The 288,358-nt window shown below is 36.9% G+C and overlaps 2 protein-coding genes across 2 annotated transcripts; one reads left to right on the top strand and one right to left on the bottom strand.

The window, feature by feature from the left end:
* Positions 1-57,425: 57,425 nt before the first annotated feature.
* SPATA17 (spermatogenesis associated 17) lies at positions 57,426-154,519 on the bottom strand. Its single transcript, XM_065631009.1, has 10 exons — positions 154,443-154,519; positions 148,972-149,061; positions 146,854-146,935; positions 139,839-139,889; positions 134,182-134,285; positions 112,022-112,145; positions 94,355-94,558; positions 88,993-89,144; positions 79,991-80,126; positions 57,426-57,506 (listed from the first exon to the last, which is right to left on the bottom strand). Exons 1-10 carry the CDS (start codon positions 154,508-154,510, stop codon positions 57,426-57,428), a joined length of 1,092 nt encoding a protein of 363 aa, XP_065487081.1. The 5' UTR covers positions 154,511-154,519.
* A 281-nt stretch (positions 154,520-154,800) lies between these two features.
* Positions 154,801-278,736, top strand: GPATCH2 (G-patch domain containing 2). The gene is made up of 10 exons (XM_065631008.1): positions 154,801-155,023; positions 162,886-163,599; positions 168,850-168,911; positions 177,078-177,260; positions 178,363-178,442; positions 240,056-240,120; positions 242,584-242,623; positions 245,569-245,639; positions 262,137-262,219; positions 275,092-278,736. The coding sequence occupies exons 1-10, from the start codon at positions 154,968-154,970 to the stop codon at positions 275,259-275,261; spliced, it is 1,524 nt and encodes a 507-aa protein (XP_065487080.1). The 5' UTR covers positions 154,801-154,967; the 3' UTR covers positions 275,262-278,736.
* Positions 278,737-288,358: the final 9,622 nt, after the last annotated feature.

Raw genomic sequence — 288,358 nt, 5'->3', positions numbered from 1 at the left:
AGGTCTCTGCGACCCTGCTTCTGGTTCATTTCTAGCACCTACCTCTCCTTCTGAATCGTGCATTGCTCAGAGGAAGACCTGGTGCCTGATAGAAAGATGTGCAAGACAGGCACTGTAAGAAAAATAATATGGATCTCATCATCAGCCTGAATCTTGTCACACCTTCATGGATTAGCCACCTTCTCCACCATGAAGTCATCCTAATTCAGAGAAGCTCAACTGTTTATTCTGTTTCTACTTGGCCAAAGGGCTTTGATGAGTGGAAAAGAGGAAGGGAGCTTTTTTTTCTCATTATGTGCAAAGCTTCCTTTTCTGTCTGTATGGGAACATGGAGACAAAAAAAGGATGTGCCAAAGGAAGTAAAAGAGAGGCCAAGGTTCCAGGCTTCCTCTTCTATGTCCGCATTAAATTATCCTGTAATATCCAAAGGATGAGTTGACATAGGAAATCTTCCCTAATTAGAGAAGTGAGATATCAGTGAATACTGGCAAATGTGCAACTCTTTTTTTTTTTTTTTTTTACCATAAGCAAAGGAAAAAAACCCATAATAAATAAACACAAACACAAAAGGAAAAGCCCAGTAGCTGTACTTGAAAACCACATTTAGGTTGTATATTGGCCAAGTACTGCTCACATGCCAAAGCATAATCACATGCTTCAGAGCTTTAGACTTTATTTTCAAGGTCATGCAGAAAATATTTTTCTGGTGAGGCATGTTCCCCTCCCTCCCCCCATACCCATAGGGACTGGAATAAGCTGAGGAGGGTGAACACCTGCAGCTCTTCCAAGACACCTGTGTTTACAATGAATGCCACAGAGCCAACAAATCTTCTTCCACATGAAACAAAAAAAGATGCAGACATCAAAGCAAATTAATCTGAGATATCATTACACACAAAACAAAGCATTTACTGTAAGAATCATGTGTTGCTCTCCCTAATATTTTATTACATACAAGATTTCCAACCCCTGCCATTCTCAGATTTCCTTTTAAATACCTTTTCTTCCTTTCCCTAAATATGTATTATGTTCTGAAGTGTAGGATTAATGTCTGTCTTTAAGTAACCATCTAATTTATCTTTTTTTCAAGGGACATTGCCACATTAAAATTCTGGGTAGGTTTGAGTCAATGCAATCTGGTGTAATTCCACTGATAGACGATAAAAAATACTGATTTACATCCACGAAGATAGCTGATAAAAAATACTGATTTACAACCACCAAGATTGCTGGACCTCTCTATCAAAAACAACAACAAAATATCTATCCTTACCACTGTTTCAGATAATAATAGAGAGGAGAAATCCATGAATAAGCTATAGTCTGTAAATCATGTGATATATAAATCATGTCACATATATATATATAAAATGAACGTGTTGCCATTGAACAAAATTGGTCCTATTCATTTTGCAAGGTACACAGTTTATTCATGTGTGTACAAATCACTCCAGTGAAATCGTAGCCAGCGCACAGGGCTGGGACCTGGGACATGGGAGCTACTCCTGACTCAGTTGAAAACTACCTGTGTGACCTTGGCAAACATGTTAGGACTTCACAGGACTGATGGCTGCTTAATGAGATAATCTACTATGAAAAATGGGGGTGGGGGTATGAGGTAAGAACATATGTGTGTGCACGAAAAGACTAAGGAGTTTCTGAGGCCAATAATTACTTAATTGGGTCAGTGTTTTAACAGGTTTTGCTACATCTTACGTACAGAGCCTGAAATTATAAAGACTATAGAAACAAGAGGAAATGGAAGAACTACATCACCAGAGTTGCCTTCTGGTAAACGAAAGAGTCGGGAGGCAGTTCTGAATGAAACCACATTCAAGGCAGGATTTGGTCTTGCACATCGAAAGAGAACAGGCTGCCAGGGCAGCCAGCAGCGGCTTTGGCAGCAGGGGAGAAAATGAAGTTAAATCACTGATCCTTCACAGTACTGGAAATACGGAACCAATTTTCTGGTTGACGATCTGCAAACTTGTTGCCTTTTTTTTACCATGGGGATTTGTTAGAGGGGAAATGTATTTTATTGCATTTCTGGCAAGAATAGGACAGTGTGTCTGGGTTCCCCAGATGGCTCTGGGGCTCCGGGAGAGGAACTGGAGACACACTGAGAAACAGAAAATCTATTAGCTGTGCAGGATCTCTGACAAGTGATCTCAGAAGTTGCATGCCCTCCAGGAGAGAGCATTCAGATCTATTTATTTATATTCATATCTATTCAATTGCTATCTTGCATGGTACTAGTCAGAGTTATATCAAGTATGTGATAGCTATTGCAACATTCAGAATCACATGAAGGACTGAATCAAATTTTATACTCCCAGTGTATTTCCACTTAGGACTGTTTAGCAAATGCTTAATTGCAGATCATTTACATTGTGGATCACAAAAATGAGAGGAAGCTACCTACCGGGATCAGCATAGAAGGGGTGATCTAGCCATGGGCAATTTTTGACAATTCAGAAATATAGGTAAGTCACATCCCCTTCTCCATCTCTGAGTGCAGTTCCAGAAATTCAAGAGGATGAGGGCAGAGGGAAGAGAGTGGGCATTATCTCAAATTTTATCCTTGAATCTCTCAGCAAATCTACACACAAGTAATACACTCTGTACTGCCTTTATTCCTCCTGTGATCCCTGACAGAGTAGGCTCTCCTGCATTCCTTCAGCCGAGAGTCTAGAGAAAGTTGGCTGTGAAAGAGTCAGAGCAGCTTTGGAAAATAACAGTGCTCCAAAGAAGGTGGGATATCGCAATGGCTATGGTCACCTGCAGACAATGTCTCTGGAGACCCTTTCAAGGCAGTCTGAAATGCTGATGGATTTTGTCAGAACCTCTTGCATGTTAGTTTTTTGTGAAGAGACCACCTTCATCTCTGCATTTCCCTCCTTCCCACTTTTCCCCACACACAAGCTGGAAGAAGTTGGAGGGAATTCTTGCAGGGAAGATTTTAAGAGGTTTACTTTCCCCTTTATGCCTCCCATGTGGCATCCCCTCCACCCCCTACACAGCAGTCTCTGGCTGACCCAATATTATTCACTGTTCCTTCTGCAGGCTGTAATCTCCAGCTCTCCCAGGGGAGGAAAAATAGCAACCAACTATCTGCTGATGGCTTTGCATGTGTAAATCCATAGCAACTTCATTGAAATCAGCGGAATTAGTTCGGCCTGACACCAGTAAGAAAAAGAGCCGGATTTGACTTATTAGCACAATAACGGAGAAATTAGTTAGATTACACTAAGGATTTCTGTGATAAAAACATTTAGTTTTCATTTAACCAGTGCAAAGGTAACAGCATAATTCCCTTAAGGAATGTGCAGAAATAGGAGCCTATATACAAAGAAGGAAAAACCTTAAAGAGGAGTATGCTGTCAGGGAGAGTGATACTAATGCCCAGGAGAGCTGTATATAATTAGCTGTCATCATTTACATGGTTAGTTTTTTCACCACATACAAAATATACATAATTACAGTTCACTTACAAAGGATTCATTTGCTGTGTCCCGTATCTTATGAATTTTTACGGCGTGTAAGTCAGTCACCATTAAGTTAAAATCTACACCAAAATTGCTAGAAAACTTCCAAGCAACACTGTCTTGCAGAATGCAGGAAATTGGCTACAATTGCTTGATATTACAGCTGAAAATCTTTCTAAAACTCAGTGTTTAGTTTTTTAAAACTACATCAAATATTACAGTTGTTATTCATTAAACGGTAACATTTGACTTAGCTACAAAGAAGTAAAGGATGCCACTTCTGAAATATGCCAAAATCACAGAAAAAAAGCTTCAGAAAACTTAAATCAAAGTAATCCAGCTATTTCAATTAATCTTAATAGGAAAAAAACATCTTCTGTATCTTGGAAATTATGAAAAACATGCCACTGAGAGGCCATACCTAAAATAGAATTTTTCAAGGCTAGTCTTTTTGTCAGGAATGGGAATGCATTCACCTCTGAGAGAGCTATGAACTCTGCAAAGTTTCAGTTCCTATATGATCTGCAGAGACTTTGGCACGTAAATCATCCAAGGACTGGAGCCTAATAAAAATGTCCCTGGTAATGAGATTTGGAATAAACCAGCAAGAAAACATTTCCAGATGTTAGAATGGGACCAAGTATTTCTGGGCCTGACCATGCCTTCACTCTTTAACAGATGAACATGATGTCCACTGGCTGTTTGGATTTTTCATCTTCCCTCTGTTTTTTATGGAGTCAGAGCTGTTAACAACTCACTACTGATATCAGGCACTCTGTTAAAAAATATGTATAGAAATGAAAGCAATGAAGGAGCCGAGTTAATTTCTATCTGTAACCTCTGTGAGGAAGGGCAAATGCAATATTTTTAGAAATAATACTAATCAAGATCCTTGATGGCAGTAAGAAAACATCTCCTTCTTGGCCTATGTATCTGTACTTCAATGAACATGAGTTTCGACCCAAAAGTCTGTAGAATAAGACTGTCTCTACAGTGATTCACTAGAAATCAAAACCTCATTGCTAGTACTTAGTCTACTTGAGAAGCTGAGATCAAATAAAGTTTGAGAAGGTGCCCAATAGTGCAGCAGCCCTCTGAGGAGAGGGAAAGGTGAAACCTAGGAAAAAGGAATAAGAAAATAGAAGTAGGAGGGCACTTTTGCCATGTTAAGAGTAAACATAACACGAATTTATGAAATATGTACATGTACATATATTTGTGGGCAAAATACTCTTCTGGAGCTTGATTCAAAGTCCATTAAAAATGGTAGCTTAGAAACAGCACTCAGAGAAGGTCAGGGACACTGTAGGCAGGAAAAAAAATATCAGATGTGCTCATGGCAGTGGATTTTCCTGGAAAAATGCTTCCTTGTTATTTCCATACAAAGGGAGAGGAATTAGTCCAAAATACACCAACCACCTCTGGAAATAATTTTTAGGCTCAGCTCATGCTGGGTGGATGCCTCCAGGAAATGATTGGAGCTTCCAACATACAAGGCAAAGGAAATAGTGTAGAGTACATGATTGGAGCTGCTTTTAAAAGAATTAACAAATATAAAACACTCTATGTACTCATGCAGAAGAGTAAGACGCCAGACTGCTTGTTTGCCTCAGAATTTGATGCTGGCCTGGAGGCAATATCCTAATGCCACCCACTGTCATTTCTATGCTCAACGTCCTTCACATTTCTCAGATCACTTTCAGCTTTGCCCTACACAGTGAAAATTGGTGCACTTTCTGTAGGTATTTGTATGTGAAGTACAATATGACTGTTACTAATTGTGGTAAGTGTTACTTATTAATATACTTTGACTTTTTTAAAAATTTTGTTTGTATCTGCATTGGACTGATCTTTGGATGCTAGTGACTGTGGCCTCTTGACAGCAATTGAGCAGCAGTCATTTAACTAAGCTGACTATCTGCACCTTGGTATGCTAAGCACTCTTGACACATTTGAAGGCGGGAGCCTGGCTTTGAAAATATAGGAAAATAGAGGTGCTAAAACTGTGAGTTAGCTGCTTTAAATCTCAATTAAATAAGAGCTCTGGATTATTTCTGAGATTTGCAACATGTTTGAAAGGTTTGAACACAGGTGCCTGGATTTCTACTACATTTCCATTTGTGGTCAAGCAGAGCTCAAACTTCTTCAAGCAAATGTGAGAAACTAGTAACTGTTTAAAAAAATGCGATTTCCATGGCACTTTAATAATATATTTAAATTGCTGAGGGACATAGCTATGAAGACTTGCATGTACCACACCTTCCTACACACTCCGTGCAAGAGTGCATTTAAAAATTTGCAAAGTCTAAGCAGATGCTGTTACCATGACAAATGACTTTTTAATCAGTCATAATCTTGCACTAAGTGCTGTATAAGTGCCCTTTGTTTCACTACTTAAACTGTGAATGGCTAACAATGGAAGTCACAGACTAGTGCCTGTCATTAAAAGGAATAGGAAAAATCAATACAATTTTTAATTAAAGGTGCCCAACGACTTGAGTATTAAGAAAGGAATTCTCCTTGTCAGTACATCTTGCCTTCAAGCCCTTTCTGGTAGTTCAGAAGTTAACATACAGGCAAATGGAAGTATTTGCAATGTGCTCCTGGAAATAAGAAAAGAAGGGGGCATGAGGAGAATTCAGGGAAAATATGTTCTATTTGATTGGTATTGTTAGGGAATGGATAAAGTACATAAGTACTGATGTCTGTGGAAACCCTAGAGCATGCTTTTCATTAGACTTTTAAAAATATGGAAGAATATATAAAAAGATATTCCTGTCAGTAAAATTTGCAATATAGATTTTTCCGTACACACTTGTGAAGAAGCAGCTTGAAAAAAACTTCCTATTGCTGTCATTATTATTGAAGTATTCATGTTATTGACTGCCTCAAGCATCTTGTCTTTGTCTAGTCTCTTCTTACTCCTGAGTGCTCAGGTTTTTTTCTTGTTGTGTTTTTCTGACACCTTCTGTTTCCCTGTTATCCGCAAATGTATTTGTGGAAGAAGCAGATGTGTTTCACCCATGGTGATAAAATCTTCACTGGTGTACCTTTAACAACAGTACTGGTACAGCAATAGCTGAACTCTAATTTCTCAACAGAAGAGAAATTTGACAAGAATAAATATAAGGTCTGGGCCAAATAGATGATCTTTCTGGTACTTGCTAGATAGGCATACCTCCTAAGTGAACATACTTATTTTGAAATTAGGGTAGATTTTCTGGATTAGGTTAAATTATATTGAAAGGCATAGAATATGAGGCAAAAGGACACTTGAATACCATAGTATATGTTAACTTATGCTACTAAATTATCAAGTAATTTTGCAGCATATATGAACCTGACATGACCTATGAAATCTTCTATTGCTTTTGTGTTTTGGAGAAATTTACAATCTCTGTAAGTATAATGCTTAAGAGAATGATCTGTCCATTCATGTGAACAGCACTTTTAGGTTTTTATAGATTTAGATTTTCATCCTTTTGGTTGCAAACTGAAAAACTTTAGACTATGAACCACAACTTAGAGTAGGAAAAAAATTTGTATTTGTAGGACAAATCTTCCTGAATATGACATTTGATTAAATATTGGAGCAATAATGACAGACTTCAGGACTGCTATAACACTTTCACAAACAGTATGACAGTATCAGGAACCTGATCCTGTGAGCATTATGTGATTAACAGTGCTTTGACTTCCTTATAAGTAGTTTTCATAAGCAATATCTAGCTTCTAATGTAAGTCATATATTCTACATAATTTTTCCGATTTAATCATCTAAATCTCAACTTTTTTTTTCCTTTTTATTTTCCTTTCTGTGATACATAAAGAGTAACCTGTTTGTTATAGCAGTAGCAGGTAGCATGCAGCATTTCTTTTTCTTGCTTGAATTACAGGGCTTCCACAAGGAGTAATGAAGAAGAAAAAGGCAATGGAATTAAAACCAGCACCAACTGCGCATAAGAAATATGTGTAATGCTAGCAAATTAAAAAATACCACAGTAGGAATACGTCGGGATTTGACAATGCATCCAGCACCCTTGGACACAACCACCATGGCTTGCCTGTCCTGGCTGAGCTCCAGCAACATCTTACTCTCTTTCAGTCCGAGCCAGTCATTCCCATTTGCTACCTGATAAAGATTCAGATGTCTGGAATTTACTTCTTTGAAGGGAAGTTGGAGGTGTGGAGGAGAAGTCGGTGAAGATTATTTCCCCTGTTCTCTGATGACAACAGCAACAATCTGTAGTGACTGGTCCCTCAGTGCAAATCAGGAGCATCTTAAAATGCTTCACTGAAGACATGGCAGTTCTTGTGTCTAAAGGTCCTATCCAGCCCACCTTCCCCAACTGCCAGGCAAGGTGTTATATGGGATGAGGTGGGATTCAGGGCTTCGCTGTCAGGACTGAAGGAACTATGCCAGACCTTCACTGTCCAGACTAAAATAACTTGGGATAGCCAGTTAAGCTGCCTCTGTGGTCACTGTGCCCGCTCAGGATTGGTACAGGAAGACTGCTGTAGGAGGGTCTTGAACTGGTCTAGGCTGTTAATGTTTTAGATGGCAAGTGACATACACTCATTTTTGTTCTTTTCTCAGGTTATCATTGCTGAAGCAGAGTACTCAGCTGAGCTGTTGCTCGCATGCCCAGAACTGAAAGGTGACCAGAAAAGAAGTGCCTGTGGAAGAGCTAACGGTGAGTGAGACAGCAGAGCTCTGCAGGCAGGACGTGTCTGGCACTCAGAGTATCATGTCCCTCCGGGCTCTTTGGATGCCCACTTGCATATGCTTGGTTAAGTTGCTTGGTTTCCATGTCTCTATGTATCAGACTCTAGACTGGCCTTTCAAATGCTGTAAGATCAACGCAAAAAACTATCTTACAAGTTTAAAGAAAAAAATTACTGCATTTCCCAAAAGTGTCTGGTGTCTACCATGGGTCTGTGTCCTCCAACAGTGCACTTTTCCTGTTCCTGTCTCAGACAATGAGCAGCAGAATTTCTGGGGAGTTTTTGCCTTTTGATCTCCTCTCTGATCTAATGCAATTGTCCACTGGCAGAAGCGCTGCGAGGTGCAGAATAAAGTAATGAAGCTAATCTGATTTCCATCCCCCAACCCCAGTATCTACATGCCCTTATTATATTAGATTCCTAATGAGATTCTCTGTCTGCACTCCAGAAACAGGGCTGAAAATGTATGTATATGTGGGGAGGGGAGGATGTTGTGGAAGGTTGCTTCCATTTACATCCCATCTTTAATGGATCAAATCTGCCTGTCCTTGAGTTGCAAGGTATCTACCTCCAAGATTTCTTGAGGGAGAAGCTTCTGAAATTGCCAAGAAAAAATATATGCATTTAAAACTGATGTGTCTTTGGTATGGCAACAAATGTAAGTACAAGAGCAGAAAAGGGAGGACTCTTCTTGTGAGGGTTTTGTGCTTCCCTGCCTGATGAAGCTGGGACATATCCTGAAGTGAGTGGAGAGCGTTTCGGAGGGATAAGCCTGAGCTGGATTTGCCAGGAATAACTCTGAATAAGCTAGTTTTGTCTTGTTAAGAAGCAAACATAGCTACCTACCTTGTGAGTAAAGAACCCGTACACTTTTAAAGGTCCCATGAAATGAGATGCAGCAATGCATTTCTTGCAAGTCATCCAATCTATGCTTAATCCTTCTTAAAAAAACCCCAACTCTTATTGTCCTCAGCTGTGCAGAGCCAGTGCCAGGCAGTTTTTAATAAAGAAGATGAGAGCTACTGGAGCTGGCCAGTAGTGGCCATTGCAGGCTAAAATTCACACATCAGTACCATGTTTTGCTAGTCTGGTCACAAATAAATCCTCTCCTGTTAAACTGGATTAGATGCATCTTAGAAAACAAACAGTATTGCTCAGAGAGTATATGGTCATCACAGAAGATGTTCTTCCTCTGGAGGGAAAGTTTTGTTTTCAACTAAGTCACTGAAATGTACCCGTTGTAATGCAGTAATAGGGTAAGCACCACATAACAGAGAAAAACCTCCAGCCTCTACTCAGTTTGGTGAATAGCCTCGTAAGCAAAGCCTGAATCCAGTTTCATGCTTGACAGGCCCAAACTTGGTCACTTCAAAACTGAGTTTGTCAGTTGGTCCCAAGGCAGAAATTTTTTTATTGCAAAGAACTCTCATGACTGATTGGTGTTTGTGGGTAAAATGCCTTTAAAAGAAGTTTAACAGTCTCAGCTGGGTCCTTCATGGACAAAGGTCCATATCACAGAAGCACTATACATAATTCACCACAAGAGAGCCCCAGAACTAAGCAAGAAAGCTAAATTACCTGTCACTTCTAGAAGTGTTCCCTTTGGGTCAAGGTTGAAATCATTGGTAAACCAATGTGAAGAAGATCACATTGGTCTCTGTGTGGATTCCTTCCCTGTGTCAGGACTGCAGAGAAATAAGGGAGGCAGAATGAATGCCTACTAAAATTTCCATGTTATTCGCGATTCTTATTCACAAACCAGCGAACCTCTCTCTGATCAAAGTTTGAGGGATACATGCAGCTTTGGTGGGGGAGTATCAGCATTTCTGAAGCAGCATTGATTCTTTTGCTGAAGCAAAACAACACTTCTGGCAGAGCTTGTATTCTGTTCACAGGGATGTCCTGTCAGAGGTGCAAGGCATTACAGCTTCGTCTGAATACAAAAAACATCACATTATTACCCTGTATAGGAAATGCTGCTAGTTACAGGGAGTGAGTATGACTTCAGGAGTACAGTTCATGAGACGTAGATGCCATCTGGCTGTCATTAAGTGGCTGATTGTGGCTTTCTGTGATTGACTGGTGATTGATTGACAGGTGGTAGAGAGGAAAGGGATAGCGTGTCAGCCAGACACGCCAGCCTTTTGTTTCAGTTCTGTAATTTTTGTGGTGTGTGTAGCTATCAGGGGGGCAATTTTTCTTTCAGTCCCACTCACGCTGCAACCTCCATGTCAAGTAGACCTGAGGCCTGTAGAGAAGAATAGGACAGCGTGGAGAGTATTTGACCAAACACTTGGACTCTTGCAAACCTTCACAGTTTAATTCTACGACAAAGAAAAGGTGAAATTTATTTTGTCCTGTCCTCCCTTTCTCACATGTCCACATTTCCAAAGGCTGTAAGGAACGAATTTTTATTCTGCCACATTAATTTTACAATAAGTTTAAACACTATAACTGTTTAATAACATATTTTCTAAATGTTTTAGTTAAAAACATAGAAGCTTAGTTGATAAGACATATAAAAATAAACTCAGATTAAGCTTGCAAAGGTCCAAATTACTGCATTTCAACAAAATATTTGGGAATGAAGTGTTTGTTTCACCCTGAAAATGTGAGGTGACTTAGACTTAAATTGTGCTGAGCAAGGTTTGTTTTCTTTAAATATCCCTAGAGTAAACTGGTTTCTGGAAGTGCAAATATGCGGCAAAGGCTTTATGCAGACCTGAATCACGAATACTCAGTGTCTAGTCTCTATGAGGACTACATGCCATGGGAGTGGGTAGGAGCTGCTTTGCCTCTCCATTGCACTTGCGCAAATCTTAATGACAATACTTAAAGTTGCTCATGACTGTGAGATATTTGCTGGACATCAAATGTGCAGTTTAAGTGGTGCTGTCCTGAGGCTGGCAAGCATCCAAAGGGAGGTCGTGGTTGCAGGTAGGGGTTGTTCTGAGCTGAAAGGATGAAGCAGTGTCTGAGGAAGGCTCCAAGGTCAGTAAATGTGTGAGTAGAGTAAGAAATCCTCTTGAAGCAGCTATAGATGGTCAGTAGTATCTGGTGACTGTGCCTCAAAGCACCATTATTAGAAATGTGTCATTTCCACTGCAGAGGGCTAAATTGTGCCTCAGTGAGGGCTTTGGGAATGGAACAGTTCATGCTTGTGAAGCAACTTGTCTATGTCCGAGTCAAGCCCTATCAGGTCTGCCTAATTATGGTCTCTCCTTGGGCAAAATCTTTAATTTCAGCACTAGGACTGTTGCCTCTAAATAAAGAATCAAAATAACCTGTACAAATATATTAGACCAGAAGAGCTGATAAGGAGTCACTGTTGATATTAATGGAGATTTCTGCTTAAAACTTGGCACCATATTTCCTCATATTTATATAAAAATGTTTCACTGAAATCCAGGTTTCTTGCACAGTTGAAAGAGCTTTCAGACTAGACATAATATATTTTAAGCAAATTTCTAGATATGTTTAGAAATTTTGAGAGAAAATGAACAAAAGAAATAAATTCCTCTGTTTTGACTTTGTTTTAGGTAGTCTTGTGCGGAGTAGGAAGTTGGACTCGATGGTCCTTATGAGTCGCTTCCAGCTTGACATATTCTGTGATTCTGTGGTTCGATGACTATGTGGAGTAGAAATGTGATCAATGTAAATACCACTTAGGTTGGAATAAACATTCATATAAATCTCGTTATTTGTAGAAATACATGAAACTCAAAATACAATTAAAATGCAGTGCTTTTCTAGTGCAAACCCATCTATAATACGTCTAATATCTTTATATATTTAGTAAGCAGTTGACTACATACATGGAACAATACTCAATACACACAAACAAGTTTTAATAGGTCCCATGGTAAGAATCATCTAAGCAGATAAAAAATGAATTCCTATTTGGAAGCCTTGATTCCTAAATGCCTATTACTTTACTGATACTACTAAATGGGATGAAAAGTTTCACCAGAAAGGAAAAGGTAGGATCTTAATTTGATTAAGACTGAGTAAATACATTACACTTTTTTTTTTTTTTTGCATTTATTATGTTTGTGCAATGATACAAAAAGTAGCTCTAGCACTCAGTGCAATCCCTTCTGACCAAAACAAAGCTTGTATTCCAGTGCATTCCAGCAAAAAGTGTGTTCCTCCAAGAAGGAAAAATGAACTAGCTGGGATTTTACAAGTTATCGCATGCAACTCAGTATTTTACTCTGGGAGTCAACAAGACTACTGCTGCTTTAAGGAAAGATGGTCTCCAAATGGTTTATGAAGTGATAGATCATATATAAATAGGTTGTTTGCTCTCAGTACAGATGCCATCATTACTAACTACTTTCAGGCTCTTTGAGAGCTAAATAATTTCGTAATGCATCATTGAACATTTAGTTGCTTTGATAGCAGATGGTTTCAGGGGTCCATCTGCTCACAGCAATGTTTTCAACAAGCCCCCTTCACCTTCACCAAAAGGTTCAGAAACATTAGAATATTCATTCCTCACCACAGGTGCCTTTCCTGGAGCCACCCCATACACAGGCATAGTGGGTCGCACACGCGGAAAGACAGAGGTGGTTTCTGAAATATGTGACTTAATCTGTTGTGTGTAGATTACTTCTGTCAGGACATGAAGAGAGCAGCCATATTAGGAAATACGAAGCATCAGGTTACCTGGAACACAGATTTCATTTGTCAGGGGTAGATTTTTAATAGGCTTGCATCTAAATATAAATAAATGAATAAATTTTAATAGTATTAATAATTTTAACTGTGCACATAAAGTTACTGTTGCAGTTAACTGTGTATACACAGTTAAAATTATTAATACTATTAAAATTTATTCAACTCCTTATATTTAGATGCATACTCAGTTAAAAGATCAGTGCATAGCATAAATAACCAGGTACCAGCTGTTGAAGAGAGAAATCTGAATGTAGTGGAATACAAATATGTCAAATATGTATTACCTTGTAGTGCTAACAAGCATAATAGCAAGGGAATAAGTGATAGTGATCTTTTTGTAAATTGTCTGTCCTTTATTAACTCCTATGCAAGAAATGCAATGAAAAAAACACAAGAATGAACTGATAATTATTTGTTGTGCTTTTTTTCCTTCAAGTGAGTCAATTGCAGACAAAAAATTACAAGGGTCACAGACTTGGTTTGGCAGAGGAAATAAACTATTTGATCTATTGACTAATTGGAGACGCATTACTCAATCATCCATTTTTCCTGCAGTTTTCTCAAAGCAGACAAGAGGGCTCACTGAGGAGAGCACCTCTTCTCAGAGACTCATCTGTCGAACACCATCGGGACATAGGAATTAGAAGAGCCTTTGCATCTGAGTTCCTGCCTCTGTAATTCCCAGGAGAGCTACCTAGAGTTGCATGATTTTATCCTCTCCAAATGCATATATTCCTATGTAGATTTTGAATTTTGTAAAGTGGAAATAGAAATGAATGTGGAATTAACTAAAATAGTTTTATGCATTAAGTCCTCCTGTCTAAGAGGATCTAAGGATGGGTGTTATGTGAGTCATAGAGATTATTAATTATTTGTAAGAAATAACACTTCACAGTTACGTGGTGTACACTGAAACAGGAGATGCTTCAACTTCTGTCCTTATATCAGGTTGCTAATTTTTCTTGCTTGTAAATTGGGGTATAAGTATACAGTATCTACTTAGATATTCCCTGCCTCAAAAGCATATAGACCTTTATGTATATAAAAGACCTAGTAGCACAGCAGTGTGCTCCACTTCATCAGGGAGCCTGAACCTGTTTTGATAGTTACTCAGGAGTTCTTTTACCTGTCTAAACCTGGAGAAACTGTCATAATAAAGCAATATAATAGGTTTGATGTAGCCTTCAGAAAAACAGGTAGTAAGGATTAAATTACTGCTGGTGTGTCTGAGCACTGCAGTTCAAAACCTTTTGAAAATGTGCGTTGCAATGTATCTCTGACCACTAAAGGGTGGTTTCATGATTTCATTTTGGCACATGACATAGCCTCCTAGTCCTGACTGTGTAGCTTGGAGGAAGCAGCTACAAGCAAAGCACTTCGGTTTAAAACCTCAATTTTTTGTCATTTAGTCTGACTAACTTCATTCTATGAAGAAGAATTGTACAGATACTCCCACAAGTAGTTAAGCCACCCACTGTCTTCTGAGCATTAGCAGCAGACTCCTAGAAAAGGCCAAATGAAGGCAAGTCAGCTTTCTCCCTTTTGTAGAGTACAGCTGCAAAAATTCATTCTCACGAAAGACTAACCCTAATTTTTGCAAATAGTAGGATAATTTTGCTGTCTACGTGCAGGTCAGGCCACACTCTGGTCTTTTCTCCTCCACTTCTGAGTCAGTGAAGCAGGATGAGAGGCCTTTTTAAATTTTATACTCAGTGGGTCCCAAACAAATGTAGCATGGGTTCTTCTTTCCCACCAAAACTTGATTATTTAACATAGCTGCTTAAGGATTTGCTGAACAGAAAACAGAAGGGCTCAGTCTGGAGGTCAGGGTGTTCGGTGAAGGCGGTGGCCTTCTAAAGCAATCTGGGAAAGGGATGTGAATGGTTGTCTCCTTCTAATTATGTGAGTACCTTAACCAGTGGGTAATGCAAAAGGCCATCACTACATTTCCAGTTTTGTCCATGAGGTTCATTTATTATTTATATATTATTATTATTTATTTATTGTAATATCTCAACTCCTTCCATCCCTGCAGCCAAAACTCTGCTGTGTGAACTGTTGCAATATCAGAAAGCTTTATTTTGCATATCCTGAATTAGGATGCAGAGTAAAGAAAAATGAGATTTGAGGGGGATTGCTTATTTTGTTCGACTGGAAAACAAAGTTCTTCGATCCAAACTAGCAGCTTCCTGACAAAAAGGCTCATATTATATGCATGCAGATAGACCAATCGCTGAAATACCAGTTGAATCTCAGCTGCAGTTAGGGATATGAATGGCTTTTTCTGCATAAATATAGAGTTGGGGTTTTAAAAATTATTATTATTTTTACAGTGTACAATAAATCACAGCTGTAAATGCACTTTTAATAAAAAACTGTCATGTAAAATCATTTTATGAAACTAGAGGTTTTATTTGCACTGTACTGGGGACTTAACAGATCAACAAAAAAAGGGCTTTTCTTAACTATTGCAAATAGACTGTACCTGCCAGAGTAGGTGTAATAAACAAACAACTGGAATGTATGGGTAGATGATGGCTAAAATAAAAGTCTCAACACTGAAAAAGCACTCAAATGGAAAAATTAATGCTTTAAAAATACAAAAGATCTTTCTGTAGTGCTTACCAGTGGAAATACTCTATGCACTACCTGTGTATACATACACAAAATAATAACAGCGAGCATTCATGTGTCTTCAAAAAAGGATCGATGAGAAAGTCAGGTTTATGCTCAGAAGTAAGGGATTGCATTTATACTGGGGCTGTCATTCCCATCTATACTGTCTACTTTGTTTTGCTGTAGCATTACATTATTGCTTTAGACGGCTCTGTAAGGTTGTGATGCTGCAATCTTTCTCCAGTGAGTAGCATTGTGGAAAATTATGGGACTGCTCATTTTACAAGACTGCTCTTTTTGCAGCTGCAGAACTTCAGCCTTGATAGCAAATGACTATTTTTGGTCAGTTATCAGATGCTCATCACAACAGGACTTCATGCTACAGCAGACAAAAGTCTGATGATTACCAAAAATTAGTTCTAACTGCTCTATGCATGTTAAAAGTAAGGGGGTCAGGAGACCATGATCTGATCAAATCCTTGCTCTCTACACCCTAAAAATATTATGCCAAAAATCTTTTACTAAAATTCTCATAATGTTTTCTCTATATGAGGGGGAGTTGGCAACTCCTTCATGTTCTCAGGTGTCTGGTTCGGTGCACTGTCCAAGTTGACTCAAGTCTCCCTTAGAAAAGCAAATCCTGCAGATGGGTTGTTGCACCTTCTTCTCTTATCTGTGACTGCATTTTACTTACCAGCTACTCTAAATGCAAATTTCATTCTTTGTTTTGGAGTACTTGGGGTGTCTTAAATACATGCAGCTTGGATCTTGTTCTAAAAAAAAAATAAGAGTATTTCCCCATATACACAACTTTTCTGAAGGTTTTCAAGTAATTATACTTGTGGATACAAGAATGAAAGGAGGAAATGCAACGTGTAGTTTTTCCTAGAAAGAAAACTGAGAGCATTTGATAAAAACATATCAAATAATGACGAGGATCATATCTAATTCAGAAAAAAATCTAGGCTATATTTTGAAAACAATCTGGTAATCTTTCCTTTTTCCTGGCACTTGGTGGGCCAGTATATCTTTTGCATTCATATCATCCCATGACAAATTCCTCTTTATCTTTCCAAGTTCAAACTGAGAGTAACTGTTCACAGGAAAACATGTCACATTCAAGCTACAGGACAGCCCAGAGCAATCCAAAATAAAATCGTGGCTGACTATGGCAAGATGGGATCCTAACAAAAATACTGTATGACTTCTGGCATTGCAAGCCCAAAATAACTCTCTCTTTCCCTCACCTGCAGTCCCTCCCAGGATTAAATCTCACTCAGGCCTTGACTAGCAAAAGTCAAACTTCAGTAGTCCCATCCTCTTGATTAATTTCAAGCAGAAATCATGAACTGCAACCAAAGTGGAAGAATGAAAAAGGGTTAAAAGAATGAGAGTGTGATAAAGGGAACAATTAAGAGAGAGAACATTTAGTTTAAATATGTAAAAGTGAAGTGGGGGAAATCATATAACAAGTCTTTTAAAACCAGCCTGGAGAAAACATTTTTATGTTTGGTATTGTGATGGCAGAGGGATGGATTAGGTGTATTTTTAGTTTTTGAATATCTCTTGACTCCTGTATATTCAACCTACTGATTTATAATATAACTAGATTTATAATATAACTAGAATCACACTTGATTGAGTCTCTGCTGGATAATTCATCAGATGCAACTTGCTTTGGGAAGGAGCTTGGAAATTTGAAGCATGACTATGGAAGGACCCTAAAAGAGAAAAAGAATCAATATTTAAATCTGGCATTTCACTAAAATTAAGAGTAATTTAAATGGAAGGTCAAGGCAGAACAAAATGGTTAGCATTTTCTTTACAGAAAACTTTTGTTTGATGTAGGTTGAAATGGTACCAAATATACCCACAGTACCATGTTCTCTGAGATTTACCACTAATTTTCCTCTAGACTGAAATTTTATGACAACAATCACCACTGGAACAGTTTGATTTCTTCCAGTTCAGGAGAAAATGTGTTGCTTTTGTTTTTTCTCTCCAGAGAAGGGATAACAGCCAAAGCATTGATGTGATTTCAGATTCTATCCTCCTAAGTCTTAATTTTTAATCTTTCTGTGCAGAACATTGGAGTAAGAAGGAAAAGGAAACCACAGTTGGAAAATAACATCAGCTTTTTCAGTTTTGACCCAGAACTGACATGACCTATAGTTCTGGTATGTTAATGTACCTCCAAATCACTATCATGTTAACATGGTGTCATTTTTATATGGTTATACGGCCATAGTTAGTGAACCTTAATAGCCATTCAAAACTTGAAACTGTGCAATTTTTCTCATTCTCTTTCAGTTGCTTTTCTCAATTCAATGTTGGGACAAAACAATTGCAAATTAAAATACAATCATTAAAGAAAAATATTTCTGGTGTTTGTAAAGATACCAGAGCTACTGAATAGCTGACCCAAGGCTTTAAAGTGTATAAATTATAATGATTAAATCTAAGTCAATTTAAGCATTTCATTAAATGTGAGGGGCCATACTGGTATCTGTGTATGTTTTCAACCCACAGTTAGCTGAGCTTTCTTGTTTTTCCTTTACCAGCCATGGTAGTCATTATTCCCCTATTTCATTAAAAACTTTTTCAGTGAAAGCTGATGGCACCAAGCTGGGAGGAGTGGCTGACACGCCAGAAGGCTGTGCTGCCATCCAGAGAGACCTGGACAGGCTGGAGAGTTGGGCAGGGAAAAATTTAATGAAATATAACAAGAGAAAGTGTAGAGTCTTGCATCTGGGCAGGAACAACCTCAGGTTCCAGTATAGGTTGGGGAATGACCTATTAGAGAGCAGTGTAGGGGAAAGGGACCTGGGGGTGCTGGTGGACACCAGGATGACCATGAGCCAGCACTGTGCCCTTGTGGCCAAGAAGGCCGATGGCATCCTGGGGTGGATTAGAAGAGGGGTGGTTAGTAGGTTGAGAGAGGTTCTCCTCCCCCTCTACTCTGCCCTGGTGAGACCTCATCTGGAATATTGTGTCCAGTTCTGGGCCCCTCAGTTCAAGAAGGACAGGGAACTGCTGGAGAGAGTCCAGCGCAGGGCCACAAAGATGATGAAGGGAGTGGAGCATCTCCCTTATGAGGAAAGGCTGAGGGAGCTGGGGCTCTTTAGCTTGGAGAAGAGGAGACTGAGGGGTGACCTCATTAATGTTTATAAATATATAAAGGGTGGATGTCACGAGGATGGAGCCAGGCTCTTCTCGGTGACAACCAACAGTAAAACAAGGGGTAATGGGTTCAAGCTGGAACACAAGAGGTTCCACTTAAATTTGAGAAGAAACTTCTCCTCAGTGAGGGTGACAGAACACTGGAACAGGCTGCCCAGGGAGGTTGTGGAGTCTCCTCTGGAGACATTCAAAATCCACCTGGACGCCTTCCTGTGTAACCTCATCTGGGTGTTCCTACTCTGGCAGGGGGATTGGACTGGATGACCTTTCAAGGTCCCTTCCAATCCCTAACATTCTGTGATTCTGTGATTCTGTGATCTTACATTACTAATCTACATTGACAAGAGTATTTTCTTATAGGAGATCTTTTAAATGAAGTTATAATTTAAACTAGAAGTATAATCAGGTAAGAGTATGATATGAAATGTATAAAGTACCTTAAATCATCAAATCTGAGCATGTAAAGAGAGAAAGCATGCTGAAGAATGGAAGGGAAATGCTGTTATTTATATAAACAGTGATTGATATGCACATGCACACACATACCTCCATATATTCATACATATCCATACCTCCTGACTTACTTAGGCACCAAATTCATACGTTTGAATTATAGAAACCTCACCATGAGGCTCTCCCCTATGCTTCAAATCCAGAGCAAGATCTACCTAATGGATTCTCTTACTTTACATCTGCTGTAAAACATTTACTTTTAGTGGATGTCCAATAAGCCTTGACCGATAGTTTTTCCCTTCTGTTCCCTTCATAACATTTTCGATCTTCCAACATTATTTCACAAGGAAATTGAGTCATTTTCTTTCCTGACTGCTATGCCTCTCCTGCTAGCTCCGCTTATGCGTCTAACAGAGTGCAGGATTCTTCCTCTCTTTCTGGCCCCTGGGCTTTTCTTTAAAAGAAAAAGCTAACAAACATGCCAAGTTGTATAAAAAAGTGGGATGTCAGTGCTCTGGTGAAATAATGACATTCCATGTCTGCAACTCCAATTTTTGAGGCAGTGTACAAGTTGGAAAACCACCAGTGGCAAGAGCAGTTGCCATTTTGAATTTCATTCTGACTCTCACAATAACACTGTGGAAGAGACTAACAAGCTTTTAATTTCTGTTTACAAATGCAGGTAGACAGTGGTCTATGTTGGAATGATGCAAAGTATGCCAAATCAATTACTGTGTTAAGTTTGGGGCTGCACATTTTTTTTTTGTATATTGAAGACTGGAAGTCCAACAAATATGTTCTTTAAAAAATGTAATAAATAAACCCCAAAAATATAACAGATGAGTAAAGGAAAATTTTAGCTTCTTATTAATTAGTAAAGTTATGAATTAAGTGTAGAGACAATCAAGCTTGTGTTTTATGAAATAGTTTCCTGATATTGCAGTGCTTAAATTCAGACTTGAGTTTATCAGTATGCAGTTGCCTTTTTGCTAAGGAATAGAGTTCACTGAATTATAGAAATTAAGCTTCTCCTTTACTTGAAGTACAAAGAACTTTCTTATATTTTCGTGTGGATGAACATTTCCCACAACTTCAGATTGATAGGAATTTAGTTTGTTTTACACTGCCATAAGATTGAGAATATTAATACCCTATTTTCAACGAATTTATATTTTTGTTCATGTGTGTTGCAAACTGATTGTACATCTTTATCTGGTTAAAATGCAAGTCCAATGTGGTGCATTAATCTGCTCTAGCACATTAATATCTTCAGTCGCTGTTTCTGAATTTTTAAATGTGAATTAAAACACTAAAATCAAAGTGACTCTTAAATGTAGTTGCAAATCTGTATACAATTCTAAAAATGGAACATAAAAATGAAGCTGAAAATGTGTTCTGATGCAATTATGGGCCTGTAGATACTGAAGTAATCACATTATTTCATTAGTGGGTTACTTATGAGTAAAATATACCAAAACAGTCAATAAAAACAGTTAATGCAGATAGAATAAGTTTTATTATGCTTACAGGGAATTTGTGGTGGCAATAATTTCCAATTACGTTCCTTTTGGTTTGTTAAGATGCTGATTCTGTTCTTGATGACCATGGAGTTCTATTCATGAGGTAGAACATATATCAACATTTAAAACCAAGCAACCAACCAAACAAAACCTAAAAAACCCTAGATAATTATTTTAACTTGATTAATTTATAATTTTAAATTAAAATTAACTTATTGCAGTCTCATCTGCAATAAGTGAATCTGCATCATAGTTTTCATCTGGAGAATTGGTCATGTTATATAAAGTGTAGTTTCTGGATAAAACTGACAAGATTCTTTACATAGAACTAGGTGCAAGGATTTGTTTTTGTAATAATAACAGAATGATCTTCTGTGTAATCAACAAGAGAAGGTTCATTTTCTAAAATGCAAGACTACATTGCAGTATATGTGGATATTCACTTTTCCTGTTGTTATGGAAGGTGATATTCTAGGAAATACTTTCCCTCTGATATCTTTAATACTTTCGTGCACATACAATTGCTCTGAAGAGGAAAATATTATAACATTCAAAAAACCATCTTACAGTACAGCCTAATACACTTAAGTACCAGACTAAGCTTTTTGGACTGACCAGTAATTTACTCCATACCAAGTTAATTATTTATAATAAGTATTATTTATGAAATCATAAATGTCTCTTCCAGAGGTGTACACATTAATCTGGTGTTTCCTTTAAATATAAAATTGCCTGGAGGCTTTTCAGTTTGCAGACAGCATTTTTAACCCCATTCAGAACATAAATCACAAAGTTTATATTTTCTTTGGAAGAAACCGGGAGGGTGGTTTGGTTCCCTTCTGGCTTATCTGGGAAATTCGTTTCATCTTTGAGAAGCATCGCAGTAAGCTCCATCTTTAATTGATACAGTTTCCCTTCCTTGTTTCTGTATCTGATTATTTTCATCCTTTGGAGTTAAGGAGATTCCTAGTATTGGCCATAGGAAAGGCAGCTTACATCTATATTTTAAGGCAGGGTGTTCAATGCTAGCTAAAAAAAAATAAATAACACCAGGTTGTTCTAGGAGGGAGGAGGATGGAAGAAAGTGGCTATTCAACCATTTAAACAATTGCCCTGTGCTCGTTTTGGAAAAAGATGGGGGCTCCCTGCACCCATTTCTGCTCCAATTTAATAAAGCTGTTAAAGTAGCAAGACTGACAGGTTAATTATCCTTTATAAAAGGGGGACAAATTGAACTGTGTCTTTCCATCATTTTTTGATATATCAAGAAGCTCCTGAGGTGCTCAGATGCCACTCTGGTGAATAGAACAACTAATCCACTCTGCTATTCTTTGCTGACCCTGGTCCCCCCATTGGGGCCTTGCAGTATATTGCAGTTGGTTTTTGTTTCACATTCAACAGATTCCACTTTATTATAAATTCAGAAGGATTTTTTCCTCCATATGTTGGCTGACAGCTCCCCTGAAATAACTGATGGCTAAATTTAAACTCTGATGAAAATTAACCCGAGTGTTAAATGCAAACAGGAGCTGCTTGGAAAGAAAAGAGTTATCATGGTAAATGCCAAACAGTGGAAAATGTGTGTAAATTAATGGAGTCTCACTGGTGACAAGCTGTCAGGCAGTTTGATGGCTCTCGCTAGTGCTTCAATCCCACTGAAGTTGGCCAGAGGGCAACATGGACAAGTCCTGCTTTTCAAAAAGACCGCGGGATGCTTGACAGTAACGCTAACTAGATCATCTAAAGTTCATGGTCAAATAAGATTTTTTTTTTTCTTTTTGCAAAGCTTTGCACTAAACAGAGTTCATGCACAGCTGGGCTATGAATGAGATATCAAATCACAGTTTCTATACAGCGGTCAAAACAGAATGCAGATTTTAGAGACCAGAGAATTGCAATGAAAGGAATTCAGAGAAAGTTAAGATCAGATAGATGTTAATATTCTTGTATTGTATTCGTTTAGTCTTATTTTGAGTCCTTCAACTGAAGTATCTTTCAGCTCTAAGGAAAGCTTTGATATATATGGTAAGATATACTTTATCCCCTACTTTTTGTTGTTCTCTGCTATTTTATTTTTCAGCATTTGTATGCTGTAAATTTGAGAAATTAATTAGTGCTTGGCTGCTTTCAGAATCAGAGTGGTCTGGTTATTTACTTCTATAAAAGTAGTGCCTAATCCTGATGGTGTCTAAATACTCTGTTATAGTCTGTTCTAGTATAGTTTTAACATGAAATAAAGTAATTTAGTGAGAATTAAGTTGAAACCACTATAGCAGATCTGGATGTGGACTAAGCACTACAGACCTCAAGGAGTCTGTTTCTGGCTGTGGGGTTTGCTGGCTTTTTTTTCAAAAATGAGGAAGCACAATCTCGCTTAAAGGATTTTTTTAAATCTACATTCTTAGTCAAATTAGCAAAGGTTTTACCTAAACCATCTGTAAATTGGGAAAAGATAATAAGATACAATAAAAACTCATTCTAGTGGATAATTCACAATTGCCAATATTTACATGAGATTAAAGCAATAATATGCCCTATGGAAATGGCTGTCCGTAATGGTCAGGATCATTTCTCCTGGGCTAATGCTCAAAGGGAACAGTCTTAAAATCTTAATAAATGTCACACAATGTACAGGGAAATCATATTTGAATAATACATTGGAGAGGACAAAGGATGATGTGCAGAACTACCCTCCATGATCCATCAAACTCATGTGACCCCACCACTTCATATCACCTCCTGTGACTGATGTCACCCATCCACTAACCTGTTTCTCTGTGGGCTTTCTTCATCATTTCAAACGCCTTTATCATTCCGAACATCAACAACATCTTGAAGCTCTCCTTTGCCCTCTGCAGAATGTTGGCTTCTCCATGAAAATGACCTTTGCCAGGGCAGACAAAATTATGTCCAGAATTAGTAACCACTTTCCTCTGTATAAAATCATCTCAGTCTGGACTCTGATACACTGTGAAACTGCAGAGTTGCATGAAATAAGTCTGTATGTCCTGATATACAAAGATTGCATCTTACAGTTAGAATTCTTGACTGTTTTAGGTGAAAATCAACTAATCTAACTCACAAATGAAGATGTTTGTCTTCCATTGCATTTTTGTTTCCTTAAGTCTTGTGTATGAGGAAGAGTGATAACTGATATCTCGTTACAGCCAGGTATAAATGCATGGCTTAATTATAAGCATACCAGCAGCTCCATCAACTTCTGTGAGATTTCTCATATGGCTAAAGTTAGTTCACAGTTAGACAAAAAAAAATAGTTCAAAGAGTCTGAATTCTCTGATGCATTTACTAGTTACTGGTACTGGTAGATGTGGAGTACACAGGGGTGTGATGTAGGTAAACCAATACCACATTGAGAAAGCCATTGCTCTGTACCACACCCTCCTTATAAAGTAGCTCAAAAAAAATAGTTAAAATAGAAACTAATACGTAATCTCTGCCTTAAATGAAAATCTGAGTGTCACAGCGACTCAGAACCAACATAGCATTGGTTACTTTCTAGATTTTTCTCAATATCTGACAGTATATACACTCTTTCTTAAATGAGAAAGATTTGCTTGTCTGTAAAGTTAGAACCTATTCTTCTGACTACTATTTCACAGCTAAGTATTTAAAGACTTTTTCTCTGCATTTTCATAAATCTCCTGTGACAGATAGCACTGTGTGGCACTGCTTTACACTTTCATAATTTGATTTCAGAATTTAAATTATATAGAAGGAAATCCAATGATTATAAAACTGTTCACCAAGAAAGATCATTCTGCATTGTGTTTCCAAGAATGTAACACTCAGGTCAGGTTCATAAGTGTGAGCACTTCAACTAGAAATATTTTTTTCTGAGGCTCGTAGAGGTTAAGCTGTGGGCTTCATCAACTTCAACAACCCTTTTGATTGGACACTACTAACTATATCAGGGCCTGGAGAAAGAGGTGGTTTACAAAATAGCCTGGAGTAATCCTGATTTCTTTTAAGAGAACAGGCTTTTTTATTGTTGCTTCACTGGACTATGGGGTTTCACCCACAGAGTTTGAAGAACATCAAATTTGTTCATGTATAAAGGCCAGAACTTTGAACTAGACCTCACACCACACATGTAGGTACAACGACACACTGTTTAGTCTCCTGGGCTTTCATCACGTTTCACACACCAGGAAGGCTGAGAACACCTTTACGCTCCTCTGAGTATCCTATGTAGTGCATTAAATCTGTGTCTTCCAGTTTCTGTCCAAGAGTTGCGACCACGGATGTACTATGCACGTGCTTCTTTATTGTGTATCACAAAGTGCCACCATGAATAAAGACTGTCATTTATGCATTTCTACTGCACATAGTGTTTGAGGACTCTTTTCTGTAAGTGGGAGTTATCGATAAAAGAAATTATGTGCAGTAATTGTCTCAATCTGATCTTTGAAGCTTTGTGTGATTTTCAGAATTTAAAATTTGCTAAAAAGAAATCACACAGACTAGAATAGAGCCCAGGCTCAGGGCAGGAGTGACTGTTGCTGCTGCTGCTGTGTAACGCTTGAAGATACACTATCAGCCTGTTTCCTTTTCTGGTTTTATGGCATGTGCTCCTGCTCCTCCTGCTCAAAGACCACAAGTCTGCTGGACATCTACCTTTGGGGTATTGGCTATATATAGTATAAAAAAAAAAATTGAACCTTGGATTCAGCTGAAGGAAGAGTACCTCCTTTACAGAACCTGTAGCTTCTACTGGAGTGCTAAAAGGACAGAATAAGACCTGATGAAAGTATTAGATCCTCTTTTCCTCTCTATCCTCAAAACCGTCTTTGTGATATGCTCTAGGTTACGTGGACCCCACATGGAGGGAAAAGGCTGGAAGGAACATGATTTGAAATCAAATATCCACAGCTCTATGTTTCAAGAGAAGGTCTGATTTCCATTTCACAGCCAGCGCCCTTTATTCACTTTAGGATAATTTGTTTCCTGACGTAAACACAGGTACATGAAACCAGAAGGCAAAATGTTGCAGAGTGCTGACAAAACCTGAGGACCCAGCTCATGCCTGAGTGCGAATTGCAATGAGCCAAGAGAGCTGGCTGTGCAGTCAGCGTGGGTTTCAAGCAAGCCAAGATTTGGCAGAAAGAGCTCTACAGCAGAGATATAACATTGAAAGGGACTAAAAGATGGAATCCAGCAGCAGTGATGTGAAGCTGCTGGCACTGCAGGTGTGCCTCTTCAGGGTGTTCAGCTGGCAGCAGGTGCACATAAATAAGGTGCAAAGACAGTATATTGAGGAGAAGGGAAATTAATGAAGGGTCTAACTGCTAAGCTCGGTAACACGGAATGAAAACATGTTGAACCTGACATGTCTGTGCTGCTGCTTTTGTAAATGCTGATGGCTAAACTGTGTCTCTTTGATTAAAAAAAAAAAAAAAGCAGCAAGCTGCTATGTATCTTAGAGATGTTATGGTAAACAGATAATTTGTTTGCTTAATCAATAACAACCTGATTGATTTTTGAGTCTAACTTTGGCCCTGTTCCTGAATGAGGACATTTAAAGTGAAAATATCTTATAATTCTGGAGTCTTTTTTGGGAAAAAAAAAAAAAAAATCACAACTCCTTAGGGAGCTGTAATCTTCAGTGCTCAATATTATCCTGCATCTTACAATGCAGGGCTATGCAGCGATATGGCAAGTCTGTTAATCTATCTCCAGAACAAGAAGCAGTGGAAATCTGTCAGCATGGTCCTGCGTGAGTGTTATTTGCACAGCTGGAAATGTTGAGCAGATCAGATTAAAAAACTTTTAGTCCTCAGCTAGTGTGTCTCACACAGGGTTTTGCTGTGCTATGCCCCAGCCTCACTGGGGGCTGGCAGAGGGATTGTTAATACAGCTCATTTCTGCTTGGAGCTGACACGCTCCTGTGTCTCCCAGTAGAATTCCCGTAGTATTTACTACTTATGTTGATGCTCCTGCCCAAAACTGCTTCCAGTTTGGCAAGATTTAAACGTATCAGTAACTATATAATAACTAGGTCCTGACAGATGCATTCCTTTGACTGTTCTTTGGTAAGTCCTGTCTTCTTAGTGACTGCATAAAAGAAAGTCAGAATTGATCCTTGAAAGATGACTCAAGGATGACCCTTATTCTGATGAATATCCTAATCTCTGTGTTGGAAAAATCCCACTCCTTTCCCCAGGGAGACTTGTAATTGTTTCATGTAAAGGAGGAGTCAGTTGGATGGCTGCAGAGTAACCTGCCTGAAAGACTAAGCTACTTCTGACATTTCCGACACCTTTCTTCTATCAACAAGCAGGTGCAAAAAGCACAACTGCATATTCCTCTGAGCTTACTTTTTAGTGTTATTGTGGGGTTTTTTACATTAGTATAGCTCATAGGAGCTGTTTTAACTGAAGAGTTGTTCCACTGCATAAGAACACATGGATTCAAAGTGTCTATTCCCAGCTTTCGCTCAATCTCAACATATGAAGTAGCAATAAAATGTGGATACAGGCAAAGCAAAAGGGAAATACATCCTAAGAAATGAGGCACCCTTAGCGCATATGAGAGCTTACATACATCCAAAATCTGTTTATTGTGTTGTTGCTGTTGGACACGCAGCAAATAAGAAGTATAAAGACAGTGAAATATGAGTGTGTAACAAAAGATAGCGGTCCAAACTGATCACATGTAAGAATCAGCTTTCTACTTATTAGGAGATGATGGATAATTTGCTGAGAGATTCTGGAAGTGAGCATAAGTGATGAGTCTGGTGCAACAGAGGAAATTATGTTGCAATAATCAGGATGTAAAGTGAGCAGATACCATCCAAGAGTTATGTTTATATAGATTGACATGAAAATCTATATCATGGAGATATTACACAATAAATATCTCTGAAGTTCAGGCACAGGCTTCTATCTGGTCTATGTTTCAGATAATACCCAAGATGTGCACCAGAACAACTGATAATAGCAAATGGGAGGAAACGAGAAAGTCTGGGTAAAAAGTTATATGTCAGAAGACATTAAAAGTTTTGGTTTTTCCTTCATAGTGAATTTAACCTATCATTAAATACATTTGAATGGAAATCATAGAGTCCAAGACTTTATTTTGGACAACATGTGACAGATTTATGGTTCAACATAAAGGATGGGAAAGTATTTGGAGGAAAAGCATAGCGAAAATGTGGTGGTGACTAAGAACTAAAGGTAAAGCTCTGCAAAAGTTAGACAAGGATAAAGAGAACTCCCAAGTAGAATGTTTTGGGAGATGAGAGGAGACTACATCAAAGCTGATGGGCTGAAAGCCATGGTAAGATGGCAGGCTGATGGACAGTGCTGAAGGGGATTGAGTCAGAGAGATGGGTTTTAGCAGCAAAGAGACTAACTCTTCATTATGGATGCTGAAGTGTGAGAGGAATAAAGATGATGAGGACAAGAGCAAAGATGCCACCAGTCAAAATTAGGGAAGAATACTAAGTGAAGGAACTGAATGAAGCAACTGGTGACAGCAGAGTTAGATCGGGACTGAGAAGGAGAGGAAGCTTAACTGCAGCATTGTTTGGAAAAAAGATATGTTGGAAAGGTTGAAGGGGAATGGGAGAAGCCTTTCATATACAAGACACACACAGCATCTGAGAAAGAAACAGCACAGGCAGTAGCCCAATGAGGACTTATACTTGTCAGCATCACCATCTGCAAGGAAGGAGGAATGGAAAGGTCTTGATTAACTTTGTGTGGAAAGAGATACAATAGAAGAAGAAACTCAGAGGAGTAGGGGAAGCACATAGCCCTCAAGAATGAGAATATTCACATGGGAGAGATGAAAAAATAATACAAATTAGGTGGGTGGAAAGCTGACCAGCTTTTTATGGATGTCAGTGAGGGGTGGAGAGTTCTCCAGCAATGTCCCTCAACAGTCCGTCGCACCCTGTAGCAAATGGGATCTAAAACTTGTATTTGCCTGCGGATTTCTAAACTGATGACCTCAAGGTTTATAGTTGTGCTTTAACTTCAGAACTGTATCTAAAAATTAGTAGGAACCAAGTCTCTTGAATCCTGTGTTATTGGTTGTGTTGCCAGACTTTAGGTCTGTTAGTGGAGCATCAGTCATTTCCTCTACAGTCTATGAATCTGTGCCAGTGATATACTGACTCACCTAAAAGATCAGAGATCAGCTTTTGTAATCAATTGATATATTATTACAATTTCCAGCCAAACCTGAATAATTATTAAACAGAGGGATCTAAAAGAACTCTGTTGTAGATATAGAGGGGTTTGTTTGTTGTTGTTAGGTTGGTTTTTCTTTTTTGTTTTTTTGTTTTTTTCTTTTTTAACATAATATAATTGTGAAGTCATGGTAATTAATTTGTTAAAATGTTTCAGAGGACAGGGCTATACATGTGTAAGATCTGTTTTCTTGCTTTTTTCACCTCTCACTTAATGCTTGAAAACAGTTATTCCCCTTAACACCTTCAAATCTATTTTTCTGCCATTCTTTTGTTAAAAAGATCTACTTATACTGCCAAGAGAGAGAGAGAGAGTCTGGTCCCTTGAAAGTACCTCTCCAATTAATGTAGTAAAAAATGCTACATTTGCTATTTGCCTGTGGGTATGTTGAATGAAAGAAGATTTCATACTTCTCCAGAAACAACTTCACTAAAAATAATAATAATAATAATAAAATAGTAATATAAAAACTTGTACCAACTAAGATGCCTCTAGTCTTGTTACCTTTTTAGATGTCATAAAACATTTCCATGAAATGTGTTCTTACAAGGTGGTCTGAACTGCTGTGAAATGCTGGGTGGTTTGTGCTGAGTGGCATTACTCTTGCAGACCTCTTGTAAAGGTGCTTTATCAGACGACATTTTGACAGATTTTTACACGCATGATTTTGTTTTCCCTTCCTTCTTCCATTAGTAATTGGAGAAACTGATTTAAAATCTCTCCCTCTTTTTGTGTACTGAGGGAGGATTATTTTTTTTTTTTGTCTTTACCCACTCTTCGAAAGGTATTAAAAAAACCAAAACAAAACAAAACAAAGAGACCAAAACAAAAACAACAAAAACTATAACAACAAAAAAACCCAAACCAAACCAATAAACAAAAAAACCCCACCAACCTTCAAACCTGCTGGAGTTAGAGTTTCACTGTTACTAGGAGGAGTTAGCCAGCATTAACAGTGAACCAAGGCCCTTGCCCGTTTAAAGCAGAATTAGCAGACTCTAAAACATCCTGAATTTAAGGATGCTGTGCAACACCTAACTGGCGACCATCTTTCACATCCCCGGCGAATTAAAAAACCCTGCAAAGCAGGGGAGGCTGAGAGATGCAGAACTGTCCTGTAAGGCTGCCTCAACCCACAGGTGACTGACACTACTTCTTCCTCTGAACGACTCTGGCCCCTCTTGCTTCTCCATCTTCCCACCTTCCCCGCCATCTGTTCCCGCTGCTCCCGCAGCCTCCCCGCTCTCCTCCCGCCAGGGCCTGTCTGAGCAGACGGGTACGAGCGCCTCTGATGAGGTAGGCCTCGGGCCCCTCCATCACTCCTCGCCATGAGGAAAGCACCAGCTGTCTGGCTTCATTTGCATTTTCTCTCCAAAATAATGAAATTAGCCACGAGTATCCTGAGGTGATGCGAGACGCGAATTTAGGCTGGATGTGTCAGCGTGCGCTGGGAAGGGAGAGGGAAGGTCATGGAGGATGCTCGCAGCATTGAAATGGAGGGCAAGACATCTCCTGCCTTTTGCCAGAGCCCTGCAACCTGGGGAGAAACACCTCTCCACTGCCCTCAGCCCACGCATTACCTCCTCACATGTGAGGGGCATATCCATTCTGCATCACTGAAAATACAGGGATAAAACATGAGCATGTTTTAGCTTCTTGCCAGCCTTACCCAGATGTCAGCAGTTAGCTCAACAGCGCGGATGTGCAGTATTTTAATTTGTGGGTAGCTGTGTTAAGGCAATTTCAAACAAGGCTGGTCGGGGCTCCCACCACACATTTTCCACAGCACTACCGTTTTAAATTATCTCAACGTTTGTTCCATCAGGACTGGCCACAGCTGTTGTATGGCAATCCTCATCTCCGCTTCTTATTTCTGATTGCCTAAAGTGGAGAGGAAGATATTTGCTGAAGTATTTCTAAAAGTCCTGCTAGCACAGCCAAACAAGGAGATCAAGCTGAGATTCAAGCCTTGCAAGCTGTCGTTGCACTGTGGACAATCACTGGTTCTTCTGGGTTTACTGTTATTCTTTGCATGTATACAGTTTATATATTGTGTATATATTTATATAGTGTACAAGCATTTATATAGCATAGAAAGAATTTGGCTTTTCACATTCTGCAGTTTCTTTGTCTCAATTGTTCTCCAGTGACAAACATAAAGAGCCTTTGGACAGCTTTAACACATGTGTAGAAGAAGTACAACAGCAGAATAACAATCCAACTAAACAAAGACTTAAAATATTTAGAAAAAAGGTATTTTGAAAAAAAAAGTAAAAACTTTATTTGTGTACATATTTGCCCAAATATGCTTATGAATTAGTTTATGTATGCAAGCAACTTCTTTTGAGTAAATATTGTGAAATATTCTCAGAAAGCAGAATTTTTCTCTCTAAAAGTTGATAATATTCTCACTTACAACTGGGCTTTATAACAGATATATCAAAACTAATTAATGCACTCTGATTTTACTATCAAATGCCCACATTAAACTCTTCATGAAAACAAAGAGTTACCTATGCATCATGGATTAATCTCAGAGGGACAAGTTTCAGCAATTAATACATTCAAGAGTACGGTAGATTACAGACAATTCAAATTATCTACTTTTCAATGCAAATAATTTGCTCTGCTGCAGCAAGTGAGCTGTGTACATACAACTATGTTCCTGTGTGTATGTTTGTAAGTGTAAAAACTCCCAGCTGCCAGAACAGATTTGGCCACTCATGACATCACCAGGTCACATTTCCCCTTGCCCATGTGGAAAGATCAAGTGTTTCACTCCCTTTTTTTTGCCTTTCTTTTCAGATACATAGCAACAGTCCAGGTTTTCCATTCAAGAAGTTGGTTCACAAGCCATAGTGTCTTGTGCTGAGGGCCCCCAAGACAAGATGGAGTATTCTATATGTCATCTAATGGGTGCTGAGACCACCCACTAGATAATCATTTCATGAGCATTTGGGTATTCTCTGGTAATATACAGGTTGGGACCTATAAAGACTTTTATTGTTTGGACTACAGATTTTGTCAGCAACCATGTGTTATGTGCCATCATGTTATATGTTCACATTGTCCAAAGACAGTGGGAAGGTTCATCTGGTCATATACTGGACTGTCTTGAAAAAGAGGGTACACTTCAGTAACTGGTAGGTTTGTGAGATTTTTCTAGATTCTTGAGAATGAAAGTGCTTTTTTAACTTTGCACATACTTAATTTCTTACCTGTACCTTGTGGACAATGGGGACATGTATTAGAGTGAAGATACACAGTTATAGTGGATCAGGTTAAGACTTGCCCTTGTGTGCTTAGAATTTAATCATAAAAATTTATCATATGATTTCTGTATCAATGGTCTTGATTTGCACTAATTGCAAGGTTTCGGTGATATCTTCAGCTCTAACTAGTTCTTCACTGTCGTCTTCAAACATATTTTACTTTATTTTCTGTTCTGCCCTGCCAATTTCCTCCACCTGTGCTTATAAAAAAAGGTAGAATAAGACAAGACGGTCTTGCCTTATTTTTGAATTCTTCTCCTTCTTCTGAAATGAAAACAGATGTCATAAGACTGGGACAGGATATTTTCAAGTTCATGAGAGTTTCCAGTGGTTAGAGTAAAGCTGATTTTGCTGTTTGAAGTACAGTAGAACACTTGCAAGTTCAGGATGTGAACAAAGACAGAAGCTGAATTCTGTGATATTCCTGCATCTGCTTTTCCTAAAGGGTATCTTTTCTTGCTGCCATGAAGAGGAGTAGAGTCGCATGTGAATGGCAACTGCCCACTTGTAGGACACACCTCTTTCTTAGGAGTTGCAACCCAGTTTGTAATATTCCATTTCAATAGCAGATATATAGCTGGAGATGTAGATCTACTAATTTGTCTCAGCTGCTTAATTCATTATATCTGTCAGGTACTTCTGTAGTTGTTTACAGTTCCATATCATATATCATTTCCAGCAGCAAAATAACTTTTTCTCTATCCAGCATGGATACATTTGATAAGTAAGAGGTGTAATACATAGCGAAATACATGTTGAAAAATAATCCCAAAGGCCCAACCTTACCTGTTTTGGCCGAAACTTTAAGCTTGATGAGTATGGGGAGCAAGGATGGTACAAAGCATGCAGGTTCTCTGAGATGGAGTGAGATAAGAAGCACTTTGGCGTCTACAGTGGCTCTCAGATATACTCAAAATATCCTTTTCTGATCTGTTCACCAGACAGAATGATTTAAGGGAACAGTAAATAAACAATGGTAAGTTGTTATTACATCAATTGATAATAGTGGAAATCCAGGTGAACTTACATCCCTTGCATTCTTTCTTTCTTGCAATCTGGTTCTCATCTTTCTATCACAAGTTATTTTATCAGACATAGCAAGCAATGTCTCAGACCTCTTCAGTGCTTACTCACCACTTATGGTGATACACCTTGCCTGACAGCTCTTCATGTCAGTCAAAAGTCTAGGTCAGGCACTTATCAATTGACCCTGTGCTAAAGGTAGACCCTCATTTCAGCACCTGTCAATAGCAGCTTTTGATGTATTTAGAGTGGAGGCTGTATCAGTAGAGTTATTTGCGAGCATATATGGACTTTAAAGAAAGTGAAACATTTCTAAAACTCTGAAAGCAGTTTGGTGTCTGGTTTATTGGTATTTAATAAAAAGATCTTTTAATCTTCTTTGCCTAGAGGACAATTTTTGTTACACTAATATCACTGGGAGATGTGCTGATAGAAATGCAGTAAGTCCTACTAATGTACACAGCTAAAGCCCTTGCTAATCTCACATCCCTTTTCTAATACAAGTGAACACAAATAAAATGCTGGTGTCTTGTACTGTGCTAATGTGGAAGGAGAACCTTTTGATTATTAGCTGCAGTTACCATGAGCCCCCAACCTGGGATGGTGTCTACACTTCTCCTTCTGAGGTGTTAATCACAAATCTGCCAATCCTGTCCCACTTACAAGACAAGGAAAGAAATGTGAACATGTAAAAATTCACAGAGGGGCCCAGGAAAATTTCCCTGACACACTCCTGCTGTGACACCGCAGCAATTGAAGAAGGCCTGTCATTTGGTTGTCAACCTTTGACCTCAACCAGACATATTTTGAAATGATGTGAAAAGAATTGCTGTGCTGTACGGCTGGCTCCTTACAGCTTTGCATGTCTGTCCTTGATGTCAGTCAAAAGTAGTTAACTGGCACCCATGGAGTCTAAAAAAAAAGCTCCTTTAAAATATCAGTAATGACTTCTGTTAGAAAGACTAGCTCTTGTCAAGTAATGACTTTATGACATAAGGTATTGTTTATCTAGGCATCGTTCTCTTACTTGCATTTTAATGAGCCTAATTAATAATAAGTTAGAAGTCCTCAGCTATTTCTTCACAGCTGGACCATATGCACTAATTACACTGAGTGTGCAAACTTAGGCTAATCCCTTCGTCAAAAGAAATATTTTAATTTAAAAAACCTCACTGTACCTTTTTTTTTTCCACCTGATTACTTTAAAGATGTAATCTTTTCATTCTGGCAAATTTGCACAGAATCAAAGTAAACCTTGGAGTGGGAGAATTCTATAATTTATAATTTTTACAGTGGTAGACGTCATTCTTAAAATAATTGAGGAAGATCATCCAAGAGCAGAGTGGTGTCAGGTTCATTTCTGATGTATGTTAGGTTCCATAAAGGTAAGGGATAATAATTTTTAAGCTGAAGGATAATCATCAGTCTCTATGAGAAGATCCTTCCTGAACGGAAGTAAAAAGGATAACTATACTTGGGTGCAAACAAGTTGGGGATGTTTCTTTTCTCAAAATATAACAGAATTCCCAACACCGGTCAAACAATTCCCTAAAAGGGATGAGATACTATTAGTTCCAGTCTAATAATAAGGTAGTCAATATTAGATCAAGTATTACTATTTGAAAATAAGAAGGGTGATTTTGCCATAAAGGTATATATCTACCAGCTAATGAAGCATAATTTGTTTTTATAATTCCTCATTTTCCTCTTAAAAGGTAAGTCACTTGACTGACAGATTGGAGTTTGATTATTTTTCAACAAGAAAAATGCCATACAATACTTTTCCAGTCCTTTTATGACAGATTTAACTATACAACTGTCCATAGATTGCAGTAAGGCACAGTAGGAGCTAGAATCAATAATTATGGTAAATTTCATACTGATTCTATCACTATATTAAATGGTTAAGTACCTTGATATCAAAATAGTAGTGGTATTAGGGATTCAATAACTAAGAAGTGGATGTTAAAAAAGTATCAAAATCTTGTTGGCAGATGTGAAAATGGCTAGTCATCAGATGTCCATATGTTTTCTAACTTCATATCAGTTCAAACTCACATCTGTCTGTCTTCACAGTAGAATCAGAAATCAAACCAGCCACATGAAACATGAACTCCCTCAAGCAGGATCACTGTTGTCCAGCTATGTTGTTCTAAAACAATAAAATTTTGACAGGATTGGACAGTCCACTTAACAGATTTTCAGGTTTGCCAGTAAGACATGTTAGAATCATACTCATATGCACAGAAAACAGTTGGATTCTCAAGTCTGTATGTGGAAGTAGCTTTTGCGAAACAACATAAGGGCAGGTGGTCATACAACTCCCGTTTCTTGTTCACTGACTTGAACCGGTATCATTTGAATTAGGTTAGTCCGCTGACTGAAGAATGGTGCTGGTGACTCTGATGCTTCTTCTGCATTTTGCCTGTAAGGTTTCTTCTTGAAATCAGCAGTGACAAGTTTTTCTCAATAGCTTCTATAAGCGGAGTGTGTAGATGTGCATTTGCCTCAGGAACTTATCTTTAGTATTAGCCTCTGCTGACGGAACCGACAACTCTTAACCCAAAGAAAACTTTTCCCCATTTACCAAAGGAATAAATTGCTCCTGCACGTGTCCATACATGAAGCCACTAGACAGCTAAAGAGTCGTCCACTGCAGCACCGTCCCTCCTCCTTCATCTCTTATCCCTGTACATCTCAAAGGAGTTTCAGTTCTTTCAATCAATTCCCCAATATCTGAAACCTCAACATACAGCTGGGTTCTTTCTTAGAAGATATAGTGCATACCTGAGCCCGAGTCATCTATTCTGAATAAGTTACACTGCTATGTATGGTTATCAACAGTATTAGCTGAAGTGCCCACAAGTAACCTATTTGTTAGCATTTAGTTTTCAGTGGCTGGACTGGAATGAGTAAGTTGGAATGAGCAAATCTTGCTATCAGGAAGGAAAAACTTTGCTTATAATCTTTCTGTACATACACATCGGAAAGATATTTTACAAAAGTGTCATTATATAGTAATCCTTCTACACTGAAAGGACCTTCTCCCCAACAAAATATTATATTAGGCAGTTACCTCAGCCTGGATGCACATAAAGAATGTGAGGCCTTTCAGCAAAGGGAAAATTGACCTGATGTCAAGAAATTTGTTTTGCCATACAGAGACCCAGTTTCAGCCTGGAAACTCACTGATGTGGAACTGGAAGCAGTTATTTGTGGAATTCCTACCCCCACAGGCTGGTAAGGGGGCACATTTGTATAATTCACATATTGTTCTGGCCACATATTGGCCTTTTAATTTTTTTTTTAATAAGGGCACAAAACCTATGTAAATGTGTCGGTTTGGTTTGGTTTTTAATTTCACCAGCTACTTCTGTTATTGCCACTTACATCATGGTGCTCCCACTGCAGACTCAGGCCAGTGGAATGAAGAGATGAAACCAGGCAACTGTAGGTTGAGACCTTTCCCTTGTCACCCATCCTTTTGCCACTATGGTCTATTCTATTGTATGTAATTATTTTTAACTCTTTCAGAGAATCTCAGCAATTCCAGCATATCTTTTGGGAGCTTGTTTGGCCATCTAGTAAATTTTTCCAGTAACAACTCTATCCTGATGTGCTCAGACTAAATTTTCCGTTTCTTATTTTCATTCCATTAGCCCCTGCTGCACTTTACTGTACTTTTCTATAATTCTTCATTCTTTCTGGCTCATCCACCCTACAGATCATTGCAAACCATTAGCTCATCCTCCCCTATTTGTTGTTTAGCCAAGCTTTCACTATGTATCTCCAGACCTTTCAACCTTTGTTTCAATGCACTGCTATTAACCTTTCAAGTATTGACTCTGGAAATATAATAGTTCTTTCATAATGAGTTACTCCATGCATAATAGTTTGCATGAAAATTTAATAACGATGCTTTATCTTCTTTTTCAAAAAACTTTTGCAATCAAATTAAGAATATCTTTTACAAAACTATAACAAGCGTATTTGTAATTTGGAATGGAGGGAAACTTTCCAGCAAAACAATTAAATGAGTTTGAGTTTTCTGTTCTGTGTTGTTCTCTTGGAAATCTGAATGCTATTGATTACTTGTCTAATTAATTTGTAGTATTTCCCTGGGTCTTGCCAGACAAACAGGGTTAGTGCACCAGACCATCTTCCACAGTTAAACACTTATGATCTAATCCTTAGCCTTTCTCCATGCACAGAAAGTCTCTGCCTGTTTTATACAGCGGCTTCCTTCATGAACAGACTTCACAGTTCTGAAGGGCAATGTGCTGCTAGCATAGGCGTACCTCAGGAGAGACAGTGCCCCCTCCTATTAGGCATTGGCCTACATTCACCTTTTTTCTTATGGAGACGCACATTTTTTGACTAGCTACAGTACATCTAGAGATGTCCTTGGTGTCATGGTGAGCTCTGGAGCCAGAGGTTGTCAGCACCACCGCACTGACGAAATCGAGTAGTGAGTGGAGATACGACTCTGAGCTGAAGCTGAAGTCCGGGTGAAGTTCCTACCTAAAGACGAGCCACCAGCTACAACAATTCAGGCCCTTACCTGACAATCCCTGGAAATCAACCCACTTTCATTTTTTGAGCAGTTATCAGCTGCACCAGCACTACCACAGCATGCTCAGGAGCTCCAGTTGTGAACCAGATGAGGGAGGGAGGGAGGAAGGAAGGAAGGAACGAACGAACGAAGGAAGGAACGAAGGAAGGAAGGAAAAAGGGACTGTACCTAAATTACCTTCTATCTCTGTACTTAATTTATGCTGACGCTAAAGTTTGTTCTCTCAGGCCCTTCCAAATATAGACACGAAATCCTGTTTCTGTTGGAAAGCTGAGAATCTGTCCCCTCCAGAAGGTTACTGCTCCAGTTTATAACCTTGATATACTGTCTGATCCTAACCTTGTTATTTAATTAAGTCTGGGCTCCAGAGCAGTACAATTCTGAGGTGCTAATACTGCTTTCAGCGAAGATGAGGACATTGATGTGATTTTTTCAAGAGAAAGCAGCAGAGTAGGATGAGTGTTTAAACACGATGCTAATTATCAGCCATGGGAATTATTTCTACTGTTATAAAGCCTTTTATTCTTCTTTGCTTCTGAGAAGAAAGATCCAGACAATTTAGGTACATACACATTTATTTTTAGAAATGATTAATGGTTTAATCTAACCATATGGAATTAGCATATTAGTCTCAATATGGCATCAGATGTCAGATCACTTTTCTGGCTTAGGACTTTGAGAGTTCATAGAACTCTTCTGGATGGATTTGAGGAACAGGGAGGTGGTAAATTTCCTTTATATTTTTTCCTCTTTCCTTTTTTTCCTGTTTCCTTTTTCCTTTCCTTTCCTCGCCTCTCCTCTCCTCTCCTCTCCTCTCTTCTCCTCTCCTTCTCCTTTCCTCTCCTCCGCTTTCCTTTCCTCTCTTCCGCTTTCCTTTCCTCCGCTTTCCTTTCCTCTGCTTTCCTTTCCTCCGCTTTCCTTCTCTTTCCTCCTCTTTCTCCTTTCCTTTCCCCTTTCCCCCTTCCTTTCATTTCCTTGTACAAAAAGAGTACTATTCCTGAACTATGCTGAGAGCCCAACCTCACATTTCAGTTCCATCACACAGATTTTTTCAGAGGCAGTGAGATCTCTGTTAAGAGCTGTGGTAAGGCCTTTCCCTATGTTGTCCCAATATTTTTTGCCGTTTACGGCCCTTTAAAATGACATGCAATTGGTTAGCTGAAGGTTGCTGACATATCCAGCACTTACTATGGTTAGATAAACCTGCTTTATGAGTACTGGCAGGTTGTTTTGATTTTGGTTTGGGGTTCGTTTGTTTTTTTAAGGGAGCTATTTGATGTTGATCGGATCTTTTAAATAACAGAAGCGGTCCCAGTGGAGACAGATTAGTAAGCAGAAGGTAGATGTGGCAGTGAAAAGCACAACTGCAATTTGCCACATGGTCTATGCAATTTATCATACCAACGTCTCTGACACGTACGTAGTACGTGTATCCTACAAGTTTGATTGTGTTGTGCTTATCTACTCGTGTAAGATGTTACTCAGCCATCTCCTAGCACTGAAAAAAGGTGAATTTGCACAGGGAGTTTGCTACTATTTGGTCTACAAAGCATGGTCTAATAATGAAGATATTCAAAGAAGAAAAATTTTTTGTGCTGAGGATCACCACAAAATTGTTATATAAGATGGATGCTGAAAATAAGGCTCACCCTCAGGTTAGATATGAGTGTGCAAGAAAGTGAAACGTAACTTTGAGGACCTGACACAGGGTAATTTAATCCAAAAGTACTCTGTGCATGTTTATACAATCTAAATGAAGTACTGCATAGAGGTATCAGTAGTAGCTAATACATAGAGATGTATTTTTTGTGGTCTGCAGATAACTGCATGGATATTAGTAAGTTCCAGTCATTTGTGCTAGAGGCAACTTTTCTCCTAGAACATTTTATTTGTTCCATATTTTTATCTAGTGCTGCATCAGAAGGGTTTACTCTGCTGGAATTTCTTCAAAAATCACATAGTGAAAAGAGTATAGGCATCATGCTGCGTGAACCTGATACTGTTCTGCACCACCAGTAATTCCTACAACACTTTGTGCTATTATGAAAACACTGAAACAGAATCAATGTGGCTTGTTTTATTTTTTATAGAAAGAGCCTATTGATTAAAAAACAACACATACTATCATTTTTTTTTCAGACAAATATCGTATATAGGTACGTCAACGAATAAGAATGTTACCAGCAAAGAGTGGATAGTCATCATTTCTTGATTACATTTTAAATTAAGCATAACAAATTCTATATGTTATTAAGACAACAGCATTAACATGAAGAAAAATAGGATAACAGAATACAAGTTTAAGCGTAGATTTTTAGTGATGATATAACTGAGGAAATGATTCATAATATCTTATCATTTGTTCATACTGGTTAATTATTAATTGTAAAAGATTTGTATGTGCAGCAAGGAGCAGATCCAGCTTCTAGGATGAAGAATAATGTAAAGTTTTCATGGTCTAACATTTGACCAAAGGAATACCGAAGACAGAACCAAACGAAATAGCTTGAAAAATGCATGTATTATTACAATTCTTTAAATACTTCAGAAGTAGAGCAGCCAAATGGAGGATGAGTCAAAAAATCTGAATGGAGATAAATGAAAGGATTTGTCACTCCTAGCTGTGTGTATGTGAGCAATATGTTATTTATCATCCCAGCTAAATAACTGAAGAAAAATGAATGAAACATTCTGCTTTGTTCCATTTTAAGGTAAATACATTTTGCATACTCCCCTTTCTCATGTTGCAAACACGGGAAAGCTGGATTTTGAGACAAGTTTCAAAATTCAGATGAGTTCTCCTTTGTTCAAGTGTAGGAAGGTTTAAACAGCACTGATGGTTGCTGGTGAACTCTTACTGAAGAAACCAACTGGAGTTGCCAGAGGAACTTTGTGACTCTAAGTTTAATTATGTTCAATTCATTAACACAATTAGAGCTGTGAACAAATTTATCGACACAGCCAGAATCACTTAGAAACAGCTAGTAAGTCATAGATTATGTGGACTTGTTCTCCATCCGTACACGTCCAGCATGACTCCTTGGCAAAATACATCTGTTGGTCATTTGGGAACATGTTTCGACGCCAGGGATTTGTTCTTTTCCCTGGACTAAATTAGTTGTATTTCAGCAGAAAGGTCTAACCACACCCTATGATGAAAAACAACCTGAAAGCAAAGGCTTTAACACACATTAATATCAAGCAGTTGTGAATGATTCCTTCACTGGGTTTATCTACTGATCTATTTGTTGATAATGAAGGTATACATATTGGGTCCATAATTTAATCAAAGTCAGAAGACTCTCACAATTTGGGGGAATCCCTCTGAGAACTCTAGTTTTGCTCTGAACATGAGCATAAGCATAGTAAGTCAGTCAATGAAGCAATGGATAGAGGACTCAAGAAGGAATTTATAGGAGAGGTCTAAGGGGAAAAAAACTTTCCTGAAACATCTATTCCATGCTTTCATCACAGCATTTCCCTTTTTGTGAAGTATATGAAGTATTTTGGACTGTCTTCCCCAGTCTATAGCCTGATTTCTCTTTTTCTCCACCTTGCATGTTAGGAGATTTAAGGAAGTGAGCTAAGGTGGAAAGTGAATCTTTACTTCTTTGACTGTGTGAGGAGGTTGAGTGAAGGGTCCCCTCTAATCACAGGTGTTTGGGAAATAAGCTCAGTTCAAGTCTCTGTAGTGCCAAGTTGCTCCCAATGACTGTTGAACAGTCCTGGTTTTGTAACTAAGGGATGATAAAAGAATAAACGCTGTCTGCTTTTTTTTTTTTTTTTCTTTAATACAGTTTTAGGAGCACAGACCTCTTCCCTGTAAGCTTCAGGGCATAGAATAGTCCCAGACAAAGTAGATTCACAGAAGTTTGCTTTCTCTATAAGCCAGCTAAGAACAGCCTAAAGTTCATGGCCATTAGGAAATCTACTTACAGGGATGTGTAATGAAGCTCAGAAAAGGCTTCATCTTTTTTTCCAAGTAGGATTTTGTAGCTTGGGGGTCAAAGAGGGAAGGGGCAATACAACAAAACAAAACAGTGGGAAGAAAGTACACTGCTTGTCACTAATTTGTGATAGCCAGGCAATAAACAAGATCATGACGGTTTCTTTGTTAGGCTTTATGAACAATTTGAATGGTCTTGATTCTACCTAACAGAGGGCAGCAGTTTGCAGCTTCACATCATCTGGTTCACAGATTTATTTCCTTGAAAATAAATTTCACTGAAATAGTCAGTTTCCAGGAGATCCTGACATGGAGGAAATCTACGAAACCACGTGTGATTCTCTGTCTCTGTTGCATCCTGCATAAGATGTATAAATTCTGCATGTGACCTCTCTCCACAGCTGGGTAATAGTCTTTCGCACTAACACATGTTAGCATTACTTTCCAGAGACACTAACTCTTATTATTATATTGCAGAATGAGAAAAGAACAGGATAGCCCCCATCTTGGGTCAGGACTGGTGATGCCAGTAGCCAAACACCTGTCTTTAACTAGACTGGGATGAACCTATGCAGATACCTGCAATGTGAGTGAGAGGCATCTTGAGAATTTTTTTTCCTACTTTTGCTGAATGCTCTAAAAATAATAAAATAAAATATATATACTCTGATATATGCATTGTAGAAGTAAAATTCGTATATACCTTTTGCAGCATTACCAATATATTAATTGCAGAGATGTATCTAGTAATATAGTAGAGCTATTGGATCTACCTTAACTGCACTATTGAAAACCATATAAACTGTACATACACTATTTCACAAGCAATCCATAGAGTATCTGAAGGCCTTTAATAGACATCATAAAAATTAATAATAAAATATGTAAAGGGTAAGCTACCATGAAAATTGCAGAAGAAAATGATGACTTGTGTATTTTAGATGAAGTAGCTTACATGCATGTTATGGTGTTACTTACGATTTACTGAAAAGATGCATTTAAGGGTTAGATACCCTGCTGGGTTAATGCACTAGTTCTTCACATCAAAACGCTGAAGTAAATTTAGGTTTTGGCTGTGAGCTGGGTTTTGGTAAATTCCACTTCTTAATGAATCTTTAAAGCAGCAAAACTATGACAGAGTTCGGTATAATTCATGAGTTAACCATTCCTGCATGGAATCCAGGAAAAGTGTATCTGAGGCCATGAAAGAAGTTGCAATGGAAAAGCTAAACTGCAAAGCTTCTGTCTGACCAATTATGCCTTTAATGTTATTGAGCAAATAAAAAGTAATTCACTGAGTTGCTGCTATGAGCATTATTCAGGAGCCAGTAATGGACTGGTGATAATAGATGGTCCTTTTTATCGTTAACTGAAGGACCAGGGAATGAGATTATCTGTAATTACATACACACCTCCGAGTGCAGCACCAGCAAGAGAACCCAAGCCAATGCCAGGCTAGCTAGACCCAGTGCTTTAGCTGCAGTCTTGTGTAGATTCATGTGTCCATTCTGGGAAGTGCAGCTATACTCTGTGCACACCATCTCTGTTTGGCACTGCACTGTGCTTGTGTTAGACACGTCTGCCTGATTAGTGCCCCTGCATGAATTTCTTCTACAGGGCTGAAAAGCAGCAGTGTAAACCAGTGGTGACTCCAGAAGTTAATTTAACTGGTTTCTTTAAAAACTAGAAAGTTAAAAAAGGTTTACATCCATAAACAAACAAAAGTTTTCAATTTGTGACTACACCTTTCACTGTCTTAACTCTAACCTTTATTTTTTTCACATTAGGTTTTGGAGCAATCTTTCAGTGCACAATATCAGAAAGTCTTTGTGGATGTACCTTTGCCATAGCTGTGATATGAATCTTCCCTTTAATGACCAGACATGTTTTGCCCCTGGGTTCCCAAAGTCAAGCTAACCAGCCTCTTGCCTACAGCACAAGAACTGTATCTGCTTGGAGTTTGAATCAGCAGAGTGGTTGAAACTCACATGCACAGAAGCTGATTGATGAAGCATGATGCATCCCTTAATTAAGCAGAAGCTACTAATAAAAATGAACTTACTGGATGATTTGTGTGATTCTTGCAAGGCAGCCATATGTGCTGCACACTGGTAGTGGGAAAGGGTGGTATGCAGCTGATGCTGGGAAACTACAAAAGAGGAAACTTGTTAAGAGAGACAGTTTGGGTGCTGTCACTATTTCAGGGTAGTCAGTAATTAATGCCCTCCTTGCTTATCCTTGCTTCTCTGATGAGTTGTCCTCTCCTCCCTCTCTGCACCCGTTCGGCATTAGTCCTTGCCATCACTGCTGCTCCCACAACTGCATCTATTTCTTCTTTAGCTGTGACTGCAGCATTTGGGGGATAAAATTCCTTGAATTTGCACATCTGTTCCCTTTTCCGTGAGCTATAAACATGTGTTTGTCTCAGCAAAACTCCACAACAGTCAGGGTCCAGATGCCTCTTCCTGTGCTTGTCTACAACACTTCGGCATTTCCCTAGGGCGCTGGAGAAGGAGCACACTTGGTGGGTGGGATCAGGAGGAGGCTCCTGGAAGCCATTCGCTGTGCTATTGGGCAGCTGCGACTGCTTTACTTAAGTATACAGTTCACCTCTGGAAGGTCCAAACTAGTTTTAGTAAGATGGTATAACCATGTAGGGTTGCATTGATATCTAATCAACTGAGTAACAGCCTAGAGGTCAGGATGTGGCGAAAACGTGGCAACACTTTCTTGGTTACTGTCAATGGTTTTCAAGAATTCCTGCTGCAATCCAGAGACACAAGTATAGAATTTAAAGGGAGAAGCGACGTGTGATGCTTGTATCCTCAAGGTCCTCACTCCATGTGTCTGAGAATTAAAACATTACTTTGAGATGTACATTCCTTTAACAGGCTGAATAAAACAGACTCTTTCACTTAATTTGCTTGGGAAACACGATCATGTGTTCATGCAAATAAATATTCTTTTTCTGCAATTGTCCACAGTGAAAAATAGCAAAGAAATCCCTTCTTTGTTATATTCAGTCAACTTTTCTTAAAACCAAGCTGGAAATGAGTGGCTGGGCAAGAGTTCTGTAGCAAAGGAACATGCATTTAACACAAATCAACAAAGTCAAACCTTAGAAAAGAGGCAAGCCTCCTACCAGAATTCAAAACAAGAATGTTGTCCATAACATATGTGCTACAGTCCTTTCGTTCTGCATGGCATAGCTAAGAGTGTAGCTACAATGGCCAGTTTCTGATGCCACCTTTGAGAAAGGTGTAGTCCTAATAAAGGGAAACCAATTGTCAGAAGCCTAAAGTGGAAGAAAAGGAAAAAACTGGGATTGCTCGGTCTAAAAATAAAATAAAATTAAATTAAATTAAATTAAAAAAAGAAAACAACTTTTCTCCCTGCCCTTGGTCAATAGAATAAAAAAAATCAAGTTTAAATTGGAATAATGGTGGTTCAGACTTAAACATTAGGAAAAACTTTCAAACAGCAACTATAGTTAAACACCAGGATAGATTGCCTAGGGATGTTTTGGAATCTCTGTGATTGGAGCTTTATAAGAACAGGTTAGACAAACATCTGTCAGGAATGATTTAGGTATAGCTGATCTTGCCTTGGGGTAGGGGGGTGAACTAGATGACCTCTAAAGGTTCCTTTCAGCCTTCTTTCCTATTATTCTATAAAAAATACACAAAAGGATTGCATGTAGAATTGAATTTGGCACCTTTTAGTGAATCTCACTGTTTCTGCTTTTCTGTTGTTTGCTTTGCAGTTCAGCCATGCTGAAGACTCCAGGTTTCAACAAGAATCTTAAAAAGCTGTTTGATGCCAAATAGTGTTCTGGTTCTTTTACACTGTAACATTTAATTAGGGTTTCTAATTAATCTTCTCTGTGTATCACACTATATCCAGCCATCAATGTTAGTAAAATCTTTGCTTAGTTTAAAGACTCTCTGAAAGTTTTCATTTGGAAAGTGAGACCATCTGGCCTCTCTACCTCACTAGGATTAGATTCTGGGTAAAGTGCACTCCATCTGTTTTTGAGATTCGTGCACACATTACACAGGAAAATGTGTTGCAGCAAGGCTAAGGAAGGATTTTATTGCCAAGATAGCTGAAATAGAGTCAGATCCATCTAGAGAATCTCTTCGATATTCTCAAGGCAAAAAATAGGCAAATTTCCTTTTCAAAATGTTCTCAACATCTCATCGGAAGAGTTGTTTATTGTTTCCCATTGTGTGAGGTGAAGTCTTCCACTGAGGACATGCCTCAATTCTGAACATATTTAGCATAAAATATTGAAATGTTAATCCCTGTTTTACACTGGGGCTCCTGAGAAAGACTCTTCAGCCTACCCTGAGCATTGCTGAGGAGTCCCCAACAAAGGTGTAATACTGGAAGCTATGAAGCTGTGCTGCTGACAGGCAGTACGGCAGCACAGAACAAGCCCATCTACTTAAACCCAGCTAGTGAGTTAGGATCAGCTCGGTCCCACCTGCTCGTTCATGAATTCATACCCCCTTAGCACCCCACATATGGTGTCTGGCACCTCCTTGACTTTATTAAATAGGCAAATCAAATGCTTTGATTTACTAAACAAAGTACAGTATGTTTTGCAACTGAGAATTTTGGCTGTTGTAATGCTTCCTCAGCTGTGGTTGTAAGGTGACCATATTTCCTGGTCTTTTCCTTTTACTCTGTACACAGCGAGTTATTTGGAGTGACCTTGTGGTTGAAGCCCCTGTGATCTGGGTTCTGTTCGAGCCATAGCACACACTCCCTCTTAACCTCTGCCCTCATCCTATTAATTAAAGGAGACATAAAGCGGTTATGGGGAGAAGGCAGTCACACCCAGTTGCCTAACTGGCAACAGATGGTTAATCATTTTAGGCTCATTCCCATATTTCTGCTCTGGTTTGGGTTAGATGATAGTAAGAAGATCCTGGCAATTACTGTCCATATTAAATTTTGTGTCAGTCATAGATTTCTGTCCATCACCGGGTGACAATCCAGGGTGAGCAGAACGCTATCTGTAGCATTTTGATCAGAACAATTTGTAAGGTTTCATTTCTATTGAATTTAAATCCTGTTTCTGATTTGACCTTGAATGACAAGCTATACATTGACATTAAACAGAAATATCATGCTTCTGGACCTTTTTTAATTCAAATTTGTTTGCCATAGTCAACAGACTGCATGCAGGGGAAAATGCCACATCCTGTTGGGTTCTCATCCTTCTTGACTGAGACCCAGGGAGACAAAAGAAAGATGTGCAAACAAAGCTTTGAACATTAAAATCACTTCATTAAAAATTACCACGGGCATGGAGAATTTCTTACTGGTTTTTGATGTGTCCTGGTTTAGTTCAAGTCTTCTTTAAAAAAGAATAAAATTTAGAAAAGCCAAAGGAATCTTTGAAAGAGGTAAGTATGACAATTTGGTTCCTGGATGCAAAGAACCATTAGCTACGACTCAGGTTCCTTAGCGTAGCCATTTAGAACTGCAAGTAGATAACAGTGACTTTCATTGATACTGGCAGATTTATGGGGCCATCATTAAAAAAGAGCGCAGTGGCCTTGATCAATGTTTTCAATGGATGAGGTACATACTTGCTTTCCATCAATATCAGACATGCATCACTACTTTTCTGGCCTGTTCTTTTTTTTGAGAAAGGATATAAATTGTGAACAAGGGAAGATTAGCCTTTTTCTTGAGGCTCACTGCTATATTTCTCAATGGAACCGACAGAAATCTGCACAAAAATATGTTCTGCTCCACACTTTCCTCTTTTCTGATAGGTTCTGCTTCAGGTCCCTAAATAAAGATTTGGATTATTTGAGCACCAATAGTGCCATTTTTGTATTTTGGAAAAAATGAACACAATAATTTTCTTTGACATGTGAAAATACAGATTGTATCTGTCTTAGAATCCATCACTGAGTAACAGATACAAGCAGGCTTCGTTATGAGAAGGGACATCCTAAGACCACAAGGATGAGCAGATTATTTTCAGCTTCTAACTCCTGTTGATGACACAGAAATAACTTTTCACATTCTATAACATTGTTGTTCAGGTGTACTTTTTAAAGTCAGTTCCGTCAGAAAAAAAAAAAAGTGTAAGAATATCCAGTTTTGCAAACACTTTGAGCAACCCATCAAAGGCTTAATGACAAAGCTGTAAAACATACACCTCCTAACTCTTACGTTCCAGGAGCGGTTCAAAGCAAGCGGCAGCAAACTATTCAGACTATACCTTTTCATTTTTATTTTCAGTTACTTGTAAGTGCTGTTACACCCCAGGCATGTTCAGATTTGGAGTAGGAAAAATATTGTAAAACCACTGTCATCGTCTACTCAGGAACCTGTTGGATATGACCAGGAGAGCATTTCTGTGACTTTAAAGTTTCTCTGGTAAAGCCATTTTTTCTGGTTATAAAATTTTGAGTACTTTTAAAGTCCTTTTGCCCTCTTTAATTACTTTCTCTTGCCAGAGAAGATGAGTCAGTTGTTTCTAAGATTATTCACTTATAAATTCTGCACAGCAAGTGCCAAGACCTATCCCTCTATTCCTTGCTTCTAACTTCTAGATAGCAATAAAATACTTAATATTTGAATTGATTTGCTAATTCTATGTGACAATCTGAGTAACAAATGTATCATCTAGACATGTTCTTGCTGTGAAGAGCCAGTTCATCAACATATTTTGAGAAAACAGCATGGTCAGATTCCTTTTATCAGTGTAAAAACTGGGGCAGCCTACTAGTTTTCAAGCTCAGTAGAAGTTTACTAGTGACTTGTTCAAGATGAATCTTCTCTCACCTATCACTTTACCATTTGTGACCTGCGAATTATTTTATAAAGAAAATATTACCTTTGCTCTAAAGTGCGACTAATCTGGAATTTACGGCTAATTTACATTTGAATTTAAATTATTCATATCAATCTTTTTTTATGCACACATAGTAAGGAGTCTGAGTCTTTCAAATTCAGCTGTTTATATGGGCTTTTTGTATTTATAATAGAATCTGATGTTGCTCAGAGAGAAGAATTCTCAAGAATCATTGGTACATACATCATTATTTTGTTCCCAAATGAACATAAACATATAGGTTTTTAACAAATTATTAACTCTGGCTAGCTGCTGGACTTTGAGAAAAATATATTAATAACAAAATTAGGACACTTAGTAAACATTCACAAGATGGAAACAGAAGTTCCAATTTTTTAAATTTCTTAAATTATCAGAACAATTTTTTTACCCATGTTAAGACAATCCCCTTCATAAAAAGCTACCTTTATTTTCTTTGCCAAGTCTTTTCTGGTCTTAAAAAAAAAAAAAGCTGTGATGAAAGAACACATTTCTCCAGCTTGAATACCTTCAGCTAGAATGGCTTTGATCTAAACACCTTTACAAGTTTGTCTCTATCAGCCAGACGTCTGAAGAGTGGAAGCAAAGTCCAGTGAGATGAGCCAGACACGTGGAAGAATATGATAGGAGACAGAAATAAAGATACCTGAAATATCCAGATTTTACACATTTCACTGCTGGGGGTCCCAGAGGATAACATTGTGGGAGAGATATGCAAAAATTGCAATACTTCATGAACTCAAATAAGTTGTTAGTGTACAAACACTCACACGTGCCTTCACTTACTCATAGCTCCTAAAACCTCCCACAAAAGGATGATGTTAGCACAATGTGCCTCATTGCCTTCTTCAGGACAAATGAGTAAACATGCCAGAAACCTTTCCAGCCAGTGGAGATCCTCTCCCAGCCTAGATGTGGTGATCTACCAGGTTGCTACTGAGCAGCAGATCACCTATCATATGCGATCCCTAACAAAGCTATGAATTTCTAAGTGCACGCATATGGAACTATTGAGGCACTGTGAGGTTCCTAGATGGCCATATATTTACACTTTTTTTCTTCTTTTGTGAGAGAGGTGTAAGTGGGTTAGATATTGAGGCAGCAAAAGCACATTGTCCTTTTAGCTATGGAAGGAATCATGCAGTCTTCAGTGTAAAAATATAATTTTAAAAAAGGAAACCTTCACTTGGAAATCTTTCAAGCATCTTAAATATTCCACTTATGATAACATAGGTGATTTCATCTGAATGCATAGTAGCTGTGAAGAATTAAATAAGCAGATGGATATATTTTACAGGAAATATGCCATCACTATTTTCACATTACTAAAATATGCTGGTGGTTAAATGGCAATATAAACTTCAGAGCAACAGGAACAAATATTTTTATTTTTTTGAACAAAAAACATATCTTGCTATTGTAAATGGTCAGATCTCACCATTTGATTGTGCATTTGTAAAGTATAAAGTCATCAAAAACCTTCCCTGATTCTTGGTGTTCAGCAACAGCTGTGAGATATATGACCATGAACAGAAATGAATGAGAGTTAAATCATGTGTTAATCATTTCCAGAACTAGGTCAAAGATAAGCTCTCTCTTGATGCTTACAGACACAGCTGTCTGTCATGGTCATCCTCTTCAACTGCCACTAGACTACAAGTGACAAACTAACAAGTTGCAGAAGCTGTGTAACCCAGCGTCTACCTGCGAAGTGGTCTCAGTCGGAATTCCTGCCTTCTCAGGGGCAACAACAAATTTCCAGTTCATTCGTTACTGCAAAGATGTTGCTTGGAGTCACTGCACTATAGATTAAAAACAATTGTCCTTGCTGGTTTGCATAAAACATGGAGTGATTCACTCACTTGCCTTGAATAGTTCTTTCCCTTTCTTTTTCCTGTTTGAAGCTTGAATAAAGTGTTCCCACTACTTGCAATATGTCATTGGTTAGATTTCATGGGGCAGATTGTTTCTATGGTTCTTCCAGTCACTATTTTGTTTGTTTGTTTGCCCTGGTTCTTAAACTTGTTGTACTGCCTTTTTCCTTTCCTCTCTTCTGAACAGGGCACATGAACCCTCTTGTGAAACCACAACGTCTATCCTCACAACAGACCCCCCCCAAAAACCATGATGGGCCCAGAGCTGGACAGGTTTTTAGATACATGAAGTCTAGTGCTCTTCCATATCTAGTTTACCACTGGAACAACTAAGTGCTTCATTGAGGCTGTATCTGATCCTGTTGATTGTATATGATTTCGGAAACAGAGACTAGCAATGTGGATAGTTTAAGTAATCATCTGGACTAAGGAGATTAAGATAGAAGCCCCAACGGTTGCTTTGAATGATATTAAGATATAAGCCCTTCAGTCAGACCAACGGTTGCAAAATATTCATGTTTATGGCACCGTCATATGTGTGTTCAGGGAACTGGAAGAAATCAGAAAGATCTTTCCATTCTGAAGCAATGTTTAAATGTTTAGAAACCACACTGGCAGCTTCAGAATCCTCCATTTGCTCTGTTGTCTACAGCAAAAGACTGATGGCAAAGCAATTCTTACCTCATCTGCAGATGGTAACACTTTGTGGTGGAGAAAATATAGGATCTTAAGAGGGAAAGAAATCTTACAGATACAAATTTCTTAAAGATTTGAGCTTTTTACTCCCAATTAATCTTTAACTAGTTTCTGTCAAGTTTTTTTTTATGCCATTATTAGCATAAACTAGAGGTATCCTGTGTTCTAGGGGAAATGGAACAAGTGGGAGGAAAAAAGCAAAGATCAAGCACAGAAACAAAACCAAGAGGGTGAGTGATTCCCAGCAGGTACACAGGAACCTCATCTATCTGGCACACAGCTTTGGAAAACAGGAAAAATGAAGCCAGCAAATGTCTTCTGAAGTAACCAGAGACCCATGTCAGAGGCTGTTCAGTCAGTGTCTGAAACACAGCTGACTACACATTCTTACACACTGCTAGACATGTGTGAGATGGTTATTTTTGCAAAAACATAAAGTATGAGCAGTCTGATTCATATTTTTTACATATGATGTATACTTTCTCTTCTTAGCAGTGATTCACTTCTTTTCTCTCTCTTTCTCTTACCACTGAGTAGCTCAGGCTTTTTATAAATCCAAAGAAGACACGACAAACTGGAAGAACAACTGTCAGTAGAAAATGATATGGTGGAAAGAGATGAAGCATGTGGACAGGGAATCACCACAATACAATGCTACAAACTCAAGGAGGAAAAAGTGAGAAGGTAACTAAACCTGGCCTCACCTACTTCTCATAATAGTACACAAGAAGCATTTATTTCTAATTCATAAGCACTGTTCCTTTTTAAAAACAGAGTCATTGTGAGGTGAGCATGCACAGACTGAAATTGCAAGTGCCCCTTACTTGTACCATGAGCAGACATACAGAATGCGGAAGATTGGGTTTTTGATGTTGAATATCTTGACCTAAAACAAAACCAACCTTAACATTCATAGACAGCATAAAGTAACTAAGAGTAAGAAAGTGGGTTCAGTTGAATTAATTTATTTTTAAACTAAATGTTATATACATGGAGTCTCAATATTTTCTCTTGAAGTAACTGTGTGATTTATCTCAACAGATTTCTGCACTTATGAATTTATTAACCAAAAGATTCTCAAAGGAAGCAGTTTAATGCAAACTCTCAATATGTCACATTTTGGCAGTGATTGCTTAATGCAGCAGTGTGCTAATGAATTGCTCCACTGCATCCTCTGATCATGAATATGAATCGGAGTACTATAAACTGAACTCAATGTGCTGATAAGTGACTGTATCTGATTGTGCCAGCAGCCAGATGATTTTCCCATTAATGAGCTGAACTATTAGAAGATGGAAGAACATGAAGCTAAGCCAGCTCTGCATTGTCTGAGCTTCTTTGCTGACATTTCCAGGCCTATCAGAAGCGATTCTCAACATGTGAAAGTAATTTTTTTATTTTAAAAAGTGTTTTACAAATGCAGTTAAGACAAATAAAAGCTTCAAGGCTCAAATTCGGCTCCTGGTTACAGAGAGGCTGTGGAGTTTTCTTCTCTGGAGACATTCAAGACCCACCTGAACACCTTCCTGTGCGATCTGCTCTGGGTGAACCTGCTTTAGCAGGTGGGTTGGACTAGATGATCTCCAGAGGTCACTTCCAACCCTGACCATTCTGTGACTTCTTTGTGGTTGTAGTACTTCTGTTTTAATATGAGGTAATCCAGATTTTAAAATTAGGAAATTACGCACATCCTCTGCTTTTCAGTCTCTGCTATTCTGAATACAGGAGCCCATGGCTTCCAGTAAGGGACAGAGTTCCTCATCCTTCTAACAAACTCCCCTCTGCAGAACTTCTAAGTTCATTAAATTGAAGACTATGGATTATGAAGGCAGTTGCAAACATATCCTTTGGAACTGTTAGAAATATTTTTAATTTTACTTTTCATTTTAGTTTTAGTTTTGATGCTTTCAGAGTCTAATTCAATGTCAAGTATTGGTATAGCAAACTCCATGATTGTTTACAAGCACCACCATTTTGCTTTGCAGTTTAAGCATGGCCACATCTGAGCCGGAGACGAGACAACTTCAACTGTTTGGAAGCTGCAGCACAAAAAAGCGTAGAGTAAATCTGTGGTCAACACTATTGTAGCAATTCTGCCTCTAGAGGGCATTACAAGCTAAATGTTTTCTCTGAAAAGTGTTGACAACGTCTTGGATCAGTCCAGAAGACAGTTCTTAGATTATCTAAATTAAGAGATTTTCTGTGTTTACAACATCAGCTATGTAGGAGTCAAACAAAATTATTGGGCTGCAACACTGAAAGATCCTTAATCCACACTGAGTAGCAGTAGATAGATTTGGTAAGAAAAGATATTACCAGATATTTTCTAACATCCCTGAAAACTTCTCGTGATGTCAGATGTTGTGAGCAACTTTTAGCACATTGCTGTTCCATTTTAATGACTTTGCCTGCATCCTTTTTCTGAGTGCTGTGATCCCCAGTGGTCATTAAACCCGAAGATCGTTGGTCATCAGCACAGAGGCTTTGTACCCTTAGCACCTGGCATGTAGGCCAGCGTATCTGATATAGAAATAAATAACATTATTGACTCTCTCAAGAGAGCCTATGATCTATACAAATTGCTCAGATATCAGTGGACATCAACGTATTACATTCCAGGCTATTTATGCGTTAGACAAAGATACCTAAGTGACATATCAGAAATATTCTGTTAGCGAGCTGGTATGACAAGATCTTCACAGTAAGTGCTGCTTCCTAAAGGTACATGATAAGCCTCTTCAGCCATGCAGTATGAAAAAGCCCAACTATAACTTTTTTTCCTCTGTACACATGGACTAAATCAGTCCAAATCACAAAAAGATACTTGTGTTTCTGTGGCTGAAAAGGACTGTGCATGTCTTGCTGCGCACTGTAGGACATATTTTGTTATTGCAGAAAACAACAACCAGGTTGCTTTGGTATAGTTTGGCTATATATGTTTTACTATTCACATTTGTTCAACTACAATTGACTGAAATACATTTTATGGGGCAATTAGAGTTAACTACGCTTCTTTTGCTGAAGACTGATATACAGCCTCTTATATTTGTCTGTTTCTCTGGCATCACAGTGATTCTTTCCAATTTTTAGATACTGCTGTGAGTAGTTTGCTAAATGTCATAGCCAACTACATTTCTAAGAGGCCACATATCTTCCAGTCTCATCAAGATCCATGAGTCCATTTCAAATTCTCAGACTATTCCTTTGCCGGTGCCTCTATCTATACCCATTCTGTGTTGTTAAGATTTTGTACTGTGAGAACAGATTGTAATATCCCCTATAACATGGAAAAATCTTCTCTAAAGTACACACTGTTCAGCAGTGGAATGTTATTAAAAAAATCTATTTTATTAATAAGAAAAACCTACAATAAAGAAAACATTAAAAATATATTTCAAAAAGTAATTTTATAATTAAAAGTGATATGGTAAACTATATCAATAAGAAAGATAAATAGGAGTAAAGGAAAATCACTAACACAATCACTTAGTGTTTATATTGATAGAATGGTTACATAATGATATCATAAAAATCCTTACTTCTTCACTATATTATTGTAGCAAATATCAAAATTATAGCTTTGATTGGTTTTAGATAAAAACTGTAAGTTTGCTACATGCAAATATTTCGATTTAAACAAGAGCAAAGCAAAACTTTCTTTGCCAGAAAAGCACTTTCACTTGCTTGCTGCAGAGGGTTCCCAAATGGAAGTGATAGTTTGTTCCAGAGCCACAGAAATTAGGTCCACCCCAGGGCTAAAATTTATCTTTTATCTTCTTTCCTATATACTGTGCTAGCATTCCCTTCCAAATTACTTTTAAATCATTCATGATGTCCAATTCCTCTACATAATAAAAACCTACTGTGCTATATTATGTATTCTGAGCTTCTTTTATAATCAAGGGAGTCCAACATGATGAAGATATCCCAAGTCTGTGTTCTTAAATTATTACTAGCTGTTCTTTTTAATATTGGGAGTTTTCTCTATCAGCCTCATCCATATGTAGAAAAAAGTAGGGGCAGGTTCTCAAGCCCATGCTCACAAGACTTTCCAGAGTGTGCAAGCATCTGGACGACAGTTAAAAAAAAAAAAAGTCAAGATCTATCTAAAGTTCCATAGATTGGTATGCTTTTATACTTATAAATATCTTCAAGCTAATCTTCTGTTAACTTGCTATGCATGTCTATATGCAGTTTAAGAGAGTGACAGAAATAAAAAAGTCTCTACATAATGGAAGAATTGGTAGAGGTCCCCCTACAATAACTATTGAATGGTTTGTATAAATGTACAGAATAAGTGCTGAGTGTACTGAAACAGAAATTAAAGGATTCTGGGATTGTAGTGTGGCCACACAAAATAGTTTGGATGTTATATGCCCATGAATGACATAAATTCTATGTGAACTTCAGTCAAAGAAAAGTATTGGATTCCCTATGAAATCTAATGGGCAAGAGAACCCCCAAACCCAAACCTGGCAGGTAATATGATTGCTGCTTCATTAATTTTGTGGGTGTTTATTTATCTAATAAAATGAACAGACCTGGTTTTGTAAGAAGGTTTCTGGGAAGTAGCTAGCTGATTAGAATAAAAAAGTTTTGGTTTGGTTTGGTTTGTTTTTTTCTTAAGAAGTGGAAAAGTGTGTTTGTATCAATCAGTTAAAATTATACTTGTTGGTTTTAACGTCCATCTGTGCTTCAGACTCTTAGGTATGAGCACTGCTGACAGTGCTGGTCAGCATGGTAGGCTTTGTTTTGTCCTGGGGTCAGAAATACTGAAAGGAAGAGAGAGAAAGAAAGATTAATCTGATAAAGGTATTGCCATTTCTAATCGGACTGATGGGAAACAGTGGTATGAAGTTAAAGAGGCAACATAGGGTGAATTACTGTGATGAACTACCTTAAAGCTGAAGCAATCAAATAGATAGCTCTCACATCTAAAAATTACTGTGGCATCTTTATTCATCAACAGTTTTGCACAAGTGTCTCATGTTCAATCCCTTCCACAAACATCTAAAGCACTCTGATACATTTGGTCAGATTAAATCTTGTCGGGGCGACTCAGCCAAAGTACAAAAAGTAGCAATACTACAGCCCAGTGCCTGCACTCGTAACCTACCGTGATGGCACTGAAAGTGCTTTTGCTCTTGTGTATGACAGTGGTAAAACTTTTTTTCAGCTGACAGCTGAAAACCTGCAGAAGTGAAATTTCTGAGTCCTCGTTCAGAAAGTATTCATACAAACAGACATCTCATGGAGGCTTTCTTCACATTCGTAGGGGACAAAGGAATCACATAACAAATTTCAGTAATAAAGAGCCTACCATCGAGTAACTGATTTGAATATTGTAAAGAGATATATTTGATATATAGTCATAGATATGAAAAGCAAACACGGTATCCTAGAGCATAAAACTCCTGTAAAAATTCACCCACATAAGAATTAGCTTATGAATTGCTCTTAAGAAATGCTGAAGTCTTTCATGATGCCATATTCTTTGAGTCTTTTGAAGTTAATGGGCTCTCGAGATGCTCAGTATTTTGCAGGATTGCATGCATGTGAACCCAGCAAACAAATATCGGTTTTGTGTGTTCAAATGTGTCCTTCTTTGCCAAGCATCACCTGATTATGTTCCCACATATCAGTTTCCTTAGCATGGCACTAGGAGTAAACACACAGCTATTGATAAAGAAAATTAAGTGGATGTGGAAAAGTCGATAAGGTGTATAGGTTGTTCGAACTTTATTTTTTCAACACTTGTTTTATCAGTCACAGAAGAGCTAAAAGGATTTAAAATAGTGTCTTCCATATAAAAAGCCTGTCATCTCCTTCTGAAGACATGGAACAGTATTCATAAAGGATGTATACTAACTCTGAAAATTATGAACAACATATTAATACATTTACAGTTGTGAGAAAAAAAACCAAGAGATGTAACTTTGAAATTTTTTCTTTTTTCAGTGTTAACCTCACTTACAAATCTGTAATAAATACAATGTGATTCCAGGTCTTTTACTTGATTACTCTGGGTTTGTATTCTAAAGGATTTACATCAAATAAAATATAGCAATTTCAGAAAACATGTTCCTATGATAATAACTTTTTTTGGGCAAAACTGAAAAAAAAATTGTGCTGGAAACTTTATTGCTTAAAGATCACGCAAAATCAACTAACGCTATTTCGGACATAGTTTACCTCACTTTGCAGAAAGAGTACTTCATGGGACATTCAGTCAACACAGCACCGTGCATATGCTGAAATACATTTATTGATTACTTATCAGGTGTCTTATACTGTGAAGTTTACAGGACAATTACACTATTTGCCCAGTTCTGGAATACGTTTTTCCAAATTTTTCGAAGAGAACGATTGATGGTGACACTGTTTGAAAGTCCTAAAGAAATAAGAAAGACAAAAAAAAGTGTTTAGTTTGGCTTTCATGGTTTTAGCTTTTTTTTTTTAAGGTATTTTAGAGTTTTGAATATTGTCTTCTAGTTCCATTTCATTATATGAGTTAAAATGCAAATTATGCAAAATAATGTATATGAAACATACATTTTTACATTATAGATACATGACTTTGAAGAAGAGCACAAGAATTGAATTATTTTATTGTAAGTAAATATGTATTTCAACTCTAAGTCACTATAGGCACTGCAATAATTTCCTGCTCTTAAAACTAGATTTTAGAGTCTTTTGCAAATCATCATATACAAAATTTTATTCTCCTCCCTGGCAACCAGGTAAGTTAAAGACACCAAAATATCTTTGCAATATTTTAAATCTTCTACCTTGGTTAACATTAAAATATGGATACTAAATCAGCTCCATGAGAAATAGTAAAAAAATGAATATCTTAAATAAGTATTAGTGGCAACAAATTGATTAAGAGCTCTGGTAGATAAAAATACATGCAAGGTGATTCCTGAACACATTTTTTTCCAGGAAAAGTTCTTGGTTATTACACTCATTTTTTTAAAAAAACACAAATGCTTACAAATCTAAATTGAATAAGAGAAATGCAAGTGAACCTGTGCCTTAAGAATGCAATGTAAATACAGCCAAAAAAACAAGTAAAATAACCTAAGTATTCTAAACAATATTTCGATTTAGCTACTTACTAATGAGTGCTAGTGGTAAATGATTAGCAAGTCCATGGTGTTTAAGATCAAGGTTTTAAATCATTCTTGATAATATTATTTTATTTGACCTTGAAATACTGGGAATAGTATCAGCAACACAAAATATTTGTTTTGCATTAGAATTGTTTTCCCTTTCCAAAAGTAACAAGCCAGAGTTGAATTATCAGCTTTCTGATGATGAATTTTTAAGAAAGAAGTTGGTCTGAACACTTTCTACTCTTTCCTATTGTCAACGCGATGTTCTGAGAAAGCACCTGGAAATGTCTTCATAAAATGTGTGAGGCCATGAGTGGAAAAAAAAGCTAAAATTTTTACCTTTTCAACACGTTTCACAATTTGAAAGGTCTGGTTTTCTCTCAAAACCAGAATGAAAACTATTTTTTTTTCTGAAAAAATGACGTGAAGCAGAATTATAATTCCCTGGATAATTTAGATTTGACTACTTCACAGACCATAGTTCAGTTTAATCTCCATAAACAGACAAAGCAATTCTGAATTCTGATAAGCTTCATGCAAACACTGACACAGCCCACCTGAGTTTCATCTGCACTGTGTACTGCCAAACTGTGACCATATCATTTCTTACTTCTCATACTTAAAGCTATTTGCTATGATTCCTTCAACATTCTGGTGCATGAATTTTGAAATAGCAAGGTAGACAGGTACATTCAAAATGAAATATTCCCTTTGTGGTGTTGAAAGTGAGTACTGCTCCATTCTTAACTGTTCACAAGATTTAGTTTTTAATGTTTCTCTATGCCTTGTAACACACAATTTCTTATCCAACATTCCATTTGCATATTTTTATATTATACTGTAAGAATGGCATAGTATTTTAATTTTCACTGTGTGTTTGGCATCACAAGCACCTTCTTACTGCAGAAAAGTTGTCCATATAATTATTATAATAAATATTATTACAACTCCAACATAACTGCAAATAGTTTCCTTCTAAAGTGAAACTAGTTATATTTAATTCAGTAAATCCACCATCCTAACATTGTTCACGGGAACAGAAAAAACTACAGCTCTAGTTGCTGAGAAAGCAAGCACATAATACAGCCATAATTTAGGATTAAGCAGTAATTAAGAGCAGAATCCTTTGTTTTGAAAATATGAAGTATATTTTTATTTACATGAAAGACAGGTATATTTTAACACAAAAGCAGTAAACTTTGGGTGAGACAGGGAAAACGGTAAAAGGTGTACACCCCCCGCATCAGGATAAAATCAGGAATGGTAAGGCTGAGCATTGAAGAAGCCTTCATTTGCTGGAGCAGACGGCTTTTGCCATTAGGATGCCTGGCCAAACAAAAACAATTGGCTGCCAAAATTAGCTCCTTGGGACGATTTAGGAGCTTTTGAAGTGAACCGTTTTTTGAGCTGGAACTAAGCCCAGGTCCAGCTTCAAACTCAAATCAAAATGACAAAGAGGAAATTTTCTGTGCCACACGCCCCCTCAGTGTAAGATTACTTTGGGTTGGCAGCTGTACTGTTTATCTTGTTATTTAAAGCTATTTCACTAGATGCTCACAACTGAGCATTTAAACAACTGGCTCCGATTATGACGACAGCAGTTGTAGTTGACCACATTTAGGAAACATCACACAGTCTGATGGATAAATAAAAGTGCTGCTCGCTTCACAGTTAGACTAATTAAAGAAGTTTAGAATGTATATTAGATAAATGCTGCACGGCATATGTATAAAATAGAAATATCTTTTTAGGAAAAGAAGCCCAGCCATTTCTGTATTTGCAGATGCAGATTTTCATCAGGTTTCAGCAGTGGGAGAAAGTAAGACCTGAAATTACCACTTGGCCTTGCAAGATCTACCTCACAGCGCTTAGAAGAGTCTGTCCCATTGTATCATTGTAGCAGCATAAAGGGGATGGAATTGGAAACCACATTCTCATGTCTCTCTAATTTGATGGTGAATTGTGGGTTCAAATTGTGCAGTGAAGCACTGCAATGCACTGCTGGCTGATCCTGGTAGACTGCCAGGATCATCTTGAGTTGAAGCTGATTGCTACATGGCACGAAAGTTATGAAGTTATGTAGATAATCCTTTTGAAGCTGCAAGAGTAAAAGTTGTGAGTGGAGAAAAACAGTCTTCTTCAAAATTATTTTCACCACCAGTCCCTCATTGTTGGTAGCTGGAATGAATTAGCTTACAAATATGAATTCCTACATCTTGGTGAGATAGACCCTATGGTTTTGCAGCCTCAGGAACATAAGAGCACAGAGCTGAGCTTTATGGAATTTTTCCACAATGCATTCTTAAATCACGTCATATAATTCTCAGCATCAGAGGCCTGTATTTCTCAGGACCAAGATGTATTTTTAGATTCCCAAATGAAGTCAATACACTACTTTCTTTTTAAACCTGTCGAGCTTTGACTCCTTTCACTCTAGTAAATTTTAAGTGACTCAAGTTCAACTGACAGAGCTTAACAAGACCTAGGAACCCTTTCAATACATTTGACTCCTTGACTGTCATGTGTGCTCATCAGTTCTAAACAATGGAGTCAAAAAAGGTGACATAAAGTCACCAAATATTTGTCTCAATCAACACACTCCAACATCATAGATTAGATTTGCTAAATGCTCACATAGTTTATGTTTGGAATGTTATTATTTAAAGCAAATTCTAAAGAGATTTTATATTGGAGAACAACTACAAATAACATTGGCAAACCAACAAGACCTTGTAGACCTACCTATCACCTCAAAGGCTTTTGAAAATGCATTCCCTCATATTCTAGTGATAAATGCACACTAATAGTGTTTCTTTCCAAACAATTTTGAGAGTACTGTACAATTCCCTGTAATATAAAAATGCACTTTGGAATGATATATGAATTACAATTAAGTATCTTCTTGGAAATTTAATAAAGTAGGAAGTCAGCTGCTTCAGACCAAAGCAACAATAGGCAAACAGCAGCAGCATATCTACTCACAGATTTTAAGACCAGAAAGTATGACCATTTATTGTCAGCTCCTGCAGGCACACTTTGGGTAATTTCCGACAGCAAATTTATCAAGTTGGTAACTATTATGAAGCTGGCAAGCACACAATAAACTTGGAACGATATATGCAGATTTCCTTCACAGGTTAGGAGAAGCAGCATGTGAAGGTGTTTCAAAGATAAATTCTATAACTTCCGCCTATAGTGGCGATTCAGAGCACTGAGTCCTCTTCTGAGCCAATCTAACAATACTGAAGACACTATAGAATTGCATGATGTTAACAATTGCATGATGTTAACAATGGCACCATCTGCTATGCGAAAGGTAAACCAAACCATGAAAGGTTTGGATCTCAGAAAAATTTTCAAAGTGCTGGAATTATATCTGTTGAGAAGAATCAATAGCAGAAGGAATAACTGAAAAGTGGGTACAGTTGCTAGAATCCTAATTTTATCTTCATGCTATTTAATAGTAAAAACAGGGAATAAAACTCACTTTCCTTTAGCTTGGAATCAACAAGTACATATCAAGACTTCAGAGGATGCAATGGGAAATTCTGCATAAATGTCCATGCAGTAGTTAGGTCCTTAGTGCAAGGTAAGCCTGAGAGCAATCTTGGTTTCCCCACAAGGCTGGGACACGGCTCGTGAACACAATACATTTGTAAAACAGGCAGTACTGCCAAGTGCCACTGTACAGCCACAGTCCACAACCCACTTTGTTTAATAGTAAGTGGTCATATCTAAGTATTCCCAATGATCCTAATGCTTGTAATAGTAAAATTAGAGTTTCAAATTGAGCTGTCATAGTAAGCTTCCTGACCTGTTAATAGTCACAGAGGTCTCTCACAAGGAAGCAAACCAGAAATGGCAAGCTCTTAAACAAGTAAAATATTGGTCCAGCTAACTTTTATTCTTAGCCAATGTATCGATACTGGTTAACAATACTTCCAACTAGTACAGGGCCTTCTGACATGACAAAATGAGTGTAACCACCCATTCTGTCAATACAACACAAATATCATTTCAAGTGCTCAAAACCCACTAAGCTACCCTAAAAAAGATTGATTTATCTGCTCCAGTGTTTCTTTGGGGCAAACTCTTCTCACAACTGAAACCAATTAGTGGGCCTGGCACTTGTAGTGCAGAATGTAGGTCAGCATCAAGTAATAAAAAAGTATTGACTTTTCTCTGTCTGTAAGCAGCATGAAAGGGGTGCCATGGCCTTGTCGTATATGAAAAGAGCTCCATTAATTTCACTTATTTCAACCAGGGCTGTCAAATACTAATGCTTCTATTGCACTTTTCACACAAAGTACATTGACACCAATCCTGGCCCCAGTGAAACAAGTTTACAATATTTCAGTCAGTGAAAGGGGCACTATAATTTTTAATTCCCTGTTGTACATTTAGTCTCTTTAAGCAGCACTGCTCATAAGACCTATTGAGAGAGATGAGCTGGGACATTAATAACGGCTACCCTTCTTCCCATGGGCAACAGAACCTATTTCTTGGGCATAGTTTCAACAGCTAATTAGCCATAAAGTTCAGGACACAGTTGTTTGGCGTAATATTGTTTGTGTGGCTGGTGGGCACAGACTGCCAATTTTGCTTACCACTGTGGAGAAATATCCAAAAAAAATGAGGAAGAGGTCTTCTGTGACTTAAGGCTATAAAATTGAAAAGCTAATGTGTTAACCAATTGGGTCAACCAGCCCCTCTCAAAAAAGAGATAATAACGAAAGCCTGGATCATGCCTTGGGCACTGGAGCTCATTGTGTCAGTGCAGAGGTATTGACTTCCAGGGAAAAGCGTGCCTGACCAGAGCTCCCTGCATCACCGTGGGCAAGTGACCACTGCTGGGATAAAGGGGGTTGAATGACGCCTGTCCATCTTCAGCTTTCCAGTGCAATGCAGAGGAGGAGAACTAGGAGCCATCATCTACCTCCTCTTTCAACTATCTACTACTGCTACCAACTCAAAACCCTCTGAATCTTGCTCTTGTGAGTAAGCGCAATGAAAAAACCTGTACTTCCACAAAGACTTTATGAGCTTCTCCATATTGTGGATCAACACAGTGGTGGTCAAACTGATATAAAATGTTAAGATGCTGTTTCCCTCTGTTCTCTGCAATTTCCCTCCTAAACTCTAAACTGCCTGCTTTGTTGTTGTTTTGGTTTTTTTTCTAAATTAAGTTTATGATTCTTCTCGACAAGCTTGAGGGCTCTGAGTGTGATGTCTAAATCATTCCCTAATTACCTTCTGCAAATGCAAAGATCATCAACAACAATAAAACTCTTTGATTTAAAAAGACTGGGTGACTATGGTAGAAGGCCATTTTCTACTTGCTTTTATAACTTTGTAAGTGCAAGTCTTACCCTTTGAATCAACTTGCTATTAGATCTTAAAATAAAATGATATTGTATAGCCACCATAAAAGGCAACTTTATAACCTTCTGTGTTATGCTAACATCAGACAAGCTTATTCTACTCATTAGTTTTAGTCTTCCATTGACATGATTATGCATTGTAAAAAAAAAAGTCAGAAAATTATGTTCACAGTAGGAAATCTAACTACACTGTTTTAATATCTTATCTTCCAAACAGAAAGAGAAAACATTAATTGCTATTTAGTTTATACAACAAACATTTCATTATTATTACATTTAAATTTTCATGCAGATTTATAAATATCACTGACTTTTACACATTTCATCTTTTGGAATTTTAAATGAGAAAACTAAACACAAACAGTGCTTGCTAGAAGCTATGAAATATTGCTAATTATGGTTCATGAATTTGAAAAACCTGATCTGATAATCACACAGGTTTAGATACGTCCAGCATGATGTGTCCAGTACGAGCAGCACAGCCGTCTGTGCTCCTCCGTGACAGCCAATCATGGAAATTATGACTCTATTCATCCCTTTCTCTACTTTTCTGAGAAGGAAGTGTTCTGCTGCTCATCATAGAGTCACAGAATGTTAGGGATTGGAAGGGACCTCAAAAGACCATTTAGTTCAATCCCCCTGCCGGAGCAGGAACACCCAGATGAGGTTACACAGGAAGGCGTCCAGGCGGGTTTTGAATGTCTCCAGAGAAGGAGAATCCACAACCTCCCTGGGCAGCCTGTTCCAGGCTCTGTCATCCTCACTGAGAAGAAGTTTCTTCTCAAATTTAAGTGGAACATCCTGTGTTCCAGTTTGTAACCATTGCCCCTTGTCCTATCATTAGTTGTCACCAAGAAGAGCCTGGGTCCATCCTCCTGACACTCACCTTTATATATTTATTAACATTAATGAGGTCACCCCTCAGTCTCTTCTCCAAGCTAAAGAGCCCCAGCTCCCTCAGCCTTTCCTCATACAGGAGATGCTCCACTCCCTCCATCATCTTCGTTGCCCTGCACTGGACTCTCTCCAGCAGTTCCCTGTCCTTCTGGAACTGAGGGGCCCAGAACTGGACACAATATTCCAGATGAGGTCTCACCAGGGCAGAGTAGAGGGGGAGGAGAACCTCTCTCCACCTACTAACCACCCCCTTTCTAATACACCCCAGGATGCCATTGGCCTTCTTGGCCACAAGGGCACAGTGCTGGCTCATGGTCATCCTGGTGTCCACCAGGACCCCCAGGTCCCTTTCCCCTACACTGCTCTCCAACAGGTCATTCCCCAACTTATACTGGAACCTGGGGTTGTTCCTGCCCAGATGCAAGACTCTGCACTTGCCCTTGTTATATTTCATTAAATTTTTCCCCACCCAACTCTCCAGCCTGTCCAGGTCTCTGGATGGGAGCACAGCCTTCTGGCATGTCAGCCACTCCTCCCAGTTTGGTGCCATCAGCAAACTTGCTGACAGTGCACTCTAGTCCCTCATCCAAGTCATTGATGAATATATTGAATAGTACTGGTCTCAGTACCGACCCTTGAGGGACTCCACTGGATACAGGCCTCCAACTAGACTCTGTCCCATTGACCACAACTCTATGGCTTCTTTCTTTCAGCCAGTTCATGGTCCACCTCACTACCCGATTGTCCAGAACATACTACCTCAGTTTAGCTGCGAGGATGTTGTGGGAGACTGTGCCAAATGCTTTACTGAAATCAAGATAGACCACATCCACTGCTTTACCATCATCTATCCGCCTGGTTATGTCCTCATAAAAGGCTATGAGGTTGGTTAAGCACAACTTCCCCTTGGTGAAGCCATGTTGACTGCCCCTAATGACCCTATTATCCTTGATACACTTCGAGATGGTGCCAAGGATAAGTTCTTCCATCACCTTTCCAGGGATAGAGGTGAGGCTGACCGACCAGTCTACAGTTATCCGGGTCCTCCTTCTGGCCCTTTTTGAAGACTGGAGTGACATTTGCTTTCCTCCAGTCCTCAGGCACCTCTCCTGTTTCCCACGACTTACCAAAGATGATGGAGTGGCCTAGCAATGACTTCAGCCAGCTTCCTCAGCACCCACGGATGCATCTCATCTGGACTCATGGATTTATGGATGTCCAGATTGCTTAACTGGTCCCTAACTCAGTCCTCATCAACCAAGGCAAACTCCTCCATTGCCCTGCCTTCCTCTGGGGCCTCAGGGGTACGGGGCTCCTCAGGACAGCCTCTGGCAGAGTAGACAGAGACAAAGAAGGCATTCAGTAGCTCTGCCTTTTCTGTATCTCCTGTCACCAGGGCACCCACCCCATTCATCAGTGGGCCTACATTGCCTCATGTGTTAGTTTTATCTGTCATGTATTTGAAAAAGCTCTTTCTGTTGTCCTTGACCCCTCTCACAAGGTTTAATTCTAAGGCCTTCGCTTTCCTAGTTGCCTCCCTACATCCTCTGACAACAGCCTTATATTCTTCCCAAGTGGCCAGCCCCTCCTCCCATGATCTGTAAACTCTCCTCTTCCACTTGAGCTTACCCAGCAGTTCCTTGTTTAACCAAGCAGGTCTCCTGGCTCCCTTCCTTCACTTCCTACATGTCAGGATGCTCTGATCTTGAGCTTGGAAGAAGGAGTCCCTGAATGCTCACCAACTATCTTGGGCCCCTTCACCTTCAAGTACCCTTTCCCACGGGATTTCCCCTACCAATTGCTTGAAAAGGCCAAAGTTGGCCCTACTGAAGTCCAGGGTTGCAATTCTGCTTGCTATTCTGTTTCTGTCACACGAGATCCTGAACTCCACCATCTCATGGCCGCTGCAGCCAAGGCAGCCCTCAACCTTTACCGCTTCAACCAGACCCTCCTTGTTAGCGAGGATGAGATCCAGCAGCACTGCTCTCCTAAGTTGGCTCATCCACCATTTGCATCAGGAAGTTATCATCAATGCACTGGAGGAACCTCCTGGACTGTAAGTGGCTCACTGTGCTCACTGAAGTTTGCTATCTTAGCTCAGCAGGTAAGTTGTGCTAGTTTGTGTTTTGGAGACAACTGGAGATAACTGGCTAACACAAGTCAAGTTCTAAAACTTCTTGTCCTCATCTGTGCAAGGTAGGAGAGGATGTGTTCTGGCTTTGAAAAGACCCTGTTTCTGCTCCTACATGGTTAGAAGCAGTTTGGACCAAGGACTAAAACCATATCTCACTGTACCCTTCCATAGCTGTACAAATTAAGCTACGACATGACAGAAAATCCTGATGCTTTTGAGAATTCAATAGTTTGAGCCATTCTACAAGGAAAGCACAAATATTTCAAAACAAATCAGATATTTTGCAATAGCTGTGTTCATTAAGGATTACAAATGTGTCGACCCTTACAGCACTTTCTGACAAGCAAAGGCAAATTATCTCTTGTCTTTGATGGAAGTTTTGTGCAAGGAAGGACAAAGAAAAAATGGAGAAGGATTTAGCCCAGTGAATTACTTTTTCTTGTAAGTATTGCCTCTCTAAAATTAACCTGGGATCTGAAACTAGCCTGTTCTTTTTGTAATGTGTAATACAACCAGCAATGAAATTTGTGGTCCAAATTTGCAATCATTACATGTACTTAGTACCCTGCAGTCGTTGTGGCTTCCCAAGGGGAAGGAAGGGTGGAATTCCCAGCTGTATCCTCTAAGTTCATTTATTCCATTTATTGATGATCTACAAGCCAGACACTGTCTGGTCCTTCCTCCCAAACATGTGCTAGTTTTGTAATGCTTTACAAAGAAATATATTCTCCTTTATAAGTAACTGTTCAGATAATTAATTTATTTATGTGTGTAAAGCAGATCTACTGAAGAATAAATCACCTTTATGTAGATACTTTTAGACATATTCAAAGACATCATCAATACTAAAATAGTTTGCCACAGTGCATATTGTAATATACTTTAGTCAGTGTTATGAAACAACAGCACCCAAATTCTGTTTCAAATGTCTGTATTTGAAGCAAAATTGCCATAGATAATATTTTATTTTTTCAACTAAGGTAGCCATTTTTTACAAGTAAATTAAATTAAGAAACCAATGTGAATTTCTCCACAAGCCATTTCATAGGTGGATACCCTTGAACTTTACTGAATTTGGACTAAAAAACAAATGCGCAGTTGAAATACTTTAGTAGGTATTCAAAATCCCAAGAGGTGTTTATTTGCTATTGTCATGCAAATGTCTGCTACTTGCAGGGTAGTTTAACAAAATATTTTTGAAGAGGGAAGTACATGTTCATCTGAATTTATTTAAGATTTATAAATAACATTGTTGAGTATTAAAACACACTGAGTAATCATAAAAGAGTTATATAAGTTATTAAATCTCAGGTGGAACCATGCCTAAGACTACATTCCTGTTTATAGAAAAAAAATAGAGACTTAAAAGCATCTGATGAAAAGTAAAGGACATATATTTTTATTGTAGTACTTGTATTTTTAAACTAACTCCTTGTCCTGTCCATCACAGACACTCTGCTAGCAACAGGGCTTGTATTAGAAATAATGCACTTAGCGATAAGTAACTTATGCCATTTATAAGATGCCCCCTTCATTGTCTAATCTGTTCAACCACAACATTCTCTTTCCAGCTGAAAATAAGCCAGAGTGAAGTGTTGACTGCCAAGACAAACTCAGAACCACTTTTAACCTGCTGGACTAAAGCCAAAAAATGTTTAACCTGCCAAGATCAAGTTGCAACCATCTCCAACTTGCCAAAATCATGCCACCAGGAGTTAAGGAGGAAAAATTCTGAGCTGAAATCCTTAACTGAAAATATTTTTATCTTATCAGGTTAAGTTGTATCTGATTAAAAACAAACAAACACATAAACAAAAAAAGTTGTAATCATTTAGAATCAATAAAAAAATAAATAAAGCACATTAATTGCACTGTATTTGGCATATGCAGCAAAAACAGTACTCCAGTTAGATTTCATCTGTTTTAACATTGTTAAACATTTTTCTAAAACCTGATTGCTTTCTGTCATGAAATGACTAGATATGCAGATCAAAGGAGAACAGTGGGTGCTGCCTAGCTGAGCGTTAGCAAGGCTTTCAACACAATCTCCCAGAGAATCCTTTTAACGAAGTTGGTGAATTATAGCCTGGAAGTGCAGACTAATAGCTGTAATAACTGTCTGGAGTATCAGGTTCAAAGGGTAGCAATGACTAGTTTGTACTCGAACTGGAACCTGGGTACAAACATGTTTCCTCAGGTACTATCTAGGGACATATCTTGTTTAATATCTTCATCAGTGACCTGGAGGTGGAGATGCAATGCACTCTCAGCAGGTTCATGGACAACACCAAACAAATTGGTGCCATCAATACACTTGAGGGCTATCATTCAAAGTGATGTAGATAGGCTAGAGGAATGGCCTGAGAGATCCTCACAAAATACAGTCTGGACAAATGCACCTGCCACAGTCTAACCCCAGGAACAAAGCAGGCTGGAGGCTAACAGGCTGGGTAGCAGCTCTACAGAAGAGGACCTGGGGATCCTGGTGGGCAGCTTGCTAAATGTGAGTCAGCAATTTGCCCTAGCAGTGATGGAAGCTAAAGAGAAGAACAGTTTTTGTCATTTGTAAATGTAAGCTACTTTCAGAAGAGATCAAAATGATCAGACAGGAAAAGGCCTTTCTCCTTTCATAGACAGCTTACTCTGAAGGTCAGCTAACACTAGAAAGCCTGCTTATCTGCTATCCAGGGTTCAAAAATGCTCTCACTAATCAATAAAACTGGAAAAATAGCTCTTCGGCTAATACCTATTGCTATTTTTTCAGTCTGTATTTATTCATGTATAACAACTCTTATTTGTGTGTCATGTTTTTCTTCATTTTTCAGTGGCACTTCTTCTCCTATATAAATCCACCAGTTCTTTGATCCAGTTCAGGAACAGCATTAGCAACACTGACTATTCACTCAGGTGCCACAGATTTGTTTTGGCATTGACATGAAGATAGTTCTGTCAAACTGCTGCTGATTAAGAAACTTCAGGGAGTGGAACAGTATATAGCCAAGCCTTATTTCAGATTCAATAGTGTTCAGAAAACTGAAATGGATTACACGTATAAGCACATATTTAAAAATAGATTGCTGAACACTTCAAGAACTAGAATCGTGCTGTCTTGCTTCTGACATGAAAACATGTTATACATACTAAATGTAACAAGTTTTGCAAGCGTATTCTATGGTAGTATGTAAGCAAAAGCTTATTTCATTTTTCAGTTGGATAACTTCCAAACTAAATTCTACACTCAGTTGTCTATGTTGAGGAAAGAATTTAGCCTTAGACTTTCTTTACATCCATGCCCTTAATGGCTATGCAGAACTTTCGATGTATAGCTGGGTACCATTATATCTTATAAATGAATAGGAACCAGGAATTTTCACAATGTTTTATATGCTAATTTATTCATTGACAGTGTAGCAGCAATATAAGTTATACTGTAAAGTTTCCCATGCTTCTCTGAAGACTTTGGATTTGACCTGAAGTGTGGAAATCCTTTAAATAGCAACGCATTTTGGTCTTCCTCCTGCCAAAGGCTTGGGCATCTGCAAAAACTACAAATCATGCCAAAGTCTTTGAGTGATATATGGAGGACCACAATCCACTAGGAAATAAGCTAAGACTCATTCATTTCATTTAGGTCCTTCAGTGGGATTTGAACCATCCAGCCCTCAAACCATGTCTCATGAGATTGCAGTATACATCCAGCCCACAGTAATAATGATTCATATACATATATGTGTATATGCTTTATTGCTACCTTTAGCTGGATTAAAAGCAATATATCAAATTTTATATTTGTGCTTCTTTTATTAGCTTTCTAGCACTTGATCAGCTGATAGAGGTGATAATGAAATGTTTTTTTATAAACTGGAGTTTGTAAGTCCTGTCCTGAGAATGTAATATTTCAAAAAATAGCCTAAGCTTTGGGGAAAAAACCAATTACAGAAACAGCATTAAAAATGCCAAGCACTGGGCAGAAGCAATTCTGGATCAGTTTAAAAAAGTGATTGATGAAACTCTAATCTGAGCTGAAGGAACAGTTTCACGACAAGCTGTGACCATTCCACACACTTCATTAGCTGCCATAATTAGCCTGGTGTTTCAATTTGTTAGAACTGGTGGGGACAATTTTACTCAGAATGCAAACATCAAAAACCAGGGTGCCTCAGACTTCAGAAGAGGCTGATGAGAAGCTTTTCTAGTCTCTGCTAACTAAAAGATTAATTACAGCTGATGGGAGGCTGTACTCTGATTGTCACTCTGTCTCTGTGCATTACTTTTAGCATTAGAAGAAAGACATGGTTGACACTACACTGCTTAATCAAGCAGCTTCGCATTAGTGTACAAAGTCTGCTAACATGCAATGTTTTTATTGTTTCTCTTTCTCTATTTTTTTCCTCTAAGTTTGAGACTCTCATACCTAACAAGTTATGCTTTAATAGGGGAGAGTATTCCGTGACTAATAATAAGTGCTTACCACTTATGCTGTCACTCCTTCATACAACTACAGATGAGAGATCCTAACATGTATCAAATCTACTAGCTGGGCATATTATTAGTTCCTATTATCACAGTTAAAATGTAAATTCTTACTCAAATACTCTCATTATGGAAAACAAAACCAATACAGTTGTGAAACATACTGTGTGCATCACAGTCTTTATCCCCTTTACTTTAGGTGCTATTGCCTCTGTGCATTAACTCAAAGCTTGTGAGGTTATTTAAATGGAAGTGAAGTCTGAATTTGAAGTGCAAAGGTTATTCCCGAATAATTCCATAACTCTCATTCTATAGAATATTAGCACATGGTAATATACCTACTCATAAATAACTCCTTATGTGGATATGCCTTTCAGTTTCCCTACTTATTTTATGCTGAGATCAACAAAAACCGTAAGAGAAGAAAAAATATAGTTTCTTATGTGTATCATGGTGGGGCATCCTTTTAACCTGAGTTTATATAATAAAAGGAATGTTGAAACCAGCTCTTCATCGCATTAAATGAAAAAACACTGAAGTGTATTCCGAAGTGAATATCATATTACTTATTAAAATGGAGAAAACAAGTTCAGAGTTGATTCATAATATAAATTTTAAAGTAAGAAGCAGTAGCTACTTACGTCAAACCATTAAGACATCAAGCAGCCTGTATTACTTAGAGTTGCTCATTCACTCCAATGTGCGTGCATAAAGCTATCTTTTACTGTGATTTTTCCCATTCAGGAAATGTAGATTACTCTAAAATCCACTTTACTGCACTGAAGTCCTACTACTCTGAGAATAATCTACTCTTGCTCTCTGGAGAGACCATCAAAACTTTCTCTCAGCTTGGGCATACACTTGGCATAACCTCTGAGAATCCATCCAGAACAACTGTAAATATTAGTAAGTATAAGTGAGGTTCTTAAGAACATGGTTTAGTGCTAGAGTTAGGTTATGGTTGGACTTGATTTTAAGAGTCTCTTCCAACCAAAATATTTCTATGATAATAACACTACAAATTATACAACTATTCAATCATAGCGGGTCAGTGTAACAAAGCGTCATTCAGGCATCATTTTCAGATGCAACATTCTGTACATGTTGAAATAAGTCATCAGAATATGTGCTTCTGATCTTAGACTTCAATTTGCAAACTCAACAGCAATGTGCATGTGAAGATGAGATTAAAAAAATGTTTATTTTTCTGGGAAAATGTGTAACACCATTTTTCCTAGAACATTATTTCTAAATAACATTTATCTATATATCGGTTACATTCATCATAGGCCAGATCCTTATCTAATGCAAACTAGCTTAGTTCCATGGATATATTTCGGTTATGCTAGGTGCTGAGGATCAGTTCTCATACCTGCTTTTTTCAACAGTTATATGGACCATGTAATTCTTAGAGGACTGTGAAAAGCTTTCTGTTACTTTCATTCCAACTCTATCTAACCAGCATAAACAAGGTCTAGGTGGGTATTAGCAAAAAACAAGTAGCTTGCTTTTGCAGATATGTTCCATAAAGAATTAAGTGACTTCAAAATATAGTCTTTTAAATTCAATATTGTGGCAAATTAAATTGAGTTGAAATACATTATGTTGGGCAGACACATAACCAAATCTATTTAATTCCAAGAATGCTGAACAGCCCGTCCAAAACTATCAAAGGTAAAGGCCAAGCACTTCCCAGTTTAGCAGGAGGCTTTTCAATTCCAACAAACAAAATAACATCCAAATAGTGAACATCTAAAACCAATATAAACAAAATCAATTAGGTGTAACTACAAACTCTACCATTTCCAGCTCAACTGAGCATTAAAAGCTGTGCCACAAGCTGCTGTAATGTACTCTAAGAATGTACTGAAGGAATTGGTTGAGATACTGTTTCTAAAGTGTTTCTGATTAAACAAGAGGCTTTAAAATTGTTTAAGTAATGTATACAATGGAATAATTTAGAAAGTTAAAATGTGCATATATCTCCCTCAAATACATATTGGTTAAAGTTAGCTCTTACTAAAAAGCAAGATTTTCTTTTATGCCACTGACATACAAGTTACATTATTAAATGAGGGAGGTAGGCAAAGCAAGACATTTATCATCCAACAGACAAATGACATAGGATTGCTAGTTAGACAGTATAATAAGTACCATCTAATTTTCTCTTTCGAATCAATTTATTCTTCAAAGCCTTGGATCATCATCAAGGGACTGCATTTTCCCGCTGAGAAATTAGAGAACTGAAAATCAGGTTTTATAAAATATTCGACTAGTTGCAGACAAACCCTTACAAATAACCACTAGAATGGATTTGATTAGAAGAGTGGTGACAGTATCTTTTCTTATGCAAATAACTGAATGGTTTGACTCTTCTCAGTCACTACTTTGTAGTGTCCCTTCAAAATTGGACCCTGTAACTCATCAGTAACCTTCACCAGAATGTTTTTCTAGCCTCTCTTTTCAGCCTTCCAGTTATCCACAGGCTGTTTTCTGCATTTAGTTAGAGAGCAGCCAGGGATACATTTTGTATGTTTTAATTTGCATCATAGTGTTTACCTTTCTTCTATGACTAAGAAAAGAATTTGAATGATTGCTGATAGTTAATAATCATTTGCATTGTATCGAGAGCAGCAGTTTTCAAATGAAGCCCAGCAACGGTGATCTTACAGATTTTCTCAAAGGAAACAATCTACGGCTCAAGAACTTTTCCAATGGGAGCTCTGAAAGCTATCTTCATAACGAAATTGATTTCTCTAAATAGGACACAGTAATTCAGTATGGAATCTGGAAAAATTGTTATGTCAGCTGTCAAAAGCTGAAATTGCAGTTTGCTTTCCTAGAAGACTGAATGGGTGCATCTTACAATATAATGAGAGATATTTCATTCTAGTGAATGAGAGGTAACGGCTGATGTTCCCACTACTGGATATGACATACTCCCACCTTTTTTAATAGATTTGCTTCTCAACAATATTATTATGACATTTACTATAAAAAGCAAAAAGTTCTGAAGTAGAAGTTGCAAAAGTGACTTTAAGCCATCTTTTGGTACCCAGTGTCAGAGATCACTTGCTTATTAAACTGGTCTGTGATATTAAACTGGCAACACTGCTCTTTTGTTGTAGCCTAACCAGGTCACCAAATGCCTGAGCTCCAAGGAGCTCGCAGCTCTGAAGAGTAAAGCCACTGCGGGAATCACTCTATGTGGAGCCAGGGAATTACTCAGGTTGATTTTCATATGAAGATATAGCAGCATTCTGATTCACAATGGTTGTTCTGAGAGCAGAAAATATATCCTACAGGGTCCAAAAGATAGATAGGATGTATAGTTGTAGTACCAGATCCTGGGGTTTAAATGATTTGGTTTGGTGCAGGACTCAGGATAGGAAGAAAAGTGACAAAAAGCAGCCTTATCTTGGAAACAGATAGTTGATAACTCAAACTAAGGGTCCATTTGTAGCATCTGAATAGATGCATGAAGTCATGCCAGCAGTAATAATCATACAGGAGCCATGTTATTGGCCAGGGATTGCTGGAGTGCAACTCACTTTGGCAACGACCCTTATTATCCCTGACATGGCTCATGAGGAAACTGGCAGTGTAACAAGCAAACTCTTACAGATCGTCTCATAATTCCCCTACAATAGAGTCACTTCTGGCTGCCACATTATGTCAGCTCTGCATTGCCCAGGAAAACACACTGCAGTTGGATTGGGGAACTAAGATTCTGATATTCAAAAAACATGCTCGCTCTTCTCATTGTATGTTAGTAACTTCTGACACAAAACATACCAGAAAATATGGCCCTGAAATTTTTAAAACATATAATAAGGCTGATAGTACAGATGCACATTCATTAGCCAATATCACACTGTATTAGGAAATATTCTTGCATAATATTTTTTTCCTAATTAAAATGAAAGGAAAGCAAGCAAATTCTTTTCAAAAATCGTCATGGAGTCATAAGCTAAGAGAAAAAGTGTAAAGCTTCACACATACATTATACCTATCTCAAGTCCAATCACTGCAAGATAGGAAAAATGGAGTTAAGGTGAAATTCAGTATAGTCAAGGGATGGAAAAGCATGAATAGTGCATCAAACAATTCTGCCACATAATGGCATCATCCACTAGACACAATTATTGTGAATATGTTGTTGGTCCTACAAGTGATGAAACTAATCTTCAAACAGAACAAACCACTTGCCCCCTCGCCACTCTATTTTTCCCCTGCAGTAATATTATACAAATATAAATTTGCTGTGGAAACACAGGACACAGTGGTTTCAGAAGAATGTAGAAAACAGTGGGTTGGCTGTGGCCGTGTAGAAGAGTCACACTTACTTTCTAAGGAACTGACATTTTCAGGCTGTATCAGGTTCTCCTTATGGACCTTTTCCCACGTATCTAGAAATCAGGGCCCTACCTGGTGATGTGATTACACTTGAGCCATAATGTGAGCAACAATGAAAACCACAGAGGCGACTGAACTTTCAGAGGCATCAGACTATATAAAACAGCGTAAATTCCCTGGACACAAAGGCTATTCTATTTTTCACTATAGAAAGTCCAAATGTAAAGTCATGTGAGAGGAATTACGCAGTTGAGACATTCAAAGAGATTTGATCCTTGCAATCTTCTTTATGATAGAAAGCAAATCAAAGATCAAGAATTTTTTCCATAGAAAAGATCCAACTTTACACTCAGTATAAATCAGTGAAACTCTCTACTTTGCATTATACTTATGTTGTAACATTTTTTATATAAACTCTGGCTTAAAATACATACACATACTGGTTTTTATCTGTTATATAGCATGTCACAATCTAAACAAACACTTCCGCAACTTCATATAATCTCAGTTGAGGGCAACCACTGTCCAACAAAAGGGACTGAAGCTGTTGATTGTGCCTTTATCTACACTGACTGAATGCGAACCTGTAATTCTCTGCCTCTGGTGACAAAGATGGAAGTGACAAAATGTGTATAAGGAACTATTGCCTACTCTAATGGTTACACAATAAAGTGCAAAAATGCCAGTAGTGTAGACTACAGCCCAGTTTCTCCTGCTCCACCAAAACCAGAATTGTGTTAGTGGTGAATTACAAGGGCTATTCTTCCTAGCCCAGGAAAGGCCATGACAATTAGAAATATTTGAACTTGATATTTGATTAATGCTGGCAGTATTCCATAAGTGATTTCCACTCAACAACATCTAATTATTTAATTATTTCCCATTATTAATGGAATGAAACAATACAAAACATACAGCTAGAATGACTGTTTTGCAGGAAGCTCACCGTCATCAATTCATACATGTAGAAATCTTCCTAAAATTATATTAAGCTGGCCTGTTGAACTTGAAAGGCATATTTTATCCCAATCAATGCATAAAAGTAAAATTATCCATAACTAAGGCATGTTTCTCTGCTGTACAGTTCAGCTGTAATGATCCCCACACACTGCACTTGCACATCAATTATGATAATCATAATCACGGTCGTTAAGCTGAATGTTCATTATTATCAGGATGCTGGTGACAGCAGATTCAATCATCGGGTGCAATGGGCAGGCAGTCACAGTCCCACCCAAGTTTCTGCAGACAGCGTTGTGCCACATTAAATCTATGATGTGTTCCACATCCCACTCCATTCCAAAAGCTGTAGACGGTAAAGGTCAACTTTATGTTCTGTGCAATATGCTTAGGTTCTCTAAATTAATTCTTTGCAGTACTGGGTATTTTTATGCTTTGTAGATAATAAAATTCTGTTTAGGGCCAAAATGCCTGTGCAAATAATGAAACAGTTATGCAGTCGTACTGTAATTCACCTATAATAAGGCATCAGAGGAAAGAATCTATCAGGAAGGAGCATCTTAAAATGTCACTTCCTGAATTTTGCAAATAAGAAAACATCAAATGCTGTCATTAAAGTCAGTTTTCTAAAATGCATATGCAAACTAATTCCAATACCGATTAAAGGCTGTAAGCTATCATTTCTGCCTCAGTAAATATGAACATATGTGAGTGTTTTGACAACTGAAAGATTATAGTTAGTCTATTTGATCCCTTGACTGTCCGGCTACATTGGAACCTATCATTGTAGATTAAATTCATAGCGACTGGTAAATTTTTTGTATTGATACTTCTTACTAAATTTTATCAAAGGCATTCCAAGGTATTTAGACATAGGATATTAAATTTAAAATATGCAAGCATATTTATTTTTATAGTGGTTTACACTAGATTCAATTTCACTAGAGGTATAGTATTTCCGTTTCTCGTTTATTTTTAATGAAGAATTAGAATATAACGGATTTTCCCTAACTCAGAAACTTCTTTGAAATGTAAACAGAATGAGATAAAAATTTTCAGATTGTAGCCAGATGAAAAGAAGAACTATTAACTTTTCCTCACGTAGATATGGTAATTATTATGTTTAGAGGAAGTCTATTCTAATACACTTTCACTTTCCAGAAGAAATACAAGGCAATATTTTCATTGTTGTTCATTTTGCTTCTAAAGTAATTATATAATCTACATAATAATCTTTTTGTGACTTGAATTAAACTGCATGCTTATAAACACATGAAAACCTCAGGAAAATAAAAGCAGGACATGCTCATGTACGTATACAGGGAAACTTCTTAGCATGTAGTTTGAAAAAAAGCTAGCTGTTACCAGTTAATATCAAATAATACCTCAGCAGCTCAGAGGGGTCACTGATCCACTGACCACCGAACTGACTCCTTGGAAGAACTTACACAGTGGTTTGTCTTAGCAGCAATGATAGGAGATATTTCTCTGGTCTAATACTGTCAAAAGCTGAACATACATCATGGCACGGTTATCAGCTATTCAGGTGGTAATAAAAGTTGCATCCACAAAAATACAGGAAACTCAAAGGAGGGTTGTGTTTAGCAGGCAAAGGGTTAAGCAAAAAATCTGATTTTTTGGTGATATTTTGATACATATCCTTTAGCCTCATGATTCATTACAACAGGATAATTTTGTTCAAAGCACTGATACATACAAAGCTTTAATACAGCTTAGAAATATGAAAGGGAGAGTTCTTTCAACTCTAATAGCTATGAAAGTATGACCTCACGCCTGCCTATAGGACCTTTGCCATGAAAATATAATGAGGAGATGGAGGTGATTTGGTCGGTTTTTGGTTTTTGTTGTTGTTTTTATTGGTGGTGGTGGTCAGTTGTTTCATTTTTTGTTTTGTTTTTCTGATAATAATGACCCATTGAAGCAGTAAGTAGGTCATAAATAGCTCTTTTCTCCTCTTATCTCTCTGTTTGGGTAAGCGGCTCCTAATTGAAGCTTCATATTGATTTAGAATTGGGGTTGGAAGGCTATATGTCATGTTGGGTTAATGTATACAGCTGTTCACCTCCAGAGATTTAGGCTGAAATCCGTCCAAGATCGCAAGTGACTTTAGTTGTTTCAGCTGAACCCATAATTTATATAATATTATATATGCGTGATATCATCATCTGAGCCTGAAAAAGAACTGCTAAGGACCAGAAAAAGAATAGTTTACAGGACAAGATAAGTACCACCAATAAGACTTTCAGATATTTTTTATATACCATATTTATACTAGTGGGACTTCAGCCAGTCACATCTTCCACTCATTGCATTTGAAAGACGAACTCAGATCTTTTTGTTTAATGTTGATCTTTGTGCCTTTATTTACAATGAGATTTAATTAATGTATGCTAAAATACCAGAATTCTACTCTGAGCTAATTTTTAAAGCTGGAAGTTTTGAGAAACAATTATTTTAAAAAAATATTTCTTCTCAAACTAAGATTCCTCTGAACTTGTTATATATTTACAAAGGTTAAGTTACTTTCGGGAAAATAAGTAATCACATCTTAGAAAATCCAAGAATTATTTAGGTTGGAAGAGACCTCTTGAGATCATCTACTCGAATCCCCCTACTCACCTAGAGCAGGTTGCCCAGGACTGTGTCCAGTTGGGTTTTGAATGTCTCCAAGGATGGAGACTCCACAACCTATTCGGGCAACGTGTGCCATTGGTCTGTCACTCTCACAGTCTGAGAGGACCCTGGCTCTCTCTTCTTCATTCCTTCCTATCAGGTGCTCATACACATTGATAAGATCTCCCTCGAGCCTTCTCTTCTCCAGGCTGAGGAGTTCCAGCACTCTCAGCCTCTCTTCATAAAAGGATGCTCCAGTCTCTAGCTATCTTTGTGGCTCTGTGCTGCACTCTCTACCAAGTCCATTATCCTTCTTGTACTGGGAAATTTTAATGAGATTATGATACCTAATACAAATAGAAGTAATGCAAACAGTACAAAAACTCATGTTCGAACATGTTCTGAGGAAAATTACCTCTTGTAGCACTACAAAACCAAAAATATATGAGATGCTCCTGGGAAAGCAGGCAGTTTAATGAGACTTTCTTAAAATAAAAATGCCTCTTCACTATTTTTTAGAATCTTCCAGAGAATGTAAGCAGTAAAATATTTTGTTATTTTTGATCAGGTCTTGCCATAATTTTCTGAAGGTTTAGCTTAATGTGGAAGAGCAAATATGCAATCTCTCCTAAAGCAGAAAAGGCAACACACATGGAACAAAATTTTGAAAAACTTATATAACCAAAGCTGTACTTAATCAGGCTTTTAAAAATCATAGGTGGGAGACGTGTTGAATTTCCTCAAGTTGAACTTACCAGAAAGAGAGCCAAAGAAGCCTGGCATCTCATCACATTGGCTCTATGTGCTTTTATAACATGCTAGAAAGATTCCCATTGGATTTTATGATCAGGCCCAAATTCACCTCGTTCTAATACAATAACAATCTAAAAAAGTAAACTATTCTTTAATTTTTACAGTGACTTACCTTGCCTGCTACCCACTTCTTAGGCTGTACTTCTCGGAAGTGTTTAATTCCGTAAGTTTCTTGGCCATATTTGCCTGACCTACAAATTGATGGGTCATACTTCTCATTTTTATGATATGAAGAAAATGGCAGAAATCTGAAATTCAAGAATAATTAAAAATCAGTTATTCTCTACTCTAGATGCTACAGTATTGATGTAAATCATAGATACCAGCACTACAGGAGGTGACATGGACATGAGTTCCTCCTTTTTTCCCGTGCCTTCTTAACGTTCCCTCTCAGTATTTTGAGAGGATTACTGCAATTTATCCTATAGCTGCTTTTAAGTTAAATTTGGAGCAACGAGATCTAGAGTTTCACCAGAATAAAATGAAGACTTTCTGTACAAAGATATAGCCCAGTTCACTTGTGTTATTAGATTATTACTTTGGCTGTATCTGCACTTCCAACTGGTGCGATGTGAGGACAGAATGAGTGGGGTTCAATTTGCTAGGATCTTCATGTTGACACCTCGTGTCCTAGCAGGCAGCACAGTCTGTGCCAGCGCTCAGTGGGAAGCACACTCCATTCGCAGGTGTGGAGCTCATTGCTGGAGAACTTGCATCCACTTTACAAGTCATGTAGGACCCCAACACATAAACTCAACATGATCATTCCATCAGGATGGAAACATTTCAAGCCTGCCAGCAGTATAAGCATAAACCACGGCAAATTTGCTCTCTGTACCTTAAACTAGGTATGCATCCTGTGATATCTGTTTACCAAATCTAAATAAAACACACTCTCATTTAGCAGAATACAAACTTGTACAAATAGTTCTGGTGACTTTCATGTATTGGCAGACCACAAAGCGAAGAAACTATTTCTTCTGAATTCACAAATTGTGTACTCTCGAGTTATAATTATGTCTTAATTATCAGCCTTTTGGAGCCTGATTCTTTCACCTTTGGTCATACTGATGGTGGACTCCCTGCTTACATAGTGCCACTAAAACACTGAAGCTCCAGCTAACTGCTTCAGGCATGAAAGAGGTTTCAGATGGATTAGGATGTCCTAACTCTCATGCGCAGCAACAAGTTTTCTGGGTAGGTTCCACAGTAAACTGTATGGAGGAAGGTGAAAGACACCTTATCTTAAAGGATCTGCCTAAGAGCCTACAAAGATGTCTTAGTTCCACATATTTCAGTTCACAAGCAAACAGGCACATTTTTATAAAAAGTAAGATCTTGTGAATTAAGCTTATTGTTGCTGGTATTCTGAAAAAAGCAACATGCATTCTTTATTCTACAAATATAGGAAAAATTATTATACAGTACAATTAGAAATATGTACATCAGAAGTTTAAAACATCATTTTAACTGCCATGACAACAGGTGAAGTTAATTAAAACCTTTTCCTAGTTGAAAGCTTTTCAGGATCCAGAGTCCCTATAAGAGTCAGACAGCCAAACAAGTTTCTGATAAAGATGGGGATTAAAATACCTTTCTTTGTATCTCAGCTGATACAGACTCAGAAAATTATTTGTTTGGACTAATTGATCCATCAGCAACTGTTTGAGTGTTGTTGTTTTTAAAAAACAAGCAAACAAACAAAAAACACCCCAACAACAACAACACCATGTCTGTCCACTTCACAAAAATAAACTATTTTAGACTCTGGCCAGATATATCAATTTATTTTATCAAGTACCGCAAATGTTATGTAAAGTTAGCGAAAGAAAAATACTGAGTTAGCAGACTTTTAAATTATACAAAGCTATAGGAGCATGTGCATACTCATGGGAATGGGTACTCTCACATAAGACAGATTATGGTACTTGCAATGCTAATTTGCACATGGGATGGACATCACACACACACAAAAATTAATGTGGCCCCAGTGTCCCAGAGAATACATTGAAGGTGCTGTGAGCCGGCTGCTCCACTTGCAGTTTTTATCACTTCTGAATTGCATTTTAATAGTACATTTTTCTTTTGTTCAGACATGAAAGAAAATTGGCTTTCTCAAGGGACTGGATAGCTGAGAAGACAACGCTAGCAGTTTAGGGATTTGCCCATATATGCACAGAATTTAGTTGAGCCATAGCATTCATAATTCAATACGAATACTATGTCTGTAAAATGTATACACGAAATGGCAAAAAAATCCTGAGGAAAGTACAAGATAAGGTAAATTACTATGCTTTTCTCAATAAAATTTCCTACATACGGGTTTTCATTTTACTGTGTATCAGCTAATCTTTGCCTTTTTGGCAAATAAGTAATGTTCTACCATGATTCCAAACAAAAAAATACATATATTGTAACACATAAGACACAACTAATAGTATGTTGTACATGTAATTTATCACAAATGTGATCTTCTGCGTTCTGCTGCATATCTCCTCTAAGATCACCAACTGGAGTATGTGCCATGCAGCCTGGAATGTATGTCTACGGCTGAGTGAAAATTTTTAAAAAATCAGTTATGAATTTTTGAGGAAGAACATTGAACAATATGAAAATATTAAGATTGAAATGAATTAACATTAAAGATAGGGTATAATGACATAAAGTAGTCTAAGGTAGAACCTTTTTTCTTCTGTCTACAGTTCTGCTGTCAGAGCAGGTGGGCAGATCCTTATAGCAATAACAATCTAACTACAAGAAAGGATCATATGCTTGCAAATTCAATGTCCATTTAAAACAATAATTTTTATTACTCTATGTGAATAAGTAATTAAAAAGAACATTAAAACATTTTTTCTGTTAAGTAGGGTAACCAAATTAATGGGAGTCATACAAAAGTCATTATACCCCCACAACCAATAATAATAGTAAAAAGCAATAACACTGCAAAACACTTTAGTAATGGCATTGTGTTCTGCAGCTCTATATATACACCTGACACAGCTTTTCCCAAAATTAATGACAGTATGTGCTCTGAATGTGACAGAAGGAGTGATGGAAGGAGAAGAAAATTAAAGCCAGACAATGGTACAATGTCATCATTATCAACTGCATAAGTTTAGACCTCAATTGTTTTTTTCCACAAAAAGCTCACTCACAGGACTCCTACATCTGGGATTCAGATTTTTCTTGTGATTTAAATATAAATTCAGAAATTCTTAAAGGTTTTCAGTAAATATGACAGAGACAGAAGTAGCAAGATCAAAGAAGAATTGAATTCCATATTGATGTTATATTCTACCATAAAACAGAGTCAGTATAAGCTGAGCCTTTCCCAAGTGGGTGATCTCATGGGAGGTGAACTTTCCTTAAAGAAATAAATTAAAAAATGAAAAATTATTTCATTTCATCCACCACAAAATCTTGAATGAGAGATGTGCCAAAGAATACATTCAAGAGAGGGGGAAAGAGTTGGAACCAGAAATGGGAAACCATCTCAGGTTCTACAAGTAGCAGTACTACACATACAAAACCTGAGGGAGGAGGAGGACCAAAGCTGGCAGTGTCACTGGTAATGAAGGCCAGCTGCACTGTTGCCAGGACCACACTATGTTGAACCTAATTAGTGTAAAAAGACCTAGAAGTCTCAACTTAGCAGTCAGTCCTGGACCTGACAGCTGCTGGTCGTGTGTATTTAAATTTCAAAAGATAGCCTAGATATTTGTTGTTAACGAAAATAAAAATTGCTTTCTCTCTCCCTTCAGTTCTCCTATCTTGTATCTCCTTGCTGGATTAATTTCATCTTTCTAAACCTTCTTTTTCCCACATTTTTACCCCCTCATGATCTTTCTTTGTGCATTCCTCACCTACCAGTTCTTCCCTCCATTCTGCCCCTTTTATTGTAATATCTCTCACTATTGCAACAGGAGATGGAAGAAGCCTTTGAGACACTGAAGGCTTTCCAGTTGGATGGACCAAGATGATGGCAGCAGCAGTTGGCACTGGGCTCTGGTGTCTATGGCAATGTGAGAGGAGAGAGCAGCAGCACAAACAGGCAGGAGGATTTGTCAGGTCCACCATTTACTGCTGGACAACAGCATCCCAGTGCTATATGGTACCTACCAACAGGACACAGTTCAGAGGAATTCACTTTTTCCTGAACTTAAAGGCAGCAAAAAAACCAGAGTGGTCCTTCAGCACATTCTCTGGACCTGCCCAAGAGGCAAAATCCCACCAGTCCAGCAGTGCAGGGACATAACCCTGGTACCAGAAATGCTTCAAACTTGATCCAGGCTTCTGAGAAAGAACTGGCAGTAGATCTGATGCCACACATGCTGCACTAACAGGGCACAATAAGAGATGCTAAAACCAGAGAACTAAGAGGAATATTCTGCTTTATGGTTTGTCAAACTTTCATAATATTTGCATGCACTGTACAGTTTTGTAATTTAGTAGTAGAAATACAAGCAAAATCTTAACTCTAGATGTGTGATAGTGGTGTTCAATTTTTATCTGATGTGGTTCTATGCAATAGCAATTCAATTCCTTGTTGTCTTGATCTAATTCAAATAAAACCGTTTTATCTCCTTTGAAGAAGACAACGAACAATTAGCTCCAAAGAAACTATGCTTCTCTATCAGGAGGCTGTGAATCTCTCTCTTTTTTTTTTTTTCTTTAAATGAAACAGGAAATTAATTTGAAGCTTTCGAATTTGGGTTATAGCTGAAGCAACTTTTTCATCAAATCTAACAGTGCCCCTCTTTTCACTCCAGGAACAAAGGAAGAAGCATAGTGGTTTTCTATAGCAAAACAACTGTAGCAAGCAGCCATTATTTAGTTCATAATGAGTGTATATTAAAATCAAATTGTTATTTGCAAAAACAAAGACAGATTATTTTACTTAACATATCTATTCAGATTACCTTTATGGCAGTATTTTTTGGTATAAGAAAGTTATTTAGGGTGCATTATTACAAATATTTTCTACAGTAATAATCTAAATGTACAGTTTTTCAATAAACTATCAGTCACTTTTATCCTAACGTCAGCAAATCTAAGAATTCTCTGGCTGTTTCCATTTAACCCCTCTCAGAGATAATGTGAAGTGGTAAAGAAAAGCATACTCTAGTTCTTGTAGGAAAAGAGATCTCTTCTGCAGCAAATTCCGGAACTTCTTAATTATACACAGACTTATTATCTGTATCCCCAGTGTTATAAAGTAGCAGAACTTCATTAGAAAAATTAAGATGGAAAAATGAAGGCGCTACTTTGTAAATTTCCAGTGGAAATTAGCTGGAAGAAGCAGAGGAATACTGGATCAAAAGAGGGTAATCATGCTTAACTGTGCCCTAGAGCACCCGCATGTATAATACGATTTGCACAGTAACTACCTCTCCTATTACTGCTTGTTTGGAGTATTCTGTGTTAATGGGGTTAGCTAATTTAGTATTTTAACTTAAAAAGACTCTGCTGATTAATAAATGTTGCACACTGTGCTAGTAATTAAAATAAATGGAAGAGTTACAAATAGAAGTTGAATTGTTAAGAAAACATTATCTGAAAATATATGATAATCCCTGTTTATCATAATACAATAACAGTCCGGAAAATATGCAAATTGCTGAAGTTGCAAAGCATGTGGAAAACTAAGTATAATTTGAAAAAAGTTTTCAGATGTGTTGCGTTTGTCTGACATAAAATGTAGCAGCTGTTTTCACTACAGCTAAATCAGAAATACAGTAAAAAATCTTATAAATGTAGAAATAAATATTTTTTTTAAATCTTAACTCTTATCAAAGTGACTTGCTTTTAAATTTTATTACCACTAATATGAAGCAGCTCAAAACACTGATGCTCCCCAAGTACAGAGCTTATTTAGACCATTAACTTCTCTGTAAGTGTACCTTTCATCACAGCGCTGCGCAGCACAGAAGCACCTGAGCTGGTTCTAAAGGAAAGCATTATCTTGCTGAGAAACAAGCCCACAAGGAGCTTGGTGCTGCAACGTCCGCACAGCACGTGAGAGGCAGGGTGTGCAAACATTGCACGCTGCTGCACACGAGTGAGCCAGTGTGTTCAGGACTAGCAGATCTCCAGTACAGCGCAGAACACGAACGTAGCCAGAAGCTTAGATGCCTTGCCTGTTGACACACCAGAAGACTACAATAAATCAGGAAACCTCAGCCTTCCACTATTGCTGCTTTAACCCTATTCTATCAACGCATCACAACTCATTCTGATGTATGTTGACTTTATAAAGATGTTTAAGAGCATACTTTGAAGCACGAGGCATATTACACGAGACAGATTTCAGCACAGTTAATGAAAATAATTTACATTTTTGTTTTATGGAAAATTAGGCCAGCATGCAGCTGCATGCAACTGAGTAAAGAACTTTTCATGCTTAGTGATCTAAATCTGTTGGATCCAGCAGTCGGTGTCTCAAACTAGACACTAGTTTATTAACTCCCGAAGGAGTTCAATTGTCATTCCTATCCAAGCAGAGGGAGAAATCACTTCATTTGTATGAAAAATAGCCCAATAAGGCAGTAACAGCTTCAATTACATGAGAAAAAGCAATCGTTCTTATTAGGCTAGATTATCCAGTTGCTCCATCGTTACAAAATAGGAAATTAAAGCCGTTGCTTTAAGTAAGCACAACATTCTCTCTTGCTTTAATTTGTACTGCTTCCGCCTGCCTCAAACTCTCCCACAACTTTTTCAATTATTTCTGTGTTTTAATCAGAAGCAAAGACTTTCTCAGAGCTTGAAACACTTAGAGAAAACATATTAACATTTTTAAGAACCCTGATAATCAGAGACGAGTGGGAATTCTGAACGTTGTTGGAAACTGCAGGTATACTGACAATTTTTCTATCTTAAGAGATATCGCACAATACTCACTGTGGAAATACACACATCAAGGATTCAGTTTGTCATTTTATGCAAACACCAGCTTTCTCAACAAATACCACACACTTCTGTTGTTCATTCTTTCCTTATTTTTCTAAAATAGAAGAATAATCAGCACAGGAAGCACTACCAGCAAGAAAAACAGTCCCAAAGTACACAATTACATAGAAAGAGGTAGAAATTTGTCAATTCGTAATAGGCACTGCGGAGAAAAGGCTACTGTAGGATCAGAGTAACCCTTTGCTGACTCCTCCCTGGAGACCGGCATCCCACACCGCAGCTGCAGCATTACTGGTGAGCATTAGTCCTGATGATGACCTGCAACTCTGTCATCACCTTTTCAAGGTTACAGATGTGACCCTTGCACAGTTGGTTGAATATGAAGAATAAACGGAATGATCACAGCCTGAAAATGTATAATACACTATGCATTTAGCGTGCATAAAGCTGAGAATCATTGGTGTTAGGACATTGCTTCTGTGCATTAAGTATGGCACTAAATACTTCCTTACCCATAACATAAATGAAGACCCCTGACCAATTAATATCTGTCAAAGTTGGAGACTCCAAATTTAAACTGTACATGACCAAAGCTTCACAATTCACTCACTGAAGAGAGTCAGTGAAATATGTATTACAAGATCTGACCTTCATAAAATGTTGACACAGTAAAGTCTGGAAAAAACTCATCAAATAAAGACTGGGCAATATAGTCATGCCTATAAATGCAGGATATCATCTGTCCTCGCATGGAATGTATTCATCAAAACTTATTCACTGAAAAGAACATCTTAAATGTGAGGTAGAACATTAATTATTACCTAGTGGAGTTTTTGGTTGGTTGGTTGGTTTGGTTTTTTGTTTGTGTATTTGTTTGCGGTTTGTTTTGGTTTTTAATTTCACCGGCAGAAGCTAGAAACAAAGATGTTTAAAAAGGCCCAGATTTAAGCTGAGATGTGAAAGCTAAGCTGCTTCCCTCTCACTCCAATAAATGAAAAAATACAGAGAAGAATGTAAAACTGAAATACATTTTTACTTCTAACTTACCTCAGTGATATTTTTGGTATGAAAGAAATAAAAAGTACCATATCTCATTTTTGGCACCAAATATAAAAACTAGCATTGCCTGCAAGTGGAAAAGTAGCCAAACTAAGAGATTTTTTTACTTTCAAGACTGGTTTTGAGTAGAATTTCCATTTAAAGTCACTATTAATATTAAATCAGGGAAAATGTGAGGAAAATAATCCAACAATAAAAACATAAAAGCCAAAGCATGCAAACGCAATTGATTCTGTTATTCTTAAGTCACAGTCCAGAAGCTGACACAGATCAAAGACAGCAAAACATCATGTTCCAGTGAATCAGTGGATCACAGGCTGCTCATGAGGAAGAGTGATTCCTTTCTGTCCTGAATTCTGGTATTAAAGTGTCAGAGGATTGCTGTGAACAGTGAATTCAAGAGAAAAGTTGACAAAATATAATTTTTTCTAGTTAACTACAAAGCCAGAGGGGGTGACTTAACAGGCTTTTATTATCATTGGACAAAAGAGTACTATCGTGATAAGAAAAGAATTGGAAATATTTTGGCAATAGCCTTAAATCTTTTGGGATGGATTCTGTCTGTATTTGGGGTAGAATGGAAAAGAACTGGCCTGTCTGACACTATTGCAGATGCTATGGCTTAGGAAACCAAACTGCTTCAAAGATGATTACAGTTTTTGCATCATGTTCTAACATGTGCAACATATGCTCCTTTCCCTTCCAAGTGAGCTTTGGTGGTCTACTGGGACAGAAAGCAAGTCTCATTGGCATGCAACAACATTTTTTCCTCCCATAGTCTGTTAAGTCCCTGAATACTAAGACTGAAACAGTATTTTTTTCCTTGGCAAGGTACATGTGGCAAAACAGAATTTGCATTTGTTTTCTCATTTCCCATTAAACCCATCTGTTGCATCACATATTTTACAAGTTCTTCTATAGATTCATAGATATGGATGGCACATGTCACACAATTACAAGATAGGGTCTCTGCCCTGAACCATTTATAATCTAAGGACACAGAATTTAGAAGTGTGTACATAGAATGTTTGCTCGTAAGCTGTCAGGTTTGACATTTTGTTTTGTCAGGCATGAAAGGTTTCTGAAAGCAACGGAATAAAGAAAACATTCCCATAACAACATCAGAAAAAACAAAGAACTTACTCATTGTCATGTACACGGTTTTGCCATTCCTCCATTTTCATTTCCTCTCTGGCCTTCTCTAGTGGTGAATTGATTGATGCTGCTACTCGCAAGGTTGGTTCCAAAGGCTTGTAGCGCTGCCGCAATACTTCAGCAGTATCGCGGAAAGGCCCCTGAAAGGTATAGGATAATGTGTTTTATTGTGGGGTTACAGTTCTTTTCTTTCCTTCTTTTATTCATGGCACATCAGCAATGAAAGAGGGCACAGGATGTCTGGGAAGTGTAACATGACTTTTCTTCCAAAATAATTAAAGCAGTTCATTTGGATAGAGAGTTACAGACAACACAAAGGTTGATAACATGCTATAAAGCTCCAAAGAGACAATGAGAAATATGCACTCCAGATTTATTTAGCTACTAATAAATATTTATTATTTTAAAACAATATATTGTTAGAACTGATTAGGAAAAGTTAGTTTTTCCTTAGAAAAAATATTGCTTAAATAAAATCTGATACACAAGTATTAACTCTATCTAGATTCTGCTTAAGCAGTAAGCTTAAGTCTTCTCATTTTCCCAGGATAAATAATGTTTTACCTTAAAGAATACACTCTTTTCAATTTAACTGTAAAGCTACCTGGAAGGGAACTTAATGCATGACTTAAGATAGAATTCTTCTAACGCAATTCTAACTACTTCAATAATATAGGTGTACAGTCCATTTTTGAAAAGTCTAATTCCACATTAATTACACAATTCTTAAAAAAAAAGCTCATAATTCTTTTACAAGCCTCACTCTATATGCACATATATATCCTTTTTTTCCAGAGTATATTTTAAACAACTGATCATACCAGCATCTACCTTTTAACAACACAGATAAATAACAGCAGGAAGTCTTTTCCTGTGTTGTCAAAGTGACAAATCCTATGTCTTGTTTTTAGTATTAACTAGTAAGAACTTACCTGGAGTATAATGAGCGCCATATTACGCTCAGGACAGATTAGTGGCAACTCTGGATTTAGAAGTGTTGCTAATTATTTTTTATTTTATTTTCATCATTGTTGATCCTGCAATGAACTAGTGAAACCTTCTGAAACTATGAACAAAGAACCCTAATCACAGCCTTTATTCTTAAAGATATCCTTCTTTAAATAGGTTATCACTAACAAGTCACAGCTGGAGTTACCGCAAGCACTGAGTGAAGACTGTGGGGCTAATAAAAAGAAATGATTCACGCCTCATTTATGTTCACTTATGTTTTACATTAATAGAAACCAATAATAGGAACCAGTTACCATAAAAGTCATGGACCGTAAATAACACAAATGGCAAATAAGTATCATCTAGTACTTTTCACAGCTGGACAGGAGGATTGCTATATTTGAATGTAGTTAATGGATTTTTACAGGAACTTTACTTTTTAAAGGCACAGCATCATGGTGTCGAGATTTTTTTAAAGGTCCTAGCAAGCAAGTGAGCATAGTATTTACACTTCTTGCAGATATTTTCTTGCTTCTACTTTCTAAGTTTGCGTAAAATAATACATTCATTTAATATGACCACAATAAGTCTTTAAAAACAGAATGAAAAGCATAATTTCCTGTGAAAGAATAATCAATACTAGAACAGGTCATTAAAACCAATAAGCAATGTTCTAGGAAAACATAATCTGATGATCAAGTTATAAAAAAGTTGAAAAATTATAATAAAAATGAATAGTTTGTATTGCAAGATATTTGCATGAAGACTGTATAAGGAGCAAAGAAGAAAGAAATGTATTATTGTCAAATAATATAAAGATAAATATGTTTACTTTTAGAAAATAGTCTTTCGAAATATTGTATTTTTTCTTTGTAAAATATTGACTCACCAGGGTAAGGACCAAGTCAGATATGCAAGCAGGGATTTTTTTCCTTCTCTAATTTCTGAGACCTTCTAACTCTTTCTCAATCCATAGTTCAAATGAAATTAAAGGTCCAACTACTAGTGGAAGGTGAGAAAGAATGTAACTAAATAAAGATCTCTCAAGGAAGGCTGTGTGATCACTAACAAAAGTGGGGTATATACATTAGAATATTAAGATAATTCTAAATATTCCCCACAGATTTTTCCGTTTCTCTGGATCATGTATTTGAAGAAACTTACTTAGCAATAGGCACCTAAGGAATATATCTAGGATGACAAGACCTTTAAAAAATCCATTTACCTTTTTGCATTTTACAAGATTAACTTTAGATTTATAGAATCTGTGGTAGAACAGTGCTTACAAATGTTTACAAACTGGAAGTGCCTGCAACCATTTCAGGTGTCCTGCCTCAAAACAGAAATTTTCCTGGTGAGAACAGGCTAGGAAAGGTAGAGAGGGAGTCAATCAGCAATTTTCACCCTGAAAGCGACTCAGACATCGCTCTGTTTTCTGTTTGGAATTTGTACTGAGTAGCATAAATCTTCTCACTACTGATTGGGCTGCCAAGTAAAGGTTAGCAGACAGGCATTCTTACTACTTTACCATAAAATCAGAAACTTATGATAAAAATTATGATGTACATGAAATCATATGTACTTCAATGCCCCCACTGCAGAACAGCTAACAGCATGCAAAAAACCCCTAAAATGGCAATGTGCTTTCTGTTATTAATGCCTTTTAATGAACAGATGACTAATTTTAGCATTAACTGTGTTTCCATCAAACTGTAATTCTAGTTAACTCAGTAATAAAAATGATAGATTTAACTGATGTATAAGTATCATTAAAACCTTTCTTTTAAATACACTATCTCACACACACAGAGCTTACCTATAAAATACTAAATACCCACTTCCCTAAGAGAAAGCCAATAGACAGCTAATTTTTGTTCTTTTAAACATATATAATTGACATTCTCATCTAAAATATCCAACTTGGTGAGCAATACAAATTTTAGATACCTGAAAGAACAGTGAAGTAATAAGTGACTCACAGCGGGCCAGATAGGTATTAGAAAAAGAAGATTGGTGCCAAAAAGTGTTACCACAGAGAACAGGGACTCAAGTATATCTACTAATTAAATTCTTTATTGTCACACCACACAACTTTCAGGATGATGGTTTCTGATGGGTTTTCATTTCCAGCTGTTTCATCAGCTCAAACCAGTGTCCTTTTCTTAGACACACAACCCTAAATTGTCAAAGAGTTGTGCAGGGATTTAGCCGTGTGACTCCCATTAACATCAATAAGAGTCACGCAGCTAAATCCACGTGCTGTGCTTTGAAAATTTACCCCACAGTCTACATCCCAGGGTGCTGAAAGGATTAAAGTATTATATAGTAAATTCCCTCTTTGAGGTGCAGAAAATAAACAGAACTCTTCTGGTTTGTTCTAAAAGGCTATCTGTGCACGGCTGCTGTGCGCGCATCTGAACTTAGAGAGGTCTATAAAATACTCCAGTATCCAATAAAACAGTTTTGCAGGAGTAACTTAACAACAGAAAACCTCTGAGTTCTCTCTTCGTTTAAAAATCGTGATTTCTGTACCACGTCCACTGGGCAAAATCTGCCCCTCTCCCCTGTGCATTCAGTTGCATCCCACTAAAGGACTGTCATAGCCCCTTTGGTCCCAGACGGTAAAGCTATAATCATATTTATCTAAACTCCAAACTCCCTGATCACCCAAACTGTTTCTTGGCTCACATTTTGTCTTCATTCTGGTAGGAGTCAATGAGTTCACTCGATGAGGAAGCTCAAGCAGTCAAGGTGGGGAGAACATAAGTAGGGAAGGACAGAGGTGGAGAACAGACCTGAAGCTGATCCTTACTGTTATAAGCCATGTGGATCTCTGTGTGGCTCATCTCCTCCAGAGGCATTCTGGCAGGCCTGCATCTCCTTCTCGTGATCTAACCCAATTGCCTTTGCCTTCGTGTCCCACCACCAATTCAGACTCATCCTGCCACGGGCAAGTCAGTCATGACATAAAGGGGACAAAATAGCCTCTTCTGTGTGGGTTAGCCAGTACGTCCATGGCTGTCCCCACTGAAGAACAATGTGGATGCAATTAATAAACCACAGGTTTTTATTATTATTATTATTATTTGTGGCAGATGGCATGCATACACATCGTCTGAACCCGGCAATAGTTCGGACTTAAGACTGTGTACAGATCACTTCTACCAAGGGCTTTAATAATATAGTAAAAATAAACATGTCGACCTAGAGGTGTAAAATATCAATAAAGATATACTATGCATTTCTTATTGTTCATTATTGTTAAATTTCTGCTGCTAAATGATAGCTTCAGTGAAAGTTACTGAGAAGAACTCATTTAGAAGCATTGTTTTTCTAAGTAAAATACAGAATAGACAATATAAATACAGGACAGAGTATCAAAAAATATGTAACATGTTCTGAAGACATTGTGGTCAATCAAAGTCAAACTGGCACTGAAAGTGTATGTGTCAGCTAAGTAGAAGGTTCAGTAGATTGGGCAAACTGAAAAATTCTTCAGAATAGAAGGAAAGACACAATACTTCTATCCCAAAAGCAATCGGATCAGGCATTTACTGGCAAAAGCTACATGTCATTGTATTGTCATTAAGTGAGGAACACAAAGGTCTCAAAAGTCTATCTGCTGTGTATATTGGGCATATTCCCAGCAGGTTTTGATAATAAGGTGGCAAAAGCTGTTTTGCCATCTTGTGGGACTTTCACTCTGATGCATTTTTTCAGAGATCTCCATTACCTTATAGAAAAGGAAAAAAAAGCTATCTGCAACAGATGTTGACATCAACTGAAATTAAAATTGAGACCATGACAGTTAAGAATGAGAGCTGGGCAGCTTGGTTGTGCTGCAGAACTAAATGTAGAAATTTTTGTAACTAAAGCTGACACATAGCTAGTGGACACAAAAGAGCAGGAACTACTCTGTACTGAGAGGATGTCACTCGGCCTTCGTGCGGAAAACAATTGCAAAAAGAGGAAAAAGTTTTCCCAATTCAGTAATTTGTCTGATTACCTTTAATTTCTCTTATTTTTTATTGATTTAAAATCAGAAATTAAGAATTCTACCTCTATTAACTCATAATATTGATATTTGATTATATTACGTCTTCCCTTTGAAATGTCAGAAATAACATTTTTTGTCCCAAAGGACAAAAGTAATGTCTAAAGAATCATATTTCCCTGGTTTTGCATACCACCAAGACCTATTTTCCTTTAAGCCAAATCTGTTTCAAGGACTTTCTATCCTGAATGCAAGCACTAGATCAATATATTAAACTTAAATCCACAATTGGGAGTTTTGGACTCGATGATCCTTATGGATCCCTTACCAACTCCAGATATTCTGTGATAGTCTGTGATAAAAGATAGGAACAAAGGCTGCCTCAGAGTCACTGAAAAATGTTACCTGAGGTTTCTGTCTGCCAATAGGTGGCAGAGGCTCTGCTGTGGAAAAAGTCGGAGGCCTTCTGCAGGTTGGCCAGCCATAGAGCTCTGAGGTGAAGGAACTCTTCATTTGCTGCCGTTTGTGGCTCAATGGCTTTGACTTCCGTAGCAGCAGTTCCATTGGATCTGGGGATTTTCTGAATGGTGAATTGTATATGCCTGCAATCTGAGCAGAAGATGGGGTTATCTTTGATTTCAACTAACTTAAAACACATTATTGTGTTCATTCTAGAAATAAAACCAATTTAAAAAACCTATATGATAAAAAGTTTTACACAAAGTTTCTCATTACTACTGATATGGGATAAATCTACAGTTTAAATGTATGTCAGGACATTGCAGTACAGTTACAAAAGGGTTTAAACAGGATAATGTAATATATAAGCTGGATTTCAGCCCTTCAGATGTGTGTAACTTTCATTTTATGGAAGAAAAACCTCCTGTATCTCAAATCCATATTTTCTTTCAGTCACATTCAATCTTCTACCTTTCGCAGCAGTAATCAGTGCAACATGCCAGTTTTCCCTTAAAAAATAATCAAAAGTATACACATTTGCATCTAGTTTTAAAGGCAAACTCTTATGGTTGTTTTGAAATTTAAAGTTTAATTAAAATTCCAATCTAAATTTGTATACACCACAAAAAATTACCTATTATTTCCAAACACATACTCCAAGAGTAAAGTAAATGCTTACGCAAAGGAACATAACTCTTGTCCCTTTAAACTCTCTGCAAGCTGACTCACAATGTGAACTAAGACAGTGACAACTGTAGCATTTTAAAAAGTAAAATTGCATGATTAGTTGAGGGGAAATACAAGAAAATTTATGGAATAACAAAAAACAGTAATTGCTTCTTTCCAACAAAATGTTCACAATGAATTCCTTTAACTATTCAAATTTATTTATTTTTAATAGTATAAAACTTGTGAAAAACAAAAATTTACAACAAAAAATTCAGAATTGTGAACTAAACTGACAGATTCACTCTTCACTGAATTTGATATTTCATTTTTTCAGGATACATCACTAATTGCATCACTGGTGCAATCTAATATAACAATTACTAATGTAAAGCATACATTTCAAATTCTGAACTAGTAATCTACATCATTAACAATCTGTGAATATTTGGCAAGTCAAAATTATGTGACAGACTGTTCCCAAATCATTCCTATAACTGTAGGGATTTTATCAGTTGCATATAAACAGTTCTCAAATAGACATATGTTAGTTTACTGAATTAATTATGAACTGTTAAACATGAGAATTCCTACACCCTATTGCACAAAGCCACTAAATCTCCTATAAAACAGATGATATATGCTTAAAATACACCTGGCAAAAATTAATTTAAAGATACTGACTTACTTTAAGGATAATTATATTTTCTATAAAAGTATACTCAGAGTATTCTTAAGACTTTTAAAGTAGATTTGCTTTTTAAAAATATGTTGTCCTTTGCTTTTATCATAATTTTAATTGCTAAGAAGTATTGAATAAAAAATAGGAAAAGAAATTAGCTTTGTGATGCAGGGAAAGTTAAGGAAAAGAATAAATGTTTAAAATCTTGCATTTCTCCTTTGGAATACTACTGACGAGACACAAGAAAACTAAGTAGAGCATCAACCTCCTCATAAAGTATTAATCTCTTGGGGCTGAGAGGATTGTACACTCCCCAATTAGCTCTAATGCATTTTTATTTAATATATGCTACTGGGGAGTTCTAATTTCTTGTGTCAAAACAGTTAACTAAGGCCCATATAAAACTTAGTGCTTTATGGACAAAAATATTCAGAGATGGTAGCTTATTCAAAATATTGTTGGGCTATCCAAAATTTTATGGGCTATATTCTTCAACTCTGTAAGTGATCTGGCCCTAATTACAATTTATTCTGGCTCTCTGTTGTATGTTCCCCTCTTAGTGCAAACCCTGTGAACTATTCCACTACATGTCTAAGTGCGTAATGGGAAAGAGGACATGAATAGAGATAAGTGGTAGAAACATATGTATGCCAAACAACCTGTGTTTGGTGCTTCAGCTCCTCAGGATGCCAAAGTAAAATGGCAGGGATCCACGCTTCAAATAGTTGGTAAGCAGAATCACTGGAGTGAGTGTGAAATTGCAGATCTGTATGGACTGTAAAATCTAGCTACTTCTTGAACATTTGATTCTACAAGTCTGGCTCTTACATAAACATCTCATTAAGTTACAGATTCTCCTAATGCTGTTATTATTTTTGTAGTATTTCATACATTGTCATATTGCAGTTTTCTTTTCAGTCCAGTACAGTTTTTTTTGCAAACACTCAGTGACCTGTAAGCACCACAAAAACAAAAGTTCCATATGTTGTCTCAGGCTTTGTTGCACTGTTCCACATTGACTGAGTGCATTTACACTATATACTTGTTACACAAGTTCTCTCAAATATGGTCAAGGTCTTCCATAGAAATTAGATTCCATGTTGGAGATATACAAAGCAACTCCATGCCATGGTCATTCTGGCTTTTCACCCATTAGTCCTACTATGGCGATTGGCTCTGCCTATGTTCTGATCAATGAATTTTTGCCTTCATTCTGTAGATGACAGCAAAATAGAGAAGTTATTGCCTGTGACTACCTTTTCTTCATTTCACTGAACCGCTCCTTGTATTTTTACTTTATCTTTCCACCCATTTCGATGCCACCTATGTTTAGCTGTTGTATCCTGTGTAATGTGGAGACTGCATTCTAGCCATGCCATGTGTCCCCAGCTAGTGGGAGAAACACACACGTATTTTATAGAAAATTACAATGTCACTGAAAATGTAAATGTTTTCAGAAGGAAAACATCTCTATGTGCACCATGAAGAATCAGGATGACCTAGAATAAACCACTATTGTATAATGACAACTCTCTGAAGGTGACAGGCATGGATTTGTGGATCAGCAGCATACCCTAATCAGGGCTGCATCTGCCCAAAATTTACACCCCTTTTTCAAACTTTTCTTTGAAAAAGAAAATAAATAAAAAAGCTGAAGAGCAAATTGGGTAGGAAATACTAACAACAACAACAAAAAATTATTTCAATCTACAAAGCACAGGTATGGTTTTTTTTGTTTCCCCTAAGCAGGGGCAGGGGGGTGGTTAGGAGGTGTTACAACATCTCAAATAATTTAAACATTTTTCCTCTGAAGAGTTACGGGCAAGAATAACCTTAAAGTGATGTGCTGTCTGGGCTCTGCCTCTGTCTGGCATTTCTTCTGTTAGTCATACTTAAAGCAAGTGTAAACGGCTCAATGAGTGTAATGGCTTTCTGAAACTTTATTTTGCAATCTTTACTGAGATACTAAGTGTATTCTACCTGACATTTATTCATTTAAATGTTTGGCAGTAGAAAAAACTGTAGTTTATAAAGAGTTCAAACACTGTGAGATGTTGCCGAATACTCCAAGGTGCACAAATAGGATTGGATTTTAGGACTTCTATGACACCAAACCAGCCCATAATAAATGTGGGAATCCTTTGATTCAGTGTCTTTAGAACTATTGTTGCTGAAAAGGTATCTTAAGAAAGAGCCACTTTTGTTATTATTTTTTGACACGATGTCAGGTTAAACATACAGATAGTGTACCAACTATGAAAATGGATTTGGAGCTTCAGTGAGGCCAGTTGGACACTTTAAAAGTTGTTACTTCTTCTACACTTGAAACTCTTTAAGATCTAGGTCAAAATTGATTATGAAGTGCATTTTTAAATAATAATTTTTCAAGCAATCCTTGTTAATTACTGTATATTTTAATTATATGTGTTCAAGTATTCAGACAGACAGCAGAGCAATCAGCAGACTTAGTATCTAGATAAAATTAATGCTAATTTATTCTAAATTCCCCAAGGTTTGTGGTAAGGTTTTAGGCCTAGACTTAAAATTGGTAAAGTTTGGTGGAGAGACAAGGGGATGAGTTTGATTCTACTTTCAACTTCAGACCAATCTCTGGCAAAATTTCTTCCATTCCCTTTTAAATATCTCTTCAAATCAGAGTCTTCTTTTTGTAATTTCTTGCACAAGTGCTGTGCACTGATGGATGCCCTGTTCCATCTACCCTCTGCAAGGAGCTGGTAGCCTGCAGAAATCTAAGAATCTGAAGGATCAAAGTCTTTGGTATTCAATACATTTGCATATCTTTTTGAGACCAGTATAATGTGTTAAAAGCATTACTTCATCATTTGCTTACTTTAATACAATATTCTCTCAACTACAAAACCATTGTAGTTAATGCTGCTTTTTCAGTGGCAGAAGAGTATTTGTCTGAAATATTACATCATACTTTGATTCCAATATTTTCCCTACCTTTAGTCCACAAGAAAATGTGTTACTCTCCAAAATATTGTAAGTTACAAAAAGTATCTTTTGTCTGCAGGGAGAATGACACATTTTATGTACCAGTGCTCTTCACAACTAAGAAGGTCCTCTGTCAACGCCAGCTTTCTGGGACTTTATTTCCAGGAACAATTTTCTAAAGTGACAAACTCTATGGGGAAATCTGTGCTGTTAAAAAACCCTACAACTGAGTTATTTGCAGTACTGTCATGCTAACTTCCACCTCACTAATACCAAAGAAATCTCAAGAGAGGACTCTGCTAATAGCTTCTTACTGACCTCCTTGCATCAGGCCCTTCTGGTGAATGGTGGCCCAGTGGTGAATATGGCAAATGAGGTGTGAAAGCACAGATTTTTTAAATTTTTTTTTTAAAGGCTATGGTTCTGATTTGTAAGGGAAAATTTAAAAAAAAAATAAAAGAGAGAGAGAGAAAAATGAATTATACAATAGATATATTTTTCCCCTAGAATTCTCTGCCTCAGACCTTCCATCATGGAAACCCAAGCATGACCTGGAATATTAATTGTGTCAGGTCAAGCATACTGGCAAATGTACCATTTGTTACCCAGTCATCCTTAGCATTACATTAATATTTTGAATCATTTTGCATTTCTAACACTCTATCATTCTCTATCATTTAGTTTCCTCATGGTCATTTTCTTATCTTTATAATTAATGGTGGCATATAAAGAAAAAAATCATAAGAAAACAAATATTCACTTAATGAACATTAGCAAAGAAAATATTTGTTTTCTCCTTGGTTGGTTGGTGGTTTGGGGTGTTTTTGTTTGGTTTGGTTTTTGTTTGTTTGCTTGTTTCTTTTTTTTTCATATATTCTGCATTGCTTCCACCTGTAATCCTATATTTAGTCTATGCTGTAGAACATCCATTTTTGCCTTTTCCTGTTTCTAATTTCTATATGTAGAGAGACACTTAACTGTTTTTTTTTCCCAGAATACAATAAAGAAATTATTAAGGAGCTTGCCCCTTGAAAGCTAAACTATGAAGGAAGGGAGCAGCAAAAGAAATAGAAAGAAGGAAGCAAGAAAGGAAAGAAAAAGGTGCAGGTAGAAAAGATCATCGATCCCAAGTCGTATAATAAAACATGAACAGTTTTAAATGCTGCAAAGTCTACGTATAAAATTCCAAACAAAATATCCCCTAATAGATACAGTGTAGCTACTGCATTGCAAATAATTATGCACATGCAAAATTAAAAATCAATGAAATTGAGCTGAAGATGAAAGATAAACATAAAGTCAATAGAAAGTGTATCCTCATATATTTACAATATTTTTTATTCTAATTTAGATAAACTATAATAAAGGTATGATCTGTTTTAATTACTTCTCCATATTGACTCCGAATTTCTGAAATAATCAACATATATCATTATTATAAATGGGTTTTTTTAACAGTCATTTAATCTTGAAAAAAACAGCTTTGAGGGAGGAAGCTTTTGCAAGTAATTGTCACAGTAAGAACCTAAATAAAGTCCTACTTTCTCATTCTGGTCTTTTAAGAAGGAGTTAAATGAGAAGGAAAGGACTTCAACAAAATAGGGACTTAACTTGAAAATCCTTTTTTACTCCATTGTAATTTGTAGAAAACCTAAGCAAGCTGAGAGGAGAGGCAAGAGATCTTTAAAAGCCATAAAAGTAAAAGCATGAAGGAGAGCTGTGAATGAAATATTTGCTAGAGATGGGATTGCTGAATCAACACTGACCAGTGCACTTCATCATAATTATCAGGACATACTACTGCCAGGGGATTTATAAAAATCCCACTCAGCAAATAATTGCCCTGCTGTTAGGAGATAGTCAGAGTGTTAACACACTGTCACAGTCCAGCGTTTAGTAAGATATTCAACATTCAATTACTCTTGCTGAGAACTAAAAGGAAACATGATCATTTCTCAGCTACTGCAGTTATGCTTCCACATGAATTCCAGTGAACAATCTTGTTAATCCCTAGATATAGTTTCTCTAGGAGGTAAAAGAAATACCTTAAAACATTAATGATTCACAGGAAAAAAAAAAGTGTTTAAATGATGCTGCAACCATATCTGTAAAAGGAAAGGATTTAAAAATTTCTAAATAACTGGTTTATTGCAGGCTGTCAGAATATTCTACATGTTGTGAAAATAAAAGGGTACTATCTTCAGTATTAAATTTATTGGGGAAAGAGCCATCTATAAAAATTCTGTAAATACTGTTCTAGCAACAAGTATGATAAAACTATGTCCATGAATTCAATTTTGAAACATCGAAATATTTAAGCCACATTAGAATGTTTTCTACTGGGAGTAATCTGTGATTTTTAAACTAATATGAACACATTTTTATATTAACAATTAAGAAATATAGTGTAAACTTTATTCAGACATTGGAAAAATATCATAGTGTGTTTCAACATTGCAATTCAAGACAAAATTTCCTTACTGGGGCTGACAATAGGAAAAATGTCACCCAGCTTTATAAATGTAGGTTCGGCTCTCACTGAGCTAATGCTAATCCTTAGGCCTGATCCTGTAATCCTTATAAAAATATACTCTCAGGAATTTCATCTAAATAAGAATTGGAGGACCTAGCCTGTTACTGTACCTAAGGTATTTTAGCTTTGTTTGAGATAATGCTTTTATGCAGAGACTGAAGAATTCATAAGTGAGTGATGAGTAGTGTATATTCTTTCAAGTGGGATTAATTACCTGTCTTCTTCTTAATATATATTCTGTTTAAACAGTGTAATGGAAGCATTAATTATTGTTATTCTGCCTTCAGATTGTAAAGTCCTTTTAATCTGTGAAATATTTGCTTGATATCAAAATAAAAGTGCAATCATGTTTTAAATGCACATTTATAAGTAAACCAGACTGCAAGTTTATGGCCTCTAGGATGAGGTGTTAAGGAAACATTCAAGTCCAGTATCCTGGCCACAGACCATAAAATCAACCTCTAAACCTGCACAGGCACTAAGTTCAATTGCAAGAAAGAAAACTGTAATTGAGTCTCCAAACAGGTGCCAACTGCTTGGGTATTTAGGTAGCAAAACAAAAGAGAAACAAACTCTTAGTTCAATGCGTGGATCATTGTGGCACAATATCCAAAGCACAGCAGCCTGGCAAATGCAGAGGCATCCCAAAAATGTCTCCACCTTTCATTGATTCTCTCTCTGACCGAGGCTCATTCTGTCAAACCTAATTCTTACACAGGCACTTGACAATTTGACTAGATCAGGGATAATAACATGAATGGGTGAGCGATGGCACAGGAAACAACACTCTTATGATGAAGATACAAAGCAGAGACAGCATTCAAACTTCTCCTACTGACTTCTTGTTTGGCTTCTAATTTCAGAACAAGCAGATAAATACATTTTAACTTTCTTAACAACTGTATTTTTAAAACCGGAATGGGAAATTCCACTAATCTTATCATTTTTTCTTTAAGAAGTGCTGCAGTGAGTATGGGATCACATACAAATTCTAGGAATCTCTGAAAACCAACCTGTTTCTACAACCACCCTGTATAAATGGGAATTAAAGAGCTTAGTCTGAAGAACAGTTTCTGATGGTGCTTTTATTCTTCCATTTCTCAATAACTGCATATGAACACACAGACAATATTTTCTTACTTCACAAGGTTATTTTGAGGCTAAAATTCTTTATGCATGTGAGAAGTTTTCAGAGCCTTAAAACCCTTATTTAAATGTGTCATATTATTTACATCTTTAAAATTAAAATTCCATCTACTGTCATTGTCATAATGGAAAAGATAAGCTTTATAAGAAAAAATCAACTCAAAATTAACTCTTTTTCTCACTGGATCGAGAAAAATCCTTGTAATTATACCATTTAGTGTCTTTGAATTTGTAACACTGAGAGTTACTTACAACAACATATCAGAAGATAGGAGAAGCTCTTCTTAACAGTTAGATAGATAGAGATGGAAATCGTATAGTTATTTCCTTTGTTAACAAAATAAGTCATTCAATTCTCCAAAAATGCATATATGCAACTATACAATGTAACATTTCATTGCTTTTCACTGTTTCTTTTGAGTTGCATTGTGCTTACATGTGAATTTTCCCTCACAGACATATATTCTGACAGATTTATTAAACAATTTGCTGCAGTAAACCTATAGGATTAGAAAATGACTAAAAACTCAAAAACTGGTCGTATGTTTAACAAAGCAATCTTCAATGAGACCAATGAACAACGAGGTGGAGGTTTAGTTGGTGGTCATAGTATTGTACACAGGAAAGAATAAAGAAGAGGGAACAGAGCCATGTTAGTCAGATTAGTAAATGTAGTCAGAAATGAGTAGAAAAGAGTGATGTAATAAGAAAAAAAAATGAGAAGATGAAGATTTTATTAAAAGGTTGTTAAAACAGAAAAACTGGAAGCAAAGAAACACGCAAGATAAAGGTAAAGAAAACAATAGATGGGGGAAGATATGCAGTTTTCATCACTTCTGTTGCAGGACAGACACAATTCCCAAATTCACAGTATATAATAGATACTAAACAAAAGCATTTAATATTGAATAAACTGTGCAAGTCAATGAAAGAGCTGTACCATTATAATATTCACTGCCTAAGAGCTGAAAAGAAAAAAAAAAAACAAAAAACAAAAGAATTGGTGTGTACATCACTCATCTTGAAGTCTCATTAAAGCAAGGATACCATCAGTGCCACTTCTTAATCAACAGGAAGGTTTGCTGTTGAGAAATGTATGGCATTTTATCTTCATGACTTCTCCCATGCCATTACTAACCTCCTTCTTCTTAAGCACTTATCTCTTACTTAGCATGCACTTCTTCTGATATAATAGTTTCAAAAATTACCTGAGCAAGACCGTATATCACGTCAAGCTTGTATAAACACCAGCTGGACTACTACACATCAACCAAATTTATCCCAGTAACGATTTCAGGAATGTCAGTGGAGTTTCACTCTGTGATAGTGTGTGTGAATGGGGCTCTGTGTGTGAGCTATTTAATTGATATTTGCAATACATTGTGATTTTTTTTCAGCATAGATTCTTTCATAAATGTGTTTACTATATCATACACAAAGCCAACATTCAATATATAACTCACTCCCATCAGTTTTCTAACCCTGCAGCAATCCAACCCTTTTTCCACCCCAATTGACAGTAAAACACAAAATGTGGTCATGTTTTTCTAAGATCTCAGCATGTACACTTTTGATAGATCACACAGCTTGTGCTTTAAACTCTGCCATTAATCCTACCCACAGGAGTTAAGCAAGAAGTTTGTTGTCTAGAAAAAATCCACACAAATAGAGATTATGCAATTCAGGTGCTGAAAAAGAATGTTTTAAGCACAGAGAACCTTCTAGACAGTGGATTTTTAAATGATTAATGCTAGATGCAGAGATGCTAAGTGCTGTAATATATGGTAGAGACAGAGATGCCACTATGCTATATTAATATACGCTTAGTATGAGTGACATGGCTAGTAACAAGATAGAAGCTCTGAGAAATATTGCCATGTCTACATGGATATGCCTTTAAACAACTAAGCTTGCATAGGATCAGTCACAAGACAGCACTCAAACTTTACATCCTATCATTTGTTAAGCTCTTTCTAATGACGGATGATTTTTCAGTGTAAACTCTTTCTCATTTCTTTGCACAGGTATCAAGTTATCAAACAAACTGAAATGATTTTGTAGTAAGCAGCCTTTAGGAAAAATAGAGTTTGCAATACTGTCACAGAACATGCTTAAAATTATTAAATTTGTTTTATTTTTAAGCTAGTTCACTCACAGTCTTTAAAAAAACAGGACACAAATATTTTGTTTTCTGGGAAGTGTGGCAAAGGGAGAAATTACTGATTTCTGTTGGAAGCACTTTCACTTACCACTTGTGCTAGATTGAGACTAATGAGAAGAGTGAATGGGAAGGAAGTACTTTTCACTGACACTGGGGAGAAATACAACTGAAATGGGGCATAGCCAGTTATTTCTTATAGGAGGCAGGTTATGGTGTCAGCATATCCTTTTCCCACTGCTCCCTAACCTATGGAGTTACCCTTTTCTGGCCATGAAGATCACCATGCTTGCCGTCTTGGTTTTGATTTTTATTGTACTTGCCCTCTCTAGAAAAACAGACATCTTCTTAGAGGAAAAGAAAAATTGATTGAAAAGGAGAGGAGCAAAATTAGAAAATCTATGGAAGTTGTAAAATATGTCACTAAATGGTTTTGGCAGAGTGAGCACGAGATAGATTCTGGAGGTATACATTGGCTTCCAGCACTTGCCTTCTTTTTACATCACCATGATACTGTGTTGAGTAGCAGAATTAAAGTCCTAAGTGTTCCAAGTATGAGTGATCCCAAAGGGCAAAAGTTGGACTCAGATTCTAGGAGAACTAAAATTTTTGATTGTGCATGCACTTAAAGGTCATTTTTGGAATCCAAATAGAGTGGAACTAACATTCTAGACAAACATTTCTCTTTGTTGAGGTACAATGTCTTCCAGAGCCACAAACATCTCAGTTACTGGCTGCTTGCATTTTGCCTTACTTTGTACTTCTTTTAGACAGAAACATCAAGCAACATTAGTGGAGATTCCTTTCAAGTGAAATGAGATTGTGTGTGTAGTGCCCTGTGAGGCACAAGAGTGGATGGTTTCACTATAGTGAATACCTGTGAATAGACTGGTACATCTGGCTTCCACTGTGAAAGTGAATACACAAAGAAAGCTTTCTGATCAAACATACCTGTCACAAATATTGTAAGAAGGAAGTGCTTTATATACTAATGCTATTTAAATGTAGCTGCAAGCCTGCCTGAGAGCCAGGAAAGCTCACTCTCTCCTCTTTGATTTAAATGAGATTTTTTTTATGGTACAAGCTTCGGAAAGTACTCAGAAATACCTGACTTCTTGACAGAGAAGTGATGAGTGGATATTAAACACCCATGGGTAGGTGGGGATGTTCAGTGATTGGGGCGCCTACATTAAAAAAAAATTAACCATTTTAGTTCATCTTCAGGAAGTATGAGTACTTATAATGAACGATAATTTCATCCCCTGAATGTTTTAGAGACAGGATAATAAAATTACAACAGTAAAGAGTAAGGAAATAAAATGTAAAAGGTAAGAGCTAATTCATTCTTCATGCTAGTCCTTGGCCTTTCCTGAACAGACACTGCCAATAGTAACAAATTATGTATAATCATTTTGTGATGTGGACTGTTCACTCGGGACTAAGCTCAAATGACCAAACTTGCAGCCTTGTCTCTTAAACTGTGGATCTGAAGATCAAAGGCCAGAGCTTTATCCACTGAGTCCTCACCTTTATAAGAATAAAACTGCCAGGTGTCCAGAGACAGAGTGGGTGTCAAACAGTGTCATTTTAGACCAATTATTTTTCAAGTTCTTACAGGACAGCACATTAGGTTAGAAGCATATTAATCAGTTGTGTCTTCTGAATATTCATTAGTCTGCTCCAGGAAAGATTTTGTGGGTTTTTTTCTTCCTCACTTAGAACATTTACACCTGATGGAAGTGCAGTAACTTCAATAGAATTAACTCCTGATTTCCAGTAGTGTAAAAAGGGGGCACACACAGTCAGTGTAATGTTTATGAATTGCCATCTCTGTTGACAGGAAAAATGTAATAAAAAATACTTTAGCATTGAATTGAATTTGAATTTTAAATATTTTACTCTATGCACTGACAAACATGAAATAATGACTGATAGAATTTATAAAAAAGATATGAGTTTTACAATAATAACAAAAAACCAAAACAAAACTAGTCTGAAAAGCAAAAGCTGAAAAGTAACATTGGGGCATGTTTTTGCTACCTTTATACACAAAAGCCCTAATCCAGAGTCCACAGAAATTTGCTTATAGAGTAGGTTGTTACACAGAGAAAGAATGGAAAAACTCAGTTCTCATTGCTGAAATTAGAACTTTTCACTGTTACTCACTTGATGCTAACATTGCCTTCCTCCGCACAGGACATTATTATTACTGAAGTTTGTTGTGGGATTTTATTTGTTTGTTTTGTTTTGTTTTTAATTGTTTTCTACAGTGCTAAATCATTCAAGAGTTATTCTCTCACATGTTTATGTCTGCCTGGAAAGGGTTGTCCCAGTCAAGACTATGTAAAAGTACTTCCTTATTTTATAGCACCAGTTATTATATCCGTACAAGTAATCCTTTTCAATGCATTAATTCAACGGGAATAAATATAGGCAAATACCAAGCCACATTTCTAAACACATTACCCTTGACTCAACAGAGAGAAAGTGACACACCCAAGCAGGCACTGAAAAGTGAAGAAACTACTGCAATTCAAAGAGATAATTCATGTCTTGTTAGTGGCGGTGACTAAAAGATATGTCATAGATTTTGTACCTTGTACAACGAAGTTGTAATATTATTACTTAAACCTATTATTAATACTTAAACAACAGACAGTATGGGTCTGCATTCAAGCGTGATACTGAATCTTTGCATTTAGTCTGGTATACACCTGGTTCTAATCATCATTGTAAGACAAAGACCAACTCCAAAATTTGTTGGAAGGCTGGAAATACCAATGACAGGAATCATGCAACCACATATTCCAACAAATGTGGGCTCTTTATATCCACCTCTACAAAGTGCCATCAATGTGTTCAGCAATTCTGTGTTCCATTGACTTTAAAAGCAGTTTGTCAGCACTTTGCAAAGTACGGCACTTTCTACGAATGTCAACCTTGCTAATATGACAAAGAGCAGAAGTAAAAACCTATTCAATTATTGTGAGTTTTGTTAATACAGAAAGAGGAACTACAGGGTTATGGAAGGATCATCTACATAGGTAAATGTGTTTGTAATAGAAAATCATATTTAATAAGTAGTTTGTTTATTAAAAGCAGCTAACAAAAGGATCATTACCACTGTAGTGGAAATAGCATCCTGTGATTATGGACTAGTAAGAAAAAATTTGCCTTAATAAGAACTTACAATGCAGTTCTTGACAAAAAGGATAAAAATAATGAAAAACATACATCTGTACTGTTATTTCTATTGTGCTACCAATAAATATTCTTAACAAAGGTAAAGCTATGTTAAATATGTACTGCAATTTTTATCACGTTCATCATGAAGTCAGAATTTATCAGACTGTTAAGGTAAAAACAGAGAAGGAAAACAATGTGTTATATATACATATATAATTTTTAAAATCTGAAATATAGAGTTTTCTTCTTAAAACAGAATTTAGTTTTGAAGTCCCACAGTTGCCACCTCACAGATTTATTTTTTTGCTATATTTTTCAATGCAATCTCTTGCACCAAGCAACCAGTAGGTGGAGCAGACAACATAATTCGTGTAATAAGAAGGGCACGGACTTGACTGTTGGGTTTTTTTCACAATTATGGAAATCATGTAGGAGAAATTTCCTTCAAACAAAAGAAGATCATGTGTGTAAGATGTTGCTTGACTAGTTATTGATATGACTGGCATATATAGCAAGTTGATTAAAAGCTCAGTACTTTATAACCAGGAAGTTTTAGAGTTCATGCTTTATTTGTCGAGATGTTATTCGGTAACTAACTTAATTTAAATAAAATGAAAAAACCCTTATTTTTAAATCCCACTCTTATGCCTAAAACCAGGGTTACCTTTGTGTTACATGGATATTACAGGTACTACAGAAAAAAAGATGTAGCTGTTTTTTAGTAAAGCAAAAAACTGTGTTTTGAAATTGGCAGGAGGAATAACATTGTACTTTCACAGCAAGTCAATAATTAGATTATTAATATACATTATTAATATGTTATTAAAACCAGCAAATTAACATTACTACTGTTAGTAATTATTGATTATGTAAATACACTAACTTGTTTCAGTTTCTTTTCTTTAAACTTCTTTGCTAGAATACTAATATTATTTTATTCAAATGAACAACTTAGTTCTTATGTGGATTAAAAAGTTTGTGTAAATGCAATGTATTTCTACAAGTAGCAATGGGAAATAGTCGTATTTGGGTAAGCTTCTACAGCAAAATACACTCAGTCAACTGTTTGCAAAAAATATAGGAAAATTGTAAATTATAGTATAATACCATACATTTTATATCATCCAATGATTTCCCTCAGTGTCAGTTTCCTCCCCTCAGCAAGGTGGAAAACTGCAGACAAACCAAGTTATACCTGTATAATATTTTGTAGGCAGATCAAACTCCCTGTTCCTGAGTTTAAAGCATGCACATGCTTATTCTGCCCATATTTTGAGCTGACCAGAAGCTGTGTAACTGCATTAATTCTTGAGCTAATATACCGTGGCTCTCAACAGGGCTAATTAGTTTGGGTTCAGCCCCATGTTATAGCTCCAGATTGGCTTGGAAAGTAATCAAAGCAAGCTCACATCTGTCTGTATAAGGCTATGTGTATATACCTGGTACCAGTAACAACAAATAATGCATACTAATTCAGAGTTGGATATCCATTTCTTCCTCTTTTTTTTTTCTTTATAAAGGTAAAGGTTTATGGAAAAAATAAATGCTTGAATAGCAAGTTAATTCATGAAAAAGACAAAACATAGTGACTTCATCATAGACCATGCTATTACATACATGGTAGCCATTCCCGTACATTCATGACACTTGCATGCTTAAGTATTACTTTTTGAAATGTAAATTAGCAATTAGGAATGGGCACAATCTTGTATATAATCTGTGGAATAAGGCAAGCAAATTCTGCAGTCAATAAGGGATTCATACACTTCAAGGCCAGAAAGGATCACTGTATCATCTGCTACATTATGCAGTGCTACAATGTTTGATCATCTCCCTGTTTAACCTGTAACACACTTCTGAGATGAGTTTCTGGGCTTTAGCTTGTAGGTAATGGAGAATGGAACTGGACATGTCTTTCTTTACTAAAACTGAGAAGCAACAACTCCTTAGTTCTTTTCTGTCAATAAGGAAACACCCTTTTTCTCACCCTTTTTGCCTGTAGTAAAACAAAAGGATTCGAAATTATAGGATCTATTTGAAACAATTATTACAAATACAGATTTTGTAACACTGTCCATGTAATCTGCCTGTACCTTTGCAGCCTTGATGTACAAGGTGTCTCAGCTCCACCACTGCACCTCGTTACGCACGGCAGGAAGGAGAAAAGATTGTAGCAAACTTTAGCAGATCATCTCTACAACTTATTGGGCTTTAATTAATAAATGACTTTACAATAAATCCAGCTCATCAACCTCTTCTTTTCATTTGCTATGCCCTCTACTTACAAATGATATTTTTTCCTTAACTCACTCAGAAGTGTTGATTTTTACTGCCTGGTTCTACCAAGACATTAACGGACCTTGCCCAGTAATCCAATTAACTGCCCTTGGAAGACAGCAAGACACGGCTGTAGTCAAATCAGAAGACCGGGCATACAGAAAGTAAAACTTCTGACATAGAGCATCCAGCTCATAAATTCTCTACTGAAGTAACTTGCCCTGTATCCTAGCAAGATATAATATCAAATTCTGTAACTATATGCAATTGTGGAATACAGGCTTTGATTGCAATAGGCAGTTCATATATATCTTTGCTGGTTTTCAGGTTGTCTTTAGGTGATGTATTGGTTTACACTCACTCATGTTTCTAAATACTACCTGCAAAAGAAGATGGTTCTTAGAGCACAGTTCTGTGATAAAGGGAAAATTCTGTTGGCTCCGAGTCCCAGTATTTACAGGCCATCTCAGCAAGCAAAACTTAGCGTATTTTTGTTTTGCAAAACACCACTAGCTAAATTCTAATTATGTAAAACTAGAAACCCAAATTCATCAGAACATAATAGTTATTGCTGCTCCCTACCAGCAGTCCGTGTAGATAGTTGAAATCAGGCATTATCTGCTGTTCCTTAAAAATGTGTTACAGCTTGCTAGGCCAGTATCATCAGAAGTGAACTAAGTTTACTAAAATCTTTTTAGACCACAGCTCACTCAATGTCTCTAACCAACCGATTTTTGTATTCCAGGTAAACATAGTAATTTTCATGCATTTGTTTACATAAATAGTTCTGTTTGAAACAAGAATTCCCAATTTTCTACCGTTTAAAACAATGTAAAAATGCTGCACAGATTATTCTTAATATTTTAGACCTACATCTAGACAAATCAATTATTGTGAGATGATTTCAGTTATTAACTTGCTCCCCTGTCTAAAAGCCACTCAGAAAACTTTTTATGCTATTTTTTACTAATATTTTAGTACGCCTTTTTTTTTTCAAATAAAAATACTTAAATTCGGTTTACAAATTGAGTTTTCATAACTGATATCCAGTTAATTAAACTATATTTCTATTTATTGGATAGATCACAAATGATTCCCAAACAGAGGGAAAGATTAAACATTCTGACACTAAGTGTCATGGTATTTTTCCCACATTCTTTAAGATTTGCAGTTCTTACACACAGAGTATAATTAACATCTTATGAAAAGCAGATACTTAATTCATACTAGCATACCCTGATTGCACATTAATTCCTTATTCATATGAAGAATAACCAGTCACCAAACACTTACGGACACAAAATATTTTTTTTTTACAAAAGTTCACAAACGGGGAATAAAAAAAGGCAAACTCACAAGCTTTACGAATCATATCAGTTTTGTGTATCTACTGCCATATTCACCTGTCTTTAAAGCAGCTTGCATAAGAAAACTTGAAAAAAATAGCACTTTTATCAATACAAAACAAATTATTCAGTAAATATTTAAAATTTATGAGGCATTTCTATTTGAAAACAACCATACTAAATAAGCTGATTCAGGCAGTTCTTTAGATGAAAACCTGCATTTAAAATCTATCCTAAAAACAAGCAGAACACAGCACCAATCCAAGCATTAGCTCAATTAAAAAAAGGAAAAAAAAATGAAATCCCTTCTCAGCTTAATAACTTGTTAGCTCTTGACAAGTGCAACAACACAACAATAAGCCAGTCAAAATGAGTTTTTAAAGCGAGGTTATGCCCTTCGTGTTGTGTTATCACAGTGGCAGATCAAACTGCTGACTTGGACTCTTTCTGCCAGCAGTGCTGATGCTGCCTCTATGAAGCTGCTGTCACGGAATAGTCATGGTACCTGCTCTTGCCTATAGAAAAGCACTAAATTGAACTCGAAGTAGTGTCTTTGTGATATCTTTTCAACAAGTCATGTCCCATTCAGCCTGCTAGTTTATCTCTGTCAGGCTGGGGGCCCAAGTGGTTTGCATGAGCTGTCAGGGACAGGTCCACCAACCTGCTCAGTGCTAAGGAGGTAATGCATCTTTCGGGCTTGGTATTGCTTTTCCTTTTCTTTCTTTTCTAGGTCTTTCCTTTTTTCTTCATTTTCCTTCATTTCTGTGTACTGTTGGAGTTCATTCCTGTAATAAAATAAGTCTGTTAATTATATTATTACAATAAAAGATGTGCTACTGTTTTATTTTACTTTAACCCTTTCATGGATTCACAATGTTCTACCATTACATATTAGCAGTATCCTGACACCGCTGGAAGGGAAAATAATGGTTCGTTCAGTTCCACCACAACAGGATTCTACATGGATATAACTGTGAAGAAATAGGATTAAAATTATAAAAACTATTAATAGTATATTAGTTCATATTTCTCACTCTTTTGTTGAATGTCAACCTACGTATTTTTAGAGTTTGATAAAATAGCATTCATAGATGTCCTTTTTCTGCCTTTAAGAGTCATTTTGGTTTGAATTTCTCTAAGCAGAAGTTGTTATAATTTAGTGGTTTTCCTTCAAATTGTTTCAAAATAAAAATTGTTCGCTTATGCTTCAGGTAGAGCCTTGCAACACCTCCTGATCTGCAAACAGGTGAGACCTTATGGAATGAGAGAGGACAGTAGACACAGGATAAAAGTTGACATTCACTCCTAGATCCTTGAGTCTTTTGTAAGGTTGAGAATGCAAGCATAGAGAAGAACTGGATGTAAACCTTTTCTGTGTGTAATGTCCTCAAGAGGAGTTTCCATAACATGAGCCTTCTTGCACAGGTGTTTGCAAAATATGTGTGTTAGCAAACACACAGTGTTATCTAAGTGGGTGGGCCTGTGTATTCAATTGGTTGTAGAAAATTCTTTCATCATAAAAGAAGTAAGGAACTGTACCTAATACCAGTTCTCAAAGAATGGAGAAAACTTGCTATTTTAACTGAGAGTTTAGCGGGAAACTTTAACAGAAAATGCGTGCAGATTTTCTCGTCAATGTCTTTTTTTCATAGAGCCAGACTTGCCATAAATTATGCAAACAGTGGAGTGAATTAATGTTCTATAAGAAACAAAATCCCATGCTATTGTGTACAGTACATATATTTGGAATTTTTGAACTAGTTAAAAAAAGGTTAGTTTGATTAACATTCATTATTTTTGTTATTAAGAAATGGCTAGTTCAAATTAACCTGTGTGCCAAAGACACCAAGCATAATCAGTCAAGCATTTAGATTGTTTAAAAGGTAATTAAGTGAGTAAATTCTAGTCATTATTTTTTAAGCATGTGTGTACAGTAAAATAAAAAGCAAAGAAAAATATATTATTAACATATCTAGATAATGAAATTATTCCAGCAAAACAGATTATTTAGGGAGGTCCACATTTATTGTCTCAGTCATTTCAAAGAGTACCAAATAAGACACTCTAGGACAAGGGTCAAATCCTGTCAAAATATGCACATGAATAAATTCACTGATATGAATAATCCCATGGGAAAGTCATACTGCTCCTGAAAGTGTTTTTAAGATTGTGGCTCAGACTTATTGTTTATATTTTAATTATTATCATGTTAAATAAGTTCATCAAAATATGTGAAAGCAATAATTGCTTTATAAATACAAGCACTATGAGATCACATCCTAAAATACAAGTAGAACTTCCATTTATTTCATGCTATCTTTCAAGTTTTTATCAACTAAAATAAGTAAAATATTAAGTAATTAAACATGTTTTATTTCAAATGAAAAAGAAAATATTAGAATGAAAAGGAAATAAATTGAAGATCGGAAAAGATGTATGGGTCTGTTTCAATCTCTGGAAATACTTTTTGTTGCAGTTTACTGTTAAAGGCTGCTAATACAATATTTCATACAAGGTTACTTATGAAGCACACTGACGTTTAAAAATCACCATGCTATGCTTTTGCAGCAGTGTAATTTTTTTCCAACATAAGATTAAATTGCAAAATAAATGAATTACTTAGAGTGGCATGGCCCCCATTTTGCCACCCTTCTCTTGAAAATTGCTTATTAATATGAAAAAAGAAGTTGGAAAATAGCCTGTTTTACTTTATGCATAGCGTTTCGGGGCCTCAAAGCCTGCAGAGCTGGACTAGCTGCACATTTTAGATTGTGTTGGCAAGCGGGGACGATGACCTTTCTGACCTGCATCTCAAGGCTATTATTAATCGCTAAGTAACCTGGTAAAGCCAAACAAATTTGTTTCCATTGAAAGGATCTCTATCTGTGTCTGAGAATTTGTGCTGTACCAAACAAACCTCATTAACTGTGTCCATTTTTGACAAAGAACTAGGAGTTGGAGAGATTGTCGACCTTTCTTTGTCCTTAAGGTACAGATTTCAGAGTCACTGCATGTAGGTACACAGGCATTTATACTTGGAAACTCTTTGTTCTATATCGATCATAAATAAATGGATAAATAGAAAATGAATATAGTACCAACATTGTTCTTTTGTTCTATGGCACTTTAATTTCAATATCAGATTGTATGATCCATGTTTTCCATATCTAATACTATTTCTTGATCCTTTTTGATTGCAGAGTCCTCTATTCAGCTTTAGTACCACTATCTGTAACTGATGAAATGTCTGTCAACACATTACTACAGTTTATTCATGTTCTTATATAGTCATGTACTTCTTTCCAACAGTGGATATAGAAGCTTTGTTATTTAGAATACAATTGGTGATGAAAACCCCCAAATAATGATAAAAATATGAATTTGTATAACAGATGTAATTATAATGGGGTGCAAAATGTTTCCCATTGTCATTAATCTGAATATACAGGATTGCTTTGAACGACTGCTTAATAATCATAATTCGCTGAAATTAATTGAAGTCTAAAATACTTGTTGAAATTCAATGCAATTCATGGTCTTTTTAGACAGTACTATCATCCAAATCATCATGATCTTTCCTGATTGTCACACATCCTCATTTATCTTGAACCATAATCCATTTAAAGTTTGAGGGTTTTTAAGCAGTTACAAATAATTTTCAGCATACTTTTGCAGCCCATACATCTTGTCCGTTGTGCTAAAATATTTCCATCACGCATTACACTGCCCTGTACAGTTGTACAGAATATGCAGACAATTCTGTCTCGGGGACAACAGCTCCCAAGATGATCCTCTCCTGAGAGGCAGTACAAAGTAAAGGGTATGTAGTAGTCCAAACACTGCTTGACTGGAAAGCATAGATGTTTTTAGCATAAAGATAGATTAATTCTAAACTATTTGAACCTGAAACTTTCATCCTTTTTTTACCATACTTCCAAGAATTTGAATAGGAGCAACAAAAGCACAGAATCTACAAGTAGCTGAATATGAATATACTATTTCATACATTAGCAGATTAATACGCACACATTAAATGCTGTGCAGGGAGTTTCACTGCTACCACACAGAAAAATGTGTGTAAGCATAACTGATGCTAAAGACTTAAACTTAGGCTTCCAAATAGAGTTAAACTTCTAGATAGCTTACATGTAAATCTATTTATTGAGAAGTTTCATGCTCATGACCTCATATATGTGTGGCTGCCCAGAGAAATTAAAGCCAAATTCCACTAAGTCAATTGAAAATTTGTTGAAATGAAATGATCTTTGGATTAAACTCTTGCACTTACTGCCAGCCTTCTCTTTGTTCATGTATAGCTTAAGTTTTTTGAGCAATAGTACAGAGTCTTTGCTTGGGACTATGTGGTATTATGAATATCAGCCATGACACATGACTCTGGACCCAATACGCTTCAGGATGAACCTGTCATGGTTCAGTGTAAAGTGGGAGAACTGAATATGGGCAAATTGTATGGCCTGTGTTTTAAAAGCTTCAACAAATTTTGAGGGAGAAAAAGAGTTCTGCAAATGCAAAATAAGTTTTAGGTTAATTACTAATATTGTTCTACTTTTATAAATGGTCTGTCTGTTGCATGGCTCATAGTTGCAATAGTACTGCTTATTAAACTGTCACAACTGAAAAAGGGGGTAATTTTTTAGCACATCACTTTTTCATTATCTTAAAACATATCTCAGTATATTAACAGCATCTACAGCATGTTCCTACAAACCTGGCTTCTCATATAAACTTAGTCCAATCACAGTTTCTCCCACACAGATTTTTATGGAATATCTTTGTAGAGGAAACGTGTAAGTTTTGACAAGTGTAATGTCTTATCATGGTCTGAAAATTGTTCAACAAATCAGAAGAATATAAATGTTCATTAGCACAAGTTTAGGATGCATTATTTTGTTTTAAAAAGTGAATATATGCATTCTTTTGTTAAAAAAAAGCGAATACAAGTGCATTTTCCTTGTGATAGGGAAACAAATAGGCATAGGATTATCAATGTATGTGCTCAAAGCACACAATTAAAAATGATCTTGTAACAAATCTGTGAGGTAGCTATTGATTTGTTAATGATAAAATTATTTTCTTTATATAGTTTGAAAATGAAACATTTTCGTATGACAAGGTAACTTATTGTTATTCTGATACTTCATTATGCAGTAGGCAGTGGTGTTGGTTCCAGCTATGAGATGCAAATTCAGTTGACAGTGCTCCTGCTGTCTGTATAAAGGTTAAAAACACACGTATAATATCATTCCTGGCACTTTTGGAAAGGTCTTCAAGTGATGATTTCAGCAATATACAGATTTTAATAATTCTGCATAGAACTGCATCATTTTGCAAATTCACACTGACCTACATTTATTGAACTTTATCAAACTATTGCATTTCGTTTGCATTTTCACTGGCATTCTGTGGTCCTTTGACCAGAAAACCATAAAATTATAATATTAACTGAAGTAAAGGGCATCTGAGAAAATCAATAAGTAGTATAGTTGCCTAGAGTACTCAGAAAGAGTATGAAGTTATTGTGAGATTAAATAGTTCAGACCCCAAATCATAAAATTCCTGCAACATAGGCAGTAAGCAACCTTATCATAAAAGGAGATAACCTAAATTGATTTTACCTTCCTGACTATATATCATCCTCTCTGCTCACATACGGAATACGGAAGTGAAGATGAAATTAGTGGGACAATACGTTTGGTACACCACTCCACGCCACTTGATTTCACATTACATTGGTGTAGGTGAGAATGGAATACGACCTGTCATGATAATATCATTTGACTTAATCTATTATATTTAGGAAAAAATGAAATATATGTATAGACAAGCCTAGGACATAAAAATATTTTAGAGACCTCTGTACTTTAAATGCAATGTTCTAACAGAACACACATACTACCTATGTATGTTAGCTATGCACTATCAGATGGCTTGATAATCCTCAACATTTTTCTGATTTTTTAAATGAGGCTGTTCAAACTTAATGAGCACAACAGAGCAACTCTGTAACCTCCTTACTCCTCTTTGCTATGATGTATGCTCCCGTGTGTATTCTGACAGAATCCCGTGACCAAAATATTTGATCTCAAGTTGAAGTGAAAGACATGCTCAAAGAGGCAGTCAGTTATTTGTGGTATGAGGTATCACACTGCCTAGGAGACCTATCACAAATGAGTGTCCAAAATTATTACTAATTCTAATGTTAATCTCAATCTACTTGACGACTTAATCTTTAAAATCTGGAGGAATGGTACTGCTCTGTCATTGCAGTACAGTGAACAGGAAAGTAATATGAATTCTTAGGATGAAAAAAAATTAATAAAGCTAAAGTGTAGGCATGCAAAACCACCCTATAGTTTCTCTTATTATTAATTTTACAGAAATAAATTAATTACACCTTAAAATCTCATTATAATTTGTGCATAGTAGAGTATATTCTGTCTGGTTTTCCTTAACTACATAGTGTACACTGTCAATGGAATTAAGTGACATACCAGTTTAACTGTCAACGTCCACAATGTGATCAATATACTACGTAGGAAACGCGATGAACATTGTGGTGAAGGGCGTACTGCGAATGAACACCTTGTGCAGATCAGAAGATCAGGACACAACGTGTACCAGACGATAGGAAAGAACAGACTGATGTATCCTTCTTATCCTTCCAATTTCCACTGCTGCGCAGTTACTCAAGAGAGTGAAATAGCTTTTCAAAATACTGATTGCAGAATAAGTTTAAAAAAGGGAGCATTTTCCCTCATCCATTTTACAGAATGTTCTAATTAAGGTTTCGATAACAACTGATATAGAATTTTTCCTCATATCTTTTTAAAACCTACTTTTCTAGTAATATATCTTTTAAAATTATTCAATTTTCTGGAAACATGCAAACTTATTGGTCCAAATGTTCTTCCCGTATGTGTATAAATCCTTGAGCTGAATTTACTTCAAACTCATTGGCGGCAGAAAATGCTGTGAAGTTAAAAGTCATTTTTGTAAAGGTCCAATTTAAATGATGATATTTTGTTAGCATAAGTATTTTGATTTAATTAAACTGTAAACCCCACCCATTATGGATGTGGCGTAAGAGTAACTACGACACTGAAGTTTCTGTTGACTGAGGAACTGGATCCAAATACTCTGGTTCAACTTTATTTGTGCTCAGGTCTATATTAATAAAGCTAACCATAACAGGAAAAATATTTTCACTCCATGTCTGTTTGCTGTTGACTCCTTCATGGAAAATCAGCCTAACTGATTACCTTAAACAGCGAAATTAGTATTTGGTGGTAACAAAGCTGATCTGGCCCAGAATGAATAACAGAGCCTTAACACAAGTGATTCTGATAGCAGTTTAACAGCAGTGGGCATTTCTACCACAGTGCTAATCTGCTAAGAGAGCAGTCATGTTCTTAATTTTTCCAGCAACATATAAAATAGGATGTCTAATAACCGCCAAACACCATTCAAAGTTTTCTAGTGAATGTCATGCGAAAGTATCCATTATCTTTTGGCACTGCAATTCCCAGAAGACTATATCTGCTACCATCTGCACTGTAATAACTAGACGAAAGCACACTGCTATGTTTTGCCACAGTTAAGCTAACTGTTATCTCTCTGCTGCAGTGCAGGACAATGTAGACATTTCTGTATTCCTTTTACTTTAATATATGGTACTTGGCAACATTTACAATATTCAACATTATGTGATTTAGAAAGCAAACATGATGTTTTAACTTCTAAAGGTCATCAGCTAAGTTGATTTTCCCTCTCAGGGTATTATGAAACAATCTGACTGAGGTCTACTGCCTGACTCATATTTTTGACTTACCTTCATATAAAAGTCTGCATATGTTTGCAAATAAAATGGTACGCTTTGTTCACATTAAACGGGTTTTACAATGGCAAGGCAGGGAGAGCTTTTATGTATTGACCCATTACATATAGCAAAGCAGTAATGCCAAATCTCAGAACTTTATAGCGATTGTCACGGTACCTGATGGTTTTCTCAATTCCATATTCATGGAACAGTGCTACCACTTGAGCACCTATGATGTCATTTTTAATGAAGCATAAAACACTATGAAAGACATAGCAAATTAGTATATTTTTAATGTGGCAAATGCAATTATTTTGAGAGAGATGTGATGCATTTATAAATACTGCAGTGCTATTTGTATGTGATTTCACAACAGTGGCTAATTACCAAACTGACATTATCAAGTAGATCTCAGTTTTCAGAAGTGCTAGGAAACCTTATCTCTCACTGTCTTGAAAACTTTGAAGTAATCAACATCCCCAAAAAATCAGGCATTTTTTAGTGCGGCATGCAAGATATTACACTCAGAATTAAAGTCTATTCTCTGAAATTTGGTTTCTACCATATAAACCAGACTACATTTAACCATATATTTAGGCATCCAACTATTCACACCTAAAGAGTTCTTCCAACATTAGGTTCTGTTGTATATGCACAAGCACATAATTTTCTGCTCTGAGTACCAGATCTCTTCTTGAGTAGCCAAGAACTATGCTAGGTGGTGGTGAGGCCTCTCGCCACCAAGAAGAAGCAGGCTAATGAGTTCTGCATTATTTTGGGTGCCACGCAGCTGAAAGATCAAATTAGTTTGTAAGATGAGGCTGTAAACCTTTTGCCATCATGTAGTTAATTGGACAAGAAAAGAATAGCCTACTTGCAGAACAGGGGTGGAAAATGTTGCTTTCTTGAACTACTTTGTCATGTCGGTTTGGTTTGAAGGCAGTAGGAACTATGAAGTTCAAGGTAAAACACTGGGATTTAGCTTGTCTGTCAAGCATAAACAACTTCATGGATTCACATAATTATCCCTACGAGATGAAGAGCCTGAAGAATTTGAAAGGGGGATAATAAGTAAAAGTTTTGCACATCTTAAAAAACATCATGCTCACAGTATGAGGAACTATGGCTTTTAAAGGGATTATTATGAGTAGCATTCATAGAGATGAAGAAGCTCTTTTACGATACTGTGATTGAAAAGGTATAAAAATCAATGCACAAGCTGACACATCAGAAGGCAAAATATTATTTTTATTTTATTTTTTATGCACCATAACTGTGCTGAGTTCTGATGATGATAGTACGTTAAAGAATGTTCGAAAGCCTGTCCAAAATGGTCTAAAAATTATTTTAAGCAGAGAGAAAATATCCTGCAGTGACCTCCATTGTTTATGTTTAGCACAAAGAATACTAAAAGGTGGCTAGATTAATGCATGAATTCTGAATATTAAAGGAGTTTTCAGTAGAAAAGGATTTAACAAGAAGCAATGGTTCAAAGATAAAAATTAAACTATTTCAATGGGGAAATATGGGACATACTCTGAACATTAAAGGTAATTAACTCCTAAATTAGAATTAAAACAGGTGCATTCTATCTTCTGATGTTCTTAAATCAAGACTAGGTTGTTCAGCGAGAGCTTAATAGGCTTTGTTATAAACTTCTTATTGATAGATATGATACTGGTGATGGATCTGGAGTCAGACTAAACCATCTGATTCAGAATAACATTATTTTGAGCATCACTAGAAAAAAACCAAAAGTTCTTTTGTTATTCATTATTATGTTCTAGACTGTAAAAATAGAAGACAATTAGTTTTTCCATTTTCTTCTCTTACTGAGTACTTAAGACAACTAACTCTTCTCAGATAACAGAACGGTCTATTTATAATGATCTAGAAAATAAAAAAATACTTAACAGAGACTATATATATATTTTTTTAAATATATTTTTTTCTTTTTTTCATTTTGGACAGTTTTCCTTTTAAAATAAAAGAAGTGGTTTTGTGAGACCGTATACTGCTTTGCATCTCATGCAATTCTGTGACATTTCACGGGATAGTATAGGATATACCAATATAAAGGGAAAGACTATAATCTTCCAACATAAAAAAATGAAACGTCAAAGAAAGAACAATAAACCTTCACATCCTCAGTCAAAAATCAGATCATGAACTTGCAAAAATGCAATGCATAGACACCACACTTCTAATAACAAAACGCAACTGTGGTGTGGCTCCTTTCAAAGGCCTTCACGACTGTAGTCTTTATTTCTCCCACATAAATGGGAAATGAGAAAGGCAGACTAGCCTCAAAAGCCCTCCATGGGCTAAGGCAAGTGCCAAAGAACACCTTACTTAGTTTGGTCTTCCTTAATATTCCTGTTGTCTCTGAGTATTTTGTTAAATTGTGAGATACACTAGTTATTCAATAAGGAGTTATGAAGTATGCGAGAAGCTAATATCAATTGTCTATTTGCACTCAGACACAGTATCTTACATTGCGATAAAAAAGACCTGTGGTCTAAAATCAAATGGACCGTTGTGCATTAATTAAAAAGAAAAATGACGCTTGTGTCTTTTGATTTTCTTTTGTTCCTTTGGCGAGCTCAAAAAGTTGCCACATTCCCACACGTTCTGGAAAAGCTGTATGTGTAAATTAAGAGCTCAGTCATGTACTTGTAGATACACTCGCCTATGAGCTGGAATATCTGGAGAGCATAAAGCAAGCTTAGTTACATAATCTTTTGTATACAAATTGCTTCTCCAAATAAAGAAATATCTAATTTTCTAAACTAACACATAAATTCATGCATTCAAATTTTATGCTTCATTATCAAACTGAAAATTGCACACCAAAAAGAACCATCACCTTGTTGTAATGACAAAGTAACTGCTTTAAGTGAGTTAAGTAAATGACACATAAAACTTTTCATACTTCTAATGACCTAAACAGCTGAAATGACTAGTTCTCCAAAAGGCACATGAAAAATATTTATATGCTTTTCCATGAGTCTTTAGTCTTCAAGTGGTAGAGCAATTCCCTGATAACCTAGTATAGCCTGTATATAGATGGCCTGTCATGTCTCTACAATTAGATAAAACCAGAACTGCTATAATTTAATCAGTTACAACCTGAAAATTATATTTTGAAAATCAAGTTTATTAATATGTAATCTTTAGGTAATCATATTTATCCTCCTAATTTACACAATATTTATGATACTCTACATGTCCTTGAAACAGGGAACAGGGACACTACACTATGAAAAAGTGGCCTAGCTGCTGGAGTTCATAAATTTTGTTCAGCTTTGGATGAGTTCAAAGAATTGCCATGTAAGAAAAGCCTTACAGAGGGAATTTATCTGATTATGGCAGTAATAATTACCCAGCTGTTTATTGCAGATAGAGAAATAATTCATGTAGGCAATAGGCCGTGGTGGCAATGACACTCCGCATTTAGTAAATATGCAAACTGTTCACTTCTAATTAACCAAGCTAGAGGATGCCCTTATTAAATGTATAAACTAAAAGTGCCTTCCTGACAAGTGATGAATTGTTACATTGCACAAACTCTTGCCACAGAATTACTGGAGTGAACTTGGGGCTTAACTTCATTAAGAGATCTTGTGGGATAGTTAAATGAGGATGGACAGCATAACAAGACCTACCTGACAGTCAATGATATGTTAGAGCTTAATGAAACTGTACCTCTTCCCCTTTTCTACTTATTTTACAGTGAAGATCCTACTTCAGACAAAATACAAGACTGTGAAGTCTGTCTGTGTAAGACAATATAAAATACTAAGATTAGTCAGTCTCCTTGCACAGAAAATGTTTTATAAGCTGTCAGTAATTCTAACAGACCTATTTCGAAATAAAAAAAATCTGTCCAGACACTACAGCACCTTCAAAGCGCACAGGTATAAAACTACTGTTATTCTACAATACTATGTTGTCACACCTGTTTTATTCTACCTTCACCAAAAGTAATCAGCTACACCACAGACTATTTGGTCCAATGAGTAAATGCAAGGATCTCAAATTTCTTTCTACACACTCAGAATAAAAATTTTCCTTTGGATACGAGTGAAGTAAAGCTTAATGTCTAATCTGCTGCTCCTAATGGTATGTTTAGTACTGTACAAAAATACATGAGGAAATATAGTTTTCATATTTTAAAGACTACAATCTAACCAGTTAACTTACGTTATTCATGTTATTCATGTTTATGTGCAGAACTTGATCTATATGAGACAGAACTAGCTAAAAACATGGTGAGACCCTTTCCATGACTTGCTCAAGAGAGACATGAATAGAATAAGGCACATGAGGTATGTCTAGCTGAGTCTGCAATGGAAATTCAGCTTACTATGTAATCATAATGGTTCCTACCTTAACCTCACTGCATTCCTATGGAGTTAAAACAGGGTATTGCCTGCTCTGCAGCTCTAGCCAGTTCATTTCAACTTGAACAAACTAAAAAGACAAAAAAAGTCCATCTAAAATGTCTTGTTTTGCAAAATGCATTATTAAAAATCTATAGGTACATAAGCATATACGTTGTATAGAGGTATATATGTAAATGAAACTGTGCTAATAGGTAAAAAGGTAGGCAAAGAGAAGACCTAAAAATGGAATGTCTTGTCAAAGAGGGTTTTTATGCCCAGAGTCTGTGAAGAAAGCTGGATTTATGGACGACATGTTTAAGAAGCAACGGTCATCATGAAATACGTGACTATAGAGAATATTTTAACCAGATGTGAGTCTCTTTAAAATGTATCATTTTAAAGCTTTTCTCTGGTCTAACCCTCTATTTAAGTTAACATGAGAATCTTAATATTGTTCAATGGAAACTAGGTCAAATCACAAAGAATAAAATAACTCATTTTTTATATCTTACCCTAACAACATCAGGTTTGTAGCTATGGAAATACTCTGTGATCTTCAGTGGATTACACTTCTAAGTTTCCTACAAGATCTAGCAGTTATATCTAAAATCCTCTGGAAAAGGCATAGATGTCTCAAATTATGTGCCTTACCACTCAAAATTAATATGTAAAAAAAGCATATTTGGCACTTGTCCTTATCTCTATGGCCCCCAAAGAAAGCTGACAAGATAAGTTTGCATTTTGAAGATTCTAATTATAGGTAAATAAGTCAAAAAGCATAGTGTATCTCCTCTAGATATCTTTGAAGACAAGGAAAAGAAGATGGGTTGAAGATAAATTAGATAATTAAACATGAAGTGAAAGACAGCATTACAAAAATGAGGTGTTTATTGTTGCAAGAATTCTAAGGAGCTGTCTGAAAGGCTTTGGAACTAATTGAAAATAGACTACAGAATCAATTGCTTTTGTAGTCAATGAGGAGGAACATTTTAATTGAATTATAAGGCAATATATACATTTCTCAAAACATTTTGACACTTGTGAAAATGGCTGGCACCTGGACTTATCTTTATCATAAAGGAACAATCAGATGGAGGCTGAGCAAGTTCTCCTCATATTACTATGTCAACATGATTTATTTCAAGCCCACTCAAAAGTTTTAAGAAGCAAAGTGTTAAAAGTAAATAGACCTCAGTAATGCTCTAGTAATCAAGAATAAGCTAGATATTCTTACTTTTTTCAGTACTACATGCTCAGGAGTATTTGCAGAAAAAGTAAATATTGGATTAGATCACCAGCAACATGTAACAGAACTTCAGTCTTCATTAAGATTATCAAAAATTAGACTGTAAAAAGGATTTGTGAACATATGTATTGCCAAGGAAGTGATTTTTATCTCTTTGCTTTGTCTATTTCCCTGACATTTCTTGAAGACCAAAAGCTTTAATGATGACTGTGATACTAAATCCACTGATAGAACAGCTATGCAAACTTGGATGAAAGTCACACTCTTTAGGGCCACTCGCAAGGTTTTTTCGCTACTAAAGCCATCAACAATAGAAAGAAGAATTTGATGTCAATCCTCTAAGAGTGTGAAATTCACAATTTGTAAGCATAACAGTGCTTACAGGCACTATGATGCTTGCTAAAGCTAGATTCAGGTCTCAGTTGCTACCTTTCAGTCAGTGTTTATTCAATAGCGAAGAAAGCAATCAGGTAGTGAGGTGGACCGCAAACTGGGTGAAGGAGAGAAGCCAGAGAGTCGTAGTCAATGGGGCAGAGTCTGGTTGGAGGCCTGTATCTAGTGGAGTGCCTTAAGGGTCAGTTCTGGGACCAGTACTATTCAATATATTCATCAATGACTTGGATGAGGGAATTGAGTGTACTATCAGCAAGTTTGCTGATGACACCAAGCTGAGAGGAGTGGCTGACATGCCAGAAGGCTGTGCTGCCATCCAGCGAGATCTGGACAAGCTGGAGAGTTGGGCGGGGAAAAATTTAACGAAATATAACAAGGGGAAATGTAGAGTTTTACATCTGGGCAGGAACAACCCCAGGTTCCAGTAGAGGTTGGGGAATGACCTATTAGAGAGCAGTGTAGGGGAAAGGGACCTGGGGGTGCTGGTGGACAGCAGGATGACCATGAGCCAGCACTGGGCCCTCGTGGCCAAGAAGGCCAATGGCATCCTGGGGTGTATTAGAAAGGGGGTGGTTAGTAGGTGGAGAGAGGTTCTCATTCCCCTCTACTCTGCCCTGGGCCCCTCAGTTCAAGAAGGATAGGGAACTGCTGGAGAGAGTCCAGCGCAGGGCCACGAAGATGATGAAGGGAGTGGAGCATCTCCTGTATGAGGAAAGGCTGAGGGAGCTGGGGCTCTTTAGCTTTGAGAAGAGGAGACTGAGGGGTGACCTCATCAATTTTTATAAATATATAAAGGGTGGGTGTCAGGAGGATGGAGCCAGGCTCTTCTCGGTGACAACCAACAGCAAAACAAGGGGTAATAGGTTCAAGCTGGAACACAAGAGGTTCCACTTAAATGTGAGAAGAAACTTCTTCTCAGTGAGGGTGACGGAACACTGGAACAGGCTGCCCAGGGAGGTTGTGGATTCTCCTTCTCTGGAGACATTCAAAACCCGCCTGGACACCTTCCTGTGTAACATCTGGGTGTTCCTGCTCCGGCAGGGGGATTGGACTGGATGATCTTTTGAGGTCCCTTCCAATCCCTAACATTCTGTGATTCTGTGATTCTGTGAAAGCTAAACTACCTGCCTTGGTTATACAAAAACCCCAACACCTGAAGTTTGGCACGGCTTTTTTAGTTTTCTGATACTGCTGTCTTACTGAGTTCTGTGCCTAGGGAAAAATTTAAATGGTGCCATTCATCAGTAAATGGACCACTACATCCCAAAATCTTATCTCTAGTTGCACACCTGACATCTAGCAAAGTTGCTTTACTGTAGTTTAAAGGCCAGTGTGTAGATAACCTTAGTCAAAGAACTGCAAGTTAATCACACAGTTGTGCAGCTGACATCATCCATAAATTCTTCTGATATAATGGTACCAGCATGCTAATTCATGTGAAGTGATGTCCATTTGCTTATCATGGATTGGAAACTGTTTCACATAAAACAAAATTTGAATGCATCATATGGAGTTATAGCCCATGCTAATTGCTTTTGGCATATTTCCCCTTGTAACCATTTTGTCAGTTCTTAGAGATGCTAAAAGCAGCTTTAAGAATGTTTCGAAACAAGGCATTTTCCCTTAAAATTAAATACACTAACTTCACTGAGAAGTAATGGAATTTATTTTAATGCATGCATTTATATATGCAGCCAGCCAACTAATCCATATTCAGATAGAATACAGTATGCATTGGTATTTATTTAAATACAAATGGATGCTATAGATGAAGACTTATTACTAAAATCTAAATAGCAAAATGTTGGAAAATAAATATTTAAGAATATGTTTCCTACTTGGTTGGTTTAGAACTTCCTAAATCTTGTAGGAAAACAGAATTCAGGACTAATGAACTCGTTTCACTGTTATACAGAAGCTAAACTATACAAATGTCAAGAAAAATCTGACTATGCCCTTATGTAGACAGAGTTCAGGGTTCAAATTCATTCTTTTGCCATCTGTCAAAGGATTCTTTTAATCACTTCTCAGCTACTAGGGACTCTACTGGGGACACCAGCAGCTATCACGCCCATTGTTTCTGTAACAGTGGGAAGTAATGGGAATCACAGAATCACAGAATCACAGAATGTTAGGGATTGGAAGGGACCTCAAAAGATCATCTAGTCCAATCCCCCTGCCAGAGCAGGAAAACTTAGGTGAGGTTACACAGGAAGGCGTCCAGGCGGGTTTTGAATGTCTCCAGAGAAGGAGAATCCACAACCCCCCTGGGCAGCCTGTTCCAGTGTTCTGTCACCCTCACTGAGAAGAAGTTTCTTCTCACATTTAAGTGGAACCTCTTGTGTTCCAGCTTGGACCCATTACCCCTTGTCTTACTGTTGGTTGTCACCGAGAAGAGCCTAGCTCCATCCTCGTGACACCCACCCTTTATATATTTATAAACATTAATGAGGTCACCCCTCAGTCTCCTCTTCTCCAAGCTAAAGAGACCCAGCTCCCTCAGCCTTTCCTCATAAGGGAGATGCTCCACTCCCTTAATCATCTTTGTGGCCCTGCGCTGGACTCTCTCCAGCAGTTCCCTGTCCTTCTTGAACTGAGGGGCCCAGAACTGGACACAATATTCCAGATGAGGTCTCACCAGGGCAGAGTAGAGGGGAAGGAGAACCTCTCTGGACCTACTAACCACCCCACCTTCTAATACACCCCAGGATGCCATTGGCCTTCTTGGCCACAAGGGCACAGTGCTGGCTCATGGTCATCCTGCTGTCCACCAGGACCCCCAGGTCCCTTTCCCCTACACTGCTCTCTAATAGGTCATTCCCCAACCTCTACTGGAACCTGGGGTTGTTCCTGCCCAGATGCAAGACTCTACATTTCCCCTTGTTATATTTCATTAAATTTTTCCCCGCCCAACTCTCTAGCCTGTCCAGGTCTCGCTGGATGGCAGCACAGCCTTCTGGCGTGTCAGCCACTCCTCCCAGCTTGGTGTCATCAGCAAACTTGCTGATAGTACACTCAATTCCCTCATCCAAGTCATTGATGAATATATTGAACAGTATTGGTCCCAGAACTGATCCTTGAGGCACTCCACTAGATACAGGCCTCCAACCAGACTCCGCCCCATTGATCACAACTCTCTGGCTTCTCTCCTTCAGCCAGTTTGCAGTCCACCTCACTACCCGATCATCCAGTCCACTCTTCCTCAGTTTTGCCGTGAGGATGCTGTGGGAGACGGTGTCAAATGCTTTGCTGAAGTCAAGGTAGACCACATCCACTGCTCTGCCATCGTCAATCCACCTTGTTACGTCTTCATAAAAGGCTATGAGGTTGGTCAAACACGACTTCCCCTTGGTGAAGCCATGTTGACTGTCCCTGATGACCCTCTTATCCTTGATATGTCTTAAGATGGCACCAAGGATAAGGTGTTCCATCACTTTCCCAGGGATGGAGGTGAGGCTGACCGGTCTATAGTTGCCCGGGTCCTCCTTCTTGCCCTTTTTGAAGACCGGAGTGATATTTGCTTTCCTCCAGTCCTCAGGCACCTCTCCCGTTTCCCAAGACTTGGCAAAGATGATGGAGAGCGGTCCAGCAATGACTTCAGCCAGCTCCCTCAGCACCCGCGGGTGCATCCCATCTGGACCCATGGATTTATGGATGTCCAGATTGCTTAATTGCTCCCTAACCCAGTCCTCATCAACTGAGGCAGACTCCTCCATTGCCCTGCCTTCCTCTGGGGCCTCAGGGGTACGGGGCTCCTCAGGACAGCCTCCGGCAGAGTAGACAGAGACAAAGAAGGCATTCAGTAATTCTGCCTTCTCTGTATCTTCTGTCACCAGGGCACCCACCCCGTTCATCAGTGGGCCTACATTGCCTCTGGTGTTAGTTTTATCTGCCATGTATTTGAAGAACCTCTTCCTGTTGTCCTTGACCCCTCTCGCCAGGTTTAACTCTAAGGAGGCCTTAGCTTTCCTAGTTGCCTCCCTACATCCTCTGACAACAGCCTTATATTCTTCCCAAGTGGCCAGCCCCTCCTTCCATGATTTGTAAACCCTCCTCTTCCACTTGAGTTTGCCCAGCAGTTCCCTGTTTAACCACGCAGGTCTCCTGGCTCCCTTCCTTGACTTCCTGCGCGTCGGGATGCACTGATCTTGAGCTTGGTAGAAGCAGTCCCTGAAAGTTAACCAACTATCTTGGGCGCCTTTACCCTCAAGCAGCCTTGCCCACAGGATTTCCTCCAGCAACTGTTTGAAAAGGCCAAAGTCGGCCCTGCTGAAGTCCAGGGTTGCAATTCTGCTCGGTATTCTGCTCCCACCACAGGAGATTCTGAACTCCACCATCTCATGGTCATTGCAACCAAGGCAGCCCCCCACCTTTACTGCTTCGACCAGACCCTCCTTGTTAGCGAGGACGAGATCCAGCAGCGCACCTCTTCTAGTCGGCTCCTCCACCATTTGCATCAGAAAGTTATCGTCAATGCACTGGAGGAACCTCCTAGACTGAGGCTGGCTGGCTGAGTAGTCCTTCCAGCAAACATCAGGGTAGTTAAAATCCCCCATAACAACCAGAGCCTGTGACTGTGAGGCCACGCTCAGCTGCCCATAGAAGGCCTCATCAACTTCCTCACCCTGATCTGGTGGCCTGTAATAGACTCCCACAACGGTATCACCCCTGCCAGCCTGCCCCTTAATTCTCACCCACAGACTCTCAACTCGCTCCTCAACCGCACCTGGACAGTACTCTATACATTGCAGTTGCTCTCTCACATAAAGAGCAACTCCACCACCACGCTTGGCTGGCCTGTCTTTCCTGAAAAGGGCATAGCCATCCATGACCACATTCCAGTCATGTGAGCTGTCCCACCATGTCTCTGTAATTGCCACCAGATCATAATCTCCTGACCGAACGCAGGTTTCTAACTCCTCCTGCTTATTCCCCATGCTGCGCGCATTGGTGTACAGGCACTTCAGGGAGCGAGCCGAGTACACCGATTTCACCCTAGGGGCCTGGGGGGCCTCCCGGTCTTTATTGATTCCAGTGTGCTGGTGGAATGCTGGTGGAAAACCCACCCACTCCTCAGCCAGCCTGGGAGCTAAAGCCAATAGTTACCTTCAGTTCATACAAAACAAGTGCCTTAAGTTAGGACAAGCAGTTTGAAAACTCACACATAATATGACTATTATTATTTAATTATATTTTAGGTCAATTTCTGTTAAATCAATTTGTGTTAAACTTAATTATATCTCTCTATGGCTTTAAACTGGGGCAGCCTCTATTAAGTTTACTTTCTCCTGGGGCTTTGACAGTAAAGACAAATGATAAAGGTCTGGCTACTAAATGAGAACAGCTATTAAATAAGGACGGCTTGTATTAAAGCTGGATGGTAAAGACGTGGCTATTGGTTGAGAAAACCCCATAGTAAGGGAAGTGTCATGTATTTTTAAAAAGGGGGGGGAAAAAAAAAAAGGCAAAGGAGGAGATAAAAGGAAATAAACTTTGTTCAATAACTCTTCTAAGATACCCTTGGAAGAAACTAACAGAATGTCCAACTTTCAAGGTAACTTCCTCTGAAGTTTCTCTTAGAAACAAGTGAGTGGTAATTTGATACAGGTTCTTCCTTAATGAAAGAGGAGAAAATCAAGTACAATTCCTGGTTCTGGAGACCAACAGGCAAAAACGAACCCCAGAAGGAATTTCAATGTGATTTGGTGTAGTTGTTCACAAATAAAAATTCTGTCAGCAGTATTCTAGAAGATAAGACTGAGAGCCATATCTTATACAATCATAGAATCCTTTAGGTTGGAAAAGACCTTTAAAGATCATTGAGTCCAACCATTAACCTAGCACTGCCAAGTCCACCACTAAACCATGTCCCTAAGAATCACATCTATGCACCCAGGGATGGTGACTCAACCACTTCCCTGGGCAGCCTGTTCCAGTGCTTGACAAGCCTTCCGGTGAAGAAATTTTTCTTAATATCCAATATGAACCTTCCCTCGCACAATTTGAGGCCATTTCCTTTCATTCTATCACTTTGGACTTAGGAAAAGAGACCAACATCCACTTCGCTACAACCTCCTTTCAGGTATTGTAGTTCAGTTTAGAAGTACATCGTAATTCTAGAAAGAAGACAGTTTAAAAAAACTTTTGAAATTATAAGCTTCTAGTGTGTCATTTTGGGTGGGATCTGGTTGGTTGGTTGGTTTGTGTGTGTGTGTTCTTTTCGTTGGTGTTTCATTTTGTGTTTAGTTGTTGGTTTTGGGGGGGGGATTGTGGTTTTTGTTTTGTTTTGTTTTGTTTTTTCAGGGGGGAGAGGAGTTATACCACTGGAGTTCTTAAAATCAGTCTCTGTTTTACTGTGGTTCTATTTCTCTTTGTAGAAAAACTTGGTTCTTCACTAACACTCAAACTGCGCTGATGCATATATTCTGACGAATACAACTATAAGACACGTAAGAGAAAAAGGCATTACTTCATGTAGCATGTTGTGGTGTTTTGTGGTGTTCTAGAGATGTCAAACACTCAAAGCCAGCCTAACCTGAGTGCACAAGTGTATTAGTGGCTCTGTTTGCCAACATGTAAATATCCATAATGCTGATGCTGTAATAAACCTCAGCCACTTCAGAAATGCACTCCTTCAATTTCAGACAGTTACTGGTGCTTTTTACAATGAAAAATTGCAATAATTTTATATGCACAAAAATGTTTATGAACAATGAGGTAATACTCTTCCACTTTTAATGTGATGGCTGATAAAAATAATCTGTCCTCCACCTTGTTCAGTATTCCTCATAAGAAACACAGTGGGCTACCTTGGGGCCAAAGTAGTTGGCAGCAACTTAGCCCAGTGACAGGAAAAATCTGTTTGGCTGAGGGCCTACACCTGATCTTCACTAAACATCTGTCAGATTTCATAAGAAGAATGTTGAAGATAATATACATATCAGTTTTTCAAATGTACCCCAGTGAAGAGATTACTGCAGTGACTCTTGATTGCACTTGAGAACTGATGCATTTTTAAAACCGAAATGATATGATCCATTTGACAAAATTAACTGAAAAATTAATTTTTAACATTTTTTCAATCTGAAAGAAAGATGGATTTTTTTAACCTGAAAGGCATATATTTATGTGAACTCCAGAAGACAGAATTCTAATTAGCAGAATATCAATATACCAGTTGTGAGGCAAGAGCTCAGATAGACCAATTTTGACACATTTTGATGTACCTGAAGTCATAGTGCTCACCTTACCTGTTAAAGGAAAAGAGAAAAATGTATTTCTTGATTAAAATGCTTAACTGGTGCACAGGCTTTATGCTTTTTAATGACTTGGAACAAGTACTAGAGAATTTGATGAACATGTCAAAGTACTGAAAGACAAATATTTTTGTAGTCCTCCAAAGTCAGATGTACCCAGCAGAGGTCTATTGCAGATACGGGGAAATAAAATACCAAGTTCCCATCAATCTGTGTTCAGTACAGCAGGAATAATACTTGCTATCTTGCTTTGTTCATGCACATCAAAGCTCAATCTAACCAACACGTTATGAGCCTTGTTCCAGGTTTAGGGAGGGAAGGGAGACAAGTGGTAGAACTATTGTAAACAGAGAAGCAGGCTGTGTCTCTGCATTTCATCCAGTTATATGCATTTTAGACCAGAAAAGTTATGGCTTCATTTCCTTTCCAAGAGTTGGTCTAGTCTTCCTAGGATGCTACCTTTTCAAGAAGAGAAAATTTTTTAAAGGCTTTCAGATGACAATGGTACAGCTGAAGAAATGACAGATTTTTTAAGTCTGTTTTTGCTGAGTTATGCTTTAACTTTCTGCACAAAATACATTTAAATGAACAAGAATAAGAGATTAGAGGTAGGCAGTTATCAGTGTGCTTCATTATAAGTAACAGTGTAATGCATGAGTTATGACGCTATGACAAAGAGGATGTAGCATCACCTATAATTGTGGAAAAATAATATAAATTAATAAGCAGCATCTAAAAAAAGTCAGATAATTCTTTTTTTCATATATAACTTGCATATGCTTTTTAACAGTCTTCTGGCTGGATTATCATTTCCATGTGATCTAGAAATAGCTTTTCACTAAACTGCCTTATATTTCTTTGCTTCAGAAACCAAAGATTTGTATCAGGCTTTCTGAACAGGAAAAAACTGGATGGATTTTGTTCAACATCCTTTTACTTACAATAAGAAAGGAATGATCATAGTCACCCAGTATTTTGTCGGTTTCCACTGTTACCTGAAGAAATAGTCATGGATCAGGACATCAAATGGGCTACAGGGAAATAATTGCCTCTATTTTAGAGAGCTTTTAACTTATGTGTAGGGAAAGACAACAGATGGATTGAAGAAACAGAGTAGAAACACATAGCAACAACAGTTCTAGACAGAAATCTAATAGGCAAACAAATCTCTCCTGTAACTACAAAAAGAGCCTGCTCCACTATGTCCACACCAGTATCTTTTGCAATTAAGATTCATAGTTTGGCTCATGCATGTAACTTAGATGCAAATATGCACTTTCATTCATTGTCACTAATCGATTTTCAAAACAAATTATAATTACTTTTTTTTTTCTGTTTTGTATACTGGGAAAAAAATCTAGATCAACAAACCATATTTAGGGCATCATAATCTATGAGTTCTGGGCATAGGTGATGAGACAAATTTTGTTTTATTAAACTGGTATTAACCCAGAGTACCTCTAATTAATTCAAAGAAAATTTTCCACATTCATAACAGTGTAAACGAGAACAGAATGTTGCACAACATGAACAGGCATAGGATAAAGACAATGATGACTGATACACACACACACACACACATATATATATATATTTGATAATGGAGGAGATCCTACACTCAAATAATTTAATTAGTGCCATAAAGTTTTTACAAACAACAGAAGAGGAAATGAATGTTTTACCACATGGAATTTTTATCTTTACCTGACAAACTCGTTATTCATAGAAACAGCTTCCAGGTATTTCTTCAGTGCATAGTAATTATGGATATATTTCCGAACATAGTAGCCTCGCCATCTTTTCTGAATCTAGAGGAAATAAATATTTGCTTAGTATATTTCAAAGGAAAAGTTTGTATACATATCAAATAAGTGTTTTATTTCCCAAATAATATGGTTTCCTTACAAGTAGAAGCACCAATATGTTTCAATGAAGAAAATGAGGGTAAGATGGAACATATTGCAGTTAAATGGTGATATGAACTTACTATTGAATGGCAACATAGAAAAAAAGTCAAGTTTTAAACCACTGTTTATATGGGATCATGGCAATGAGAAGAAATGTCTGTTACTGCCAATGGCATTGCTCTATGTAAGAATGGTAAAAAAATAAAGACAACAGAAGTGGTGCCTTTTCTCAAGTAAAAAATGCATTCCCGACTGCGTCACCAGCCATCCAATATCTTCTGCTACATGCTTATCTTTGTGCTCTGGATGTAATCTAAACTGAAGAGAAACTGTCTCAGTAACTCAATGTATTAGGCTTTCTGGAAACATAATTTACAATTTGCAGCTCTCTCATCTCCAATGTAAGACAATGCATGTCTATTTGTTTCACATTAATGATAATCTTCTCACAAAATACTATTCCTCCTGCATAACAGATAAAGCTAAAATGGAAAAGGAAACCTCTTTATCTGTAGCTAGTCCAAAAGTTGTATTAAGAATAGAAATTAGGTAGCATCCTCCACCACAAAGGATTCATATTTTGGTGCATTTTAAAAAATGTGGAGTAAGTGGAGTGTAATCCATGTGTCTAAAACTTCTGTGATATTTAAAAGTTCTGATCATGATGTTTCTGAAATGATTACAGGTTTACTAGCTAGCTATTTTGTGGGAAGAGAAAGTAAACACTAATTGGGTAGAAAAAAAAAAAATCAGTACTTCCATTTGGTTAGCCATATTTATTCCTATTCCTGTAACTTGCTTCATTCAGTCACGTTGAGGGCTGCCCTGACTCCTCATTTTTTTCCCGTAAGAGGCCAGTGTATTCTAGATCAATATAACTGGAAAACAGACTAATGATCTTTTCCTCTGTTCTCAGTGTCTAGTTCCTCTTTCTTTACATTCTTCCATCCTTGAACTTTTTTATCTCCCTACAAAGTATTTACTTCATTCCTTGCATTTTGTCTCCTTTTGTTCTCAGTATATTTCTAAATGATCTCCCAATTCCTGTCTTCTAGTCTGCATTACTTTCAGTCCTGCTCCAGCTTCCATCTCTTTGACATTTACAGCTTTGAAATCTTAAGAGACATAACAGCTGAAAGGCAGAATCTACATTAAAGCAAGAAGACTGAGGTCTGATGATCCAGAAGAGAAGCCAAGGTGAGAAGCTGCTCACCTTCAGTAATCGCACCAAAGAGAAGAATGCCATAATTTGTCAAGAGTCTTCCTTTTCCTGTGGGCCTCTGGCTACAAGTCTCTTCAAGAACCTAAACTCTTCAGTGTATCTACAGGGAATGTTTTTTGTTTGTTTTTTTTTTTTAAATTTACACCAACCCTTCTCTTTCCAGAACCAAGGTATGGCTTGGTAAGTGGAGTGCAAGCTATGTGCTGCTTTGTTTGTTTGTCTGTTTTTAATTACCTATCTCCTTCCAAAAAAGCATGTCAAAAAAAAAAAAATAAAAGGAAAAGAGTGTCATGTTCTGTTGTGTTTGATTCAGGAAGAAGGCAAAGGAAAAAAATCTGCCCATTGCCCACACTATCAATCAACCCTTGCACTCAAGTGACTTTAGAGTCTGTATCATCCTGTCTGGGGAGTGCCCTTCAGTGATAGGTAAAATTCTCTTTCCTCCTTCCAGTTCCGTTGCAGTTGAATTCTGTACCACTGTGATAAATGACTAAAGTTATTGCAATTTTCCACCTCCTGCCATTTCCTGAGCTAGAAGCAGTAACATGCTGGAGCCATCTGTAAGCAAACTAACTAAGGCAGGGTTGCATGTTTTCATACTTTGTCTTTGGTACCATTTTGCAACCGCAAAAGCCAAAATACTTTTCTTTAAGGTAAAAAACTAGCATTCAGTCTCAACGGATGGAATCTTGCAGTACCATTATGATTATCTCTTTATGTGAGATTTAACAAGAGAATAAGTGCCACAGGAAATTTTTCAATAAGTCATTGAGTGACGTGCCAGCAAGAAAACAAATGATGCACTCAAGCTATTAGGAATTAGAGGATATTCACTTTTAATGTTAGTACACTCTTCTGTTTCCCCTTTCTGCATCACCATGTATTTTCTTCTCTTCTTGAATAAGACTCAGAACTAATTTTAAAAGTTGGTATTTTATTTTACCAATGTGGTGGGGTTTGTGGTGGGGTTTTTTTGGTTTTCATTTTGTTTTGTTTAGTTTCTGAACAAAAAGGATTTTGGTCCTGTAAATATAGTAATATGAATAGATAATATCTTGTGAGCACCTGAACATGGGAACAAGAAAATTTAAACACTAGACATGCTTCTTTGCACTGGGTGATAGTAAATTTCATACTCTTTGCAACTCCAGTTTCTCATACACAAGCTTATTGGGTTAAAAAGGGATAGAGAAAGAGTAAAGAATGAGTATGCCTTCAGAGATCTGGGATTAAGCAGAATCCTTCGCACGTGAATAAGGATCTTAGCTTTGTTTTTCTGTTTGGCTTCAACATTTCTCAACAAGAGCAACTTGGCTCCCATATAGCTGTGTGCTCATTAATGCAGGATTATGGTCCCTTTGAAACTCTTTTTGACAGTCTTCACCTCACAGTTACAAATGCAGAACTGGATATTTCTGGGTTAAACTATCAAAACTCAAACTGAAAGACAAAAGACTCAAATTGCATAAAGCTATAATTATCTCCAATGGGCTCAGTGTACCAATTAAATGCCACATTCTACCTTTATTTACACCACTTTCTGTTCAGAATGATCTCACTGATTTCAATTGAATGAAACATAAGAAAAACTGCATTATGTCTCAAATTATTTTATGCTAGATTTCTGTATGTTAGAGATCACAAAACTGAAGACTAATCTTTTTGCAAAAGAACATTTTACACAAAGCTTCTGATGATGTTCATATTTTCAGTGTGAAAGTTCTAAATGTTTGCTTTTATAAGGAAGTATAACGTGTTGCAGCTAGATTTCTTTTTAATTCCAAGGTGAATGTTTAAAAAATTCTTGAAAAAAAAAAGAGACAAGTGTGCATGCCCTTCAAAGTAATTAGCAAGTTTCAACAGTGATTGGTACAATACAATTATTGTCATTGATCAGTACTGAACAGATAATTTTAAACAAAGTCATTGTGTGCTCAGCAGATTACAGCTTGTTAACGGGCAAGTTCTAAATGACCTCTTAAGCTAGTCAAATCAATGATGCATATTCCTCATTAAGTAACATCAAAATGTAAGTGGTCTTATAAATAATGTTTATTTTAAGCACTAAAACAAATGGCAAAACCTTGATATATCAGAAGCCATCTGCTCATTGAAATATTTCTTTTTCCATAGGATTACATTTGTTGCTAAAAATTCATAGCAAACTCACATCTTTTAAGGAAGAAAATCATATACTGACCTAGTACTCAAAACTGAAATTGATTAAAATAAGTTCTCTGATTTAATTTTTAAAGGTAAAACTGATAGTTCTGGTTACAACTAAATGCAATCCAGGGAGACAGAGACGTAGACTGACTTTGAAACTCTGAGCAAGTGTATGGCCTCAGTGATACCTCAATTGCCAAAATGAGAAGTGCTCTTTCAATCAGCGACCATAAACTGAAAAAAATGTTTTAGTAATACCATAAGATAAAACTAAGTGGTTAAATAGAAAAACATACACAGTTATTGTTATATTTTTCAGAATACTGAAGTATATTAATCATGAATCAAGCTCACAATGTGTGAATTTGAGGCACTGTTGACTTAGGAAACCTGAAGTCTGGCCACGTATCTTCTGTGCAGAAACTCAACAAGTCTTATTCTCTATTTTCTCTATTGTCCTGGACCTTGCTTCATTCTTCAGAAAACAGATGGCAGCCAAAAAACCCACAAAAACCCAAACCAAAAACCAAAAAAACAAACCCCGTTCAGTGTTTCAGAATGGTAGTATTTTAAACCTTCTCTGCAGATATGGCTGCACAAGATTTAGACGGAGAATTGTATTCTGACATTTGCAACTAAATAAAGATCTGTTCTATTGTTTTCTACTGATTTAAATTTCCATTAAAGAAAAGGACATGACTGAAAAAATGGTACTTTGAAGATTTATATCACCTAATGATTCAACATTATATTTCCATTACAAATGAATGGGAACACATTCAATTACTTTTAAAAATGAAAGACCAAATGCAAAACTCCATTTGACTAGAATACATAAGCACTTCTGAAATTTGGTGTTCAAATGCCTTCTAAAAGTACACAGACAACTTTTAAGAGCTGCCTTGCATCTTGTGTTTTCTCACTGGTTTCAGCTGCATGAGTATACAACATTTATCCACTGTGGCATACTTTTAAACTAGCTAAATAAGGAATAAAATAATCAAACACAATAAAAAAAAAAAAAGGTGCATTTTTCAGGAATTATATTGCTGTTAAACACCTCCAGCTCTCTAACATGTAACATGTTACACCAAATGTAACATTCTATTTTGTGCCTTCGAGAGAATCAGCATCAAGTCAAAAATCTGATGGGAACAAGCCTTGAGCCTGAGTTATTCTGGAACCAGAAAGGTCACAAAATTAAAATAAATTCTAAGAATCTTCCTACTTTACAGGAGCTTCCTCAGGTTACTCTCCCTCCCCACCACATTCCTACATTTGGTAGAATTCAAAAGCTAATTTGTCCTGCCTATAAAGATAAAGGCCTCTAAAATAAAGCAGGTTTATTCCACAAAATAAAAGAATTAAGTCACATAAAAAGATTTCATCCCAAGAGTTACCTCATGTCCTTCCCGTGTTTCTTTTACATATTTGTTTAATTGCAGTTCCAAAGTTTGGGGAAAAAAAATGCTGATTTCTTGTTAAATACATTTTGCAGTTTTCCCCATAGCAAACTTCATTTGCTGTATATTTATTGAAGTTCAATGACTGCTTATACCCCTAATCTAGCAAAATTCACTCATAATGTCATAAACGAGTTCGGTGCAGTTCCACATCTATGTTTAGGCGATGGAATTGTCCTGTGCTCTCTGAGTAACAATTTTGAGATTCAATACATCAAATGTCATGTACTAACAAAAGAAAAAGCACAGCCACATCAACAGACGTAAAAGCCCTATAGTTCGTCAGAATTGTAAATATATATCTATATTTGTAAGAATATTCGCAGATAGAACGTTTCGTGTTTTTGTCAGTATCATATATGGAAAGGTACAATAAACATTTAAATGGGGCAAGACACATGCAAATGCCTTAAATTCAGCTATAGTTTTCAAATACAACCCAGACTACCGAGTGTAACTTAAATTTTTAACTATGTACTATTTCCCACTGTTGCCATCAGCATATCAATCAAGTGTATATTATTCTGGTTTGCTCATTTTATTAAAAGCAAATTCGGAGCACAATTGACTTTTCATTTGTTTAACAAGTGAAGAAATATTTACCCTGACAGCCATTTCATTGTAGAAATTCATCTTCATAATAAAATATGCTGTCTGTGAATCAAGGAAAAAAAAAGATGGCATATATTTCAGTTACACAAAGACAGTGCTCCTATTTTTACATATAAAAGATAAGAATCTTTATACATAATACATAATAAGAGTTCTAGGCTTAGAGAGAATAAAATCAAACTTTGTATTGAAGAGATAGGCTTCCTAATACATAATGCAAGCTTAACCAGAAAAATCTATGGTAGTCAAACTAGGAGCTAATGGAGATATATGATCATAAAATGCTCTCCGCTGAGTTTGATAATCAATGGTGCTCTACTGAGAGAAGAATAACAAAGCAGAAATATTCACAAGTGCTGGTGACACGTAGTATTGTATGATTTATTCACTGGGGTTCTTTTAGCCAAAACTCACAGAAACATAAAGGGAATACATATTTCAAGACGTCTGGTTTAATGAAAAATTCAAAGAAATGCTGTCTTCAGTCGAAATCGTTCAAGGATACGGATGCAGTGATGGAGCAAAATTGTGCCTTCCAACCATCTGTACTAAATGTTATGTACTTAGCTGCCTCCCGAGTAATCCTTGGGAATTTTGTTTCATTTAATATTCATTTTAACATCATAAAATCATAAATACAATGATACCATGTTACAGTGAATCCCCTGATATAGAAAACATTTCCTGAAGTCCTGGTTTCCTTCCAATAAAGTAGAATTTCTCTCATAGTGAACGGATCCGCTATTATACTAAGCAATCACTTGGCAGCATAGGTTATTTTAATGGATACATCACTTTAAACTAAGCTTTCACATCTGTTCCGCCCTCTAATTACAAATGCAAAATGAACATAATTCACAATTGTATCATAAAAAGTAAAATATAAGTACTTTGAATGCAAGAGTATGCCCTTTATTTAGCACAACATGCAGCTTTTATGTGTTTCTCATGTTTTAGACACAAATCAAAGGCAAAAGTGCTTTCCCCTGATATAGTGATTTTCTCCCCCATGGCAAAAAGGAATTCACTATAAAAGGGTTTCACTGTAATTAGTGTTATTTGAATTGCCTAGTCTGATCCAAAGCAAATTGTCTGTGGAGAGCAGCAGGACTGGATTATTTATCAACAGTCTGGGCAATTAAGAAACAGTTGGCTGCAATATGTTATTTACAAATGAACACAATGATGCTACTTCATTTTAAATTCTCTTTCTTCATTACATTAAGCAAGGCATAATTCCTGCAGTTTAATTAAGGTGCATTTTAAATGCTCACTTTAATATCATACCAATCTACTAATAATGGAAACAGCAGAAGAGATACTTCTTATATGAAAGAAAAATGCAGACTGATAAATTTCAAAAAAGTTTCACCTGTATGTATAGATGTATACACACACACACGTACATATATATATATTGGAGGGAATCTCCAACCCAAAGGTATAAACTAGAATAAATAGTGGTCTCCATCTCCCCTTTTGCCTCCATGAATGTATTCTGAGTGATACTAAATGTAGAGAGCTAATGTTGGAATGAAATAATGTTTGACAGGTCTAATTATATTCCCAAACTGTTTGATTAAATTGCTACAATGTTGCTTTGCAGCACATCTTTTCTTTCTTTGGAAGGGAATGTAAGAGTTGCCGCACCACCAAATAGATGAAGTACATATTTAATGGAAGTTCCTAAGCTTAAAAATTATCATCAGATTTCTGTCCATCAATGATTAAACTAAACAATCTCGCACTTTTTGTTTATTCTTCTCATATTTGGAAGTTGTGAGCACTTAGGTCTGCATGCATCCCATTTCACTGGAGAACCAAAATTGGAGAGCTAACATCCTTATGCTTTTTATATCATCAATACTGAAAGACAGTGGGACCACTTCCCCTCTGAGCTTGGCCAAGTATTGAAGAGCTCTGCAATTGCATTGCTGTCTAGTATTTACAGAGACAGTCAAAGGCAACTCGGGTCCTAACTTACCTGCCTCACTTAGGTGTGAGAACTCCAGGCCTTACCTTACAACTACTTAACAAGGTCACTCACAGTAACAAGGAAATGAGACATTCCTGCTTTTATTCAGCATTGTTCTAAATCACAAGTCAGCCAAATGCACAATTGCTCATGTAACTGTCTTACAACATTACCCTTGTGCCAAAAGCCAAAGTCTGTTTCCTAATCCTGAGTAGAATAATATGTACAAGTTCTGCTATTATAAGTGGTGGAGAATGTCTTCACCCCTATTTACAAAAGCATAGCCATAATTTAGTGCTTCAACCCAAGTCTACATGTACATGCTTTCCTGGTAAACAAAAGATTCTTCCCTGAACCAGAGCCTTCTTGTCCAGAAGGTTCCTTTCTAAAGCTTAAGTGCAATTCCCTGGATTTCAGCTTGTGCCCACTGCATTGCCTCTCACTCTTTCACTGGGCACCAATTCTACATTGACACTGCAAGGCTGATTCCCTGGGAAGAATTATTTTGCCATCTCATGTACCACCTCTACTTCTGAACCACTAAGTCTTTGTATCTGTCTTTGATGTTAACATACAGGTCCCTCTACTAGTTTATTTTACGTCTATGATTCCAAAATACACTTGAAGCCTTTTGCGTATAAACTGTTGTATTACTTTCTCTTTTTCTGTTTAAAAACATGTTTGAGGATCACCTACAAATGTGATCTGATCCTGACTGGTGTTTTCTTTAAACAGCTAATACAAAGTGACAAATTCAAAGGAGAAACAGAAATTTGATTGAGAGACTCCTGTTGCACTGGGACTATTTAAAACTGGTTACTGAGTTGAAGCTAAACTATTTAGGGTGGTGTCAAACTACATCACATAAAATATTTGCTTTTTTTCAACTGCATCTCCTTCCACAGGGAGCTGAAAATATGGCCATCATGCATGCTGACTTCATATAACAATGAAATGTTACAATTCTCTTTGCTTTAACAAGTGATTTGTTGACTTTGAGAAATATTGTAAAAAGAAACAGTGACATACAGTTTGATTCATGTTCAGGTGTCTGCCTGGTTTTAGAATTCGTACTTGCCTGCAGGTGATGCAAGCCTTTCAGAATCCAGTACAATAAACATAACTAAGTTACTAGGAAAATGATAGGAGTGCAGTTCTTAATTTTAGCTTGAGATTAATATTAGGAAACCAAGCTTTATACCAAAGCACCTATATTTAGAAGATAGAACGGCACATAACTTTAGTCATATAAACAACACCAGTATTTTTTAAAACTTAATGTATTTTAACAATCAAAGGGGGAGGCACTAGAGGAGTAACAAATGAAATATTAGTAGTGATGCACATATGGACAGCCAATCTGATGAGTCTCAGTCTTTGTTATTTTCCGCATCAGTACCACTCACATTTCACAATTTTGAATATAATCATTAAAATGATTTATTATCAAGTAATCATGGGTATTTAGTGCATATGCTTTGTCTTGTTTGCTGGCAGTAGCTACCAATCCAATCATTATCAGCAGATAAATTTTAAAGTGACCAATTGTTTTTTTTTTTTGGTATTTAAGGAAGTATCATGTCAAATGCATCCCTGTGCTTCATGAGCAGGAGTCATCACAGCAGCTATTAGCAAGAGTTCAAGGCAATTATTAAGTGTTCCTTTAAGTTAAAAGTTTCATTAAGCTGCTGAGAAGACTTTTGTTTCTTTTATTCCAAATTCAGCTATTGATCAAGTAAAGATAGTATAACGATGAATATAGGGAATGAACATGAACTTTATATTTAAGTCCACTCCAAAACATACAATACTGAATATAGCAGTATAAAGGGATAAAAAGGTGCCTTTTTATCTGTTACTTGCATGGCTTTCAGGTTAGCTTCCAATCAGGCTGTCCCTTTCCAATCAGAGAGATGATAAGCACAAAAATAAGCATTTGAGGGAAAAAGGTGGTTTTCTGTGCTGGTTGCTGTACAATTCATAAGCTTGCTGATGAGATTCTGTTTCTCTAGAGCGCTGGCTAATATTGGTTAAGTGCTGGTATCCAGAAACTGCACAACTTAATGGTCTGATTTAGAAGGTGTGTATTAAGTGTGGGCTTGCACAATTTTATGTCCTGCATTATTCCATAGACTTCAGATTTGGCAAGGGCTTGTCAGTTACGTCTGTTTGAAGAACAACATACAAATGAGGCTTTATTAATTAAAGTATTTTTTTATAAATTATTTTTCTTTTCAGAAATATATTTCAAGAATGGAAAGCTGAGGGGGTTTTATGATGCTAGCTATCCTGGCTTTGTTATTACAGGAAATCTGTGCTAATTTTAAAGACTCTATCTTCAAATGTAACTGTCAGACTATTTTTAAGAAGAGAGGGCCAAAGAAGAAAGAAGTAATAGATGCATAGAACAATTGATGTTGGCAGGGACCTCTGAAGCTCCAAACCATTGCTCAAAGTAGGGTTAATTAGAATAAGTTGTGCAGGGCTTCATTCGGTTGGGTTTTGGTTATCTCCAAGGATGGAGACTCCACAAGAACAGCTTGCATTCTCTGAGCAATCCATTCCAATATTTTATCACCCTCACAGTAAAAAAAAAGTGGAATTTCCTGTATTTCAGTTTGTGCTGACTGCCTCTCATCCTGCCCTGTTTCCCTGAAAATAAGATAGGGTCTTATATTAATTTTTTGCTCCAAAAGATACGTTAGTGATTTTTTCAGGGGATGTCATATTTTTCCATGAACAACAATCTACATTTATTCTTGAAAAAAAAATCAACATTTATTCAAATATAATCATGTCATCACATTCTGGGACATCATCATAACTCTCCAGACCCTGAATTCCATCGTGAATTTCTTGTGACTCTATTTCCTTTAGAACCATTGGCCCCAATTTCTCATGTCTAGCAAGAGCGCTTACCTTAAATGAGCACTTCTTGCCCATGTAGCCTGCTTGTGGAGCATTGGCAACGCAACTGTCCGTTGTCTGTCAGGTGTCTGCTTTACTTCGTGAAGGGTCTATCTGTCCTGCTGCATTCTATTGCTAATTAATTTTACTTTTTTACATGTATAGCTGCCTGGACACTATATAAATTGACTTTTTTATGAACTGCAACTAGAGCTTATGTTTGGAGTAGGGCTTATATTTCAAGCATCTTAAAAATCCTGAAAAATCATGCTAGGGCTTTTTTGGGGGATAGGTCTTATTTTTGGGAAAACAGCATGTCACTGGGCACCAATTCCAAATGCCATTACAGGCTGGCTCTCTGGGAAGAACTGGAAGAATTATCTTGCCATCTCACCTGCAGAGCACCACTCAGAACAGTGCAATGGACAGGAAGCAGGAGGGTGATGTGTTCAATTTGCATCTTGTCTGGACATCATTGCTTTTACAACCTTTATATATAAAAATAAGTCTCTGAAGTGACATCATTCTGTTCAAAATAGGAAGGTGGTTGCTATCAAGAAATTAGCATTTGGACACGAGGTGGCCAAAGGATAGGTCCTTATAATGCCTGGGGATTGAAAAACATTTAAAATGGCCACCATCAGACCTTTGTCCTGCTTAAGCCCTCTTACAGACCTAATGATCAGATGTCAAAAACTGGCATGGTGCTTATTCTCGACTTGAAAAACAAAGAAACATGTAAATTGCTTTGTTTCTGAAGTGAAATTTCCCACGCTACAATGTTTTAACTGTGAAAAAATGTAGATATTGAGGGGACATCATGAGATGACTTCACCTAAAACATTGCATTGCCTAAAGCATATATAAGCCATCCATGATAAGCATTTGTCTAACTTCCTTTAAAAACCTGCAGCAGAGGGAGTTCCACAACATCTTTTGGCCATATGTGTCAATGTTCCACATGAGATTGATTTCTTCCTTCCCTTTTCCCAGTGGCTGCACAGATCCTTTCTTTTCATTAACAAATTTTAACATATGTTAACATTATAATGTGTCCCTTCTTCAATAGAAGCTTTTCTAGATGAAACAAACATTCCCCAAACTCAGGGATAATATTCAGTTGAAGTCCCCCTTTTTTAAAGTAGAACCCAATCCAACCATTCAGCTATCTGCCCTGTATTCAAAAATTAGAATGTTTTAGAAGATAGACTAAAAACCATAGCTTGAAAAGATGACTCATTAGCTAAACCAGGTAAACTGGAAGAGATAAAATCTTTAACGAGATTACTGATAGACGGGAGGGGGAAATAGACAAGCTTTCAGGCACACAAGTCCTGCTACTTGAAAACATAGTTTAGCAGGAGGTATGGACTTTAGCCTGGAATATATGAGTTATTATGGCTCATTTTTTTTTTCTTTTTCTTGACTTGTCTGTTTTGAATGAAACACAACAATTTAACAAAATTAAGCAAGAATAAATGACTAACAATTTTAAGACTATTGTCAGATATTAACATAAATTGATAAATTAGTGAAGGAAACTACATATTAAAAGCTTAACTGTTTTATGTTAAAGGCAAATTAGGTTCTTCTCAATGTCCTAAACCTGTTAACAGAGTTTTTAGCTTGCATGCTATCACACACTTTTGCTATCTTCAAGTCTGTCAAGGGAATTAGATTGACTGTGATCTGCTGTGTGCCTTAAGGCAAAACCTCAAATACTTCAAGGTTCATTAAGTAAGACATTTAAACCACTAAAACATAGAAGAGCAACGTGTAGACACATTAGCTTATTTTATTTTCAGAATTAGAAGTTCTGCCAGGTAAAAAAGCATCTTGAAAAGCTCCAATCCTGCAATTAGCATCATGTGGGCAGGCTTCTGCATGAGCAGATCTCATTGCTGGTTTGAGGACTCCAGAGATGCAAACAAACACTGACTTTAACTTGGCCATTATGTGTTGGTTTACTGAAATTAATGGTGCCTTTCATGACAGTAAAGTTAAGTACGTGTCTGTGTGTATAAAGGATCAAGTTTCAGGTTTTAAATTTCAAGATGAGTGAATGAATGACTTCATATGTACTCTATAAATAAGCAAACAAAATTTTTAAAACTGCTATTCTACCTCCACCATTTTTAAGAAGTATCTTCTGCTTCGATAACCTCTCCACCACTTCTGTATAAAAATCGCCATTTTGTTCAGATATCTAAAATGAAATATATTAAGAAAATAATGATTATTTTGAGACTTTATTTTTCCTAATATTAAAATCAACATATAGTGTATTTTATCCATACTTATCCCAAACAGATGGCCACTGCAAACATACTTTATACACGTCCATGTCTGCATATATACATATGCACACACATACACACTTGTAAACCAATATTTATACACACACACACCTTACTTTTGGAAAAAACGCATTATGGCAAACTTATCTATATACTATTTCAGTTATCATTGCAAAAGTTTTATGAGAGAAATTTGCATGACAGATGATTGTACCTTCATGAATGGTTTTAACCAGCATATCTGACCGGTTCAGAATTTTTTCAGTCACATGCAAGATTTTCACAGCTTTAGAATTTTTAAATATGTAATAAACCCCACAGATACCTGACATTTTTAGACTACATTTTTGCTTTTATAAAATTATACCTTGTTCAGTTGCAAGTAAATCTTTACTCTCTCCTTATTATATATACTTGATTATGCTACTAGAAATTCCATAATTTATGTGTCTCATTAATTTTGCAGAAAATAATGCTATCATTACTTTGGGGAGCATTCATACCACCTAACTATGGACATCGTATTTAGAAGCCTTGCAGTACAGCTAGAGTCACTCAGCAGAGGCAGTTTCTTCCTGCAGGTAATTCAAAGGACCTACATGAGAGGGTAATTCCCAACACTAACAACTGGCTATATTGAGCCTGTGCTCTTAAGTCAGACACCACATCCGTCTTTGGAAAGGAGACACTGAGCAGGATCACTCTGTACATAGTTGCAGAGAAAATCCACTTCTATGCTTCGCTGATTTAGTTCTTCTGACATGCTCATTACAATTCTGTTGTTCTTCTTATGGTGTTCAATGCTAAATACAAACGTGTGGGGTTTTGTACAGACTAGATTGGCAAAGACACTTGGGTTTTCACTTTCTTCTGCAGCGTGCTGTTGTTACTCGTGTTGGAAACAGAGGGGCATGAACCAATCCTCTGTAGGGGCTTTTTGATGTTGATGGCATAGCTGATATTCCTTGGAGGACTGAAACATCATGTTTATTTGCATGCTGAACACTTGTATGTGATGGCTGGGTCCTCCAACACCACACTTGAACCAGCTTACCAGTCCTTTTTTTAACAAATGCACATAATGGCTCTAGTCTATCTTTTTATGAAGGAAATATTGGTCATGAAGGGATAATTCTTATTTAACCTTCTGATTCTTTAGGCTTGATACAGTATGTATGGATGATATATAATGACTTGCAATAGGCAAGAGGTCAAACTAGAAGATGTAAAAATCCCTCTCCCTCACAGCCTTAATTTTTATGCAGACACAGAAATTCAAGTATACGAGTTTGACCACTTGGGCTTATGATCATAAAAAATGGAGGAGGGCCTCTTGGGAGAAGGGACCAACTACAGTGTTTCAAAAAAATTTATATCAGTGTCGATATGGCATTTTATAGAACAAAGTAATTGTAAATGGTGTCTAATTTATAAATGAAGAAAATGACGTAAAGAAAGATTTTTTGAAGTTACCTGATCAAATCCAGCAGAACTTAAATTTTTACAGTAAGAGTCCAGTTACCATGTACTCACTGGGCAAATTTTCTGTAACATCCACAAAAACAGAGATAAGAAAACTCTCTGCAAACAGCATATCTCAGGGACATCTTTTTTTTCCAGTCATGCCAAGATTTCTCAAACAATATTGTGTATCTATTCTGAAGATGTATCACGTCAATTTTACTTACTAGCGTCAAGCCATTTTAATTTTTTGCAGTTCTGAAAGTAAAAAATTATTATTTTTTAGAGTGGCGCAGCATATATTTAATTCTATTTAAAAGCAGAATAACATTTGTTGTTGGTGGTGGTGGTTTTGGTTTTGTTTTGTTTGGTTGGTTTTTTCCAAATGCTCCCATTTTGTTAAAATCAAGTAGTACCATGAGAAATTTGGGGGAAAAATCAAGACTGGAATACAGATTAAAATAGGCTTCACATACAATACTACCTCAGATAGGCTCGAACTCTGCATCCTCGAAACCAGCTCTGGATTTTGACAGCAGCTTTGTACTCTATTTTTCTGTCTTCATCTATAGACCTGAAAATATAAAAAGTAGTAATACTTGTCAGCATGGTAATATAGAACTAAAGCAGAAAAATTCTTCTAAATATGTCTTACCGTTGCAGTGTGTGATCTTTTTTCGCCAGGTATTTCACTTTTTAATTCTGCATAGTTGAATAATAGTGCAGAACAATATAAACTACACTAGTTGTATGTTATGAAGAAAACAAAATAAAAAGTATTGCAACTTGCAGATGATGTAAGGTTTGGGAGAGGGTACTTTTTATTCCCATACAATACTGAATATCCATGTTAGCACGTCATGGATTTCTTCCGTTGTAGGTGAAATAGGTGGATAATGCTTTAATGATAATTGGGCCTGAATGATAACAAAAATCCTGTAGGTATGTATAAAATTGTATATCTACACAAACATTAAATAAATTAACCGTGGTCAATATTATCACGATAAATGTGAATTGATGAGAAGCATATATTAAGGGTGAAATCTACTTCAAATACATTGTTTTATGATAGATACAAAATATTTAATTGTTTATTACCTAGACAGTGATAGCATCAATAATGGTGACAGATACACACCTTGTCTGTAGATTCTTTTAATGAATATGAGCTGATCTTACAGGGTGAAAATCGAGGATTTGGACCTTTTAGCTAGTTTCTTAGGGAGGAATTTAAAGGGGAGAAATAAGAAAAAGAAGGAGGGGTGACTGAAGGAAAGTGAGATACAATGGTAAGCTAAAACCATTATGAGTTAGAAGAATGAAAGCATAGAAAAGAAACTGGATGTGGAAATTTCCAAAATTTAGAAGGCCTGGAATGTCAGGATAAGAAATCTTAGTGTGGCTTAAAAAGAAGCTGGGAACTGGTAACAAATGGTGTTAGTAATTTGGATAGATTCCAAAGGGATGACCACGGCAGTCTCTTACATGGAGTTATAGTAGTCAATGCAACAGTTTATTGAGTCTTGACCAGACTTTTCACAATGGAAATTCAAATACATGGATTTTGGAGATAATGTATAAAGGAAACTGGCAGCATAGTGGCATGTGCTGCAGACAGGCAAGGAGGGAACGAAAGGAAACAACATAATTAGAAAATACGCTAGAGTTGCATCATTGATTAATATAGATGCTAGAGCAACTAACGAAAAAGGGAGAATACAGAGAAAAATGAAGAATTTGTTTTTAAGTTGCACAAGAAGAAAGGTTATCCAGAAAGTGATACTGGCGAGGCAGCTGAAGATGCAAGATGGTTGTAGACTGAGAACCGATGACTTTGAGGCGATTTTCAGGAACTGTTAGCTGTCAAAGCTTTGTATCAAATGACACAGTACAAGGAAAAGGCATGTACACAAGTGGGAAAGAAAGTCAGAAAACAATTCCAGGAGATAGTCCTTCCTTGCCTTCATTCTGTGACGGACTATTAGAAGAATAGTGTTTGTGACAAAGCTAAAAGTCATGTAAGGAAAACCATGAATCTAAAAAGAGATTAAAGAAATGTATGAGTCCGAAAGAGACTTTTCAGAGAGTGCAGGAAGAAATCATTACTACGATGAGTTTCAATGCTGAGCAGTAGAACACAGCTAGGAGATCACCTCTAGCTTTTATTTACTTGTTTGTTTATTTCAAAATGTCAATAACTATAAAGTCTTTGAATTTAAACTTCTATTGTAATTGTCATGGATTTTTTTGCTATCCCATTTTTATTGGGAACATATTTACCAAATAGCTCAATTTGTTACACCTGCTGCAAAAGAACAATTAGGTTACTATGAGTTTGTTTTCTTAACTAGTTGATCTTAGCTCTCCTAACAAAGTGTTTTGTCAACATTAATTGCCTCAGTAAACACTAACAAGATTAATTTTTATCTGATAAATTAGGATTATCCTCATTATATTTCTTGAAAAACAAAACACAGATTTACTACCAGAGATCAACAAGCATTAGCTCCATTCATTTTGTGTCATCTGGTGCGGCATGTGCTCTCAAATAACAGTAAGTGGGGACAAATTTTCATCTGACATGCAGCAGACCTGTCCAGTACCTGGAAACTGTGGAGCAGACTTTTTTACCTAGGACCAAAAATAAGTTGATATCAAAGCTGGTATTTGTGCTAAAGAGCTTCCTTGTTCCTCTGTTGTGCAGCTTCCCAGACTTCACAGGAAGCTGACACCTCCAGAACACTTTTACCCAGAGGTAAATGATTTTGATTAAAAGGGTATGAGCGATTTGGACCTGGACAGGCAGCCATGATTTCAGCCTGGAAATGAAGGGCATATGGGACTGGCCATGTCAGAGGTGACAGCTCCAAAACCAGTCCTACCCACTTTGCAATAGCAACAGTCTGCTTCTGGAAGAGCAGAAGCCTTCTCCTCTATTATTCCCTGTTACATTTTTCTGTTAGCATTCTGTCTTGCCTGGCCAAGTCAGTTTAGAAGTCCTTGTAAGTTTATTGAAGCAGACAAACAAAGGACTTGTTTTTCTTACAAGTATAGTTCCACAAGCACTTTCAACTGGCCTTGACAGCAGAAGTAGTTTGAGGTCTAAGCGGCTCAAGCTGGTATCTGCCCTTCCTGATCAAACTGCATAGTTGTCATACTGTTTGAATTACGCTTTTAGAGTAAGACTTTACTGAATGTTAAAAAGGCATGCTTCAGGTCAGAAAATGGCATATAGATGTTACAGTAAATAAAACTAGCTTCTGGAATGAGTAAGTGACAAAGTGTTTAACACTTAAAATAAGAGAATGCACTAACAGATCCTGTATATTCTAATGCTTATGCTGCTAGGGCATTACTTGAGGTGCGGACATTACTTGAGGTGCACGCTTATAGCATTTCTTCATTGTGCCATCATTAAGCAAGTCCTTCCCTAGAAAGGTGCTTTCCCCAAAAAGATGCAGTCGGTTTAGAAGGCCTCATACCTCTGACATAAACAGAGTTCTGTATAAAGCATCACAGGAACATTATTAAGATCAGAAAGACCTTATTAAGATCAGGCAAACCTGTCTAACCACAATTAACAGGCAAGACAGTAAAGTCATCAACCTGTCCTAATTTTTAATGGAACAGGAGCAGAGTCCTAAAATAGCAAATGCATTTTGAAAGGTACAAGAAGTTTTCCGATTTGGGGATTTACTCTAAGGCACTTCAATTATTATGGTCCTCCTGCAGCATTAATTGCTAGCAAGAGTACTTAGTTTTCACCAGGGTTGCTTTAAGTCAAGCTGCTCTGGAGGGTCTATGTGTTCTAGATGTTCTACAGAATTCTGCTTTTAGGTCTTAACGGATACATGAAGAAAGATTTTTCTTTTTTCTTAAAATGTGTTTGACACACATGGAACTAAATCCTTCAAGTTGTACCATTGGAGGTATTTGCAAACAGGGCAACATACAGAAAAAAGTAAATACTTGATAATTTATATTCTTCTGCACCTTCTGATGCTTCAGATCAACTCTGATCCTTCAGGGAATCTGGTATTTCACTGCAGAACACTGACTTCATAGAATAATTAACTGTTTTTTTATCATGTATTTTTGTCTGAATGTCCTCAAACTGTTTGTGAATGATGAGTTACCACACAGATTATACTGACTCATGTGCTCACAACATCCCAGATTTGGCAAATTTAATGGTTCTATTACATTATGTAGATAAAACTTGGTTCTGAAAGGGAAATGAAAGCTGATATCTGACTGCCAAATACAAATGCTTAAAAAATACTTCAAAGACCACTGCAAATTTGACACTCTTTAATGCCCAAAACTTACTTGTTAAGTTTAAAAGTTATATAAAGATCTACCAGGATGTCTAAACAAGATATTCTAATTTGTTTCAGGATTTTACTGACAGCTGTGTTGAAGTAGTCCAAGATTTTTACCCTAAAGAACAAAGATCAGATTACTGACCAGCCCTTCATTTGCTGAGCTGGATTATTTGAAGCCTCTCATTTAAAATCTCAGCTGAAAATCTGAATTTTAAGAAACTGATGGACAATTCTTAAAAAGGAAACAATTCATTTTTGGAAAGCTCTGCCAAAAAAACAGTCCCCAAACACCAAGCATGCTGCCCTCCAATGGATTACCATGTCTGGCTCAGTCTGCTCTTTCTAACCTGAAATACATGAAATACAAGCATAGTCTCCTGTAACTGATGCTCGTTGAGTGAAGTGCTGTATGTACAGCCACAAGAGTACAAGCTGAAGTTCAGGGAAAGAACAGGAAAACACGACACTTTATATGCAGGGTGGCCTTGAACTCTATGTAAGTTTCAGTGATGTCTGGGAGCTTTGTTATTCATGCTAATGATGTCGTAATTAGATTCTAAAATAAATGATTCATAAACTAGTGAAGAAGAAACAAAACTGCAACTATGGCAACTATGCTTTTTTCTATTTTGAGTATTAGACATTACATGTACAGCAGCAGCAATAATACAGTTGAATAAAAGTGTTTACAGGACAAAGCTATGCAATATTGATATAGGTCTTGAAACAGTTTTTTTTCCTAAAATCTGATTTTGGAAAAGCTGGCCAATGCCACCTTAGCAGTGAGAAAACTCGGCAGCACAAACAGTCCCACTCAGGGAAGGGTAACAGGTGACGTGGTCGATCAACCTGCCAGTCTCTACATGGGACATTTTGGATCTTCGGTAGAATAAATATCTCCTTAACCCAGCAGAGAAAGACAAAACGTGTCCCAAGTACTAGAAACTCAAGCAGCACAATCTAATTTAGAAACGCAGCTCAATTTTAAACAGCGTGGATAACACATATCAACTCGCTCGGGAGCTGGGGGTTCCCCGTCAAGTCACCAAAAACCAAATAAAAACAAACAAACAAAAAAACCAAACTAAGAAACTGGTGCCTTTCAACGGGACAAACTAAACGTCCAGTGAAAGTTCCAGATTTGAGGGAGCAAAACAGGGGCTCCCGGCTGGCGTGCGGCTCCCCGGGAGTGACCGGCCCGGACGGGCAGCGCAGCGGGAGCGCGGCCGGCAGGAGGGAGCGGGGAGGCGGCTGCCGGGACGGGACGGGGCCGGCTCCGCGGTAAGAGGGGACCGGCTGCCGGGGCTCAGCGCCTCTCGGGAGTTTCCAGAGGCTCCTTTTCCCTCAAAATCAGCACGGGGCGGGGGAAGAGAGGGACACTATTTTCAATGCACGAACGGACGCCTTAAAGAAGCTGCGCTGCTGCGATCGGGTGTCCTCAGATCACGCTGGCGGTATCTGGGGGAAGGGGGTGGGTGCTGCCGGGAGGCGGGGGGGTTAGAGCTAAACCGTTCTCAGCGGGAGTGCCGCCATCTCGTTGCCGGGGGAGATGGGGGGCTGCCCGCCCCGCCAGCGCCAGCCCAGCATGAGGAGGTGCGTCCCGCCCCACACCGGCACACCCGGTTACCTTTTCCTACGGTAATACTCCTCCCGCAGCCCCGACAGCCTCGCCTGAAGCCGGGCCAGGGCGGCCATGCTCCCTCCCTCCACCCCGCCCTCCCGACGCCGCCACCATGGCAACGGGGCTGTACCACTCCACTCAGGCGCGGGGGTGGCTTTCCCCACCGCAGCCCTGCCGGCAGGGAACGGCGGAGCACCGTGGGCAGCGGAAGCCTCGCGGAGCGGGACCGGAGCAGAAGAACGGCCAAGGCCGGGGGTGCTGGAGGGGACGTGGCGCCGCCGGGCAGTGGGCCAGAGAGGGAGGGGATAGAGCTGAGATGGTCGCGCCCAGTTTCCTCCCGGTGCCGCAGCTGCTTCCGGGCTCTCATCATGGGGGACTGAGGAGCAGCTCTGACCACCCGCGTCCTCCTCTCCCGGCCTCCCTCGCCAGCCCCCGGCGCTGCCGCTGGCCCCCGCCCCGTGTCCCAGCGGCCCAGTCTCTGCGAAGTGGCGCCAGCCTCCCCGGGGAGCGGCCGGGGGAGGCGCCGGGTTCATGTTCCGGGTCGCTGAGCCTACCCCGACCCGAGCTCAGGCGGCGAGAAAGAGCTGGTAAGCCCAGGCCCGGGGGCGCGGCGGGTGACCGGGCCGTTCGGCGGGGCCGTTCGGCGGCGGCGCCGCCCGGGGGATACACACGGCTCCGCCGCCTCTTGCCCTTCTGCGGAGCCGCGGGGGTGGTGCCGGTTTTGGGGGGGGGAGGGGATCAGAGACACCATATCCGCGCCGTGTGCGGGACTTGGAAACGTGGGGGCAAGCGCTGCCCCCGCCCCGGCCATCCCTCCCCGCTGCCCGGCCGGCTGCCAGGCCTTTCCCGGCTTGCTCTCCCCCGCTGCTGCTGCCGGGTACGCGGGGGGAGAGAAGTCGGTGCTTTGCTCTCCGCCCCAGGCCTCCGGGGCCGGAGGGGCTGCAGGCGTGGCAGGTGCTGCTGGCACGTCTCAAGCGGGCGCCGCGTTTATAAGCGAGCAGTGGGCTGGAGAAAGAAAACTTTCTCTCGTTGCTAGAAAGGGACAGCAGACAAACGGTAAATCAGAACTTCTCTTACAAGCTTATTTAGTTTTTTGTGTTTGTTTTGGTTTTTCTAGTTGTGGTAGACCCTGTTAAGGCCAAACCCCTCTGCAGCCTACGCGGCTGAAACGACCGGTTGGTGTGGTTGCTGCTCTGAAGCTATTTTATTGCAAACCAAGGATCAACAAGTGCAGCTATAGCTAATGAGCAAGGAAAGTGTGGTCAGTTCTGCTGCAATAGAGTTCACAGCTTTACATAGTTCTATATACTATGTTTTACATAATTCCATATACTAGCATAGTGACCTGAAAGGCCATATGGCTTTTACTGTAGAACTGTGAAAAGGGGGAGCTGAATAACTGAATAGAAAAAGGGGAGGGTTTTGTTAATAGGCGGTGGAAATATAAAGACTAGTAGTGGAGAGACTGGATGGAAGCAAGACATCCTGAACAACCAGCCAGGAAGCCTTTCATTTGCTTCATGAAATGTTAGGTATCTTGTGGTATGTTAGGCATCAACTGATGTGTGTAACTTCTAGTTCATGTCACTTTTATTAATGGAAGTGGAGAGGAGCATGGTGAGGTTTTGTTTATGTTTGGGTTTTTTTTCTTGACTGTTGATACTGGGAGGCCTTGAGGCTATGGTATGTACACCTGCCAATTGAGTTCCCAGATCCGAAATTTTTTGGTTTGTTTTGGTTTTTTTCCCGGGGAAGAAGAGGAAGAGAAAGGCTCCACACTTATCTTTCTTTTGTAGGAAACTCCATTCCTCCTTCACTTCTGCTGACACCACCACTTTTTTTTTCCTGTGGGTATTTTCATGGCTTCTTTACATTTTTCTAGATGAGAAAGCTTTCAAAGAGGGGTTTTATTTGCCCATATAATATATATTTGCTAGAAGTTGTTTGTCAGTATTACTAGGAATGCAAATTTGCCTGGTGTAAATGTAACTACTGTTGATGTGATTCAAGATGCTGCAGGCAATGAAGTATACTCTAGTGACAGAAGTATTTTTAATTCAGTACTAATGCTATGTACAGTAGGAACATTGCTGAAGACATTTCAAACTTGTATCTGTACTCTGAGAAGGTTATTATATACTTAATCTGTCATTTGTCTTTAAATGTCACTATTTTGTGTCCACATAAAGTAACTTAGTTCCAGTGGCTTTAACAATAGTGTTCAGCAACCCAAGGTATGGGAATTTGGAATATTCTTCTGTAATTGTCATCTGACAGTAATGATTTTGCTTGTGCAAATATACTTCCCAGAGGAATTCAGTACAGAGAGAATTACTGAAATCTTATCTATGGGACTGTTAGTTTAGCAGTTCTGAAGGAAGAGCTGTTAAAAATCTGACTTTTCCTCAGAGCTGCTCTCTTTCCTTATGTAAAAGTTATTTCAGAAGCTGTCTGTTAAAGGAAACCCATTCAAGTAAGATGCAGGAAAATATTTTTTTCAATGTTTAATACTTGATGTAGAAAATTAAGAACTTGTGTTTTTAAAAACATTAAGGCCCTAAAGATTGAGTAGATTCAGAACAGCTACAGAGTGTGTTCACTTTGGGTGGTAAAGCTTCTCTGAAGCTGAATGTTTTTCATTTATATTGTGAATACTATTTAGGAATAGTTTGCATTTTAGGTATTTACTGGGAACTCTGTTTCTTTTGATGATGACTTTGGTGCTATAGCATATTACCATCATTTGACAGTTCCTGTGAATCTCCATCTTGTCACTTAATTAATGAAGTCATACTTCTGAAAAGGGCAAGCATATCAGTTAATAGCAGCAATGGGATTGCAAGAATTGCTACCTCTCATGATAAATTGCTCCAAATCTCATTTCTGGCTGACCAATTCATTTGTGTTAGAGCCTTATTAAATGCAGTTCATGTCAGCATCTTTCTGACTGTTTACCATTGCTCTATACTGAACACTTTTTCATTGTTAAATGTGAGTAGACTTGATAGTACTTACTGTTGGGCCTTCTTAGATAAGCAGCAGTTGTAGAAAAGTCAGGTGTGCTCACTGCAAGTTTGTCCGGCCCTAACTTCAGGAGGATCTGCAGCATAATCGGTTGATAAAATTCCATCATTCCTCAAATACTAATATTTTTTTTGTTGTATAGGACATATATATGAGGAAATTTCAAAGCTTGTCTAAAGAAGTTTCTCAAATACATAGTTGGTACCAAGAATTGATGTGTCATGTGTGATTAGAGGAATAAAATGTTGCTAGTAATTGTCTACAATTAAATGTATTAGCGTTGTATATTTGATATAGAAAGAGTTTGTAGAAGTTTCCAGCAAGTGTAGTAGTAATGTCTTTAGTTGTAGAACAATGACTCATAAATCTTCATTTTTTTAAACTCCTCCTATATGTTTATTGTTTTGTGAAACTGATTTATATACGCACATAACTGACTATAAAAAAGGAGAGTTGGCATACCTTGAAGATGAGAAATAGCCTGGGATTTTGAGTTTGTTTTTCCCTTTTCAGATATAGTTGTCTCTTCAGTTGTCTCAAGAGTCCTCAATTCTTATAACTGTTCACACTATCTTATATGAAACTCAAAATAATTGTTTTCTCACATTTAATTTCTGGAAGTTTCTGTTCTGCTACTGTCACATTTTTAAATTTTATAGTACAAAAATTTGACTTGTATTAAGTTTTTTTGGTCTGCAAATCCAGTTTACTCTGAATGTGTTGCCAGTGTGTTGGCTCTTAGTCTTTACAGGAAGCACTGGGCAGGATCCTCAGAGTGGAAGGATTTTCTATAGCTTGATATTGAGCTCTTGTGCTCCCCAGCAATGGTTGGTACAGGGTAGAATGCGTTTTGGTTGTCCAGCAGACAGTGCCTAAGGACATAAATAGGTGTCGACATGGAGCTAGATGCTTTGTGTCCTCTTGGTGATGGGCCATTTGATGACAGGTGAGTTTGAATAATCAAGGCACAACTTCTGTTTCTGATGTATACTATAAGCTTCTGTGTAACATGGGTTTATCAGATATTTCTTCATCTATCATTGTCTCTTGCTAGCTATATATACTTTTAACTAAGTTGTATTGCTCTGTTTTGCTTTCCCCTTTTTGTATCCTCAAAACCATGAGGCTTCTCTCTTTTTAAATCCATAAATTCTTTAGGCAAGGCAGTGAGATTTATTATCTGCTGCTTCCTCCGAAGTACTTACACCTCTTCAATACACATTTCAGTCACATTTGTCAATAAAGCAGAGATCTCAAAACTAATGTTTCCAAGGCTTTGTGAGTCTGAGGTGGAGAAATGGGATTTGAATTAGCACCTGTCTGAAAATAAAAGTACACTGTGAGTACAGCTGTTACGAGACATCAGAGAATCCGTATGGGAAAAGATTATAGAAAGTCAGCTTTTGTAATTATCACGTTCAAGGAGCTACTTAATTTTTCTTGTCCTCTTGTGATCAAGTTGGGTTGTGAAAATAACAAAAATAATTTGTCTTTTCAGAATAGATAAGACACAGATGCAGCATAACTTTGGCTGCAAGAAACCTCGTGTCTGTTTAACAGGAGAAGGTATAGAACTAGAAAGTAAATGTAAATGCAGCTGTTGGTTTAGTAAGAGATATTGCCTCTCTTTGAGTTGTGCAACTAAATTAGCTTTCCCATCAGTGTGTGTTTGTTAAATATTTAGTGAGCAGTTGGAGCTCTATATTGTTATATGCTTTTGGTGGGAAGTGAACAAATACGATACTTGATTTTCACTGAAAAAGCAAGTGCCCGTTATTTCCATTAGGAGTTTCAATACAATCATGAATGCTGAACGCAAGCTGAGTGAACTGTTTTATAGTAGGTGAAAGCAGTTATACTGTTTCCTGCAACAGTACTTCCATGGTCTGTTCTGGTAAGGATTAGAGAGCAACTGGGTCAGCCTTCGGTGAACTACATTAAAATTGCTTCAGATAAATGTAAAGGTCAGTGTAGACAAACTAGATTTTCTTATAGTAAAACAGAATCTTCTCCTAGTGAAGACATTACAGTTTATTGCTAGCTGTGGGCTGTTGCTATAACAGCATTTTTATAGCCTTATGTGAGTCATGCTAAACTACGACTCAACTTAATATTTTATGTATCTCAATATGTTGTTCTACATTCCTTATTACAGCCTTTGAAATTTTTCATCTTACTGACTGCAGTTGATACTCACTGGTAATGCCTTTAATGTTTCCTATAGTTATTTTTCAACCTATTTCAAGTGCAAGTATTTTTGATATGGTGACATCTGCAGTGATGATTAAAATTACTTCACAAGTTTGGAATACAAGCTTGACAGCTGGTTGTGAACAATGGAGAAAGTTGCAAAACTGAGTTGGTCTGATAAATAATGCTGTAATAGAAAAACACTCTTGAATTTTGGAGGCAAGTTTCAGATTAACTGTTCTATCTAGTTGTTATTGCCAGGGTTTTTTTTTTCTTCAATTATAGGAAGAGAAATGAGAGCTCTAGTAAAATCAATCAAAAGAGATTTCTTGGGATTTCAGGATAAGGAGTTTTAATATCAACCAATGGCATGTTGAAAGTGCAGTGTGAACAAAAAGCTGAAGTAAATTGTGTATTGTATTCTCAATCTATTACAAAGAGGCTTCCAGTGACCCAAATTGGTCAAGTAATTCTCATAATAATCCTAAGGAAATATGTTGAAGTAATTATAGTATTAATTTGTCTGATCCATCCAAGAGATAATGTAGTTAGGATGCAGTTATTATACATGAGACTATGGCTGTAATGTTTAGGGTAAACAAGGTTTCTGCCCTATACAGATCTTAGTTCAGGAGTTGCAATGAAGAGACCTGATACTCAGTAGGAAAGATTAATTGCAGGAGTGCATAAGATTCAAAGTTATAGTCTGATGGAAAGTAAGTGCCTTACTGCTCAGTGCCTCTTAAGAATCATATTATCCCTTTAAAAATGCTTAAGGGTGTTCACTCCTCTTAAGTTTTATCTTTTGACCTGGCAACATCTGTATTGACAGTATTTTGGGGAGAATTCAAGGCAAGTTTAGATCAGATATATAAATCCAAGCTGCATATGTTGTGTTTGATCTATTTGATCTATTTTATAGAATTAAGGCAAGTTTACTACCATGCTTATGCCATTATCTGGAGTAAATTAGTATGCACACTCTAGGAGCTACATTGATTTTAGTGATATGGTTATCCATATGGATGTACAAATTGATCATTAACTATGATGTAAGACATCAGTGTCCCTGTTTTTCCTTCCACTTTTACTTTGAGCTCCAGAGATTATATGTGCTAGTTCATGTTCTGTCATGTTAGCAGAAACCTGTTCATTTTAAGACCTGAGTGTGGGTTCTGTTCAAGCAGCATGTGTAGAAACCTTGTACAAATATACCTGGACTTGCCTCCACTGGTGTTTGGAATTCTTACTACACAGGCAAAAAAAAAAACCAAAGTAAAACCCAAATAATATTTCCACACACACCCCAAAAACCCTCTGCAGTAACTTTGAAAACTTGAAGAATTAGTTTTAAATAGTTTTGATTCTACAAAGTAAATTCTGGGTTCATTTTCTTCCACTTTTCTCGTTCTCTCTGAATTGTCAGAAAATCATTGCTTCATTTGGATTGCTTTTCCTACTGTGTTGCTTCCCTTATTTCTGAGAAGTATTTTCATGTGATTATTGAGGTTTTGATTCTTGTGAACCAAATGGATTAAGGAGAAGTATAGCATTCTTCCAGGGCTGTCTCATCCTTTACAAGATAATATGATGATTCTGCTGCACTAAGAGCCAAAGAAAATGTTAGTTTAAGAGGGAGTAATAGGACTAGAGATTACAGCAAGACAGAAAAAGAGGCATGAGAAATAAATGCAAGTGACACAGTAGTTTCAGGAATACTAAATGAGCTTGTGTTTCTATTACTCTCCATGCTATTGTTACATCTTGCATTTGAAATGTTTGTCTCTGAAAATTGTTTAGAAGGAGAGTATAAATTTCTTAGGTAAGATATTTCATAACCAGCTTGGATTTCTTAAATGTGCTCTTCAGTTTCACCATTAATATTTGAAATTTGTGTACTTTATGGTCATGACTGTCCGTCCATTCAGCCATCACCATTAAGTACCTTTAACATTAAAGTTTGTGGTAAGTGAGAGAGGGAAACTGTGTGCTGTGTGTCTAGATTTTTTCCACATGTACATCTCTGCTGGTGTGGGTAGAAAACTATTTGTTGATTTCCTTCGTCATTTTGTACTGTAAAACAAATTGAAGAGTCTTGCTTTTAAACATCTTGTACATAATTTACTGAATGTCTTCCACATTTATCAGTTTGTGTAATGTAGTAAAGAGCATGAACATTATTCTCTGCTTTACCTCAATGACAGAGGTCTTCTGATGCTTTGATGAGAGAACCTGGTTGCGGTGGTTACTGAGAAGGTTCACAGCCTTCAGAGGAGGAGGAAGTTCTGCAGCAAATATTTAATGTTTTCTCTTCCTTTCATAATCATGTTCATGTGAATATGGGTGAACTTACCAAAGTATACTGAGTTAAAGATGTGCTAAATGCTAGTGAAATTCAAGCAGGAAGGAGCAAAACATGTGAAGGACAAGGCCTTAATCAAACACTGTGTGCGTTTAAGGATCTTTTTCCTTACACAAGTGTGTGATTCTATGAACGAGTGCCTACATGGTGGGAAATTTTGCGTGTAATACTCTAGAGTTACTTGTAGCAGAGTACTCTCTCAACTTAATATCACTACATTGAATCAATATTTCTTAAAAAAATCAGACAGATATCAGCCATTTGGAAGGACAGAATTAGTCTCTATTAAAAAAAAAAAGACATACACTATCAAAGAATTACTGTTTAACTTCATTTTGGCTTTTAGGCAGCATTAAGAGAGAAAATATTTTTTTAAGGATGATTATGACAACTCTTAAATAGAACTCCCTAAAACACTATCAAGGAGGAATATTATGTGTTCCATTTCCCATTCATAAATTTAAAATGTGCTCCCTACCCGCAGTTAGAGTGAATGGTCTCTGATCTTCCCATGCGGAATCCCTGAAAATCATAAAAGCATGATGAGGTGAATTAAAACCAAACAATAATAGAGGTCAAAAAAAAGGAAAAACAAACAAACAACACTCTTCTTTCCAAAACAGAAATTTGGGAAGATACTTTTTAAAAGTAATGTATGCTGATGTGTTGCAAATCGCGTAGGACTGGTTGGCAAGGCTTTATCTCTCTGTACAAATACAATAATCTTGATGGGATGGACGTTAAGACTACCTTGCCTATGGTGACTAAAATGATTTTGGCAGGTTAAATTGTTATAAAGTTCACACTTAACACTCGAGATTCTTATGCTGTTTTCTTGCATTTCTGTTTGTTTGTTTTTTGTGAAATACATAGGCATTTCAGTAGGACCATGGAGGAGCTGGTTCACGATCTAGTCTCGGCACTGGAAGAAAGTTCAGAGCAAGCCAGAGGAGGTTTTGCTGATACTGGAGATCATTCTCGAAGTGTGTCTTGTCTTCTAAAGCGACAGGCAAGGAAAAGGAGGGGACGAAAAAGACGTTCATTTACCACCCATCATCCTTGGGAGACTGGTCACTGCTTAAGTGAGGGTTCTGATTCCAGTTTAGAAGAATCAAACAAGGACTACAGGGAGAATCATGCTAATAAGAAAGACCACAGTGACTCTGACGATCAGTTGTTGGTTGCTAAACGGAGGCCTTCCTCAAACTTAAATAACATTAGAGGCAAAAGACCTCTGTGGCATGAACCAGATTTGGCTGTTGACAGTTTGGGAAACAGAACTTTGCGCAGGAGAAGAAAGGTAAAACGGATGGCAATAGATCTGCCATCAGAAGTCGCTAATGCACTGACAATAACTCAACAGCAGGATAACAGCAGAGATCAAGAAATGGACAATGACAATAAATCATACCAACACCAAGAGTTTTCCAAGAGCAAAGTGAAAAAAAGAAAAGTAGCTGCATCTCGACAAGGACCAGAAATCTTGGATGAAGGAGTAGTTATAGAAAATGAAGAAGTGAACCAAGCGAATAAGGACAAAATGGAGTATGAGGAGCAAAAAGGCTCAGATGAGAACATGAGTGACAGGTTATTCTTTCTCTTCCTTTTTACAGAAATTTTAGAAAATACTTGTTCGCTTTTATTACTGTTGTTTGCTTTAGCAATCTTTGGATTTTTCTTCAATTCCAGAGTTAAAATGCTATCATCTGTCATATCTGTTTTAAGAAGTTACTCTTTTTTAAGTAATATTTTTTAAATGTATGAGTTGCTCAGGTTAAGGAATTCAGGGTAAAATAGAGAGTCGTATAGCAGAGGAATGAATAACCAAGAGAACAGTTTCTTGAAATAATACATTTAAATTGTTTCAAGATTAAAAATGGCAGAATGTACAAAAGTTTAAAATGTGTTTTTCTGGGTATTTCAACTGGCGACAGTTCTCAGACAAAAATTAAGCGTTTTTTTTCCATTTTCTAGACACTGCTGCTTTGATTATTCATCAGACAGGTTGTCAGTGTTTAGAGTCACCATTTAGACAGTATGTTCTGATGCGTCATGGGCATAAGGAGTCTGCAGGTTGCCAAGGTTATACATCATTTATGAAATGCAAAAACCAATTTGCAGTTCAGAAACACCTGAGCTTACTATTAGAAAAATAGGGGAATGATGACCCTTTGGCAGTACACCTCATCCATCCATTCCAGACAGCAGTCATACTACAATGGTAATTGTTTCCAAAGTACTATTTTGACAACACAGTAAGGTGTAAGTCATTTTTCCACCACACACAAGGGATGTTACCTGCAGGGCCTGGTAAGCTTGATTATGTTTATCTCATGTGCCTGGTTCTGAATGCAGAACTGTTGACAAGACAGGCTCATATTAAAACACATAGTTTTGGTCAATTGCTTGACAGCAGTAGTGTCCCTGGCTTTTTTATAGCCATTTTTTCTATAAATTGTGAAGCCTTTTCCTTACTAGAGAGGTGTAATTAAGATGCAGAGAGTACTCAGGGGTTTTGACCAAAGCAGACAGATCAGTTACTTACTGCAATGACAGTATTAGTGGTAAGCGACTAACACCAGTTATTGTTGGAAAAGTTCTTTTAAGTTTTTTTATTACATACTGATTTTGTCCCTCACCTGTGGACAATAAGCAGCTGAAAGAGCTGAATGGATCCTGAGTCTTGCAGGTTGTTCCTAATACCCTAATTACTCGAGCAGAAAGCAGTCCTTAAGGGCTGCCAGTGTAACTTCAGGCAAATCACTTTGATATGCAAGACAGGAGTGTGTGTTGCCAGGAAGCCTTTAGAAAACTTCCCTTTTCTTCGATGATACCAGGAATCTGTCCCCCCAAATTTGGTACATAAAGACAGATGGTTAAATTTTCCTTGGAGCTAGGCACCATTGCATGGTTTATCATATGTCCATACTCCTGTCACCTCTTTATTTGTAAAAGATTTTCTGTTATACTACAAGGATAACAGCTTTCCAAATCAAAGATTCTGTAGCTAATTTTTGGGTGAAGAGTGATTGATATGAAAATCCTGTTGTACGCTCCCAAAAATGTACTACTTTCAGGTCAGTCTGAATATCTTTTTTTTTTTCCCCACAAAATAAATGTTACTGATTTAAAAGTTCATCTGCCTCTTCAAAATTATTCATGTTTTATTACACCAAATGCTGTCGTTTTTCAAATTGTTTTTCAAATGTTTGTCTCTGGCCCCAATAAATGGCCTCTAAAACCATTCTCATCTTTATACTGTTTTCTGCTCATGCACATGGTTGTGATTTTACCAAATTTCTTGCAACAGTCATCTCCAGCAAAAGGCATGGAAACCACTGAATTAGAAAATTTGCGTTTCAAAATGTGATTAGAAATCCACCATATCTAAGCCTCTCAAGTGCATACTGTATCTGAATATTTTGTATGTGAATACTATTAACTTGTTTTAAACTAGCTTATCTAGAAGAATTGGAAACAACTAGCAAACTGTTCCTAAGTGTATGTTCTAAAAGCTCAGATTTTAAAAGGGAACATGAGTTTTGTAAGATTGCACAAGATACGGAGAAATAATGAAGCATCTTGGATAAGACTCGTGCTTCAGTAGCATTTGTTGGAAGAGGAGAAAGAAAAACTATAAAATATTTTCTGATTTGGTACATTTGTGTGCCTACAGTTTAATAACTATTCCAAGAACAAGGATTAATTTTTTAAAAGTTCTAAAAACAAAATGAAGCCAATACTTTTTGATGGGAGTTAAATTGCTGTGATCTACAACCGGTGAGGAAAAGTTTTCAGTGTATACATGAAATGACTTGAAAATAACATATATATTTGAAGTGCACATTAGAAATATTTGGTGACACTTCTTTTGCAGTCTTTTATCTGTGTCTTCAAATACCAAACACAACAATAACCCTTTTTCAAGTGAAGGCTTCAGGAGTAGTAGGAGGAGTCTTAAAGCTCTTAAAATGTCAGCATCTAAATGATCCCAAAAGATGAATTCCTTTGAGGTTGGTTTTGAGCACTGGAAATGAGATTTTTGTGATCAGAGCTCATTGTCCCATATCCTTAATGCTTAGCTCCTTGGTCAGTTTGAGCCAAATTTGCAATGCATGGAAATTCCACATGATATTTAATTCCTGCAAGCTTTGGTAATTGTTTCCATTTTAAGTGACTAAATAGAGGAGAAATTTCGATTTCCCCTTTTGAAAGAGAGCAGCAGTGAAGCTGCCCATCCACTCTCCGGACTGCCAGTGAGAGTTCTTGGGAACAGGCTTGGTTAGTAAAAAAGATCACAAGTCTGTCTGAAACCAAGGTATGAGACTGTTTGCTAGTAACAGTGACTAATAATAAAAATTATTTCTTCTTTGTTTGCAACAGATGTGTAAATAAGGCCGTGAAAGCTTTTTGGGTAGCAGAGCTGTTCCAAGTTTTTGCTTGCATACCCTGGTTTATAGGACTAGAAGGAATCTGTGGCTTTTTCTTTTTCCTGGAAGTCGTGCTGGGAGAGGAATTCTTAGTACAAAGCTATGGAATTGGCAGTATACAGTGCAAAATTATATTAAAACTGGAAATAAATTCCATCATAACAGCTCTCATGTACTTAGACATTAATGTATTAACTCCAGAGGTTTTGAATTTATTAAGTGAAATGGCTGCCATGTAGCAATTATCTCTGCTGTAATCCCTGCCCTGTTCGACTGTGGCCTTAGGAGAATGAACACTGTGGCTGCCATGGATATGCCAGTGTTACCGTTTGACTTAAAAAAAAAAAAAAAAAAATATATATATATATATATATATATATAGTCTGTGTAACTTTTAAATTTTCTGGTGTTTATGTTTTTATGAACTTGGTGGTCCTTTAGTAAGAAATACTGCACAATTAAAATATGTTGGAGAGAAAAAAAATAGAAGAAAAAAGGAAGGAGACCTCTCAAAATTGGAAATTTTAGTGGGGAGAGTTGCTGAAATACTAGAGTTGAAAGGATTTCTTAACTTGCATTTTAAAAAGTCCAATTAGACAACAGATGGACAGGAAGAATCTATGAAAAGGGGATGTTTTTTCTTTGAGATACATGAAGTAAAATTGTGCATAATGAAATGTAAGGACAGTAAAGCCATCTATATTGTAAATAAAGTGAGGATGGAATGCTTGCTAGAAAGAAGTTACTAGGATTTGCAACATTAGGAAGTTCAAGTTTTTGTCTCCCCCATCAGAGATGGTTCCATTCTCATTGCGTGCCTGTCATATTTCTTCTGCTTAGGGCAATTGTGCAAATGCTTAAGTCTGTTCCGATTAGATTATGCATAAAAGATGGTATAAGTATTGTTTATACAGTAAAAATATGGATAAGGAGAAGATACAGCAAAGATTAAGAAAACTTAATCTTCAAACACAGAGCTGTGTATATATTCTTCTTCTTCTTCTAAAAAAAATCACTGCTTTCTGTCTCTTGATACTGTATTGTGTTTCAAATCCTTTTGGGATGTGTCCCAAAGGAAGACACAAAAACCAAATATATACTTATAATTAAACACAAGTTAGACTAATTTTATGTAATTTATACTACAAGCAATAAAATGAGGCTTATTTTTGTGAGAGGTTAACATGTAAAAGGAAATAATTTTCCTGACTCTCCTAGTTATTTGAAAATTAAAACTAATTTTTTGTTAGAAAGTAATTAAAAATAATTGAAACCAGTTAAATTCAAGTATAGGACTGCATGTGTGTTTTAATATTTGTAAGTGTAGAAAGGTAAACAGACCTGAAGTATTTGTAAAGAGCTTATATGGAAGCTTGAGAGTAGCAATAGTATTTATAACTTGTACTTGAATTTTTGTGGTAAATTGATTTTTTTTGGTTTTTTTTTTTTGTTTTTTTCTTAATTGTTCTGCATCTCACTGTAAATAAAACATGATTAAGTTTTGGTGAGAATATTGCTTCCTTAGCAGATCTACTCTATTGACAACAAATTGAAAGATATTTACAAAAAACCCTTTAATGTGAAACTCACCAAATTGTGATCTGTGTTATTAAAAGACGAGTCTGTTTTACTATTTGGAGACACATGGAATATTGTATGTAACAATTTGTATACAGCAAAAACCAAAATACCTATTGATATTGATGTCTTTGAATTAAGAGAGAAGTGTGTGCATGTTGTATACACACATTCTAATTTTAAGGCCATGTCTGAAATCACAGAAAAGTTACCTGTAACTTGCTTTTTTTCTGTTGGTGTTATGATCATTGATCGTACTTTCTTCAGGGTGATCTTTATTTTGATTTAATTGGCTACCCTTGTTAAAACTTTTTTCTTTCTTCCCAAGTAGTATGTCATGAAACCTCAAGCAGTGTCTTTTCCAGAATACTTGCAAATGATGCTTAGAAAGGTAATTAGATTTTTAGACTCTAATATTTCATGTGCTGAAGGAAGGCTTAGGCTGCTTTTAATTGAGACTCTTCCTATTTTATTGAGCAGTGATGTTCCAGGATCAAGCCGAATTGCACAGCATAAGAAGGAAGCAGTGAGCATTTGATGGAAGCACATAATAAAATGCATCAATTGTGTCAGCACCTCGTTGCAGTCACATCTGGCTTGCTGTCAGGGTACCATTAGATTCCTCTGGTTTTATGTGCCAAAAATAATATGCTTTGTAGTTAATGGAACTGGGATATTTGCAGTTTGATTAAAAAAAAAAATCATCCTATTTTCTTTCTGATCTTTGTTGAGCTTAAGTTCAATTTGATCACAGCCTTGTCTCCTTAAAATTTTACGACTGAAAGATCAATTGTTCTTTTGATCTATTTCTTTCTTTCTCTTATTACAGTGAATCCAGCAGCCTGAGCAGCAGTGATGCTGGTTTGTTTACCAATGATGAGGGAAGACAAGGTATTGAAACAATCTTTCCTTTCTCCACCCCTCAAACCACATCAGTTGAAATTCTGTAAGCGTTACAAGTTACTTCATAGGTTAATTACTATATTTCAGTTGCTATTACTATTTTAATGAGTTGAAGTATAGCTTGTTTTCTGGGGTTTTTTTGAAATGTTACTAGGGGATGTCCTGAATCCATTACTTAGTCAAAAGCTGTCTTGAAAAGTAGTCTTTGTAATATAATACATTTACTTACAACATGAGCATCTCCAGAAGATTATCTATACTGAGTTTTAACTCTTCACTTGCTCCGATTTTTGGACAAGACTTCATAATCATAGTACTGCATCTCAAAATTTTTTGAGGCGTCTTTTTTTCTTTCTTCTAAATTGACGTGGCAGGACTTTAGAGTTCTTTTTTATTCAGTAGTTCGTTTGAAAAGTAGTTTAAACAAACTACTTTTTCAGCAGTCTAAGATTGAGATTAGAAGATGCATTCTATTTAAAGTCACTCCTCAAAAGTTTTTCTTTACTCTAAAATGCAGTGAAAATTTGAAGTTTTCTTCCAGTATGCATAATGTTCTGTCATGCTTTTATGTGATAAAACCATTGAGGACAGAAATATGAGACTTTTTTTTCAGCTTCAGTGTTTTTTGCCATCTGTAAGTGCAACACATTTACCCGTATTATGCTAGTATCTTAGTGCCCAGCTCACGGACTAGAAACCTGCTCTCTTTGACAGTATACAAAAATGAGGCAAAAATAGACTCTCAGGTGATTTAAGACTTGCTTTTCTGTTGCAATTTTAAGTTAATGGTAATTGAGATTATTTTCTTATGCAGTTTGCCACAGACTGCATGAGTGTGTGCAAGAAAACAAATCTTGACCCCTTCCACAGTAGTGATCCTGGTTAAAGGAAATGGTTCTTATCGTTGGTGTTTGTATGTGTCTTTTATTGTTTGGTTTGGCTTTTTTTGTTTGGTTGGTTCTTTTGTTTTGGGTGGGGTTTGTTGTTGTTTTTATTTTGTTTGTTTTGTTTCTTTTTTTGTTGTTGTTTTTTTCTACTTTCTATCTTCAATTTTAACATTACAGTAGGGAGACTTAAAACAGGTATTACATTCCTTGCTTAACAGTAACTTGTACTACATAAACTGTACCTCCCAGTCTGGGTATCTGTTTTCAGTTGTGCTAACACGTAGCTTTCTTGCAGAATTTAGACTCTCTTTGAAAGTTTAGATTGACATTCTGGTATTGAAATACTTTTCATCTGAAGATAAAAGAACAAAGATTTGCTTTTACTTCCTTATATAAATTTATCTTGTGACTTGGAAATTTAAAAACTTTTGTCCTATATATTTGTGTAATGTGTCCTACCACATTTCATGATTACATACATTTTTGAAGTACCCTTCTGATATATTTGTATCAATATTTGTCCTTAAATCCCGACCTAAATTATCTAAATCTCTGAATAATATGGTTGAAAATGTCTCAGTTACTTTCTGTTTATCTTATTTTTTCATGGGAAGAGAAAAGGGGAGGGATCGCTGAACAACAGTGTTCTTTCACTGGTGTGGTGTTACCGTTTTAGTGTTGGTTCTTTACTATAGAACTGTAATTCGTATTTTTACCTGCTTGATTTTTGTACCTTGATTCAGTTTGATTCTACGTTTCAAGCAGAAAGTCTTAGACCTGTAGTAGTATTCTGAAACATAAATAAAAAGAACAACAATAATTAAACTTCGGAAGGATATTTTTGGGACAAAACATTTTTTTTTTAATCTCTACTTTGAACTAATTATTTTCTTGGCATGATCAGAAGACCATTAGCTTCACACTGTATCTCAGACATTCTTAGATCTGTGTTATAGCTTTGGTTTTGTGAAAACTTTTCCATGAAACAACTGTCAGAGATACTACTGCAAAACCAATTTTTAAAATTTTCTAATAATACTTAGTCCCCCCAAAGAAAATGCTAGTAATTTTTATCTTTGTACTCACTTTATGAAGATGAGCTTATTTGGTCTCTGTTAATTGATTTATAGCTCAGGTAAGACACATACAAAATTAAAAAAAAAAAAAAGTAGGAGAAAATAAATCTGATAAAAGCAAAGGAAAAGCCTAAATGAGAGAAACAAGGCTGGAAGAGGAGAGGATGGAAATGTATTAAGGGAAGAACTGGCCTATTTTGTTGTCTGTTTTTAAAAGCTAGACTGACTCCTGTCTTCCCAGTGTCCCTCCTCCAGGATAGATCTTCAGAACATCAGCATCTTGACCACATTTTTAGTTCAAATTTTCTGCACTTCTGAACTTCAGGTTTCCACTAAGTCAAGTGGAGAATCAGAGACTGATTAATGCTGCCTGGTGGAATACTTGGTTCAAATGTTGTGCCTGCCATCGTTCAGAAGCTTGGGTAGCAAAGGATGAGACAATCCTGTTCTCCAGGGCAACATTTGTTCATTTTGTGCCTCTGAGATTAAGAACCATATATCATTTATTGCAGACAAATACTATGTATAAAACCCTAATTAATTCCCGGAGCATATTCATCCTATGGGACAGACATTCTAGAAAAGAAAGTGATCTAAAGCCACCATTTCTTCGAGCAGTTGGCCAGTCAGTTAAATAGTTGAATATTTAGTTCTGAACTTCAGAGTGCCTGACCTTGCAACTTTTAAGATTTCCCAAAATTGTTTCAGAAAGCAAATGGAAGTAAATTCCACCACAGTAACTGTACTCTTCTGTGCACAGGCTCTTGGAAGAGTTTCAGCTTTTATAATTTGATTCAAGAAAGCCAGGTGTAGCTATAAGGGGGGGTAGTAGTGTATTAACTCCTAAATATGTTTTAATTGCCATCAATCGCTATGATAAAGTTGCCAAGAATTAAATCCTGTGTTCAGCTTCTGATATGTGGTGTGCCGTCTAACCTTTTTTAAAAAACCTTTATAACCTTTTCCTTTCCAGCCTGCCTCTGTTCCAGTCTCGTAGCTCTTTTTGTTTGATTTGTTTTGTTCCTATGATGTTCTCATCTGAGCCTTGCCATACTTGTCCTCTTTCTCCAGGTTATCCAGGTGCTTATGTTGGGTCATGTGAGAGGGCAAGAGCAGCTCTTTTGTTGTGCCCCGTTCTTCTATCATATTGCCTTTTGCCGGAAGTAATTAGTACTCAATGCTTTCCAATCCCAATGTGGCAAATGTTTTTCTTCTGTGAAACATTGCATATGCTGTACAGTTGCCTAGCAAAAGCTTAAAGATCACGGAAGATACTCAGTGCAGGTACAGTCAGTGAAGGAGACAGCTGCTGAACTATTAACAAACCTCCAGTGAATTCTTACAGGTTGTATTTTTTTTTTTCAGATGTTTGTAAATTGGCCAAATTTGGGGTAAAACTTAATCAGTACAAAAAACTGAAATCCTATGCAAATACCATGCCCTTTAGGCCTTGAGTGAGGAGGTGAGAGAACCTGCCAGCAAAGTGGTTGAACAGTGGCTGAAGCTCATGGATCAGAAATCCTCGTGACTTTCCTTTTTCTTCCTACTCTTTCTTTTTTTGTTAATAACATTTTCATAAATGGCTGTTTTGCATTTATTATGAATTTTAATGATAAGCAGTGTTATGCCCAGTGTAGAAAACATTTGCAAGAAGAGTTTCAAAACAAAATGTCTAATCTTGCATTGCAACGTATAATACAACTCTCTTGTAGGCTTAGCTAGTAGGATCACCTGCAGTTTCAAGGCACTTTACAGGTGTGCTTTACAAAGGCGCTTTATAAGTTAAAAAGTGCTTTAAGTTAAGCTTTCAACACAATGTTAACAAAAGTGTAACGTTATTCAAACACTAGTTGGTATTATTGCTGTTTTGGGAAAAAAAAGTCAAACTGCAAGTATATTCTTTAATGAATTGTATAATGTGGTTATGGCAAATAAAACATTATATTCTGCGTTCCTAGTCCATCTGCACCTACTAGTACACTTGGGGAACTTCCAAGTTTGACTTAAGACCTCTTAAATCATGACATGTAGCACTTGAAATGTCCTTTACGATCTAAGCAAGTAGGAAGGAAAATTATATTAATAAAGTGTTAAACAGTTAAAATTGGAGAAGGTCAGGGAATGTCAGATTTCCACTGTGGATGTGGCTAAGCTTTCAAAGATAGCTGTTCATTATTTTATGATTAAACATATATTCATTACTGTGTCCTTTATGAAGATGACCCACTACTGACTCAGTATATGAGAATTCCATCCTTTCGTCTTCTGTAGTGAGAAACTAATTTGGACCTTGTGTAGCATGTCAGTAGCTGCAGGTGTCAGGTGGTTGTTCTCCATACATAAAATAAATGGAATGTGCAGTACCAGGTGTATTCACCACCAGTTTTGAACTGTTGTGGCGAATTAGTTTGTCTCTGCAGGTGAAAAAGAAATAGTATTAACTTGTTGTATATGACCCAAATAGTTGAAATCCTAAATATTTCTTGTGGATCACTGTGGCAGAGGTGAACATAAAGCTGAGATCATGTGATATCCTTGGTCCAATTTATTAATGGCACACCTGTATAGTCCTCTTACCCAAGGGCAGGGTATGATGTTATGTTGGACAGGCAGGTGGGAAAAGGCCTTCATGCGAAGTTTTCCAGCTTGAATCAGGAGAACTAGCTGTTTAAATGGTATCTGAACAGTGTCCTGCTATCGTTTTTGCCAGGCTGGCTCTGTAAAGCACAGAGGGCAAGCCACAATGTGCCTCTGCGGATGGGTAACTTAAGCTCCTGCTTTCCTGAAACTCTGTGTGTATTTTATAGTGAGTCTTCTGATGTCACCTAATGATTATTAGAGGCGCTAGCAGCACTTTTTTTGGTTTTGTTTTTTAACCTAGAGAGAAACCAGTTATAGAAATGAGACTAGCACATGCATGGCAAAGAATACCCTAGGATGCTACTGCTCTCTGTGTGTGAGTTGATGGCTAATGGGGCAGCACAGTGGCAAGTGATGTTTGTAGGACACTGATGAGCAACTCTCTTCACTGTAGCCCTCAAAGTAGGTTGTGGTTGTTACAGGAAAGCACGCGCACGACATGCGACTGCCGTGGAGGGTAGTGTGGCCATTTGGAAATAAAACGAGGAAGAAGGGGAAAACCCTGTTTGTGTGCAGCGGAAAGTCTGTTTGTTATAATCCTGCACTGCTTTAGCTAAAATAAGACTCAGGTGAAGATATTCTGCTATTCTGAACATGAAGGTGATGATGATGTAAACAGGGTTTGTGTCCATAGGGGAACCATAAGAAGCCTGCATAAATCATTTTCTAAACTTCTTAAAGGGGAAGTAATTTAACATGAAGGAGTGGTAATTAGATAAATGTGTAAACTCAGTAATATGGAAGTGAAAATTAGGGAAACAGTAACTGGGGGGAGGGGAAAGCTTAGAAATAAATAAATTAAGCCAGGAACTGAAGTGCCTTGAAATTTTAGAATTGAAGTTGACATTTCTGGGACTTAAATGGATTTTCTTTATTTTTTTTTTTTTATACTTATCAGTACAGTTATAATTGCATGTAAATTGCTTTGAAGTAATTCCTTGAAGCATTAGCATTACCCACAAACAAGTTTGTTGTATTTTAAATATGTGGCTAGAAGAATGCATGGGCTCGGATACCAGTCTCTGGAGATCTGGAGGTGGTTTTACCTTTCCTGCAGCTTGGAAGAATATGATAATTTTCTCTAGTCTTGTGCTGAGTAGGGGTTCAGCAGCCTTAACAAGAAAGGACAATGCAGTGAATCTTTTGAAGTATTTTGAAGTTAAAATGTTGCTTTGAATTTTTAATTCTGAGAAGTTCACATGTGCTACTGATACTGTTGCCTTTTCAGAGCTGTAGATTAAGCAGCATAAAACTCAAATGCAGTGATCTTCCTGACTCTCTGAAAATTGCATCCCTTCAGGGTGGAGCAACTGGGAAACAAAATACCTGAGGGTACTTTCACCTGGATAGGAATAGTAGTAATAGGTTTATGCTTGCCTCTAGGTAATAATATGATTGAAAATAGTCAAAGGATTCAGAGTTGTTTAACGTACACAGACAAGGAAGCTAAAAACCAGATATACCTGGATTCTGCTGTCATGTGGGAAAAGCTACAACGTTCAGATCTTAAGTCCTTTATTCTGCCTTTGGCAGTAAGCAACATAAGTGCTTAGGGAAGTGTATAATAGCATAACAGGTGAGACGCCTTAACAGATAGTTGCTTAACATAATAATATTCCTATTGCACGCAAAGGAAAAGTAACTTTATTTTTGTTTTCCCAAAGAACCATTGTTGAGCATATAGCGAAGATACCAGTTTTCCATGGCCACTGTTTGCCTTATCGTGCAGTCCACCAACCCAGTCTTAAATTCTAGCTCTTTGTTTCAAGACTGCATTGCACACCTCTTACAGGCTTCTGTCCTTGAGCTGACTGCAAAACCCAGTCTCAGAATTCTCTGCTTACTTTCCTAGCTGAAATATGTGTAACAAGACTTCTTTTGAGTTCCTGATAGTATTCCTTATTAGAGCTCTGATCTTATGACAAAATATTCAAAGTTTATCTACATAAAAGTTTGGAAAATCTAAACAAAGGAGTTCAAACTTAATTCAGAACCAGAGATCAATCTAATGAAAAGGTGGGATTCTCCTTCCACCACTGCCACTGTCTCTGTTTAGTAGTCGTAGACATCCTCCAAAGAAACCAAATGTGGCTGTAACGAAACAAGGCTAGAATTAATGGTGAACGCCTTTGTGAAATGTCATAAGTATAAATGAGGATTAGGGAAAGTATAAAGAGTAATCTGAAATGTGCCAGGAACACAAAGAAACTTAAGTCGTTTGGACCTATGTATCTCTTTCCACTTCTGTTTTCCCTTTCCTTCATCTAAAAGTTCCTGTTCTCTAGTCTCTGCAAATGTTGCTGTTAGTAGTGATCATTAAAGATGTAAGGATCACATTTCACCTGCAAGTGATCAGTGAGGGCCCTTATTCTATATTTTCTTGAAGTGCTTGTCTTGATGAATGTTTACAACCGTTTTCACTTGCGCTTGGTCTTGAAGGATTCTTTTCATTGCAACAAATTATTTGGAGAAAATGTGTTGAATTTTATTTTTCCTCAAATTTTGGCTCAGGTTTTCTATATTTTTTTTTTTCCCCACTGCAGGGTGAAGTGACAATGAAATTTTACATGAATGCTTTTTGTTCTTGAAAATTGTCTAATAAATCTTGCATTTGTGTCTTGCTTAGTCTTGCCTAATTAAAAATTGAAATGCCAAACAATTTATATGCGGAAATAGTGAGACATGGTTTGGATACTTGGAAGTAGAATTAAAATATACAGCACATCCTTTGAAATCTAATTCTTGTGAGTAAGAAAGGAAACGTGCTGTGTCTCATGAAGATATTTTCTGTTCTTTTCTAAACTACCTGGTTTGTATAAAATAACATGTTTTTAAACAAATGTAGCAGTTTATTTTTAGTTGCCAGTGTGATTATGAGCCAAGTTTAAGATCAGATTTTCAGTCTTGTCTTACTTTTGACTTTAAATCCAGATATTTTAATACTGCATCTATAAATATTGTCAGTAAAAATGACCAGCTTTGTGGTATAATGCAGTATAATTCTCAGTCACATGATACTGTCAGTTTTCATTTTAAATCAACTTTTTCAAAACTTATTTCTAAATGAATTTAATCAGATTAACTTCATTTAGTCACATCTGTTCATGATTGTTTTCCCCTTTTACTAGCCATACAAATCATGAAATTAAGCTAATTAGATACCATTATCAGCTGCAAAGAACTAGTTTCACAGTTTTATACCTTTTAATTCCCTGCAGGAGATTAAAGCTTGTTTTTTGTTAATATGTAAAGTGCAGTAACTTAAATGGATTCCCCTGCAGTTATTGCCAAAGGATTAACTAGTTTATTATTGTTTTTCACTATTGTAAATTGGTTTTAAAACATTACATTTTATGTGGTTTCATTGATGGCAATGCTTGTCGTGGTATTGAGAAACATTTGCCAAATAAAACTGCTATATATGAGTAATTGTTATATAGCTATAAAGCAAAAGAAGTAATTGCCCTGTCAGAGTGCTTATCGCTGGTAACATCTGATTTTTGTCTCTGGTGCTCCTCCCTCTTTTTTTGGGGGATACTGCCCTCCCACAGGTGATGATGAGCAGAGTGATTGGTTTCATGAAAATGAACCTGGTGGAGCATGTGGAATTACAGGGGTCGTTCCATGGTGGGAACAAGAAGACTCTACAGAACTGGAGAGAGAATTGCCTGATCCAGTCTTTGAAAGTATCTTAACTGGTACTTTCCCTCTGATGTCCCGCTCAGGGAGGAGAGGTAAGTACCAATCAAGCAAATGCAAACTGTAGAATCACTTCAGTACAGTAGAAAGATGTCTGTGGATTATACAAAATATGTAAAATGTTGACAAGATCTTGGAGTTACCAGTTTGTTTCCTTGAACTGTTTCATTTTTAAGTTATCATTAGAGAGAAAGAATGAAAAAACCCGTGAGTGATTAGAAAAGTCAGAAAGTGTAAAACTTGGCTCATTTCAATAGCCTACTCTTCTATTTGTTGTCTTGATGCTTGCATTAAGAACTAAGTGTTATTTAAAGTGGATTTTTACATTCCATTTTGTCCATTGCTTCTGTGATAATGCTTAGAATTCTGTAGAAGTTAATTCAAAGGTTGGAAAGGCTGGTGTGACTGTCTGCTTTGCTTTATGGTTGGGCCATATGTTCTGTAGAGAAGAGAGAACGGTTCCTTTAGAGCAAGGTTTGAAACTGTGATTTAGAAAATATTTTTTTTTCCCTTCTTGTTTAAACTACTTCAGACAACAGTGGATTCAGTGTATCCAGTGGTAAGTTGTACCAGGGTTTGATTGCGTTTACAGCTAGGAACCCATTCTTGTCTAAAGATGGAAGTTGTCAAACCTCAGCTTGCTGCCAAAGCATTTTGTTGTACCTTCCGTCTGCCACAAGGATCTCTTTTCCCATTCAAATACATGCCTTTTATAGGAGCACTTTTAAACTACTCTGCACGCTGAATGCATTGAATTCTCTTTTGAGGCTTATTTTCCAGAGGCTTGGAATTGTGTCCGAGGATTTGATCCCTGCATATTCACCAGCTTTAACATTTTCTAGTACTAATAAAGTTGTAAGTGATGCAAAAATCACTTTCTACTGTAGTGCAGTATGCTCTGCTTATGCAGCTAACTGGCAGTAAGAATATCCACGGAAATGTATGTTTTCATGACAACTTATCCTTTCTCTCACTTTTCCCGTTCTGTGCTTTTTGTTTCCACCAGTACGATGTTTAACAATATTAAGATGTTTTTGTTTAACTGAAATCAGATTGATAGATTGGTATTTCATGTTGAATTTCAGTGGTTATATGGTATAGGAAATACTTAAATCAAGTCATACTTCTGTTTTTTAGGTTTCCAGAGTAGATTCAGTCATCTTCATGGAATGCCAGCAAGAAACATAAAGAAAGCTTCAGGAAACCAGAATGCATTGGTAGGTGCTTTTATTATTGTAAGCTAATTTGCACTGTTCTTTTCTTAATAAGGCATATGCCTCTCATGCTTGTTTCCTAATGTTGTAGATAGGTAATGGAACAGTAAGACTACAGTGCCACTGCTGCCTGATATTTTTTGTTTGCTTGTTTTTAATAGTTAGATTCTTTGCACTGCAATTCTATTGTAATGGAATATTTGTCTGTACTCAGGTGGCAGAAATAGTCTAGACTGTTTCCCAGTACTTATTTTGAACCAAAGGAAGGAAAAGGTGTGTGGGGGACATTATTTAACGTTTTCAGTATGTATCTTGTGTATACGAAAACATGTTTCTCCCCTCTTGCAATAAAAATCAAACCAAAGTTATTTAAAGTTTTTTTTCTGATACTGAAAGCATTCTAGGATAGATTGTGGTACAATTCTGATTTTTTTTTTTTTTTTTTTAAATATCTCTCTCCCAAAAGTCTGTCCTTATTTGGTTGACTTCTGGGTGGCCAGGGGAAAGGGTATATGCAGAAAATGTATAGCAAGTTTGTGATGCACCTGTCATAGACAGTATGCATTCCTTTGAACTGAGTCTGTTCTAAGGTTGTGACTACTAATGAGATGTTTGAGGTTTTTTAGTGCCTTCATCTCTAGGAGTAATGTTTATAAGTGAAGGAAAAAATCCAACTGTCCTTATATTTTTGTACAATCTGATAATTGGATTTTCCCTTGGCTTTTTCTCTAAAATAAGATGCTAAGGAATTTTAAAGAATTTTTTATTTGGAGGAGGGTATGAGGAGAAGAGAGACTTGACTTTTAAAATGAAAATGTTAAAATGTATTCATCGTGGTGCAGTCTATTCCTTTTTTATCAGAACAGTGTTTGGAAGAATAGAAGAATCTGAGAGACTCTGTCAGTTTGTAATAAACATATCCCAGCATGATAAATACTGCAGCGTCAGTGTTCTTTATTATTTGAGAACATGAAATGTTTTCAAATTTTAATTTGACTAAACAAAATAAGGTGCTTTTGAGAAATTTAAGAGCTATTACATCTGGAGAGAATAGAAAGGACATGTTAGAAATTTAACTCATTTTGAAGAGGGAAGGTTTCTATAATTGAAGTCTCTGTCCAGTAATTGCCATTTGGAACTGAATAAGATGCTTTAAAACCTTGGCCTGTGATCTCTGCTGTTAGTGGTCATGAATTAGATGAATGCTATCTAGTTCTTGGTTTCCTATCTACCTATTTTTATTTTTGGTTCAGTGCTTGCTTGAGCATATCTGGGATTTGTAGCCCATTTTCTAGGCTTATTGCAATTTCACTCTGGTATTTTATAGGAGCTATTATAACTGATAGGTTAGCTTCATGGTATTGATGATACATGGCTTAACTACCTTAAAAACTGCCTTTTCTTCTAAATTGTAAAAAGGTGATTAAATTTCAATTGATGAAGATATAGTATGAATGCATATGTATAATAAAAAAATCCTAATGTTTATTTTCTGCTACACTTTCTGAATTGTCCTTAGGAGCCCATTTTTTCTTCTAGTCATGATATTTTATATATAAAGATGGTATCATAGTTCCTTTTATAACAAAAATGCAAGGCTGTCTACTAAAGACTGATAATTCAGTTACCTCCAGTTATTAAATATATCATTTACATAGTGTTGTGGAACAAGGTTGACATGTGAATATACCTTCTAAGCCACTATGTTTAGGCAGGGATGCATATATAGAATGGATGTGCAGCTGGCTCTTCAGATGCAGTTTTCTGACCTTATTGATGACTACGTTTGTGGGCACATCTGCTGTGTCTGTCTTTGCAAACACAGCTATATAAGCCAGAGCTCATGTGCTTCCTTTTGTCAGTGATTGCTTCTTGAAGAAAATCTTTTTTAGGTACTTCAATAGCAAAAAAAGAGAACCATTTAGTACCTGTGACACCTGATAACAGAGAACAAGAAGTAATTACTGCTATTAGGTGGTAACAGTGAAGAAGAGTCAGGTTGCTTTTAGAAAGGTTAATATCCTGAGGAAAGAACACTGCAGACTGAACTCATTGAAAAGACTTGTGTGACTTAATTCTTTCTCTTTTTTTTTTTTTTTTTTTTAACACTGAGGGATCTAATGCCTGTATTGCTGACTTTACACAGACTTTAACGGGAGACCATGTTAAAAAATGGAGCTTTCTACTGAACACGTTTCGTAAAAGACACACATTATATACTATATTCACTCTAAGGATGTCTAGTTTCTTTCTTGGGAGTGTGAGCATATAGTTAGCCCTTTGCATACAGTCAATGTGTGCTTAAGCTTTTTTGGAAAGGTTTAGTTGAAGGTTCACAATTATAACAGCTAGCGAAGCCTTGAAGAGATTACTGGTTTAGGGAAGGCAAAATGAATAGCTATGATAGTACTTTGGTATATTGTCATCCTCTGTCAAAAAGCATTTAATACCCAACTATTTCGATGTTTTCTTGTAAAAGAATCAGGCTAGGAGTGTGATTATTACTTGCTATATACCAAGGAAACTGCCAACTTAAGTAACTTTCACACCACAGTTTCTAGAAGCAGTGGGAGCAGAGAATCAGAGGAAGAATGCTGCTCTTTATGGACCAGTTAGTGAACTTTAATTGGAAGTAGCCACAGCTGGTACTCGGATCTTCTCCAGATGTTCTTTCTGCATTTCGTTGTCTAATTGCTTAATTCGAAGAAACTTGTGGGTCTTTCTGCCATCAAGTGTGCTGCCTTTGAGTCAAAACACTTTTTAAATGATCATACAACACTAGACAAGGAAGAGAGAAGTAAAAACCTAGCCTACAAATAGTATAAAAATCCTCACCTAATCCAATGTGCAGGATGAGTGATTTGTCATACAGGAGGGGACAACTGGAAAAGCTGGGCAAGAAAATGAGAGAAAAAAAACGGAATCTGTAATTAAATGGTTTATCAGGCATATTTTATTGCATACAATTACAACGCTGGCTTTTCATGTCATCGTTTTTTGCCGCAGCATCATTTGTAACAGTACTTTATGTGAAAAGAAATAGAAAAGCATTATTTTCTATGACACCACGCTTTTGATCCTACCGGTGCAAAGTTGCTAGTAGCAACTTTGTGATTATAATTGGAAACGTGATATGTGTACTTTCATATTGTACTAGGATTTAATATACTCTTTTAATAACGTATATTGCAGAAAATCTTACTGTGTTTGGTTGAGTTCTGCAGTTATATATGACCTGAACAACTACCCCCACATTCTGTTAGGCAAAAGTTCTACAACATAGCAATAGTTCTATAAATGAAATACTGATTTCTTAGAAGGAATGCTTTTTTGTTCAGTCTTTATTCCCGGTGTTTATAGACTTGCATGTCATTTATCTAGTACAATATCTCTGTCCTTTCCAACAAATTAGACATAAAACTTTGCTATTTAGCGGAATAAAATCAGAAATCTAATATTTTAAATGCATTGGAAATATGAAGTTTCATTTATATGATGTAGAATACTAGATTAATTCTTTACCTTCAATAATTAAGGCTGCCGTGCTTTTCTCTGATGGATTCTTGGCAAGATCACAGAGGCGCTGATTAAAGAAAGAGTTAATAACTAGAGTTAGTGAAAATAAAACATAAGTACACTTTAATTACTTTTAAAATGTTTTGCCCAACTTAATACTCAATGACTGAAAAATTTCACGTTTATTCACAGCTACTCCACACAAATAAGAGAAGGTTTTAAAAAAATCAGCGCTGCTGTCTTAGCCGTTCCTCGTGTGGTTCTAGATACTGTTCCTTCCCTGAGGCGGGGAGGGACATTGGAGGTGTTGTCTCTTCCTGCCTGGATTCCCATTCTGGGCTGGAGGCTGAGAAGTGATTTCACTGGGCTAAAATGCAAAAAACATCATCAATAAAAATGATGCTTTCTTTCAACTCTGCCAGGTTTTTTTTCCATCCATCACCTTTATGTCATGGTTTTTGATTTCATGATTTTAAAGCCAGCCTACTTCAAGTCTTGCACTCCTAGGATTGATTTTTTGTTTTGCACAGCTGTGCTCTTGACCTTGACTACACATAGTTGTAATTATGCAAAAAGTACTTAAAGAATGAAAGCTACATTTCAGAGACCTGTTATCTGAGGGTGTCTGGGTATTTCTGTCAAATCCTGTTACCCTTTTTCAGAAGTTCCAAGATAAAAGAGCTTTTCTCAAAAACTTCTTGTAGGATAACTACTGCTCTGTTGACATGGGGAGTAAAGATGTATTGAGCATTAATGCTTCTTGTTAACTGCTTTCAAAATGTAAAATCAAATCAAAGATATCTGTTTCAAAGTTCTTTCTAACTGAAGAAACAGACAGGTGTTCTCAAGAATTTTTTTGGTGTCAGAATATTTTGGAAATGGTGTGAAGTCATATTAGATACCTTGATACAGATGTAAGGAATGTTTCCTTAAAGAGTAAGTCAGGTATTGTTTTTAGTGTTAGTCAGAAGCCTCTTTATGGATGCTCTGCAACTTCTGGAAAAACCCTCCTCAAGTTAAAGTTGATTTGGTGTTGTGGAGAATTCTTTTACACTGAATGTGTGGCATATAGTAAGATAGAAAACAATTCAGTTTGGTAGGTGCATGAAATAACTTATCTTTGGGGTTTTAATTATTTTCTTCAGTCATTTGGGATGTCTCTGTCAAACTCTGTGGAAATATGAGTGGTATTAGATGATGTCTGATAACACAACTAAACTCTTGTTGGATTCCAGGCTTTCACTCATTCAAGATCAGGAATATTAGGCTGCTGTGAGGATGATATTTTGATACCTTATGCCGCTAAAGTTGCAAACGAATTTTAAGTGGGTAGGATGGGTAGGTAGGGGCGTTTGGTTTTTATAATGGAGGTTTTATTAAGCTTTCCTGTCATGGAAAATATTTGCGGCTATTAAAAGCATTTCTTACTGTGTTTTTCTTTTAAAAAAAAAAAATCTTTTCCTTGTCTGTAATTGTCTCAAATTTATGTAAAATGTAGTGAATAAGTCATACTCTTTTAATTCTCACTTTATTTAACTCAGTGCCTTAGTTTTACAACATAGAGGGAAAAACTTCCTTGAGGAGCATGTGGTTTCCTGCACTCCTGTGCTCCTTGCAGATACGGATTTTCAGACAGTAAAAAATCAGATTGTTAGCAGAGAAGGTGCTGCTCTGATGGCAGTTTAGGTCCCACGGTTGATTCTTCCCGTGTTCAGTCACTATTGACCAAAATGCTCCAGTTTTCCCAAGGAATGAGTTAAATGTCATTCTTCTAGACTTCAGAATTTAGTCATGTTGAAATAGCTTTATCTTATGAGAAAACAGAAGGGGGAAAAAAAGAAAAAGCTTCTGTCACATTGCAAAACCCTGTTGTAAACAATGTACTTTTCAAAAATGGGATGTAAATATTGGGGATGATGTTGACTTATCTGTGGTGTTCTTAACTTCATGTATCTAATCATATTTGGAGAACTGCTTACTGTTCTTACACCTGCTATGTATTTTGCATAGTAAGAGGTTCTTTTTTCCACAAATTAATTTTCAAGTGCTTTTTTTGCTAAAGCTCTCTCTTGTACTGATACAAGCATAATATAATTTGTCCACCTGCTGTGGTAAGCACCTGATGGAAGAGTAAAAGCTTCTTAGTAAAGTAATAGCTTAGCATACTTATTAAAAGAGTCATAATTATGCTTGTACCATGTTTCATAGTAGGTCAGTATTTCTCAAAGTGGTTCCCATCACTGGTAGTACCAGTGGTGGTACCCATACTTAAAGCAAGGTATTGTGATTGTTCAAGGCAGAGTGCTAGAATTAGTAGATCAGTTTTGTTAGTTTACTTGTGATTGATACAAAGTATTTTGAATTCTACCTATCCTTTATGAGATCTGAATGGTTTAATAAGTTCTGCCTATGTTTGTTTTAACTGCGAGTGATTTTTGTGTCACTCGTAATTGTCTAATAAAAATCTATGATCATCTTGGTGTCATCAAACCAGTAAACAGGCACAAGTAATACCACAGCATTTCTGTCTCATTTAAAGCTGCAGTTCATTACCCAAAAAGGAGCTACAGGTAACTCAAATACCAAATGTATAGATTTCAACAAATCTAATATGGGTCAGTTTTGTTATTACTTCTGTTACCTAAGTGTAACCCCTCTTCCCCCCACCATGATTAAAATAGCTAGAGGAATTCTCAGCCTTGTTTGTAACAGTTGTAAAGGCATTAACTGGTGAAGGTAAGTCTGTGTGTTTTATTTTTTTCTTCTGTATCATTTATGTTGTAAAGTAGAGTGTACAGTCTTGAATTCTGTCCTGGTTTAATTCTTACAAAATATATGCCTATCAAGAAAAAAGAATAGTTTAAAGGCATCAGGCATTAATAGCTTGTTTTCAAGAAAATGAAGATATCTTATAGGTGTAACAACTGAAACAGATATTCTGTTTGCACAACAGAGCTCACAATGTTTTTTCTTGGAATATTTCACCTGTTGTGACAATCGAAGCATACTTTGAAAATATCAAAGGTTAACTTCTGTCTAGCTAAAGTGAATTAGGAGACTTAGTCTCTTTTCTTGGACTCTCACTTCAAGTATAGTGTCAAAAAAAGCATCCCACTTCAGTGAAATAGTTGCCTTCCAGCATTAGTCTCAGAAATGCCAAATGTGCTGCTTATTTTTTAAATGCATCTTGTAGTGTATTTGTGGTGACAAGTGCTATGAACTGTAGTCTGAGCAGTATTCCTTGTAATTCACCTTAACCCAGCTGCTCAAATGATAGTCAGCTGCAATTACATTTAAGTTTACTTTTAAAGCAGGGCAAATAGCATAATAATACCCCTTTTATTTTTCAGTTAGTGTCTGTCTTGAAGACACATTTATTATATTTTTACAGCACTCTTTACAGATAATAATGATTTTGAAAACCTCTAACTTAAAAATATGAGGCAGCATAATTATTTCTCTTGTTTTCTCCTGCTGATCACAAAGAAATCCCCCTTTCTGGTGTCTGGCTGCAGGAAATTTTTCTTCTGCAGACATTTGGAATGTGCCTGTTTTGACTTCTTAAGCCCATATTGGTTCTTTGGTTTATGTTTTAGTTCAATTCTAATACAAAATTGTCTGTGAATGTAGTGAGTTTTAGTATCCTTTCTGAAAAAAATTTCACTCAGTTACGTTTATTTTAGAAACTTCTTAATGCCTCAATAGCAGTGTTTTGAAGAATTAGTGGTAATACAACATCGTCTTGTGTCCAGTGTTAGGAATCGTAATTCCTTGTGTTGAGCTTAGTCGTTTAATGCTCAGAACAGACAGAAAAATCTAATTTGTAACAGGTGAGGAACACATGCACAAATATACTGTGGCTTAGCTGATGAGCAGCATCTCATTTACGCTGTAGTAACATTATAAACGTCAAGTAAATCATGACATTGATTTCAGCTAACACATTGTGTAGCATTTTTTAACTGGAAGCAAGTACAAGATCAGCTACAACTCCTAAGCTGTTGAATGTTTCTTGCTAATCATACAGCAGCAACTCATTCACATGAATAGGTTTTTCTACTCTGTCTTGTTGCCCGGAAGGGACGGTATGGGAGAATGAGGGCCACCAAAAGCATAACAACTTGAAAGCAGTCTATCTGTGTTTTCAGTTGCATTTCATAGGGTGGCCATCTATAGGGAAAACAGTGGCACTCCAGACATCTAATAGAAATACTCTGCCTATGTGTTGATGTCTAGGTTAAGCCTATTAATAGTGACCTTCTAGAAAGTTCTGAAAAGTGATCAATATCATTTAGCAGCTCATCTTTCAAATCGTTACTATAAGGTGAAGATGGTGAATTAAAATATTTTAATCTTGTTTGATTCATAACAAAAGTGAAAATACAAACTGCAACTTGAAATGTTTTGTGGTGTTTGTGGAGTTTTTTTCTGTATACAGTCTGAGTTCATATGTCTTGAACCCAGACTAAGATGCAGCTGTAAAAATAGTGAATTAAGCTGGATCTTTAGTGTGTTCTCCAGCAATTTGTCATGGAGATGCATTGATACATAACTTCAAAATACAGTGTAGAAAATAAAGTAAGAAACGCACATGATGCATTGTGTAGAAATTGAATTGCTCGAGAAAATTATTCTTCTGCTTTTGTAACAAGAGAGATAAGATAGGAATGAAGAGGTGCTCCTCTGCCATTCTGTTTGATTACTGTGACTTTCGTTAGTCAGATGTAAAGACAATGTTCTATAACCTGTTAGAAATAACCATAAAGAAGTAGAGTGAACCACTGTTGTTGTAGCCAACATACCTGTGACTTAGCTGGAAAATTACGTTTGCTACCATTTTCGTTCTCGAAATAAAACAATCAAATGTGCATATTGAGAGCATAGTTTTGAGGAGAGAAGAAAGTACTCAAAACTTCTCAGGGACTGTCTGTTCTGATGGTTACCACATGGTATTTACAAGCGAGCATGTAACTGAATGCAGAAAAGACCCCTTTCTTTACAGAACTCTAGGCTTTGTTTAATCTGAGAGATCTTTAAATGGAATGAGTCGCAGAAGTGAATACTTTGTTAAACATGTTTATCTAATATCAGAAACTGCAATGTTGACTTTAAGTAAATGGTAATAAGCAATCCTAGGATAGAAAGGTTATTTCCTGAAGGTAATCAGTAAATTAATAATGTTGTGAGGTGAGTCACAGGAAAATTCAAAGCTCCTGCCTTAGTGTTCTCTTGATGTTGTGGAAAACTCTGCATATAATGTTGGTATGGTATTTTCCAAAGTGTAGTGGTGGTTGTTTTGTGTGTACTTAAACCATTTGTCCAATTACTAAGTTACATGTCGTATATCAGAATAAAGAGGACAACAACAAAAGGTTTGACATCAGCACTTGTAACTGGAGTGGTTCAAGAGACTCTTGGTCCTTGCCTTTTAGTTATTGTTCCTTCAGTTAGGACACAGTGGCTGCTTTTTTCGTTTCTTTACCAAGTAAAACGTATACTATTGTAACTGATCATCTGAACCCTTTCAGTCCAACAGTTTTGATAACAGTTCAAAATCTGTTCCACTCAGCCCCTTGCAAAATCTTCAGCAAACTGTTACTTGCCTCTGATCTGATTTTTGTTGTTTATTTTTCCTTTTCTCATTTATTGATTTCATGAAGTCCCTCGTTTGACAGGTGATTCACAAGTGTGAGAATGATTTTATTCTGTTTTGCTCAGCCTTGATTTAGCACTCCTGCAGATTATTAAAAGTCAAGGAAGAAACCTATCCTCAGAGAACTGAAAGCTGTTTATTTAGGCAGTCATTTTCTTACTGCTAGCTGATGGGCAAACTCTTGCAGCTGTCCTGCTATAGATGTATTCTTTTTTAAGACACTTGTGAAATTCACTTTAAAGAACATGGGATAAAATGTGCCCCATTTCCCCTTCTCATTGACCCCTTCCCATCACATTACTTAGTTCTAAAAGACTTATTTTATGAAGACCTAAACAGGTAGATACAGCAAGCTTACAGTAGATTGCATTTTTGTTCTCTATAGAATATAGCCAACCTGGAGGAAAAGAAACCTTTTTCCTGTTTTATGCCATGCTGTTGTGCTTTTGAAGAGAAAGAATGCATTATGGCAATTGAGATTTTGTTGCCATACTGCTTTGTCTCTCTTATTTGTTCTTTTGTGTGTTTTAAAAGTCTGGAATCTAGTCATTGATGTAGGTCTAAGGCAATTTAAGACAATTCGTAGTACCTAGAATAACTAAGAACTTTTCCTGTTAGAAGTTACCATAAGGCAGCTTTACTATGCAGTAAAATATACGACTTGAATGAAAGATAGGAAATGACTGCATAAAAACGAGGGGGGAATTGCATAAATAAAAGTGAGCATTTCAGTGTTAAGTTGGGTATAAGTATTTTAAAATATATTTTTATCCCTTGTTCAAGAGAACAGAACACTTAACTATATTTTGTCAGATTATTGAGAATAAACTATGTAATAGTCACATCATGTATAATATTTAAAAACTCCGAAGGATTTATGCAAGTTTTCTTTGTACACAAACTGATATCTATAAAATTATTTCTCCTTTATCAGTGATGTATATGCATATTTTCTTTAGAGTTTAATGTGATTTTTTTTTTGTTTGTTTCAGGAAAATAACTTCATTTACATCATGTGTTTTAGTGAATGTTACATTAAATATTACCAGAATGTGGCAAATGTTTTAAAAATATTTGGAGGTTGATTGATTAGTACTCTTCAAAGGGAAACAAAACACTAAATATTTCTAATCCTGCATTATTTACCGCATGGGTGGTTAAATGCTACTTTAAGCCTCATAAAATTAAAAGGGAGAAATCCGCCAACTGTAGCAGGAATTGGATTTAGGAAGAGTGGTACAGAGCCAAAATATTGCTACAGAATTAAATGTCAAAAATCTTCTTTAATAGTAGATATATAGTTCACAGTGCCTGGTTATGATTAATACATTTAATCTAAATCACTGAAAGTTGCTCTCTCCTTTTCCATAAAATACAATAGGACACAAATCAGTTTTACTGTAGGTGGATAACAATTGGAAAATAATGCATCTTCCCGCCCAATAAATTGTCAGTTATACCTTTTAACTAAAATCGATTCATCTTTCCAAAATTTATTACAATTTCTAATAATAAATCTTTTCAAATGTTTATTCATTTGCTTTTTGATACATTTGTGCCACTTTTGCTATGGTCTAATGTTTTTTCTTTTGATTCATTGTAAATTAGAAAATCTATTTTGAGTCAATTTTCTAGTGAAGAAGTTAAAATCTATAACCTAGCCATTTTTTCATAGTCTCCTTTGCACATTTTAATACCCTTGAACTTAGATACAATCCAGTAAATTCTGATCAGAAGGTGATTAAAAGACTTTTCACTGCAACTTCTTGACTGAGGGCCAGATTCATAAAACAAGTGCTTATGAGATTGTTAGCTGGTTTTCTCCTGCACATCTCCCTGATTCAAAGAGAAAGATTGAAATAGTTACAGCGCATGAACAGATACATAGGTTTTGGCCGAAGATTTTTGGTATGAACAGTCAGAATTGCCCTTTTGAATTAGAATCCAGCTGTGAGCATACAGGGTATGATAGAAGCCTCCTTTGTTGTCCCTTTATAGCAGCAAGACAATGATAGTACTGGAGATCACCAAAGCATACTGTAGGTTTCCCATTATTTTTTGTGTCTGTAAATATTCAATGCTAATCTCTTCAATTGTGGTCACCTGCCCTTTCACATTCTTAAAAGTAACAGTCTTCTAAGAAGAAAATATCTTAAAATCAATTTTTCATCACTTTCTCTAATGATTGATCTGCTAATCTGTGTTGTGACATTGTGTTCACTGTTCAGCAGTTTCCTGCTCTGTGTATAATAAAATGTGTCAGAGAAGGATAGTCTTAATTTAAAAAAAAAATCTACCAATAAGCGTTATTTCCTGTTCTGATCCAGTTAAACAGTGTGCTCTTTTAGTCAGTTTTCTGGCAATTATATATGAGAAGCTCAATCTAGCAGTAGTCAGATCAAGTTTCTTAATGCACAGATCTATTTTGTTTATATTATAAAGGTCAACATTGGAAGAACAGAGGGAGAGGGTTAGAAGATGCTTCAAACATAACTATGAAGAAAATTACATTCATAATTTGAACCTGATCTACAGTATCACTTATTGGTAATTTTGTGTAGCTGACAGCATCTTGGGTTTTAAAGTGATTGATTTCAAAGTTAAAAAAATCGTTTGTGTGGTTCGATTGGAATTCATTAATTTTACTAATTATACAGTGAAGAAAACAAATGTTTTCTTAGGCAAAGATCGGGCTTTAATTACAGGTCTTACCCGCTCATCTAAAAATAGTGTCAATATGTTTATGTGTCTCTCTTGAAGTTAATTTCTTATTTTCATACAGAAGTATGATTCTGTTACACATTTGTTAAGCCTTGCTCAAATTGTGTACAAATACAAATCTAATATTCAGAGTACTTGTTAAGGGGTACATGCGTTGTAATGTATATATTTAGAAAATTCTTGCAGAGTAAGTTGGCTAAAGATTGCCTCTTTAAAATGTCAAAAATGGTACTCTGTTTCCAATTATAATAGTGTGTGTTACAAAAATAGTCAAAAAATACATGCAACAAAGCTGCGTTTCCAGCAATTATAAAAATCTGTCTAGAGTTCCCTTAGGACTCTTATTCTGAGGAAGGTACTCTGTAGGACTACAGCCTACATGGGAGAAGCAGATTGAAGTGCCGTAGAATTAGAGGAAGAACCTAACAGAGGTGTTGCATATGTTCATTCTGTCCTTTAGCAAATTGTTATAAGTCTGTTGTCTGTTTTAATTGCTTTAAATATGTATTTGTCACTGCCATGAAGCAGTGGAGATGACCTATCTGGTACTAATATTTGGCAAGATCCAGAAAGATATTACCTTTGAAAGGAACATTTTGCAACCAACAGCCTGAGGAGGCATGATCTGTAGAAAAAGTAACTATTTTTGCCACGTTCTTCTGTGTTTGGAAGAAGTGGCTAAGAGGAAAGAAGATAGCAAAGCATCAGTGAGCATAGTTGGTATAGTGAATATTTAATGGAGTAAAATGATGCAAGCCTGTAAATGAACTTAAAGAAGTAACAATTGTCATATTGGAAAAACTTGATCATTTTAACTTTCTATTTTGAAGTTAGAAATATTTTACACAATTTTCTCAGTACTTCAGTATACTATCCTTGCTCAGACTTTACTGTTTGCCAGGATTCATTCTTTATTTCAGAAAGTGCATATGTTGCATGGAAGAGAATTCTCATATCTTTTTAATGCAAATGTATTTTCTTCAAAATCAGAAGACTGTCTTATAGTGAGCACAATTTCTAAAAAACAAACAAATTCGAGATATACGTACAATAAAGCAACAGGAAATGACAAAACATAAGCAGAGTCAATATAACCCATTAGTAGCAACCTGCAGTGGTTGTCCAGGTGTTCCATTATAGTCTTCTTGTAGATGTTATGAGGTGGGGAAAGGTACTTTCTGAAAAGCAATGTGCTTGGGTGGGTGTTTCAAGGTTTTGGTCAGGGGGGATTATTTTGCTTTTTTTTTTCTTTAGGGGGAGATTTGTACATGTTTTGGTTAGTTCGAGGGAGTTACTACTACAGGTGGTATGATCAGAGCTGTTGAGCAGTACAAGAGTGCAGCAGACCTGAAATCCTTCAAGAACGTGGAAATCTTTAATATGACTGCCTGCTTTTAGTTGTGGTGATGTATTGAGAGGTTGTGGGACCTTGGAGAAGTAGGTCCTTAATCGTTTAGTGGGTTTTTTAATGCTAGGTTAATAGATATGAAACTACTAATTGCACTAGATTGCATCCATTATATCTGTAGTCTCCCAGTTTACCGTGTAGTGATGATAACACTAGAAAATATTTTAATTTCAAAGTGAGCTTTCACTAAAATTCTAGCAAAATTATCCAAGATTATTGCAGATTATTGATATACGGTTTGTTACTGGTTCTTTAGGAGAAATGGTGACCTTTCAGTTAATGTTGTTGTGGTTTTTTATGTACAAAAATTCTGAGTTTGTTTTGGATGTGTTTCTTCTACAGTCCTTCCATTAAATTAGTAGGGCAAAGAAACTTGATCTCGAAATAACTGAAATGGGAATATTGCACTTCAAAGAATGTGCTTGAATCAATAGCTCTCAGTACTCATTGTGGTTATTTTGATAGGATACTACATATTATGCTGATACCGTTCATGGCTTTTGTTGCCATGAAGATGAACTGTTGAATTATTATTCTTGAGAGAAGATTAATTCTTGCCTCCTGTGCATAGCAATGTTTAGGGAACAGGTAAATGTTTAGACACATTGCTTTGGAAGGTAAATAATATCCTTGAGGTATTGTCCACTCTGCTCTCTGTGGCTTTCAGAATGTGTTACCAAGCACAACTCTTTCTTACGCCTTCAGAAGAAAATAAACAGGCTCTAATTTCCACCTTAAGCTAAAGGGAGACAGAAAACTGCCTGGAGATTCAGGTACACCTGGTGTCCCCTTGATTTTACTGTCTTGCTGGAGGAGCTAAAGTGGCCAGCCATACTGTCAGGGTTACACATAGCCAGGAGGCCTCAAATAGCCTTGGCTTGCACAAAATAGATTATTCCGGTAGAGTGACAGAGCTGGTTGGCTGTTAAGAGAGCTAATCAAAGCAGACACAAACCCAAGTATAATACTGGTCATTAGAAACTCTGCTGGCACCAGACTAATTAAATGTAAACACCTCAAGCATTCGTTTATTTCTTTATCAAAATTATCAAACTGGTGAAGTGCCCGCAGCTGAGGAGAGGTGAGACTTTTTGACCTCACTTAACCTTTCTAGTATAACTAAGAGGATTTGTCTTGGCAACCCCCTTTCCAAGGGGAGATCTTTGAAACCATTAATGATCTATCCTTTGGCAAAATGCCTGGCACAGATTCTCTCGGAGCAGACTTTTTAAAGCTTTGTGTGCTTTCCTTAACACACATCATCTGACTGAGCTTTCTGAGGAAGCTGGTGGTTCTTATCTAGCTTTGTACATCGTTCTTAAAGTTTAAAAGGCTGTATGCTTTGTGTAGATCAGTCTTTTTGATCTGCGTGTCCAATGTTGCTTAGTCTCATCTTGTTATGTGGCCTGACAAAGTATTTCTTGTTGTTTGAGCAGCAGCCCCTATACGCTTAAGAACTTGTCTCTGAAGAACAATTTGGGGAAGGCTGGCAAATCCCAGGCACTTCAAGCCTTCTCTTGCAGAAGTGATAATCCAGGACTAGAATACTCATTAATTCTCTCAGTGCAAATTACGTCTGGTCAGGGATCTCCTGAGAGTTTGTCAGGGTCTCAGACACTGTGCAGCAATGGCTGATTTGAAAGCTGTCAAACAAATGAGGTTAGATATGCAGTTTTCTTTTGGCAGGTGTTACTGTGAGTTTTTGTCATATGCGGCAGGATGGCAGGTTGAGGTTATGGAGAACCCTGTTGAGGTCATCACAGTGTTTTGCCATGTTCTTTGTTTTAATTTGTTCAACTTCTTCCAAGCAAAGCAGGTTGACCTAAGGACTATGAATTGTACCGATCTTTTGCTTGTGATCTTTGTGTGCCTTTCTCTTGCCAAGTGATGTTCTGGCCAGGTATTAATCAATTGGTGTGCTCTCCTGGCTGTGGATGGCTCTGAATTCCATATGTATTTTTGTTGACATTGGGAAGCAGTGACTTGGTTTTGTGGGCTGGAAAAATGGATGCTGCTTCTAGGACTTTGAGAAACTGAAGTGCATATGTGTACTATGTTAGATTTCACGTAGCAGACTCTGGACATCTATTTTCAACAGGTTGAAGGTTTAACAAAATGCCTGTCTGCATGTTGACAATATATAAAATGCAATTAGCAATTTAAATAGTTCTTGACCTTCACAAAGAACTCTAATTTCTTAAGGACTTCTTTCTACTGCCGCTTTACAAGAATCCAGTAGCTTCGCCTTCCCTGTTTTTGTGACTTCGGTCTTTTCTCTGTTCCCGATGATACCTACAGGTCCCTTTTTGTATCTCTTTATATCTGCATATACATATATGATCCTCGTGACTCCTAACTGCCAGTTTGAAAAGGGGCAGTGTATGATGTGAATTGTTCCAGGCTTCATGTGTGAACTGGCTGAGTTCGTGCCGATTTCTCCCCAATGTAAGGGAACTGATATGGTTGTATCTGCCCGTTCACTGTCAAAAATGCAAACTTATTTTTAAGACATCTCCCCTTTCAGAGCCAGCCAAAATTTGCGTAAAAGTTAATGAGGGAGTGGTAGGATGTCAAAAGTTGCAGATAATTATGTAGATCTCATTTTTCTCAGAAAACCAAGCTAAAAAGTTATTTTGTAAAAGCGTGGGTAGAACTATGACTTTTATGAAACAAACAATATAATAGTAAACTGTCTTTACAGAAACATAGCTCTGGTTAGCGTAAAGGATACAGTATTAAGTATACATGTGTATTTAGTAAGTACTGCAGTCCCAGGGTAAACTTTACGTATCTGTTTTCTAAGGCTGGCAGCTTTCCTTCTTAGAGGTGTGTCACGGGCTAAAACATAGCTTCGAGTCAAGGAATGTCAATAATTTTAATTTATTGCTGTTAAACAACCTTTGAATTACTGATTGGGCTGCCGAAAAAAATTTAAAAAAAATAAATAAATTTTTAAAAAAAGAAACCACTGAGACAAGCCCACCTCACCTTCCCTCTAGACACCTCTCTTCCCCACTTTGTCATCTCCAATCCCCCCACTGCACATTACACTCAGTCACTTGGGTCGGATGATGGGAGGCACAGGAGATGAGAGTCAGTGTGTTGCGGTTCCTTTTGCTGCTGCTTTTTTCTTACCAAATTGCTCTGGCAGGGCTTGCAGTTGTATGTCCTCCTCAGCCTTGTCTCCAGCCCTTGCTCAGGTGGCTTCTTTGCTTCAGAAGTTCTTCTGATTTACTGTCTTCCCTGCCAGCCTGTCTTGTTTCTCGCTTGTTCCTGTCCGTGCACCTCTCACAGTATCAGCTCTTGCATCTCCTCTGTTTAGCATTCATCCTCCTCTGACATCTCCCTTCTGTATCTTCCTGTGTGTGTCTACTACTGTATTTACCTCCCATTCCTAAATTTTCTTTCGTGGAGCCACCAGGGACTACTCTGGTTCCATTTTGGTGCGTGGTGGGTCCCTTTTGTCCATCACGGAGCCCACAGGTACCAGCTGTGACTGGCACAGAACAATCCCTGACCTCCTCCTACATGGGTCACCTTTGCAGCACTCCCTCCAGCTGCCAAAACCCTCCCAGCTGTGCCCAGTAAAGGATAGACAGCCTTGATTTGGTTTTGTGTATGTAGATTCTCACAGTGGTACAAAAAGAAACAAGAGAAAATGGAGAGGAGGGGAAAAAGAGTTATGTTCTAAAGCGTTGGTGTTTTGGAGTTTTTTTCAGTGTCTGTTGCTAAGGTTACTTACACAAACTGTTTACTTCAATAAAATGCCTTGAAGAATATAAAATCAGAACTGAAAACTGAGTACATAACTGGTACAAAACCTCTTGTGTGCCTGGATAACACCTATGTGTAACATACGTAGCTTACTAATACTAATCATACTTTAAGAAAGCCTTGCAAATAACTTCCTTCATACCAGTTTGCTTCCTAACGAGAAGAAAGTAAATAAATTTCCAAGTGCAGTGGACAGCTTTTCAAAAAGTTATGATTTCTCTTTAGTGTAGAAAACTCTATAGTTTTAGTAAATATGCTCACTGTACCTCATGTAAATTGTATGTTATACAGTTTTCCGGCAATAACTATATTGATAGAATCTCATGTTTTACAGAGGAGTGTCTTTTGAGACTGTAATCCAGATTCATAAGGTTAAATTTCATCCATTTCATCCAATCTGAGCCTGGTATTGTCTAATAGTTAGGTAGCTCTGAGCAATTAAAGCTAATAAAATCCAAGGAACAGACACTTGGGTGGAGTTTACTCTGTAAATCTGGATTTACGTGTCTGTGGGTTTTTATATCTCTGTCTAATAGCTAATAATACCCTCCCTTCCATTTGATAGGCATGCAAGAAGAAAGTACCTAGCAAGTTGTAAAGAATGTGTGTATGGTATGGATTAGGAACATGGAATCATGTAGCTTTTAAAATTAATTTTAACTATTCATATTTGTTAATTTCTATTATTATACTATAGGACCAACTTCTCAGTACTGTTTGGATAGCAATAGCCCTAGTGAAGTTCTCGATGCAATAGATCTCCTTTTAAGCTATTGATTTGTGGTTTGTGAATTTACTGAAAAGGGTTCAAGTAGCATCTTGAAAAAAAGATTGATACTGGAATACTGTCAGAAGAACCTTGAAATTGAATTACAGCTTTAATATTCAAAGTGGGGCATGTATTGTTATTTGTAGTATATGTAAAATGACTTTTATAGATGAAATTTAAAATCGGTGACGCAGAATAGGGTTTATAGTGCATGGGCTTTAAGAAGAGCAAGGGAAGATCTTTGATGTAGAGCATGTAGGAGAAAGATGCATATTTATTAAATAAAGGAATTTTAAAGTGGGGGTATGGTAAAATAAAAGGTTCTTCCTGATGTGTTATTCAGATGAATAATGTCTGTGTTGCCAAAAAGAAATGCAAAGTCTTTCTCTGTGCTTATTTTATTAAATAAGTATATTTATAAGTACTACAAACAACTAAAATCATGAAATACTTACTTCTAAAACAATGAATAACAGCCTTGTCAAATCTTAGTGCTGGAGGCTTTCGTTTCTAGGAGTCTGATTGTGTGTGCCGTGCTGTCAGTAGCACCAGTGTTTCTAGCGAGGTGCTGTCCTTTCTTCTCATCCTTGGTATTCTGAGTTGTCAGACTTGGCCAGATAGGCCTCCCTCTACCTGGTTTAGATGTATGAATTCCAGAAACCACAGAAAATCTGTGGGGGGTTCCGTAGGACTCGGTGGACACCTGCATGTCAGCAGAGGCAAGTGTTCAGAGAGGCACTGCCTGAAGTACCAGCTCCTCAGCAGTCTCCGTTGTGTAACCCATTGCATGGAGGCACACATTACGTGATCCTAGGCCATTAAGCTTCATATATTTTATAGGAACGTTAAGACTTCTGTGTTGTCCAAATATGAGCTAAAAATGTCTTGCTTCATTGTCTCGTTTAAGACAAAAAATAAACCAGAACCCCCCCTCTCTCTTGCATCAGTCCTGCATCGGACTACTGTGTAGTCTCAATGTCGGAGGCAGGTCTGGAGGAGGAAGCGGGGGGAAGGTCACCTCCTCTAATGTCACACATATTGGTTCCTGGACTTCCATTTCCCACAAACTTTTTGTGGCATTTTCTTTTTGTGCCTTTTCTTTAGCGTTTTCTCTTTGGGTTATTTTGTCAGTAGTCTTTACATTCATAATTTCCTTTCTTACCAGCATTGTTTGTACTGGTTTGGGTAGTAATTTCAATAAATCTATTTATCACAGTAAGTCTAATGCCTACTTATACGTTGTCATTGAAGAGTGGTAACAGCAGAGACTGAAAAGCAATAACTGAGCTTGCTTGACAGTGCGTCAATGCCAAACACAACGCTGAGGCTGCTTAGGAGCATTATGAGCTCTGGGTTTCCAGAGACGGACTCAGGACAGTCTTCCCAACAGCAGGAATTTACATGGATTGCAAGGGATAGGGTATCGTAACCAGAAACCCTCTTCCATTCAAACTGGAAAATTCTTAAGACTTTGATAACAATCATTGGCAGCTTACCAGGAAAGGTCTCTTTTTTTTTTTTTTTTTTTTCCTGTGCTACACAAAGTACAGCAAAAACTTTGTTATGGGATGGGTGTGTAGAATGATAGAAAAAGCTCGTTTTGAAGATAGAACCCATATAATCAGGAAGATGATATAGTTATTTCAAGATACTTTTGATATTTTGCACTTTTCCACATTTAGTAGCAAGGATATGATAAATGTTCTCTTTTAAATTACTTAATCCTCTATTCAACCTAAAATTTCACGTGAGAAACCTTTTTCAAGAACAATAGTGATATATTAAATACACTTCCCACTGTCATGTTAAAGGATACTAGGTCAGCTTGCTGGGCAATCTGAAATACTATGGCTTGATAACTATAATAGGATGTTTTGGAGTTTGCACATTCCAGTGTAGTCTAGAGGCGATTCTTAAACCAGCTTTTTGGTTTATTATTTTAGCTTTGGGTAGGGGTTAGCTGCTAGAAATGAACATATTACTGATTAGCGTTGACAGGAAATGGAGAGGAAGAGAAAAGAGGAATGTTTTCTCACTCTTTATAAGATCTCAATTGCTGAAATCCAGTTTGAATGAGTTAGTACTGGCTCTTGGTTCTGATGTTCTCTTACTGTACTTACAACTAAAATAATAATCAGTCTTTTACCATTCATCACAAATTTAGCATAGCATCATGGTGAATGAACAGTTGGCCTTATTGGCACTAGTTTGTTATGATCAAAGCTGTAGTCCAATTTCAAATTACCACAATTCATTTGCAGAAACAGCAGAAACTTTGATTATATGCTAGGCTATAGCAAATAGGGCAAACACAAAGAGCAGTAGCACTGCCAAGAAAAATTTTAGTCTATACGAGTAGTATGTTAATGAGGGTGACATCATTGTTTCTAAAATAAGAATTTATAACTTTATAAATTTAAGACTAGTAATTTCATTGCTGAAATAATCCCTACAGATTTTTTTCTTTTTTAAGAATGATTTATCTACATTTATCACAATTACCCTTCAGTGATAAAGAACACAAAATCAGAATCACAAATAACCATTATGGAATATATTAGTTAACACTTCTTTAACTTGATATTCTTTTAAGACTGTCCTAGCTTGCCTGCTCTTTCTAGTCAAATAATTGCTCTTTCAATACATAGTTAATAGATTCCTCCCTCTTCCCCTTTTTTAATGATTTTCTACCCAGCTGTTATTTTCAAACTTGCTGTAGTATATTTTGCTGACTTAGAAGGAGATCTCTAATTTTACCATAGTATGTTTTTTTAGTTTAAAGAAAAGCTGTTGGTTTTGTCCTCTATATTATGTTATTGTTATGCTTTAGTCCATGTTAAAATGTGAAATTGCAATAATGGATTTTAAATTTGCACATTTTTACGTGAAATTAGGAAAGATGTCAAGGTAGTTTTGAAATAGCATGGGGAGAATGTGTGGGGGCAGTATTATACTGTAAGAAGGAAATGGAGAGTCTTTACTTACACTTGAGACTTTTAGAGCCGCTTTTTTCCCCGTTTTTCTTTTCTCCTTCTGACATTCATTTTACTGACAACTGCCGGGGTCTGAACTTTATGACAGTAGCAAGTGAAGCAAATTGCAAAACAGACAAACTCTGAGAGTTTTGATAATTTTTCTGTACTGTCCTTTCCTTGACTTCATTAAGTAAATTGAAGCCAATGGTAATAGAGTTCATTTCAACATGTTTATTTTCAGCTAGCATATTTTTCAAAAAGTTTTTTTAATATATTATTTGCATCTGAGCTTTACATACCATCTTGTCAAAAGTACCCAACAAGCAAATCCCACTGATTTGTATGTGCTAAGTGCATAGATTTACTGCTACAGTTTGAACATTTTTAAATTAAAATATATTGCTTGTTCAAAATGTATTGATTTACACATCTATTTGTCAATATTAAATAGAGCAACTTTTCCAATAAGTTAAAAAAGATCTGGCAAGGCAGGTTACATTCAGTGGATTGGTTTAAGTTTCTATTTCTGCATGTTACTTGTTTATGTGTTTTTACTCTTTTGCCCTTTATTCTCAATCACTGTTACAGGTATTTGTAATGTCCCCTAACTGAGAGAAGCTGCAGCCAGTTGCACTGTGAATTTGTACAAAGTTGCAGTCATTCAAATGTGACCTTGAAGTTTTCTTTCTGAGTTTTCAACTTCTAACAAGTACTTAAAAATGAAAAATCTGTCTCAGGTTAGGGGTGTTTTTTAATACCTTAAAAATCTTAAATTGGGCTTCAGAGCACTTAAGCTTAGTCGTAGTGTAAGAGTAATGACAAATTCTCAAAATGACTGCTTTTACTGTAAGTACTCTGGAGTAAAGTGTTACAGTTTGATCCCGGTTTTTTTTTTTTTTGAGATTTCAATATAATTATCTCTTCTTGTCATCAGCCAGCTATTTGTGTAATAGTCATTTGTTTTTAGAATATGTGTACAAGAATCACCAGTGCAAATAATCTTACTGCTTCTCTCTCTTTTCTGTTCTCTTGCACCTGAATGTTAAAGTATATCCTTTGTTCTATGTAAGCAGTGACCAAGTGTGTGGCAGTTGATGGGCTGTAGGGGCATCCTCTAACCTACTGTGTTAAAACTTCTTTATCCATATCTCTGTTTACCTCTGCTCAGCCTATTCTGTTGATTGCTGATCTGAAGAGCAGCTGAGATGTAAAGCTGGGCATGGCACTTGCTAATGGAACGCGAGTCTGGTGCAGATCAAGAAAATACTGTGGATTTGAGCCTCTTTTTTGCCTATAAATGTAGACTTAGATCACACTTAGTAGGTTCATACAAATCTTCCAAATGCTAGGTAAATCCACCTAGTAACTGACCAGTTCCCTAAAAACTATGGTGTTTTTTGTTGGGTTGATTAGGGTTTTGGTTTTGAATACTGTCATTCCAATTGCTTAAATTCTAGAAAATCACTAAGAGATTCTCTTTGGTAGTGATAGACACAGGTAGGGTGTTTTTCCTGCTGAAAAAGAAACTAACAGACATTTTCTTTTCATTTTTAAAATGTCGAAATTATCTCAGTGGTTTGGCTAGTGTGCGTCTATTGGTATTAAACCTGCATGTTACTTAAGTTTTAAAAGCAAATATCTATTTTAATACTGTGCTAAATTTAAATCTGAATACTTTCAGCAAGGTGAAAGAACAGATTATTATAGAAGCTAATTTGTTTGAATAGAAGTAGCGTATTAAAGAAGGAAGAAAAGGAAAATTGTAGAAACATTTTCATGGGCACTTGAAAATCTTCATTTGAGTGACATTCATCAGCAGAGTTGAGAAACTTCTGGAAAATTGTGTATGTAGTTTCCATGTTCAGGGATAAGCTGATGGTGGTTGCCAGAGCCTCATAGCAGTGGAACATCTAAGCATGCTGTGAGATCTGTGGTGTTTGCTCTGTGCACAAGCAAGAAAAAATTATACCAGAGCTGCTTCATATCCATAGAGACAATATAACTTAGGGAAAAAAATATTCAACAGCTTTCTTTGTCTCTCCAAATCACATTAATCTGAACTTCTAGGTGTCTTCTCATAGGCTTTTTAATGACAATGAATTGAAATGCATAACTAGAACTGAAGAACTTCTTTTGTAAAGGGATATCCTATGGTGTTGGTACCCATATTTTTTTCCAGTGCAATAAATATGTTTTGTTGGGGAGAGGAAGGAGGGTCGTGTCATCCATTGTCATTTACTAGTGGAAAGCCAATTTTATTCTTGCCTCTTTTAACTGGGTTTTCCGTGGAAGTGAGGTGAGCTATCATCAGTTTTCTTTCTTCCTGTCTCATTCTAGTATCTTCAGAAATTCCTGGCTAATTTCACAATCCCCCTAAATCTGACAGTCATTCCGATGTAAATTTTTATTAAATACCTTAAGTCTCTTGAAAACAAGTAGCCAGGCTGAGGTGACAAACCTAAATTTATTAACTCCCTTGAGGAAATGCTTGTGGCATAAACTCAGTTATTAGCATGGGAGAAACCCATGTAGGAGTAACCTTATACATGCTTCAACATTTGATCAGTGTTTTTGCCTTTGTTAGACCTCAAAGTCAGTTAAATGTCAGGTCTAAAGCCATAAGAAGCCAGGTGGAGTTGCTTGTTTTGTTTCCAGTTTCCTTTATCTCTACCCAAAATGCATGATGAACAGGTAGAGATAGTTAAAATAGAAACTTCAGAAGCACTCATTTTATTGATTTGCTGGCCAGTTCAGTGATGTTTAGTAATTAGTATGCTCTCTTATCCTTAATTTTAGACAATGTTATTTATATTTCAGTTCATTATACTTGAAGCTTTTTACCATTAGAAGCCATACTGATATTTTTTTTTCCTTTTGATGTGGCTAGTTCTATGGCTGTAGTGACCTCTAAGTGTCACTCTAACTTTTGTCTGAATATGCTAAAAAAGTTGTGTTTTTCTGTTTTAATAGTGTCTAAGGTTAAGCTTCCCTAAGGTACTGATAAAAGATAATGCCAAGAAAATTCTTGGCGCATTTTCAAGATGGGTAGGTCCCTTGAGTTCCAAGAATGGTGGGTCAAGGAGGAAGCAGACATGATTTCTGGTAGCCCAGAATAAGAATTGGGTCTCCACTAGGTTTAGTCGGGTGAAGCATGGAACAGAAAAGACTGTATACTAATTCTCTAAATGTGGACTGTATATGAAGGATATTTACATCTATCAGCACTAATTTGTATTAAAAAAAATGAAATCATTATTATGTGTGCATGTTCATAATATCTTTTTTTAATCCCTCACTTGGAATTTTAATCTCTAGAAATTCAGTGATTTTTCATTACTTTTAATTTCCTCTTACATTGCATTTATGTCATGAGCCATCCTTGATGTTTGTTTGGACCAAATAAGCAAACTGAATAATACAATGCTACGAAGTTGCTTGAATGTAAGTTTCTTCCTTTGATTTGCGTAGAGACAGAGTTCATGGTTCAGTACTACTGATCTTGGAGGAAAAACGTTACAGCTGTGTAATTCTGCAGGAATTTAATATTTTTGCTGGAGACAAATGTTTTTCATTATTTAAAAATAATGGCATTTCAGGAAACAAGTGTTTGATTCAAAAGAGAATTTGACACAATCTGTCCAGCAGATTTGCCATATTTGCCAGTAGTGTTAGCATCCTCAGTAAGAAATACAAACAACTAAAATTTATATTACTTCATCACAACGTCACTATTAGCTTCATTTACACTGATTGACTTACGTCCCTTAGCTTATATGTAGGAAGTTGTATGCCTGTGAACCTAGACCATAGGAGGAAATTGTGTGCCAGGTATTTGCGTATCTTTGTTCCATGTGGAAATACACTCTTTACATATTGAGTCTGTGTTTTAAAAAGAAATAAATAGTGATTGTAGCCAATGAAAAAGCCAGGTTGCATCATGATAGCTTTATCAGTCAAAATAAATAATCAGTAAGAATTTCAAGGTCTGTCTTTTTTCACATTACCTGGTGTATTTAAAAAGATTTACAAATAGGCTGTGAAGTTCACTTCCGAAGTGTCAAAAGTCCAAAGTCTTCATGAAGACTGCTACAGGTAACAGAAATTTTTGTTTTCATTTTGAACATTAAAATAGTTTTCAATAACTAAGAAAAATTTCTCTAACATAACTTAATTGCATTACATCATAGCATTCAGATAATTGAGGTTGAAGTGAGTTATCAACTTAATGTCACATCATACTCTTGGCTTAGTGGACTCCAATACTGTATTTAGTTTTTGGCCTGGTTTTGTGATTGATTGAAAGGCTAATGTATATAACTGCTACTTCAGGACACGATCAGAGTTGTAATACTGTATTCTGTATAGTATATTCCTTTCCCATCTGAGTTTTCAGGCTTTCTGTAGGATGGGGGTGGGAGGGGGGTGACACCAGCAATGGTAGCTGTATACTCTGTCATCTGCTTAATCCTTATCCCCTTCGCATTGTCAATACTCATCTAATTCCACTTTAACAACAGTAATTGGCTGATGGAGTAGCAGATATAGATTTGTTTTCCTGATGACTCCTTGACTTTTTTCCTCTGGTAATACTAATAGAATTCCAAATCCTTACTGGTGTGATCATGTCATGAGTAGGTCAACAGTCATGTCAAGGTCCTATTGGAAACTTCATAGCCAACATCTTAATTTAGACTTAGCTATCTTTTTCTCTTGTATGTGCAATTGTAAGCAATTCTTTCAAGTATCACACTCATTCCATTATAATGCAATTCGTTTGATGCAAAGGGAGGCAGTTCTGCATGTGAATTGTTTGCTGAATTGTAGCTGGTCACACACAAATTCAGTAAGTCTCTTTCCAAGTGTAATGTGTTATCTGAATTATGTCAGGAGCTTGAAGGAAAGAGAGTATTGCTTGTTTGCTGAGATTTTCAAAGTTTTTTTCAGTCTTTCAGTTAATGAGAAATGAAACTGATATTTTGGGTTTCTAATATTTAAGGAAAATTTGAAATGTGAGGTCTCTGGGTTGGCTGAGTTGATCCAGCGGTTTCCTCTGACCAGAAGGAGAAGACTTTCTTGCCTCCTTGTTCCTTGTTTTCTTTAACTCTGTCTTAAACCTGTGTCCTACCTGCTCCAGGCCATGTGATTCCTCCCCTACATCTTGCCACAGCTCTGAATTACAAGATCCATTTCTAAGCAGCCTTAATTCACCTACACAGGGGAAAAAACCTCAGACATTTCTTTTGAGGTTAGCTTTCTGATCTTTTTAGTGATCTGGAAAGGTCAGAAATATTAGCTCTGACAGGATTGTGAGGCTGACAGTAGGGTAGAAAGGGGGATGTGGGACAGCCCATTTTAGCAGTAGGGAGTCATTTAGGACGGACTGTTCGGGCGTGGGATTTTACCTTTATTTTTGATTATATAAGTTAAAATTGAGAAATAAGGCTCTATGGAGTTGTTTGGAAGCCTGTCTAGGTTTGATGGTCTCTCTCTCATCCCCATGAAACTTACTTTGCCTTTTCTGTTACCCGAAGCTTCACATTTATTTTTGGCACCAGTATGTGTCCAGTCTGGAAATGGGAAATATACCTTGTTGCCTTTCATGGACTTGAAGTAACATTGCAGAAGTTTTTTGTATTAACTTGAGTAAGAGCAGAGTAGACTGCCTATGCTCAAGCTGTCAGAAAAACCCGTAACAACTGATTAACCACTTTTTGTCTCTTTAAAGCATGTCAGATTTAATTGAGTGGTTAAGAACCAGTTTTGGCAGAGACTTAATCTCACTTAGTCTTTTGGCTAACTGAATAGTACTCAATATTGAAAGAGTGCGTGCTGTCTCTCGATAGAGATTTATGCACTTGACCAAGTGCTTAAATTTTACAGGGAAACATTTAAATTCAAGTGCTTTGGTAGTCTTACATCAGAAGCAATGCCTATCTTGGGAATTAACACTGTTAAATCAGCAAGGAATGTTAACCAGCCAGAGTCTACAACCAGGCTGACTGCCTTATCACAAAATCACAGAATAGTTTGGATTGGAAGGGCCTTTCAAAGCTCATCTAGTCCAACCCTCCTGCAATGAGCAGGAACATCTACAACTAGATCAGGTTGCTCAGAGCCCCATCCAGCCTGGCCTGGAATGTCTCCAGGAATGGGGCACCTACCACCTCTCTGGGCAACCTAGGCCAGGGTCTTACCACCCTCAGTGTAAAACATTTCTTCCTCATGTCTAAATCAAAGCTGCTTCTTTATATCCTCTGTCCAAAGCCTTTACTTTGTGAAGTTGTTGAGCTATCATAGGGAAATCAGCCATTAACACTGCTCTGTTTAATGTATTAGCTTGTCCTCTTAATGTTTCTGCATGAGTGATAGGTAGAAAGCAAAAAGGGGCAGGAATGAAAAGAAAACCCCCAAAACAGCATTTTTTGTTTAACAAGGAAGTTATCTTTAATGTTAGGTTTTGTGGTGCCAAGCTATGAAGGTATAATATTTGACTTCCGCTTTAAAGTACAGGTAGGTCCCAAAATTATTATGCTTTCTGAGAATCTGGCCCAATATCTCAAATGTGCTTATGGAAACATTTTTCTTACAGAAATTTGTTTATGGAAACATTCTTTTAGACTAAAGAAATAACGGAGACTGCTTTGCTCTAAGTAAAAATTCATACTGTTTAATGAAATTTTAATTACATTGATTTGCTGCTTCCAGAACAAGAAGCTCAGAAAGCATTAAAATAGTAATCTAAACTTATCTACGCATTTTAAGTTTTCCCCTGTTCTGTAACTGAAGCAAGAAACAGTAGTTTAGAATGTTAATTTGTAGTTTTAGAAAATGTTGTATGCATAAAGACAAATAATACTTAATGCATAGACAAATGGAACTTCAAAATTTTTTTGTCTCCACAAGAAAAGATACTATCGTATTCATTGGCCCAGCAAGGTAATTCTTGTAACTAGTGTGACTTTAGCTTTAACAGACCATCGCTGCCTCAAGGCAACACGCTGCCTTTCTGGCGTAGACATGCACAGACACTGTATAATACTAGAGCATTATTATACACATTTTTATGTGTACAGTCAGTATATTATCTACTGGTTTGGAGGGAGTGGCTGAACTCAGTTCCCCTGTTTAAGGTAAAGTTTGAAATACTTTAGTTGAAATATTTCACTTAAACTTGCATCTATCCTTCAGTGTTACTGTTTTCTGCATTAATAATATATAACAATCCTAGCCATTAATCAGACCGGGATGTGATTATGGCAACTAATGCTAAACAAAATTACCTTGAAATTACTTTTGTTATTAACCCAGAACTCAAAACAATCTTTTCCATAGAACAAAACTCTGGATGTGACTGTGGTACAGTTTTATTTTAAAAATATTTTACTAGCTTCTTTCGCCGTCAGCATGCAAATCTCATTTCTGTCGCATATTTTTCTTTTCATTAATCGTTTTGGCTGGAAAACTGAAATACGTTGTCGTTATCTAACTAGCTGAGAATTCAGATTTGAGGTAATGTCTCACTTCACTTCACTGTGAGGACAGCTGAGCAATGGCAGAGTTGCCCAGAAGAGTGTGCAGTCCCATCTTCAGCAGTTTTCAAGACCCAACTGAATAGAGTCTTGGGTAACCTGGTTTAACCTCGGATCTGAGGAGCAGGGCATTGGACTGGAGACCCCCTGGTGTCTCTTCCCACCTGAATTACTGATTGATTCCAGCCGATGGTCCCATCCAGTGATCCTGTTATATAGGGAAGTGACACGTCATAGCTGTCTAATTATGTTTTCTTTTTAACATACATTCTACTCTCTTGTTAAATTAATTTTACCCAGCCAGTTGTCAGATGGACAAGAGAATGTAACTGGGGGTCCAAGAAAGTGACCCAAAACACTTTTAATTCATGTATGTTTACTTCCTCATTACAAGCAAGTCAAGAAATGAACAAATATTTTTAAAGGTTAGCCTATGTTTTGTTATAAAAATAACATATTTCTGTGAGTGTATTCTTATGAAATAGTTTTAATAGGCATGAGGTCTTTTTAAAAAGTTATTGTGAAATATTGCTTCAAGTTACAAAATTAATTAAAAGGCTTTTGACTTAATAATGTCAATAGTGTAAAAAAATTGAAAACTTTCACTATGATGATTCATTTGAACTTATTTACTGAAGTCATTCTTTAGGGAAATGTTATGGGTTTGGTTTTTTTATTTTTCTCCTAATATATATTAGATTTTCTTGTGGTTGAGCTTGTTGGCTTTTGGATTTTGTTTTCATCTATCTTATTCAAGGCAGAATAGTTTCAGTCAGCAGTATGGCCTTCGTTTCAGTTAAGAACGTGAAACAATCTTCTATGGTAATCTTCCCCTACCAGCACCCCAAAGGTTAACACTTTATTCAGTATCTTAAGAAGTTAAATGGAACAGCTGAACTGGTTTAACAGCTTGCAGTCCCTAGAGGAGAAGAGGGTAAGAGGATGCACATTATCAGTAGATACTGCTCCTTTCCACCTAGTGGAGTAGTTCAGTATTTCACTGAAATTACTCAAGTTTGTCCACTTGCTTGCACCCTCCTACCCCACAGCATTTCCGTGGGTTGAATCAGCTCACCGAATGCAGAAAATGTCCTGGCTGGTGGAAGGTGCCAAGTGATATAAGAGGAAGATAGGAAAGGATGAATTAATAACACCAATTCTGCTCTCCAGCTGCAGTATGCTGTTAACTTCAGCAGTTCTGCTAAAAACTTTAAAATTCTAGAGCAAGGCTAGACCTAACCTAGTCTGGAAAAGATAGCTATTGAAAGAAGGAAGGCAAAAGCATTGGCAGGCTTAACTTTTACTATTTTAACTGGAGGAGTTCATCAGTCACTTCTAACATGTTTACAATTTGTGATTTTTGTTCCTTGTGGACCTGAGTGTCACATACTTGTACTTGGTTTTTGTTGTTCTCACAAACTAGCAGATACTTTCCAAATGTAAAAAAACGCTGTCCGTGCCACAAGGAGTGGGAAAGATTGAGGGAAATAGTATACCAGGGTCTGTGACTATTGACTGGTAAATAAGAACAAGCTGATTTTTTTTTTTTTTTATTATTGTCAGTATAAATCAGCTGGATTTCCCATGGGCATCATGGCAGATGTGGGTCTTCCAAAGGGAATTAACCAGCGGAAGGGTGAAAGCTGTGCAGATGAGTTCATGAAAATTGGTGTGTGCACAAGAGGACAGGAAGAAGTCAAGGAACTGCTAATGCTAGCAGCACAAAAAAAAAGAAAAAGGAAAAAAGTGCAGAATCTGACCTTTGTGACGAGGAGGAGATGGCAGGAAAGAAAACAGAGGAAAATATGTGTGGGGCATGAAAAGTGATGGAAGGCTTGAATTAGATTTTTTTTTTTCATTTATATATTGGTGGTGGAATTCAAATAATCCTGTAATCCTTGAGTCTGAAACCTGAACTTTTCCCCAAATTGAGAATAGCAGGCAAGGAGGAAGACTGGGACATCAGTATTGCTGCTGGTCACAGTTTTGTAGGGGTATTAAAAGATTTTGGAAATAGGAACAGGGAGCAGGTGGTTTGGGTTTTGTTTTGTTCCTTTAGAACTATATGAGTATTAAACTGACCCTGAGATGTCTGAGTGAGGTTTCAGGAAAGGATTTGGGATCTGGGTTAGATGAAAGCTAACAAATGGAAGGTAGGTGCATTTGAGAACCATCAAAAGGGATGTTCAGCACTGCAGAAACGCAACTACGTGTCAGTGTTTCAGGTTGCAGACCTAAACATCCTTGAACGTGTTGACCTAGCTTGGTGTAACCCAGCAGATACCTTGAGCACGTGTTGAAGGGGAACCCTCCCTATTTGATTCTGCTGCAAAAGAAATTTGCCGAAACACTGTTTAGAGAGAATTCTGAATGAAATTACATCCCATTTCAATCAGGAAGACCCCAAGACCAATCTGCTGAACACAAGGACTTCTACATTGGAGAAAGTTCAAGGCGAATGGGTGTTTAGCTCTTTGTCATAGTGAAGTCCGGATTCTTTTACGATGTGCACAGGCATGCATTATTAATTGCATTAACAGCAGTGAAGGGAGCTGGTTCTGGAGAATTTGTTTCATAGGGTCTAACTCTTAAGAATTTAATTTGTGGAGCCTCAAGCACTTGCGTAGACAGTGGGACTTTTTAAAGAGTGATCCAGAGCACTAATGTTAGCTGTATATTTCATCAATTTCCTTTCCCTTCTGTCACCGTTCTACCCCTAACAGACTTCTCTCTGTTCCGCAGAGAGAGGTTCCGCATTCTGTATACAAGTATTTTGAGTAAAGGTATAAAATACAACTCTTGTGTATGTAAATCAATACCACTTGTTTTACGTATTAAGATACCAGCATGACTAAACCATGTTCATTTTGAATGTACTTCTTCTCAGTTATTGTATTAAAAGAAACCTAAGTTTCTGAAGTTGAATTTTTTATCAGGTGCGTTTAGAAGCTCACTTATTTGCTTGCTTGAGCCTGAATTCTGTATTCCCTTCAGAAACTTCTTTCTGTGCTTTCATACTGTCACAACATTGTTCTGTTTTCAAGCCTGATTTTTATGGTGGTATAATTAACAGACAGAGTGCGTTGATACAAAAGACGACATCTACTGGTTTTGACACTGAGAATTAATTATGAAATAAAAGACAGATTTGTGCTCAGGCTAGAATTAGCCTGGCAGTTCAAAATATAAGCAGTCACCTTGGCATCACGTAACAAAAAGTGACACCCTTTCTTTTACTATAGGCTAAATATATCTTGTGAACTTTAGTTAGATAAATCATCAGTGTGTCAGTTCTATCTGTTATTCTATATAATTAATTTGGAAAATAGTTGTCGCTTTCCTTTGACAAGCACAGAGTTCATGTTTGTTAAATACTTGAGAAAAAAAGAAGCTGGTTATGCTTTTTGAAGTGGTTTAGATTATTATCAGGGAGGTTGTTCATTCTTACCAGAAAAAGGTGACATTCAGCAAAATTGGTAGCCAATTTTAAATGAAGTAAAGTTTCAAAGGAGTATCTATAATACCGTTTTTCAAACCTTTTAATTAGTTTTTGCATGGAATACCTTACACAAAGTGCTGGCATGGTATTTTGCTCTTGTTCCTTGCAAGGGAACACAATTTGAATGCTTTTAATGCCACTTTCCTTATTTTATGGCAACAAAGACTCCTCCAAATATCTCGCGCTGGTTAATACAGAAGATCATTGTGTCAGTGTGTTTATCTTGAGCGCACAAAGAACCACTGGAGGGTCAGAGGAGGGCATCTGGTGGATAAGCTTTCAATACGATGGGAATGATAACAGACCTATGACTGGTGCAAAAACCAGCTAATCGTTTACAGTATGTGATTAAAACCAATGCCTTTTTTCTTTTTTGCAAAACTTGTTTATTGATGCAGAAGGGAATAGCCCTGTATTTCCTAAGCGGACGAAGAGGGAATTTACTTTTGAGAAACCAGGCTGTTCTAAGCTGCCACAATTTCTACTAGTTGCAGTGACCATTTTAAGGTTTTAGGCTTCCGTGTTCCGGGTGGGTTATTTTTGTGATGGATTGTCATTGTGATGGACAATCTCCTACTGTCTCATTTATGCATTTGTCAGTACAATAGTAATTGTCCTAGTTTTTAGGCTTTTGTGGTAACAATTCTTGGGAAGATCAAGAAGTTATAAATCATCTTTGAATTTTGTTTCATTAAAAAGCTAATTTTATCACAACGGAGTAGTTTTGAGGAAGAAAATGGAGATGAAGAGAAATCAGTAATTAATTTCTTCATTTCCTGCTGAATAACACAGGACAGACAGTCCTCATGCATTTTCTAATTCCAGGGTAATTGACATTGTGATGCAGGTTGGACCTTCCTTTAGAGGACAGGGATTTTTAAAGATTTAGAAAAGACTTTATTGATGTTGCTTTTGGAAAAGGGTGTATCAATTGTGTACATTATAAAGATTACTAGGAATTAAAATATTTACAAAACAGTATGTAATAGCATATAAACACTTTCCTAGGCCACGAAGTATGGTAATTTTTAGACGTGTGCGCTGCATTCTGCTTAGTTGGCAGTGAAGCCAGCAGCAGGTGACGGTTGATTATTCTTCGAACTTACAAAAACTACGTGTAGAGCTGGCTGATTACTGCCAGGAAGAGCGTTCTTAGGTTTCGCACATGAATGTTCAGTACTTTGACTAGGGAGCTCTTCAGCACACATCCAAGTTTGTGAGAAGTTAGTTCTAGCCCACAGTCCCTTGCTTAGTATCATTTAAGAAGTTGCATGCATTAAAAATATCCTGTGCGTGCACGTTTTCTGAACAAATGGCAGACATGACAATCTGGGTTTAAGTCTTCAGGTCTCAGGTTTATGCACAAACTTGTTCTGTTTAATAATAATTCCATTAAGCGACATGTATCATTTTAGTTATCAAGGCTGGTGAAGTTTCATTTGAACTTAAAACAGATAGATGTGTGTTCATATATTTTTCATAAAACAAAGGAAATTGGAGGTTTGCTGTCAACTACAGGAATGAAACTAATGTGGAATGGAATCAGTTCCTTGCTCATTAAATCCAAAAGCACCTGCTGTATTATTATTTGGCTGTAAACCAAAAAAAGAATGGTTTAGTTAAAACTGGGGGGAGGGGGGCAATCACTTAATCAAATTTATACAGCTTTCAGAAAGTTACTGGAACTAAAGTAGTTGGTGATGTAATGTATGAAGTCAAAGAGTATTTTGCTATGCTGGAGAAAACTAATGGAAACATTCACTTGGGGTAAGACAAATGGTATTAAATGAGAAAACACACCATGAATTGCAAATGGAGCTGAGTTAATTTGTTGCTACAGTAGTGTTGCCCTACTGTTAAATGAAGGCTGTGTAATTATCTTGCTGGCAGAGATAATGTCAAAACCTCATTTCTCCTTACATGCCTCATTTTTACATGAGGGCTAATTGAGCTGCAAGGTGACAACTGATTATATATGGCTATCATCAGGTCCTCTTGCTCAATTTGCAAATAATGTTATCTTTTTTAAGTGATGATTTTTATCACATGTCAAATTAAGGCATTTAAAAAACTTTTTAAAGCTATTTTAGTAATTTGTAGCATTGCATTTCTGTCACCATTTTATTTATATTTTTCAGCATTAATTAATTCTTCCTCCCAGATTCTTGACATCCATTTACTTGCCATCCCTTTATTTAAAGCACAGAGACACATGTACTAGTCAGTTTTTCATTCCTCTTAATCGTTATGAATGACAGGGCACTTTATAATCCCGAATATATTAAGCTATCTTTAACTTTTCTGTTGTTTTTTTTTGTTTATTGGAAATGCTGCTGAATAATTTTTGTTAATAAATGTCTGATTTAACAAACACGTAGTTTTAAAGCTTTTTCTCTATGCCCAAAGAAGCTGAAGGAAACTGTGTCAAGTAACAGCACCATTGCCTCTCTTTATCTCTTGGCTTCCTGAACACCAAGGGGCCACTTTGTCGATGCGGAGCTGAAGACTAGCACCATTCAGCCCAATTATTTTCTTGGTTTGCTTGGTCTCTGCTTTACTCATGGATTCAATGCAGTATCTTTCCAACATCTCTAAGTTTTTTGGACTCCAGCTACATCCACAAAGCTTAAAATATAAACAATTCATTTTGCATTCCACTAATGTAAAGGAGCAACCTGGATTTCCATGTTTCTGCCCAAAAGTGCTGAGCTAGAGAAGCAATGTGTGAGATGAACCTTAGGAACATGCTTGGAAAAAGAAAACTTTAAAAATCTGGCAGTAATCATGTAAAAAAAAAATTTTACAACTCTTCATAAATTTCTTATGTTATTTGGGAATACTGCTCATAAAGTGTTCACAATGTATTTGACAAAGAATCTAGTCTGAAATCATCTTAGTGTATCTGCAAGGAGAAGGTGTAGTCAATACAACTTGTAGTTGAGTGAAACCTGGAAAGTTTCATACTCAGACTTTTACCCCAGGGGTTGATTGTAGTCTAAATGGTACGTTATAACACATTTATAATAGGAAAATATTTTAAATTATAAAATGAACAAACTGACAGATTGTGTTAAATACATTTAAAAAAGAAAGCATCATAACTTATAACTGATTGAAGTTTAAGAACACGAGACCTTCTTGTTTGCTAAACCTGTGTACTTATTCAGGAATCGAAGCACATACACACTTTTCATTCTCAGATCTTTATTAAACTTAAATATGTATTTTTATATTTTAAATAGATTTACTTCTTCATAGGACATGAAGTTCACTCCTGACTTGGCTTTTAAACAAGTGAAATAATGATGCAAGACTGCCAAAATAAACAGTCTCCTCTTTTACTTTATACCAGACAATAACAAAAGAAACCTTTGCTTTGATATTAAAAACCTGAAAGATTCTTCAATATTTTCTTATACTGACATGGTTTTCCAGACTATTTGTATGCTGTAGTGTAGGAAAAATACTTCTCTTTATTGGAAACCTCATGACTGAGACCTTAAATCATTTTACTTTATTAGATAGGAAATTAAAGATGCTACTTAAAATAAGAAATTACTCCAGGACAATTCTCTGTTTCTTGCTTGTGTGACATCAGGGGAAGGGGGGAAAAAAAAATCAGAGAGCTGCTTCTGGATGAAAGGAGTTACTTGAAAGTGAAATGTGCAAATCCATCAGTGATATTTTAATAATGCTGGGTCATGTTGAGTTCTGAATAATTTAATCATTTGGTGTATGTTTGCACTTCTGTATGAGACTTTGTTGGAAAATACCTTTTTAATGACTGACTTGAATCCTGAACTATTTTTTTAATAACCTCAATGTTCATGTGATAGTTCTATAAATCTGAGAGTGTACAGTAAGTTTATACTTATTAAATTCCTCATAAATATAACACAGTTCTCCTTCATGTAATATAGCTAACATAAGAACTGAAAGGATAGTGCTGCTCTAACAATGGTAGAAAACTTTAAGCAGCATATGTAACTATTAACCAGGCTAAACTTACTTTTTATTTTTATTTTTTGAAAGCTGCACCTTTTGATTGACTTCTAGGTAGAAGCGTGTCTTCTGTGATTACTTAATACTTACTGTGAGGTCCTAGGTAACCCTCTTTGCTGATGACCTTCAGCCTGGCTTAAGCCTGAACAGAATTTTAATTTTTTTTTTCCTTCATCAAGCCACTTGACTAAATCCTTGACTTGTTACCTCCTACCTTAAATGACTGCCTGTAATGAACAGCAGAAGCATTATTCTTGGTTTCCACATACTGAGTTTAAGAACATTGTGGACATTAGATAAATTGACAGGTTTTCTTAACAATATATCCTCAATTGCTAATAGAAGAGAAAGCCATGCTTCACAAGATCTTCACTGTAGATAAAGTAGTTGTTCTAATAATGAAAGAAGAAAGTATTGAGATTATTGTAATAAAACTAGAAAATATTTCATTAAGTACTGAGAATGAAGGAGCTGATGAGGAACCAGTGTTGTTCTCTCAAGGCAGCATTTATCTGCTTGAATATTTACCAGTACTGAGGAAAAGCTTCAGCAGTAAGTAACCACTTTCCACTTTTAAAATATTTATGCAGTGAGAAACCCATGGTAAAAGTACATGGTTCTTTGCATGAAATTGTTTTCTTAAGCTACTTATTTTTTATTTGCACATTAGCACATTGTGCATCATGTTGGTTTGTACTTTTAAGAAAGCCTGTCTGGAAAGTACACTCCTCTTGTACTTAAGAAAACATTAATTCTTTATAGGTACATATATTAGTTTACATATATTAGTTTACAAACACAGAAAACTTATGACACCAACTCAGTGGATTCTGAAACAGATGTAAAGTTTTATTATGCTGTTAAAGAACTCAAACTTCAGGGATACTCCGAAGTGTGTGTATACAGTAGCTACAAACAAAACCTGACATTCCAAAATGTCCAAGATAAAGATAATATTTCCAAACATACCAAGAGTAATGTCGGTGGCACTGGCTGCGGGTCCTGGTGGGGACTTGCAGAGCTTGGTGGATGTTGGGCTGCCCTCGCTGCTGACCTCATCATTTCCAGAAGCAGGTGGAGGTGGCAATTATAGCTCTGGCCACTATTGTGAACCTTCTGTAGTAGGTGATGAATTGTAAATGGCTAGACCCGGTGCACAACAATAAACTCAAATAAATCTTCAATGTGTAATAATGACAAGACTGAAAGACTGGCAGTTATAACAAGGCTGCTGTTGTCACCCACTTTACAGTAGCCTTGATATCCATCATTATCAGCTGGAGCTAACTCAAGAGTCGGACAAGAAGGTCTGAAGAAGGATGAGTTGTTTGCGCTGAAGCATCCAGTAGGTCCCATCTGGCAGAGAGTAAATGGGATTTTTTTGCCTGTTCACTGGGCCAGAGCTGTCCATCATTTTGGGCAGATATCTGATCACTTCATGCTGTGGAACAATATGGCTTTGTGCTGTTTGGTACAGCAATGGCAATTAAAATAACTACATTTTTCATTTATTTCAAGCTTCTGTTTTAACTTAGCCAAAGGTATTCATAAGAAGTGTTCTTTACATTAACGGAGCTTTTTATTTCTTTGAGTCAGGAAATCAAGTTAGACTAGTGCATGCCAAGTTACTGAAAACTTTAAGGTAGTAACGCAAAAGAATTTCGAAGTACATGCACAATGGAGTTTTTGTCTCTGTTTTCCCAGTAGCATGCTTTAGACTACCTGAAAATATCAAAATAGAACACAGAGCATCATGCATGCAACTGTAGAAGTAGCAGGGTTGCTTAGCCCCTGGCGAGTTTCTTGTAATTACTATAAATCTTAATTGTCTTAATGCATCTTAACTTGGTGCTTTTCTCTGCTAAGTACAACTCTGCTGGGTTTACATCACATGTGTAGCTTTCAAAAGTATTTATCAGACAAGCATGAAGGATTATTCCAAAAAATGTTGTACATCAGAAATAAAATGTGAAAACTGAATACTGCTTAGTTTAACATGGCAGCTTATCTAATATTCATTTGATCTTTAGACTTTTCAATGAGATCATAGGATTAATCAACATAACATGTTAATCAGTGAATCCCAGATTGATTTCCCCCCCTTAGAGGTGTAGCACTTCTTCAACAGAAGACAATTGAGTTTATTGAATATTAATTTATGGAGTCAATATAATTGCACTTTGTAAATTTGTTTTGTACTTATGTTTTCAGATACTTAGTTGCAAGAAAAAAAATCCCATCAGACGTCATCATTTTAAAATGAAGGTGATTTTATTAGAGGTTAGAATTTTATAGTATCTAGATTGCAAGCTGCTTAACAGCAGTTTGTTCTGTAAAGCTGTCTTATTTTGCATTCAGAGTAGGTTCTTACGAAGCTTAATCCTGGCTTTAAAAGATTCAAAGTTGTGAAGTGATGCATTATAGATATGTGGAGTCAGCTGTTCTTTTAATTTTAAGAGTATTAAGTGCAATGGAAGAATATTATTCTAGCTTGCACATTCTTTTGTTTATACTTCAAAAGTGTTACATTTTATACATGCCTCAGCTGTGTGATAATACTTATTTACAAGCATTTTAATGTCTATGATTAAAAGTCTTTTGAGATTTTCTTCCCATAATGCAGGTTCAATAGCTGATGTCCAGGCCAACTGACATACCATCATTCATTTTTTCTTTATTTCATAATCTTGAAGCCTCGAGGCATCAGACCCATGCAGATTTCTCTGCATTTTAGCGTCTTGACAGAATAACAACTTCCAAATTTAAAGTAGTGGCATATTGTATTCTCTCTCTGTAGACTTTGTTCGAAACAGCGGTAGCCACATGAAAATATAAGTCAAGAACACTGTTTTCTTATATTGGAATTTAGGCAATTTGTTTTCAGTCAGAGAGCTGTTTCTAACCTATTTTTGGAGCCCCTCTGTGGCCTGACCATACGTTCTAACATAATTTATGGTGGCACTGTAACATATGGACTTTTCATCATTGTCCAGCTGAAATCCTCTGTTGGACATGGATGCTCCCCCTATACACAAACTCCCAAGGCAGGTATTTTAAAGTACTTTTTAGTTTTGTGTAAGCTGAATTCATCAGTGTTTCTAGCTTGGTGTCAGGGTTGCTCTGTGCTTTTGATTTTAAAAGTAGTAAGATATTTCTTGTGTGTATCCTACCTGTAATCTGGCAATTAAATTTGGAATTTTTTAGCAAATAAACTAATTACTGGTGAGCCCTAGCGTCATGGGATCCCAAAGCTTCAGGTTTTTGTTGAGCCGGGCAATACAGAAATAGAAAGTAAAAGTAAGCCTAGATCCAGGGAGCTTTACAATTTTAAATAGAAACAGGAAGCAAAATTATTATCTCACAAGTAGTGATACCTTCTGACTGAAAAAATACTGTGTTTCTAGTGGGAATGTTTTCTTTCTGTTGCTTTTTGGTAGGATTGGGTTGGTTTTTGGATGTGAGAGCATGAATTAGAGGAGGAGGGAAGATAGCAAGGGACTAATGTGGGGGGAAAAAAAAGGAAGGATAGTAAAATAGAATGGGAATAATTTGGAGACATGTCATTGACTATAAATAGAAAGAAGTAGAAAAAAAAATTTCCAAGTGCTTTTGTTTTACTTCCCTGTAAGAACTGATGTTACCAATAGTATGTAGGTGATATTAAGAATTTTGTGACAGTAACTGAGAACTGTGAAGTGCTGTAAATACTAATAGTTAAATAATATTAACGTTGTCTAACTGTAACAAAAAAAAAATCTTTGTCCATATGCCTGTGCTTAGTCTGTGTTCGAACAAACTGAAGCACTAAGAGATATTAAAAATAACTTACATTTGAAGAAGAATAGTTCTCTTCAATCCCTATTTTTTTTTCATGCCTTCATTTTTATGCCTACTGAATCTTAATAGCACTATTTAGAAGATGATATATGGGGGGTTTTTATCAGCATTGTCTCCAAAAGGTGAGTTTATTTTTCTGTTGACTAATGTCTGACTCATTTACTACTCAGAGGACAGGAAGACTCAAAAGATGTAAATACCTACAAATTACACTTCAATTAAATACTTTGTTGTTTTCTGATTGCTATAGAAAAATATGAATAACTTTTTAAAAATTGTTTGTTCCATTCCCTAGTGTCATATTCAGTGTATATGTAGGTCATTGGGCGTTTCATTGTCAGGCAAAAACAGCCACACACAGAAATGCACAGAATTAACAAATGTAGAGATATGACTGAAACACAGTTTTCCTTGTAGAGCTGAGGAATTTGAGGCAGGACTGTAGGGAAGTACCTTTCCTGACACAAAATTTAGATTTCAGAGCCTTCTCATGAGAAGGGTACCTGAACTGCATAGGCGTGCTGGGAAACAACGATGGTGGTGGTGGTGTCAGAAGCATTATCCGGTCTTTGCGTAACTCACAGAATCACAGAATGTCAGGGATTGGAAGGGACCTCGAAAGATCATCCAGTCCAATCCCCCCACCGGAGCAGGAACACCCAGATGAGGTTACACAGGAAGGCGTCCAGGCGGGTTTTGAATGTCTCCAGAGAAGGAGACTCCACAACCTCCCTGGGCAGCCTATTCCAGTGCTCTGGCACCCTCACTGAGAAGAAGTTTCTTCTCAAATTTAAGTGGAACCTCTTGTGTTTCAGTTTGAACCCATTGCCCCTTGTCCTATCATTGGATGTCACTGAGAAGAGCCTGGCTCCATCGTCATGACACTCACCCTTTACATATTTATAAATATTAATGAGGTCTCCCCTCAGTCTCCTCTTCTCCAAGGTAAAGAGACCCAGCTCCCTCAGCCTTTCCTCATACGGGAGATGCTCCACTCCCTTCAGCATCTTCGTTGCCCTGCGCTGGACTCTCTCTAGCAGTTCCCTGTCCTTCTTGAAATGAGGAGCCTTACCATAGGACTGTTTATACAAACTTCAGTTTATCCTTCAGTGAAGAAAAAATGATAAAATAAAATTCAGTTTTGGACACTAATTCAAGAGTTGGAAAGTGACTGTGTAACTGCAAAAGAGCTGTCTTAGGTTCATGGAGGTGTGACACCGTGACAGGACTAAATTCGCAAGTTTTTTTCCCAACTGAACTTTGAATACACTTCTTACTAAATTTGAGAAAGTAGGCTGGATTGATACCTTTAAAGGAGTTTCAGGCTTTCCTATAGCTAGTCCTCTGATAACCTGGCACCTTCTTCAGTTTGGGTGTCTGGCCAGGTTCAATGATACTCTATAATTAATTTGGCATCAGAAGTCTGAACTATAGTACTGCTTATTAATTGAATCAGTGAATGAAATTGGTTTGTGATGGGGTTTTCTTGTTTCTGTGGTAGAATCGAGGTACTGCAGTGATGGGTTCTGAAAACCTGTGTGTAAACTGTCAATATTGTTGCAATCATCTCAATATTGGTTGTTATTCTGATGTGTTTATCACCTGTTGTACTGTAAAGATGTTTTTCTGTTTTCTACAGCTATGGTTCCCTGTTGCATTTTTCTTTACACAGTGGATATGTTATTGTATAAAGAATTAGTACAAGAAAATCACATGAATTCATAATTTTGTTCATAGAAACCTATTTTTTAACGAAAATGATGATGGGAGCAGTTTCTGTCAGGAATCTCTTTAGTCTGTTCTCCGTGCTACAAGATACATTTTAATTCAGTACCTTAAACACTAACATATTTACTTGCAACAATTATTTCTGGTTTTTTTAACTGCTCTGTGCTTGATCTTCATACCATAAAATTGCTCAGGATTTTGAAATGTCATAACCATCATGCTCATCCAAGAATCTTCAAACAGGATGTTCTCCTGCTTTGTTTGTTTTGTTCCAGTAGTGCTTATATTGAAAAAGCAAATAATTCTAACCAAAGAATAGATGGAAACAGTTATGGTAGTACCTTGTTTAGCCCATTTTGTACAGATCTATTTGCAGCTCAACTTAGGTTTTGTTTAATATGGTGGAGCGAAAGCATCTTTTATAATATGAGCATCTCATATCACTCCTCCTAATGATTTGGTTTGATGATCTTAAAGGTCTTTTCTAAGCCAAATGATTCTGTTTCTATGATCTCTACACCAGGAACTGCCTTGAGAATCTAAACCAGTTTCATTGTAAACCTCAGGCTCTTAACTCGGATGTTATTACTGATATTTTTAATTACATGGCTGTTCTGTAATTTCTACTGGTTTTGTTTGCAGACAGTTTATTCTAAAGGAAAAACATTTCATCATTTGAATCTGTGATATGAACTGGTTATTTGGACGTAATCCACAAGATATATTGTGAAAGGGTCTGGAATCTCTTAAAATGGTCTTTCACCGTGTCAAGCAAAGTTTTTAGAAAGCCTGTGTAATTACATAGGATAATTGTATAATCGCACATCTTAATTATTATATTTCTTACTTTGCAAGTTATGTGTTTGCACTAATTATACTACCAAAGTGTTTAATTACTAAATTATAGTTGCGTGTTGTGGGGGGAGTGCTTTAATCTGCCAGCTGAAAGCCAGTTTGTAGCTAGCATTCTAGAAACACAATTTTGTTTAAAATAAATATATTTAACAGCAAAATTATAATATACTATTGTAGTGGTCTCAGTTTGAACAGAAATAACAAAACAGTTGTCTGAGAGAAATATAAATATAGCTCATGATATAGCTGAAGAGAGGATAGGGATGTACCAGCAGGTGGAATAGTAGAAAGAATTTAGTATTAATTGTTATAGCAAAGCACAAATAAAACCAGTTTTTATAGCAATAAATTATTTATAAGTAGCCTTTATCCCCACCTCACACGGTCCTTTGTCTCCCACCTCTAATATTCCAGTATCCCGTCTGGGCTATCATTTTTTTTTTTTTTTTTTTTTCATGTGTATGCATATGTATGGAACTCCCTTATTTAATCTCTGTGGAGAATACTCCCAGCTTTTGTCATATCGGTCAATAGCATGTGTCAGCTTTGACTTAGCTTTCTTTCTAAATCTTGTTATTTGGCTTTCTTGCTAAGAAACAACTTTTCTTTTTTTGTCTTTCTATATAGTTTCAAGCTTTTGCTCAGGCTCCCATCTTTCTGTATTTTCAGTTACAGTTCCTTGTCTAGCCTTGACAAAATCATTCTTGCTGGTTTATATCCATTTAGAATGTGATTACAAAGATTGTTTTCTTAGCTGAATGTCTTTGCAGTATCATCCTTCCACTGCATTTCCCAATTTGTTTCAAACTTAAGGTACTTTTCTTTAAGATCATTCCAGATTTGGTTTTGTCGCCAACAATCCAGTATAGCAAGGTATCTGAGTTAAAAGTGTTGTTTAAGTTTCACACTTTGCTTTTGCGGAGTTTATGTGGTGTGTTTTGTTGCTTTTTGGTTTTTGTTTTGTTTGTTTTTTCGTTTGCCATTTGGCTCTGTGTACACTTTCATCTTGCTGCCTTTTGCTGCTTCAACACTGAAAGCAAAAGCATTCCTTCAATATGATGATGTGGTCTTCAGTCATACTTACTTGTTTATATTGTCACTTACCTTCTGTTTCAAAACCGCAAAGTTATTTCTTGAGTGGTTTTGTATAAAGTCGAAGATTCTCCATCCCTAGGGCCTCCCTATGCACTTTGCCTCAGCGGTCCATGGTCTTATCCTATATGAGTTGTTTTTCTCTTCTTTAATCCAAATGTACCTTCCTGCAATCTTGAGTTTATTACTTTAATAATTATAGATGACAACTTATTTGCTTTTCTCTATAGTAATTTACCATCTCTGAAGCCCTGCGTGCCATGCTTTCCCTCAGTCTTCTTCACACTGAGCCAGTAGTATGGTGTGTGAGTTCAGATGTGAGGAACCAAAGTCCTATCACCACTGGTCAAGTGGTGTCTTCTCAGAAGGAGTCCTCTTTGGGAGATGATCGGTTGTTTCATAGCAAGCAGCTTCCTCTGCTTTTTATAAGAAACGGCAGTGAAAGCCTGGAGAAGGCCCTTACTGTGACCGTTTAACACGTCGGTCCGTCCCCTTGAACAGTTTTGATAAACCAGACTGTTCTGAGGAGGGGAGATGAGAGTTCAATGAAATAGTTCAGAATCACCAAAAACCAGCAGCCTTTTTCAAAGGGACAGCTTGAGAGCTGTGAAACCTGCTTTCTGTGTACTTGCCATGAGCAGCTTTTACATTGCCTGTATCCTAGCTGCTGTGACTTAGTATTTGGAGGGGTTTTTTTGTTTGTTGGTTGTTTGTTTTTTCCAGTTTTGCATTCTTAGCTTTTTGCTGTTTAGGATGCTTATCAGACTCCTGTGGAGTACCACTAAGAATGTCCATTGGAAGAAGATTCACTGTATATAATCATTTCTGAAGATCATCAGCTGTGATTTTAATCAGTTTTATATATACTAGGTCATGTATTGATTTTTTTTTTTAACTAATTAAAACTTGTCATAGACCTGTCATGAAGTATCAAGTCAGATTCTTTAGAGAATTCTTGAGACTTAGGTATACTTCATAGCCACTATATGATGCAGCAAGTGTATTTGCCTTAAAACAGTTGGGTTATCTCGGTTCATGAGACTTAAGACATTCTTCCAAACATGCCAAGAGGATCAGTGTCACGTACTTCATTTATTGTGGAAGAAACTATGTCTTTCACCAAAACCAAGCAATAAGCCTTACTTTTTTCATGAACACCATTCAAATATCAGTAATGCTTCTGTGTGGTGGTATGTTTACTTAGTTTGTATAATTAACACCTAAATTAATTTAGAGTAAGATAAAGCAAAGAGATGTGTATGTGTTCTGTGAGAATAGGAAAAGTAAACAATCAATTTTATGTGTCTCTCAACTTCACTGAATAGATGCAGACAACTGATCTGCCCTGACAAGCAGGATCCTCAGTCACTATTTCCGTGGATGAACTCTTGGTCCTTCCTGTGCCATCATCGCTGACAGTTGCTTAAACCTAGTTTTCCTCGAAACGTATTTTTTTGGCAGTTCCTAAACTATAGCCTATATTTGCTCTACTACATAATTGCATATTTATGGAAGATGCTGTCTGACACCAGTTCTTAAATGGCTTATTTTGTGAATATTGGAAAAGGAACACATTTTTATAGCTTGAGTGGTTGAGTAGTTATCTGATTATTATTATCAACAAAATTTTAAAATTAAGGGTTTATTTAAAAAAAAAAAAAATACTTTTACCCTTTTGATCTTACAAATTCCCTTCTATGACCATTGACATTTTAGTCTACTTCTAGGATTGTATGTTCCAGTTATCAGTTGGAATATGTTTTGTCTAATAATTGGGGTTTTTTGTTCACAAAAGATATGACGTACTCTACCTCTAAATACATGCTTTCAGGAAAAAAAAAATCTTCCTTTCTAAATAAGACACCAACACATATGTACATACTTTGCACACAAACATTTTCATTTCTTCTTTTCTTTACAGTTAGCTGGCATAACATACTAGAATGTGAAAAAATAAAATTCTCAATGTATGAGATATTTGTTAAATTCACAAGTTTTTATCAAAGCCATATTTTGTGGAGGATACAAATTCAAAATACGATATTAGAAAAACATTGGGAGACTCTTCAGAAATGCTGGGCTTTAATTTATAATGTATAATCTATACATACTGTATAAACTATATAAAGAATCAAGCAATCATGTCTTTCACTGTTATCTATTGCCATCATTCCCCATGCATTGAGGCTCTCACTATAGCTATTACTATAAAACGTTCCCTAAGTACATAAAGGCTCTAATCGTTAAGATTTTTATTACCAGCCACACATACAGAGCTGCAAATTGCCTTGTTTCAGATTTATTATGTATTACTCTAGAAATTCTATAAAGATCAAAAGAACTGATTACAATGTTGACCTTTGCATTAACTCATCTGAATTTAAATTCAAGTGTTTGATTTGGGAAAATAAGTCCATTTATCATAGGTCTGCTACTGAGGGGATTGTGCAGCCCTGATTGGGAGTGCTGAGACCAAATTTATTTATTGAGCGTGGGCTTGAAAATTGTTTGTAGGACAAGAGGAACAAAAGTTTGACCTGCCATTGTGTTGCACCCAGGGAACAACGTGGCAGCTGCCTTTTTCGAATATCTAGCAGGCTGCTCTTGCTGAAAAGCCAAAATATATTTATAGTTTAAATATATATAACTACTTTGAAAATGGAAGCCAATGAACCTTTTCTCATCATGAGATAATTAACTGTTAAATACAAATGTTACAGCCTAGCAATATGGAAGAAGACATACAGTATTCTGGATCTTAACATTTCCTTTTTCAAGTCTATTTGAAGTTTACTGTCCTGGAAACATAAATATTTATGAGTGTACATTTTAGAACTGGCTCCTCAGCTAGTACAAGAACAGTAGCTTTATCAATTAATTAATTGTAGCTCATTTAATGTGCTTATTTATACCAACTGAAAGGCTAGTCCCTTCAGAAAAGTAAATAAGGGTAAAAGAAATTAGAACTAATAGAGCTGGAAGTAATGTATCTGTACAGAGTCTTTGCAGTAGCATTCACTTTGTTGTGAAATGCTAAAGGTGGGGGTTTTGTCACATAAGTGCAACTTACACTTTAAAATGTCAGAAGTGGCAGTTTCATAGGCTTCAGCTGAGGTGTCAATGTGTGAGACATAATTTACTATTTAAATATATTTGCACTTAGGTTTGGGATAAACATATTTATGTAAACTTAAAGTAATTAAATTCAGATAGAATGCATGTCCTTATCTGCTTGTCATGTATTGATAGGAAGTCTACAAATAGTGCACCATGGTGCATAAAGCTGTATTTATGTCTGAGTCATATGGCTGAGAAATTAAATACTCCTAGTGGGAATGCATCTTTTGTATATTAAGTAAAATCCAGCTTTTAAGATGTGTATATCATATATTAAGTAAAAATGCCATTGCTCTTTAGGGTTCCTAGGGCTTTCCACTTTCAAACATCTTAAACATTACCCATCCTGTTGTTCTGCTGCTGTGTGGCATCTTTAAAACTTCATGTTTTGAACTCTGGTTCTTCACTTGGATGAGCTGAATGCAGGTGATGATTCAGTAGCCAATGCAGACTGGTTTACGGCACGTGAAGGGTGGTAGGTACATCCCGTCCTAGTCAGCCTAAAGTTTTATGGGTTCTGAAGTCAGCAAACTTTGAAAACAATTGTGGAGGATACTGTCATGTCTACAGTGTTTATTCCCTTTTTAGACATGTAGTGAGAAACAAAGTGCTCCATTAAAATGAATGGCTGCAGCTTTGGGGGATTACTGGGGGCTTTTGTTGGGTTTTGCCAGGTCTCTTTAGTCTGCCACACATTTTGTTGTCTGCAGCATTGTCTGCAGGTTTATGCTTTTGCTATGTGAAGAAATTTATTCCAAACTTATAAGAAAAGAGCTCCATTGTATTAGGAGTAAGATTTTCAGCTCAAACCTTATTAGTTGTTTACTTAATGAGGATTCCTGAGGAACTGTGAAAACAAACTTTTAGGAACTGCTTTCCAGAATTGTATTAAACTGTGGGGCAAATGGGAACTAACACCAATCCTAAGTCTCCGGTATTTTACTGAGGTTCCATATTTGTGATATTTTAATTAGTTTCTTTAGCAGTGATTTTGAAACCCTGCCATAGATCTCTCACATTATGGTACCTGGTTTAAAAAAGAAATATCTTTTAATAGAAACCAAAGGCATAAATAGCCTTTGTGAATGAGAATGCAAAAAAGGGCGATTGTTTCTGTGTAGATCAGAATCCTAAAGCACATTGGGAAGAAAATGTTATTCATATAGAGAAGATGTAGCATCTGTTCTTTTGGCATGGAGGCATTCATTGGTTGACTCTGATGTCAGATGGAAGGAGAACAGACACTGAAGTGTTTGGATTTAAGAAGTAGCTCCTTTATTTAAACCATAGTGATTTCCAAGCATAATATATTTTGAAAAACTGCGTTAATACGGATATACCTACAGAGTCAAAACAGAATCCCTTGGTCTTCCCACAACTTGTTCCCCTTCCTAAGTCTTGTAAATTTTAAAATGTTAAGCCTGGTGGTGTGGTGAATAAGAGATTTCTCCAGTTACCTAAGGATGATCTGGAAGCATGTCATATCTGTTTTCAGGTGTCAAGCATTTTTCCCCTGCTATTTTCTGTTTATATGTTTACTTTTTGACTTCTAAAACTAAACATTGGAGATGGTATTCTCCTTAAATATTTTTAAATGGCAGAAATTATGCAAATATTTAGGTTTAACAAAATACAATGTTACTTTATTCTTGACTCAATTGAGAGCACTGCATTGTGGTGTTCACTTATGTTGCCTTTCACTAGAAATAGTCTTGCACATGGTAAACTAGCATCTTATCTGAAGATGAATAAGTCCATTCAAAGGATTTTGATACCTCAATGGGTATCAAAAAGTCCCACAATAAGAAAGGCATCATTCATCAGGGCAAAATGGTTCTATAATGGTGGACCATAAAAAATTATAGGAAATAACTTCAGAAACTTTAAGATACAAATGGAAAATATACTTTTGTTAATTTGAGCCATAAAATCTGTCTTAAGTCATTTGGTATGAAAGCTTCTGGAGGTGATGGGCTTTCACTTTGAATGAATGAAAAACATAGTTCTTTCCCCAAATCTTGCGATGGAAGTAAGTAGGTCTTTGGTTAGAGCAGAAGCTTCCAAAGCAGATCTCACAGGTCTGCAAGTAAAAGTGAGAAATAAAAATGAATTCCTGTAGTGGGCTGAAATCAAGATATTTCTGAAAAGGTTTCATGGGAATAGGAATTTACCCACCGCTCTTTATGCTGACACCAGCATTTCTTTGTGTTTCAAATTAGGCAAATACGAAACTTTCCAGGCTCAGGCCACTTCATATTGTTTGAACCTGGTTTAGTTGGGGTTAAGGATGAGCAAGGCAAAGCTGGAGTAGGGCAAGTATGCCTGCATCAATCAATTTCAGAGTTGCAAAGCCTTTTTTTTTTTTTTTTTTTTAAATAAAGATTGTTGTATCCGTTGTTTTTCCAAGAAGGTATCTTGAACCGTGTAACCAGTACTATTTTTTCTCCCACCTGGAGAAAGAGGCATTCCCTCACTGGATACCATCTTTCGTTCCAATATTGGACAGATGATCTCTGATTTTATAGTAAGCTGAATTGTTCCTTTTTTAATAAGTACTGCTTTGATAACTTTCCAGAATTTTCTCTAAGTTTTCTTTGTTCAATTGATTATTTACCTCAGCATGTGGTTATATGCGGGAAGAACCTGACAAAGTTCCCAAATATTTCATGGCATTTATAGCACCTTTTCAGTGAACATCTATCTCTTGCCAACAACATTCCTCCTAATTAATATATCACTATATATTTATGATTTTAGAATTAATACAGAAACCCTCAAAATGTATTTTGTTTTCTGCTACTTAAGTATCTGTGGGTCATAGTGTCAAATTCAAATGGCTGTTTCCATATATTTTTTTTCTTGGCTACCTGCACAATTTAGCGCTGTAGAACAGCGCTTTTTGCCAATACATGCAATTTCTTGAATGCTGCAATTAAATACAATTTTTTAAGAGATTCAGCCAAAGTTACAGGAGGCCTGTTTATATTTTGTTTTCCCATGACTTGAGTTGTTTATCTGCTCTTCTTAAACTTACAGTTTCCAGTTAACTTTGTGGAATGTCATATTTACCCTGTTAGGGTTCAGTTAATAACTAAATAGATGAGCGTTCTCTTGACCAGCAATTTTCATTTTTCTGGGAGAAATCTGGGAATCTTATCAACAGTTGGGATCCTACCATGCTTTCTAGCGTTAAACCTGCTTGCAAAGCAAACCAGGCCTAATACGTCTGATTCTTCACAGACCGGTTGGGGTTGGAAGGGACCTCTGGAGATCATCTAGTCCAACCCACCTGCTAAAGCAGGTTCACCCAGAGCAGATCTCACAGGAATGTTTCCAGGTGGGTTTTGAATGTCTCCAGACAAGGAGACTCCACAATCTCTCTGGGCAGCCTGTTCCAGTGTTGTGGCATCTGCAAAGTAAAGAATTTTTCCTCATTCAGATGGAGCCTCCTGTGCGTCAGTCTGTGCCCGTTGCCCCTCATCCTATCATTGGGCACCACTGAAATGGGTCTGGTCCCATCCTCTTGACACCCACCCTGGAGATATTTATAAACATTGATGAGATCCCCTCTCAGCTTCTCTTCTCCAGGCTGAACAGACCCAGCTCTCTCAGTCTCTCTTCATAAGAAAGATGCTCCAGACTCCTAACCATCTTCGTAGCCCACCACTGGACTCCCTCCTTGTTCTTCTTAAACTGAGGAGCCCAGATCTGGACGCAGTACTGCAGATGCGGCCTCACCAGGGCAGAGCAGAGGGGGAGGACAACCTCCCTTGAATTACTGGTCATGTTCTTCCTAATGCACCCCAGGTACCATTTGCCTTCTTGGCCACAAGGGCACATTGTTGACACATGGTCACTGTGCTGAGCGCCCTCGGGTATTTGGTAGGGAATGGAACAGCCCATCAGCATAGCATTGCTTCAGCAGCTAAATAAAAGGTACTGAGCCTGAAACCTTCATTTAGCAGATACAAGCAGCGTTCTGCTCCTAGGACACAGACTTCCCATTCCTTTATGATTTAGCATTTTGGGATCGCTATCATTTTAATGCAATACAAGTTAAATTACTGTAAGGAACAGTAGGCTCACTCTTAAGAGCGTACTGTGATGTTTTCTATTAGGTAGGGCTTGATACCATACAAAGAGAACCTCGGAGCACTCTTACTGATGAGGAGGTATTTGGGAGTAAGATAATACAGTTTAGTTTTTAAACTGAAGTTCATGATTTTGCACAGTCCATCCATGAGCTTGTGATGGGCTACATCTTTGGTATCTGCATTATGTTAGAAGTTTTGAAATGCAATGCTACCTTATCTAAGTGTTGATATCCCAGTGTGGGACTGCTGTTAAGCCTAACAAGCTAGACAGTCTCTTTTAAAATGTATGAGTGGAATTCCCACTTTTGATTTTTTTTTTTTCCCCCCTATTAGAACCTACTTGTTTCAATTCCTTCTGTAATAGAAGTCATGAATTATTTACATTTGATATTTGAAGGCAAGATGATGGAAAAGCTTGAGAATGTCTTGCTAAGAAAAATTGTATTTATTGTGATGTATTTTAAAATGTATTTTATTTCTAGATCGTTTTGCTTAGGGAGAAAACTGAAAAAAAAAAAAAAAATCTTAAGCCTGGATTTAGCTTGACCTTAAAAATGCCCAAATGAAAAGTTGATTTCTGAGCTTCCTGCTTGTCTCTCCTGTTCATCTCTACTGGCATTTGCAATTTGAAACAGTGGTTATAGTTATACGTTAGAAGTTCAGATGGCAGAGAAAGTGGTAAATACCAAAGGATTTCTAAAATCTGCCAGTCATGTAAGCTTGCAGGGTGTAAAACATTTGTGTACAGGCAAGCTCAGAATAATTGAAAGTGTCATCTGTGTACAATACTGTCAACAGTGAAACTGGCCAACTTTATACCTGAAACTCCCCTAAAGCCTTTTTCCTGCTGTTTCACCACTTGTGCGAGCCCTTCTTGGGGGAATTTCACCTGAAACGAAGAAAAATTGTTTTGTTGGCACTGATTATTTAAATGGCATCTAACCTAAAGGGTCAAGCATTTATTTTTGCAGTTCAAATGTATAAATTTAATAAGGTCTGTAATGGATCAAGCTGTATGCATTTTGAAAGGTAATTTATTCCAAATCTTACCAAAGTGTAACCTTTTAAACCAAAATTTTCTTCATGTGGGAAACTCTTAGGTATGTTGCTATCAGCCTCTCATGCTCAGTCTTCCTATCATCTCATTCTCCTGAAAATAACTTAGGTATTGTCTGTTTTTTGTTGTCCAGGCTGTAATATAGCTGATTAGGTGCCCCTTTTAAAAACAAAATGTAATGAGGTTCTCATGCAATTGAAACTTGACTGGTTCAAGGCGTTAGGACTGTGCAGAACTGTAGGTGCTACAATAGGAAAACATTCTGCCGCTCAGAGGGAGAGGAGAGTGATCCTAGACCAGTTCTGCCCACTGCTGCTGGGCATATCACAGTCACTGGAACTGCAGTAGTATGGGAAGGATGAGACAGAAAAGATGGGACCACACTGTCCGTCTGTCTGCTCCGAGCCTTCCTTAGCGAGATAAGGCTGTGGGCTTCAGTGCAATGCAGACAATGAGGCGTTCTGTTCAATTGCAGTGACTGGTCATTTGTTTTTAATTTAGTTATAGTTTATTAAACTAAAATCCTTTTTTTTTTTAAAATAAAAAGGTATTACTTGCAGTCTGCATTTTAGTCATAGTATTTTTCATCTGTTTTCTGATAATAGTAAAGAATCTAGCATTACTATGTCTAAATACATTAATGGCTGTATAGATAAATGAAACTGATGTCAGCCTGTTTAAAATTAGTTTTAATGTATAAGTAAAATGAAAAGACTTTAAAACAAATTATTTGGCTCGAAGTTCCATTTATATGGTGTATGTTTCAAGCTAATAATCAGGGCTTACTGTGGGTCAGCATGTCATATCCCAGTTGTGTCTACTGAGATGGAGGGTTATCTCCTATGTCAGCTAGATAACCCTGTGAACAATTTTGAGCAGTGGAGATAATGGGACTGAATTCTGAAATGAGGTAGAGCTCTGAAATGGGGTAGAATTCAGAACAGGAGCTGGAAATAACACAGAGTACAGTGTTGTGTGCGAGCACCAAACAGCTGCTTATGAAGGCAATCACCTTTTGGCATTGGTAGTCACTTATGTTTGACAATAATCCTTCTTGATAGGGTGCAATTAAAATGTGCAAGAATGGCAAATCAGGTACGTATTCCTATAGAAAAGGAGAAATAAAAAAAAATACCTCTTGGCTAGTGGTGCTAGCTTTTTTTTTTTTCATCTAATATTGTTTTTTTAATTTGAATATGGATGTAGCACAATAATGAGTATTTTTTTGCCATGTTTTGGACAGCTTTTACTATCTTCAAGTTCTGCTATCCACAATTATTGTGGTGTTTAAACCATAAGTAGGTTTTTTTATGTTTCTCTTTCCTAATAAAAATATAATTTTTATGTGCTTCAAGCAAATTGAAGATCATCTTTGTGGCAATAGATGCACTTTCGTGCTTCAGTTTTTAAAATTTTTTATTCTCTTTTTTTGTTTTTATAAATAAGGGAAAGGCCAAATTTGTTGCACATCTATGACTAGTATAGTTATGTAGTCGCTGATGTCATACATTCTCAAATGACACAACAGGCTTTCTAATTGTGCACCTAAATCAAACCATTGATATTATAATTGAAGCAATTCAGTCTTCATACAAAAAACATAACTTATATAAACAAATTATGAACTACTTGAGGTTCCAGTTTGTTTCCACCTTTAGAGCTAGCACAGTATAATCCGCTGAATTCCATTATCAGCTTTTGGAAAATGGACTTTTGCATGTATATGTTTACAGTATATATTTTGACAAATCCTAGCAGCACTGGTATTAAGGGTATTTTTTCTCACTGTCTGCTGTGTAACTCATCACTCATCAGCCTTTAGTTTTAGCTGTAGCGTAAGTGAATTACTTAGCACTGACAAGCATATCCTTTCTGTTATTATTTCTTCACACATTTGATAAGCAGAATTGTAACTCGTAGCAAAAGCTCAGTGACTTCTGTAGCCTTTGGTCAGCCAGTAGAGGCCACTCATAGCTTGCTCCTGCAGCTGGGCGGTGATGCGAAAATGGGGGTTTTGTTGTGTGCATGGGTTTTTTAATCCACTCTGAGCAAGCTTACACTGCCATGAGCTGTCATAGTATGACTTGTATGTGTAAAGAGTTCTGTTATGAGTAATTCTGCTTATATACGTAAATGCTTTTAATATTGACATTTTTCTGTTTCCTGTAATAACTCCTGTGGCAGTAGGAATAAAAATCACCTTCAGTAATATACTTCAAGCAGTCTTAAAGCAAATGCTTTGATGACATCCTTTGTTGTTGGTACAATCTTTGCTCTCATTTCTTTACTTCATTGAAGTAATATAATGTAAAACTATTACAGATTACTTGGAGGAAGAGGGATCTTGTATGTATGTTTTCCTTGTTTTTCCCAAATGATGGGCTGAGCTGCATAAAACAACTTACCAAAGGTCAAAACAGCAAATCTTGCAGCAAAGCAAGGAATTGAACCTGCATCTCCCAGGTCAAGGCTGGTGTCTTAATCACTGCTCTGCTCCTTCCTCCTGTCTATATCACTGTGAGGGTAACTTCACTTACTGCTGATAATTTTACAAGTAAAAACATTATTACACCTTTTTAGAAGATTCTTAACTAATAAGGATACAGTCCCAGCACTACTGAAGTAATAATCCTGTTGACTTATTTGAGGGCAAAATGCTAGCTGCACTAAGTTTTGTATCTAGACAGACAGCTAAAATATAATAAAGATTTTTTTTTTTGTATGCAGCATATTACTGCACAATTTATTTAGCAGCTCATTCTACTAAGGGAAATTTGGTTTCATTTAAATGAAATTTGTTAAATATTATTGTTAATGAAGTAGCAGAATTTTGGCCATTGTTTTATTGCCATACCTAATACAATTCAGACAGCTGCACTGAAGACTCTCCCTCTCCTAACATATAAAATCGAAACAGTGGTGCTGTGTGGTGTTTATGCAGTCCTGAGAATCTTACATTTAGCTTTAAACAAGGAGTTGATTTAATTAAAAAAAAGAGTTTGTGGTTTATATTTTCTTCTTGAGACTTATCAGTCTATTTTTTGTGGTACTCTGAGCTGCTGCTGGAGTGATGGTGCCACATAGTACTATTTCGTATTAAATATTAGGAATCTCAAAAGAAACTCTCCTGCTGACTTCCTTGCAGATAGGACACTTGCACTTTTCACTTTACCTGACGTTTTCTTCATAGACCAAATTTTTTTTTTACATTATACCCTATAGTATTATTTTCCATGCTTTCATAAGCTCCTCCAGTGTTACCGTATCACATACCTAAAGGCAGTGTGTATGCACTAATGTATATCATTACAATGCATCATAAAACTTGTTCTGTTGTCTACTCTATAGTACATAAAGGTTCATCCCTTTGACAGATATTCAGGACAAAACGTGGTCTGTGATATTTTTTGCTAGTGTTACCATTTAAAACAAACAAACCTTACACCCAGGCCAGTCTGTTCTTAAAACTCTTTTTTGAATTAAATTTATAATTATTTAATTTCAAATTCAGATTTTTATCTTAAATGCAGCAGAGGAAAAACTGTATAACTGCAAAGACAAAGAAATTCTGTGTTTTGCTTTTACACATGAGATTTCAGTTTTCCATCTTTCTCTGAAGGTGCTGTGTTCAATAGTGGGCTTTTCTTATTTTAATCTCTGATACCATAGTTTTTCTCTTCCATCTGTTAATCATTCAGTTGAAAACTGTACATGAAGAAATGGAGGTATTTTGATCAGTTGTATGAAAAGAAATGTAGAGAAAACTCTTAACAGTGTGTGAAATCACTAGAGATATTGGGTAGCTGCAACATAATCTTTAACTCCAAGAAACTTACTGATTCTCATTTTATCTAGGGTGTGTAGCTCTTCTCTTTCTTCTCTTTTTTATTATTAAGAGAAAACAATAAAACATGTACAGGGAGATGTCTGTTTGCTTTAGGATTAAAGTCCATGTCTTTTGACCTATTTTTCTTGAGGTTTTTCTCCTTCCTTATCACTTGCACAAATTTTGCAAGCAGAATGGCAATGATCCATTCATTTTTGCAACACTACGTTAGTAAGAGGTCAATTTTAAAGAATTATAACTAGAGTAGCAAGAAACTGGCATAGAACTATTATGCCAGTGAACCATGTCTTCATGAAGACTTTGTAGAGTTTGACTGAGCATCACTTACAGGTAATCTGTACATAAGGAGATGCTTCTCTGAAATGGTCAGTTTGGGCCCTTCTGCAAGAGTGTGCTTGCAGAGGGAATAAAAATGTAATGGTAGCATCAGGCGAGGGTTGTGGCAATGATTCAGTCATGTATACTGTGAAAGCTGCTTTTATTTCCTTAGTTTTCTGTATTGTTCCAAGTCAAGGAACTTGTATCTACATTTTTTTAAAGATGTATTTTAAATGCAGGGCTTTGCTTATTGTAGGTGCTTTTCAATGCATCTAGTGAAGAAGGGGTATAAAATGAGTGATAATAAATCGATGCTGAAAATAATAAGAAATTGTTCTTAATCAGCGCAGTAAAATGTAGATAGTAGATTTTTCTCTATTTCTTCCCTTGATATAGTTTGATTTAACTTCCTATAAATTGGCACTTACAGATCTGTGAATTATGGAAGTGCCATTGTGATGCTGGCATTTCCACTGCAAAATCCTGTTGTCCAGGATTTTATTTTGGTTGCATTTTGATTTAGACAAAAATTGTTCTGCAGAAACTCCTGCATGAGAAAATTGGATTTGCTACTGAACTTCTCAAATTGTATTCATCAACATAGTGTGTTTAAGGAAAGATACTATAAACGTGTGAACCAAGAAAAGGTATCTTTACTGCTTCTGGAATTTAAAAGATTTGATTAATACAACTGATTTTTAAATGTGTTAATCTGTAGTTGATCAGAGCAGTTAATTATAGAGTGGAAAATGAGACCTATTCTTTCATTTAGAAAAGTGGTCAGCTCATTTGTGTAACTAGTGTTCAGCAACATTTTGCTGAAATTTTACTAGTTTTGCATACTATGAATGTGGCACACTGTGGTGGCTAAGTTAAGCATTCAAGTCAAATACTTCCATAATTATTTATGTGGATTCTTTAAGCACATCATAGAATCCTTTACATTAGAAAAGACCTATAAAATTATAGAGCCCAACCATAAACCTATTGCTGTCAAGTCCACCAAATCATTACAAGGAAATAACATCGTTTAAAAAACAAGCTCAGTAGTATCTTTTCATTGCACATGCTCTGGAGTGTTTGGCATAAGATCCAATTTAAAATACAAAATGTCACTTTCAGTATTAAAAAGTACTTACATTTTAAGAAATTTATTCTTTCAGTAACGGAAGACATATTTGAAGTACAGTTAGGAATAGGACATAGTCCTGTATTTTCTAAAAAATGCGTTTCCTAAGCTAAACATAAATTATAAAGAGGAAGTGTACTTGCTCACTTGATTGTGTGTAGTCTGGGAAAACATGAGGGAGAAGAGGTATGGTTGAGTATGCGCCAGGAGAGGTTTAGACCGGACATTAGGAAGCATTTCTTTACTGAGAAGGTGGTCAAACACTGGAACAGGGTTTCTGGAGAGGTGGTCGATGCCCCAAGCCTGTCAGTGTTTAAAGCATTCGGACAATGCCCTTTAGAACGTGCTTTAACTTGGGCAGCCCTGAGTTGGTCAGGCAGTTGGACTAGATGGTCATTGTAGGTCCCTTCCAACTGAAATATTCTATTCTGTATTATTAGCATTTAAAAATAACAGTCGCTGTGCTCTCAATCTTATTTCTGCAGAGTGAAATTCTCTCTTTCTTGTCCTTAATCCCACCATCTTTCTATATATCACTTCTGAGGTTTGTCATATGTAGTATCTTGGGCAGCAGTATGTAATGTTGTGTATTTTGAGGCAAAACCCCTTAGTTTTGAATGCTTTTCCATTTTATCTTGTCCATGAATATAGGTCTTCAATTTCTCAGGCAATGCAGTCGTTGCAAAATGGAAGTACTTTGAGTTGGAGTGCCTGTGTTTCAGTCAATACCTTGTTGTCTTGTTCAAGAAATGGTAAAAGGACTTGTAGCCAGAAGAAATTGAGTTATAAGATGACTCTAAACTTTATTCATATTAAAAGAGTTACATCAACTGTAGATTACGGTGCCTCTTGTGCAACAATGTGTTGCTGGAGAGACTTTGCACCAGGAGGAAGGTGACGAGCAAGGAGGCTCAAAGGTTTCCCTAGTTTCCCTGTACACTCCTACTTATTTTGCTGCTTTATGCAAATAGGCCACGGTGCAGACTATGACAGAGTTGGGCCGTGTGAAGGCCCATGATATTTCTTTTGTACTTTTTGAAGGTTGATACTTTTTCTTATCTTCTAGGATATAATCTGTAGTCTCTTGCTACATCTACTAAGTTTTTTAAAAGCTGCTATTCTTAATTAGAGGAAATAGTTAGAAATATTTCCACGTCTTTTATTAGTTATAGTTACCTAAGTTCCAGTAGGAGTGTGGTTAGGTTTGCTGATGAGGTAGTGTGACTTTTAGAAGCACAGACTACTAAATATATTGCTAAAAAGCTTGAAATAGGTTATTGGGTATTTCCTAGGCATTTTAATGTGTCGTAGGAAGGAACTTTTGAAGCCAGAATTCTGTTCATGTTGTGTGTGAACTTTAAAGTGTGCCACGGTACTTTTTTCCAAAAGTTTATCCATGAAAAGATTAAAAGAAAAAAATACTATATTTACATTATTAGAAACAAATCTGCTGCATTTTCTTCCTGTGAAGCATGTCACTAAAGTAGTCTGAAACACTTGTTGGACATCATCAAAATGTACTTTTTCAGATTGCACTTAACTTGCCCATGGCTCAGGTATTTGTTACAAAAAAAGCGAAGGCACCACCTCCCTCACTTCTTCAGGAGGAGCAGTAACATAAAGACTTTAGACATAAGCAAGGAGAATTTTATGAGAAGACAGACAAGCCCACTTCAGTTCCAACGTCTTTTCTCAGATGTCTCAGTCCTGCTCACCTCGACCCCTGTGGCGAACAACCATCAAGGACCGTTGCCATCAGTGCTTACTATACAGTATCAGCTCTATGATATTGTGTACTCACAGCTAATTTAGTATACACATGCTAAAAACTAACACTCTTGTGTATATAAGGAGCATGTCTAATAGTGTGTAAGAATTGACCATTACCGAGAAGAGCGTTGTTAATGAATGAACCTAGTTTAAAAGGGGCCTGATCTGTCAGTCTTCTAAACGCTCTCACCACAGCAAATTCTGGTTCCCTGATACACACAGGTGCACTCAGAGACACACACTGATGTACATTCAATTAAAAAAAAAAATCTTACATGTAAGATTTTAGTTAAAGATTAAAGTTTAAAAAGCACCTTCGGTGCTGTTTATTCCTAGTTACCCAACGGAAAGCTCGTACTTACTTTACCCACTGGTTTCTTCTTGTGTACCGGGATTTCATCACCTAAACCACTTCTAGATAACTAAGCTTTTTTTTTTTTCATTAATAAAGAATCCAAACAGTTGAGAGGGCATTTGTTTTGATTTTAGTGTACTGCAATCCGCTGCCACTTTCTGGAGCAATTAGCTCTCTCTTCAGTGGAGATTCAACAGATCTTTGGAGTAGATTTTTCTAATATTGAGTTAGCAGTTGAAGATGGGCAATAGGTTTTGTTTTGGCGTTTCACATCCTAGATAAGTTTTGCAAATGGGAATTAATATACGTTAACAGATTGTGAATCTTACAGTAATCAGCTTTCAGTTTTATGCAAAGATCTGTATTTGTGCATTATGAGTTTAGTTTTATAAATGTTCTGAGGCTGCTTGGTAACTGAACCTCTCGGGTATGGCAAGAGAAACCTGAGCAATGTACTTTGTGGTCAGTAGTAACTGTATTCCAAGCAAGTTCATGTTCTTGTATAAATTAATGGAAAAACATACTTCTGTGGTTTATATATTATTTCAAAACTGGCAATTTATAAAGCGATTTTTCTTGAAATTTCCATGCTTATTAAATTTCAGATTATGTATTTTGAGTAAGCTGGAAACTTAAACTTGTTTCCATAAGTATGGCTGCAGGTAAACAACCAATTTTAGTCCAGAAAATAGCTTTTGCTTCTGTCAACATGTTGTTTATTTTCTCCCTGAGATAAAAAGTTCAGTTTTCTGATATTTGTACCAAGATAAAGTCTGTAAACAAGATTAATATAGTGTGGAAAAGGTTGTCAGCAGCCCTGGCAAAGGAAATAAGTTGCCTGTACACAGAACATACTGTAAACTGAATAAAAGTGTCAGGTCTACCATGAGATAATGTGATCATGAACCTCTAACAAAGCATGACATAGGCACAGTCGGCTTTTCTTATAGCTACAGTGTAGAAAATGGATTACTATATTCCAGGGATACCCACTGGAATAGCATGAAAACCTCATTTTGAGATTAATGCAGGATGTAACTCTCAAGAGCCGAGCTACATGTTTACCTGTAGTGTTAAAGTAACAGTTTAGTTATTAATCTTAAAATTTGGAAATCGCATATTAAAATATTTGCTCATATTTCTAGGTCTGTCTCTGTGAGTTGACATTTCTCACTTATTATTAGGTGAATTATGACATTGCAAAAGTAACATTTGATCACTATTTTATACTTACCATGTGGCTATGTAAGGCCTCAATAAGTCTAGTAAAGGAGTAAACCCCAAATGCGGGTAAACCAGTAGGTGCTGTTCTCCCATGTAGCTGCCAAGGAATTTGTATGTTTGCATAGATTTTTCTGCAGTAAGGTATTACCAATTCTTTCAATCACCACCAGCCAGAAAAGTGACAACACTTTAGGGTTTCTCAGTTTGGTCCCAAGTGACATCATTCTTCAGATCAAAGAAACAGATTGTGGTCAAATACTTCAACCTCATGGAGCTTTCAAATTATTCAGTAGGTATTCTTTGAAATTTTTCCAGACTCGGAGCTTTGACTGCCCTGGCTTTTCTTCAGCATGACACCAGATGAATAGGGATATTTTTCTTCCAGAGTTGAGCGCATTGTTCTTTTAATAAAAAATAGACTGCTTTTATCTGGGAATCTTCTGCTTATGTATTTTTGGCAAGCCTGGGCGTTATCAACAAGTTTTTGTGATCTCCTTTCAAAATTGGCAGAATATCTGACTTCATTCCCACCTCTGGTCATCTACTGACTATAAAACTATCTCCAAGGAACTGAAAATTTGTTATTGCATCCTTTCCAACAGGAATAGTTTGTCTTCTGCTCTGGTTCTTCAAGCATGAGTTTCGTCGGGTGGTTTCTTATTCTTCTGCTTTTACCTACCTACACGTGCAGACAAATTAGGCAGATTCTAAAAATAAAAATAAAGCTGTTTCAATGCATTCTTGAGTAATAACAGAATATCATCATCTGCAAAAGTCTGCATGTGCTATCATGCATTCTTAAGACCATTCTTAAATCGAGCATATTATGTATTTTTTTGTTTCAGTATATGTAAAGGACTAGACAAGGATTACAGTACAGTGTGGTAATTATTTTCTTTGCTTTCTGTCCCACATCAACTTAAGTTTCAAAAGTTTCATGTCGAGATACAAAGGTTGGGAGCATTTTTTAATAAAGTTATTGCTGTACTATCCATTTAATAAGGATAGTATGTTGAATATGGTTTTTGAAACATCTTTCATTTTTTTGAGATAAAGCACTTCATGGACTTTTTTGAAAAGTAACTTAGGTCCCTGACATCTGTAAATGTCTGAAATCTGACATCCAATCAGAATTACACATAAAGCATTTTGGTAAATCTTGTATAACACTTTCTGCACTCAGGCTTTTCATGAACACTGCATATATTGTTAATCGCTTTTACTGTCTCTAGTGTACTCTCTCTACTTTGTATTTAATATTTGTGATATGTTTTCTTAATAAGCAATCACTGTGTGCATATTGCTACCCTATTATTCAAAGACTTTTTTCTTACTTTTTTCCACTAGATAACTCCAGGACCAGGCGGTAGCAGGAAAACAGTTCACTTGTCCCAGGATTCTCTTCACCATGAGTGAGTATCAGTGATGGGAGTTCTAACTTCTTATTATTGTTTGCTTTACAGTAGCACCTCTGTCCCAAAGCCACATTTTACTACTGTACAAGCATGTGATAAGAGAGCCTCAGGTCAGTTACGTAATGATCTTCCTTTAGTGATAATATTTCTAATCCTTTGTGATTCGTTTTATGTTTCTTAATTAACTGTGAAGTTCAGTACTTTGTAAATGCGTTTTTATTAACTTGCTAAGTATATGCTTTCCTAAAACACAACACTTTTAAGGCTATATACCAAATACAGGTTGTTAAAAAAGACCTGCCTTATTTTTCTCCAAAGGGAAATTCAGAAATGCCAAGCTTGAATATATGAAAATAAACAAGCATCACATCTTTGAGTCTTAAACATGATGTATTGCGTGAGGAAGAAGTTTATAATAAATTCCACAAGAAGACATTGAATTAATTGTTTAGACACATGTAAATAGGAAACATCATTCAGTTTGTTTAGGTACTCTGGTGTGCCATTACTGTAAACTCTTATTCTGTTCAGCTAACAACATTAAGCAACATTGTTTCTTGGTTATCTCTTTTGAATAGTTACAATAAGATGATTACATTTTCCTATATTTTCCAAATCAGAAGTCTAAAACACAGATACCTATGATTAGGAAATGATATATTTGGGGATACATTTATATGCTCTAACTGCCACTAGATAATCATCTGCAGTTTAAAACGAAACTTACCAAAACACGTATAGTACAAATATCAGATCCTCAGTACCAACTGTTTTATGCTACTAATCCACATCCGTTTCACCCATAACTTCCTAATGCATGTGTTAGTTAAAGGGATTGTGATTTTATAAGTTATTTCTACCCTAAAGTAGTTCCACTGACACTTTATGGTTTTTACTTTTGTTCATGTTTTTTAATCAAACAAACAATCCTGTAATTAAGTGAATGGACAAAATTATAAAAATCAGTGTGATGTGAATATCACTTTCTCATTACAAGAGGTCTTTATGAAGGGTTTTTTTAAATGTCTAAACATGAGATGCATTCAAATTACTTTGATTTATTTTTTTGTTAGAAAAAATTTTACTAATAATTTTGTCTGTAATCTGCTGATTTGCCACAAACCAGCAGAGTTTGTGTGGAGGAGGATACCCCAGTTTACCGCTTCTCCTTGAGTGTTTGCTTTTGAAACTGGTCAGAGATGAGACACTCACCTATGTGGAATTTAGATCTAACCCATTTTGTCTCTTATCTTCATCAGCTTCCGGATGTTTATCGCCTTATTTGTTGTGTCATTCACAAATGTGATGCTTTTTCTTTTCATCCACTGCCAACATCACGCTTGCGGGTACATGAAATCTCCCTGTTTTCCTTGGATATTGAACTATTCAGCACAGTTGATGGAAGTTTCATGTCCAAAATATAAAAATGTCTACTATTTTTATCTCGAAGTATACTTTTAAGTTTATTGCAGTCATTCTTTTTTCATTTCCAGTTCTTTTCCATAATCACCTTGGAAGTAGAAAAAGCAGTTAGCAGTGTGCAGGTTTCAGTGACAGCTGGTCTTGTATAAAGGAATGAGAGGGTTGACTGCCCGTCAGCAAACTCACAAAAAGTGAGTGACAAAAAGCCACAAAACTTTCAGATTTGTGACTTAAAAAAATGAGTAATTTAAACCAGATTATTGCATGGAATCTGCTTCTTCTCGCTATATTAATTAAATTAAAAATTTTAGTGTCATTATGTGACTGCTTTGAGGGAAAAATGAGAGTAAGCTGTATTAAATTTAACTACATCAGGAAAAAAAAGCATGACTAGAGTAAGTTTATAATCTTTGGTTACACTTCTAGAGGAACTTACTTGCTTTTACTGCTTTTGAGGGAAAAGTCACATTGTGAGTTCTTGTCCCTGCATGTCAACGTCTTATTCCAAATTTTCGTCTCTATGAAATAAGGCTGCTAATAGTCAAAATAGTGTAATTATATGGCGATATGAAACCACTGCATTTCTGGACTTTGACTTTCACTTTAGATTCAGACTCAGACCTGATGTGTAATAATACATTAACAACTACCAGGTAGTCCACTACTTAAACATCTTTTCAGCTATAATCATTAATAAGTAACACTTCAGTGCTAAATATGGAATTACGTTTATTTATAGCACATGCATTATAGTATATTAAAATACTGTAATTTGCATATTATTTTAGCTTGTTTGACAGAATATAATTACCTATAAAGCCAGTAGCTACTCAGAAGTAAAATTTGTGGTGCATTCTTTCAAAACTGTTACAGACTTACGGAGTTCAATAAAAATATCCCATTAAAATAAAGCATAGCCAAAGGCTATATTTTCCTGGCAGACAATAAAATACCCAAAAGCACGCACAGACTGGTCATATGACAGCATGTGCTTTGCTAGTTCTATTGTTAAACCTGTCTTTTCTTTTTCTCCCACAGCCACTGGTTTGGCCCTGGGGCTAGAAAGGAACACAGCCAGGTAAGAATTGCTTTGATCAAGAACAGTTTATTTGAGATGTATAAAGGAATTTAACTACCTCTACTCCAGAGGTAGTGGGCTAAATTTTAAGAAATCATAAACAAAGCAGGTACGATTTCATACTTTCTTGTAAGGAAACATATTAACAGGAGTGCATTTCAAAAAGTCCCTTAATTAAAAATCTTTAATTAGTCAGCTAAGTATATTTGAGTGTTAATGGTTTAAATGAAAAGTCTAATCATTTTTTTAATGATTTTGTTAATCACAGTATCTCCAAATGTTGCGTTTCTCAAAATGTTGGAAAGCAAATAATTTGACTCACAAAATCAAGAAATACAGAACAGCAACAAGAGTGGGCAGGCTTCTACAGGAAGATCTTCAATTCTATTTTTCTACATTTCATTGGTTAATATGACCAGAGCAGTAAAAAAGGAACTGTTAAATTTCCATCATGGTGCAGATATTGGTAAAATTATCTCACAAGTTTGTCTGCTGGGCCCCTACAGTGCAGTCCCCAGGAGGTCCAAGCCTAGAGATGTGGTTGAAGGAACATGAAGACACGTTTAAATTTCATTACCAACATAGCACTTATTTCTTTAGCTTGTCTTCAGACATGGAAGAATGCCTTTCTTGATGGATGGTAGTAAGGTCTAAACAGAATGTACTGTCCAAGAACTTAAATGTGAAAAACAGTCTGGTTCCTTTTCATAACTGTATAGTTAACTTCAATTATTCAGTAAAAGTAGCTGAATATATCAGCATTCCATTGAAATTTAAGACTAAAGTTCCATAGTACATTTTTTAAGTTGGTAAAAATTTATATAACACAGTTGATTTCATTAGATCTGTGCCAGTTTGCTAGTACTTACAAATGTAAGTAGATTTGAAATTTCAAAAGGAAATAAGATCTATAGAATCTTTAGAGGGTTCATCTTAAGTCTTGATGATGGATCAGCCTGTAGCTCCAGTAAGGCATAGTTTAAATCAGTATGTACTCTTTCTTGTCCTCTCCTCCTTCTTTTGAACTCCAGAGTGAGCTAAATCTCAGTTCTATTACTTGCCCAAAACTGCCAGAGTGGATAAAACATATTGCAGTTTTAGTTGTAAATTGTGAACTTCTAGCATGGTACGGTAAGCTGACACTTAACATCTAAACAGACAGCTTTATATGGTTTGCATTTAACTCTCATTATTTCGAAACACTTTTCCTAGTAGAAGCAGCACATTTAAAAGAGCATTTTAAGTATTAGTGTGCTTCATCTTAATTCATCATGATAAAAAGTTCTCTTGGGCTAACCTTCATCCTATTCCTGAAATGTTGGTGTCATAAGTAGTCAAATTTGCTAGACCAGAATGAGGGATTTTTATTTTTTTAATTGGATTTTATAATGTATTTATTGTCTCATATAACAGAGTAGTTAACTAAAGAGGTACTGTTTGTCTTCAAAAATTCTAAGCTTAAAACAGTATGGAAATTTCCATGCTGAGAAATATGTTAACCTACGTCATATATACTGGCAATATCCATTCAGTACAGAGTGCGAAAAATGTCTGCTTAGCTAGTATATGATGGCAATTTAATTAAGCTTTAGTATATTTGAATTAATGTTAAATTTTACATGTTTATTTTGTATTTCATAAGAGCTATGTTTTCGAAACTTATCTGAAGTTCGCTGTATTTGTAACTTACATGTTATTGATGAATTGTGAACTAAGGCTAATGTCATCAAATATAGGCGCTACTGGCACATAATGGGTTCTGGTTTTTAGGCACATAAAATAAATGAGAATGATAGTGCAATGTAATTATGACGATTTTGACAGCCTATAAAATTCACTAGATCCATGGCGTATAACTATTGGTTGTGTGGGTTTACTACTTTCTCTTTTAATTAATTCTGGAATTGAAGTTATGTTACAAGTAATTAACTAGCCAAATTCAAAGTCTGGCAGGTGATCTGTATTTGTACATGCTATAACTACAATTCACTTATCAGCCAGAGAGTATTGATAACAGCAGGACTGTCTTCCTCAGCTTGATCATGAAATAGATACACATTGTACGAATATCATGCTTGTAAAAATCCTGGGTACATTTAAACATTAATTGCTCTGATTTGTTGATGATAAGAAAATGGAAAAAAATATTTTATCACAATAAGGTGCCTTATCTTTGTGTCTTGCAGGTTGCCTTTTAAAACCTGACCGCGCTATTTTTACTGCATCTGAAAACTAGATAGTTGTAATTATGAGGAACATTCCTGATATAAGAAGCAAGCTATAGAGAGTTGGGGAAAAAATAATCAAGTGTCATTTTGCAGATAGGTGTCAGTTTTTGGAGGCCATGCTCATGTACAATATTAAGATGTTGTTGGCTGAGTCGTAAAGTTCATAATTTCCTAAGTTCCAGAACCTGAGTCACGATTTCAGTTAAACAAATCTTTCATTATTCCTGCTTCCTCACTCTTATGGGAAGCTTTAATAGTGTGTTTTTGTTGATTGTGCAACCTTCAAATTACAAAAGCTCCTGGGGCTTAGAAGAGTTTAACTGTTTCATAACTGCTTAGATACAAGTGCCAGCCTGAATAGTTTTTTGTAATTTAAGTGTTCTCCAATGTTTTTCATTATAACATTTTGAAAATTTAAATTGAAATTGTGAAAATTATAAAATCGTACGGATAAGATAATTGCATGGCTTTCTAATATGCTTTGAGAATGCTTTAATTTTTACATTTTCAATTATTTAGGTATTTTTAATTAGTGGATATATCTTGAAATCTTAGCTATTATTGTAAAATTTTAGTAGATATGCATCTCTTTAAGTCTTGGGTGAAAACTATTGTGAGATTACTCATGACAGGAAAGAATGGAATTGTCAGGTCAACATTTCTAAAAAGCAAATAAAGGTATTGCTTGTGAGACTGTTCTGAACTTCTTTTTAATAGCTTCAGCTCTTGCGAGACAACCGATCAGAGAGAGGACACAAGAAGAACAGCTCTGTAAAAACAGCTAGCAGGTGAGTTAATGCTGCAGCTGTCACTAATACTCTTTATGAATTTGCTGATTTCTTAACTCTCAGTTTTTCATATAATGACACCATTCTTTGGAGAATTTCCAGGAGCCTTCTTTACTTTCAAGAATTTAATTTATATGGCATAATCTTTGCCTAAAAGATCATCATGTAATACTGTGGTTTTGAGTGAGACTGCTCTCTTTCAGGCGCTTGTCTTTCAGTATATATGTGGTCATCTTGAACTAAGTTTCAATATTGTTAAATACCTGCTTTGATGAATACCTGGAAGGGGAGACCAATAATTCTTTCAAAAATGTGCATATTAAATATGAATATATTTCATAGCAGATAAGTTCTGTTTACATGGTCTAAAATACTGGTTATGCAAGTGTCAGTCACCAATCTTCAGAAATGGTGAATATCTTTGTCTAGTAAATATTTTATATTATGCAGAAATTGTCAACATTTTTTTGGCCTATGTTTCCTGGCAAGTGTACCTGTTAAATCGTATTTTTACTCAGAATTTTAGAGTGAGTTCACTTTAGATATGAATTTTCACTATAAATGCACTCTTACTATCAGGTTGCTTTCATGAAACTGAGAGTATGAAGTGGATATAAAGTAAGCAGTAAGAGACTTATTATATTTACAGTCATTTTAGGATCTTTTTTATCCTGTAGCAATGTAAAACAGTGTCTGAGGAATTCAGAACCATGACTTATGTGTTTGTTATTTTGACCAGTGAAGCTCTTATGAAGTGATTGCTGCCTACACAAGCAGATAGAACTGAGATTTTTAAAATGGCATTAAGTACCTGAAGTGATCTTCAACTTCCCTTCGTGTTCACTCAGCAGGACGTTAGTAGACTGTTATCCCAGTAAATATCTGGCAGGGTTGTGTAGAAGCAAGAGGTGGCAAATCTGAGACCAAAGACTGGCATTTTCTGTAAAAGATCTGTAATATTGAAGTAAGACTTACATAAACCATTTTTATGATGTACATAAAGCCACAGAATATTGTCATACTTTAATACACTTAAAAACAACAAGGTCACCTGCTGACATCTCCTAGTACCATCATCTCTGTTTTCAAAGGCTTTTTCCTTCAGATGGAGTCAGGTTATCTCAAAATAGTTATTTGCGCTTTTTCAGAAAACCACCATTGTCTCAGCCTACCACAGAAACCTTACTATTAATTCTTTGAAGTGACTTGAAGAGAAGTTCTCAAACTTCTATGAAAATTATATTTTTAACAGGCCATCTGCTGTCCTAGAGTAACAAGTTGTATACGTCCTATTTACAAGATGTATATTGAACACATTTTAACCTGACATACATCAGATTTATCTGTGGTTAATATCAAAGGCTAGGTTTATTATGACTTAATTTGAAATTATCACTTCTACCAAAAGGGTTAATCTTAGTTTCATCAGGCATACAGAGAACGAAAATGTTTCTCCTTAACAAAGTACCTATAGAAATTACTGGTTTAGTAGCAAATACTATTCACAGTTAACAAAATAGTGAACATTGCCTTAGTTGCAAAGGTGCATCTTCATTACTGTGTATGAAATCTTAAAATGGAAATCTGTCATTTAGATTTTCACATGTATCCAAATCACTGAACTACAATGATACCAATCAAATGTCACAAGGTTAAGTTGCAGAATTAAGCCACAGTGTAGTAAATCTTCCATTATTTCACTGTACTACATGCTTATGCAGTTAAATCTTGTAGAATACAAGTGTTTATTCACACCTGAAAGTACGAAGCTTTCTCACATTTTATGAAGCTTTCTCAAATTGACTCTAAATTAGTTCTTGCATGTGTTAAACTATTACAGTTGGCACATCAAGGTAACTCAGATGAGTAACCCCCTTAAATAGAGGCATACAAAATGTAGTGGCTGTGACTTTATATTGTCTTACTATTCCTTGCTAAATGCAGCAATAGAACAGCAGCAGTGGGTAAGTATTGGACATTCTATAAAATTATTGTACTTATCCAGAATACAGTTTAATCTGCTTTTACCACAAGACTGAATTTCTCTAGATCTTTCTTTGTATGTTTTTTACACAATTGTATGTCATCTTGTTTTTTGCTTGCTGTTCTGGAAGGCCTTTTTTCTGTTTTTCGTATGTATATGAGATACGTATACACACACACATTTTTCTATGCTTACCCTGACTTTTCTTACCCCCTTTGGATGACTGAACACAGTTCTTGTTTCAGCGTGTAGACAATATGTAAATACCCGTATTACATTAGAACAGTGACTTGTAGAATAATTTATTCTGTAAATACATCAGAAAGGTGTGGAGCTGTCTCTTCGTAGTGGAATAATACTGATACTTTCTGGGTGAGCTTTACTGTACTGGGTTGCTACTATTCAGTTGTTTCTGTAAAAATGAATAACAACAAGCCAATCCTATATAAACTAACATGAACTTCTACTAGTCACAAGATAATTAGATTGTTGAGAACTGTTGGTATGGCTACTGATGAACCGAATGTTGAGTGGCACAGTCTTGCATCACAAAACCGAGAACCTGGATAAATCCTCTTATGCTGATAACAGTTCAACGCATGTGATCTTCTGTATTCAACACACTTAAATATATATACCTGTTTATGCTACCTTTACAGAGATGCTTTAATTTTAATCTACAAATATGTAGTTTTCCCATTAATTATTTAAATTATACAAATGGCACTAAGGAATACTGGGTTAGCAGCTGCCTTTATTTCTCCTGTATAGCCTTGAATAAGTTCTCTGTTTACATTATCTCTCTACATCAGGACAAGAACAGTCCCTTCCCTAATCCAGCTATACTGCTTGAAGGTGTTAATTCTTCTAGCTGCTTGTCTTCATCCTCTGCTCTTTTGCCAGTAAAGAAGGTTTTTTGTCTGCATTTTTTAATATGCTCTGGGCAAAACCAGCCTGGTTAGCTCAACTCACCTATTTAAATTAAATTGGCTGGTTTTGTACAAACCATATTAGGGAGCGCTCGCATGATTTCTTCCTCCGGCAGAGCTGTGGAGATGATAATCTCCAGCAGATGTGTGATAACAAATAGCTTGGGATAGTAATGTCTTCATCTGGCGCAGTTGTTAGCAGACCAAATGTCTGTCTGTACCCCGGGGCTGTGGGCAAACAATTGAACATGATTGAGTTATGGTGAGTTAACAAGTTGCTGCCTGGCAGCTGAACTGCCAGAGCCACTCGTGTGCTCATTGTTTGCCTGCTCCTGTTGTGAAGTAAAACACATTTACTTAAGTTACCTTTGTAAAATTTTAGAAAAATGAATTCTACCTAGAGAAGATTCCCCAGAGCTAAGAGATTCATTTGGTCAGCTACAGAGACAGCATTGAACAGTATTTTGTTGAGCTGCTATTACATGACTTTGAGCATGTGATGATGATGTTAAATATATGGGGGACAGCCATCACACAGCTGTCAGCCTGTCTCTTAGTATTTAATGTATTTATCCTCGCAATACTCTTATGAAGTTGGGAAGTACTTTTATCCTCATAGCAACTTAATATTTTGCCTTTGGTCATCTAGTTGATGCCATAACTAGTTAATTTATGCTGTAATCTAGTAAAAACAGAATTGCAGAGTGGGAAAACAGCAGACTACTGAATATGTTAAACTTGCGTTGTTGTTTACTCTACATAATTGTTTCATGTCATCTTCCCTTTGTGGTATGTTCCTGTTAAGTATCATTATTTATTTTATCTACAAATTATTTTTTTCTTACTATACTGTAAGTAGAATTTGTGACACATACATAAATGAAGAAATAGAAAGTAAAATAGTGCCCAAATTTTCACAGCTTACCAATTTTTTTTAATCATATCTTGATAATTCTTTGTTGGCTTTCCAATCTCAAATTCTCCCCCAGAGATCTTTAAAAGGAAAAAAAAAAAAAAAATTTGTAGTTCTTGTGCAGCTCAGTCCTGGCTTTGAAGAAGGCTAAGTCATACTGACAAAAGTGATTTCAAGGTGGAGTACAATTATATAATACAAGTTGGGTTTCAAGTAGCTAAGCGATGCTGTGTTAACAATCTAGTCCACGTAGCAGCAGCTTAGTATGAAATAGTTGGCCACTTCTTGTGAGTGCAAAGTAGACCATAGCTTGGGGTAGAGGTGGTACATTGATATTTCTTCAAAAATCAGCAAGAGCCACCTATTCAGCTGTTACTATAACGTGAAGGGAGGGCTGCATGCCAGTCTTCCAGTGATCACCTGTTACTTCTCTATTTTGAGCTGACAAGAAGTTTTTGAAGTCTTCTTCTGGACAGCACAGATGGGAATATGGGTCTTTGCACATGTGGAGGAGACATTCAAGAAAGCAGACTCGGGAAGCAGTGTGAGAAGGGTTACATGAAGGAAATATATTGAATGCTACTAAATGGTGATGTGTCAGTAAAAACCCAGAACATTAGTCTTAACTTGCCCATGTCTTCTGCAATGGTCTCTTTCCCTCCTTTCCCTAGTTGTTCTCAATCCAGTTTAAATATGTGCCTTGTGTTGGTACAAGAAGACGACTCTCAAGCATTTTCATTACTAACAGTATTATCTATGAATTAGGATTTAAAGAAAGCTCCTAAGAGAAAAGTGACACAAAACCTGATGGGAGTTTTTCAAAAGTGTATTATTGCTTTGGTTAGAAATACAACTTTCTGCCTTTCCCAATTTCCAAGGGAAACCCCTACTTGTACATTAGTACAGCACTTGTTCATTTTCATCTGATGATATGTATCATGGTATATTTTTTTTACACAAATAGCATTACAGCTGCTCTTTATTTGATCTTCTAAAGAGACAAAGATGTGCAAGGATTCTGCCTGCCCCATCTTTCCCACCGTGTCATCTGTTGTTTGGGAAAGAGTCCTAATTTGCAGCAGATACAAAACTATTTGTTGAGTTGCAGGTTTGCCAAAAATAAATGAAACCATTAATTACTACATTTTTTGAGCAGCTGTTAATGGATTGGGATGAGAAAACTGTACATTAGACTACTGGTTAATTACAAGAACTGTAATTGTTTAATGTGGCTTTTGCGGAATGAAATTACAATAGCAGAGGAGGTAAATTCAGCCAGTTTTTGAAAATTATACATGAAAATGTGCACATGCTTACACTGCATTAAAGCTAAGGAATGCATAGCTGTTTTACAGGGGGTGAATCATTTCTGCTGTCACATGAACACATATTCCCAGCAAAAAACACTTTTAAAATAAAGTAATATTTAAATAAACATTTTAATTCAAGTGTAAAATTAATAAAGGTAGATAGTTAACATCTTGTAGCCCCAGAGCTAATAATGCAGGAGATTCAGATGTAACATTAAAATCCAAATGTGTTTACATCATTAGAAATTAACAACTAAGCAGTTTTATCTCCTCTTTGGAGTGCCGTGAAGCAGTAACTGTACTGTTATGATTGGTGCTTAATAATATTTGCAGTTCCAGATTAAATTATGTGAATGTTTGAGGACACATTGCTTTCCTCCCTTGCTGTCACCTTCAGAGACAACATTATTCCATCAGTTTGGTATTTTTCTTTGGGAAGAATAAAAGATGGTGCCATTTTGGAAGAGGGCAATTCCTGATTGAGTTTTCTATACTATGGCCCTGTTTTTAAGGTCCCAACAAGATTTTTATTTGGGAGAGGTGGACAGGATGACAACAGTTTTATTGTGATTTAAAATGTAGCCAGTATGTGATGCTTTAATTTTATGGAAGTCTTCAAGCCTCAGTATTTGGTTCCTGGATAGATTTAAAATATCCATTGATTAAATGAAAATTAGTCACTAAGTGTCTTGAAAGTATCATATTTTAACTCAACTACCATAATGAGAACATTTGCAAAAGTAGCATAAATTTTGAAAAGACCATGCTCTGTTTTGAAAATACATTTTTCTGTATGATCTGAGCAGTTTCATTGCATCTTTAGTGCAAAACTAGTTAAGTACAAAGCCACAAGACAAATTTCATTGTTTTTGCACTAGAATCTGATATACTTTATAATATTGTACATAAACTGCTAAATGATGCCGAAAATTTGTCATTTTAAGTTGAATTCCTGGTACACGTTAGTATGTTAACTAACAAGTAGTCAATTAGTCCCAATTTAAAAAAAAAAAAAATGTATAATAAAAAAATCGGATAACCTCTAGGAGTTCTGGATCCTCCTGATGTACCATCTGGATTGAATTTTCCCCTGAATGAACTGATAGCAAATTTCTCATTTTCAAGTACCTGAATTTTAGCACATGGTATCCTTGTTTCTCACACTCAACTGCATTAGCCTCTCTCTTTTTTTTTTTTTGCTCAGGTTTGTGCTCCAATTTGGGAATCTCAACATACCTGTCAAAATGCTAGTGGCATAAGGATAAAGTTAATTTGGGCTTCAGAGGTGTGAAGACCATTCCTGCTATTTAAAGTTTGGGCAGGAGCCATGGACAATAACTTGCACTGCAGTTCCACAAACTCTTCAACCTGTTGTTAAGCAGCAACGGAATCAGAAGAGGCTGCTTTGCAGTCTGGTTTTCCACCGCTCGTTTGTCCCAGCATCTCCCTGGCCATGAGAAATTTAGATCTTCTCTGTCTGGTTCACGACACAGGCACATGAAAGCTGCCTACCACAAACATAAGGATGCGTAGCCATGCGTGAAGGAAGGGCGGGTTTGCCTCTTTCTGTTCTTATTATAAATTAAACTGCTTATGCAATTTTTACATTGAATTCCTACTAATCATGAAGGGATCCCTGAATCTCATATCCATAAAGCAGCATCCACTGGTGTGCATTAACTAAAATCCTGAGGCATAGGCACACTGACTCAGACTGTGGGTTTGTGTAAGGAGAGAGATGGTTTAGAAGAAAATTTGAGTAGTTTGTTTCCAATTTTGTAGAATTTTTCCTGTTTATTTTCTTTGATATTTTGAAATTGTGAATATTTACTATAATACATTTCAGCCTATCTGGAAAATAATGTTCAGTAACTGCCCTAGCCAAAAGGAAGAAAAGGGCACTGTTCAACCTTCTTATTTTTTAGATTTCGTGATTTGTTTGCCAAGGCTCCTGTTACTTTATATATATATATGTGTGTGTATATATATATACACGCACATGTATTTAGAAGTTTTAATATAATTACTTAATAATATAGAGCAGGAGGACATAAGTGAAGCTTTTGCTCTTAAAAAATTTTGAAACCGAAAAGGACAAAAAAAAAAAAAAAAATCTATATTTCTCTTCCTCTTACCTGCTCTCCTTTGTTATTAGAAAGGCAAATTTTTCTTTCCCTCCTGCAGACACAGACCCCTTGTACTCAATGGAGTTTTATGTGAATTACTGAGGGGAATGGGTGCAGAGTGTTACAAAGTATAATTTGCTTAATATTCAGTCTTATCTTTAGTGATTCTTTTTTCTCCACTCCTCATCCCAGCTTGCACGCAATTGTCTTTGTTTATCAGGTTCACTGCATTCTAACTGTACTATCTTGGACAGACAATTAGATTGTTTGAAGGGTTGTTTCTCAAGCATAGTATTAAAAATAGGGAAGCAGAGGGACTAAGGAGGAGAATGATGCTGGGTCCAGCTGCAGACCTGATATTTTCTTGGAACTGGTTGGAAGGCAGTAGGTTAAGGACTGACCAGTAGTGTTTGTAATGTGACAAAAAGCTTCTGGATCACTGGTCCAGATCTAGGTCTGAATGACTGATTAAAAATCATTACATTGTGCTGGCTGTTTACCTGCATTAATTGAATTATTGCTCTCTTATAGTGGACCAAATTCATTCATGCCTGTTCACCTTCACAGCATAGATGTAAAGAAAGAAACAGGTTGAGTGTTTCCAGCCTGATAAGACATTTTCCTTGTTCTGTTTCTAAGCCACTATATTAGATATTTGTGGATTTTTATGGTTTTGCTTCTTACTTTGTAAAAGTAAAGGATTTTGAATATGGTGCTAAAGTTTGAAGTAATTTAATCTAACTCTATATGAGTGTAATCCAGAACTATATAGGTAGGATGTGGTTTTTTTAAGTCTTTTTGACAGAGTAGATTTGTCCTGCACTGACTTTATTTAGTGAATGTCATACTTAGTAAACAAATATATGTCCAGAAATAGCTGGAAGAAATAGTGTAGCTGAGTAAGCTATCGAGTCCGTCTGTGGAAGTATCTGTTCAAGCCCACGGTTATTGCTCAAGTCATAAAGATTTTTTCCGAATCACTTCAGAGCTGGATCAGGGCCCGTAGCTCTTTGATATCAACGATGTTGTTGCAACGTGAAGAGAAACAAAAGAATGTTTGCTTTAGAATTTTTAAAACAATATTGTCCTGTAACAGGATGGTATTCTATTACTGCAACCTATTTTCTAAATATGTTTCACCATTACACACATAAGGGCATTATTCATTTGTATCAGGTGTTGGTTGACATTAAAACAATATTGGAGCTTGCTGTCAAAAATATTTAGAAATATTCTCAATGAATATAAAATTTATATTCCGAATGAGTATAAATGTTAATTCCCTTTCTTGAAAATGTGAAATCAGGTCATTTGTTGAAGAAAACTAGGTTTTAGCTATTTAATTTTTAGCAGAAGTGGATTTTTTTGTTGTTTTATTCCCTCAGTGTTCTGTGGTGACTTGTTTGTACACCAGGATATTGGTTTGGATTTGCCTTTGTTTAATTCATATACTTTTGATCAATTCCAACTCATGCCCAATTATATTACACTAAATTAACATAATTCAACAGATGTTGATATTTAAATGTTTTCTGGCATTCACATCTTGGACAGCTGTCTTAGAGCTTGGGGAAAAGGCAAACATTTAGAGTTAAATGCTGAACATATGCTTAAATTACTAATTAGAAACAAGAAAAAACAATGCATTATCCTTTCTGAGGGCAGCAGGCGTCCACTACAGAAATTTTTTCTAGAGACTCAATTCACAAGTGAAGTACATCAGTGACTTGAGATTGGGTGTCAAAACATATGTAGTGATGTAAGTTGTTATTTTCCATTGTGCTTGCTGATATTATTCCAGTATGGAGTTGAGTGTGTAGATTTGTAGAGTTCAGGAAAATTTTGGACTACTTCTGTGTCTGAATGACACTTAAAAGTGCTGAAAAAGATAACAGAAAGGAACATATTAGGATTTAGTATTAGGTGATGAAGTAATCTGATGGGGCCAGGGGAAGATAGTATTCTTCTCATAAGAGGATTTCACTAGGACTTTCAATAATACAGGTATGTCACCCTTATGTTTAAAGTTATGTTGTGAACAGATTGGCATCGTATAAAAGGAGTTCGATAGAGTCGCATGGTTTTATCACATCTGCTTAAGATTTAATAAAAGGAAAATGAAGTGCATAGTGCCTGTGGTTAGTGCAACGGTTTTCACACTTTTGAAGGCAGATGAAGCAATCTGTTGTATAGGTGATGTCATTCTTTAGACAAGTCTGAAGAAAAGCTTTACTGTTTCTAAAAAATGTGAAGGAATCAAGTGTGGAACTGACTTCACCTGAATGGTGTCTGCTGCATAAATATTGTATTCCATTATTGTAGTGAATGAAAAGTTTCTGTAAAGACTCTTAATGTGTTTTGTAGACAAGGCTGATTTGCAGCAGTATTGGTCTACCACTCTTAGCCAAGAGAGAAATCCTTCCAACACCGTCAACACTATGGTGCTGGGACAAGAGGGGATGGTTCTTTCTACAACCTCCAGAAAGTCAGCATGAGGGAATATGTATGAATTTGTAAATTATTTCACATATTAAAAACAAAATCAAGGAAACTATAAAGCAAGATTTTAAAGCTTCTGATTTTCAGGAATCTGGATATATCCTTGATACTGTGTATCACTGATGCTACTTTCACGTGTTCCATAAAAGCCATGAAATCCTCCTACTTGTCTGAGAGGCTTTGATGGAAGTAGAGCTAGACCTCATGTACAGCCTGAGCATATATCTCAGTGTCCCTTCATTGAAAGTATTTTTTTTCTGGAAAAGAGGCTCAGGTGTCCACCAGGAATGCAGCTGTCACAGTAGCTTTGGTGTAGGCTGTGCTGAGCATTTAATACACTGCCTGCCTAAATGGCCACCAGGCACACATGCATGTGATGTGTTTCTGTGACAAATAACTAAACAGATTCCAGACAGTGATTTGACCTGAAGTCGAGTACATTTGTACTGTGTGGTTTATCTCAAATGTTCTTAACAAATATTACTTAATTGTTTTTCAAAATTGCCCTATACCATAATACTAAGATGTGGAGGCCAGATCTTCATTGTTAAAGCAACTGTTTTGTTCACTCTTACCTGTCTTCATCTACTCCCCAGAACGCTGGCCTCAAAGTAGTGTCCTGTGCATCTACCCAAAGTGCACATGCACTATACATATTTTACAGAGTGAAAGAATGTAGGTACCTTCTTCAGAATGGACAAGGAGCCATCCCTCCCTAATTGTCCACAGAGTCACATATGTTCTTGCATATTTTACTCTAATCTGAGTGTTCAAATGGAGACCAGAGGCTGTGTCTGTGTTTTGGCCAAGCTGTGTGCTACAAGGGAAAGAGGAAATCTTTCCTTATAAAATTCCTTAGCCATTGTTTTTTCATATATTTTTCCTGAAAAACAAATGTGCCTTCCATTTTTCACTGTAATATTATGAAATCATCATGCATCTTTACTGTGGCTATATTGAGATACATGCCAGAGGCAAAGGTTAGAAGTATTCGTTATACCTAGTTGATACAGAATAACCTTCCCAAATTTACAGCACCGGTTGCCTAGGGTGTGTATTTGACATGATACCTTTTGATTAAGTTCATACTTCTGGAGACTCAGGCAAATGGAAGTGTAGAATTTCGTGTTCCTCTTATCCATAATAATTAGCTGGTAGTGTAATTGGACATTTAGAAATACATATATAACAGGTTTTTAATGGTGTTTACCTCTAAACTGGTCATAAACTGTTCCATGGACTCTCTTATATGTTTCATGGATGCTCTTGAAGTCAGCCTGTGACTTGTGGAGATCTAGGAAGGTACAGTAAGAATTAAAGTCCATCCAAGGTCTCGTATTTAAGCAGTGCTAATGGGTGCACTTCCATTGGCCTCCAGATACATCAGGGTCTGCATTTTAAGCTGGGTGAGAAATGAGATAATCTGTACTGCAGGTCCATTCTGTATATAGGATATAAGCACCATTTCTGTGATGTTTTTGTGTTAGTGGTACTTGAATAATGGAATGTTTGCTCGGATTATTCTTTGGTTTTATAAAATTGACCTGTTCCACACATTCCATTTTTTAAATCATTTTATTGGTGTGCTTCTCTGTTACACAATGCGAGTTCTGTTTTTTTTTCATTTTTAACTACTGCTGTGAACATTGTTTCCCATACCCTCTACTCAATTCAAGTTTATAAGAAATTGTGCAGTTATTTCAAGCCTAAAGTGAGTCATGGTCCTCACTGCATTCTCTCTTCAGTCATATCCATATTCATATCTATTTTGTATCTTTATTTTAAGACTGAGGACTGACAGTTTCAATTAAATTTCCCCTTCAAAATAATTCTCTCAAGTCCCTTCTAAAATGCAAACTGGTCAACTCTTGCCTTATTGTAATCTCTTGTGAAAGAAGTTCACTTATAAACTTTTGTTGAGCTTCTCCATTAGCTGAAGCATTCAGTGGCGATAAACTTGCAGAGTTCTACAGCCATCTGCAGGAGTGCGCAGATACTGTGGCAGAATGGTGTGTCACTGCTCACCCTGGATTTGTTCCTCACTTGAGAGAGATGTTGATTGGAATATAATGTGTAGGCAAGTACTGATCATTACTGATTCATCTAATTGTGATATAGAAATCAGACTTCTTGAAAACATTATTGCATCATAGTATGCAGCATAGGATTTTTTCAAGTTAGAGTACAGGTATTTAATAAATACTGTTGAACAAAAAATACACACTCTTCTACATCTGGCTTTGTTAGTGATCAGTACTTTTATGCATTTTTTACATAAGCAGAACATAAAACCATGAGCTTTGTTACTTACAAGTAATCTAAGCAATGTAGTGTCATCTAGTAAGTGATTTAACAGTAAATATACTAAGGGATAAAATTAAGTTTGCCTTTAATGATGCAACTGTTGGCACAATTACAGTGCACCAACAAATGTCACTGCACTGATACCAGATAAAGCATTGCGGCTTGCAAGGAAAGTGACAGCTGCAAACAGCACAGAGACAGAATAAAGTTATCAACAGACATGTTCTTACAGTGAGACATATAAAATAAACATGCAAACATTTTGTGTTTAATACAGTTGTACCCAGAATTCCCCCAAGTCAGATGATGGTCTTGCTAGTTTTGGACCATTGTACAGGTGCACATGAAGCTACCTGTTCTATAACCCTGTGTCTTCAATGCACCTTTCTGAAGAGACTGTGGAATGATTATTGAATTTGAATAGGGTTTTTTTAATTTGGAGTAGAGGGGTTGTTTTTGCATTTTGGTGGGGATTAGGGGGTTGATTTGTTTGTGGTTGGTTGGTTTTTATACACATGGGAAGATGGTGATTACAGAAGCATGTTCTAAACCAAAGAGCTACAACTCATGTTCAGGAGTATCTGCCGTCCTACACCCATTTTATTGTATTCTCCTTCTCAGAGACCAGACTGGTAAACTTAGAACTCTGATAGTGGCAAAGGTGATAACTACTAGTGAAAGAGTTAAGAACCACTTTGTGGGCTCGGTTGCTCAGAAGGTAGGATTTCATTTAAAGCCATGCAGCTGTAGTTCCCCTGCAGAACAGATGTTTATTTGGGGAATGTAACCAAATGGTCCATGGACTGCAAAGGTCAGGAGAGATAAACATCTGACTTTGCCTATTATAAATGTCTTGGAGAGGCGAACATGTGTAACTGCAGAAAAGGCACTTATCAAAAATATTTGCTTATTGAGCTATGAAAATCACAGAAAAAGAGATTGTGTTCTGTAGGCGTGGATAGGAATGTTTGGAGAGCTTAAAGAGACAGTTCTAGTCACGTTCCCAGAGTAAGGGCAACTGCCTTGAAAAAAGAAATGGTAGGGAGATTGCAACTATTTCAGAAGGAGATAGCAAAACTTCTGTCAGAGTGAATGTCACAAGAATGCATAGATGCTTGCGAATTGCTTTACATGCCCTTGCTTCTATGAAAGTATTTTTTGTGTCAAAACTACTTTTTATTGTGTTTATTATTTCAGTAGCTTTTTTGTCGTTACTGCCTTTCCCAGCCTGTCTTCATTTGTGAAGCTCTTATGTACCACGCAGAAAGGAGAATCTAAACACAGTGCACAAGATGAAACGTGAATAAAAACTGACAGTGGCTTTTCCAGTGTTTTTGTTTAATACGTTGAGGCATGACACAACAACAACAAAAAAAACCAACAAAAATCTTGGCATGCTAGTGTAAGTTCACACCAGCCTGGCTTTTGCAGCCCTCTTATTTCCCTCTGCCACAACTTTGCTGCTGCTGTGACACTTGCAGGCCCGCTCGGCCGTGGTGCAGCTGATGCCCTGTCCATGCTCATATTTTTCTTATTGACAGTGAGTGTTCTTGCCAAACGCCAGGGACCATAGTCACATCTGTTTGTCTCCCCAGCTTGTCTGAGGCTGCTTGGGAACACTGTTTATCCAGAGGGCAGCTTTAACTAGGCCTAATACTCTGAAAAGCCTCTATTTGTAAATGCATACAATGAGGCGACAAGTTCCTGTTGTCTTTCCTTAAAAATTATTCCATTTGACACTGCTTGCTCCAGTCCCTGTCACCAGCACGTCAAAAGCCAAGTTTTCAGGCAAGGTGGTCTTAACAAGTTTTATTTTTTCCCTAATAAAATGCCTAGCTTCCCTCCAGAGCACTATTTATAAATGATAGCTGGAAGCAAGCTAGGGGTAAGTAGACAGAAGTCAGGCAAATAGCTTTCTTCCTTTCTGTAATACATGCTCTTCTGATTTAATGGTATGAAACATAATGCTGAACTTAGCCTGATTCAGGGTCAGAGTTCTCCCTACTTTATAATACCCCCGTTACAAGCATTTCAAAATGTACTGTGCAGCTTCAGAATACTACTTCATGTTGTCTACCCTGCCAGTTCCAGAGCAGTGATAGTTTTTGCCTGTTCCTCTTAAAAAATATTTTTTTTTGGGGGGGGTGGTTTTTTTTTTTTTGCTGTGATCTAGATGGTCAGTGCATATCAGACGTTAAGACCCGGCAAAAGCAAATGCTGCTTTAGAATCATGAGTTAGCTTAATGTTTCGTGTTAGTGGCCCTAAAACTGCGTTTGACAAAGCTTATTTGGTGCTCTAGCATATTGTTATTTATTTGTGGTGTACAGAATTTTCGATGACAACAAAGAAATACCCACTCTCACCTTGGCTGGTGGTCGAGTTGTGCTCGGCAAAGGCGAATGATTCATTTATGCTGAAGGAACAAGGCTGCCTTTCAGACGCTCATTGATTTTAAATTAAAAAGTAACTGCTATGTTCTACATGAAGGGTGACAACAATAACAAAGTAGTCCTTACTTAGTGTTATTTGTTGCAACTCCATTTGGTGTGCCTGGAGGAAAAGTGGGGAGACCCCAGTACCATAATCTCACAGATCAATAATCTAGATATCTCAATGTAGTGTAACAGATAATCAATTCTGGGTAAAATAACTCAAACACTGCTAGCTATTGCTGCTGGGGCTCAGATCTTCAGGTTCAATTGCCTGACTTTATGAATTTTTATCTTTCATCCTAGTTGTATTCCTGGAGACTTTCTCCCTTTTTCTTTTGGAAGAGAAAATGAAGAGTCACACACTGTTTAACATATTCTGCATGTTTGATATCAAAGTTAAATATTGATCTATTGATGATTAAACATCTCTTAAATATTTTTCCTCTAACAATTGTTTCCCCATATTGTATTTAAATATTAATTTTCTTTATTGTACATTCAGTGATAAAAGGGTTACACATCTTGATTTCTTTTGAAATTTAGAACTGAAATTTATCACCATGGTAATATACCAGTTCAACTCAGTTCAGTTTCTGGATGTTAAAACAGGACACAGTTTCAACTTAGATAAATTGCAAGGAAAACATCTGTTTTAAAACAAAGAGAATTAAATAAGTGTTGAAGTAGGGGTTCACTAGGTGAAGCTAGAGTGCACTTCTGTGTGAAACTTAAATTACTTGGAGTATTTTACTTTTTAAATAAAAGCGCTGTTGTATTTGTTAATTTACCGTGACTTCTCAGAAGTGTGTAGAGGATTGTACATTGTCATTTTTTTCATCAAGGTGTTGCTGCCACTCTTTTACATTATTGAGCAGATCTGAAGTCTCTCAACATTGTATGACCATTTCTTATTCATTTAGAAGCAGCACAGCTTTAAAAAGTTTATAAATGCAGTAAAGGATAAGTCGTATATCCACACCGAAACCAGATTCTGTGAGTGACAGGGTTACTATGCTACAGTGGACTCTCAGATGCAGTTTTCAGCTTGTAATTTTATCAAAATTCACTATGCTCTTGTGCTAAGAATCACAGTTCTTGGTAACATTTATGGAGACATATTAAAATTGTGGAGTTTTAGAAATTACTGCATTTTCCTCCCTTCTGTTCTTGTTCTTTCCCAAAAAAATGCCGGCTACATATATTCCGTTCTACAGACACTGTGCATTACTTTAAGAAAAATAATAACTATAATTGTCCTTTAAGACTATATTCCACAATTCAAAATGTGGAAATTCCAAATTTATCCTTTTCTGTGGTACCTGACTTCTAAAAGCTGGCTTTAATGCAATAAGATTTGGTTGTTTGTCGTCCTCTGCAGCTCTACCAGTTCTCCAGTTTCCAAGTGTAAGCTCGTAATTGTTTAATGAGTACCAGATACGGTGCTGCCCTGTTATCGTTCTTACAACTTGCCAGTGAATTACTACAGGACAAATTGCTGTGCTGCAAGTTTATTTCATGTACCTTTGAAGAGTTTAGCGTTTCATGTTTTCTCATTCATTCTTCATCTTATCTTAAAAAAAAAAAAAGTTGATAATACTTTTCATGTAATAGATGTTGTTCTGACAGGCAGGCATTACTAGCCAATTGATAACCTACCAACAGTATTGTGATCTATTTAGATAATTAATCTTCGCTATTTTCCTGTCAGGAGCAACAGTGTTTTTGTTTTATGTTGAGCTAGAAAGATTGCCAGTTTTGAAAATTAAAAAACATTCCCTTTATATTATTCATTCCAGTAACAATTTATGATGCTGCATTTAGATACTGAGTGCTTGTCAACAAACATAATTATGCTTCGATATAAACAAGATTGGTGACTTGACTGTGCAGCTTCATCTTCCTTGAGAATGTTTTGATATAGGTTCAGATTATACAAGCTGTGTATTTATGTGGCAGTTTTCTTCTTTTGTTAATAGTTTTCTCCTGTAATTACTTGCAGGCAAACCAGTGTACACTTAGGATCATTGTGCATGGGAGACATCAAACGGAGAAGGAAAGCTGCTCCCCTGCCAGGACCCACAGGTAACCAATTTCCCTGGGACAGAACACAAAACACAAGATGTTAAATCTCTAAATACAAAGCAGTAAGTCAGTGAGCTGGGGAAATGCTTGATAAATTCGGTAACTTCCCATGTAACTTCAGATATGTCCTATCCTTATTTATTAATAGAGATTAAGAAATAGGATCTCTTCATTCTTCCCTCAAACATTTCCAATTTCTAGTCCTTTGTAGCATGACACTTCTTTAAAGAGAATAAATCTTATTTCATATACTGAGAATCAAAGACAGTAAAGACTACTGCTTATGTCTGTTCAAGCGTTACAGGGTAGAAGACATAAGGTATTTTTTTTTGTGAGGAATGTATGTGAATACTATAGATACCCTGCACAATAAAGACAGGATGTGAATTCTTGGGCAAACAATTGAAAATGTGGGGATAAGGCTGTGAAACACAGCTTTAAAATTAGTGCTGTAGATTAAATAAGCAGCACTTGCAAGCACATTTCTGAAAGATTTTTACAGATGCGAGGTCACAACCATTGGATGCATTTTGCTGATGTCACAGCTGTGAAATGACTTTTTCAATACCTAGCAGTGATTTATAGGACTTTCATCAGTTTGTTGTATTAATTATATATGTGCATACTGGAAGGATTAGATTGTGTGTGTGTGTGCCTATGTGAGGCACTTTTTATATTGCTAATATGGAAATCTGAATTGCATGTCCTAGTCAATTACTATAGCAACATATGCAACACATACAGCTCTTCAAATATATTTTAGATAGATGTCTTTAGAGAAGCCTAATATTTGTATTCCAACTGAATTTACCCTCTTGAAAGTTCTTTGTTTCAAACCTCAGTGGCAGAAGCAGACCAAGAATAGTATTAAAAATGTTATAAAAGCACCTTAGAGGCAGCAGAAAAAGAGAATGTATGGGTCAGCTTCTAAGACTCTGAACATATGTGAAGTGAGAAAGAAAAATACTTAATGGCTGAAGAGAGAATAATATCATTTCCACAAGGTGATTTTCACTTCACAACTTTCAAATATTAGAGGATGTCATTTTGTACCGAGAGGGTATGAAGTATCATGAAATTAATTTTATTATTTATTTTAACTTGGGCTTTCCGCATTCAGTATTTTATTTTCCAAGCTGACTCCTTTGTGTAACTTTGCAAAGCCAATATTTTGATATGAAGGCAAATATATTACGTGGTACTTAAATCTTATATATCTATATATTCACAATTTTTAAGGTTGTTTTTCTCCCCAAATTTGCCTTTACATGGAGAGTGACAGAGAATAATAGTGGATAAAGGTGTCAGGTGAAGTACTTTTATATGTGGGTTGTGGAGGTTTGGTGGGTTTTTTTTCAAGTTCAAGGCAATCTTTTCAATTTTGTTTTGGGCAGGAGGATTGAGAATTTTTTTCTGCAGTCTTGGAAAAGGTTTTTTCTGCATTTGTGAATTTTTAAGCAAATAAAAACTTCAGTAAACTTTGAGTAAACTTGTACATATGTGTAGGTAATGTATAGCATTTTATAAATTATTAGAGTTTTCTCAAAGGCTAACTTTCCCACAGCTAAATTATTGTTTATCCATTACAGGCCTTCTTGTCTTTCTCAGTATTTGAAAGAAACAGGGTTTCCTTTTAGAATGGAAATATATTTGGAAATTTAGGTTAAAGTGAAAGGTCAGTTTTTGATTATTCTTCTTTCAGTAGTTTGTTAGCTAAGATATAGGAACAGAAGGACTAGATTTTACATAGAAGAGTTCGTGTACTTTTTGCTTGAAAGAAAGAAAAGACAAAAGTTGTATATTTACATGAACAAAATTTGGAAGTGAAAAAAAGCGTTCTACTAGTAACTGTCCACATTTAACACTACAGTGAAACCTGAAAGGCTGTCTGTAAATGAGTCATTAACTACAAATGTTTTCTTGAGCTGTATGTGCTGCAAATTAGCAAAGTTTCATCTAATATGAGGCAATCCATTGAAAAATGTATTTTCAAAATTCACTTTTGCATTTTTCTGAATAAATTACATCAGCAAATTAATTCTTGTAGCACCCTGCAGAGTGTTGAAAATGGTCATTTATATGTTTAGGTTCAGTAGCACTGAAGAGAATGACTGGTGATCCTAATGAAGTATTGAAATACTTTCTCTGGTTTTGAGTCTCACAAGGGTAGCACCTGCTACATTCTCTCTACCTTACAAAGCCAGAGACTTCTGTAGCAAGCAGTGTTATTGGTTAAACATTTATTAATTGTGACAAGAACACCCAATTTATTTCAGTACTCCATCTTATTTACTGCTCTTTCACCTTTGTATTTTGTATTGAAAAAGTAAAATGAATATTGATAGAGTTAGATATTGATTTCTAAATTTATAGCCTGTTCTCAGCCTGGAGTCAAAGTCACATACCAATAGGTTTGTGTATATTAGTAACAAAGGATGTAGATTTACTTGTACAGCAATGAGAGACGATTGAAGCAAGAAAGTTCGAGCAGCCCGGAGAATTTCATAGTTTCAAAAATGTCATTTGTAAAGGTGAAGAAAAGCTGTGTTGAAAAGCAGTGAACAAAATGGGCGATCATGTGGATGTGGATTGTTAGGAGCTGACACTACTGAAACAGGAGGGTTCTATTCTGCCTTTTTTACTAAGATAAATGTTGTGGTTTGTGGATGCTTGTTACAGCCCCATCTGTGTTCTACTGAGCCTAGATAGTTAATTAGTTTATCAAGTACCAAAAAAGATACTAGTACTTCCTGTGATTTCTTTTAAGAATAAGGTGGTGTACATTATAAACATCTGGTTTTTTGCACAGCTTCTTCCATGAAACCAATATTATTTCAGTGATTCTAGACAGATTTGGGGCCAGGTAATTCTCAGTGACTTCAAGCCCTCTCTGACTACCTGAGTGGTAGAGCTATTTCATATGACACCCTGACATATTCCATTGCAGCAATACAGTGCCCTCAAGTTTGTATAAAAACCTCTTAGACAAACTAATACATTGTCATGGAAATAGCCCTGCCAAAACTGGGTCCAGTGTTAATGAAAATAATAACAAAACAACAACAAAAAATAATTTGTATGCAAGAGAAAGTACGTTGTCTGCAGAGAATTGTTACTACTGGAAACCTTGAAACCTATGAGAATGTTTAGAGTCATTTCAGTCTTAGATTACCAATTTTAAGTCTCATATCAAACCAGTAGATGCTACAGAATTTTCGATGCCATGTTCATACACTGAATATGCATTTAGCCCAGTTCCTTTCCTATTGACTCGGTCTTCTGTACAAGCTTTTTTTCTCAATCAGCTCCTGTTAAATCCTGAAGACCTTTTAGATTATCTTTCTCTCTTTTTTTTTTTTTTTTTAAGAAACCTCTAAATCTTGACTGTTGGAAAAAATCATCAGATTCTGCTTCACATCTGTGGGATGCTAATAACGTGATTTACAGAATGTAGAAAGTTTGATTCATAAGAAAAAAAAAGTTGTGTGCCTTGCAAATAGCCATTTATTTCTATTTGAAAATAGTCTTTTTGCTCTGATGTTTACATAGCATGTTTTACAGCTTGGAGCAGTGATGAAAACCTGCAAAGATTAATTTTAAAAAGAGAAAGCTATTTTGTAGTTAAAATACAGAGAATGTGCATATAAAATATATAAATTGTTATACATGTTATAGGCACTAATACTTTCATTTTGCAAAAGCAAATTTCAGATGTCATTTTCTTTATCTAGTTGGCATGTTGCATGCTACACTTCTGGCTGGTACTGATTGAAATGACCAAGTTAAATGTCTCATTTTAAAGAATGTGTTTTAATGAAAAATATGACAGATTCTTAATTACAGCAGAAATACTGAGCACTGCTATAATGCCATCATGACTCACTTTAACAAGGTAATCAAAAGAGTACATGTTTTCATTCCTTTTTAAAAATTGCCAACGGAACAGCTAAGCAAACTATTTTGCTGATGCTTAATATGTCAGTGATTAAAAATCAGACCTGAATATCTGCAGTACTGAAACGATGATTTGAAAAAGATTGTGATTACACTGTGATAACAGAGGTGGCTGAGGCTGAGTTTGTGGTGAAGGTCAACTTAGTGACATAGTTGCAGAGAAAGGGTAGACTTTTGTGTACTTGGATGAACTGGCAGTAAATTCCCACAACTCTAGGCACTATGCCCACTTCCTTTTTAGCTTGGTCACTGCTTTTCCATCTACTAAATGTACAACTCCGTAGACTGAAATCCCTTTTCACAGGCCAGTGCAACATTGGCATGTGCTGTAACGCTTTCCCTTATTGTGTTGTGCCATTTCTTATCCTTAGTCTACCAAAGTCCTTTCTGAGGTACGCAGCATATCTTCTTGGTCATCCAGCCTATGGATACTCGTTCTTGTTTGCTTGCTTTCTGCAGCAGATAAGATTTTAGGGCCTCCTTTCTGGGGTTTTAGGGGTTTGGTTTTGGGGGGTCTTTGGGATTTTTTTTGGCTACCTTATTGTCTCACTAGATCAGTTTAAAGACTGAAAGACTGCAGAGTGCCATCCAGTACTGGAAACTGCTATTCCTGCTGAGCAAAAGACTTTTCATGTTGAGCTGTCGTCATTGGTTCAAGCACTGCCCCCTACATATGAACAGCAGAGCAATGAGGAGAGTTAGGTAGCAAACTTCAGAAGAAAAGATCCACAATGCAAAAAGAAACCAACATTATATTTGGAATTTCCTGATGGATTTCTTGTGATCTAGAGAGAAGACAATATTCTTCAGACTGTACACAAAGACAATACAAGGTCAAGAAGAAACCATCAGGTTTATAGGAGACAACAGTACCCATCTTTTCTAAATGCCATCATCTTCTCAAATGTGTAAGGTTCAAAAATAATTTCCCAGATTACTCTGGGTGTCTTTCCTAAGGTAGCTGTTTCTTTCTGGTTGTGGAAAGCATTCAAATTGCCTCTATTGAGGGTTGGACTCAGTGATCCTTAAGGATCCCTTCCAACTTCAGATATTCTATGATTCTATGGGTTTTTTTGACTTCACTTTCAACAATCATAAACAAGTTTAAGAGAATATCACCAATGAGAGCATCCTTAATATATAAGAAATTTCTGCTCAAAAAAGGCTAAACCAGGTGTTTTTTCAAATTCCAAAGGTAGGTCTCATTAGACAGTTGTATACTTGAGGAATAGGTTTCAGTGAAACTGAGAGATCAGTTGTGTGCTCTGCAAGTTCTGCTCATTCTCCACCAAGCACAATAATAAAGTGGTTCCTCACAGAGAGGAGCCACCTCCATTTTAGGTGCAGTTTGTTAGAACCATCACCTTTTTCATGATGTGCATTGTGCAGATTTCCTAGAACTCAACCAATAATCATAGAATGTCCTGAGTTGGAAGGGACCCGTGAGGATCATCGAGTCCAACTCTTGTCCCTGCATAGGACAACCCTCAAATCTACTCCATGTGTATGAGGGAGTTTTCTCTACTTGAACACTGTCAGGCTTGGGGCTGTGACACCTCCCTGGGGAGCCTGTTCCAGTGCTCCACCACCCTCTGGGTGAAGAACCTTTTCCTAATGTCCAACCTAAACCTCCCCTGGCACATCTTCCTGCCATTCCCTCGGGTTCTGTCATTGGTCACTAAAGAGAAGAGTTGGCGCCTACCCCTCCTTCTCCCCTTGTGAGGAAGCTGTAGCCGCCATGAGGTCTCCCCTCAGTCTTCTCCAGGCTGAACAAACCAAGTGACTCTAGCTGCTCCTCATACAGCTTCCCCTCTAATAAAAGCAATACCTGGTATTTTTGTCAGTCTGCTTTAGGTTGGTAATACCAAAGGACTTTTGGTAACCAGAGAAGGTTTGGGAGTTAAAATGTGCAAGGAAGAAGTACGTGTCGTTTTTCCCCAGTCAATATAACTTCATATCCCAGCTCTCCACAGCAACCTCTCAGTTGATAGTGACTAGTTTTCCTTTCTCCCAAGGGAACAGGGAGCACTGCTGCAAAGAGTCCCTGCTATAGATTATGAAAATTTCACTTTCTTAAAGGTTTGTTAGCATGTGATTTACTTTTCGAATAAGGAAAGAGGCCTATGCATAAACTTGATAGCTTTATGCAGAAGGTTTTTGCCATTTCAGAGGAATAAAAATAGCTGCTTTAAGATATGAGAAAATATTTTCATAATGTGAGAATATAAAATTAATTGGTCAGGTTTCCAGTCCAGGCAAGTTTGTGTTTCTTTCTATAAAAGCTTTGCAATTGGTGGAAAAGTTTCTGATAAAAGCTGCTGTAGATGCCTATTATATTCTGGATTTCATAAAGAAAATTTTTTATTTCCACTACAATGAGAGGAAACTTTGATTTATTGATTGTAAGAGAATTTTACCTTTCGGCCTATATATTGACACTGCCAATGCTAATGTAGTAACTAAGATTTACGTTCTGATGCCTTCATTACTGATAGAGGGATCACAGCCAGCACTGCTTGCATAAGTAAATAGGCAAATGGTTATTTAGCCTGTAGTAAAAATTATGCAGATGTATTTGCCTAGTTTTTAATGAAATTATCTTCATTTTTAATTTAAGATTATTTGACAGAAGATAATACTGTAAACACATAGGCACAGAATAGGCAATAGAAGTGGAACCTCAGCTCCAGTATCCTGGCAATTCATCCCATCTTGGGTTAGAGTCAGATAGAGCTACCCTGATGTGCGTAGTCCTAATAACAGTTTAATCCTTGATCTTTCTGCTGAAATTAACAGTAACCGCACTGTCCATTTTGAGAGTATTACTGCGATTTAAATCCTTCCCTGTGGGTTTCAGTGTAAGGGTACAAGTCTCTTTGTAAAAGTCAGGGAATGCTTATCAGAAGGGAGCAATGTTGCTGAGTTTTAAGGGGTCTGAGCAGAGCTTTGGAGTGGTCCCCAGTGAGAACGCATCTTCCGAAGTGCCGTCAGTGACGGTCTTTCTGTCAGTGTAGACAAGGCGTAAAACAGACCTCTTTGGACCCAAGTGAAAAAATAGTCTTGTGTATCCCAGAGATTCCCCTTATGGGGGGAAAAATGGGAATCTAAGAATTCCAACTCTCACCAACCAGTTTTAGAGGTAGTAAAGACTGAATGGGTGAGAAGTTACACTTTACACACAGCATAGGCAAATGAAGTATGGAAGGAGAAGAGCACCTGAAAATCCAGTTCCAAGTGGTTGGTGATACTGGATGACCAGTTGAACTTGAAATTTAGTGTCCCAGTTTTCATCAGTGTGTGAATTTATGTTTCTATATTCAGGAGAGTGAAAAATTGATTTAAATCTAGGGTCTATGCTGCAAGAAAGAATGCATTTACCTATGCCACAGTTATGAGACAATTCCTTTAATACCCCTTGCAATGGGGCAGTAGGAATGAAACTATGGCAGCGCCAATATTAACAAAACTCTGCTGTGGATGCTCGATAAATATGGAGGTTTCCAACACCTACTGAAGTTATAGCTCTGTCCTCTCTGCTATTTTTGTCTCTGTGCTAGCTAGAATAAAACATAGTGCAAGCAGGCTCACCAGGCACAGTCTTAAATAGCTTGGTGTGAGAGATATATAAGAATTTGGTATAAAAATGCAATATCAAATATTTAGCTAAATAAGCTGGCATTTTCATAACTGTTCTTTTTTAGATACACAGCCATAGTACACTGAATTTTGAAAGCCACTGCATGTACTGATTTTAAAAATAACAGCATGGAAGTTGGTTACATTCATGATGCTGACTGCACAATTATCCAAAATGCTTTTAAGAACATAAACATCTAGGCAGTCCGATTCCCATTTTGCTAGTTAGAGAGAGCTGGCATAAAAAGACACTACAGCAATGTACTATTCTGTTTACATTCCTCGTACTATTGTCAGGGATCAGTCCCTGCTGTTCTGAGCTCACCTGTCTAGCGAGAAGTCAGAAAGGAAAAGAAGAGATGGAATATTAAACACTTTCAGAAGATGAGGGGGAAAGTGCAGTAGCTTTTAAAGTGAAGCAGCATGTATCATTTCTCCTTCCATTGGCTGTTTATCCAACATCAATACGACACTTTAGGAGCCAAATTACTAAACAAGCTGCCAATTAGGCTTGCAGTCAGCTGGATAGATTAGTGGCTAAGAGAGGCAGATACAAGATTTTCATCTCTTGAGCCAATTACGCAAGTGAATTACCATCCACAATGCTCCTTGGAAGATTTGAGGTAGAAAGACTGACTCTGCTGTGATAGACATAAGTGAGATCCAGGGTAGGGGGTAAGGGGTTAGCAGGCCATGTATTGCAAAAATTACCCAAGCAAGAAGAGATCCTTCTAGGAAAGGATTTAAAGGATTTAAGGCTGCTGGGAGCGAAAGAAGAGGAAATAATAGTTGTGGTATGCTCTGCAAAGGCATTGCTGTTCTGCTCACAAGTCTTAATCATATAAAAGAAAGATGAAAGGCCAAGACTATATTTATGTACAGTGTCATTTTCTCAGAACTGTTTAAAGACCCATTTTCTTAACATCAAAAATAGTTCAGTGGCCAGAGATGAAATACTTCAATATGCCTTCATTCTTTTCTTACAACTGGGGAGGAGGGGAAAAAAAAACAACCAAAAAATATCTTAAATAAGGGTTATTTAAGAGATTGAACCTAACTGTATTCTGATTTTATTCACCCAATATAAACCAAACATACTTGATGTTAGTCTTATCCAGCAATTGAACCATGCAAATAAATGCTGTCACAATAGTGGTTTATGGGGTCGCAGTTCCTTATTATTCTTTAATAAATGGTAACTTAATTGATGAGCTTTCATTTTTTTAGAAGCATTTTTGCAAATAAAATCGATCTGTCAGATCAAAACTGTGCATAGGCTCGTTTGTTTCCTGCTGAAGATGTTGTACACTGGTGTAACATCATTTCTTAAATATGAAGCAAATTTAAAACCTGAACTTTTGCAAGCTGTTGTATCCAAAAATGATTAAACAGATGTGGAGCCTGCAGCAGCATTAGACCTCTGATCTGATTTTAGCTTACAGATGGAATTAAATTAATTCATGGCAATCACTGTAAAATCAAGGCTGTGGCACTGAATGCTAGTGTACCTCTTAACCAGGACATACCTGTCTCAACAGCTGTTAAGAAAAAATTACGTACCTTTATTTTTCATTGAAACCAGCCTTTAATGCCATCATAAATATCATACCAAAATTAACAAATGTGATGACTTCTTTGTTTTCCCTTTCCCTATTTTGCCTCTTTCTACTCAGAGGTTCTGTATTCCGTGTATGTAAGGTCATATGCGTAATACTTGTAGACCTTGCAGCGTGTCAAAGGTTTGAGGTCTGGCTTTTTTTTTATTTCAGTTTGCAGTATTGCAAAGAGAAGGACCGTAAGTGAGGGTATTTTACAGCGCTGTCTTTTTAAAGCAAGTTACTCTTCCTCAGTGTTTGCTCCTCACTCATGTAATGGTGGCCACTTCTACACTACTCATCTGGTAGATCAGGAACCAAATTGTTACAGTTGCTAAAAACATTTTCAAGCCTGTGGAAAGAAAAGGGTCTGCACAGGCCAGAGTCTTCCTCATAACTCCTGGAACCCCATAAAGCCTCACACAGCAGTAAACTTAGAAAAATGTATCCCTGCTTTTTTTTTTTTTTTTCCCTTAATTCATCTGATTTTGCGTAGCTGTTTTTTGTGGGATGGTGCAACGGGTTGATTTTGCTCTTGCTCCTGGGTGGGTTGAGGCCAAACACGTCCCAGAGGTAGCACAGCCCTTTTGAAGGCCAATGTGCTGGGACCATTCTCTCTCACAGTCCCTACTGGCTGGTCCAAGAAGTGCCACGGGCATGAATTAAAAACTGAACTTGAAGATGAATATTGCAAGGACAATTACTGCTTTTAATTAGAAAATAAAAGCCCAAAGCACAGGAATGGGGGTCTGGGGAATAGCTCACAATGTAGCATGATTTTTAAGAGCTCTCTCCTGTCATGCAGTCAATCAGCAATGCAATTTTTTTTTTTTTTCTGGTTGCTTATAGGTGGTGGAATGGTGAAAAAGGGCAATACCATTATCTGTATTCTTCTGATTTAAGTAAAATATGTTGTGTTACAGATTAATATTCCTGCAATTTTCACCCGTCATTTGAAAACCTTAAGACATATGTAGATGATTATTTATACAAAAACTGACTACACTGCAAAAAAATGGCCTGTGTATATTAAATCTCGCAATTAAAATAAAAGCTACCCATATTCACCTCATTTGCAAGGAGTAATTAGTCAACTAGTAATATAGGCAAATCGGGTGGCTTTTTGATTTCGACTTATTCTTGCTACAACAGGAAGCCTCCAAACACGTTATCCTTTGGACAGTGTGTGCTGTTTAATTGTTTGCCCAAAAGTGAGTTGAGAACCAAGTTCGTGGTGGTTTCTTTTCTTTTTCTGGTTTTAATCTGGTGACATATAAGAATAAAACAGAATTCCTCAGGAAATATTTCAGTATGTACAATGGAAGGAAAAACAGTTATAATACACATTGTAGAAGTACTTTAAGACAAAAAGCATGCCAATTATTCTGTCAGTCACAGAAAAAAAAATTGCACTACTTAAAAAAAAAATCAAAAAAAGGAGCATCAGTTTATTAAAAAATAACACATCAGGGTACAGATTGTTCTTTCGTATTTTTTTTGTGAGGTTGCTCTGGTGGTTTTGAGAATCGAAATTCATCTAGGAAGATAACATCTGTTACAAGAGAAGGTCTGTGGGTTTTTCCCCAAGTAAACTAACAAAAAATCTGTTTACATTGTCTCTGGCTATGCCTTGCATCCCATTCCAGCAGCATTGCTGTCTTTGCCTAAGCAGCATTATGAATGGTTTAATATTTCCAATTCTTGGATGTCATGAAATATACTCTTACCATTGCTCTTTCCTGTCTGGCAGATCTGTTGGATTTTTCTTCCCTTGTAAGTTTCCCCCTTAATTGTTCCACAGATGTTCATTGGAATGATGCTCCATTCCTAACTATCACTTGTTCTGAAAAGTGGACCAAAACAGACTTCCAGGATTTTACCTGTGAGGTTTGCTGGAACTTTTGTTGAAACAGTAGCTTTTTTTCTTTCCCTTTTTTTGAGCTAGAAAGGATAACCAAGAAGGTTGCGAAGCCTGTGTTGTGTATGCCAGGCAGTGTCAGGGACTCGTCTGTATGAAAATTGCCTCTGCCTGTGGGGGCCTGAAAAGAAAGGAAGTCTTGGACGTTGAATTTTGTGCTGGTCAGTTCAAGAGGAATCCTCTTGGGGACTGGAGGCTGCTGACTTAAAAGCCTTTATTTTAAGCCTAGCATTAAGCATAGCTTCAAACCAGTATTAAAGGATGCCTCCTCTCAATGCATTTCCCTTTTTCTTTGACTCAGGAACTGAGATATACTAGGCAGCTGTCTACCTTTTATGTAGCCAGCGTTTTACTGAATATGAACAGATCTGTAGTGGATAAAGCTGGAGTACTGTAAATTCGTCTTCACAGTCACCATGAGGGTTTTAATGTGCAGCTCTCATTTTGAACTTCTGTCTGTGCATGTGGTTTCCGCTGTGGGGCTTTGCCATTTGTATGTGTGTGTGTTAAATAGGACTTTTCAGAAGTGTATGTTCAACTTTTCTTATGTTCTTGTTCAGCAAGTTAATATAATGATGACCCAGCTGCTTGCCAGTGGAAAATTCTTCACTGAAGACATAGTCTCCAAAAACACAGAACCATAGTCTCCTTCTACAGTATTTTTCAAAAGGTAGCATGCCATAATAAATAGGTAAAGAGTTAAACAGTTAATATTTGAAGCTGAGCACGTGCAGGTTTTTTGTGCAGTTGTCAGGGGTGGAGATGTTGAACAAAGCTGAAAACAAAATCCAGCTGCATACATGCAATTGCTTGTATTAGTTCAAAAACTTCAGCCCTTTTAAAAACTGTATTGTGTAACTTGATAAGTTTTACTGCAGATTCTTGAAATAAATATCATTTGTATCCCTCATACAAGACAGTTATATATAGGAAGGCTTATCCATGCATCACCTCCAAACTCTAGCTTGAGGAGTTTGGTTGATGAGGGGAAAAAAAAAAAATACAGCTTTGTTACTCGTCGTTCTTTTTTATGATGTATTAATGGAAAAAAATAATGTTATTTTTTAAAAAAATGAATCTCATTTTAACACTTGCAATCCTGATGACCTGTTCTGTATTATGTGTGTAGCTTTTCTCAGAGGTCTTGATGGTAAGGAGAGAAAAGTGCAAACAACACTTAATGACATGGAAAATACCAAAATAAACTTGGATGTATCACCTCTCACAGTGTTCAGGAAAAGAGAAACTGAGTAAAAGTAGAGCTGAATTTCAGAATAGTAGACCACTTTTCTGTACTGTTTCTGTAGCAGCTGTAATTTTTTTAATCAGAAATTATTTATTCTGTTTTGTTGAAAGAGATCTAGAGCATTGGTAAATATTGCTAAGAATGGAAAGGTGGTCGTGATACTATGATGTACCTCGGCATAGTAACTGTATATGACAAGAAATTCAGGTAATCTTGCTGATGTGTGTTCTTTGACACTGATGTAAAATCCACTGTATTGGAATATAAAAGATCTATAACAATATTTGTCATACTTAAAAACTGAATGAGTCTTTAAAAACATTAAAAATAAAGCAAAGCATAAGACTGTGTTATTTAGAATCATATACACTGAGGAGGTCAACATGTGCAAAGACAGCCTGTTCTAGCAACCTGTTAGGTGAATTAGGAGAATAAGAAGGTTTAAAGCTTTAAGGGAGATTATCCTGCTCTTCTCCACATGGCAGGCAGTGCTGATTAATGCTGTGCGTTTCTTTAATCTCAGGGTTTGTAGGTGAAAACACCCAACCAATCCCAGAAAACAACATTGGAAATAGAATGCTTCAGAGTATGGGCTGGACCCCTGGCACGGGCCTTGGACCAGACGGCAAAGGAATAGCAGAGCCCATACGAGCCATGCAGAGACCAAAAGGACTTGGACTCGGATTTAGCTGACAGAAATGCACTCTGCCTGTCTGAGAAAAATAAAGCTCAAAATTAATTTTAAAAAGACGAAAAAAAAAAAAAGGCAAACATGTTATTTGTTGTGATGAGCAAACCCAGTTATTCTTCTCTCAAAGATCACTGAAGTCAATGTGCTTCACGTTAGCGACACCAGCTGCAAGGTACGGCCACAGAGACAGAACCGGCATTCAAGTCTAACTTTCTAATGGTGCTAAAATGTACAAAAAATTCTACTTTTTTATTTTATCTGGTCTTAAAGTTTGTATTAAGCATAAGATTCGGTATATTCACTTTTTTTCATAAAAGCTTGCGACACAGCAGGTTTTAGTATAGAAGAAAATTTTTTTTGTAAGTATAATTTCATCTCAAGAGTCTTGATAAGATTTGTCAAGGAAAATGGAACTTTTTACAGCTACTGTGTTTTTCCCCTTTTCAGGCAGAGTTTCCAAACCCATTTTTTTTTTAGCATTTAACAATATCTGAGGATAAGCTGTCATTTTGCCCATAAGATATACACGTTTCCCGCTGGAAGGTGATATGGTATGCAATTTTGTATAGGAGCATGAAAAATGGCTTTGTCGTCATAGGAATGCTATTCCAACACCGTTATCGTGCAATGTATCACTGTCTTCCACATTCAAGCTGAAAAGTAAAGCTTTTCTACTTGTTTTTACATTTACAAGATTCTTTTTTCCAGCAAGTATTTTAAAAAATACAAAGTTTATTGTGACTTTGAATTTCCCTTTATATTAATAATCCTCAGTGTTTCCACATTTAAGAATAGTTTGAGCTTTGAACCGGGAAATTGTATTTTGAAGATGACTGTCTTTCAGTGTTTACATTCTGGGTTTTGGCATATTTTAAACAATGCAGTGTGCAACATGGTGTTATCGTTTGTTTTGTGATCGTGCTGGTGCCAATGAGCCACAACCTTTAAGGATCATGAACAAAAAAAGGGCAAGGAGAAGCAGGATTAGGATGGAGGAAAGGAAGGAAAAGGATACTTTGCCATCTTGCAAATCTAAGCTGGCAATTTAAAATCAAGAGGGATCATTAAGTGTTTTAATCAGTATCCTAATGTACCTAATGTCAGCAGAAGCAATTTCATTAAGCACCAACCAATCAAGCTCCTAGGGTACTTATTGGTCTGCAATATAAAACAAATTCCACTTTAAAATTAAATGATAGGGCTGAAGGAAACTGTTGTTCAAATGGAATAAGGAGAATATCCTGTGTCACCGTCCCCCCACTGCCCACCCCGTAGTAGCGGCAATATTCACCCTGACTGCATAGGGAACATGATTTGATTCTCCAGTCTTTTTTTTCTTCAAGAGGAGGATCTCTCCCTTCCTATGCTCCCAAACCGCAGAGGAAAATACTTCTAGATGCTTGCAAATGTATTTCCTTACAATAAAAAGAGCACAGCTTCCTTCATGGGACTGTGAAACACAGTCATTAATTTTAAGAAGTGTTTTTATTACTTTATTTTTCTTTCAACTTCACCCATTTTCCAGAAAAATAATACTAGGAAAATAAGAAGTAGCAGCATTATAGCATTGAATTTGCTTAAAAAAATTGTTCATGCTTTCCACTGTGAGTACTGTTGGTTTGGGAACATTATTTCACCATACACATAGTGTAGAGTGTAAAAGGTTAGTACCTCATATTGGTTTTATTGCTAGCTGAATGCACGTCTTCTCTGAGTTTCAGCAGAACTATTTCTTTCTGTTTAAATACTGGATATGATTGCGCGGTTTTTCTTTTTGCAATATGAAACTTTAAACAGACTTGGGATTTGTAATCAACACAAAATACTTTTTATTAGAAGGTTTTGGGACATGAGTTCACCACTTTGATATCTCTTGCACAACTAAACTGAATTAAATACATTCCATATCTAAAGTATTTCAGGGCCACATAATTGCAAAGGGCTGAGACCCTGAAATTCTGCCGCTTGCAGAGGTGCCCGCTTGTGTGTTCTTTACAATAGTGAATTTATGTGGCATGCTCCCGTTCTTTCAATGCAGTGTGCTACTGAGGGCAAGTGAATTCTAAAAGCCTCTTTGTATTGTACACCACAGTCAAAAATTCCTAAAATTAATTTTCAACATCTGAATTGTGAAATTGAATCTTTAAATTGTGGTTTTTCTGTAAAGGTATGCTCATTCTCTGTTAAAATTCCATTGTTATGCTTTGGTTACCACACTTACGTATCTTGGGCTGGAAATTCTATGTATGGCACATATAGCACTTGTTTGAAGTATTTCTGTATCAGTAGTTCCTCAAGAAATCAGTCTGCAACTCCAAAAGTACTTGAAAGTATTTCCTGTTTTAAACAGATAAGAGGGAAATAATGGAGACACGTTGAGAGAACCTCTTTAGCCCGTTCAGCTTTTTATTCATCCATTTATACAGATAGAGTGAAGCAGCCAACCTAGTAAACAATCATAATGGAAGAACTTTTTAGTCTGATCGGGAATCTTACAACTTTTTGTTTTAAATCAATCTACTAGTGAGTAACAGACATTAAGACTAGTCAAATTGATTTTGATATAGAGATAGATACACCTTGGCTGTTTTCCAGCAGGTATTCTCATAGATGCCACAGTTGAACAGTCAACTTCTTCTGTTGGAAGCTGTAGAACAAAGTGATTTATTAAGATATTTTAATGTAGTGTTTTGAGATACTTTTATGTTGCAGTAATATTCCTATTCTGGCTCATTTCATTTGTTTTTCCACATCTGCAGGAGTGGTTTTAAAGATATTCCAGTAGTGTGATTTTGCAGTTAAAACTAGTGTTAAGAAACAAAACAAAAATGCTTTGCGTTTTTCTTTTTCAAGCCATTTCAATGTTAGCTGGCTTTGAAAAAAGTCAGAGTACATGGATTTTTTTTTCTTCAGGTCTTTCCCATACCTAACTTTCAATCATACCATGATACCTACTGTAAATCTGGCTCACATTATTTTAAAATACATATATGAGTACTTTCAGATAATAATTCTTAATGACTGTGACACTGAAGTTTTTTTTACCTACATAAATAAATATAGGATCCTCCCATATCTAAAAGTTACCATTCAGCACTTGACAGATTCTTTCCATTTAGTTGTTGGATTAATCAGTAGCTCAGCTGTTACCATGATATTACTCCTCTGCAGAATGTTTAGTGAAGAGACATTAAGTATTATCGGCATTGCGTTTTGCTACATGTTCCATGGTGTCTCAAAATTCTGTGAATTGACCCATTAACTGTTAATAAAATAAACCCACGAGCAGTATCTTATTTTTAAATAAATATTTGTCAAAGTCAGAGAAGCATTGTCAATATGCTCATTTTAACAAGTTTGTCCCTGCATCTGTCTTTCTGCAATTAGGTCCATCTTGGGTGTATAATGGCAGTAAATAGCTAAATCATATGTATAGAACGCTTTGCTTTAACAACACAAATGCAAGATGAAATAAAATAAATGGACTTCATTCTTCATGGGTTTTGTGTGTTCTTTTCTTTAAACTGACCTTTTCAGTAGTGTTGTTATTTTGTTGCACAGGTGAGTACAGAAACATGCTATTTCTGAAAATATAATTGGGGTTGGTAATATCTTGTACCAAGCAGATGCATATTGTGCTAAAGCTATTATACTACCTTGTGTGTAACTTTTTACTAGTACTTCTTTTCTAGGTGGTCATGATCCAGCTGAAAAGGTTACACCATGACATCAAGAAATGCCTCATTTCAGATGTTTGTGGTACTTTTATTATCATATTCTTTTAAGACGTTTAAACACAAGTTCGCTTTACACTTTAAGTACGTGTATACTTTGATAACTGTGACAGGACCTCAAACCGTTCTCCAAATCTGTTCCTCCAAGGAGAACTCACAGAACCTTTGTTTTACTTCCCCTCTCCCCAAACTCCCAGGACAGTTTTAGTAAAGACATGTCAGTGGTGAGGATCCCCTCCCTCTTACTTTAAAATCAAGAGACCTTTTAATTAGATTTTCATCCCTAGCAGAGTTTTCAGGAGCAGTGGCAGTTGGCACACAGCAATTGCATAACCCAGTTACCCACGATAGAGTCCCATACCTAAGGGCAGGGTGTGTGTTCAGTCTGCAAAATTATTGCTGTGTTGGCCTGTTGTCCAGCTGTAAAGCTAATGTAAAATGCTAAAAGAAGAAATGGCTTTTTTAAAGATTGGTATATGTTTTTGCTTTGAATTCTCCCTGGGAAAGGTTTTATCGTGGTCAAGTGGCGGTTTTTTATAGATACCATATTTAAGATTGTGATTTTTTTTTTTTTTAATGACCTCTCTATACTGTGAAGTCTTGGAGGAAGTGCAGCAATTTCAGCATGGATGTTCTGCTTGTCTGAGGGGTTTTTTGATAATAAAATCTATGTAAAAAACTTTACCAGCATAGATTGATATAACCTGTGTCTGCTCTCTACTAAGTTATAAAGAGTTTGTCTAGTAAAACTGTCAACCAACTTGCGTGCTTTAAGTTATTGTGGAAAACTACAAAAGCAACAAAAGTTTCATGGTTGACTGGTAGTAGGTAACTCTAGTGGAAATGTTTGGGCTTCCTATGATTCTTCTCTCCTGTCCTACAACAAAACAGATATTGGAGGTATTTTCACCATGATGGTATATTGCTTCTATTTCAATATTCAATCTTTAAGTAAAAGGCTGAAAATCACTGAGGTTCTGTAAACCTGCATCTATGAGAATGCTGGTTATTAACAGCTATGAAAAATGGTTTGAATGAATATGAGGTATTTTTTTCTGTACAAAATTATGATTTTGGCATGACTGCACAAAGCATATTGCTATGATGAATTTAAGTATTGGGGAGTCTGACTTTTGAAGTTGTGAATAAGTCATTAGTCTCTAAAGAATGTAGGTTTTGTTTTAATATATTTACACTGATTAAATATGCAGGCTTATTAAAATGATATTATCTTTCAGAGTATTTTATCATAGATACGTTCAGTTTAATTGTGCCTTGTCCTTAGTGGTGTCTTTCATCCTTAATATTTGTGCATTTTTCTGAAAAAGTGTCACCCTATCTATATTTTAAGTGATTATACCCAATGTTTTCTCTCTTAAAATGTAATCTCACATATAATCTCAGTGATGCCACTCAAGATTTTATATCGTTGCTACTAGTCTAGTGAAGTTGTTTTTCAGTACCTCCCTAGGCCAGTTTTCTGAATGGCCTACTGTTGCCTTCATCAGTTGTTTTAAGAGATTTTGACCCTGACAGCCTGAAATGTCTTTAGCCTGTTGAGTTGGCCCCTCTCTTTCCTGTGGCCCCAAGCTGATGCAGACTGGAAGCTGTGTAATGCTTCCTGCACATAAATATCTCCATTGACTTCAAGATGTGAAGTACTACATAGGACTAAAAATAAGCACGCATGCAAGTGTTTGCAGATTGGGGCCTTAACTTCTTTCCCCGTAGAAGATACAAGTCCTAAATTTTCCATGGCATCAGAGTTCCTGCAGACCTCCAGGCTCAGCTGCCCCTTTGCTGGATCGTGCTGGCCCATCTTCAACATTGAGTTTCTTTAGAGCACCTGCTGTAATGTGCACATTGGCTTGTGGTTCCTGTCGGTCTGTCTGTCCTTTCAGTACCAAACGCAGTACATCCCCACTGTTCAGGGAGTCAGGGTGCTGTTTCAAGCTGGAATCTCCAATTTGCACAGCTCAAAGTAACACACGATGAACTGGTCACAGCAGGTTGTGTGGGCCACAGTTGACACCATCAGGCAGTCAGTCTAGTACTTGGTAGTCGATTCTGTCATGTTATGTAGTATTTCATTGCAGCAAAGTAACAAGAAAAAGGGGAAGAAAGTATATGTTTTCAATTTTAAAAGGATATAGCAGAAAAGTAAGAATTGTAGATAATGGAAAGGATCAAAATAATTTCTAAGGCTATGATGCAATGAGAAATCTGAAATCTCTCTTAAATTTGTGGGCAGATGAACAAGGGAAAACATGCATTAGAAGTATACAGAAGGAAAATGTAGATGTCCCAAGTAGTATTTTCTCCAGTGTACACAAAGAAAGCTGTCATGTGAGACAAGGACAAGAACAAGAAGAAATAAGTAATTTCGGTTGTCATTTAAGCTACTATTGTAAGGAATTAAGAAACACATGAAATGTGAAACTCAGCGCCACAAGATACTGAGAAACCAACCCAACATTTTGACCCACCTTTGAAGGATACTGGCAGTTTTAGTGTCTGAGGTAAGTTAAACTTCTCGTGCATTTACAGCTTTGAATCCTTCAAACTTTCTCAGTAAGTCAGCTTAATCAGCTTGTTCTGCACTTGTCTGCTCTCAAACTTCCTCCATCATCTTCTGAACCACCACTTACTGTTGGTGCTGGACCTCAGATTGCTCCCCGGTTGTTCAGTTCCATGAGCTTTGTTTTCTGCTTCAATGAGCTGTGATATTTTGTTTTGGTTTGGTTTTTTGGGTTTTTTTTTGTTTCGCTTCCTTGGAAATTGCATATAAATGGTTTCAACATACAATCCTATAAGGTAGACTTAAGTGGTGCAAGGAGATTCTTTGAAGAATTGGCATTGTAGTGTGTTTTATTTTTTCCTCCCATAAAATGTTTCTGCATTTAACTCCTTGATTTCTTTGAAGACCCTCACTGCTTTTCACCAGAGTCCTGTTGCTTTCTCTCTTGCACAAACTTGGCTGTTTTCTTACAGAATGTTGTGGTGGAGGGACAAGAATTTCTCCAGTTGCATTTACAAGTATGCAAATTTTCAATTCTATACTTTGGGTTTGAAGTCTTAAGAGTTAATTTTGAATGCCACATATGTTGCCTATTTTTTTCAAAAAGTTCCAGCTTCCTCAAGTGTCTGCCATTTGTGAAGAAAGTGGAGTATTGATCTAAAATTTTCTAGATGCCAAACTCTCAGTATATGCAATGCTGGCCTTCATTTCTGGTAGTAATAGATGTGATCTACAACATACACCACACATGCGTAAGTATAGCTAATACAAAATGTAACAATTTCTTGAACATGAATACCAGTGACAGTATGTTAATTTGGATTAAACTCAAGTAGTTCAACTATCTGAGAGGACACTTACATAATCTGTCACCAATTTCTTTTTTATATGCTATGGATATGCCTTATTACTGAAATAAGATACTCTGGGAGCGAGCCAATAATAATTTTAAGGATTTTCTTAATGTGGTGTAAATAATATGTAACAGAATTACCAGGTTGCCTTTATGCTTGTTGCAGTATATAAGTTGATTTACTTTTCATCTTTTTTCACTGAGCATATGAATGCTACTGAATTACAGTTCTTATTAACTGAATTTAGGCAATTTCCACCCATTACCCACAAAGATAACATCAGCTACTAAACAATAGCTCTTGGCCAGGAATTTAATAAAACGAGAAGTCCAGGCAGGGGTGCTGCCACTTGAAAAAGCATTGGAACAAAGAATTTACCATCTAGAGAATCCTCTCACCTTTCAACCTCTATGTGGTACCTACCTGCAGTTTTCCCAGTAGGCACAGGGTTTTCCATGATGAAGGTTCATGGAGAAATGGTGTAGGGCTTCACCTGCAAATCGTAGTCTCAGCACTTGATGTTTGCCTGTTACATTCGTTTATTGCTGACGTTGAGAAGTGTGCCTCTCATAGCTGGGATCTCTTTTGAACATCCAGGGCTATGAACGCTGCTCAAGGCTTCTGGAGAGCTTGGTAATAGAGGCACTTTGCACCAGGTAGGCTGCCTGTGATTGTGACTCTCCCTCTCCGGCTTAAATTTAATAGAATAAAATCTGAATTTGCACTATGGTGTGCCAAATTCATGTCTTCGGAGGAAAAAAAAATCATTCCTTCGAATAAAGCTACTCTCATATGTGATCCAGACTCCATATTCATCCAAAAAGTAAGAATTTCTATGTCAAAGAATCTAATTTCTTGTGAAATTTTGCCTTTTCCAATGACCTGTGGCCAAGACACGCTGTATTCCACAGGTTATTCAGAGACCAGATTACCACAGTCTTCAGCTCTGGCTTTACCAGCTCCCCTCTGCAGGCCAACTACTTAGTCAGGCTCCCTCCTGGAAAATCAAAGAGCCTGGAAGCCTTGACAGTTTGTGCCACCGAAACCTTCTGGCTTCAGGCCCTGCAGCGAGGAGGTCTCACAAAGTCTCTCCAAACTTGCATGTTTCCCATCACAAAGCAAAGAACTGGAAAAACTGAATTCACCTGATGGTTTTTGTAGTTGTGGTATAGCTCCATCACTGGAGGCTGCCCTGGCAGCAATTTCCATGCTTCCGGTCCAGGAGCACCAGTGTCAGAAAACTGGGGAGTCAGAGCTGCCTGAGGTTCCTGCCGGGGAGTCTGCAACATGAGCAGGTCTAGAGACTTCAGGGGTGCAGCAAGTTCTTGGAGCACCAGCTCAAAAAAAAAAAAAAAAGTTTTGGAAACCACATTCTCGTTCCAAAACTGCTTTTGGAATTGTCAAAGTGTCCTGTGAAGGACAGCATCCAAGGCAACTTCCACTGTCTCGGGTAGTGACCATGTTGCCTGTTACTGCAAGTTAAAAATCTCAGTTGTCTTTGCCCTGAGAAGTTTAGGTTATGGTTCTTCTTGATCACTGTACCCCAGCAGACACTGTTTTGCAGCATGTGACCACTCACCCCACAGACCAGTGGCACATTGACTCTGATGACAAAGATGATTAGGAGTCTGGAATATCTTTCTTGTGAAGAAAGGCTGCAAGAGCTGGGTCTGTTCAGCCTGAAGAAGAGAAGGCTGAGAGGGGATCTTACCAATGCTTAGAAATATCTCAAGTTTGAGTGTCAAGAGGATGGGACTGGACTCCTTTCAGTGGTGCCCAATGATAGGATGAGGGGCAACGGGCACAGGCTGAAGCACAGGAGGTTCCATCTGAATATGAGGAGAAACTTCTTTCCTGTGAGGGTGCCAGAGCCCTGGAACAGGCTGCCCAGAGAGGTTGTGGGGTCTCCTTCTCTGGAGACATTCAAGACCCACCTGTGCACATTCCTGTGCAATCTGCTCTGGGTGAACCTGCTTTAGCAGGTAGGGTGGACTAGATGATCTCCAGAGGTCCCTTCCAAACCCAACCATTCTGTGATTCTGCATAATGGCTTCAGGCTTAAAGGTGAGCATGCGGAAGGGCCAGCACCAGTTTCTGTGTTATCATTAGCATCCTGGTAAGTGCAGGCTTGGACTTCATGGAAAGGTCAAGTCTGCTGATCATGGAGTTTGATAGCTACTTGCATGGGCTTAAAAATAGCAGCACAGGCTGCCATTTTACTATGGAACAAAGCATCTGGATCATCTTTGAGGTTCATACATTTGTCATGCCATATCAGTTACAGATACAGATTTTAGGCAGCAGTTTGGGGTGGGGATCATTCCAAATAAACTGCTGCAAGACTAATTGTGTTGGACCATGACGAAAAGGTTGCAATGTCATGGCGAGGGAAGTGTCCTGCGGTGATTTTTGTTACCATCCAGGATAGTGGCTATTTGAAGAATTTTGGCCAGAACCACAGCCCTTCTCTGTCTTTGGTCCTGGCAAATCGAAAAGGCAAAACTAAAAAAAAGATGCAGCCTTATACTGTGTAGTTCAGAAAATTAAGTTATAATATTTATTAATACTTGTATGTGTCTACACAAGCAAACACACATACATGCGTACAGAGGTAGACCTCTTCAGAGAATGGTATAATACATAAAATTATTAAAGCAATAGTTAAGTGTTAGGCCATTTGTTAAATGGTCACCCCACATACCTTACAGAAGTGTGACAAAGCCTTTGGTTCTTCTAAGCCCACATTACTTAAAGGGGTGAGTTGCTTCTACGGAAGTCAGTCTGCAATGTATTGTTTCATATTCTGTCTTTGTGTAAACCCAGCCAGGTTTTTTTAGTTGTCTTCTTCCTAATCAGTGGTAAAGTACATTTAATAGCTCACTTAAGGTGTCATCCATTACTATGAGTTACTGTTAAAACTAATTAATAGAGCTGAAATTATTTTGTAATGAGAAATTGAAGTATTGCAGTGTTAAAAAAAATTACCATTCATAGCTAATTAATGTTTAACAATGCAAATAAGCTGATAATTATTTTTCAAGCCATAGAAAAATTCTGTGACACTTTATATACTACCTTTGTGATCCTAATTGTTTCTGAAAAATACCTTTAGAGAGAAATGGTCTGAAGAAATTTCCCTGGATAAAAGGCAGCTTCTGAAGTGCACAATGAATGAGAACTCTCCTTTTGTTCGTGTGGGGCTGCATTCAGCAGCTGTTTCTCACAATACGTGCTGATGGAGAGAAGGAGAAGGTAAGGGTCACGAAGGTAGGTGGAAGGAGAAATTATGTGGGATCTTGGCCAAAATTTCCTGACTGCACCAAGTCAGCCGTTCTTCTCTTCGGCTGCCATTTTCTCATCACTGTTAACTTTGGTAAATGAAATATGCTCTTACTGTGTTTTAATTTTTTTACCTAACTTTGTAGTCTTTATTGTATTTTAAGATGTCAGTTTAATGTCACAAATTTTGTTTTCATCATTTGGAAGGTGTTGGGTATTATCTTCTTTTTTTTTTTCTTTTGAGTCAACTGGCAATAAATGCTATTTTATTTAGCACTTTTATGATAATATATAATCAACTAGCGAGTGAGTCACAGAGATTCCTGCTGGTGTCCTGCTAAGCACACACGCATTTCTTCATACAGCTGACGTTTTAAGTAGATTCTGATTTCTCTCCAGCAAGACAGTGCCACTGGCTGCCAAGGGTATGATATACTCTTGCCAGTTTTGGTTTTATCTGTACATTAGAGTTGTCTTCTGCCTTTGTCAAACAGCATAAATCATCCTGCAGGTTGCATACACCACCCGCTCTGCCAAAGAAGAGCCTTGAGTGATGGTTCTTAAATTTTCCTGCAGAACGTGGAGTATTTGTTATTGTCCTACTCTCAGCTGCCTGTTCTCCCCCACCCTGGACCTTTCCTTCAGCACTGTCCACTGCTGCTTTTTTACTGTTGAAGTGGTGGTCTGCAAACTGGTGTCAACCCACCTTCCTTAGAAATTGATTTGATTTTTTTTGTTGGTTTTGACCTCAGAGGAGACCTTGTGATCGTAGAATTATATAATACCAGCTTGGAAGGGACCACAGGGATCATCTGGTTTAACCTTTCTTGGCAAAAGCCTGGTCTAGACAAGATGGCCCAGCATCCTGTCCAACCGAATCTTAATGACCTATATAATCTTCTGAGAGTCTCCTGTAATACCGTGTGTTTTGCTGAAAGCCACCGCTTCCGTTTGTGTATTATCTCGCAAAGTATTGCCTGGAAAACATCACCCATTTGTGTCTGATGCTCCCATGCCAGAGGAAAGGAAAAAGAACTGTAAAGGTAATATTTTATTTTCTTCATTCATTTAATTATTTTAAATTGAAATTATTAATTTATGGAAAAGGAGTTCCGAGTCAAGATTTCTGAAAGTTTGGGGTTGGTAGAATTGGGCCTGGAACCAGATGCGAGCTTTGGTCAGTATGTTGTAACCTCCTAAACCAGGGGAAAGAAGCTCGTAGACCAGCAGTAGGTTACTGTGCCAAGGTTTTCCTGCTGTCAGGGAGGTTTGGTATAGCACTTGCTGGTATTTTCCTCATTCTGTATGCTGATGTAATAATTAAAATATTTAAAGCCATTCCATAGGTCAGCTGCATACAAATTTATGTGAAAAATGTCATGAGCGGTGTGGCCACCATGGTTGAAGGTTGAGATTTTTATGGATTCTTTTACCATCTTTGATGAATGTTGTTATGACCCCCTGACTGGATAGTTTTCATATCCATTGAGTAGCCTCATGATCTGCTCCCCGTGCTCTCCAGGACCGAGGGCAGGCTGGCTGGCTGCCCCAGACTTGGACGCCTGGCAGTCGTTTTCCCCACTCAGCTCAGAACAATTATTGATGATAGTCTGAGCACCTTATGGGCTAAAACTTGTGGATGTTTTACAATTAGGCATTTTTTCATGTTGATTTTAATAGGTATTTAAGGAATGTGACGTGAAAAATAACACTTTCAGCAGGTTTATTCTCATCTCTCTTTCATGTTGTGTTTATAATCTTTCAATGATGATTTCTGAAAGTCTTAACCTGCGTTTGTTACAGAGCAACACAACAATTTAGAGAAGCATGTTTTCAGGGCAATTAGTAGTTGTACAAAAATTTTTGCTACTTGCACCTCTAATACAGCTATAGAATTGACTTAAGGTATGGGTTTGATTGTAGTGGTTCAGACTCTGCACTCCACATAGTGTGGATGTTTTCAAATGTTTTAATTTCTAAATGCAACTTCACAAAAGGAGGGAGAAGGCCGAGAAGTCTTCCTGTCACAGCTCTCACGCTCTTGTGTTTTTCCATTGCGCCTGTTAACAACTAGGCTAGAAACAAGCAGCAGATTTTTTTCCACTCGGTGAGTAATTGTCTGCACACCAGTGACAGATGTGCAATATAGCAGCTTCTTCAGGAAAAAATTAACAGTTTGTCCAGCATGTCAGCTTGCTCTTTTTAGTGCTTCGGAGGTCTTGGCCCCATTATGGATGATTTAGAAATTGAGGCAAGCTAAGACCAGCTGCCGGGCTTGAAAGCCTTAGTTAGTAGCCCTCATCTGCATTCCAGTATTCACTTACATCTAGAAATTGGTAGGGCCCCTCTGGCCACAAGATGAGTATGGGCTGACAATGCCTTGATTTGTTGAGAGAGAGAATAAATGGGTTTTTCAGAAGATGAGGAAATATCACCATTACTGGCCAATTTACAGCATTTTATCTGTTCTTCAAACATGTCACTTTTGTTATTGTTGCATGGTAATTACATAGTGAAACGGAAAGAAAACAAATTCTGGTTACATATTCAGATGGATTGCAAAATCATATAATCCTGATAAATGCCCATTTATGATACACACGGATGAAAGGTTCATTTTAATTTTGAATAGCTAGCACAGCCATAAATAGGATATAGGATTAGATCCCACAGAATCCGATTACCTAAAAGCAAATAGTATTTTTCTTCACTTT

This window comes from Caloenas nicobarica, chromosome 3, assembly GCF_036013445.1.
Source record: "Caloenas nicobarica isolate bCalNic1 chromosome 3, bCalNic1.hap1, whole genome shotgun sequence".
Lineage (NCBI taxonomy): Eukaryota > Metazoa > Chordata > Aves > Columbiformes > Columbidae > Caloenas > Caloenas nicobarica.
The sequence above is the reverse complement of the archived record's forward strand: the minus strand, read 5'-3'. Positions and strand labels throughout refer to the sequence as shown.

Coding starts and splice junctions, on each gene's coding strand:
- SPATA17 (XM_065631009.1), bottom strand. CDS start 154,510: ATGGCCGCCCTGGCCCGGCTTCAGGCGAGGCTGTCGGGGCTGCGGGAG. Junction 89,145..94,354: donor TTGGCAGACAGAAACCTCAG/GTAACATTTTTC, acceptor TATACCTTTCAG/GGGCCTTTCCGCGATACTGC. Junction 57,507..79,990: donor AGAAGTGGGTAGCAGGCAAG/GTAAGTCACTGT, acceptor TTATTTCTTTAG/GACTTTCAAACAGTGTCACC.
- GPATCH2 (XM_065631008.1), top strand. CDS start 154,968: ATGTTCCGGGTCGCTGAGCCTACCCCGACCCGAGCTCAGGCGGCGAGA. Junction 163,600..168,849: donor GATGAGAACATGAGTGACAG/GTTATTCTTTCT, acceptor CTCTTATTACAG/TGAATCCAGCAGCCTGAGCA. Junction 178,443..240,055: donor CAGGAAACCAGAATGCATTG/GTAGGTGCTTTT, acceptor TTTTTCCACTAG/ATAACTCCAGGACCAGGCGG.